Here is a 243,860-nt window from a genome sequence, read left to right as displayed (position 1 = left end):
TACAACCAGCAATAAAGAGAAGATATGAAAGCAGCCAGAGAAAAAACAAATATAAAAATGACAGCAATCTTCTTGTTCGGAGTTAATGTGATGCAGAAGATACTAAAGTAACATTTAAAAAGTACTAAAAGGGCTGGATGCGGTGGCTGACTCCTGTAATTCCAGGGCTTTGGGAGGCCAAGTCTGGTGGACCATTTGAGGTCAGAGTTCGAGACCAGCCTGGCCAACATGGTGAAACCCGTCTCTATTAAAAATACAAAAATTAGCTGGGCATGGTGGCACATGCCTGAAATCCCAGCTACTGGGGAGGCTGAGGCAAGAGAACTGCTTGAACCCGGGAGGCGGAGGTTGCAGTGAGCTGAGGTTGTACCACTGCACTCCAGCCTGGACCACAAAGCAAGACTGTCAAAAAAAAAAAAAAATTAAAGAAAATCAAAATAAATGAAAGCTATATCATATTCATGGATCAGAAGACTCAATATTGGTAAAATTTCAATTCTCCCCAAATTGATCTACAAAATCAACACAGTTCCAAACAACACCTTGGTAGGTTTTATTTGGTAGAATGAGCTGATTCTAAAATTTATTTAGAAATGCAAAGGAGCTAGAATAGCCAAAATAACTTAGAAGAAGAATAAGTTGGAGGACTTACTACTTGATTCAAGAATTCTTATAAAAGCTACAGTAATAAAAACAATGTATTATCGTTACAGGTAATACACGAATAGATCAGTGAAACAGAACAGGAAGTCAAGCAATAGACCTGCACATGTATGGTCAGTTGATTTTTATTTTTATTTTTATTTTTGGAGACAGAGTCTTACTCTGTCACCCAGGCTGGAGTGCAGTGGCGCAATCTCAGCTCACTGCAACTTCCACCTCCGGGGTTCAAGCGATTCTCCTGCCTCAGCCTCCCAAGTAGCTAGGATTACAGATGTCTGCCACCACACCCGGCTAATTTTTTGTATTTTTAGTAGAGATGGGTTTTCACCGTGTTAACCAGGATGGTCTCGATCTCCTGACCTCGTGATCTGTCCGCCTCAGCCTCCTACAATGCTGGGATGACAGGCGCGAGCCACTGTGCCTGGCCATGGTCATTTGATTTTCAACAAAGGTGCAAAGGCAATTCACTGGAGAAAGGATAGTTTTCAATTCTTTAAATAGGTAATTGGAACAGAATAGAGAGTCAATGTAGCAGTAAATTGTAGGCTGGGCGAGGTGAAATAGTCCTACGCATATATGATCAATTGATTTTCAACAAAGGTCCGAAGGCAATTCAGTGGAGAAAGAATGGTCTTTTTGGCTGGGCACGGTGGCTCACACCTGTAATCCTGGCACTTTGGGAGGCCGAGGTGGGCAGATCACGAGGTCAGGAGTTTGAGAACAGCGTGGCCAACGTGGTGAAACCCCGTCTCTACTAAAAATACAAAAAAATTAGCTGGGCATGGTGGCAGGCGCCTGTAGTCCCAGCTACTTGGGAGGCTGAGGCAGGAGAATAACTTGAACCCGGGAGGCGGAGGTTCCAGTGATCTGAGATTGTGCCACTGCACATTAGCTGGGGCAATAGTGTGACACTCTGTCTCAAAAAAAAAAAAAAAAAAGAAAGAATAGTCTTTTCAACAAATAATGTTGGAACCATAGTACATCCATAAGCAAGACACAAATAAAAAGAAACAAAAACCATAGAACCAAATGCTAAATGTAAAACTTAAAACTATAAAACTTCTAGAAGGAAACACAGGACAAAATCTTCATGACCTTAAGTTTGGCAAGGATTCCTTAGATAATATACCAAAAGCACTATTTATAAAGGAAAAAAAATCAATAAATTGAGCTTCATCAAAAGTAGAAACTTCTCTTCAAAAGACACTGTTAAGAGAATAAAAAGACAAGCCACAGACTGGGAGGTAACGTTGGCAAATCATATATCTGATAAGGATTTGGGTCCAGAATTTATAAAGGACTCTCAAAATGCAATGATAAGAAAAACAATCTATATAAAAATGAGGGCTGGGCGCGGTGGCTCACGCCTGTAATTCCAGCACTTCGGGAGGCCGAGGCGGGTGGATCACCTGAGATCATAAGTTTGAGACCAGCCTGGCCAACACGGTGAAACCCCATCTCTACTAAAAATACAAAAAATGAGCCAGGTGTGGTGGCGCACGTCTGTAATTCCTGCTACTCAGGAGGCTGAGGCAGGAGAATTGCTTGCGTTTGGGAGGCGGAGGTTGCAGTGAGTTGAGATCACACCACTGTACTCTAGCCTGAGTGACGAAGTGAAACTCAGTCTCAAAAAAAAAAAAAGAAAGAAAGAAAGAAGCAAGCAAGCAAGCAAGCAAGCACCAAAAGCTGCAAACTAAATCCACAGTGACAGAAAGCAGGTCAGTGGTTGTTGCAGGAGGTCGGGGGTGAGGGTCTGGGGGGAACTGGGAAGATGGGATTACAAACGCATAGGAGGAAAATTTTGCGGTGAAGGGTGTGTTCCTCACTGTGATTGTGGTGATGATTCTATGGGTATATACAGAGGTTAACACTTTATAAATTGTACATGTTAAATGTGTGCGGCTTATTTCATAACTCAATAAAGCTGTCAAAAAAAAAAAAAAGGTGAATCTGGGATTGGGATGAGTGAGTGTCAGTCAGAACATGGAGAACTCAGAAGCCAGATGGAGGGGTGTAGACGATCCCTGGTGATGGGCCAGCAGCACCCCAGCGTTTCAGACAGGAGTGGGCTGGGGGAAGCCAATACTGTCAGCAGGATCTGGAATGGATTGGAGGCCAAAGCAAGGAGTAGGGGCAGGAGCTCCTTGCAATGGACCTATTATAGTGGTGGGGGTGGATTCTAGAAATAAAAGAAGGGGCCGGGCGCGGTGGCTCAAGCCTGTAATCCCAGCACTTTGGGAGGCCGAGACGGGCGGATCACGAGGTCAGGAGATCGAGACCATCCTGACTAATACGGTGAAACCCCGTCTCTACTAAAAAAAAAATACAAAAAACTAGCCGGGCGAGGTGGCGGGCACCTGTAGTCCCAGCTACTCGGGAGGCTGAGACAGGAGAATGGCATAAACCCGGGAGGCGGAGCTTGCAGTGAGCTGAGATCCGGCCACTGCACTCCAGCCCGGGCGATAGAGCGAGACTCCGTCTCAAAAAAAAAAAAAAAAAAAAAAAAAGAAATAAAAGAAGGGGGTCATTGGAAATGAAGGCAAGGTTAGATATGGAAAAGGAGGGAGAAGCAACTGGATCCATGACAATTTAGGGCCCGTTCCCCAGCTCCCAAAGCAGTCACTTGATAAACCAAATCTAGAGCAGAGAAGGCTCTTGGAAGCTTGGAAAGAAATTCCTGCTATGTCTGCTTCTTTCCGGTGTCCCCCCTGTGTATGGGGTCCTGTGACCACAGCTCTTCCTGCTGACCGCAGCTGGGCGTTGCTGCCTATGGAAAAGAACCACCCAGTCAGCCCCGCTCACTCAGCAAAGGGGCCCGTGCTCCTGCTCCTGCACCCGACTGGCCTTCAGGACTGCAAGAGGCCCCAAGGGGCCAGCTCTTCCTGCTGCTCTCAGGGGCACCACCATTACCCTGCCCAAGCCAAGAACTGTTTTCTCTCTCAAGTCAAGTTCCTCCTTTGGTCTGCTTTCCATCTCTCTAGGTGTAATGTAAGCCATGAATTCTGCCAAAGAGCCTGGAGTCAGTGCCTCACTTTACTGCTCACTTCCTCTCTGCCTTGGTCCTACCTCAATTTACTCCCAAAATGCTCCACCTACCACTATGCCCTGATTAACAGATGACCCCATCAGGTGACAGGAATCTAAATATAACTGTGGCTGGGCGGCTGACTTCCTGTGTGTGCTCAAGGCAAGAGTCTAGGAATTGTGCCTTCACCAAGCCTGTAGATCCAGATCCTAGCTGCCTGAGACAGCCCTCAGGGTACAAGCTTGCAATCTGATGACAGAGAGAAGGGGAAGGGAGGAGAGGGGTGCGTGGTAGGAGACAGCTGGGTCCAAAGAAAGGTGGGTGCCAAACCCAAGGCCAGAGGCAAAGTTTAGAGCCTTGAAAAATGACTAACATCACTAAGTGATGGGTTCCTGTAAACTTTATCCTACCTAGTGAGGAATCTGCGAGCCTTTGATTGACGCTGTAATAGTAAACTGGTGCCTGAAGACCATACCCAAGCCAACTGTTTCATTCTTTCATCCATTTATTTATTCACCCAGCAAATATTCATTGAAACCCTGGTGGTTCCAGCCTGATCAACACGGTGAAACCCCGTCGCTATAAAAATACAAAAATTAGCCAGGCATGGTGGTGCACCCCTGTAATCCCACCTGCTCAGGAGGCTGAGGCAGGAGAATCGCTTGAACCCGGGAGGTGGAGGTTGCAGCGAGCCGACATTGTGCCACTGCACTCCAGCCTAGGCGACAGAGCCAGACTCCATCTCAAAAAAAAAAAAGAGACCGGGCGCGGTGGCTCAAGCCTGTAATCCCAGCACTTTGGGAGGCCGAGACGGGTGGATCGCGAGGTCAGGAGATCGAGACCAACCTAGCTAACACGGCGAAACCCCGTCTCTACTAAAAAATACAAAAAACTAGCCGGGCGCGTTGGCGGGCGCCTGTAGTCCCAGCTACTTGGGAGGCTGAGGCAGGAGAATGGCGTAAACCCTGGAGGCGGAGCTTGCAGTGAGCTGAGATCCGGCCACTGCACTCCAGCCTGGGCGACAGAGTGAGACTCCGTCTCAAAAAAAAAAAAAAAAAAAAAAAAAAAAAAAGAAAGAAAGAAACCCTGGTAGCAGACCTACACCCTGCCTTCAAGGAGTGGACACCAAAAAATAAAACTAATTACGAACAAGATGAAAAGGGCTCCAAAGGGGTCTTCAGCCCAGATCTGGGAGAGGTTGGGTCAGGGAAGGTTTGTTATAAGAGACTCCATTCAGACTCAAGTCCTAGAGGGTTAGTAGGAATGAGCTGAGAGAGGTGTGCCAGGGTCAGACAGATGGGCTGGAAAGATCTTGAAGGAGCACTAAGTAGTCTGGATATTGGGCACTTAGGCTGAAATGGCACTGGGGGCTGGGATGAGGTGAGGCAAGGCTGGGCATATTGGCAAGTTCCTGATCTTGAAGGCCTTCATTCACTCACTAACTCACCGAACAAATATTTATTTATTTATTTATTGAGATAAAGTCTAGCCTTGTTGCCCAGGCTGGAGTGCAATGGCACAATCTCGGCTCACTGCAACCTCCGCCTCCTGGGATCAAACGGTTCTCCTGCCTCAGCCTCCCAAGTAGCTGGGTTTACAGGAGCCCACCACCACGCCCAGCTAATTTTTGTATTTTTAGTAGAAATGGGATTTCACCATGTTGGCCAGGCTGGTCTCAAACTCCTGACCTCAGGTGATCCGCCCACCTCAGCCTCCCAAAGTGCTGGGATTACAGGCGTGAGCCACCGTGCCAGGCCTGAACAAATATTTATTAAAGACCTACTCTGGGTCAGACATTGTGTGAGGGGATCAAGAATAGTTTTGGCACTTTGGGAGGCTAAGGTGGGAGGATTGCTTGAGCCCAGGATTTTGAGACCTTGTCTCTATTTTTTTTTTTTTTAATTAACTGAGTGTGGTGGCAGGCACCTGTAGTCCCAGCTGCTCAGGAGGCTAAGTTGGGAGGATCACTTGAGCCCAGGAGTTGGAGGCTGCAGTAAACTATGATCAAGTTGCTACACTCCAGCCTGGGCAACAGAGTGAGATCCTATTTCAAAAAATTTTTAAAAATTTAAAAATAGTCCTGGATTCATTAAGAAATTTGCAGTCATTGGAATGATCTCCTGAGTCAGGTGAGTTTACCACTAACAACAAAACATTTTTGAGCCCACACTACCAACTACTCCAATTATTTGTTTATAATTATTCATACCATTATTATTATTTTTCTCAGGACAGACTATACACTGAAGGTGAAAGGCATTATTAGTGATAACAGATGTAAAAATGTATTTCAAACACTCTTTTTGATAATTTATCTCACTTCCTCTTGCTCATTTGCCAGATTTCTGGCAGATCTGATGAGATCATGTTTTTACCTACAAAGTGGCTGATGAAGGACTTCTGTTATGAAGAGAAGAAGCATCAGGTCTGCCATTTCCTTTTTTGTGGCTTGTGCTGGCTTTATTAGTTTATATTCAATCTGTCTGTCTTTGCAAGTCACATGTCCAGTTTTTGAGGGCTGGGTTAGTGATAATATAATATAATCAGAAAAGCTCAGCCAGGCACGGTGGCTCACGCCTGTAATCCCAGCACTTTGGGAGGCCGAGGCGGGTGGATCACAAGGTCAGGAGATCAAGACCATCCTGGCTAACACGGTGAAACCCCATCTCTACTAAAAATACAAAATATTAGCCGGGCATGGTGGTGGGCGCCCGTAGTCCCAACTACTCGGGAGGTTGAGGCAGGAGAATGGCGTGAACCCGGCAGGCGGAGGTTGCAGTGAGCCGAGATCGCACCACTGCACTCCAGCCTGGGTGACAGAGCGAGACTCTGTCTCAAAAAAAAAAAAAAAAAAAAAAGGCCGGTGCAGTGGCTCACACCTGTAATCTCAGCACTTTAGGAGGCCAAGGCGGGCAGATCACAAGGTCAGGAGATTGAGACCATCCCGACTAACACAGTGAAACCCCATCTCCACTAAAAATACAAAACATTAGCTGCGCATGGTGGCACGAGCCTGTAGTTCCAGCTACTTGGGAGGCTGAGGCAGGAGAATGGCCTGAACCCGGGAGGCGGAGCTTGAAGTGAGCCGAGATCGCACCACTGCACTCCAGCCTGGGTGACAGAGCGAGACTCCATCTAAAAAAAAAAAAAAGGCTGTTTAGCTGCATCCATTTAAGCTGCAGTGCTTCACAGTATGGTGAAGGCAATGACTCCACTTGCAGTTGTGTTCCCTATCTGCAGGCGAGCCTCCCCTCTTCCATCAGACACTGTGCACCTGGCCCTACCCGAGGTGATCTGAGCTACACACCAGGATGTCAGTGCCAATCTGCAAAATATTTATCAATCCTATTTGATGTATGTCAGTCTTGCTACATTTAATACAAAATTACATGCTAGTGGGTCATTTTGTGGATTTCTGGAAATAGAACCCAGGCCCATGGCAGCTGCTGTCTCTTATATCAGAGGTGGAGAAAGCTCTGATGTAGCCTATAACAGGTATTGAATATGAGATCCTTGATTTTCCTGCCTAATGGCCTCCAATGGCCTCTCATTGCAACAGAAAAAAAAATCCACATCCTGGACGGGCACCGTGGCTCATGCCTGTAATCCCAGCACTTTGGGAGACCAAGGCAGGAGGATCACCTGAGGTCAGGAGTCCGAGGTCAGCCTGTCCAACATGGTGAAACCCTGTCTCTACTAAAAATACAAAAATTAGCCAGGCTTGGTGGTGCATGCCTGTAATCCCAGCTACCCGGGAGGTTGAGGCAGGAGCATCGCTTGAACCCCGAGGCAGAGGTTGCAGTGAGCCAAGATAGTGCCTCTGCATTCCAGCCTAGGCAACAGAGTGAGACTTCATTAAAAAAAAAAAAAAAAAAAAAGCTTGTGGTTTTTTCAAAGCTCAATTAACAACTTTTTCTTAACTAATTTATTACTGAATTTAATTGAAGGTCTGTCCTCATTGGCTAAGTGATTTGCAATATGTAAACATGGAAAAATTTCATTACCGCCTTGTAGGAACTTAAATTAGAAGCAAAACCAAACTCACAGAATGCAGCGGCAGCAGCAGCAGCAGAATATTCTGAAAAAGGGTTGGGTTGGACTTGCTGCCACAAAATTCCGATTTTAGACTTGGCAGTCACTCATTCGCTGCGTCCAGCCTTCAGCTTTTGGAGGCTGCATTCTTCATTTGCAAAATGGAGACTACCAAAAAAAAAAAACCAAAACAAAGCAAACAAAAAAACCCCACTAATGATGAGGTCTGAAAAACAAAGATGGGATTGCTGAGAGTGAAGGGAAGAATAATGAGCCAAGGTAAATAAAATGAGAGGTTAGACTAATGTATACACTTGAGATTCCACCTGCTTTACTCTCTCCTGTAGACCACAACTATATGCTGGAGAATGGATTTACACTGGTCACTGAAGGAAAAGCCTAGTTGCATGACGGAAAGGAAAACCACAATAATCTTACCTCTACAATTCAATACTGATCTTAAGGTACTATCATACGCAATGAGACAAGAAAAACAAACAAGAGGTACGTTTGCTAGAAATGTAGACTCAAAATTATAAGACTCAAAACTTTAATCCAACCCTGGTTTAAAACAACAACAGCAACTATTGGTCACAAAAATATTTGATGAGAAGCCTAGAGAGGATACATATTTTTGCCAAAATTATTTGAGAATGCAAGTGTTGTTCTGGTTGTTATCATGTTGGCAAGAGAAGGAAGAAAAGGTTAGGTCAGGCACGGTGGCTCACGCCTATAATTTCAGCACTTCGGGAAGCTGAGATGGATGGATCACGTGAGTCCAGGAGTTCAAGAGCAGCCTGGGCAACGTGGTGAAATGCTGCCTCTACATAAAATGTAAAAATTAGCTGGACATGGTGGCATGCACCTGTTATTCAGTATGCTGAGGTGGAAGGATAGATTGAGCCCTGCAGGCTGCAGTGAGCCATAATTGTGCCACTGTACTCCAGCCTGAGCGACAGAACAAGACCCTGTCTCAAAAAAGAAAGCAAAAGAAAAGGTTAGCACTGTTGGAGATTAGCCAGGTATCACCAAAAATCTAATTTATATTTAAACTATACTTGCTTGCTTCTTTGTCACTGCGGCGACAGTTCCTCTCAGCGTGTTTATTGGTCTTCAGGGAGAAGGAAGTAAAGAGGCTCCAAGAGATATTAATCTGTTAGAGTACAAGAGGTTTTTTGTTTTTGTTTAATCTCACAGGAATGCAAGCTTTAGCCACAAGTTTGGGAATCATACAACTTGTAAAATATATTTATTATGGCAAATCGTATTTGCTCATTGAGGCCCCAAAATATGCTTGGAAAAAATTGAACTTGCCCGCTCAACTTGTAAATTAACTCAGTGGTTTTATGATAATTCATGTATCATTTTATAAGGAGGTATTTACATTGCATAGACATTGATGGGCTCAGTGAATTGCTGGGATAGCTGGACAACCAGATTTGGGATTATGTAGTAAAAACCATAACCAAAATTATGACGTAGAACTGGTCTGGTGAGGACATCTCTGCTGCATTCCAGAGGGGTAGGTGCTGGAATGATGCTGCTGATGGCACTGGGAACTGGAGGACACCACTGGCACTGTTGCCACTACTGCCACCATCTCTACCACTGCCAGTGGAGGCGTTCCACAGCTCCTGTTTATTCCTGAGCTCCAAATGCAAAATTTAAGATAGTGCATCTGATTACATACACCCAGGTCATATGCTCAGCCCTAGCTGCAAAGAAGGCTGGGAAAGTAGGTGTCTGGCAGTTTCAGCATTGATGTTGGGAAGACAGTTATGCCATTCACCAGTCCTGTAGGATGAGGAAAGGGGTTCCAATGGGCAGATCACAAGGTAAGGAGTTCGAGACCAGCCTGACCAACATGGTGAAACCCCGTCTCTACTAAAAATACAAAAATTAGCTGGGCATGGTGGTACGCACCTGTAATCCCAGCTACTCAGGAGGCTGAGGCAGGAGAATTGCTTGAACCCGGGAGATGGAGGTTGCAGGGAGCCGAGATCATGCCACTGCACTCCAGCCTGGGTGACAGAGTAAGACTCTGTCTAAAAAAAAAAGAAAAAGAAAAAGAAAAGAAAAAGAAAGGAGTTCTGAGTGTGAGCAGCCAGTAAGAATAATACAAGTCTAATATGTATGGTTAAGTCCAACTATCCTCTTACCCTGCACCTGTGCCCAAACGAGTGAATGTTGTAAGCAAAATCACTTCATCATGCAGATGAAATCATTTTTAATTTATGACCTCAAGTCTCAAATGAACCTGCAACACAGCCAGACGATTCTATTTCTATCTACTTTCTAATAAACTCATTTTTCTACTTTCTGAGACACTATTTCATATGACTCCCCCCACAAATCTCCAACATCTCCTCATTTCAATGGAGTCTTTGTTAGTGATCCCTAGAGAAAACAGATACAATCGGAGGAGGTCTATGGTCTATTGATCTTCTCTTTCTGCAAATGCAACCTTTCCACTAGTGCTCTGAATCCCATCCCCTCTCACCAACGCAGAGTCTGCTCCTGCAATCTTCCCTTTTTTTTTTTTTTTTTTTTTGAGACAGAGTCTTGCTCTGTCGCCCAGGCTAGAGTGCAGTGGCCGGATCTCGGCTCACTGCAAGCTCCGCCTCCTGGGTTCACGCCATTCTCCTGCCTCAGCCTCCCGAGTAGCTGGGACTATAGGCGCCCGCCACCTCGCCCGGCTAGTTTTTTGTATTTTTTAGTAGAGACGAGGTTTCACCGAGTTAGCCAGGATGGTCTCGATCTCCTGACCTCGTGATCCGCCCGTCTCGGCCTCCCAAAGTGCTGGGATTACAGGCTTGAGCCACCGCGCCCGGCCTGAGACAGAGTCTTACTCTGTCACCCAGGCTGGAGTGCAATGGCACAATCTCGGCTTATTGCAACCTCTGTCTCCTGGGTTCAAGCGATTCTTGTGCCTCAGCCTCCTGAGTCCCTGGGATTACAGGTGCGTGCCACCACACCCGGCTAATTTTTGTATTTTTACTAGATATGGGGTTTCGCTATGTTGGCCAGGCTGGTCTGGAACTCCTGACCTCATGATCTGCCCGCCTCGGCTTCCCAAAGTGCTGGGATTACAGGAGTGAGCCACTGCGTCTGGCCAATCTTTCCTCTTTCATACTCCAGTGGATCATTCCCATTGGCATAGAAACGTATCTTAGCTGTGTGCAGTAGTTCATGCCTATAATCTCAGTACTTTGAGAGGCCAAGTCAGGAGGATCACTTAAGCCCAGGAGTTCGAGACCAGCCTCACCAACATGGTGAAACCCTGTCTCTACAAAAACTACAAATATTAGTTGATGTGCTGGTGCGTGTCTGTAGTCCCAGCTACTTGGGAGGCTGAGGTGGGAGGATCATTTGAGTCCAGGAGTTCGAGGCTGCAGTGAGTCATGATCGTGCCACTGCATTGTGGGCAACAGAGTGAGATCCTGTCTCAAAAAAAACAAAAAACCAAACAACAAAAAGATGTTTTAATATCACTCATCTCCAAAGATGTAAACACAACAAAACAAAAACCTGCTTCAAGCCCATGTCCTCTTTCAACTCTTGACTCTGTTCTCTTTCCAAATCAACCTCATCATTACAGTGGTCTATTCTTGTGCTCATTCTTCCTCATCTGCAACTTTTTCTCAAACCACTTCAATTGGGCTCTTGTTCTCACTATTTAATCAAGGTCATTAATGACCTGTACATCTTGCCAAACCCAAAGTTTGCTTGTTTAATTTTTCTGTTGGCATCTTATTGAGCTTCTTAGCAGCATTCGAAGCAGTTGAAAACTTTGTCCTTCATGAAATACATTCTGTTTGAGCTTCCACGGTTTCAAACCTCCCTGGTTTTTCCCCTTGTCAATCTACTTGGCTTCCCAGGACTCTGTCCTTAGCAGCCTTCTCTCCTCTATCTACATTCACTCCTTAAGTGATTTCCAGCCCCTTTGCTTAATTTACTGTTTCCATGAATTTTATTATATTTCGCCTTTATCATATTTCTCTTATTTTGAAAAATCTCAAACTTACCAAAAGGTAGGAAGAATAATAACTACGAACACCCATATACTCTTCAATAAAATTCATAAATTGTTGATTTGCCAATATTTGTGCACATCCTCTCTTTCTTCCATTTTTCCTCACCTCTCCCCCTTGTCCCACAGAGTTTACTTTTTGCTGAAACATTTGAAATCAAGTTAGTTGTTTTTTTTTTTTTTGAGACAGAGTCTCGCCCACTTCAGTGTCCCAAAGTGCTGGGATTACAGGTGCGAGCCACCATGTCCTGCCTGAAGACACTTTTAGCTGTCACAGCTGGAAAGGTGTTACTGGCATCCAGTGGGCAGTAGCCAGGGATACTGCTAAACATCCTGCAAAGCACAGGACAGTCCCCAAAACAAAGAATGACTCAGCCCAAATATCAGTAGCGCTGAGGTTGAGAAACCCTAGTCCAGATTTATTTGATTGTTTGTTCATGATTAGGTTCAGGTTCAACATTTTTGGTTGAGAAAGCTACTCAAATGGTATTATGGCCTGTAATTCCAGCACTCTGAAAGGCCCAGGTAGGTGGATCACTTGAGGTCAGGAGTTTGAGACCAGCCTGGCCAACATGGTGAAACACTGTCTCTACTAAAAATACAAAAATTAGTCAGGCATAGTGGCACATGTATGTCATTCCAGTTACTCAGGAGGTTGAGGCACGAGAATCATTTGAACCCGGAAGGTGGAGGTTGCAGTGAGTAGAGATTGCGCCACTGCACTCCAGCCTGGGCGACAGAGAGAGAGATTCTGTCTTTAAAAAAAAAAAAAAAAGCAACAACCGAGGCCAGGCGCAGTGGCTCACACCTATAATCCCAGCACTTTGGGAGGCCTAAGCAGGTGGATCACCTGAGGTTGGGAGTTTGAGACCAGCCTGACTTACATGGAGAAACCCCATCTCTACTAAAAATACACAATTAGCTGGGCGTGGTGGTGGGCGCAGGTATGTAATCCCAGCTTCTTGGTAGGCTGAGGCAGGAGAATTGCTTCCAGCTACTCAGGAGGCTGAGGCAGGAGAATTGCTTCCAGCTACTCAGGAGGCTGAGGCAGGAGAATCGCTTCCAGCTACTCAGGAGGCTGAGGCAGGAGGTTACGGTAAGTTGAGATTGCGCCACTGCACTCCAGTCCGGGTGACAGAATGAGATTCCATCTCGTTGACAATGGAGCACCATTGCACTCCAGCCTGGGCAACAAGAGCAAAACTCTGTCTCAAAAAAAAAAAAAAAAAAAAGTCCCATCTACTCAGAAGACTGAGGCAGGAGAATCGCTTGAACCTGGGAGGCACCCATGTCAGTGAGCCGAGATCTCGTCACTGTATTCCAGCCTGGGGGACAGAGTGAGACTGCATCTCAAAAAAAAAAAGCAACAGCCTAGCAGCCACTGGAGGGAACAGTGAGAGGCGAGAGATTGGTGCCTTCTGGGATCTTCCCTGGACATGTGCACAGCCCTGCCCATGCATGTATCCTTCCAGAGTCCCAAGAATAAGTCAGAGATCATGAAACTCCTAATGCAGAGAATTGTCACTATTTGATCTATCTGGCAGCTCCCTGAAAATCTCTACTCCTAGGGCTTGTCTTTATTTGCGTAGACTCAGAGCTCACTCCATGCAAACAGCCCTATCCTATGGCATTTGTTGAAAAACAGACCAACAAAACAGCTGCCATTGCTCAACATTGCAGCTACTCCAGGTGATAATGCCAGCTGGGGCCAACAAGAAGATGATCAAAGAGTTTAAAAGGAAAAGCTGAGGCATGAGATGTCAGTAGAGGGCCTTGGTAATCTCTGACTTAGGACTCTAGAAGGACACATGTACATACAGGGCTGTGCATATGCCCAAGAAAGACCTGAGAAGGCCCCAAAATCTCACCTCTGGTTGACCTTGAGGCCATGCACAAACAGGAAGTGAGGGATAAGGGGGAGTTATAAACTGTCTCCTGGAAGCATTGCAGGTGTGATCCAACATACACACTGAGCCCCTTGGCAAAAGCTGTGAAGCTTATTGGTTCAAGGCAATTAAGAAAATCTGGCCAGGCACAGTGGCTCATGCCTGTAATTCCAGCACTTTGGGAGGCCGAGGCGGGCGGATCACACCTGAGGTCGGGAGTTCAAGACCAGCCTGACCAACATGGAGAAACCCTGTCTCTACTAAAAATACAAAATTAGCCGGACGTGGTGGCGGGTGCCTATAATCCCAGCTACTTGGAGGCTGAGGCAGGAGAATAGCTTGAACCTGGGAGGCAGAGGTTGCGGTGAGCCAAGATCTGCCACTGCATTCCAGCCTGGCGACAGAGTGAGACTTCATCTGAAAAAAAAAAAAAAAAAAAAAAATTCCATTGTATTTTCTAGCCTGGGCAGCATGGTGAAACCCATCTCTACAAAAAACACAAAAATTAGCCTGGTATGGTGGTGCGCACCTGTAGTCCCAGCTACTCAGGAGGCTGAGATAAGAGGGTTGCTTGAGACCAAGAGGTCAAGGCTGCAGTGAGCTGGGGTCACACTGCTGCACTCTAGCCTGGGCAAGAGGCTGGAAAAAATTTTAAAAAATTTTGTCTTTAAAAAATTTTGTTTTGGACGGGCCTCTGGTGGCTCACGCCTGTAATCCCAGCACTTTGGGAAGCCAAGACGGGTGGATCACAAGGTCAGGAGATGGAGACCATCCTGGCTAACACGGTGAAACCCCGTCTCTACTAAAAATACAAAAATTTAGCCGGGCGTGGTGGCGGCGCCTGTAGTCCCAGCTACTCGGAAGACTGAAGCAGGAGAATGGCGTGAACCCAGGAGGCGGAGCTTGCAGTGAGTGGAGATCGCACCACTGCACTTCAGCCTGGGCTACAGAGCAAGACTCCGTCTCAAAAAAAAAATTTTGTTTCTATACACTACCACTAAAAAATATAAAAATATAGGCTGGGCACGGTGGCTCACACCTGTAATCCCAGCACTTTGGGAGGCTGAGGTGGGCAGATCACGAGATCAGGAGATCAAGGCCATCCTGGCTAACACGGTGAAACCCCGTCTCTACTAAAAATACAAAAAAAAAAAAAAAAATTAGCCGAGCGTGGTGGTGTGGTGGTGGGTTCCTGTAGTCCCAGCTCCTCTGGAGGCTGAGGCAGGAGAATAGTGTGAACCCAGGAGGCGGAGCTTGCACTGAGCCAAGATCACGCCACTGCACTCCAGCCTAGGTGACAGAGCGAGACTCTGTCCCAAAAAAAAAAAAAAAAGTTGTGTCTATACACTACCACCAAAAAATCTAAAATATAATGCAGAAATCAATTTTATTTAAAAGAACTGAAAACAAGGAAATACTTAGGGATAAGTTTAACAAAAGAAGTACAAAATCTACACTCTAAAAACAATAAAATATTGACCATGCGTGGTGGCTCACACCTGTAATCCCAGCACTTTGGGAGGCCGAGGCAGGTGGATCACCTGAGGTCAGGAGTTCAAGACCAGCCTGGCTAACATGGTGAAATCCCATTTCTACTAAAAATACAAAAATTAGCTGGGTGTAGTGGTGGGCACCTGTAATCCCAGTTACTCAGGAGGCTGAGGCAGGAGAATTGCTTGAACTTGGGAGGCGGAGGTTGCAGTGAGCTGAGATGGCGCCATTGCACTCCAGCTTTGGCAACAAGAGTGAAACTCCGTCTCAAAAACAAAACAAAAAAACAAAAACAAAACAAACAAAAAAAACTGCCGGGCATGGTGGCTCATGCCTGTAATCCCAACACTTTGGGAGGCTGGGTGGGTGGATCACGAGGTCAGGAGATTAAGACCATCGTGGCCAACATGGCGAAACCCCATCTCTACTAAAAATACAAAAATTTGCTGGGTGTGGTGGTGTGAGCCTGTAATCCCAGCTACTCAGGAGGCTGACTCAGGAGAATCACTTGAACCTGGGAGGCAGAGGTTGTAGTGAGCCAAGATCATGCCACTGCACTCCAGCCTGGCGACAGAGTGAGTCTCCATCTCAAAACAAACAAAAAAACTATAAAATATTGTTGAAAGAAATTTAAGACAAAAATAAATGCAAAGACATGCCATATTCCTGGATTAGAAGACAATATTTTTTAATGAACAATACTCTTCAGAATGACAGATTCAACCCCAATGTTTTTCAAAGTCATAGCTGACTTCATTGACAAGTTGATCTTTTTTTAATATTATTTTTATTTTTGAGACAGAGATTCCTTCTTGTTGCCCAGGCTGGAGTGCAATGGCATGATCGCAGCTTGCGGCAACCTCCGCCTCCCGGGTTCAAGTGATTCTCCTGTCGCAGCCTCCTGAGTAGTTGGGATTACAGGCGTGCACCACCACTCCCAGCTAATTTTTGTATTTTCAGTAGAGATGGGGTTTCTCCATGTTGGTCAGGCTGGTTTCGAACTCCCAACCTCAGGTGATCCGCCCATCTCCGCCTCCCAAAGGCAGCCTGATGTTAAGATTCATATGTAAATTCAATGAACCCAGAAGAGCCAAAGCAACCCTTTTTTTTTTTTTTTTTTTAAGACTCCCTCTGTCACCCAGGCTGGAGGGCAGTGGCATGATCTCAGCTCACTGCAACCTCCTCCACCTCCGGGGTTCAAGTGATTCTCCTGCCTCACCCTCCCAAGTAGCTGAGATTACAGGTGCCACCACCAAGCCCAGCAAATTTTTGTATTTTTAGTAGAGACTGGGCTTCACCATGTTCTCCTGGATGATCTAGAACTCCTGACATCAAGTAATCTGTCTGCTTTGGCCTCCCAGAGTGTTAGGATTATAGGCATGAGCCACGGCACCCGGCCTCGGCCAACAATCTTAACAAAGAAGAATAAAGTTGAAGGATTCACACTTCTTGATTTTAAAATTTACTACAAGGCTACTGTTATCAAGACAGTGTGGTACTCACACAGGATAGACATAAAGATCAATGGAATAGAATTGAGGTCCAGAAATAAACCTATACATTATTGTGAATTGGTTTTTAACAAGGGTGTCAGTACAATTCATGGCGGGAAAGAACAGCCTCTTCCACAAATAGTGCTGGGCCAAATAGATATCTATATGCAAAGGAATGAAGTTGGAATCTTTCATGATAAAAGACAAAAATTAACTCAAAAGGAATCAAATGCCCAGATGTAAAAGCTAAGAGTGTTACACTCTTAGAAGAAAACATAGGCATGATCTTGGGTCAGGTGATGTTTTCTTAGATATGACATCAAAACTGTAAGCAATGAAGGGAAAATAGATACATTGGAATTTGTCAAAATCAAAAGCTTTGGCAGGGCACAGTGGCTCATACCTATAATCCCAGCACTTTAGGAGGCCGAGGTGGGCGGATCACCTGAGGTCAGGAGTTCGAGACCAGCCTGGCCAACATGGAGAAACCCCATCTCTACTAAAAATACCAAAAGTAGCTGGGAGTGGTGGTGGCGCATGCCTGTACTCCCAACTACTCAGGAGGCTGCGGCAGGAGAATCGCTGGAACCTGGGAGGCGAAGATTGCGGTGAGCCGAGATCACGCCATTGCACTCCAGTCTGGGTAACAGAGCGAGACTCTGTCTCAAAAAAAAAAAAAAAATTTAAAAGCTTTTGTTCTTCAAAGGACATCAAGATAGTGCAGTGACAACCTACAGAATGGCTGAAAATATCTACAAGTCATGTGTCTGATAAGGGACTTGAATCCGAAATACAAAAAGAACTCTTACAACTCAACAATAAAAAGAAAAACAACCCAATTTAAACATGGGCAAAGGATTTGAATAGACATTTCTCCAGAAAAGATATATATATATATAAACAATAAGCACATGAAAAGATATTCTACATCATTGGCCATCAGGCAAATGCAACTCAAAACCACAAGTTACCACTTGACATTCACTAGGATAGCTAAAATTAAAAATGTAGACAATAGGCCAGGTGCGGTGGCTCACGCCAGTCATCTCTGCACTTTGGAAGGCTGAGGCAGGTGGATCACCTGAGGTCAGGAGTTCGAGACCAGCCTGGCCAACATGGTGAAACCACGTCTCCTGCCGGGCGCGGTGGCTCAAGCCTGTAATCCCAGCACTTTGGGAGGCCGAGACGGGCGGATCACAAGGTCAGGAGATCGAGACCATCCTGGCTAACACAGTGAAACCCCGTCTCTACTAAAAAATACAAAAAACGGCCGGGCGCGGTGGCTCAAGCCTGTAATCCCAGCACTTTGGGAGGCCGAGACGGGTGGATTGCGAGGTCAGGAGATCGAGACCAACCTAGCTAACACGGCGAAACCCCGTCTCTACTAAAAAATACAAAAAACTAGCCGGGCGAGTTGGCGGGCGCCTGTAGTCCCAGCTACTTGGGAGGCTGAGGCAGGAGAATGGCGTAAACCCGGGAGGCAGAGCTTGCAGTGAGCTGAGATCCGGCCACTGCACTCCAGCCTGGGCTACAGAGCGAGACTCCGTCTCAAAAAAAAAAAAAAAAAAAAAAAAAAAAATACAAAAAACTAGCGGGTGAGGTGGTGGGCGCCTGTAGTCCCAGCTACTCGGGAGGCTGAGGCAGGAGAATGGCGTAAACCCAGGAGGTGGAGCTTGCAGTGAGCTGAGATCTGGCCACTGCACTCTAGCCTGGGCGACAGAGCGAGACTCCGTCTCAAAAAAAAAAAAAAAAAAAAAGAAACACGTCTCCACTAAAAATACAAAAATTAGCCAGGCATGATGTTGGGTGCCTGTAATTCCAGCTAATCAGCAGGCTGAGGCAGGAGAATTGCTTGAATTCGGGAGGCAGAAGTTGCAGTGGGCCAAGGTTGTGCCATTGTACTCCAGCCTGGGTGACAAGAGCGAAACTCCGTCTCAAAAAACAACAACAACAACAAAAAAGTAGAGAATAAATAAGTGTTGGCAAAGATGTAGAGAATTTGGAACCTTCAAACATTGCTGGTAGAATCATCAAATGGTGCAGTTACTTTGAAAAACAGTTTAGCAGTTCTCCCAAATGCTAAACATAGAGTCACCATATGACCCAGCAATTCTACTCTTGGTTATATAGCTGAGCAAAATGAAAACATATGTCCACATAAAAATTGCACACAACTGTTCACAGCAGTGTTATACGAAAATAACTCAAATGTTTCTCAACTGATGAATGAATAACCAAATGTGGGATAGCCACACAATAAAACATTATTTGGTCACAAAGGGAAACAAATTACTGATAGGTGCTATGAAACAATGAACCTTGAAAACATGCTTGGTGAAGAAGCCAGATGCAAAAGCCAGCATATTGTATGATTCCATTCATATAAAATGTCCAGAATAGGAAAATTCATCTACATGGAAAATAGATTAGTAGCTCGTTGCCAGTGTCTGTCATAAAAGGAGACTAGGCAGTGACTTTAATGGGTACAGGGTTTCTTTCATGGTGTTTAAACTGTTCTAAAATTGTGGTGATGATTGCATATGTTTGTGAATATACACTTAAGTGCGTGCTTTCAAGGGGTAGATTTTAAAATCTGAGTTATGTCTCAATAAAGCTATTATAAAAAAATTAGGAAATACAGAATATAAATACAGAATATATAGCCTTATTTTCCCCTTTTTTCCTCTCTCTTTTTTTTTTTTTTTTTTTGAGATGGAGTTTTTGCTCTTGTCGCACAGGCTGGAGTGCACAGGCATGACCTCAGCTCACCGCAACCTCCACCTCCCGAGTTCAAGCGATTCTCCTGCCTCAGCCTCCTGAGTAGCTGGGATTACAGGCACGCAGTACCACGCCTAGCTAATTTTTGTACTTTAACTAGAGATGGGGTTTCACCACGTTGGCTAGGCTGGTCTTAACTCGTGACCTCAGGTGATCCACCCACTTCAGCCTCCCAAAGTGTTGGGACTACAGGCATGAGCCACCGCGCCCGGCCTCTTCCATTATTCTTAACAAAATGTGTCATACTCTATATACATTTTTGGACTATGTTTTTTTTTCACTTAAAAATATATCATGATGGCTGGGTGTGTTGGCTCACGCCTATAATCCTAGCATTTTGAGTGCCTGTAGTCCCAGCTACTTAAGAAGTTAAGGAAGGAAGAATTTCTTGAACCTGCAAGGCGGAGGCTACAGTGAGCCGAGATTGTGCCACTGAACTCCAGCCTGAGCAACACAGCAAGACTCTGCCTCGGGAAAAAAAAAAAAAAAAAAGGGAGGCTGAGGCAGGAGAATCGCTTGAATTGGGAGGTGGAGGTTGCAGTGAGCCGAGATTATACTATTGTACTCCAGCCTGGGTGACAAGAGCAAAACTCCGTCTCAAAAAAAAAAAAATGTGTATCATGACATTCACTTCATAATAGTACATGGAACTTCTGTTCGTTCTCATTTATGCCACATAGTACTCTGTTGTGTAGCTCTACCACGTATAATTCAATGAGTTTCCTGTATATGTGGCATATGAGCTGTTCATAACATTTTGCTAAAATGTCACAATTAATAACTGTGTGCACTTGTGTTCTTTCATTTTTTGCAGATGTATCTTCTTTTTTTTTTTTTTTTTTTTTTTTTTGAGAGGCTGGAGTGCAGTGGCCGGATCTCAGCTCACTGCAAGCTCCGCCTCCCGGGTTCACGCCATTCTCCTGCCTCAGCCTCCCGAGTAGCTGGGACTACAGGCGCCCGCCACCTCGCCCAGCTAATTTTTTGTATTTTTAGTAGAGACGGGGTTTCACCGTGTTAGCCAGGATGGTCTCGATCTCCTGACCTCGTGATCCGCCCGTCTCGGCCTCCCAAAGTGCTGGGATTACAGGCTTGAGCCACCGCGCCCGGCCGCAGATGTATCTTCAAGGTAACTTCCTATAAAAGAGATTATTGTGTCAAAGGATAGATACATATGAATATATGATTGTTAAACATCGCCAAATTTTCTCTCTCTAGTATTCCAGTGTATACTTCCAACAGCAATGTAATAGAGTGCTTATTTTCCTTCCAGCTTCATTAATGTAGTAGGTTGCCACCTTTTGAATTTTTGTCAGTGAGTAAGAAACAGTATCTCAGGCTGGGCTCGGTGGCTCACGCCTGTAATCCCAGTACTTTGGGAGGCCGAGGCGGACAAATCAACTGAGGTTGGGAGTTTGAGACCAGCCTGACCAACATGGAGAAACCCCATCTGTACTAAAAATACAAAATTAGCCAGGCGTGGTGGCGCATGCCTGTAATCCCAGCTACTTAGGAGGCTGAGGCAGGAGAATCGCTTGAACCTGGGAGGCAGAGGTTGCGGTGAGCAGAGATCGCACCACTGCACTCCAGCCTGCTCAGTGAGAGCGAAACTCCATCTCAAAAAAAAAAAAAAAAAGAAAAAGAAAGAAAGAAAAAAAAAAGAAATAGTATCTCACTGGAGTTTCAGTTTGAATTCTCTTTTGAGTGAAGTTAAGCATCTTTTGACATGTTTAAAGAGCTTTTTTTTTTCTTTTTTTTTTTTGAGACGGAGTCTCGCTCTGTCACCCAGGCTGGAGTGCAGTGGTGCGATCTCGGCTCACTGCAAGCTCCGCCTCCCAGGTTCCCGACATTCTCCTGCCTCAGCCTCCTGAGTAGCTGAGACTACAGGTGCCCGCCACCATGCCTGGCTAATTTTTTTGTATTTTTAGTAGAGATGGGGTTTCACTGTGTTAGCCAGGATGGTCTCGATCTCCTGACCTCATGATCTGCCGGCCTTAGCCTCCCAAAGTGCTGGGATTACAGGAGTGAACCATCGCGCCCTGCCTGATAAAAAATCTTTAGCGAATAGTAGGTGCTCAGTAGGTGGTAGATATTACTAACAGTTAATATTATGGTCTGCAGGCTGGGCACAGTGGCTCATGCCTGTAATCCTAGGATTTTGGGGGGCCAAGGCGGTGGATCACTTGAGGTCAAGACCAGCCTGGTCAACATGGTGAAACCCTGTCTCTACTAAAAACACAAAAAAATTAGCCAGATGTGGTGGCGAGCTCCTGTAGTCCCAGCTACTTGGGAGGCTGAGGCATGAGAATTGCTTGAACCTGGAGGTGGAGGTTGCAGTGAGCTGAGATCGAGCCACTGCACTCCAGCCTGAGTGACGGAGCAAAACTCTGTCTCAAAAAAAAAAAAAAAAAAAAAAAAATTATCAGCTTTGCTGGGCATGGTGGCTCACACCTGCAATCCCAATACTTTGGGAGGCTGAGATGAGTGGATTGCCCGAGGTCAGGAGTTCAAGGCCAGTGTTGGCCAACATGGCAAAACCCCATCTCTACTAAAAATACAAAAATTAGCTGGGTGTGGTGGCGTGCACCTGTAATCTCAGCTACTTGGGAGGCCGAGGCAGGAGAACAGCTTGAATCTGGGAGTGGGAGTTTGCAGTGAGCCAAGATCATGCCACTGCACTCCAGCCTGGGCAACAGCAGGAAACTCCATCTCAAAAAAAAAAAAAAAAAAAGAAAAGAAAAGAAATAAACCACTCTGCCTCTATGAATAGGCAACAGGTTCCCTCAACCAATATCTCCATCATATTGTTCTTAACAGGAGTACATCAGTCAACACAAGGGTAAAAGCACTTAGCCCACTGCTTAGCACATGGTCTACACTAGTAAATATCAGCCAATTTTATTTCCAGGCAATTATACCACTGTGTGGTTGATGTTACAAAAGAGGAATTCTGTGAGAATGGGGCATCTACCAGCTCTGGAGAAACTATATCTAGCAAACTACATTTATCAAGTAATAATGGGCCAGGCGCGGTGGCTCACACCCGTAATCTCAGCACTTAGGGAGGCTAATGTGGACAAATCACTTGTGCAGGAGTTTGAGACCAGCCTGGCCAACATGGTGACACTCACTCTCTACCACAAAAAAAAAATTAGCCAGGCATGGGGGTGCACGTGTAGTTCCAGCTACTTTGGAGACTGAGGAAGGAGAATAACTTGAACCCAGGAGACAGAGGCTGCAGTGAGCTGAGATCGCACCTCTGCACTCCAGCCTGGTGACAGAGTTAGACTTCGTCTCAAAATACAAAACAAAACAAAAAGTAAAAATGGATCCCTCTTTGTATTATTCATCAACAATGAATTAATTCCAATTAAAAGTGGAATAAGAACAGGCCGGGCGTGTGCTCATGCCTGTAATCCTAGGATTTTGGGGGGCCAAGGCGGTGGATCACTTGAGGTCAAGACCAGCCTGGTCACATGGTGAAACCCTGTCTCTACTAAAAACACAAAAAAATTAGCCAGATGTGGTGGCGAGCTCCTGTAGTCCCAGCTACTTGGGAGGCTGAGGCATGAGAATTGCTTGAACCTGGAGGTGGAGGTTGCAGTGAGCTGAGATCGAGCCACTGCACTCCAGCCTGAGTGACGGAGCAAAACTCTGTCTCAAAAAAAAAAAAAAAAAAAAATTATCAGCTTTGCTGGGCATGGTGGCTCACACCTGCAATCCCAATACTTTGGGAGGCTGAGATGAGTGGATTGCCCGAGGTCAGGAGTTCAAGGCCAGTGTTGGCCAACATGGCAAAACCCCATCTCTACTAAAAATACAAAAATTAGCTGGGTGTGGTGGCGTGCACCTGTAATCTCAGCTACTTGGGAGGCCGAGGCAGGAGAACAGCTTGAATCTGGGAGTGGGAGTTTGCAGTGAGCCAAGATCATGCCACTGCACTCCAGCCTGGGCAACAGCAGGAAACTCCATCTCAAAAAAAAAAAAAAAAAAAGAAAAGAAAAGAAATAAACCACTCTGCCTCTATGAATAGGCAACAGGTTCCCTCAACCAATATCTCCATCATATTGTTCTTAACAGGAGTACATCAGTCAACACAAGGGTAAAAGCACTTAGCCCACTGCTTAGCACATGGTCTACACTAGTAAATATCAGCCAATTTTATTTCCAGGCAATTATACCACTGTGTGGTTGATGTTACAAAAGAGGAATTCTGTGAGAATGGGGCATCTACCAGCTCTGGAGAAACTATATCTAGCAAACTACATTTATCAAGTAATAATGGGCCAGGCGCGGTGGCTCACACCCGTAATCTCAGCACTTAGGGAGGCTAATGTGGACAAATCACTTGTGCAGGAGTTTGAGACCAGCCTGGCCAACATGGTGACACTCACTCTCTACCACAAAAAAAAAATTAGCCAGGCATGGGGGTGCACGTGTAGTTCCAGCTACTTTGGAGACTGAGGAAGGAGAATAACTTGAACCCAGGAGACAGAGGCTGCAGTGAGCTGAGATCGCACCTCTGCACTCCAGCCTGGTGACAGAGTTAGACTTCGTCTCAAAATACAAAACAAAACAAAAAGTAAAAATGGATCCCTCTTTGTATTATTCATCAACAATGAATTAATTCCAATTAAAAGTGGAATAAGAACAGGCCGGGCGTGTGGCTCATGCCTGTAATCCCAGCACTTTGGGAGGCCGAGGCAGGCAGATCACCTGAGGTCAGGAGTTTGAGACCAGCCTGGCCAACATGGTGAAACCCTGTCACTACAAAAATACAAAAATTAGCCAGGCATAATGGCGGGTGCCTGTAATCCCAGCTACTCAGGAGGTTGAGGCAGGAGAATCGCTTGAACCCAGGAGGCAGAGGTTGCAGTGAGCTGAGATCGCACCACTGCACTCCAGCCTGGGTAACAGAGACTCCGTCTCAAAAAAAAAAAAAAGAACTTTTAATCAGCATGTGATAAGCAATATGATATACTTTCTGTCCAAAGCAAAGAAACTTGACATTTTAGCCTTGCAAACTTATCTAGAATAAATGTGACGGTTCCGTTAGGCTTTTGCAAATATTGGTGATTTCTGCCCTGGATCCCTAGGGATACCTTCACAGACTGACTTCTTTTTTTTTTTTTTTTTTTTTTTTTTTTTGAGACGGAGTCTTGCTCTGTCACCCGGGCTGGAGTGCAGTGGCCGGATCTCAGCTCACTGCAAGCTCCGCCTCCCGGGCTTACGTCATTCTCCTGCCTCGGCCTCCCGAGAGCTGGGACTACAGGCGCCCGCCACCTTGCCCGGCTGGTTTTTTGTATTTTTTTTTAGTAGAGACGGGGTTTCACTGTGTTAGCCAGGATGGTCTCGATCTCCTGACCTCGTGATCCGCCCGTCTCGGCCTCCCAAAGTGCTGGGATTACAGGCTTGAGCCACCGCGCCCGGCCTTCACAGACTGACTTCTATGGTCCAGGATCCTTCTTCCCAGGATAGAAACTACCTATCCAGGAAAAAAGGACAGAAAGAATGAGACAAGTAGAGGGGCAAGCTGATATTTATAGACCAACTACCATGTGTTAGAGGTTAGGTATTTGATCTCTTTAGCCTCCTGATGTGCTGTAAAGCTGATTTATTATTTCTATTTTAGACATAAGGAACTTAGATAAACAAGAACTCAGAGAGGTTAAATAATGTGTTTTGGGTCAATAGGTAATTTATACTAGAATTTCTTTTCTTTTTTTTTGTTTTTGAGATGGAGTCTCACTCTGTCGCCCAGGCTGGGGTGCAATGGTGCGATCTCAGCTCACTGCAACCTCCTCCTCCCAGGTTCAAGCAATTCCCCTGCCTCAGCCTCCTAAGTAGCTGGGATTACAGGTATGTGCCACCACACTCGGCTAATTTTGTATTTTTTTTTTTTTTTTGCGACGGAGTCTTGCTCTATTGCCCAGGCTGGAGTGCAGCCACGCAATCTCAGCTCACTGCAAGCTCTGCCTCCCAGGTTCACGCCATTCTCCTGTCTCAGCCTCCCGAATAGCTGGGACTACAGGTGCCTGCCACCACACCCGGCTAATTTTGTTTTCTCATTTTTAGTAGAGACAGAGTTTCACGTGTTATCCAGGATGGTCTTGATCTCCTGACTTCGTGATCCGCCCGCCTCGGCCTCCCCATAGTGCTGGGATTACAGGAGTGAGTCACTGCACCCAGCTAATTTTGTATTTTTAGTAGAGACGGGGTTTCACCATGTTGGCCAGGCCGGTCTCGAACTCCTGAACTCAGGAGATCCACCCACCTAGGACCCCCAAAGTGCTGGGATCACAGGTGTGAGCCACCATGTACCAGAATTTCTAGGTCTTCTGATTCAAAGCCCGGAACTCTTCCCTAGATAACAATCTACATCTTGTGAGACTGTGATAGAGAAGTCAGCCTTAATTAGCCGGGCATGGTGGTGCATGCCTGTAGTCCTGGGTACTTGGGAGGCTAAAGCAAGGTAATCGCTTGAACCCAGGAGGCAGAGGTTGCAGTGAGCTGAGATCGCACCACTGCACTCCATCCTGGGCGACAGAGTGAGACCCTATCTCAAAAAAACAACAAAAACATAAAAACAAACAAACAAAAAACCCAAAAGAACTCAGCCTTATGTTTGCGGTACTCTCCCACATAGGCCTTACTTGGGAGAGGGGTGGAGGGGTGGAGCAAGGATGGTCTGGAGCAATGATCATGATTCTAGTTTTCCTTCTGTAGGTCCCAGGAGGGGAAAGTAGTTGCTCATGGCCAAATAGAGCTGGGGATACTTGGGAGAGTGAGAAATCAGGCTGGGGAATTACCCTGGCTAAAGACATCATGGGTGTCCGTACCTCGTAAGCTCTTCCTAGGAAGGTTTTTTTTTTTTTTTTTTTTTTTTTGAGACAGACTCTCGCTCTGTCGCCCAGGCTGGAGTGCAGTGGCGGGATCTCAGCTCACTGCAAGCTCTGCCTCCCGGGTTTAGGCCATTCTCCTGCCTCAGCCTCCCAAGCAGCTGGGACTACAGGCACCCGCCACTTCGCCCGGCTAGTTTTTTTTATTTTTTAGTAGAGACAGGGTTTCACCGTATTAGCCAGGATGGTCTCGATCTCCTGACCTCATGATCCGCCCATCTCGGCCTCCCAAAGTGCTGGGATTACAGGCTTGAGCCACCGCGCCCGGCCTCCTAGGAAGTTTTAGTGAGGAAGCCAGTACTCAGTTTGTGACTTTCCAAGGGTTTCCACTTGCCTGGAAGGTGACAAGTGTCTAGAAAGCAGAAGTCCCTGCTTCTAGTCGTTTCCCTACAACCTGCAGTGAACCTGTCCCTTATTGAAGGCCAGGGACGTATGGTGCCCTGGCCCTACTCACTGGTCCCTTCCTGCTTTTGAGAATCTGGGTCCCAGAGGGAGAGGAAAACCCACAGTAGCGAGTACTAGCAACAGTAGTGATTACTATCAGCAGTAGTGAGTACTATCAACAGTAGTGAGTACTATCAGCTGAACCCTGAATGGGTACACCTGGTCTGATAGCCATTTGTATTTACTGGAAACCACAGGACAGAATCCTTGAAACGGAATTCATTGAGGAAAATTTGATTGATCTACTCTGTGCCCTTTTTTAAAAAAAAAAAAATTTATTTTTTGACACGGAGTCTTGCTCTGTTGCCCAGGCTGGAGTATCATGGTGAGATGTTGGCTCACTGCAACCTCTATCTCCCAGGTTCAAGCAATTCTCCTGCCTCAACCTCCCGAGTAGCTGGGATTACAGGCACGTGCCACCACACCTGGCTAATTTTTGTATTTTTTAGTAGAGATGAGGTTTTGCCATGTTGGCCAGGGTGGTCTAGAACTCCTGATCTCAAGTGATCCGCATGCCTCAACCTCCCAAAGTGCTGGGATTAGAGGCGTGAGCCACCACACCTGGCCTACTCTGTGCCTATTGCCCACCTTTTGGGTTGTCAGTTAGGGGAAATAATATTTATGGGAAATGTAGTCAACGTTAAAATGCAGCAGTCTGTTCTCTAGCATGTCTGACCACTTGCTAGCCAGATCTGCTTGTACACTTGCAGTGTAAGCTCTCTGCCTGAAAGGCAGTTCCTTCTTTCTCTGATCAGCTCTGAGGGAGAGCAAGTTATTTAGTTGAAGAAATCTAGTTGAAGAGCTGAAGCCTGTTTTGCTGCAATCCCTGCCCATCTGTATGCACTGTACTCCAGGGATTTGAGGACAATCTTCATGGCCCAAGTCATCTGCCCTCTCACCCCTAGTGTAACTTTGATATTTTGGATGGATTCTTCATTCCTTGGGTCTCCATCCACCACAGCTGGTCAGTGTCCCTGCAAATAATGGTGCACAGAACAAATACAACCAACATTGCTGACGTGACCCAATCAAAGTAATGTGCAGGAGATGCATCTGTTCCTATAATCTACACTGTGTGACTCTATTAATGAAACACAGAGTGTAGTGAGTGCTTTCTATCAGTTCCATATAACTTGCTCTTTTTTTTTTTTTTTTTGAGATGGAGTCTTGCTCCGTTGCCCAGGCTGGAGTGCAGTGGTGCAATCTCTGCTCATTGCAAGCTCTGCCTCTCAGGTTCATGCCATTCTCCTGCTTCAGCCTCCCAAGTAGCTGGGACTACAGGCGCCCGCCACCACGCCCGGCTAATTTTCCGTATTTTTGGTAGAGACAGGGTTTCATCATGTTAACCAGGATGGTCTTGATCGCCTGACCTCGTGATCCGCCTGACTCAGCCTCCCAAAGTGCTGGGATTACAGGCATGAGCCACTGCGCCAGGCCAGAACTTGCTCATGTTAAGTTTGTAATGGGAAAATACACCCAAATCTTTTTTTCTTTTTCTTTCTTTTTTTTTTTTTTTTGAGATGGAGTTTTGCTCTTGTTGCCCAGGCTGCAGTGCAATGGTGCAATCTTGGCTCACTGCAACCTCTGCCTTCCAGGTTCAAGCGATTCTCTTGCCTTAGCCTCCCGAGTAGCTGGGATTACAGGTGCACGCCACCATGCCTGGCTAAGTTTGTATTTTTAGTAGAGACGAGGTTTCTCCATGTTGGTCAGGCTGGTCTTGAACTCCCGACCTCAGGTGATCCACCTGCCTGGGCCTCCCAAAGTGCCGGGATTACAGGCGTGAGCCACTGTGCCCAGCCACACCCAAATCTTTCTCAGCTAAACTACACCAAGTCTATGCTTCTCATAACTGTCCCTCCCCGTCCAGGAACTACTGTCATGATTTCTGCGATACTGGTTTTCTTCCCATCTTTACCGTTTACCAACTATGTACGCATAATGTTTAGTTTTGTCTGTTTCGGAACTTTATGCAAGTGGAATCAGGTTCTAAGTATTGTATAATTTTCTTATTTCTCTCAAAATTAGGTTTGTGAGATTCATCTACATTAAATATGTGGCTTTTTTTTTTTTTTTTTTTGAGACGGAGTCTCGCTCTGTCGCCCAGGCTGGAGTGCAGCGGCCGGATCTCAGCTCACTGCAAGCTCCGCCTCCCGGATTTACGCCATTCTCCTGCCTCAGCCTCCCGAGTAGCTGGGACTACAGGCGCCCGCCACGTCGCCCGGCTAGTTTTTGTATTTTTAGTAGAGACGGGGTTTCACCGTGTTAGCCAGGATGGTCTCGATCTCCTGACCTCGTGATCCGCCCGTCTCGGCCTCCCAAAGTGCTGGGATTACAGGCTTGAGCCACCGCGCCCGGCCCTGTTTTCTTAAAATATATTCCTAGGGGTGGAATTGCTGGGTTCTAGGGTTTACCTAAAAATATGAAAATGTTCAGCATTCTTGATGCTCCTATCTGATTTCAAAATGGCTTTTTCAACTACTTCCTTCACATGGAGAGCCCTAGGTGTCCAAATCAGATGCCTGATCATTTCTGAGGGACCTTGATCTTGAGGGCCTGGCTTCAAGCCTCATTATCAATGGCAATAAATTTGCCACTCTCTCACTGGAAGGAGCCCCTTCTATTTTATTTTTATTTATTTTCATTTTTTGAGAGGGAGTCTCACTCTGTTGCCCAGGCTGGAGTGCAGTGGCACAATCTTGGCTCACCGCAACCTCTGGACCTCCTGGGTTTAAGCGATTCTGCTTCAGCACCCCCCCGCCGCGCCCCCCGATTATAGGTGCCCAACACCATGCCTGGCTAATTTTTGTATTTTAGTAGAGACAAGGTTTCATCATGTTGGTCAGGCTGGTCTCGGATTCCTGATCTCAAATGATCTGCCTGCCTCGGCCCCCCATAGTGCTGGGATTACAGGCGTGAGTCACAGCACCTGGCCGCATCTGCTATCTTTATGGCTTATGCCTCGTGTTAGTCATCACAACAATACAGAGGATGCACTGGGCTGCCCTATCCTGGCCAAAGGTCTCCCTGGTAAGCATGGATTTGCTAATCCAGGAAAATCATGTATGGGGGGTTGGGCAGGGTGCTGGGGAGACCCTGCTTGCTCTCTCAAATGCACACCAGTCATTTGGGAGACATTCACTGCTGGAAAAACCCGAGTCTGTATATCAGCTCTCCCCTAATGTTGGCAGGACCTGGGGCAAAAGTACAAACAGATATCTTAATTACTTAAAATGACAAACCAGCTCGGACATGGTGGCTCGCACGTGTAATCCCAGCATTTTGGGAGGCCAAGGTGGGTAGATCATTTGAGGTCAGGAGTTCAAGACCAGCCTGACCAACATGGTGAAACCGTCTGTACTAAAATCACAAAAGTTAGCCGGGCGTGGTGACACACGCCTGTAATCCCAGCTACTCAGGAGACTGAGGCAGGAGAATCACTTGAATCCTGGAGGTGGAGGTTGCAATGAGCTGAGATGGTGCCACTGCCCTCCAGCCTGGGCAACAGAGTTAAGACTCCGTCTCCAAAAAATAAATAAATAATAAAATAAAATAAAATTACAAACTACTCCAATTAACCGCTAATCTTAATATAGTCTATTCTTCTACTTGGACAAATCTACATCTTTTAAGACCTGGAAGACCAGGTTTAAATTTAGAATTCCTGGACTCCTGGGAGTTAAGCACATGAATGAGGTGGTGAAGGCAGCACAGGACCTGGCCCAACTATTGTCTCTTGGCTCACTTCTTTTTTCACCTCTGTCCTGCACCATGAGGGATCTGTGGACACAGGAGCTTAAACACCCAAGTGTTGTGTCACCCCCTTAAAATAAAACACAGCTGCCCTTTAGCCCCCCCTTTTTTGATGATAATCATTTTAATAGAAGTCTATCTTATTTAAAACAAATGATTTAATTAAAGAAAGTAGAAACTGATTCTAATTAGTGGATTTTCTGATTATTATTATTTGAGACTAAGTCTGGATCTGTTGCCCACACTGGAGTTGCAGTGGCGTGATCTTGGCTCACTGCAACCTCCGCCTTCTGGGTTCCGGGTTCAAGCAATTCTCTGCTTCGGCCTCCCGAGGGAGCTGGGATTACAGGCACCTGCCACCACGCCCGGCTAATTTTTTGTATTTTTAGTAGAGACGGGGTTTCACCATGTTGGCCAGGCTGGTCTTGAACGCCTGGCCTCGTGATCCACCTGCCTCAGTCTCCCAAAGTGCTGGGATTACAGGTGTGAGCCACTGCGCCCGGCCGAATTATTATTATTTTTTTTATTATACTTTAAGTTCTTGGATACATGTGCAGAATGTGCAGGTTTGTTACATAGGTATACATGTGCCATGGTGGTTTGCTGCACCTATTAACCCGTCATCTAGGTTTTAAGCCCCGCATGCATTAGGTATTTGACCTAATGCTCTCCCTCCCCTTGCCCCCACCCCCAACAGACCCGGGTGCCTGATGTTCCCCTCCCTGTGTCCATGTGTTCTCATTGTTCAATTCCCACTTATGAGTGGAACATGCAGTGTTTGGTTTTCTGTTCTTGTGTTAGTTTGCTGAGAATGATGGTTTCCAGCTTCATCCATTCCCTGCAAAGTACATGAACTCATTCTTTTTTATGGCTTCACTTTAGATTCTTTTTTTGTTTTGTTTTGTTTTTGAGACGGAGTCTTGCTCAGTCGCCCAGGCTGGAGTGCAGTGGCGCGATCTTGGCTCACTGCAAGCTCCGCCTCCCGGGTTCACGCCATTCTCCTGCCTCAGCCTCCGGAGTAGCTGGGACTACAGGTGCCCGCCACCACGCCTGGCTAATTTTTTGTATTTTTTAGTAGAGACGAGGTTTCACCGTGTTAGCCAGGATGGTCTAGATCTCCTGACCTCGTGATCCACCCGCCTCAGCCTTCCAAAGTGCTGGGATTACACGCGTGAGCCATCGCACCCGGCCACTTTAGATTCTTTTAGGGATGCCTAGACTCTGCCCTAGAGAGAATGGATCTGGGAAAGAGGCCACAGCTTCAGCTATCTGGAAAGGGAATTATGGGGCCACAGGTATTCAGAACTTGGTCCTGAAGTGCCAAACCCTGTAGACTCCCTCACCCTAGGGTGGGATTGCTGGGCCTTAGGATTTCCTTAAAAATATGAAAATGTATGTAATTCCTGATGCTCCTCTTTGATTTCAAAATAGCTTTTTAGGCCGGGTGCGGTGGCTCACGCCTGTAATCCCAGCACTTTGGAAGGCTGAAGCAGGTGGATCACGAGGTCAGGAGTTCGAGACCAGCCTGACCAACAGCATACCCCATCTCTACTAAAAATACAAAAATTAGCCGGGTGTGGTGGAACGCACCTATAGTCCCAGCTACTCGGGAGGGTGAGGCAGGAGAATCGCTTGAACCCAGGAGGCGAGGTTGCAGTGAGCTGAGATCACACCATTGCACTCCAGTCTGGGTGTCAGAGTGAGACTCTACCTAAAAAAACCCAAAAAACAAAAAGCACTTTTTAAACTACCTCCTTGGCATGGGGCATGCTCCAGGTGTCGAATTCAGATGGGGAGTGGTGATTAGAGGGGGAGTTCCTGAAGTATGGGGCCGAGGGCAGGTTCTCTTGCCCAGGTATAAAGGGCCACACTTTCTGTATATGATTTCTCCTTTCCTGCCATGAGTGCAGGGTCTGTACCTGGCTGTATCTCCAGCATCTATCACCACTGAAAAGCCAAACGTATTTTCTTAACGGATAGTACACTGGCCTCTGCATCAGAGGACCTGGGGTCCAGGCCCAGTACTGTCGGAAACAGTTCTTCATACTTTATTACCTCGTTTAAACTTTTCTTAGCCATTATATTGATAAAATTTCCAAGAGGTGAAGTGACTCTCCCAAGATTGCACAGCTAGAAGAGGTAGAGGCTGGAACTGCACTCCGCCATCTGTCCTCCTTTCTTTTTTTTTTTTTTTTTGAGACGGAGTCTCGCTGTGTTGCCCAGGCTGGAGTGCAGTGGCCGGATCTCAGCTCACTGCAAGCTCCGCCTCCTGGGTTCACGCCATTCTCCTGCCTCAGCCTCCCGAGTAGCTGGGACTACAGGCTCCCGCCACCTCGCCCGGCTAGTTTTTTGTATTTTTAGTAGAGACGGGGTTTCACCGAGTTAGCCAGGATGGTCTCGATCTCCTGACCTCGTGATCCGCCCGTCTCGGCCTCCCAAAGTGCTGGGATTACAGGCTTGAGCCACCGCGCCCGGCCCTGTCCTCTCTTCTTATTCTTTTTCTTTTTTTTTCCACTGTGCTGTGGTGGGCAACCGGGACCCGCCCGTTCGAGAGGCCCGGTCTTTACTGCGGTCCCTCTTCTCCAGCTCCGCTCCGCCTTCGGCCTCCCTCTGGCGCTGGGGCGCCCAGCTCCGCCCGGACCCTCCCCTCCTGCCGCGCTCCCTCCGCGCTCCCGAGGCCCCGCCCCTCCCCTCGGGCCAACGTCACGTGCCGCCCCATCCCCCCGCGCCTGCGCACTGCTTATTTCCCGCTGTCAGGATGAGGAGGCGGAGGTCGGCGGTCGGGTCCGTCTCTGCCGGCGGCTGTGGCGGCGCCGGCGGCTCCAGCCTTAGCGGTTCCTCCCTGGGCGGCGGCGGCGGCGGCTCGGTCGACGCCTCCTCCGCCAGCTGAGCCCGCGGGAGCCTGGGACGCCGCTTCCCCGCCCATCCCCGCTTCCCGAGGCCGGCCGCCTGGTCATGGCGCAGCCGGGCCCGGCTTCCCAGCCTGACGGTGAGGCGCCCACCATGGCAGGCGCGGCGGGCGCGGCCTGCCCGGCGTCGGCTTCGCGGGAGGACTTTGGGGAGGGCAAGCGGCGGGAAGGGTGCGCGCAGGCCCCAGGGGTGACCCCGCCGGGCGGAGGCGGGGGCGCGCGAGGGCGCCGCGGGCGCTTCGGCGGCAGTCGCTGGGGAGGGGGCGGGAGGCGCCCGTGCAGCGTTTGCGGGAGGACAGAGGGAAGGGCGTGGGGAGGCTGCTGGGTAGCGTGGGGGAGTGTGGGGAGGGAGCGGTTCTGGGTAGCGGGGAATCGGCACGTGGGTTCTGCCCGTGGGGGAGGATGGAAATCGGGAACATGTGCTATATTCGTTAAAGAAAAAAAAATGTTAGGTAGCGTGCCCTCCCGGCGGCCCCAATCCTTGCTATAGAGCTCTTTGCACCCAGTTATGTGACCTGGAAGTAGTTGTGTACAGTAACTGGATTTAGTAGCAGTCCCTGAATGGCACTGTGGCTTAATGATAAGTGTTGGGGCCTGGGTGTCTAAAGGACCTGGATTGTTAACCAGCAAGCTCTGGGCTCATTTGTTAGCCTCGTTGAACCTGAGTATTCTCACACACGAATTAATCAAGAGGTTAATTCATGCCTTTATATTTTATCTATAAAAATAGCAACACGAACGTGTATATAAAATAATAGAATTGTTATGGAGATATTAGGAGTAATGAGAATAGTGTTTGAGAATGCTGAGGCCTACTCGCACTGCTTGAAGATACTTGCTTGTGGAACGAAAAAAAAAATGAAGTGGAAGAAATGTGTCATTTATGGCGTTTATATTCTTGGAAGGGAAAAAAGAGCCCCATCCTAAATAATGAAAGTTGATTGTCAGAGCCCTTCATGATCTTCTGGGAAACTGGACTGAGCTGTGCCTCACAGATTGACTACATGGTTCCAGGTTTTACCACCTAGAATTGATGTTTGGGAGTAGTGTACTTGGTCTTTTCCAAGATCCTACTGTATCTAGTTGTGAAAGTTCTTTCTGGTGTGTTTCTATAATCAACGTGTATGCTTAGCATCTTTAAGTGTGAGTAGAGTAGAATGTTGGGAAAAGGGACTTGGTACGGAGTAAGTACTTTAAAACTTGCCTTTGCTTGGGGTTGTCTCAAAATAACCTTTCTTGAAACCCTTACTCTTTATTCTTGCCTTTGGGGAACTGGAAACCATATCAGATATTAAGGTTCTGGCTGCTCTCTGGGAAATGTGCTCCAGAGCCTGTTAGCCTGTAGTTTTGGGTGGTGGTAGTTGCCTAAGGGGAGATGTCCAATGAGCACCTGGACTTTTACAAGAACCTGCTTGCTGGTTCTGTTCCAGTAAGGGAACGTAAGGGAAGGAAAGTATTTTTGGTGGGCTGTCAGAGAGAGGAAACTGGCATGTTTTCAGGCTGCATTTCAATGATCACCTTTTGCATTTGGTGTCAGGCAAGAAAACTTTGTTTTTCCACAATCCCGCTTTCTTACTGCGCAGAGAGGCAGGATACAGAGAGAGCTTGTGGTTCTGATCAGGAGTGATAGGTATGCGTAGCTGGCTGCTGCCTTCTCTTGAGTTGCATGGAAACAAACGTTTAGGGCAGCTCAGGTGACATGACAGTCTGGAATCAAAATTCCCTGCCTCTTTCAAGATATGAAATGGTCTTCCTTGTAAATAGGCAGAAGTGACTAAGCACTTGAAAGAGACTAGGGAAAATTAGCTTTAGGAAATCTTGTATTCTTGCTATTTTAGTTCAGATGTATTTCCTATTTTTCAAATCTTGTGACTCTAGGATGATTTTTATTTTAAATGTAGGTAGCCATGGCTACTTTTTACAGTAGGAGAGAGAGAATTTGGTACATTTGAGTGCCTTGTGTCAGTGTCTTAGAAGTTCATCTTGGGGATTTTATTTTATTTTATTTTTTGAGACAGTATCTCACTCGGTTAGCCAGGCTGGAGTGCAGTGGTGCCATCTTGGCTCACTGCAGCCTCTGCCTCCTGGGGTTAAAGCAATCCTGCCACCTCAGCCTCCCAAGTAGCTGTGACTACAGGTGCATGCCACCATGCCCAGCTAATTTTTGTATTTTTGTAGATACGGCGTTTTGCCACGTTGCCCAGGCTGGTCTCAAACCCTTGAAGTCAAGGGATCCACCTTTCTACGCCTCCCAAAGTGCTAGGATTATAGGTGTGAGTCCCTGAGTCTGGCTTTTGGGGATTTAATTTGTGTCTTTAGCTGAACTCATATAGACCACTTTAGCTTTAGGCACATTTGAATTTCCTAGTCCTGCTGATTAAAAAAAAAAAAATCGCCAGAATTCTTTTGTGTGAAACTGGTGGTGAAAGATAACTAACTGCTTAGTCTTTGACTGTATCTCGTTTTATCCCATTTCAGAAGCGATTGTCTTTGATGACTTTAAAAAAAAATCGATATTGTCTGATACTGTGTTTTTCATGGTAGATTAGGAAAATCGATTTGTGTGTAAATTGAAGGGATGAAATGTAATCATTTTATTCATTTAAATTATTTTGTAAATTAAAAAAGTTTTGGGTTTTTGATACTGCCTGTTAGTTTACTTATTTGGAATATAGGTAATTTTAATAGTTAAATTTCAGTTGATCTGTTTTCCCCTGAAAATTCAAAAATGTGAAACATTTCTAATTTTAATGTTTATTTTAATCTAAGTTCAACTATATCTTTGAAACATTTGCTCTGATTTTACTTCACTTTTTTCTTTTTCTTTTGTAGAGAGGGTCTCACTGTGTTGCCCACCCAGTCTGATCTTGAATCCCTGGGCTCAAGCGATTCTCCCATCTTGGTTTCTCAGTGTTGGGATTATAGGCATAAGCAACTGCACCCAACCCACTTCATTAGTTTTTATTCTTGCCGTGTTGACCAGGCTGGATTCCTGATTGTTTCCTGTTAGTTACACAGACATGCTACCTTTTACCCCTGAAGGACATGCTTTACATACATAAATCTGCAACTTCCCTATCTCACTTAATAAATGTTAGCTAGAATATACTCATACATGGTTATATGGCCATGTAATGTTCTGTAAACACTATAGGCATTATCTTAGGAAATCTTCGTAGCATTGAAGTGAGTACTATTGAAATATTACTGCTTCTATTTTCTTGATGAGGAAACTGAAGCATGGAGAAGGTAAAGAAATGTGCCTGGTGTTATACAGCTGCTGAGTGGGGGAGCAGGCTTCAAATCCATGCCATCTGGCTTATGTACTAGATCATGGACTGCTTTCCAGGTCAGTGTTGTAGGCCTTCCTCATTCTTGTTAAAGACTGTCTCATCATATGCATGTACCATGCGTGATTTATTGCCTGTTTCCCTATTGTGGGGCAAGTAGATTGTTTTCAATTTTTAATTATTTTATAAGCAGTGTTGTAATGGATATCCTTGTGCATATTTTTTAGGTTCTCTTGTACTTCTGTAAGACTAGTGAATTAAATAAAGGGCATGAGTTCTGAGTGGTTTAAATTTTATACCTGTAGCTAGCTTACTCTCAAAGGCATCGATTTACGTACTTGCCAACAATATATGGCAGGTGGATTTCCCCTGTAATCTTGCAAGCTCTAGATGATGTCATTTGTTTTAAATTTGTGTCTTTTGATTAAAAAAAGTGATGTTGTTCAGCTGGGTGCGGTGGCTCATGCCTGTCATCCCAGCACTTTGGGAGGCCGAGACGGATGGATCACAAGGTCAGGAGTTCAAGACCAACCTGGCCAATATAGTGAAACCCAGTCTCTACTAAAAACACAAAAGTTAGCTGCGTGTGGTGGTGTGCACCTGTAGTCCCAGCTACTCGGGAGGCTGAGGCAGAAGAATCGCTTGAACCCGGAAGTGGAGGTTGCGGTGAGCCGAGATCGTGCCACTGCACTCCAGCCTGGGGGACAGAGCGAGACTCTGTCTCAAAAAAAAAAAAAAAGAGTTGTATTGTTCAGTTAACAAGTATTTGTGTGTCTATTCTATGCCAAATCCTATGCTAGGATCTAGGAAATGCAATGATGAACAAAACCAGACCCAGTCCCTGTTCCTAGGTAGTGAATCATTCAGCCACTAATTAGATAATTCTATAGACATGTACAAAACTATTTATTCAACTAATATGAATGTATACTGTTTCTCAGTTACAATTCTAGGCATTTGGAATACATCAGTGGGCAATACAGATAATAAATAACCCTGCCCTAGTGTGGGAGAAACGGATATTAAACAACAAACGTAAAAAATGATATGGGTTGTTAGATGATAAGTGCAGTGGAAAAAAGAAAACAGCAGGATAAAGGGAAGGGGGTGGGGCTGGTTTTAAATAGGCTGGTCAGGCAGCTTGATTGAGAAGATGACATTTGTGCAAAGACTTGAAGTAGATAGAGGAGTTAGCCTTGAGGATATCTGGTGGAAGGGTGTTCTAGGCAGGGATCAGTTTTTGCATATGCCTTGAGGGTGGAAGCATGTCTGGCATGTTTGAGGAATGGCATGGAGGTCAGTGTGGCCGGAATGATGTTACAGGGCCTAGGAGAAGAGTGGAGTAGGATATGAGGTCAGAGAGGTCGTGAGGTGGGGGCAGATCTTGTTGGGCCCTGGAAGTATTGCAAGGATTGGTTTTCACTATGGGGAACCATTGAAAAGCTTTGAACAGAGGAATGATGTGATCTCACTTAGGTTTAAAAAAAATCGCACTGGGCCAAAGTGCTGGGATTACAAGTGTGGTGGCTTACGCCTGTAATCCCAGCACTTTGAGAGGCTGAGGCAGGTGGATCACCTGAGGTCAGGAGTTCCAGACCAGCCTGGCCAATATGGTGAAACCCAATCTCTATTAAAAATACAAAAGTTAGACATGGTGATCTCGGCTCACTGCAACCTCCACCTCCCAGGTTCAAGCGATTCTCCTGCCTCAGCCTCCCAAGTAGCTGGGATTACAGGCATGCACCACCGTGCTAGGCTAATTTTGTATTTTTTTTTTTTTTTTTTTTGAGACGGAGTCTCGCTCTGCTGCCCAGGCTGGAGTGCAGTGGCCGGATCTCAGCTCACTGCAAGCTCTGCCTCCCGGGTTTACGCCATTCTCCTGCCTCAGCCTCCCGAGTAGCTGGGACTACAGGTGCCCGCCACTTCGCCCGGCTAGTTTTTTTGTATTTTTTTTTTTAAGTAGAGACGGGGTTTCACTGTGTTAGCCATGATGGTCTCGATCTTCTGACCTCGTGATCCACCCGTCTCGGCCTCCCAAAGTGCTGGGATTACAGGCTTGAGCCACCGCGCCCGGCCGCTAATTTTGTATTTTTAGTAGAGATGAGGTTTTGCCATGTTGGTCAGGCTGGTCTCTAACTCCTGACCTCAGGTGATGCATCCACCTTGGCCTCCCAAAGTGCTGGGATTACAGGCGTGAGCCACTGCACCTGGCCTATTTTATTTCTTTTCTTTGTTTTTTTGAGACTGAGTCTTGCTCTATTGCCCAGGCTGGAGTGCAGTAGTGTGATCTCTGCTCATTCTAACCTCTGCCTCCCAGGTTCAGGCGATTCTCGTGCCTTAGCCCTTCAAGTAGTGGGGATTACAGGCGTGCAACACTACACCTAGCTCATTTTTTTGTATATTTAGTAGAGACAGGGTTTCACCCTGTTGGCCAGACTGGTGGTCTCTATCTCCTGTTCTCAATTTATCCACCTTCCTTGGCCTCCCAAAGTGCTGGGATTATAGGAGTGAGCAACTGTGCCTGGTTGAAGTGTGGCTTTTTAATTTGCACTTCTTGGATAGGAATTATATTAATTATGGCCTCTTTGTTTATTGGCTGGTTGGCTTGCTCCTTCCTTCCATTCATTTTTTTTCCTTCTTTCCTTTTTTTTCTTTTTTGTTTGCCTGCCCGTCCTTCCTTCCTCCCCCCGTTTCTTCTTCTTCTTCTCCTCCTTCTCCTTCTCCTCCTCCTCCTCCTTCCTCTTCCTCTTCTTCTCCTCTTCCTCTTCCTCTTCCTCTCTCTTCTTTCTTTTCTACTTTGAGTTGCTGTTTCACATCTATTTCTTTTGTGACTTGTCTGTTTATATCTGTTTCCCATTTTTCCATTGGGTTGTCCTTTTCTCAGTAATTTGGAGGAGCTCTTTGTAAATTATATTAGCCCTTTGGTATGTATTGGAAAGTTTGGTCTCACAGTTTGTCATTTATCTCATTAAAAAAATTTTTTTGTTATGCAGAAAGCTTTAATTTTTAGGTAGATCTGACCTCTTTTTTTAGATTTATGGTTTCTGGGTTTCTTATTTTGCTGAGGAAGACCCCCCCAACTCTCATGTTTAAAGAGAAAAAAACCTTATTTTCAACACTTGTAGTTGTCTTTTATGTTTTGTAGTCTAATCCATTTGGAATTTGTTTTTAAATTAGGGAAGTTTAATGTAAAGAATTATTAACTAAACTGGAGATCACCTGCTAAGACAAAAGAAGCCCTGAAGAATACAGGACTAGTAGACATAAGGAACAGTCGTAGCTTCCAGGGCTGAGGCAGAGCACCCTTTATTTTTTTCCTGAATAGATAACTAGTTTTCTTAATGTTTGTTCAATAATTCATGTTTTTGTTTGTAAATTATAACTTGGTAAATCTCCCAACCTTTGAACTAGCAGAGATACTTAATCTGAAAAACACAGGCCCTGCACATACCCACAGTCTTTGTCACTCTGATATCCCAACACACAGTAGCCTGGAATTGGGTTAATGGCCTTTAATTTTCATGTCTTACCTGGCTTTCTGGGGAGAGAATTGCTTTTGAATCTTAAGGGCTCTGATTTCTAAAATATCTCCGTGTATCATACGCTAGGTTTTTATCCACTGAAGTTTGATGTTCTCTTCTTGTATAGTCATTAATTTGAATATTGTCTTTATAGAAGTATTTAATAAATATTGTTTAATTTTGTGTGGTCCAGTTGTGCCAGGGAATGTGAGGGGGAGAAATACAGAAATGAGTAACATGTAGTTTCTTTAAGAGTTTTATGACCTAGTGGAGGAATGGGCCTTGGGAATGTAGACTTGAGGAGGTGCCCAGTTGGAAAGCAGGTACAGTGGTGCTGTTGGATTACAGAGGAAGCTGTTAGTAAAATTATAGAAAGTTTTCTTATCAGATAACTGAATCCATTCCAACTGATAGTCTGAGTTCTCTTCCTTCTGGGGAGAAGGAACTTACCATCTCCTAGTTTTGACTAGTTTTAATGTTTTATTTATGTCCTTCCTACATGTTTGTTTCTGTTATCACATGACTTGCATCTTCCTAACTTTCTTGAATTATTATTATCATTTTTGAGATGGAGTCTGTCTCTGTCGCCCAGGCTGGAGTGCAGTGGCATGATCTCGGCTCACTGCAGCCTCCGTCTCCTGGGCTCAAGTGATTCTCTTGCCTCAGCCTCCCAGGTAGCTGGGACTCCAGGCACACGTCACTATGCCCGGCTAATTTTTTTTGTATTTTTAATAGAGATGGGGTTTCACCATGCTGGTCAGGCTGGTCTCGAACTCCTGACCTTGTGATCTGCCTGCCTCGGCCTCCCCAAGTGCTGGGATTACAGGTGTAAGCCACTGTGCCCGGCCGAATTATCTTTAAAGTAGAGACAAGTTCTGTCTACACTGCCTAGGCTGGTCTTAAATGCCTGGGCCCATGTAATCCTCCTGCCTCAGCCTCCCAAAATGTTGGGATTATAGGCGTGAGCCACCACACCCAGCTTACTTAACATTCTTTTGATTATCTTTCAGATTCCAGTTGTTAATGACCTTCAGTGGTACCTGATGTTTTCTAGATGTATGTAACCTGTAGAAAGTAGATAAAAAGTCGGGCCGGGCGCGGTGGCTCAAGCCTGTAATCCCAGCACTTTGGGAGGCCGAGACGGGCGGATCACGAGGTCAGGAGATCGAGACCATCCTGGCTAACACGGTGAAACCCCATCTCTACTAAAAATACAAAAACTAGCCGGGCAAAGTGGCGGGCGCCTGTAGTCCCAGCTACTCGGGAGGCTGAGGCAGGAGAATGGCGTGAACCCGGGAGGCGGAGCTTGCAGTGAGCTGAGATCTGGCCACTGCACTCCAGTCCGGGCGACAGAGCGAGACTCCGCCTCAAAAAAAAAAAAAAAAAAAAAAAAAAAAAAAGAAAGTAGATAAAAAGTCATCTAACTGAAAGGAATCCTAGAGGAAGATAAAAAGTCATATACTGAAAGGAATCCCGGAGAGTAGTTATCTTCCCTCAGTTTGCAGATCAGGAAACTTAAGGACTGAAGAGGTAGAAGTCAATTGCACTGTAGCAGAGACAATACTAGAATGCAGGAGTAGAGTTGGGGCTGTTACCTCTCTTCTGGTAACTGCATTTTATGTAGAATGAGCTTTCTCTAGAAGCCTCATTATGATGTTGCCTGATAAGAATCATAGCATTGATGTAGCTTGATTATAGTCAGGATGAATAAGACTTCCTTGATAATCAGACCTTTTTCTTTAATATGTTAATTCTTTAAACAAGTATTTATTGCTTATGCCTATTGGTGATGGGCATTGTGTTAGGGTTATTGTAGCAAAGTAGAAATGTTCCTTTCTTATGTTCCAGAAAGAGATCTTGGCCAAAACAGCCCCAGAGACTATGATAGAGCCTGCGGCGTGGCAAAAAGAGAAATGTTCCTTTTCTTATGGATCTTAAAAGTCTCGTGGCAAATGCATATGCCATGAGGAGAGGGCAGTTTGTCTGACTGATAATGGTATCCTCAGGACAATACTTGTCATAGAATGAATATGGGTAATAGATATTGAAAGATGGGTAACAATATGCAGTTATAGTGTTATAGTTCGTACGATATTTTGATAACAGCAGAGACATCTTATTTAGAAAGTTAGTTAATGTAGGATTCTCCCTCCACTTCTCATCCACTGCACCTCTAGTTATATTGGAGAAAGTGGCATTTGGATAAAGTCCTGAGAGTTGTGTAGAAGTTTTGACGGATGGAAATGGCATCTTGGAGACAGCGGTTAGAGAAGGGGGGTAATCTTTGCAGGGTAGGGATGGAGAATGTGTAGTGTGAGGTGTGTGAATAACCTGGTGTCCTGGGAGTGTGAGGCTGTTTAGAGACAGCTTTGAAAAAGGAGAGCCTGAATGGTGGAAATCTTTGCTGCCAGCCAGTGGGTCTGGGTTTTTCTAGATGATGTGGATGGAACTGTGTTTTGATAGAGTGATATTGTAAACCATACTGTCGTGTAGGAAGCTTGCTCGGAAGATTATACAGAAGATAGATAGACTGTGAGGCAGATGATTGGTTAAGGAAATGGATTGGGCCATTGCTCTGATCTAAGAGGGAGATTATGGAGTTATAATGTAGGTCAATGGGAATGGAGAGAAGGAAATAATAGATGTGAGAAATACTGTGGTAAAATAGCAACTTGATGAACATTTGATTTGGAATTTGGGTAGTAGAGAAATTGAAGAGGATTCTGAGAATGTAGATGCTGTTTATCCATCTAGGCAACCAGTAGAAGGGCACATTTAGTAGTACAAAGTGACACATTTGCTTATAGATATGTTGATCTGGAATACTGGTGGGGCAGCCACGCAGAAATATCTAGTAGATAGCTGGAAATGTAGGCCTGGAGTCAGGAAAGACATCAGCGATGTAGACGTCAAATGCCTAGGAGTCATCAAGGATGAATACTGCTCAGGGAGAAAAGTATAGGCTATTTGGAAGGACACAGATAAAAATGGATTGGGAGAGGGAGGGGAAATCAGTGAACCTTATGAAAAAGGACAGCTAGGATGATTAGTGTTGAGAAGTCACTATTGGAGAAGGTTTGAAGAGGGGGATGGTCAACAGTACTAAGTGCTGCAGAAAAGTCAGATGAAGGCAGAAGTGCTCACTGAAATCAGCAGTGAAGTGGTCATCAGGACCTCGAAGAGAAGAGTTTCAATAAGGAAGATGTAAATACGGAGAGGTAGCATATATAGACTAAATTTGGAAAGTATGGTAATACACACATGAGTGGGGCAGTCACTTCAGGAAGTAGTAGGATTGTGGGAAGGGGTGTATGTGTTTTAAGAATAGAGATTTAAATAATTGTGTGATGAAGGACTGCCAGTGGAAAGGGAGAAACTGCCTAAAGATATAAGATCAAGGAGATAGTAGATGTGGCTGGGTCTGGGTCTCAGATGAAAGCAGATGAAATAGAACAGGAGTATCCGAGTGTCAAGAGGGGCCACAGGGACTTCATTCTCCAAAATGGAAGGGAAAAAGGAAAGGATGAAAGGAAAAGGTAGAGAAAACTCTGAGGTAGAGGAGAGAAACTAACTAAATATATGAGGCCTCCATTCTTTTATCCATTTATTCAGATATATATGATTTGAACATGTATGTACTATGAACAAGCCAGACAAGGTGCCTGTGTTCATGGAGGTTATAGTTTTAAGACCTTTATTTCAGTCAAGTAGATTATGTTGTTTATACCCTCCTGAGTTATCTTAACCAAAGAACACAGAAAGTAATTTGGCTTCTTTCTCAGTTGTCCCAAAGGTGACATAACACGTACCATTCTAGATGCAGAGGACAGTACTTTGGGAGGCCCAGGTGGGTGAATCACCTGAGGTCAGGAGTTCAAGACAAGCCTGGCCAACATGGTGAAACCCTGTCTCTACAAAAATACGATAATTAGTTGGGTGTGGTGGCGCATGACTATAATCCCAGCTACTTGGGAGGCTGAGGCAGGAGAATCACTTGAACCTGAGAGGCGGAGGTTGCTGGGAGCTGAGATTGCGCCACTGCACTCCAGCCTGGGTAACAGTGAGACTACGTCTAAAAAAAAAAAAACGCAGAGGAGAGAAGTTAGTACATTACATACATTGAATGCCTTGGGCGTTAGGGCTTCCTTAATTCTTTCATGGACCCTGAGTTGAGAAAGACTAGTAGACTAATAAGTACAGGATACGATTGGGTCCTTATTGTGGGAAATTTGATGGGTTGAGGGGAGCAAACCATGATGTGGGTTGTCATTCCTTTGTTAAGGCTATCAAAAATCGAGACAAAATTTTTTTTAACCATCAATCTCCAATTGATTCTACCTTCTCTAAACTCATGCTGTATTTATTGTCTAAATAAACTGCTGCCCCCATCTACATATGATCTCCCTACTGTTCTTACTCAAGAGCAGAACTTTTCCAGCTGGGCGTGGTGGTACACCCCTGTAGTCCCAGCTGCTTGAGAGGCCCCGATAGGAGGATTGCTTGAGCCCAGAATTTCAAGGCTGTAGTGTGCAGTCATGCCTGTGAATAGCCACTGCTCTCTAGCCTGAACAACATGGTGAGACCTCTGGTCTTAAGAAAAGCAGAATGTTTCTGAAAATAATCCTATCCTTCATTTTGTGAACCTAATAGGGCTCTGTAGAGAGTAATGGAAGGACATTAGCAATTTACTTCTGGCTCTGCAAAAAATTGTTCTGCATTTATTCTTTTTTTTTTTTTTTTTTGAGACGGAGTCTCGCTCTGCCGCCCAGGCTGGAGTGCAGTGGCCGGATCTCAGCTCACTGCAAGCTCCGCCTCCCAGGTTCACGCCATTCTCCTGCCTCAGCCTCCCGAGTAGCTGGGACTACAGGCGCCCGCCACGTCGCCCGGCTAGTTTTTTTTTTTTTTTGTATTTTTAGTAGAGACGGGGTTTCACCATGTTAGCCAGGATGGTCTCGATCTCCTGACCTCGTGATCCGCCCGTCTCGGCCTCCCAAAGTGCTGGGATTACAGGCTTGAGCCACCGCGCCCGGCCGCATTTATTCTTAACAGATGGAAATCTAGTGTCTTTAGAGCACTTCCACTTTTTGTAGTACCTATAAGTATTAGAAAGTTCTTAATTTGGGGGCCCCAAATTATTTCCCTTTTACGCTTTGGTTCCAGCCTCTTGAGTGAATCAGTATTAGGCTATTTTCTCTCGCATAGGAAAGGTCATCAGAGTTTTTTTTTTTTTCTTTTGGAGACAGAGTCTCACTTTTGTTGCCCAGGCTGGAGTGCAGTGGCGCCATCTCGGCTCGCTGCAACCTCTCCCTCCAGGGTTCAAGCGATTCTCCTTCCTCAGCCTCCCGAGTAGCTGGGATTGCAGGTGCCCACCACCATGCCCAGCTAATTTTTTTTGTATTTTTAGTGGAGACGGGGTTTTGCCATGTTGGCCAGGCTGGTCTTGAACTCCTGACCTAAGGTGATCCACTTGCCTCGGCCTCCCAAAGTGCTGGGATTACAGGCGTGAGCCACCTTACCCGGCCACATATTTAAGGGGCTTTCTTCCATGTTAGGAGTTCCTCATATGAGGGTCCTATGCCTTCATTATTTTTGTGTGGCCTCCTCTGCTAGGCTAGCCAAATGTTCTAATGCCAAGTAGTTTGATAATGCTCTTCTTAAAGTGGTGAACCTAAAATTGGTGAAAATATTTTAGACACAGCATCTATGTGACTTGTGGAAAGAACAGCAAAACGTTCTCTTTTGATCAGGACTCTTAATTCTCTTTAATACAGGCTAACATTCCCTCAATTTATGTTTTAATATTAGCAATTCCCTTCATATTCTTGCCATATGTATATCTTTGGTGAGGTGTCTGTTCAGGTCTTTTGCCCATTTTTTAATTGGGTTGCTCGTTTTCTTATTGTTAAGGTTTTTTGGTTGTTTTTAGGGGGATGGCTTAGTAAGCAAGCACTTGTTGAGTTTTAAGTGTTTTTTGTGTATTTTGGATAACAGTTCTTTATCAGATATTTTATTTGCAAATATTTTTTCCCAGTCTGTGGCTTATCTTACTCCCTTGACAGTGTCTTTTGCAGAGCAGAAGTTTTGATTTTTAGTGAAGTCTAACTTATCAATTATAGTTGACTCTTGAAAAACGTGGGTTTGAATGGTGGGTCTTTTTATATGCGGATTTAAAAAAATATATATTGGAAAATATTTTGGAAATTTGCAACAACTTGAAGAACCTGTAGATAGCATAACCTAGAAATACCAAAAAATTAAGAAAAAGGTATGTCATGAATGCATGAAACATATGTAGATACCAGTCTTTTATAATTTACTACCATAAAATGTGCACAAATCTATTATCAAAAGTTAAAATTTATCAGAATGTACACAAATAAACACTGTGCATGGTGCCATTTGCAGTGGAGAGAAATGTAAATAGAGATGCAATATTAAATCATAACTGCATAAAATTAGCTGTAGTGCACACTATAGCAGTGTAGTGATTTTGTGGCCACCTCCCGTTGCGGGGTCCTGGCGTGTTGCACGTGTCATCTGAAAATACCGATCAGCCAGGCAGGGTGGCTCGCCTCTAATTCTAGTGCTCTGGGAGGCTGAGGCAGTGGATCGCTTGTGCTCAGGAGTTCAAAACCAGCATGGGTAACATGTTGAAACCCATCTCTACAAAAAATACAAAAATTAGCCAGGCGTGATGGGGCACTCCTGTGGTCTCAGCTACTCAAGAGGCTGAGGCCAGAGGATCCCCTGAACCCAGGAGGTGGAGGTTGCAGTGAGCCGAGATTGTGCCACTGCACTCCAGCCTGGGTGGCAGAGCAAGACCTTGTCTCGGAAAGAAAAAAAAAAAGCTAATTATCTCTTAGCAGTTTGCCCATTCAGTAAATTGCGTATCACAGCAAAAAGTGATCTCTTGTGGTTCTCGCGTGTTTTTCATCATGTTGTACTATAAACCTTGAGACCCATACAGAGTGCCACTAGTGATACTGGAAGTGCTCCCAAGAAGCAGAGAAAAGTCATGGCATTACAAGAAAACGTTGAATTGCTTGATACGTACCATAGATTGAGGTCTGCAGCTGTGGTTTCCCACCATTTCAAGACAAATGAATCCAGCGTAAGGACCGTTGTTAAAAAAAAAAAAAAAAAAAAAAATTTGTGAAACTATTGCAGCTAAGCCAGCAGGTATGGAAACCTTGTGTTTTTTGTGAAATACCTTTTAATGTCATATTGAAAATGCAGCTTTTATGTTGGTGAAGGATTGCTATAAGATATACCTATAACTCTAGTAAGATTTGACGAAAAGTGAAGTCATTATATGACAACTTAAAGCAGAGGAAGGTGAAGGATCTAAAGCTGCAGAATTTAATGCCAGCAAAGGACAGTTTGGTAACTTTAGAAAGAGGTTTGGTGTAAAATACGTCAAGATAACATAAGAAGCAGCTTCTGCTGACCAAGAGGCAGCAGGCAAATTCCCAGATGCCATTAAGAAAATCAGAGGGCTGGGCACTGTGGCTCCCACCTATAATCCCAGCACTTTGGGAGGCTGACATAGGAGGCTTATTTGAGCCCAGGAGTTGGAGACTAGCTTGGGCAGCATAGGGAGACCCCATCTCTACAAAAAATTAGAAAAAACTGGCTGGTGTGATCGCATGTGCCTGTAGTACCAGCTGTTCCAGAGGCTGAGGTGGGAGGATTGCTTGAGCCTGGGAGGTTGAGGCTGCAGTGAGCCATGATCACACCATTGTATTCCAGCCTGGGTGATAGAATGAGACGCTGTCTCAAAACAACAACAGCAACAACAACAACAACAACAGAAATCATTGAGGAGAAAGTATTTGTGCCTAAACAGGTCTTTAATGCACACAAAAGTGCCCTATTCTGGGAGAAAAAAATGTCCCAAAGAACATTTATTAGTAAGGGAGTGAAGTGGGCACCAGGATTTAAGGTGAAGGCAGGCAAGGATAGGCTAACTGTACTGTTTTGAACAAATGCGGTGGGGTATATGATCAGGACTGCCATTATCTATAAAACTGCTAAACCCTTGAGCCTTGAAGGGAAAAGATAACGTCAGCTGCCAGTCTTTTCTTGGTTGTACAAGAAGGTCTGGTCAATGAGAACCTTTTTTCTGGATTGATTCCTTCAATGTTTTCGTCTGAAGTCAGCAAGTGCCTGGCCCAGTAAGGGACTGCCTTTTTTTTTTTTTTTGAGACAGAGTCTTGCTCTTGTCACCCAGGCTGGACTGCAGTGGCATGATCTCGGCTCACTGCAACCTCTGCCTCCTGGGCTCAAGCAATTCTTCTGCCTCAGCCTCCTGAGTAGCTGGGATTACAGGCGCGCACCACCATGCCTGGCTAATTTTTATATTTTTAGTAGAGATGGAGTTTCACCATGTTGGCCAGGCTGGTCTTGAACTCCTGACCTTGTGATTCACCCGCCTCGACCTCCCAAAGTGCTGGAATTACAGGGTGAGCCACTGCACCTGGCCTAAATTTCTTTTGATAATGGACACTGCCCTCCCTACTTAGAACACCAGGAGTTAAACACTGGAAAAGTTGTTGAAAGTTGTCTACTTGCCCCCGAAGGCATCGTTAATTCAACCTTTACATAAAGGGGTCCTGAGGCCATAAGGACCTTTAAGGTTAGTTACAGGTTATTGTCAACGTTGTGGAAATGTGTTGAAAGTAGGGAAGGATTACACCATTGAAAATACCATTAAAAAGCCATGAAAACCATGAAGCCTGAAACAATAAATACCTGCTGGAGAAGACTGTGTTGGATGTTGTGCATGATTTCACAGGATTTAGCACAGAGCCAACAAGGAAATCATGAAAGAGATGGTGGATATGGCAAAAAGGTTGGGGGTAAAGGATTTCAAGATATGGATCTCGGAGAAATTCAAGAGCCAATGGATATACACCAGAGGAATTCACTGAAGGTAACTTGCTGGAGATGTCTGTTTCCAAACCAGTGCCAGGCTATGAGTAAGAAGACCAAGGAACAGGGCCAGAAAACAAACTGACATTAGTCTGGCAGGAGGGCTCTGATTATTCAAGACTGCAAAGACTGTGTTTGACTTTTTTTTTTTTTTTTTTTTGAGACAGAGTCTCGCTCTGTCTCCCAGGCTGGAGTGCAGTGGCATGATCTCGGCTCACTGCAAGCTCCGCCTCCTGGTTTCACGCCATTCTTCTGCCTCAGCCGCCTGAGTAGCTGGGACTACAGGCGCCCGCCACCACGCCTGGCTAATTTTTTGTATTTTTAGTAGAGACAGGGTTTCACCGTGTTAGCTAGGATGGTCTCGATCTCCTGACCTCGTGATCCGCCTGTCTCGGCCTCCCAAAGTGCTGGGATTACAGGCGTGAGCCACTGTGCCCGGCCTGTGTTTGACTTCTTTATGACATGGACCACTTCTATGATACAGGCACTGAAACTAAAGCAAATGGTGAAAGGATCGGTACCATATAGAAACATTCTTAGAGAAGTAAAAATCCAGATTAACACATAGTTCCGTAGAGTTACACTGAGTGCGTCTGCCTCTCTTGCCTCCCCTTCCACCACCTCTGCTCCTGCCTCTGCAGTCCCTGAGACAGCAAGATCAACCCTTCGTCTTGCTCTTCTTCCTCAGCCTACTCAGCATGAAGACAAAGACAATGAAGAGCTTTGTGATGACGCACTTCCAGTTAATGAATAGTAAACATATTTTCTATTTCCATTATTTTAATATTGTATTTAGCCTGCTTTATTGTAAGAATACAGTATGTAATACATACAACATATAAAGTATGTATCAATTGTTTTATGTTATTGGTAAAATTACTGATCAGTAGTGGGCTTATTAGTGAAGTGTTCGGGGAGTCAAAAGTTATACATGAATTTTTGACTGTGGGAATCGGTGCCCCTAGTCTAGTCCCATGTTTTTCAAGGGTCAACTGTATTTTTTCATGACTTGTGCCTTTCGTATCGTATCTAAAAGTCATCTCCAAACCCAAGGATATCAATATTTTCTCTAGTGTTCTAGGAGAGTTAAAGCTCTGCGTCTTTTACCTTTACGTCTATAATCTATTTTGAATTTGTTTTTGTGAAGGATGTAAGGTCTTGCGGCTCAGTTCTTTTTTTTACATGTGGATATCCATTTGTCCAGCATCACTATTTATTCAAAAGTGTGCCCTTTCTTTTTTTTTTTTTTGAGGCGGAGTCTCGCTCTGTCGCCCGGGCTGGAGTGCAGTGGCCGGATCTCAGCTCACTGCAAGCTCCGCCTCCCGGGTTTACGCCATTCTCCTGCCTCAGCCTCACGAGTAGCTGGGACTACAGGCGCCCGCCACCTCCCCCGGCTAGTTTTTGTATTTTTAGTAGAGACGGGGTTTCACCGTGTTAGCCAGGATGGTCTCGATCTCCTGACCTCGTGATCTGCCCGTCTCGGCCTCCCAAAGTGCTGGGATTACAGGCTTGAGCCACCGCGCCCGGCCAAAAGTGTGTCCTTTCTCTGTTGTGTTGCCTTTTTGCTCCTTTGCCAAGGATCAGTTGACTGTGTTTGCACGGATCTGTTTCTGGACTCTATATTCTGTTCCATTGTTTTATTTTTTTCTTTCACGCTGCATGTTTTGAAATTTTATTTGCATTGAAAATAAATACTTGTGGCTGGGTGTTGTGGCTCACGCCTGTAATCCCAGCACTTTGGGAGGCTGAGGTGGGCAGATCACAACGTCAGGAGAATCACAAGGTCAGGAAATCGAGACCATCCTGGCTAGCACGGTGAAACCCCATCTCTACTAAAAATACAGAAAAGTTAGCCGGACGTGGTGGCGGGTGCCTGTAGTCCCAGCTACTGGGGCGGCTGAGGCAGGAGAATGGCGTGAACCCGGGAGGTGGAGCTTGCAGTGAGCCAAGATTGCACCACTGCACTCCAGCCTGGGCGACAGAGCGAGACTCCGTCTCAAAAAAAAAAAAAAGTGGTAAAACAATTTGTAAATGTATAATATAAAAGGAAAGTTGATATGAACTAATAAGATCATCCCTCAGAAATAGAAACACTGTTAATGTCCTGGTGAATATTTTTCCAGTGTCTAAAAAATGTGTTCTATGGTAATTTAAAAGCGGAATCATGGCTGTGCACAGTGGCCCATGCTTATAATCTTGCACTTTGGGAGGCTGAGGCAGGAGGATCACTTAAGACCAGAAGTTTGAGACCAGCCTGGGCAACAGCGAAATCCCTGTCCCTACAAAAAATAAAAAAAAATTACCCAGGTGTCATGGTTCACGTCTGTATTCCTAGCTTCTTGTGAGGTTGAGGAGATAGTTTGAGCCCAAGAGGTTTGAGGCTACAGTGAGCTATAATTGCATCACTGCATTTCCAGCCTGGGCCACAGAGCAAGACCTCATCTCTTAAAAAAAAAAAAAAGGCAGAATCATGCTACAAATGCTGTTCTCAAACTATATTATTCCTTTTGAAGTTAATTATTGTTTTCAAGGCTGCAAAATACAGATTCACTATAATTTTTAGATGTATTTCTCTCATTGATGAATATTCATGCCATTCCAATAACACTCAAGTGGATGTTTGCACATTCATGTGTTTTTATAGGATTAATTCCTTGAACTGGAATTACTGAGTCCAAAGAATGTGAATGTTTAAAAATTTAATTCTAAGTACCAAATTCTCTTTCAAAAAAGGTTTGGCAATTTATAGGCTCATCAAAGTATATAAGAGGGCTTCTGTGGCTGGGCTTGGTGGCTCACACATGTAATCCCAGCACTTTTGGAGGGCAAGGTGGGCGGATTTCTTGAGGCCAGAAGTTCAAGACCAGCCTGGCCAACATGGCAAAACTGCGCTCTCTACTAAAAATACAAAAATTAGCCAGACATGGCAGTGTGCACCTGTAGTCCCAGCTACTGGGGTGGCTGGGGCATGAGAATTGCTTGAGCCTGGGAAGCAGAGGTTACAGTGAGCCGCGATCAGCCATTGCACTCCAGCCTGGTTGACAGAGTGAGAATCTATCTTTAAAAAACAAAAAAGAGAAAAAGGCTCATGATCCCTTAATTTAACAAGTTCTTTGCATATAGGGAAGTTGACCTTTGTCAGGTGTGTATCAAGTGCAGCAAAAATTTTACCCAATTTGTTTTTAACTTTGAGAGCTTTTTGACTGAGAGTTGAGTTTTGGCATATGGAAGTATTTTAATTTTTCTGTTTTTCCTTTGTGATTTCTAGGTTTATGTTCTTCCTGTTTGTGTTATCTTCTTTTTTTTTTCTTGAGGCGCTATCTCAGCTCACTGCAACTTCCGCCTCCCACGTTCAAGCGAGTCTCCTGCCTCTGCCTCCCAAGTAGCTGGGGCTATCACCACACCCAGCTAATTTTTGTATTTTTAGTAGAGATGGGGTTTCACCATGTTGGCCAGGATGGTGTCCATCTCTTGACCTCGTAATCCGCCTGCTTCAGCCTTCCAAAGTGCTGAGATTACAGGTGTGAGCCACTGTACCCAGCCTAGTATTTACTTTTCTTTCTTTCTTTTTGAGACGAGTCTCGCTCTGTCACCCTGGCTGGAGTACTTTTAAATGATCAGTTTGCAGTTTATTTTGCCATCAGGAATGATATAAGAATCTGCTTTTTTTTTTTTTTTTGAGACGGAGTCTTGCTCTGTCACCCAAGCTGCAAGTGCAGTGGTGCGATCTTGGCTCACTGCGACCTCTGCCTCCTGGACTCAAGCAGTTCTCTTGCCTCAGCCGCTCGAGTAGTTGGGACTACAGGTGCGTGCCACCACCCCTGGCTAAATTTTGTATTTTTAATGGAGACGGGGTTTGCCGTGTTGACCAGGCTGGTCTTGAACTCCTGACCTCAGGTCATCTGACCACCTCAGCATCCCAAAGTGCTGGGACTACAGGCATGAGCCACTGCGCCTGGCCTTACTACTTACTTTCAAATGGTTCGCCAGTTGTTCTTGTACCATATGGTGACTAATTCATTTTTCTTCATTGATTTTGAAATACTACCATTTATCGTATGCTAAATTTGCAGGAATATTTGAGTTCATTTATAAACTGCATTTTGTTCAATTGATTTACCTATTCTGTTGTCATACTGCGTGGTTACAATTACTGTTCCCTTCTCCTCTTTAATGTTTTAATATTTAAAAGAGCCGGGCCGGGCATGATGGCTGACGCCTGTAATCCCAGCACTTTGCCAGCCCAAGGTGGGAAGATCACGTGAAGTCAGGAGTTGGAGACCAGCCTGGCCAACATGGTGAAACCCTGTCTCTACTAAAAATACGAAAATTAGCCAGGCGTGGTGGCACACCCTGGCTACTCGCAGCTACTTGAGAGGCTGAGGCAGGAGAGGTAGAGGTTGCAGTGATCTGAGATTGCACCATTGCACTTCAGCCTGGGCAGAAAAAAAACAAAAAAAGATCCAGGCATCCTTCATTATTCATTTACTAGAATTTCCTTGATTATTCTTAAGTATTTTTTCATTCAGATAAAATTTGGAATGAGTACATTAAGTCCACCCACTGTGCTTCTCTCTCGTTTAAAAAAAAGGACTTAAAAAATACCTGTTGTGTTTATAAGCTCAAGAGAGCATATATCATTAACAAACATCTTTACAATTAAGATAAATTAATGCATTAAGTGCATATTAATTTAAATAATATTTATGATTATTTTTTGAGATAGTCTTTCTCTGTTGCCCATGCTGAAGTGCAGTGGTGTGATCCTAGCTGACTGCAACCTCGGCCTCCTGGGTTCAAGTGATCCTTTCATTTCAGCCTTCAGAGTAGCTGGAATTACTCCGTGCTCATGATCCAGCCTGACTAATTTTTTTCTATTTTTAGTAGAGTGGGTTTTGACATGTTGCCCAGGCTAGTCTTGAACTCCTGGCCTCAAATGATCTGCCCACTTCAGTCTACAAAGTGCTGGGATTATAGGTGTGCGCCACCACACTTGGCTGCATTAATTATATTTTTTAATCCTTCTAATTATTTAAAGGTAATATTAACACTATTTCATAATCGAGGCTATACAAATTTAATAACTTGCCTAGAATCCAGATTGCCGTGACTATTTTCACTCTAGTTATCCTTCAGGTCAGTTTTGGCTTAGTAAACTTTGATCATTTTTAAAAAGGCAAAATTAAGTCTCCAATTTTCTTTTCTGATCATAAAATACAAAGAAAGTGTGAAAGAAAACTAGACTTGCTGAGTGTGGTGGCTCACGTCTGTAATCGTAGCACTTTGGGAGGCCGAGGTGGGCGGATCACACGGTCAGGAGTTCGAGACCAGCCTGGCCAGCAGAATGAAACCCCATCTCTACTAAAAATACAAAAAATTAACTGGGCATGGTGGTGGGCGCCTGTAATCCCAGTTACTTGGGAGGCTGAGGCAGGAGAATTACTTGAGCCTGGGAGGCTGAGAGGTTGTAGTGAGCCGAGATTGCGGTATAGCACTCCAGCCCGGGTAACAGTGCGAGACTGCATTTCAAAAAAAAGAAAACTAGATTTACACATAATTCTATCCTTTAGAGTCTTTTTTATTGTACATTTTTAATTTTTATATCTACAAATACAAATATTTTAAAGCAATTGATCATATTGCACATGTGGTTTTGCATTCTGCCGTTTTCATTTGGTTATGATGTGAACAGTCTCCCTGTGTTGTAAGTTTTTTTTTTTTTTTTTTAAATAGTGGTTTTGGCCAGTTGCAGTGGCTCATGCCTGTAATCTCAGCTCTTTGGGAGTCTGAGGCGGGTGGATCACTTGAGGTCAGGAGTTTGAGGCCAACCTGGCCAACATGGCAAAATTCCGTTTCTACTAAAAATACAAAAATTAGGCATGATGGTGTGCGCCTATAATCCCAGCTACTCCAGAGGCTGAGACAGGAGAGAATCACCTGAACCTGGGAGGTGAAGTTTGCAGTGAGCTGAGATTGAGCCACTGCACTCCTGCCTGGGGGAAAGAGCGATACTGTCTCAAAGGTGGTTAGAAGTCTAATTTATCATATAAATGTATCATTTTACTATTACTGCCATTTTGATCATTTATAAATTCTCACTATTAATAATTTCATAGGAAACAACATTCTTGTACATTAATCTTTGATCTCATCTTTATTTCCTAGACTGTTTTGGATCTGAAGTATGACATTTTGATATATACTGCCAAATTGCTTTCTAGAAAGCCAGTTCTAGTTTACATTTCTTCTTATTAGTGCTGATGATGTCTGTTAGTCTCACTTCATCCTTGTCAACACGAAGTATAGACTTAAGATGTTCTTGCCAGTAGGCAAGGCATAAAAATGATATCTGACTGATTTTAGTTGCAGTTTTAGTATGATTGGCTTTTGTTCATTTTTTTTCCTTTTTTTTGTTTTTGATTGTTTTTTAAAAATATATATTGGCCTTTTTTTTTTTCATTGCCTCATCATGTCTTTACCCCTTTCTTATTAAATTTTTAATTTATTTACTTTTTTTTTTCCTGAGATTGAGTTTCGCTTCGTCGCCAGGCTGTAGTGCAGTGGCGTGATCTTGGCTCACTGCAACCTCCACCTCCTGGATTCAAGCAGTTCTGCCTCAGCCTCCCGAGTAGCTGGGATTACAGGCGTGTGCCACCCTGCCTGGCTAATTTCGTATTTTTAGTAGAGACAGGGTTTCACCATGTTGATCAGGCTGGTTTCAAACTCCTGACCTCATGTGATCCACTCACCTTGGCCTCCCAAAGTTCTGGGATTACAGGTGTGAACCACTACACCTGGCCTTTGTTTATTTACTTTTGAAACAAGGTCTTGCTCTGTGGTCCAGGCTGGAGTTTGGTGGCGTGGTGCGATCTTGGCTGATTGCAATCTCTGCTTTCCAGGCTCAGGTGATCCTCTCACCTCAGACTCTGGAGTAGCTGAGACTACAGGCATGCACCACTATGCCTCTCTAGTTTTTGTATTTTTAGTAGAGATAAGGTTTTTACATGTTGCCCAGACTGGTCTTGAACTTCTGGGTTCAAGCCATCTGCCTGCCTTGGCATCTCAGAGTGTTGGCATTATAGGCATGAGCCGCTGTGCCTTGTCCATTTTCTTATTAAAATGGGGGATATATATATATAATATATATATATAATATAACATATATATATATATAAATATTTGCCGAGCGTGGTGGCTCACACTATAGTCCCAGCACTTCGGAAGACTGAGGCAGGTGGATCCCTTGAGGTCAGGAGTTTGAGACCAGCCTGACCAACATGGTGAAACTCTGTGTGTACTAAACAAACAAAAATTAGCCGGGTGCGGTGGTGCGCGCCTGTAATCCCAGCTACTTGGGAGGGTGAGGCACGAGAATTGCTTGAATCCGGGAGGTAGAGGTTGCGGTGAGCCGAGATTCCACCGTTGCACTGCAGCCTGGACAATAACAGAGAAAAACCCAACAAAAACTACCTATCTCTCTCTCTCTCTCTCTGTATATATGTGTCTTCATAGACATTGGCCTTTGTTTTTTATTTGTTACAGATATTTACAGATATTGTCCACGTTTGTCCTTTGTCTTATTTTGGCTTTTGGGGTAATTTTTTTTTTGAGACAGGGTCTCACTCTGTCATCCAGGCTGGAGTGCAGTGGTGTGATCACGGCTCACTGTAACCTTGACCTCACACCTCAGCCTCCTGTAGGCCCCTATAGGCACATGCCACCATGCCTTGGTAATTTTTGTATTTTTTGTAGAGACAGAATCTCTCTTTGTTACCCAGGCTGGTCTCAAACTCCTGGGCTCAAGGGATCTACCTGCCTCAGTTTCCCAAAGCTCTTGGATTACATGTGTGAGCCACTGCATCTGGCCATTGGGATAATTTTTGTTATAAAGAAATCTAACATTTCACTTGGACAAACTTATTGGTAATATTATGACATTTTCAAAGATGTTCTCTGTCTCAAAATCAATTAGATAGACGCTCATAACTTATGTTGTTATACGTTTAAATTTTTAAACAGTGGCCAATGTTTTTCTACATCATTTCAATTATTAAGTTGTTTCTGTGTGAGCTGTTTGTCAAGTTACATCTTCCACATCTTGCACTTCCCATTAATTTTCTTTCTATAATTATTTTATAATTACAGATAAAATTTATATTGCCCATTGCAGACAATTAAGAAAATGCGGCCGGGCGCGGTGGCTCAAGCCTGTAATCCCAGCACTTTGGGAGGCTGAGATGGGCGGATCATGAGGTCAGGAGATCGAGACCATCCTGGCTAACACGGTGAAACTCCGTCTCTACTAAAAATACAAAAACTAGCCGGGTGAGGTGGCGGGCGCCTGTAGTCCCAGCTACTCGGGAGGCTGAGGCAGGAGAATGGCGTAAACCCGGGAGGCGGAGCTTGCAGTGAGCTGAGATCCGGCCACTGCACTCCAGTCCGGGCGACAGAGCGAGACTCCGCCTCAAAAAAAAAAAAAAAAAAAAAAAAAAATGCAAAAAAGCGTAAAGTGATCAGCAAAGACTGTTTATTAACGCTTCGGTATACAGTTAGCCCTCAGTATCTGCGGGCTCCACATTCATGGATTCAACCATCTGGGGATGGAAAATGAAAAAACCCTTTGGGAGGCTGAGGCAGGGGATCACGAGGCCAGGAATTGGAGAGCAGCCTGACCAACCAACCCTGTCTCTACTAAAAATACAAAAATTAGCTGGACATGGTGGCACGCATCTGTAATCGCAGCTACTCAGGAGGCTGAGGCAGGAGAACTGTTTGAACCCGGGAGGCGGAGGTTGTATTGAGCCAAGATGGTGCCACTGCACTCTAGCCCGGATGACAGTGAGACTCCGTCTCAAGAAAATAAAAAACCAATGAAACAATAAAAATACAAATTAAAAAATGCAGGATAACAACTATTTATATAGTATTTACATTGTATTAGGTATAAGTTATTTTCATTGTATTAGGTATTATAAGTTATTTAGAGGCGATTTAAAGTACATGGCAGAATATGCATGTGTTATATGCAAATACTACACTGTTTTATATGTAATGGATTTGAGTATCATCAGATTTTGGTATCTGAGGGGTCCTGGAACCAATTTCCCTCATATACCGAGGGAAAATGGTATTGTCTTTTTAGAATTTCATATGTATAAAATATGTGAAAAAAGCTTAAAAATTTGATAGAAAATTACAATACCTTTATAGCATGTTTTTTCCCACTTAAATGAAGAGATGTTCATGATGTATTATTAAATAATGTTATTTTTAAGGCCGGGTGCGGTGGCTTACACCTGTAATCCCAGCACTTTGGGAGACCAAGGTGGGCAGATCACCTGAGGTCAGGAGTTCGAGACCAGCCTGGCCAACATGGTGAAACCCGTCTCTACTAAAAAAAAAAAAATAACAAAAATTAGCCGGATGTGGTGGCGCACACCTGTAATCCCAGCTATTTGGGAGGCTTAGGCAGGAGAATCGCTTGAGCCCAGGAGGTGGAGGTTGCAGTGAGCTGAGATCATGACACTGCACTCCAGCCTGGGCAACAGAAGACTCCATCTCAAAAAAAAAAAAAAAAAAGTTATTTTTAATGGTATGTAACAGTAGTATTTTAATGTATGGATTCCATAATATGTTTAATCCTCTATTAGTAAATATTGTTTTTATTTTTTTCTATTTCAAACGACACTGGCAAACATCCTGATACATTTGTCTCTAAATATTTAGTCAAATACTTCCCTCTGCTAAATCCCTGTTGTGTCAAAGTTTACATACATTTAAAATTTGATACTTTTGATACAATTAAGTTTTTATATGTTCTTTTGTATCAGGAATAACTCTGAGACCAACTAGAAAGCCAACCCCCTAGTTGCTGCAAAAGTGAAGGGTTCAGTTTTTCTGTGTGTTCCACGTTCACACGTAGAGTTCTAAATTTGGTTCAACTGCTCAAGGATGTCAAAGATCGGAGTTTCTTCTATTTTCTGCTTTCTTCCTCTGTGGGTCTGTTTGTCACATCATCATTATTTTTTTTTTTTTTTTGAGGCGGAGTCTCGCTCTGTCGCCCGGACTGGAGTGCAGTGGCCAGATCTCAGCTCACTGCAAACTCCGCCTCCCGGGTTTACGCCATTCTCCTGCCTCAGCCTCCCGAGTAGCTGGGACTACAGGCGCCCGCCACCTCGCCCGGCTAGTTTTTGTATTTTTAGTAGAGACGGGGTTTCACCGTGTTAGCCAGGATGGTCTCGATCTCCTGACCTCGTGATCCGCCCGTCTCGGCCTCCCAAAGTGCTGGGATTACAGGCTTGAGCCACCGCGCCCGGCCGACATCATTATTTTTTGTAGATTTAGTTCTGATTTCCTTTTGGGAATATTTATTCCTTTAAATCTTCTACTGTTTTCTTAGTTATATTTGTTGGGTTCTCTACTTCAGGCACATGGATCATCCTTATTTTGGATAGTCTATTTCTCATAGCTATTTCCTCTCTGATTGCTTTACTTTTCTTTAAAATTCACTGAGATTATCTCAGGTCTTTTTGATCTGTTAAACAAAACGGATTGCATTAATGGATTTCTGAATGTTAGTTTTTGCACACAGATAAATGCAACTTGGTTGTGATGGATTGTTATTCTCGTATGTAGCTAGATCTGATTTGCTAAGGTTTGAGAATTTTTGCAGTTATATTCATAAGTGAGATTGGCTTGTAGTTGTCCATTTTGGTACTGCATTGCGTTTTTTGTTTTTTTGTTTTTGTTTTTTTTTTTTTTTAGACAGTTTCATTCTTGTTGCCCAGGCTGGAGTGCAATGGTGCGATCTTGGCTCACGACAACCTCCGCCTCCAAGGTTCAAGTGATTCTCCTGCCTCAGCCTCTCAAGTAGCTGGGATTACAAGCATGTGCCACTACACCTGGCTAATTTTGTATTTTTAGTTGAGACTGGGTTTCTACATGTTGGTGAGGCCGGTCTCAAACTCCCAACCTCAGGTAATCTGCCCGCCTCGGCCTCCCAAAGTGCTGGGATTATAGGCATGAGCCACCATGCCCTGCCTGGTTTTGGTATCTTGATTATACTAACTTGGTAAAATGGGAGGCATTTCATTGTTTTGCTATGCTGAGGACAGTTTAAGTAGTATTGAAAATATTCTGTGAACATTTGATAGAATTTATGTTCCCTTTCAAGATTCATCTTAACTTGTATAGCTATTGCATACTTTATTTTGTCAATTTTATTTTCTTGTTTTTGGTGGAGTGGCGGGGGGTGGGGCAAGGTCTTACTCTGTAGCTCCAGCTGGAGTGTAGTAGTGCAGTCATGGCTCACAGTAGCCTTGACCCTCTGTGGTCAGTTGATCCTCAACCTTCCGAGTAGCTGGGACTACAGGTGTGCATCACCACATCTGGCTAATTTTTGCATTTCTTGGGTAGATGAGGTTTCACTGTGTTGCTCAGACTGGTCTTGAACTCTGGGCTCAAATGATTTGCCTGCCTCAGCTTCCAAGAGTGTTGGGATTACAGGCATGAGCCACTGTACCCAGCTTTTTGTTAGTTTTCTATTGTTAGATATTGACTTTTTTCGAATGTTTTGGAATTTTAACTGGTGCTGCAGTCAATATTCTTGCAATTACATCTTAACACATATCTATGATTATTTCCTTAGGATAAATTCCTGGTGGTGAAATTGTAGAATCACCTTTAGTTGAGAACCACTGGTTTATGACAAAATGCTTTAGGATACCCCATTTACCATTCTGATACAAAATTGTACACAAGACTTTTTTAAAAACCCCAAAACCTTAACAGCATAATGCCTTTATTGTAAAAGAAAATAATTTGTTATTAGTAATACAGATTGCTTACAGTTTTCAACATGTAAATGAACAGTGCGACTACATAAAAGAAGAACATCCCTAGGAGGTGGTATTACACCTGTTTACAACTTCTGCTTATGTGACTCCTCTGTTAAACACCTGTAATCATGGGGAAATCTAGCTAGGCCTTGGAATGAGGCAAGTCAGAGTTTGAATCCAGGTCTGCTACTTACTAGCTGTATATCAATAGATCGGCTTAATCTCAGAATGTTTCTTCATCTATAACTGGGGTGATAATGTCTCTTTTATGGTTTGGTTTGGAAATTTAATGAACCAGTGTATAGCCTGATACTCCATGAAGAGCTGTTTGTGAATTACTTAATCCTTAATACAATGCTAGAAGATAGTCTTGTTGTTAATCGCCATTTTTACAGATGGAGAGAAGGAACCAGCTTAGTGGGAGGGCTGGAATTCAAACCCTAGTTTATTTTCAGAGCCTGTGCTGTCAGCTGTTATGCGCTATAACTTCTCATATAATAGTTGATAAATAGGCCATTTCATTTTCTGTAGCTTTAATCAAGAGTTCCCTCCCAAGTATTAACATCAGCATTCTTTCCTTAAGACTTCCCTTTCCTCTTGGTTCTTGTGTTCCCTTCCTGAGACATAAAATTAATCTCCTTCACATGTAGGTAGATAGCTATTTATTAAAAATTCTGTTCTGTCTCTATGACCTTGATATTTCGGAAAAGCTCATAAATAATGCAGCCAACTTTCCTTGTAAATAAAATATAACCCTGTGTTTTTATTATTTATTTATGAAGAACTTTTCTTCTGATAAGTAACCCCTACTCTAGAGTTTATAGCTAGTGTGTAGCCTTTTTATAACCCAAGTGTAGGGAGATAAGGAATTACATCTACATTTAAAAGTTTTCTATGTTACAATCAAAGGAAGGGTGTATATAGGGAATTTGATTTGTTTTATGGTATAATTAATATGGTTCTAAGAGGTATCTTATGTTGTATTAGGCTTTTTTCTTGTAAATGATAGAAATCTTAAGAATATTCTAAACCAATTACTGTTTATATTAAAAGAACTGGTAATAACCAGAGATGATGATGTTCTTTATGAATAGTTCTCCACTGTGAATTGTGTATGTATGTGCATAATGCCTCATTATATCTTCATATGGAACTTCTTAAACATTTAAAAAGATGAATATGTAGAGTCACCACCTTGCATGTGTCATGATTCTTAATGTATGGCCAGTCTCACCTATAACCCCGACCTCCTCCAGGATTTTAAACTACGAATCTGTGATTTCATTTGGAAACATTTCAGGGTATGTGTAAACATACCACAATACTATTATAACACCTAAAACCAGTTAACAGTATCACCAAATACCCATTCCATGTTCTCATATTCCCTAGTTGTCGTGTGTACTTGTGTGTGTGTGGAGGGGGTGTGGGGGAGGAAGTTTCAGCCTACCACACTGATACCCAGACTGCCCCATTTTTGGGCAGTGTGTGGCCTCTTTACATTGACTCCTGAATCTTTTTATATAACCTTAACCGACAAGATGTTCCAGGCTTATCTTGTACACTTCCTGCCCTGGACCTGGAATCGGTCCTTTTTCCTAAGGATCCCTAGTTCCTTTTAGTGGGAAATGGCATTTAGAGAACACAGTCTGGGTACTGGGCGTGTAGCATGTATTTTTTTTTTTTTTTTAGCAGTTTTTCTTAAGTCACTATTATCACTATTATCCTTAAACAGAACACTGGGCATCACTTAATCCTTTATTGATGACTTAGTATTATGGAATTTAGTTTTGGTACTGAGCGGTAAGCTGATGAGTCCCTAGGGCCACTGAAGTTTGTTTTCAGTTTTGTTTGCCCTTATACTAAGTGGTTCTGAATTCCAGTTCATTTTTAGTCATGGTTTTATTTTTGCCTTGTGACCCAGTCCTCCCTGCTGTCACTCGGGTTTGTTTCTCATTTACGGGGCTATTCAACCTGCTGTCTGCACTCATTTCTTTCTCTTTTTCTTTCTTTTTTTTTTTTTGAGTCTTGCCCTGTCGCCAGGCTTCAGGTTGTAAGAGGAGCCTTGGTTTAATAGCAATTGAAGTGGAAAGGGTTTAAGGACAGTATTGGATTTACATTAATCTTGTGGGATAACAATAACAATGTGGGGTTGTGGCAAAAAAAGCTAGAGTAGATTTACCGTACATTGTTAAGGGTATAGTCCCTGAAGAAAGGAGTAGTGTAAACTTTAAGGAATACTGGTAAACTTTAAGGAATACTCAAAAGCTGCTCTAGAACTGACCTTAACGGAAACTTGCCTCTGGTGCTGCTGGCCTATAGAAAAGAAATTGATTTAATGCCATTGTCACTACTGCTTGGACTGATACCATTTCTGATTCAGGAGCTAGACCTATACCACTGGGACGCGACTAAAAGTCTTACAGCAGTGAGAATGGAACCTCGTTTCTTGACACGGCTCTATTCTGAACTGAAGTTGCGTTTGGGTGTGTTTGTTTGGAGGAGCCTAGGTCACATGCCTGCATTCTTGTTTTAAGGGAGATTGGGGATTTGTATTTGACTTCTATTTTGGGAAGCTGAAACTCATAAAATGGAAATTTCTTTAAATGTAAGAAGACTATTGGAAAGATGATAGACAGCCATGGATATGGCGGTTGTCAACTACAGCAGTACTACTGAAAGTAACCTGTCCACAAACTGTTTTTAATGTCTTCGAGGACACAAGGAACCTGAACCAGAATATCAGTCCATGTACTGCTTTCTTCATAGAAAAATGTCAGTAGAACTAAGCAGTGTGCTTAGTGTGTTAGTTTATTTTACATTGTGGCACAAACTCCTTATCTCATTCTTAGACCAGTAACAAACAGTCTGCATACCAAACTTAGAGTAATAAATCAATATCAGCCTCCACCAACATTTCAGGTGATGTACCAAGGGTCTCTTAGTCCTAACCTATAATTTTGTTTAAAAAAAAAAAAAATCAACCACCTGTGCCGTGGTTAAAACTGCAGTAGCTTCAGGTTGTAAGAGGAGCCTTTAATAGCAATTGAAGTGGAAAGGGTTTAAGGACAGTATTGGATTTACATTAATCTTGTGGGATAACAATAACAATGTGGGGTTGTGGCAAAAAAAGCTAGAGTAGATTTACCGTACATTGTTAAGGGTATAGTCCCTGAAGAAAGGAGGTATTTCTGTTAGACTCTATGCTGGTATTGTGTTTAGATCAGACTGTCATATTTTATGTGGAACTTTGACTTAGTTTGAAGGGTGAGCAACTTGGATAATGAAGCATTTAGAAATCATGATTAGGAGAAATCTGGAGAAGAAAATAGGGTAGGTGTGAAATGTCAGATACTAGAAAATCTCTTTAATTCTGGAGAGCATAACTAAAATCTTGGAGCAGATTGAGGGGAATGTTACTAAAAAAAGATTTTTTTTTTTTTTTTTTTTGAGACAGAGTCTCACTCTGTTGCCAGGCTGGAGTGCAGTTGTGCAATCTCAGCTCACTGCAGCCGCCTCCTCCCCAGTTCAAGCGATTCTCAAGCCTCAGCCTCCCGAGTAGCTGGGACTACAGGTGCCTGCCACCATGGCCAACTAATTTTTTTTTTTTTTTGGTAGAGATGGGGTTTTGCCATATTAGCCAGGCTGGTCTCGAATTCCTGACCTCAGGCGATCCGTCCCCGTCGGCCTCCCAAAGTGCTGGGATTACAGTCGTGAGCCACCGTGCCTGGCCAGTTTACCTTAGTTTATAAAGTTACTTTATAAGCTTTTTAATGTTTTAGATTTTTTTTTGGAGTGCAGTGTTGCCATCTTGGCTCACTGCAAACTCAACCTCCCAGGCGCAAGCGACAGACACACACAACCATGCCTGGCTAATTTTTGTATTTTTAGTAGAGATGAGGTCTCACTCTGTTGCCAGGCTGGTCTCAAACTCCTGGCCTCAAGCAGTCCTCCCACCTTGGCTCCCAAAGTGATGGGATTATAGATGTGAACCACTGGGCCCGGCTAGAAAACTCTTAAAATCTTAAGTGCAGTGCAAAAAATGATTATTTTGTAGACGGTGAGTTTCTTTTTCTTTCTTTTTTTTGAGACAGAGTCTTGCTGTGTCGCCCAGGCTGGAGTGCAGTGGTGCGATCTCGGCTTACTGCAAGCTCTGCCTCCTGGGTTCACGCCATTCTCCTGCCTCAGCCTCCCCAGCAGCTGAGACTCCAGGCACCTGCCACCACTCCTGGCTAATTTTTTTTGTATTTTTAGTAAAGATGGGGTTTCACCGTGTTAGCCAGCATGGTGTCAATCTCCTGACCTCATGATCTGCCCGCCTTGGCCTCCCAAAGTGCTGGGATTGCAGGCGTGAGTCACCACGTCCGGCTGACTGTGAGTTTCTTTTTTTTTTTTTGAGACGGAGTCTCGCTCTGTCATCCAGGCTGGAGTGCAGTGGCTCGATCTCTGCTCACTGCAAGCTCCAACTCCCAGGTTCATGCCATTCTCCTGCCTCAGCCTCCTGAGTAGCTGGGACTACAGGTGCCCACCACCACGCCTGGCTAATTTTTTGTATTTTTAGTAGTGATGGGATTTTGCCATATTAGCCAGGATGGTCTCAATCTCCTGACCTTGTGATCCACCCACCTCGGCCTCCCAAAGTGCTGGGATTATAGGTGTGAGCCACTGCGCCTGGCCAACTGTGAGTTTCTTAAGAGCAAAATTTAAAAAATGATTTTTTTGTGTTAAAATATTCTGACACCATTTTGTATATGTATACTTTTGTTTTTTTTGTTTTTTATATGTATACTTTTTTATGAGCAAATAGATTGAGGTAGAGCAATAAAATAGCATAATTATTAAAATAAGAAAGATGAAGCATCTCATTGCCTTGATTTAAATCTCATCAGCATAATTCTTTTACTACTCTGAATGCCATTTGGGATATTCATTACAGTCTTTTTCTATATAATTTTTGCATAGCTCATACTGTGCTATATAGAACATTGTGTTTATTTATATAACTTTTTCTGGCTTGGTATTACTTCACTGAATGAATATGTAAGATGGGTAGGATATACCTACCATACTTAATAGTTTTATTTTATTTATTTATTTATTTTGAGACAGGATCTCATTCTGTCGCCCAGGCTGGAATGCAGTGGTACGATCTTGGCTCACTGCAACCTCTGCCTCCGAGGTTCAAGCAATTCTTGTACCTCAGTCTTCCAAGTAGCTGAGATTACAGGCACGCACTACCATGTCTGGCTAATTTTTGTATTTTTAGTAGAGATGAGGTCTCACTCTGTTGCCAGGCTGGTCTCAAACTCCTGGCCTCAAGCAGTCCTCCCACCTTGGCTCCCAAAGTGATGGGATTATAGATGTGAACCACTGGGCCCGGCTAGAAAACTCTTAAAATCTTAAGTGCAGTGCAAAAAATGATTATTTTGTAGACGGTGAGTTTCTTTTTCTTTCTTTTTTTTGAGACAGAGTCTTGCTGTGTCGCCCAGGCTGGAGTGCAGTGGTGCGATCTCGGCTTACTGCAAGCTCTGCCTCCTGGGTTCACGCCATTCTCCTGCCTCAGCCTCCCCAGCAGCTGAGACTCCAGGCACCTGCCACCACTCCTGGCTAATTTTTTTTGTATTTTTAGTAAAGATGGGGTTTCACCGTGTTAGCCAGCATGGTGTCAATCTCCTGACCTCATGATCTGCCCGCCTTGGCCTCCCAAAGTGCTGGGATTGCAGGCGTGAGTCACCACGTCCGGCTGACTGTGAGTTTCTTTTTTTTTTTTTTGAGACGGAGTCTCGCTCTGTCATCCAGGCTGGAGTGCAGTGGCTCGATCTCTGCTCACTGCAAGCTCCAACTCCCAGGTTCATGCCATTCTCCTCCCTCAGCCTCCTGAGTAGCTGGGACTACAGGTGCCCACCACCACGCCTGGCTAATTTTTTGTATTTTTAGTAGTGATGGGATTTTGCCATATTAGCCAGGATGGTCTCAATCTCCTGACCTTGTGATCCACCCACCTCGGCCTCCCAAAGTGCTGGGATTATAGGTGTGAGCCACTGCGCCTGGCCAACTGTGAGTTTCTTAAGAGCAAAATTTAAAAAATGATTTTTTTGTGTTAAAATATTCTGACACCATTTTGTATATGTATACTTTTGTTTTTTTTGTTTTTTATATGTATACTTTTTTATGAGCAAATAGATTGAGGTAGAGCAATAAAATAGCATAATTATTAAAATAAGAAAGATGAAGCATCTCATTGCCTTGATTTAAATCTCATCAGCATAATTCTTTTACTACTCTGAATGCCATTTGGGATATTCATTACAGTCTTTTTCTATATAATTTTTGCATAGCTCATACTGTGCTATATAGAACATTGTGTTTATTTTATATAACTTTTTCTGGCTTGGTATTACTTCACTGAATGAATATGTAAGATGGGTAGGATATACCTACCATACTTAATAGTTTTATTTTATTTTATTTATTTATTTTGAGACAGGATCTCATTCTGTCGCCCAGGCTGGAATGCAGTGGTACGATCTTGGCTCACTGCAACCTCTGCCTCCGAGGTTCAAGCAATTCTTGTACCTCAGTCTTCCAAGTAGCTGAGATTACAGGCACGCACTACCATGTCTGGCTAATTTTTGTATTTTTGGTAGAGACAGGATTTCACCACATTGACCAGGTTAGTCTCGAACTCCTGTCCTCAAGAGATCCACTTGCCTTGGCCACCCAAAGTGCTAGGATTACAGGCATGAGCAACTGTGCCCAGCCAATAGTTTTACTTTAAAATCCAGTGACACACAAGATAAGACATTTGAGTTTTAGGAACTATTCAGCTTCTTTGAGCCCACTGGAGTTATTTTTTGTTGTAAATTGGTTGAAATAGGTATTTTCTTGGAGTTCGAAAATCTTTAAACAAAAAGGTTTTGGTCGTAGTACATTTCATGTTGCTTATATCTTTATCAGATTTAGTGTAAAGATGCCAGGTGTGGTGGCTCACGCCTGTAATCCCAGCACTTTGGGAGGCCAAGGTGGGTGGATCACTTGAGGTCAGGAGTTTGAGACCAGACTGGCCAACATGGTGAAACCCCATCTCTCCTAAAAGTACAAAATTAGCTGTGAGTGGTGGTAGGCACCTGTAATCTCAGCTACTCGGGAGGCTGAGGCAGGAGAATCACTTGAACCCTGGGAGGCGGAGGTTGCTGTGAGTTCAGATCACACCATTGCACTCTAGCTTGGGCGACAAGAGCGAAATTCCGTCTCAAAAAAAAAATAATAATAAATTATTATAAGTTTTACTTGTAAAAGGAACGTAGTAGTAGGACACAGCTTGAGTCTTAGAAATATTTTAAGTTATTACGTGTTCTCTTGTTTATATCAAAATTACTAGGTCTTTACTCCATTTATTTATTGTATTCTTTTTTCTTTTTGTATTGCTGTTGTTAATTCAGACATTCTGAATTGAGTGACATAGTCATTTTTCCCTTTGGATGTCAAGCATTATAAGTAGCCATTGCATAGCTGAACGGGGTGGCTCACACCAGTAATCCTAGCACTTTGGGAGGCGGAGGCAGGTGGATCACCTGAGGTCAAGAGTTCCAGACTAACGTGGCTAACATGATGAAACCCTGTCTCTACTAAAAATACAAAAAAATTAGCCTTGTATGGTGGCAGGCTCCTTTAATCCTAGCTACTTGGGAGGCTGAGGCAGGAGAATAGGTTGAACCCAGGAGATGGAGGTTGCAGTGAGCCAAGATTGTGCCACTACACTCCAGCCTGGGCAACAGAGCAACAACTCCGTCTCAAGGAAAGAAAAGAAAAAAAGGAAGAAAGAAAGTAGGCAATGCATTAGATAATGTCTCCCTTTTTCTTATTGCTCAAATGAAGGCAACAAATACGGGATATATGAAACTGTTGACAAAGACTGGCATACTGATATTCTCAGCCTTCTAAATTTCAGGTTTAATGTTGTTGAAGGTTGGCAATACAGTAATGACTTTGTTCGTGATGCTATAAAGATACATGGTAATAGGGAAGGGTATGAGCTGGAAGTCTCAGCATGGAACTGAGTCAGAATCATGAGGTTGGAAGTGACTTCTGGTCTTTTCTGGCTACATACATCATTTGATCACTACTTTTTTTCTTTATTCATGAAATAAATACTACCAATTTAATAATGACAGCTAACATTTATCAACTTTATTCTATATACCACACTAAGTACTTTTTACTTGAACTGTTAGTTAATGATTGTGACCTATTAGCTGCCATGTTATAAAAAATAATGTAGCATTTTGTGTCATGAGAGCTGGTTTCTCCTTGATTTGTGGTTGGTTGCTAATGCATTAGGATACGCTTATTTGTAAACTTTCTCATATTTAGGGTGAATTTATTTTTCTAGATGTTGTAGTAAAGGCATTCTTGTAAAAAGCCATTTTCTTGTCTTTCTATATTGTAGAATTGCAGTATGTTAGAAGTACTTGAGGTGGATGATCACTTCTTAAAAAAAAAAAAAGAGACAATTACTCGATATACTCTCAAAGGGATCATGATTTCTAGAACTGAACACTGTCCTGAAGCCTGGAGAGAGCCAGGCTTTGTGGGTATAGAGTGGGTCTAAACTGTGGGCCAGAGCCATGAAGGGGTTGGGAGTAATGGAAACCTACTTAATCTTGGCTGCATCTTTAACGGCTGCATTTTTGTTTCATTGATTCATTTGTCTCAGTTCCTAATTATAAACACATTAATGTTGAGAGGTATGGATGTTTTGGTTATGTGTGCATTTTGGTAGAAGGTAGGGATAGGAGGGGATACATCTTCTTAGAGAAAAATAAGAACAGACAGATTTTGGTTTTTCTCTTTCCTTGATTCCCCAGAGCCCTTTGTTACCTCTGTACTAAAGTGTTACGTGGAAAAGTTGTTTAACTTATTAAACAGTGTGGATTTAACAATAAAAATACCAGTAAAATTAGCACAGAGAACAGATTTCTTTCATAATTTCAAATGGTAATATGAAATAATTGCACATTTTTTCCTTCCAGTGGATTTCTCATCCCTCTTTTTCTCAAAGTTTTATCAAACCTTCTGTTGATCAGAAGTTGTTGCTTTGACTTAGAGACCCTACGTGTTTGTTCCTCAAAATAATTACCATTAATGACATGGAACTCAAACCAGCAGTCATCGTGTTTCTGCAATGATTGCGCTTATACTATTAAATCTATAGTGAGGCTAGTTTCAAGATCTCATGGGAATGAACACATAGAGATACTTCTCGACTTAACCATGGAGCTATACGCATTATAAATTGGAAATATCACTAAATGCATTTAATACACTTAACTTATGGAACATCATAGCTTAGCCTAGCTACCTTAAATGTGCCCAGAACACTTATATTAGCCTACAGCTGAGCAAAATCTTCTAACAGAAAACCTGTTGTTGACAAAGGCTGGCATACTTATATTCTCAGCCTTTTAAATTTCAGAAGGTTTAATATTGTTGAAGGCTGGCATTACAGTAATTAGTTTGTTCTTGATGCTATAAAGATACATGGTAGGCTGGGCCTGGTGGCTGAGGTGGGCAGATCACTTGAGGTCAGGAGTTCAAGACCAGCCTGGGCAACATGGTGAAACCCCGTCTCTACTAAAAATACAAATATTGGCTGGGCACAGTGGCGTGTGCCTGTAATCCCAGCTACTCGAGAGTCTGAGGCAGGAGAATCGCTTGATCGCTTGAGCCTGGGAGGCGGAGGTTGTGGTGAGCCAAGATTGCGCCACTGCACTCCAGCCTGGGTGACAGAGTGAGACTCCGTCTCAAGAAAAACCCAAAAAAGATATATTGTAATAGGGAAAGGTATAAGCTGGGAGTCTAAGCATGGAACTGAGTCAGAATCATGAGGTTGGAAGTGACTTCTGGTCTTTTCTGGCTACATACAAGGTCATTTGATTACTCTTTTTTTTTGTTATTCATTAAATAAATACCACCAATTTAATAATGACAGCTGACATTTATCAAGTTATAATAAAGTGCTGTATATATCATGTAATTTATTGAATCCTGTAGTGAAAGTTGAAAGTGAAAAAGAATGGTTATATGAGTACCATAATAAAGTGGAAAAATTGTAAGTGAAACCATCAGTTTGAACCATCTGTATTGGTTTTAGTTCATTGTCAAAGAAATACATATCTCATAGAAGAGAACTTTGAGAAGCATATGGAAGGCCGGGCGCGGTGGCTCATGCCTGTAATCCCAGCACTTTGGGAGGCCGAGGTGGGTGGATCATTTGAGGTCAGGAGTTCAAGACCAGCCTGACCAACATGTCTCTACTAAAAATACAGAAATTAGCTAGACATGGTGGTGCATGCATGTAGTCCCAGCTACTTGGGAGACTGAGGCGGAAGAATCACTTGAATATGGGAGGCAGAATTTGCAGTGAGCTGAGATCGCACCACTGCACTGTAGCCTGGGCAACAGAGCGACACTCTGTCTCAAAAATAAAAAAGCATATGGAAGAAATTAATGGGCCATAATTCTGTTACTCATACATAAATCATTGGTACATTTTTTCCAGTCTTTTTTTCTATACATTTTAAAAATCAGCTCTCAATTAAATTGAGTGAGTGATTGGGAGAGGGGATAGCCTTTGAAGATAATCTCAGGTCTTGATTAAAATTGTAGGCAAATCATCGTTATCTGGAGTGACTTGTAGCAGGAAACTTGGACCTCTGCTGGCCTAAGTAGTTAGTGGTTGATTAGTACTAACTGATATCCCCTAAAGGGATTATGGTCATAGCTTTAAGGCTGGGATGCTGTTGGGGCAAAAGAGGAGATCAGGGGTTTGGACAGCTGGACCTCCTATCTTATGCTTCAATCAAAAGAACCCTTGCGTTTGGTCAGGGAAGGCAGTCATTTAACCAGCTGAGTCCAAATTATAGTGTCCATAAAGTAAAAAAAAGTCTGCTAATCCCCACACACCATGATCAATGTTGAAAACATGGAAGAAAACCAGATTATCTCTCAGTAATTGAGAGTTCATATAGAATGTACAGTTCTGTATCCTCTCTCTATGAATGGGTTTTTGATTATGATCTCAGTGTAATGGTAATGGATCATTTTGAAGTTGGAAGAATAGTTCAGTCTGGTATGGCTACACTAATTAGGGAACCCATTAGATTCTGCTTGTGACATTTGAAAGAAATGGGAAATAGCAAGATTGGCAGTGGGTTCATGTGTGGGATAATTAGCTCAAATAATCCAGTATTTAACAGTTGTAAAATTGAATTGCTATTCAGTTGCACAAAGGCACTTTAGAAGCTCTTTTTTTGTGGGGAAGTTGGTCTTATGTGATTCTCTGTATATTTGTGGTTTCACTTTACATGACTCATTTACAGTTGTGTATTAAGTCTAATAGAAGGGTCTTACTTTTTTTTTTTTTTTTTGAGACAGAGTCTCACTCTGTCACCCAGGCTGGAGTGCAGTGGCGTGATCTCGGCTCACTGCAACCTCCGCCTCCTGGGTTTCAAGCAATTCTCCCACCCCAGCCTCCTGAGTAGCTGGGATTACAGGTGCCTGTCACCATACCTGGCTAATTTTTGTATTTTTAGTAGAGATGGGATTTCTCCATGTCGGCTGGGCTGGTCTCGAACTCCTGACCTCAGGTGATCCACCTGCATTGGCCTCCCAAAGTGCTGGGATTACATGCGTGAGCCACTATGCCTGGCCTGTCTTACTTTTTTTAACATTAGAATATCCTAGCATATGGTAGATTTTTGGAAGAGACTTGACTACTTGTTTCATGTATAGCAGTGTGCAGCTGGAATACTAATTTATTGTTTTATAAATTTATTTATAAATAAAAGTTATTACTTGTTAACTAGTATTTTTTTCCCCCAGTTTCTCTTCAGCAACGGGTAGCAGAATTGGAAAAAATTAATGCAGAATTTTTACGTGCACAACAGCAGCTTGAACAAGAATTTAATCAAAAGAGAGCAAAATTTAAGGAGTTATATTTGGCTAAAGAGGGTAAGTTTATAAGTCTCCCACCCCCTTCAATGCGAAAATGGCCTCAAAGTGTTGAGTTTCTTGGTAGTAGTGTTAATTTTATCATTGAATAAACCTTGATTTTATTTGTACTTGCATAATAAAAGAATACTGTTTAAAGGCTAGATTAAGAATGAGATTGAAAAAACAAGTTGAAAAATGCCTTCTTCAGATTTTGCCTTGTTTTTTGATCTTACTGTTGGTACTTAGGTTGCATAACCTTGAGATGAGAGACAGTCATTGCTCTTACACTTGAGATCCAGTTGTGAGCAAACTACGATTGTTGGCATTCTAATAACATCTTTAGCTATGTTATCTTTAATTCCATGAAACATCAGTTTTACCCAACAAATATTCAGTTATTTATCAATAAATGTTTATTTAATATCTACTATGAGGCAGACATTATACTTACATATTGGGTATACAGAAGGAGCAAAATTCATGTGGTTCTTTAACTTGGTTGAACTCAATGAGCCAAACAGATGTTAAGTAATTGTGTGATGAGTTGTTAAAAAGGAAATTGCAGGCCGGGCGCGGTGGCTCATGCCTATAATCCCAGCACTTTGGGAGGCCGAGGCGAGCGGATCACCTGAGGTCGGGAGTTCGAGACTAGCCTGACCAACATGGAGAAACCCCGTCTCTACTAAAAATACAAAATTAGCCGGGCGTGGTGGTGTGTGCCTGTAATCCCAGCTACTCGGGAGGCTGAGGCAGAAGAATCACTTGAACCCAGAAGGCAGAAGCTGAGGTGAGCCGAGATTGCGCCGTTGCACTCCAGTGTGGGCAACAAGAGTGAAACTCCATCTCAAAAAAAAAAAAGAAAAAGGGAAACTGTATAAGGAAAATACATGAGAGAACATGGTGGGGGACCTAATTTGAAGGATCAGGGAAGGGGCCCATTTTGAGTACTGACCTAGAATAATGTGGATATGGCTTCCACAGCTCTCTAGACCAGTGGTTCTCAAAGTGTGATTGTGGAACAGCATCATTATCATTATCATCACCTGGGAAAGTTGTTAGAAATGCAGATGTTTGGGTCCCATCCAGATTTACTGAGTGAGAAACTGTGGAATTTGGGTCCAGATGCACACTAAATTTTGAAAACTGCTCTAGTCTATAATAGAATAGTGGCTCTCAAATTCTAACGTGGATAAAAATCACCCGGAGTGCTTGTTAAACCACAGTATGTTTGGGTGGAGCCCAGAAATTTGCATTTCTTTTTTTTTTTTTTTGAGACGGAGTCTCGCTCTGTTGCCCAGGCTGGAGTGCAGTGGCCGGATCTCGGCTCACTGCAACCTCCGCCTCCCGGGTTTACACCATTCTCCTGCCTCAGCCTCCCGAGTAGCTGGGACTACAGGTGCCCATCACCTTGCCCGGCTAGTTTTTTTTTGTATTTTTTTAGTACAAAAAATACAAAAAATAGATGGGGTTTCACCGTGTTAGCCAGGATGGTCTCGATCTCCTGACCTCGTGATCTGCCCATCTTGGCCTCCCAAAGTGCTGGGATTACAGGCTTGAGCCACCGTGCCCGGCCGAAATTTGCATTTCTAATAAGCTCATAGATGATTCCAGTTACTGCTAGTTCAAGTACTACAGTTTGAGAAATCCTGTTCTAGACTAGTGATCATGCAGCTTTTTAAACTTGTGAACTCTGTAAAGTATATACTTACCTACAACCTTTATACATTTTAAAGTTGATTAAAATTTTTTGCTTGAAAAGATGTGAAGGATATAAGTTTTATATTGTTGATGTTTATAATTTAAATGAAAACTTCATGCTTTTTTTTTTTTTTGAGATGGAGTCTTGCCCTGTCGCCCAGGCTGGAGTGCAGTGGCGTGATCTCAACTCACTGCAACCTCCGCCTCCCAGATACAAACGATTTTCCTGCCCCAGCCTCCCGAGTAGCTGGGATTATAGGCATGCACCACCATGCCCAGCTAATTTTTGTATTTTTAGTAGAGACAGGGTTTCACCATGTTGGTCATGCTGGTCTCGAACTCCTGACCTTGTGATCTGCTCTCCTCGACCTCCCAAAGTGCTGGGATTACAGGCATGGGCCAGCGCCTGGCCAACTTCGTGCTTTTAGACATATCCAGTGGAATGAAAATATCAGTGATTTAATGTCCATTGTCATCTGTTTAACAAAAAAACACATGAATAGCTTTTTAGCAGAAATTTTACCGTGGTTTTCCTCCTTGAGTTTTCTTCTTTACATCTCCGTTAGAATTTTGTTCTTAAAAATGGTTTTGGAATTTGATTGTGCATTTGTTTCTTTTTCTTTCTTTTTTTTTTTTTGAGACCAAGTCTCACTCTGTTGCCCAGGCTGACGTGCAGTGGTGTGATCTTGGCTCACTGCAACCTCCGCCTCCCGGATTCAAGTGACTCTCGTGCCTCAGCCTCCCTAGTAGCTGGGATTACAGGCCCATGCTTCAGTGTGCTATCTCAAAAGAAATAAGTTCTGTCTGGTTATTCAGTATCTTTTTATGAATTTATCCTCTCCCTTTTAAAATTTGTTTGTGCTTTTGAATTAATCAAGTGCCACTGTCCTTCTGCAATGGTATATTCTCATCAAGATGACCTGTAAAACATTTGATGTATATATAAAAGGTTGTGGTAGTATTTTCTCTGATGATCAGTTGAAACCCAGCAGTATGATGCTGGCTAATGATACCCGTTTTCTCCTTTACCTCTTATACCAAAACCTCTGTAGCTTGTTCATCCTGTCTACAGCTAATTGAAGTCAATCTTGTCTAAACCTTGTTTTGCTTTCTTTTTCTGTGTCCCCAGTAAAGCTGTTAGGGTTCCTTCGTTTTCTTATTTTTTTTGAAATTATAAAATTGAATTTTCCCAAAAATTCTGAAGAAATGAAAATGACCAAGAACCTCCCATTTCTGAAATGCATTATCAACTGCAGTTTTAGATCTGTGAATTAAAGAGCTTGTAACATGGGTTGGTTCAAAAAGCATGCTTGGTTTGTTAAAATTTCACTGATGACATCTAAAGCCAGTAAATAGTCTTTTTGTGTACTGTTGTTTCTGTACTGTCCAAAATGCTCGATAAACGTAGCTAGCCATAGCAAACAGTTGGGGTAGCTTTTTACAAAATTTCAAAAAAATACTGTGATCCTTTTTGAGAGGCATTCCTAAAGCAAATGCATAGTATATAAAAGGTCATATGCTGATTACTTAGTTTTTATCTTGGCTGTTAGCCTATATCATAATAAAAATCAAATGTGAAGATTTCCCCTGAGACAGCAGCTTTTATTGTATCTATTGTGAAGTCTAAATCTAGTCTTGAATGATTGCCACAGGTGTTTACAGTATAAACCAGGATTTTGATGTGGACAGCAGTCTTTGTTTTATCTTTCAGGAAAACCAGGTCAAGGTAACTCTGAAAGTCCAAACTGGTTTTTTCCCAATAGGTCCAGCTTTTGCTTTAGTGTTGTAATAGCTGTGTTTGCACTTGTTTGGAGAATAGCTGAAATATAAGTGCAGACGGTAATGAAAAATGCACCTTTTTACTTCTCTTACTGTCTGTTCTTAGTACCTATTCTTTTTTTCTTTATGAGATGGAGTCTTGCTCTGTCGCCCAGCCTGGAAGCCTGGAGTGCAGTGGCACGATCTCGGCTCACTGCAGCCTCCACCTCCCTGGTTCAAGTGATTCTCCTGCCTTAGCCTCCAGAGTAGCTGGGACTACAGGCACGTGCCACCACACCCGGCTAATTTTTGTATTTTTTAGTAGAGATGGGGTTTCACCATGTTTCCCAGGCTGGTCTTAGTACCCATTCTTTTCCAAGCCAACTTCAGCTGGGTATGTTATAAATATTTCTGAAAGTTTTATTGCTTTTCTGTTGAAGTATCTTCTGATTCAGCTTTTCTTTAACTACAGAGCTTGGCACTACAGCAGTGTTTGTTTTGTGCTCTGGAAATCTGTAGTGTTGCCAGTGAGTAAGAGACAGTTACATGAAACACAGAACAAAAGGCCATATAGTTCTCAATCTGACAAAAAATAGTAGGAATAGAGCTTATAGCTAATCATCAGAAGACACTGAAGTTTTCTACTGGTGTTCAGAAAGTCTTTATACACGGTTGTAATTTATACATAAAGCTGTTATGCTAACTAATCAGAATTTCAGTAGTGAAAAGCTAGATTTAGGAATCTATTTGTGGTTCCAGTGACATAAACTTGCACTTAGATACGGAAATGAAAACAGTGTATAAAATTAACAATTAAAACCCATTAGTATTACTGTAAACAAATGATTAGAAATTAAAATAGTGTTTGCTAATAGATTTAACCAGTAGAGACGATACAGAGATTTTAGTAAATTAGAAAGCAGTACTAGACCTACTCCTGAGGTCAGGAGTTTGAGACCAGCTTGGCCATCTTGGTGAAACCCCATCTAATAAAATGCAAAAATTAGCTGGATGTGGTGGCAGGCACCTGTAATCCCAGCTACTCAGGAGGCTGACATAGGAGAATTGCCTGAATCCAAGAGACAGGTTGCAGTGAGCTGAGATCGCGCCACTGCACTCCAGCCTCGGTGACAGAGCAAGACTCTGTCTCAAAGAAAAAATAAAAAAAGAAACAGTGTAAGAAACAATACAAAATACAGAAATTGATAAAAAAATATATTTTTAAATTTTTATCTTTTGAGATGGAGTCTTGCTCTGTCGCCCAGGCTGGAGTGCTATGGTGCTGTGTTGGCTGACTGCAACCTCTGCTTCCCCGGTTTAGTTGATTCTCCTGCCCTAACTTTCTGAGTAGCTGGAATTATGGGCACCTGCCACCATGCCTGGCTAATTTTTGGAGGAAACATCCCCACTTATTCTTTGAGGCTAGTGTTATCTTGACCTCAAAACCAAGGAAGACATCACAAGAAACTTAGCCCAGTATTCCGTGGGAATATAGAGACACAAATTCTCACAAAAGAACCAGCAAATCAAATTAAGCTACAGGTAAAAAGAATCACACAGCATGAAAAGTGGGATTCATCCCAGGAATTCAAGGTTGGTGCAACACCTGAAAATCAGTAGGATAAAAAACAAAGACACATGATCATCTTACTAGACAGAAAACGTATTTGACAAAACCCAACACTGTTTCGTGATAAAAACACTAAAACAGGAATAGAAGGGAACTTTGTCATCCTGAAAACGGACTTCTACAAAAACCTTACAGCTAACATCACACTTAATGTTTTTTTTTTTTTTTTTTTTTTTTGAGGCGGAGTCTCGCTCTGTCGCCCGGGCTGGAGTGCAGTGGCCAGATCTCAGCTCACTGCAAGCTCCGCCTCCCGGATTTACGCCATTCTCCTGCCTCAGCCTCCCGAGTAGCTGGGACTACAGGCGCCCGCCACCTCGCCCGGCTAGTTTTTGTATTTTTTTAGTAGAGACGAGGTTTCACCGTGTCAGCCAGGATGGTCTCGATCTCCTGACCTCGTGATCCGCCCGTCTCGGCCTCCCAAAGTACTGGGATTACAGGCTTGAGCCACCGCGCCCGGCCATCACACTTAATGTTTAAAGACCAAATGTTTTTCCCCTAAAGCCAGAAACAGGACAATTATGTACACTCTGACCACTTCTGTTCAACATTGGAAGTGAGGATCTATCTAGGGCACTTACCCAAAGAAAGAAAAAGGAAGGGAATCCACATTGAAAAGGAAGAAATAAAACTACTATTCTCTGATGGCATCCTCTTTCATATACAGACTCCAAGGGAATCTACTACAAACTATTTAAAACTAATAAGTGAGTTCAGCAAGATTCAGGATATAAGAGCACCATACAAAAATCAGCTATATGTATGAAATGGCATTAAAGAAACAGTTCCATTTACAATAGCATCAAAATGAATAATGTATTTAGGAATACATTTAACAAAATAAACTCAAAACTTGTACTCTGAAAACTTCACTATTAAAAGAAATTAAAGGAGATCTGGGCTGGGTGCAGTGGCTCACGGCTATAATCTCAGCACTTTGGGAGGCTGAGGCGGGCGGATCACCTGAGGCTAGGAGTTCAAGAACAACCTGGCCAACATGGTGAAACCCTGTCTCTACTAAAAATGCAGAAATTAGCCAGGTGTGGTGGTGCATGCCTGTACTCCCAGTTACTTGGGAGGTTGAGGCGGGAGAATTACTTGAACCCGGGAGGTGGAGGTTGCAGTGAGCTGAGATCACACCACTGCACTTCAGCCTGGGAGACAGAGTGAGACCCTGTCTCACACACACAGAAAGGAGATTTAAATAAATAGACATCTCATGTCCATGGATTAGAAGTCTTAATATTGTTATGGTGGCACCACTCCTCAGATTGATGTACAGATTAAATGCAGTGCCTTTTAATATCCCAGTTGGCCTCCTTGTAGGAATTGACAACTGATCCTAAAATTTATATGGAAATTCTAGGAATCTAGAATTGTCACAACAACCTTCAAAAAGAAAAAAGTTTGAAGACACACATCTTGATTCCAAAACTTACTGCGAGGCAACAGTAATCCAGACAAGGTGGTACTATCCTAAGGACAGACATAGATCAATGGAATAGAATTACATTCTCAGTTGCTTTTCCACAAGGTGCCAAAACCGTTCACTGGGGGAAAGAAAAATCTCTTCAACAAATTGTGCTGAGACATTTGGATATCTACATGCGAAAGAATGAAGTTGGACCCCCTACCATCTGCCAGAGTTAACTCAAAATGTATAAGGACCTAGATGTAAAAGGTAAACTATAACTCTTAGAGGTAAACATAGGGTTAAGCTTTTGTGACCTTGGATTAGGCAGTGTTTTCTTAGATATGACACTAAAAGTGGAAGCAACCAAAGAAAAGTGAGATAAATTGAACTTCATCAAAATTAAAATTACTCGTGTTTTCAAGGATACCATAAAGTAAAAAGAAAACCCACCGAATGGGGCAGAATCTTGAAATTATTATATTGGATAAGGGTCTAGATTACATAAAGACAGTACAACTCAATAGCAAAAAGACAGTCCAACTAAAAATGGACAGTGAATCTGAATAGGTATCTCCAGAGGAGAAACACAAATGGCCAATAAGTATGTCGTAAGGTGATCAATGACATTAGCCATCAGGAAAACACAAAATTATAAGATGCCGCTTAGTACCCACTAGGATGGCTATAATTAATATGTCTGACATTAACAAATGTTGGCAAGGATGGAGTTACCACATCCAGTTAAACATAGAGTTACCATTTGACTCAACAGTTCCACTTCTAGGTATATACATGCCAAAAATGAAAACATTTCCATACATAAACTTGTACATGGATTTTTGTAGCAGCATTATTCATAATAGTGAAAAAGGAATATCCTAAATGTCCATCAACTGATGAATACATAAACAAAATGTGTTTTTCTTATCCATAAAAAGGAATGAAGTACCAGTTCTACAACATGAGTGAACCTTGAAAAAACATTATGCCACGTAAACAAAGCCAGTCAGAAAACATCACATATTGTATGATTCTGTTTATATGAAATGTCTAGATTGGCAGTCTATAGAGATAGAAAGTAGAATATTTGTTGTCTAGGGTTGGTGGGGTAAGGAGTTGGAGATGAAAGAGCACAAGGTTTTTTCTGGAGTGATGAAAAAGTTCTAAAATTGATAGTGGTGATGGTTGCACAAGTCTGATTGAATATACTAAAAAGTCATTGAATTATATACTTTAAATGAATTGTTTTATATGTGTGATACTGTAAAATATATATTTGGGGCGTGTGTGGTGGCTCACGCCTGTTATCCTAGCACTTTGGGAGGCTGAGGTGGGCGGATCACCTGAGGTCAGGAGTTTGAGACCAGCCTGACCAACATGGAGAAACCTGTCTCTACTAAAAATACAAAATTAGCCGGGCGTGGTGGTACATTCCTGTAATTCCAGCTATTTGGGAGGCTGAGGCAGGAGAATTGCTTGAACCAGGAAGCGGAGGTTATGGTGAGCCGAGATCATGCCATTGCACTCCAGCCTGGGCAATAAGAGTGAAACTCCATTACAAAAAAAAAAAAAAATACATATATATATATGTGTGTGTGTGTGTATGTACATAAATATATATTATATATATAATATATATATCAAATATATAAATATATAAAGTGATAAGTGTCTTTGTTAATGAGCTGACTGATGGCTGGCAGCCCCTAGGTAATTTCAGGATAGGGGATGGTCACCAGAAAGACTAACACAGGATTAGAGGTTGGAACTTCCAACCCTACCTCCCAACCTCCAGGTAGAGGAGCTAAAGGTTAAGTTGATCATTAGTGGCCATTTAATCATGTCCATGTAATAAAGCCTCTGTAATAACTGAAAAGAATAGGGTTTGGAGAGCTTCCAGGTAACTGAAGATGTGAAGGTTCCTGGAGGGATGGTGCCCCAGAGAGGGCACAGAAGCTCCATGCCCCTTCCCACATGCCTTGTCCTATACACCTTTTTCTCTGTACCCTTTGTAACAAAATAGTCTTACAATAATCTGGTAAATGCAAATAAATGTTTCCCTGAGTTCTGTGGGCCCAGTGACAAATTAATCAAACCTAAGGAGATGGTTGTAGGAACCTCAATTTATAGCTGGTCAGTCAGAAACACAGGTAAAATAATTTTAAAGCTTACAATTGATATCAGAAGTGGGCTTCAGTCTTGTTAGACTGAATTTTCAGCTTGTGTGATCTGATACTATTTCCAGGTAAATAGTGTCAGAATTAAGTTGGAGGATACCCAATGGGAGTATGCTACCAAAATTACTGATTGGTTACTGGTAGGCGAAAAGTAATATGTGAATTATATCTGTATGAAGTTGTTACAAAAAAGTACAGTAAGCCAATCTAAGTAAAAAAAGATTACTAACACAAGAGAAATTACTAATATCAGAAATGAAAGAGGAGACTGCACTCTATATCCCATATATAGTAAAAGGATAATATGAGAAAATTATGGAACAACTTGATGATTAATAACCTTTCAAAAAAGAAAGCACTATGCCCAGTTGTGTTCACTGGTGAGTTCTATCTGCCATTTAAGGAAGACACTATACCATGAGTTACACCAATCTCTCTGAATCTCTATTCTCTATAATCTTTCAGAAGATAGAAACAGAGCGAATACTTCCTAACTCGTTCTGTGAGGTCTGCATAATCCTAGTCTCAAAACCATACAAAGACATTTAAAGAAAACTACAGACTTAACATCTGTCATGCACATATATGCAAGATTCCTTGACAGTATCTTAGCAAATCTAATCCAACAATGTATAAAAGTTACAGACGGCAGCCAAGTGGCATTTGTGTAGGTACTCAAGACTGGTTCAACATTCAAAAATCAATGTGTAACTTACCATATTTGAGGTGATGGATATGCTAATTGCACTGATTTGATCATTTCACAATGTATAGATGTATCGGAATACCACTTTGTACCCAATACATATGTACAATTATTATTTTTCAATTAAAAAGTTTAGGCTGGGAGTGGTGGCTCATGCCTGTAATCCCAGCACTTTGGGAGGCCGAGGTGGGTGGATCACGAGGTCAGAAGATCCAGACCATCCTGGCCAACATGGTGAAACCCTGTTGCTACTGAAATACAAAAAATTAGCCAGGCGTGGTGTGCACCTGTAATTCCAGCTACTAGGGAGGCTGAAAGGCAGGGGAATCGCTCAAACCCAGAGGCGGAGATTGCAGTGAGCTGAGATTTTGCCACGGCACTCCAGCCTGGTGACAGAACGAGACTCTGTCTCAAAAAAAAAAAAAATTGTCACATATGTATTTTTTTCCTTTTTGAGACGGAGTTTCACTTCATCACTCAGGCTGGAGTGCAGTGGTACAATCTCGGCTCACTGCAACCTCTGCCTCCCGGGTTCAAGCGATTTTCCTGCCTCAGTCTCCCAAGTAGCTGCAATTACAGGCGCCCACCACCACACCTGGCTGATTTTTGTATTTTTAGTAGAGGTGGGGTTTCACCATGTTGGCCCGGCTGGTCTTGAACTTCTGACCTCAAGCTGCCTGCCTTGGCCTCCCAAAGTGTTGGGATTACAGGTGTGAGCCACCAAGCCCAGCCTACCAGAGAAATTTAACAGGGATATTGAAATAATTAAACAAGTCTCAGAACTGATAAATATATTTTCTCAACTGGAAAATTCATTAGAGGCTTTCAGTAGCAAAATGGATCAAGCAGAGGAAAGAAGCAGTGACCTTGAAGACAGGCTGTTTGAAAAAACAAAGAGGAGAAAAAAGAATGAAAGCAATGAAGATGACCTACAGGATGTAGGAAAGTATTTCAAAAGACCAAAGCTAAGAATTGTTGGTCTTCAAGAGGGAGTTGAGCAAGAGCAAAGGTAGAAAGCTTATTCAAAGAAATAGCAGAAAACTCTCCAAAACTTGGGAAGGGTATAAATATCCACATGCAGGAAGGCCAGAGGACACTGTCCAAAGGAATTTGACCCAAGTAAAACTACCCCAAGGCATATAATAACCAACTGTCAATGGTCAAGGACAAAGAGAGGATCCTAAAAGCAGCAAGAGAAAAGTAGCGAATAACCCTAATGGAGCTTCAGTTAGTCTGTCAACAGACTTCTCAGTACAAACCATAAAGGTAAGGAAGGATTGGAATGACATCTTCAGTGTGCTGAAAGAAAAAAAAAATTGAACATCTAAGAATCATATATCCAACAAAGTTATCCTTCAGATAAGAAGGAGAGATATATTCTTTCCCAGACAAAAGTTGAGAGAATTGACCACTACTAGACCCATCCCACAAAAAGTGCTAAAGGGAGTTCTTCCATTTGAAATTTTAAAAATGCTAAGACATCAAAAAAAAAAAAGTATAAAACACACTGGTAAAATTAAGTACATGGACAGACTCAGACATGGACAGAGTTAGACTCTTAATACTACAATTGATAACTCTAGTATAAAGCCCAAAAGACAAATCTACCAAGAACAATAATAGCTATGGCAGCCTATTCAGAGATAGGTAATGTAGATATGTGTAAGTTGAGACTAGTAAAATTCAGAATGTGGGGAAAGTGGAGCTAAGTTGTAGAGGTTTTTTTCCCCACTTTTTTCTTTGTTTCTATTTTTTAAGATGTCTTCTCTTTAACTTATTATCTACAAGATGTTTTTTGTAAGCCTTGTGATAAAGACAAAACAAAAACCTATAATAGATTCACTAAAAATCAAAAGCAGTGAATTAAGACATACTACCAGAAAAAATCGTTTAGCCCCAAAGACAGGAAGAGAGGAGTTACAAAACAACCAGAAAACAAGCAATACAATGGCAGTAGTTTAAGTCCTTTCTTACAGATAACACTGAATGTATATGGATTCAGTTATCCAATTTAAAGCCTGAGTGGCTGAATGGTTAAAGAAGCCACAACTATATGCTGCCTACAAGAAACCCACTTTGGCTGGGTGCAGTGGCTCATGCCTGTAATCCCAATATTTTGGGAGGTTGAGGTGGGAGGATCACTTGAGACCAGGAGTTTGAGACCAGCCTGGGCAGCAAAGTGAGACCCTCTACAAAAAATAAAACTGGCCGAGTGCAGTGGCTCACACCTGTAATCCCAGCACTTTGGGAGGCCAAGGTGGAAGGATTGCTTGAGCCCAGGAGATCGAGACCAGCCCGGGCAACATAGTGAGACCCCATCTCTCCTAAAAGTACAAGATGTGGTGGCATGTGCCTGTGGTCCCAGCTACTTGGGAGCCAGTCAGCATGGCACTGGCATAAAAACTGACACATAGACTAATGGAACAGAATAGAGTACCCAGAAACAAATCCATGCATTTGCAGTCAACTCATCTGCAACAAAGTCACTAAGAACATTCAGTGAGAAAAGGAGAGTCTCTTTAATAAATGGTGGTAGGATGACTGGATAACCATTTGTGGAAGAATGAAATTAGGCCCCATCTCTCTCCATATACACAACAGTCAAAATAGATTAAAGATTTAAATCTAAGACCTGAAACTATGAAACCACTAGAGGAAAACATTGGGGAAATAGACATTGGTCTGAGCAGAGATTTGTGTGTAAGACCTCAAAAGCATAGGCAAAAATAGACAAATGGGATTACATCAGGCTAAGAAGCCTCTGCCAATAAAGGAAACAAAGTGAAGAGACAAGCCACAGAATGGGAGAAAATATTTGCAAACTACCCATTTCATAAGGGATTAATAACTACAATATATAAAGAAGTCAGTAACCAAAAAGCAAATCTTATTTAAACACAAGCAAAATATTTGAACAGGCATTTTTCAAAAGACATAAATGGCCAAGAGGTATGTGAAAAGATGCTCAACATCACTAATCATTAGAGCAATGCAAAGCAAAACTACAATGGGATATCCTCTCACCGCAGTCAAAATGGCTTTTATCAAAAAGGCATTCATCCACTGATGGTGGGAATGTAAATTAGTACAGCCACTGTGGAGAATAGTATGGAGGATCCTCAAAAGACTAAAGAGTTGCTGTATGATCCAGCAATTCCACTATTGGGTATATATCTAAAAGAAATGAAATCGTTGGGTGTGGTGGCTCATGCCTGTAATCCTAGCACTTTGGGAGGCCGAGGCAGGTGGATTGCCTGAGCTCAGGAGTTCAAGACCAGCCTGGGCAACATGGTGAAAACCCTATCTCTACTGAAAAAGCAAAAACAACCCCCCTCCCCCAAAATTAGGCGTAGTGGTGCGTGCCTGTAATCCCAGCTGCTTGGGAAACTGAGGCAGGAGAATCGCTTGAACCTGGGAGGTGGAGGTTGCAGTGAGCCAAGATCACACCATTGCACTCCAGCCTGGGCAACAAGAGCAAAACTCCGTCTAAAAAAAAACAACGCATGAAATCCTGTAATTTGCAGCAACATGGATGGAACTGGAAGTCATGATGTCAAATAAAAGAAGCCAAGCGCCAAAAGACAAGTGTCACACGGTCTCACTTGTGGGCGCTCGTGAGAAGACAGACTAGACTGGTGGTATGAAGGTCAGGGAAAGCTGGGCTCGGGGGAGATGAAGAGAAGTTGCTTAATGGATATGAATATATGGTTTGATAGAAGAAATAAGACCTAGTGTTAAACAGATCAATAGGGTGACTCTTGTTTACAGTAATCTATTCTAGATTTCAAAATAGCTAGAAGAATTCGAATGGTTCTAGTGTAAAGAAAAGACAACCCCTGGTGCCATGGGGATGAAAAAAAACGACAAATATTTAGGGTGATAGATACCCCAACTACACCCAGTTTGATTTTTACAAGTTACATTAATGTATTATCACATGTACTTTGAACTATGTACCTCTATTATGCATCAATAAAAATAAAATACAATGGTAACAAAATGAACAGCCCCATTACCAAATGGGCAAAAGACCCAAACACCTCACTAAAGAATATATACAGATGTCAAGTGAGTAGATGAAAAGATTATTAGACTATGAGAATGGCCTAAATCCAGAATACTGCCAATACCGAAAAATGCTGGTGAGGATGTGGAGCAACAACAACATTCATTGCTGGTGGGAATGCAAAATGACGTAGCCGCTTTGGGATATAGTTTAGTGGTTTCTTACAAAACTAGGCATACTCTTGCCTTTTGATTCAGCAGTCATGCTCCTTGGTATGTAATTAAATGACTTGAGAAGCTTTGTCCCCAAAACTTGCACAAATATATTTATAACAGCTTTATTCATAATTGTCACAACTTGGAAGCATGGAAGATGTCCTTCAGTAGGTTAACAGATGAATAAACTGGTATATTGAGACAGTGGATTATTATTCCATGCTCAAAAGAAATGAGCTATGAAGTCATGAACAGACATGGAGAAAAGTTAATGCATACTACTAAGTGAAAGAAGGCAATTTGAAAAGGCCATATACTGTATGATTCCAAGCATATGACATTCTGGAAGAGACAAAACTATGGAAACAAAACAGAAAAAGATCAGTGGTTGCCAGGGGTAGGAGGAAGAGGGGGTGAATACGTAGAGTACAGAGAATTTTTAGAGCAGTGAAACTATTTTATGTGATACTATGGTGGTGGGAACATGTCGTTATACATTTGTTAAAACCCATAGAATGTACCACAGTAAGAGTGAACCCTAGTGTAAACTAAGTGGGTGATGATAATGTACCAGTGTAGGTTCATCAGTTGTATCAAATGTGCCACTGTGGTACAGGGTGCCTATAGTAGAGGAGTGTGGATGTACAGGGCTGTGAGGCATATGGGAAACCTCTATTTTCTGCTCAGTTTTGCTGAGAACCTGAAACTGCTAAAAAGTTTATTGAAAAAAAATAAGAAAATACAGTCATGTATTGCTTAGTGATGGCGATACATTCTCAGAAATGCATCGTTTGGTGATTTTGTCCTTGTGCAAACCTGATGGAGTGTACTGACAAACACCTAGATGGTACAGCCTACTACACATGTAGGCTACATGGTATAGCCTATTGCTACTAAACTGAAAAGCTGTACAGCACATTACTGAATACTGTAGGCAGTTATAACAGTGATATTTTTGTATTAAACATAGCTAAACAGGCTGAGCATGGTGGCTTATGCCTGTAATCCCCGTACTTTGGGAGGCCGAGGTGGGTGGATCACCTGAGCTCAGGAGTTCAAGACCAGCCTGGCCAACATGGCGACACTCCATCTTTACCAAAAATATAAAAATTAGCCGGGTGTGGTGGCACATGCCTGTAATCCCAGCTACTCGGGAGACTGAGAAAGCAGAATCGCTTGAACTTGGGAGTCGGAGGTTGCAGTGAGCTGAGATCATGCACTGCAGTCTAGCCTGGGCGACAGAGTGAGATTCTGTCTCAAAAAAAAAAAAACCCAAAAAACAAACCCAAAAAGCAACATAGCTAAACATAAACAAGATGTGTGACACTATGATGTTGCCATGGCTAGATGTCACTAGGCAATAAGAATTTTTCAGCCCCTATAATCCATGTAACCACTGTCATGTATGTTTTTTGTTGTTGACTAAAACGTGATTATTTTGCATATGACTGTATGTCTGAGATTTGTCTCATAATATATACGGAGTGCATATGGATGGATTGGGGGTGATTTGCCATGAGTGTATGGTTACTAGAGCTGGCTGGCGCATACATGAAGTTTATAATAATTTTTGATATCTGGTAGGGTAAGTTTTCCCACTTATTCAAAATGATGATGGCCTTTTTGTTAAACTTTTTCTTATATAAACATTTAAAAATAGACAAAAGTAGACAAAACAGTATAAAGCTATGTTAATTTAGACAGTATATAAAGTATTGGCATGAAAATAGACAACTTTTATAGAACAGAGTTCCCCAGATCAAACCCTCACAAATGTGGAAATTTGAAATATGACAAAGATGGCATTGTCAGGATGGGAAGACTGGGACAATGGGCGTAGGACAATGAGAACATCTGTCAGATAAGGCAGGTTTCAGTTTCACACCTGAATACCTGTCAACATAGTATATGATATATTGAGACTGTGGTATTCTAATTAATGAATGAAGTAGTTATCAACAATCAACGATGTTGAGGGCTAAGAAGTAACTGCAAAAGAACATTAAGGTTTTAAAACCTGCAGCATAAGTAAAGGTGTAACATACATGCACTGTAATGATAAATCCAAATTCCCGACGGTTGTTACTTCAGAGGAAGGTTGGGTCTTTGTGATGTTCTGTTTCCTGAAGTTAAAAAGAAATGGAAGGAGATGTAGCAAAATATTAAAAATGATAGGTCTAGGTGATAGGTAATAGGTGTCCATTATAGAACTTTTTGTATTGTTTCTGTGCTTGAAGTAGTTTGTAATGCTTTATAGCATTACTATAGGCCAGGCCTAGTGACTCATGCCTGTAAGGGCACATCACTTGAGCCTAGGAGTTGGAGACTAGCCTGGGCAGCATGACAAAACCCCCTCTCTACAAAAAATACAAAGGTGTCAGCAGGGTGTATTGGCACATGCCTATAGTCCCAGCTACGTGGGAAGCTGAGGTGAGAGGATCACTTCAGCCTGGAAGGCAGAGACTGCAGTGGGCCGAGGTTGCATCACTGCACTCCAGCCTGGGCGATAGAGCGAGACGCTATCTTAAAAAAAAAAAAAAAAAAAAATGGCCGGGCGCAGTGACGCACGCCTGTAATCCCAGCACTTTGGAATCCGAGGCAGGTGGAACCACGAGGTCAGGAGTTCAAGACCAGCCTGGCCAAGATGGTGAAACCCTGTCTCTACTAAAACTACAAAAATTAGCCAGGTGTGGTGGCAGGCACCTGTAATCCCAGCTACTCGGGAGGCTGAGGCAGGAGAACCGCTTGAACCCGGGTGACAGAGGTTGTGCCACTGCACTCCAGCCTGGGCAACAGAGTGAGACTTTGTCTCAAAAAAAAAAAGCACATTAGTATAACCAAAGGAAGTACTTGAATCTTGTTTTGATCTTAAACAAAATATTCAGAAAGACTTTCTTTTTTTTTTTTTTTTTGTTAAATTGGAGAAGTTTTACCAGAGATTTGGTATTAGTTATCAGGCAGTCATTAATTTTGTTTTGTGTGACAGTGGCACTTTGTTTATATAAGAAACTCTCCATATTTTTAGAGATGCGTCTGTACAGTACATTAAATAATGTAATATTTCTGGGGCTTTAAAATACTACGGGAAAGAAAAAGGATAGTTTAAATAAGCATGGCAGGTTGGGTGTGGTGGCTCACACCTGTAATCCTAGCACTTTGGGAAGCTGAGGCGGGTGGATCACCTGAGGTCAGGAGTTCAAGACCAGCCTGGCCAGCAAGGCAAAACCCCGTCTCTACTAAAAATACAAAAATTAGCCGGGTGTGGTGGCACGTGCCTGTAATCCCAGCTACTCGGGAGGTTGAAGCAGGAGAATCTGTTGAACCCAGAAGGCAGAGGTTGCAGTGAACCAAGATCGTGCCACTGCACTCTAGCTTGGGCAACAAGAGCGAGACTCTGTCTCAAAAAATAAATAAGCATGGCAAATCTTGATTCCTGTTGAGTCTTGGTGAAAGTTGTATGAAGGATTGTTGTAATATACCCTCAACTTCTGAATATGCTTGAAAATTTTTATAATTACATATACAACAGTAAAAGCAATAAACGAATGTTGGAACTCCTACTATTGACAAACATGTTTGAAATGCTTTACTACAAAAAATTAAGATTTTCTAACTTCTGTTTGTCTCCTGTTTTTTTGTATTATATATATCAATATAACATTCGCATATAATATATATTCATATATAATAACTAAAGTTAGTGTTCACCAAGTCTTCCTCCAGACTCTCTATTTCACTTTTAAGTGCCAAAAATGGATATTTAGATTTGGTATTTGTTTACAGTTTTTCTTTTCATAATGACAGCATGGTACTGAATACCTCTGGGCAATCTCCAACAAATCAAAAGTACCAGAGGTAATTAGCACGAGGACCTGTTAAGTATATAAACTTGAGCCTTGAAAAAATTGTAGTACCCAAAAATGAATCAAGTATCCCAGAAATAATGCTTTTTCTTTTTTTCACTTTTTATGAAATAGTTTGAGACTCAGAATATAGAGTTGACACACATAAACTTTTCCTTTGTGGTTTCACGTGTTTATAACTTTCTGGGTTAGTCCTGGTTGCATGCCTACCACGACTTCCTAGGTGTCCGTCTTTAAGCGACTTTACACAATTCCTTTTTGTAATTAATGTTCTTTTTTTTTTTTTTTTTTTTTTTTTTGAGACGGAGTCTGCTCTGTCGCCCGGGCTGGAGTGCAGTGGCCGGATCTCAGCTCACTGCAAGCTCCGCCTCCGGGTTCACGCCATTCTCCTGCCTCAGCCTCCGGAGTAGCTGGGACTACAGGCGCCCGCCACCTCGCCCGGCTAGTTTTTTGTATTTTTAGTAGAGACGGGGTTTCACCGTGTTAGCCAGGATGGTCTCGATCTCCTGACCTCGTGATCCACCCGTCTCGGCCTCCCAAAGTGCTGGGATTACAGGCTTGAGCCACCGCGCCCGGCCGTAATTAATGTTCTTAAAACTGTCTTTGGCTAGAGATTCAGAGTATTTTAAGAGCGATGGAAACTGATGTTGAGAGAGTAAAGATTTCAAAACAACTTAGCATGACTAGGTATTTCCCTCTGTAACTTGGACTACCAAATCATTAACTCCTGTGATTGTTTGATAACAATGTTTCACAACATTTAAAAGTTCTTTTATTTTACTGTTGGATTTTTATAAGTAGTTAGAAATTTATGCAAGAAAGTATTGCCACTGTCTTCATGAGGAAACCGAGGCTTGGGAGTCTTGTGATTTCCTTAAAGTCATACAGCTGGTTAGTGGTAGAGTTAGATCTTAAATCAGTTTATTTTCTTGGTCAGTTTGGCTTACTTATTGTGCTTTGGAGAGGAAATTGATAATTTTACAAAGATGAACAATTTTTTTTTCATAAATACCTTACAACTTGAGATGCTAAAAGACATAAGTTAAGGCCAGGCACAGTGGCTCACACCTATAATCCCAGTGCTTTGGGAGGCTGAGGCAGGAGGATCATTTCAGCCCAGGAGGCCAAGACCAGCCTGGGCAGCATAGGGAAACTTTGCCTGTACAAGAAATTTCAAAAATTAGCTGGGCATGATGGTGCATGCCTGCAGTCCTAGCTACTCAGGAGGCTGAGGTGGGAGGATCGCTTGAGCCCAGGAATTTGAGGTTATAGTGGTCTGTGATTGTGTCACTGCACTCCAGCCTGGGCGACAATTGAGACCCTATCTCTTAATTTTTTTTTTTTTTTTAAAGAAACACAGCAGCTGACTGGGAAAAGTTTTGTAAGAGAAGACAGATTTAATATCCAGAATATATAAAATGCTCTTACAGATCAGAAGGAAAATCATTCATTAGAAGCAAATGTAAAGAATATCACCAAACAGGAAATGAGTCAATAGTAAATATATGAAAAGATGCTCAAACTCCTTATTAACAGGGGAAATGTAGATTAAAATGACCATTTGCTACCCATGATATTTACAAGAAGTTTTAAAAGACGGAAAATAGTGACTGTTGTTAAGGGTATGGGAAAACTATCACACATCCCCATATACTGTTAATAAGTTCATCTTTTTTTTTTTTTTTTTTTTTTTTTGAGATGGAGTCTCGCTCTGTCGCCCAGGCTGGAGTGCAGTGGCCGGATCTCAGCTCACTGCAAGCTCCGCCTCCCGGGTTTACGCCATTCTCTCGCCTCAGCCTCCCGAGTAGCTGGGACTACAGGCGCCCGCCATCTCGCCCAGCTAATTTTTTTTTTTTGTATATTTTAGTAGAGACGGGGTTTCACCGTGTTAGCCAGGATGGTCTCGATCTCCTGACCTCGTGATCCGCCCGTCTCGGCCTCCCAAAGTGCTGGGATTACAGGCTTGAGCCACCGCGCCCGGCCAGTTCATCTTTTTTTTGAAGTCAGTTTGGCCAAACATATGTTCTGCCTGGGCTTAAACCATGTAGGAGGCACATTACATCAACTTAGTATTTAAAAGATGGTAAGAGGGAACTGAGAAATTAATGCTAACTTTAAACAACATAGGTGTAGTCACTGTGTGCTCTGGCTTTCTTTTCTCTTTTATTAAACATTTTTTGAATGTTTGTAGAAGGTACTGTACTAATTAGCATTTCCAATAAATTATCATTACAACAACCTTGTGAGGTGGCTATTTTTAACTTCCATTTTGCAGATGTGGAAACCTAGACCAGAGAGATTAAATAACATGACCAAGTTCATTTAGTCAGCAGATGGGAATGTGTCAATTGAGCTTTATTTTTTTTTTTTTTTTTTTTGAGACGGAGTCTCGCTCTGTCGCCCAGGCTGGAGTGCAGTGGCCGGATCTCAGCTCACTGCAAGCTCCGCCTCCCGGGTTACGCCATTCTCTCGCCTCAGCCTCCCGAGTAGCTGGGACTACAGGCGCCCGCCATCTCGCCCGGCTAATTTTTTGTATTTTTTTAGTAGAGACGGGGTTTCACCGTGTTAGCCAGGATGGTCTCGATCTCCTGACCTCGTGATCCGCCCGTCTCGGCCTCCCAAAGTGCTGGGATTACAGGCTTGAGCCACCGCGCCCGGCCTCAATTGAGCTTTAAAACCATGACCGTAACCACTGGATCATTAGATAGATAGTAGCAATTGGTTTGTGATACCCAGCATACCTTAAGTCTCATCTCTAGTAAAAGGGTGTCATTTTGTATGTTTATATTTTTAAATTTAATACCTTATTTCTTTATCGGAATGCCAGTCTGATGAAAGTGAACATTCATGGACTGTCTTTTACTTTTCTCTCCAGAGGATCTGAAGAGGCAAAATGCAGTATTACAAGCTGCACAAGATGATTTGGGACACCTTCGAACCCAGCTGTGGGAAGCTCAAGCAGAGATGGAAAATATTAAGGCGATTGCCACAGTCTCTGAGAACACCAAGCAAGAAGCTATAGATGAAGTGAAAAGACAGTGGAGAGAAGAAGTTGCTTCACTTCAGGCTGTTATGAAAGGTAAAGACAAACAGATCAATTTTTTGATTTTCTAAGATATCCGATTCTGATGATTGAGAATATTTTCAGAGAATCTTAAAATATATCCAGAGTTTCATTTGTGGTTTTATGTACTGTCATCATCAAGATATACTTTCAGATAAAAGAGAAGTCACTGATAACATAAATGGGTATTTCAATGGTATCTAACTTAATAATGGAGAGTTATAATAGGAGTGTTATAGAGATAATGCATTAAATGAGGACTGTACTTTGTAAGGCTTAAAAGTCGATGTCTTCTAAGATGGCAGGCTAGTAATGTCAAATAATAAAGCTGTATGGGCACAGGGAATGTGCTGGAGTAGAGAGAGCTGCCATGCAAAGGGTAAAGTAACTGTTTACACTGATGAGCTTCAGCTAATTATCGCCCTTCCAGTGTAGTTTGGCCATATGGTTTAGAATTTTTTTTTTTTTTTTTTTTTGAGATGGAATTTCGTTCTGTTGCCTAGCCTGGGGTGCAGTGGTGCAGTCTCAGCTCACTCTACTCACTGCAACCTCCGCCTTCCGGGCTCAAGCGATTCTCCTGCCTCAGCCTCCCAAGTAGCTGGGATTACAGGCATGTGCCACCACGCCTGGCTAATTTTGTATTTTTAGTAGAGACGGGGTTTCACCGTGTTAGCCAGGATGGTCTCGATCTCCTGACCTCGTGATCCGCCCGTCTCGGCCTCCCAAAGTGCTGGGATTACAGGCTTGAGCCACCGCGCCCGGCCAGTTCATCTTTTTTTTGAAGTCAGTTTGGCCAAACATATGTTCTGCCTGGGCTTAAACCATGTAGGAGGCACATTACATCAACTTAGTATTAAAAGATGGTAAGAGGGAACTGAGAAATTAATGCTAACTTTAAACAACATAGGTGTAGTCACTGTGTGCTCTGGCTTTCTTTTCTCTTTTATTAAACATTTTTTGAATGTTTGTAGAAGGTACTGTACTAATTAGCATTTCCAATAAATTATCATTACAACAACCTTGTGAGGTGGCTATTTTTAACTTCCATTTTGCAGATGTGGAAACCTAGACCAGAGAGATTAAATAACATGACCAAGTTCATTTAGTCAGCAGATGGGAATGTGTCAATTGAGCTTTATTTTTTTTTTTTTTTTTTGAGACGGAGTCTCGCTCTGTCGCCCAGGCTGGAGTGCAGTGGCCGGATCTCAGCTCACTGCAAGCTCCGCCTCCCGGGTTTACGCCATTCTCTCGCCTCAGCCTCCCGAGTAGCTGGGACTACAGGCGCCCGCCATCTCGCCCGGCTAATTTTTTGTATTTTTTTAGTAGAGACGGGGTTTCACCGTGTTAGCCAGGATGGTCTCGATCTCCTGACCTCGTGATCCGCCCGTCTCGGCCTCCCAAGTGCTGGGATTACAGGCTTGAGCCACCGCGCCCGGCCTCAATTGAGCTTTAAAACCATGACCGTAACCACTGGATCATTAGATAGATAGTAGCAATTGGTTTGTGATACCCAGCATACCTTAAGTCTCATCTCTAGTAAAAGGGTGTCATTTTGTATGTTTATATTTTTAAATTTAATACCTTATTTCTTTATCGGAATGCCAGTCTGATGAAAGTGAACATTCATGGACTGTCTTTTACTTTTCTCTCCAGAGGATCTGAAGAGGCAAAATGCAGTATTACAAGCTGCACAAGATGATTTGGGACACCTTCGAACCCAGCTGTGGGAAGCTCAAGCAGAGATGGAAAATATTAAGGCGATTGCCACAGTCTCTGAGAACACCAAGCAAGAAGCTATAGATGAAGTGAAAAGACAGTGGAGAGAAGAAGTTGCTTCACTTCAGGCTGTTATGAAAGGTAAAGACAAACAGATCAATTTTTTGATTTTCTAAGATATCCGATTCTGATGATTGAGAATATTTTCAGAGAATCTTAAAATATATCCAGAGTTTCATTTGTGGTTTTATGTACTGTCATCATCAAGATATACTTTCAGATAAAAGAGAAGTCACTGATAACATAAATGGGTATTTCAATGGTATCTAACTTAATAATGGAGAGTTATAATAGGAGTGTTATAGAGATAATGCATTAAATGAGGACTGTACTTTGTAAGGCTTAAAAGTCGATGTCTTCTAAGATGGCAGGCTAGTAATGTCAAATAATAAAGCTGTATGGGCACAGGGAATGTGCTGGAGTAGAGAGAGCTGCCATGCAAAGGGTAAAGTAACTGTTTACACTGATGAGCTTCAGCTAATTATCGCCCTTCCAGTGTAGTTTGGCCATATGGTTTAGAATTTTTTTTTTTTTTTTTTTTTGAGATGGAATTTCGTTCTGTTGCCTAGCCTGGGGTGCAGTGGTGCAGTCTCAGCTCACTCTACTCACTGCAACCTCCGCCTTCCGGGCTCAAGCGATTCTCCTGCCTCAGCCTCCCAAGTAGCTGAGATTACAAGCATGTGCCACCACGCCTGGCTAATTTTGTATTTTTAGTAGAGACGGGGTTTCTCCGTGTTGGTCCGGCTGGTCTTGAACTCCTGACCTCAGGTGATCCACCTGCCTTGGCCTCCCAAAGTCCTGGGATTACAGGTGTGAGCCACCGCACCCGGCCTGGCTTAGATTTTTTAAGAAATTTTGTATATGAAATCTTCACTGCACTGTGTTGGGTAGAATGGCCTATGGGCTAGGGTAGGCTTCATGGGCTGCCACCTTTCATCTAAAAGAAGAGACATAGTTTAGTCTCAGACTCCTTTTGGCACTAGTGCTTAATTACTTCCCAAATTTCTGAGATGATGATGATGAAACAAAGTAAGTTGTCACTGAATCTTTGGGTTCCTGGAATTAGTTAATATTCTGTTTTATTTTTTATTTTTTGAGACAGAGTCTCACTCTGTCGCCCAGTCTGGAGTGCAGTGGCACGATCTCGGCTCACTGCAACCTCTGCCTTCCTGGTTCAAGCAATTCTCCGGCCTCAGTCTCCCAAGTAACTGGGACTACAGGCACATGCCACCACGCCCAGCTAATTTTTTGTATTTTTAGTAGAGACGGGGTTTCACTGTGTTAGCCAGGATGGTCTCGATCTCCTGACCTCGTGATCTGCCTGCCTTGGCCTCCCAAAGTGCTGGGATTACAGGTGTGAGCCACCGTGCCCGGCCTGGACTAGTTAATATTCTAAATGTGAAATAGTGATGACTTTTTCCACTGTGTTTGCAATTGTGTGTTACTTTTTGCCTTAGTGCTCTTTATAAAAAGGCAGGTGAAGCTAGCCCTGTTTCTGAGTATGTAGCTATGACCTAGAGATTACTCTAGGCTTCATGTAACAAACCTGACTGCAGTGATTTACCAAAATAGGAGTTCGTTTTTCTCCCAGAACACGAAATCCAAAGGTAGATACCCTAGGCCTGGTTGCGTTGGTTCCATGATGTCAACAATGCCTCAAACTCCTTCAGCCCTTCTGTTCTTTCATCCTTAGCATATGGTTTTCAACTTAATCTTTGCCTCAGCTGAAAAATAGCTGCTTCTCCTTCAGTCTGCATCAGAAAAGCAAAAGTTTTCTAGAACTACCCAGCATATCCCCCTCACTTTGTTGACCAAGTGTGTGGTCACTCATAACTACAAGGGAAACTGGACAATGTAGTTTTAAAATTGCGCACACTGACTTCCTAAAGAAAATTGGAGTCTTACCAGTAAGGACAAAGGAGTGGAAATTAATGGGCAATCAACAGGGTTTGTCACATAATTTTTTTTTTTTTTTTTTTTTTTTTTGACATACTTAGGCTTGAGTGCAGTGGCGCGATCTCGGCTCACTGCAACCTCCGCCTCCTGGGTTCAGGCAGTTGTCGTGCCTCTGCCTCCCAAGTAGCTGGGACCACAGACATGTGCCATCACACCCAGATAATCTTTTCTTTTCCCTTTCCCTTCCCATCTCTTTTTTTGAGACAGAATCTCACTCTGTCACCCAGGCTGGAGTGTAGTAGCACGATCTAGGCTCACTGCAACCTCCACCTCCCAGGTTCAAGTGATCCTCCTGCCTCAGCCTCCCCAGTAGCTGGGATTACAGGTGCCCACCACCACGCCTGGCTAATTTTTGTAATTTTAGTAGAGACGGGGTTTCACCTCGTTGGCCAAAATGATCTCAAACTCCTGACCTCAAGTGATCCTCCTGCTTCTGCCTCCCAAAGTGCTGGGATTAATTTTTCTTTTTTCTTTCTTCTTTTGTTTTTTTTTGAGAGAGAGCTTTGCTCTGTTGCCCAGGCTGGAGTGCAGTGGTGCGATCTCGGCTCACTGCAACTTCTGCCTCCTGCGTTCAAGTGATTCTCCTGCCTCAACTCTCCTGCCTCAGGGATTACAGGTGCCTGCTGCCACGCCCAGCTAATTTTTGTATTTTTAGTAGAGACGGGGTTTCACCTTGTTGGTCAGGCTGGTCTCGAACTCCTCACCTCAGGTGATCCACCTGCTTTGGCCTCCCAAAGTGCTGGGATTACAGGCGTGAGCCACCGCACCTGGCAATTTTTCTCTCTTTGGTAGAGATGGGGTTTTGCCATGTCAGCCAGACTGGTTTCGAAATCCTGGCTTTAAGTGATCCTCCTGTCTGCCTCCCACAGTGCTAGGATTACAGGTGTGTGTGAGCCACTCAGCCCGGCCATGTTTTAGGGTTGTATCAAAGAGAAAGCCATTTTTTAAAGAGCTTATAGAGTTTGCCTCAAGTTACAGTCTTGGGTTTTAGTAAACTGTTCCAGAAATATATCCCTTTTCTCACACTTTCAGGTAGTGGGATTGGGGCGACATATTATATTTGCCTTGGGAACCATAGTATATGTCTAAGAACATAGATTTTGGAGTTGGCCTTAAGTTTGAATTCTAGCTTTGTTTCATTCTGGGTGTGAAACATTGGCCAGACCAGTTAAGCTTTCCTAAGATTCTCTCATTCGTAAAACAATACATGACACAGGTTTATTGTGAAGATTAGAAGTGATGATTTAAAGCCCTTATTTCTGTATATCATAAGAACTACAACTAGTTTGTTTTGTTTTTTAGTGAATTAAACATTTTCCAGAAATTAGACGTAAGCTTTTTATATAACTTTAAAAATTTTCGTGTGCCGGGTTATTTTTTTTTCATAATACTTAGATGTGCAATATGTGGTGATGTTTTGTAGAAACAGTTCGTGACTATGAGCACCAGTTCCACCTTAGGCTGGAGCAGGAGCGAGCACAGTGGGCACAGTATAGAGAATCCGCAGAGAGGGAAATAGCTGACTTAAGAAGAAGGCTGTCTGAAGGTCAAGAGGAGGAAAATTTAGAAAATGAAATGAAAAAGGTATGAAGGAATGTGTTCATCTCTAGAAATATTTGAATTCAAATGCAAAGTGCTCTAATATTGTTGTGTAATAGAAAGTAATAGAAGTACTTTGATATTTCCTGTGAGAGGAATTATTTGGACACAGACCTAAACATAGTACGAAATAATGTTGTATCTGTGGCTAACTCTGTCATCTTCTTCAAAGTTTTGATCAAATGTCACTACTTCATGGGGTTTATCCTGACCACCTGCCATTTAACATCACCACCTGCCAACTTCCCTCTGCCGCCTGTCACTACTCTGGTCTCCCTTATCCTTCTCTAGTTTTTCTCTTTCCATAGCACATATTTCCTTATACTATACAGAGTTCACCTATTGTGTTTATTGTTTACTGTCTTTCTTTCCTTGCTAAAATATAAGCTCTATGAAGGCAAGAGTTTCTCTTTCTCTCTTTTTTTTTTTTTAAATAGATTTGGGGGAACATGTGCTTGCTTTTTATTTGTATATCCTAAATGCTTAGCATAGTGTCTAGGAGATAGGTGCTTGAATTCCTAAGTATCAGTTGAGTGGGTGTTGTTGCTTGATGACTGTGTCTAAAGCGAAGTTCTAGAATAGATGTTAGTTTTCCTTCTTTCTCAGTGTCCTTTGGTTTCTGTGTACCACACATTATGTACCACATATGCTTGAACGTAATACCATATAATACTTGAACGTAAGGCAACTAAATGTAAAGTGAGACATTTTATCATTGAGAAAATATTAAAAGCTTTTGAGCCAGTTTAATTAAATGAACTTTTACATTATTTTATATGCATATACATATTTAAAATCACATTATATAAAATAATTAGTAATTGATTTTTCTTTTCAATTGAATTTATCATGCCTTTTTGGTTCTTAATTCTTAGTTCATTCTTCAAATGTATGTGTATTCATGATTTCCACAATCTTTTATTTTTTTAGAACTGTTTTTGATTATCTGAAAAATTGGGAAGATAGTTCCTATATACTCCATGCCTAGTTTCCCCTGTTGTTAATATTTTACATTAGCATGGTACATTTGTCACAGCTAATAAGCCCGTATCAATTTATTCTTATTACCTAAGTCCATTTTTGTATTCAGATTGCATTAGTTTTTACCTAATGTCCTTTTTTTTTCTGTTCTAGGATCCCATCCAGGATACCACATTGCATTTAGTCATGTCTCCTTAGGTTCCTCTTGGCTGTGACAGTTTCTCAGATTTTCCTTGTTTTTAATGACCTTTCTGTCATTTTTAAAAGTGCTCTTTAAAGGTTTTGTTTATGATGACATTCAGCACTTGGAATTGTGAAGTCATATTTATATTAATAAATAACTTGATTTGTGATCAATTCTTTGCTTCCTCCCTCCTTCTTTTTCCCTGTTGTTTTTTATCAGATGACCTTTATCAGCATCCTAAACTAGCCTTGGCTGAGATATTTTAACTTGTCTTTTCCAAGTAGTATTTAATTCAAAATAAAATAAATGATGACTTTGTAAGGACCTGAAAACAAAGTGAATCTGAACCCCTGTTTTTTGAGGGATATGTGTTTTGGGGAAAATCCACCTCACGTTTGGGCATTTATGATATTTTTCCCTATTGTGCACAACTTAGGATAAGTTTGCACTCATTTAAATTCAGTGAATTAGGTTTTCAGTTTCTCTAGAAGGAAAAAAGCCAACTTTTTGAGCCTGCCTTTGTTTCTCTGCGTGTAAGTGTATGTATATATAAGAAATGAAAATTCGTTTTCTCACCAGTTTACTAGTTTATGTAAGTTGGTTCCTTTTAATCCATGTTTTTGAGAATGGACTTTGGAAAACAATGATAGTTTTAAGGGTCATTCTTTGGGTTTGTTTCATTTAGATGGTAAAAGTAAAATAATATTTAAAGTACTCTGTTTAATTGGATGGAGGCCTTTTTATAGCAACATAATTTTCTAACATTTTGGAAAACACATCATTCTATTTTGGGTGTTTAAAATATAATCAGCCCTTTCATTATTCATAAGAAATTATTGTCTCATGAACTTAGTAACCCAGGAATTTAAAAAATCATTATGGGCTGGGCGCGGTAGCTCACGCCTGTAATCCCAGCACTTTGGGAGGCCGAGGCGGGCGGATCATGAGGTCAGGAGATCGAGACCATCCTGGCTAACACTGAAACCCTGTCTCTACTAAAAATAAAAATAAAAAAAATTAGCCGGGTGTGGTGGCGGGTGCCTATAGTCCCAGGTACTCGGGAGGCTGAGGTAGGAGAATAGCGTGAACCTGGGAGGCGGAGCTTGCATGAGCTGAGATCGCGCCACTGCACTCCAGCCTGGGTGACAGAGCAAGACTCCGTCTCAAAAAAAAAAAAAAAAATTTATTATGTGTATTTCCTTTTATATATTGGATATTTTCTTAATTGATGAAGAAGTCAAATTTGTTTTAGTCAAATCAGTTTTCCCATTCCCAAATTCTAAATGGAATATTTGGGAAAATTTCAATTATACCTTGACATTCAAAGTAATGCACTATTTGAAAGTTAGACATTAATTCAGTTTTGTGAATGTTAATATAGTGCCTGGTCGAGTTACTTGTTATACTAAGTTTTAGCAAATGGAAGGTTTAGAGTTTCTTAGGAAAGCAGTAAATGAATAAGTCGTGGCATTTAATTCTTTTTAACCATAGGCCCAAGAAGATGCTGAGAAACTTCGGTCTGTTGTGATGCCAATGGAAAAGGAAATTGCAGCTTTGAAGGATAAACTGACAGAGGCTGAAGACAAAATTAAAGAGCTGGAGGCCTCAAAGGTTATGAAACATTGTAATCCATTTGCTTGAAACCCAAGATTCTGCCCCAGTACCGTGAACAAAATTAGAATCAGTAATAGGGAAAAAAACCCTGTAATTTAGACTATGCATCTAAGAATCTTTATTTACAATGCAAAAAACTGCCATGCATGGTGACTCACGCCTGTAATCCCAGCACTTTGGGAGGCTGAGGCGGACGGATCACCTGAGGTTGGGAGTTTGAGACCAGTCTGACCAACATGGAGAAACCCCATCTCTACTAAAAATACAAATTAGCCAGGCATGGTGGCCCATGATTGTAGTCCCGGCTACTCCCAGCCTCAGGAGACTCAGGCAAGAGAATCACTTGAACCCGGGTGGCGGAGGTTGCAGTGAGCCGAGATTGTGCCATTGTGCTCCAGCCTGGGCAACAGGAGCGAAATTCCATCTCAAAAAAGAAATAGTAATAAATAAATTTAAATCAAAAAACTGCTTTGAGATAGTTTTGCTCTTATGGACATTTAAAATAATCACAATAATGGTGTTTTATCACAAATGGCCGGGCCGGGCGCGGTGGCTCAAGCTTGTAATCCCAGCACTTTGGGAGGCCGAGACGGGCGGATCACGAGGTCCGAAGATCGAGACCATCCTGGCTAATATGGTGAAACCCCGTCTCTACTAAAAAATACAAAAAAACTAGCCGGGTGAGGTGGCGGGCGCCTGTAGTCCCAGCTACTCGGGAGGCTGAGGCAGGAGAATGGCGTAAACCCGGGAGGTGGAGCTTGTAGTGAGCTGAGATCTGGCCACTGCACTCCAGCCTGGGCGGCAGAGCCAGACTCCATCTCAAAAAAAAAAAAAAAAAAAAAACAAAAAAACAAATGGCTGCTTTGTCACAAAGTTAGTGTTCATTTTCTTAAGAAAATGAGACCCCGTCTCATTCATTTTCCTATTAAGGAAAATGAACTGTTCAAAGTTGACCTTGTTTTCTGATGGCAGCTCCAGCATTGATGTTTTAGAGATAATGTAGCTATGGTATTGCTGAATTTGTTGGCCAGAAAGACACAGCTAAAGAATTAAAGTAGGAACAGGCCAGGTGTTGTGGCTCATGCCTGTAATCCCAATACTTCAGGAAGCCAAGGCAGGAGAATTGCTTGCACTCAGGAATTTAAGACCAGGCTGGGCAACATAGTGAGACTCACGTCTCTACAAAAAATTTTCAGAAAATTAGCCAGACGTGATGGTGCATGCCTGTTGTCCCACCTACTTGAAGACTGAGATGGGAGGATTACTTGAGCCCAGGAGTTTGAGACTACAGTGAACTGGCACTCCAGACTGGGTGACAGAGTGAGACCCTGTTCCCCACACCCAAAAAAAAGGAAGAAAGTAGGAACAAAAGAAGCAATGAGAGAATAAGCAAAAACAATATAAAAATGGAATTTATCAGTAGTCTTGGTAAATGTAAACTGATACCTATGTTTAAAAGAGATTATCACATTGGATTGTAAAAATCTAACTATATTACTTGTAAGAGCTATGCCTAAAGTCAAACCACAAGGTAAGATTGAAAATATTAGCCAGGCATAGTGGTGTGAACCTGTGGTCCCATCTACTTGAGAGGCTGAGATAGGAGAATTACTTCAACGCAAAAGGTTGAGGTTGCAGTGAGCCATGATCATGCTGCTACACTCCAGCCTAGGTGATAGAGTGCGACTCTGTCTTAAAAGAAGGCCGGGCGCGGTGGCTCATGCCTGTAATCCCAGCACTGTGGGAGGCCGAGGTGGGTGGATCACCGGAGGTCAGGAGTTCGAGACCAGCCTGGCCAACATGGCGAAACCCTGTCTCTACGAAAAATACAAAAATTAGCCAGGCATGGTGGCACACGCCTGTAGTCCCTTCTATTTGGGAGGCTGAGGCAGGAGAATTTCTTGAACCCGGGAGGTGGAGGTGGTTACAGTGAGCTGAGACCGCACCACTGCACTCCAGCGTGGGCGACAGATGAGACTCCATCTCAAAAAAAGAAAAGAAAAAAGATGGAAAATAAAGGGATAAAAGTATACCATGTAAATTCGAACCAAAAGAAAGCTGCTCTAGCAAGTGTAGTATCACAAAGATAGGATAAGGGGGAAAAGCCACTAATAGAGATAAAGAAGGATCCTATCTAAAAAACAGTTCATGAGTAAGATGTAATAGTTATGAACTTGAATGCACCTTACATAGTCATGAAATGCATGAACTAATAATGACAATTACAAGGAGAAACTGACATTCACAAATATAGTAGCAGATTAAAATTGACCTTTAGAGAATACAATCAGAAAAAGTTACTAGTAGAGCTATAGACATTTTGAACTATCAGGTTAATAATTTAGTTGTAGTTGACACACACAACTTGGTATCCAAGAACAAGATGGTATCACATACAGTACTAGAACGTAATAGTTAAAAGCTCAGCATTTGGTAGCCTGGGTTACCTTGGGTAAATTACTTAATCATACTGTGCTTTGATTTTCTCAACTGTGAAATGCGATAGTAAGCCCACCTTAATAGTCACCATCTGGCTATTATGAGGAATATATAAATTAATTCCTATAATAGCCACCATATGGCTATTATGAGAAACATGTAAATTAATACCTGTAAACATTTAGGATAGTATCTGGGACAAGGTATAGTTATTTTTAGATACATTATCTTAGAATTGAGGTTACACAGACCCAATTCTGTAACTATGGGTTATTCAGTTATTTACATTAAAATGATAGTTAAAATGCCTGGACATGAAAAAAATACTCATGGAAAAAGTAATTACAAAATATTTAGAATGATGTGAATAATGCCAGATCTTAAAAAAAAAAAAAAAAAAAGTACAAATTGAGCCGGGCACAGTGGCTCATGCCTGTAATCCCAGCACTTTGGGAGGCTTAGGTGGGTGGATCGCCTGAGGTCAGGAGACTTCGGGACCAGCCTGGCCAACATAGTGAAACCCCATCTCTGCTAAAAATGCAAAAAATTAGCTGGGCATGGTGGCGGGCGCTTATAATCCCAGCTACTGGGGAGGCTGAGGCAGGAGAATTGCTTGAACCCGGGAGGCGGAGGTTGCAGTGAGCTGAGATATTGCCATTGCACTCCAACCTGGGCGACGAGCAAAACTCCGTCTCAAAAAAAAAAAAAAAAAAAAAACTGAAAATAAATGGAAATGAATAATAAAAATAATATAAATTTGTGAAATAGAAAAGCAAAAGAACAATAGAGGCTATCAGTATAATGAAGAAATGGAAAACCTATACACAAATCTCTAGTAAGACTGATCAGAAAAAATGAAAACAACAACAAAAGAGAAATCAGAAGTGAGGCTAAGTGGGGAGGCTCATGCCTGTAATCCTAGCACTTTGTGAGGCTGAGGCAGAAGGATCACTTGAGCTCAAGGAGTTGAGGCTGTGGTGAGCCATGATGGCGGCACTGCACGCCAGCCTGGGCAAGGGAGCCTGTCTTAAAAACAAACAAAAAAAACAGAGGATATAACTACAAATCAGTAGAAATTTAAAAATAAGTACTATAAACAATGTCACACAAATAAATTTGAAAACAGATGAAATGAAAAAAAATTTCTAATTAAAGATAATTAGCCAAAATTGTTCCAAAACAGGAAAGCTAAGGTAGTCAGTAATTATTAAAGAAAGTGGATCTAGAGTAAAAAATCTTATTGTCTGTTGTCTCCTCTCACCAAAAGACATTAAACTGTTGGTTTTACAGGTAAGTTTTTCCAGACTTTCTGGAATACAAAAAGAGAGAAAGCTCTCCAAATCATTTTATGAGACTAGTAGATCTTCACTACAAGTGAACAAACACATAGAAAGGTAGTATGAGAAAAAATTACCGATCTGTCTCAGGAATACAGAAGCTAAAAATTTTCAACATTGTAGCTAAAATAAACAGGGAGAAATACAGGGAATGTACAACAGATAGTTAGACCTAATAAGAGTTCAACAATTTGAAAGTTGTTCCAACAAAATCAACATACAAAAATAATTGTTTTTGAATTTCAGAATTCAACAGGGTTTACTAAGGAGCTTGATTAATTCAGTTCTAGAAGTAGACTTCATATAGAGAAATAAAGGAACAGAAATATACTTAGCAAAATTTTGAAGACAAGATGAGGAGACTTGGCCTACCTATCAGATAGTAGGACCTCAGTAAAGCTACTATAATTAAGATAGTTTGTTACTGGTTTAGGGATAAACAGATGGATCAATAAAACAGCCCAGAAATAGACCTATATATATGTGTAAATTTGATATATGACAGGTGGCATTACAAATCAGTGGGGGAGGAATGGATTGTTAAAAAATACCCTTTTTGACTGGGTGCGGTCTCACGCCTGCCATGCCAGCACTTTGGGAGGCCAAGGCAGGTGGATCACCTGAGGTCAGGAATTCGGGACCAGCCTGGCCAACGTGGTGAAACCCTGCCTGTACTTGGCTGGGCACGGTGGCTAACGCCTGTAATCCCAGCACTTTGGGAGGCCAAGGTGGGTGGATCATGAGGTCAGGAGATCGAGACCATCCTGGCTAACACGGTGAAACCCAGTCTCTACTAAAAGTACAAAAATTAGCTGGGCGTGGTGGCGGGCGCCTGTAGTCCCAGCTCTTGGGAGGCTGAGGCAGGAGAATGGGATGAACTCATGAGGCAGAGCTTGCAGTGAGCCAAAATTCTGCCACTGCACTCCAGCCTGGGTGACAGAGCGAGACTCTGTCTCAAAAAAAAAAAACCCTGCGTCTACTAAAAATACAAAAATTAGCCGGGCATCCACCTGTAATTCCAACTACTTGGGAGGCTGAGGCAGGAGAACCACTTGAACCTGGGAGGTGGAGGTTGCAGGGAGCCAAGATCACACCATTGCACTCCAGCCTGGGCAACAAGTGAAACTCTGTCTCAAAAATAATAATAATAATACATAAGTTATTATCTGGCCATGTGCAGTGGCTCATGCCTGTAATTCCAGCACTTTGGGAGGCTGAGGTGGGCGGATTGCTTGAGCTTAGGAGTTCAAGACCAGGCAGCACAACATAGTGAAACTCTTTCTTTACAAAAACTACAAAAATTAGCCAGATATGGTGGTGCTTGCCTGGAGTCCCAGCTACTTGGGACTGAGGCACCAGAATCACTTGAACCCAGGAGGTGGAAGTTGTAGTGAGCCGAGTTTGCGCCACTGCACCAAACCCGTAACAAACTATCTTAATTATAGTAGCTTTACTGCAAGTCGTACTATCTGATAGGTAGGCCCAGTCTCTCCACTTTGTCTTCAAAAAGATTTCTTTTCTTTTCTTTTTTTTTTTTGAGTCAATCTTGCTGTGTTGCCTAGGCTGAAGTGCGGTGGCACAATCTTGGCTCACTGCAACCTCCGCCTCCCAGTTTCAAGCAATTCTCCTGCCTCAGCCTCTCGAGTAGCTGGGATTACAGGCCTAGGCCACTGCACCTGGCTAATTTTTGTATTTTTAGTGGAAACGGGGTTTTGTCATGTTGTTGGCCAGGCTGATCTCGAACCTCCGACCTCATGTGATCCACTAACCTTGGCCTCCAAAAGTGCTGGGATTACAGGCTTGAGCCACCGCGCCCGGCCCCAAGGTTTCTTAAGACAAAAATATTGACTGTGAAAGGAAAACTGGCAAGTTTAGCTACATTATAAAGTTCTTTGTTAAAAGGTACTATTAATACAAAAAGTTGAAAAGAGAAGCTACAGACTATAAGAAGATATCAGTACCTCTTAACTGACAAAATATTAATATCCAAAATAATAAAAAAAATTGCTAAGTTGGCTGGATGCGCTGGCTTACACCTGTAATCCCAGTACTTAGATTGCTTGAGACCAGGAGTTTGAGACCAGCCTGGGCAACATGGAGAAACCCTGTCTCTGCTAAAAATACAAAAAATTAGCCAGGCGTGGTGGTGGGTGCCTGTAGTCCCAGCTACTTGGGAGGCTGAGGCACGAGAATTGCTTGAACCCGGGAGATGGAGGCTGCAGTGAGCCTAGGTTGCGCCACTGCACTCCAGCCAGAGCAACAGAGCGAGACACTCTCGAAATTGCCAAGTCCACAAGTGACAAATAATTCTGAAGAAAAACAGGTAAAGTGGCCAAGTGCGGTGGCTCGCGCCTGTAATCCCAGCGCTTTGGGAGGCCGAGGCGGGCAGATCACTTGAAGTTGGGAGTTTGAGGCCGGGTGCGGTGGCTCAAGCCTGTAATCCCAGCACTTTGGGAGGCCGAGACGGGCGGATCACGACGTCGGGAGATCGAGACCATCCTGGCTAACACGGTGAAACCCCGTCTCTACTAAAAAATACAAAATACTAGCCGGGCGAGGTGGCGGGCACCTGTAGTCCCAGCTACTCGGGAGGCTGAGGCAGGAGAATGGCGTAAACCCGGGAGGCGGAGCTTGCAGTGAGCTGAGATTGTGCCACTGCTCTCCAGCCTGGGCGACGGAGCGAGACTCCATCTCAAAAAGAAAAAAGAAAAACAGGTAAAGTATAGCCAGGTGGCACACACCTGTAATCCCAGCTACTTGGGAGACCGAGGCATGAGAATTGCTTGAACCCAGGAGCTGGAGGTTGAGGTTGCAGTGAGCTGAGATCGCGGCACCGCCCTCCAGCCTGGACGACAAATCGAGACTCGGTCTCTGTAAAAAAAAAAAAAAAAAAAGAAAAGAAAAGAAAAAAGAAACAAACAGGTAAAGTGTATGCGCAATCATTGAACAAAAGAGGAAACCAGAATAGTCAAGGCATGTGAAAAGATATTCAACATTCAACCACACTAGAAATTGGGGAAATGTAAATCAAAGTGGGACACCATTTTACCCTAACCGGGTCGTTAAGTGCTGCAGAGAAATTTGTCGCATTCACCGACGACTGGTGTATGTGAAACTCTTCCGTTCAAGGCACTGTTGTCAAATTGTACTCCCAGGTGCCTGTTTCTGGTTTCTTACGGCCCTTGTTGCTTCTCTGTACTTTCTCCTGCATAGATCCTAATACCACGTACATTTTTCCAAATAGGTAACTTTCAGTGGTTGGTGTGCACTCTCTCCTTGTCACCTGGCTTCTTGTAGATGTCCATTTGTTTTTGTTTTTGGTCATTACAGGGTATGGAACTCAAAGTAATTCAAAGTTACTCAGAGTCCTGCTCAGTAGTTTTCAAATATTAGAAATTCATTATTAATTAAACCAAATGTTTATCCCCCAAAATAATAACTGGTAGAATTAGTGGGTTATATACCACCATTTTAAATCTGCCATATGGACTCTTACCATCAGCTGAATTACCCCCGTCTTCAGGTGTCAGAGAAAGCATTTCACGATAGTTGCGACTTTACCATTCTTTGTTCTTATCATGTGCTGGACTGTCAGCCTTCAGTGAAGCATTAAATGATTGCTTAAATAGTCATTTAAATCTTTGACTATTATTGCATGATGGCCTAGGAGTAAAGATAACTGAAAACAGAGAAACCATTTTAAGTTTGAAGAAATGGGAAGATAAAGGGCATGCAAAGGACTTTGTGATATTAGATATAACCATTCGAAAAAGTTGAAAGTTAACTGAAAGGTTAGAATTTAGAACGGGCAGTTTATGTGACAGCTTAAAGTGACATAATCCTTGATTTTCTGGGGAAGAATTAAATTTTTTTTTGGTTATAACTTTCCTATATTAGACTATATTGTTATTAGACTATATTGTTACTATTTTGAGTATTACACTTAATTGATCAACAGAAATAAAGCATTTTTTTTTAAAAGGTGTGGTTTTATTATTATTTTTTGGAAACAGGGTTTCTCCATGTTTCCCAGGCTGGTCTCAAACTCCTAAACTCAAGCATTCTGCCCACCTTTGCCTCCCAAAGTGCTAGGATTACAGGCATGAGCCAACATGCCTGGGCAAGATGTGATTTTAAAAAGTATTCTGCATTTGCCTTTAAGTCATTACAATGTGAGACTAGTTATTTGTTCCATCATAATTTCTTCTTTTTCACTTCCATAAGTATATGTATCTGTGAAAATGTCTTTATACATTAAATGTATAAATTTACATTTGGAATTCCCGCACCAGAAATAAAAGGAAAGCAAACTTAAAAGTGTATGGTATCATTTTTGTCCTTAGAAATTACCGATTTTAAAAAGCAAAACATACCTGGTGTTACTGTTATGGCTAAAACAGACACATGCATATGTTGCTGTGGGAGTACAAATTGGAACTACCTTTTTGCAAAGCAAGGGACAAAACTGTTATGTGAAATCTCAATTGTATATTTTATTCTGGTGGTATGATTATGGATGACATCTATTAATTATGTTACTTTCCCAGTTTTCTATATTATTTTATAATTAAAAATTATAAATGGTAATTTATGTAGATGTAAAATGTAGATGTAAAAGTGTCAATTTTTTTAAGGCATAGCCAGAACTTACCATCATTTTGTATCTAAGATAGAAACTGTTGTAAATTTCAGTTCAATGGAATGGCATCTTCTTTCAGGTTAAAGAACTGAATCATTATCTGGAAGCTGAGAAATCTTGTAGGACTGATCTAGAGATGTATGTAGCTGTTTTGAATACTCAGAAATCTGTTCTACAGGAAGATGCTGAGAAACTGCGGAAAGAATTGCATGAAGGTAAATAAATATTCTGTATATTTTTATCTTTGTCTCTAAGAACCATATAAGTTAAATTGATGTTGACTAATAACAATGACAAATCTGGCCGGGCGCGGTGGCTCAAACCTGTAATCCCAGCACTTTGGGAGGCTGAGACGGGCGGATCACGAGGTCAGGAGGTGGAGACCATCCTGGCTAACACGGTGAAACCCCGTCTCTACTAAAAAAATACAAAAAACTAGCCGGGCGACGTGGCGGGCGCCTGTAGTCCCAGCTACTCGGGAGGCTGAGGCAGGAGAATGGCGTAAACCCCGGAGGTGGAGCTTGCAGTGAGCTGAGATCCGGCCACTGCACTCCAGCCTGGGCGACAGAGCGAGACTCCGTCTCAAAAAAAAAAAAAAAAAAATGACAAATCTTAAAATAATAACGCAACATGTTAGTGATTCAATTTAAGCCTTGTAGTTGGTTTAAATGTACCCATGCAAACCTGAAATTATGGGTTTTCCTTCATGACCTCAGTAATAACTTTACAAGGCAGCCAGATGCAGTGGCTCACTCCTATAATTCCAGCATTTTGGGAGGCCAAGGCGGGCAGATCACTTGAGGTCAGGAGTTCGAGACCAGCCTGGCCAACATGGCGAAAACCTGTCTCTACTGAGAAAACAAAAATTAACCAGGTGTGGTGATGCGCACCTATTATCCCAGCTACTCAGGAGGTTGAGGCATGAGAATCACTTGAACACAAGAGGCAGAGGTTGCAGTGAGCCGAGCTCACACCACTGCACTCTGGCTTGGGTGACAGGGTGAGACTTCATCTCAAAAAAAAAAAAAAAAAAAGCCAACAAAAAACACAACTTCACCAGGCATGAGCTTTGGGCAGAAAGATAATAAAGCTGGGAATTTCTACTTAAACTACTTTCCCCCCCACACTCATTTTGATGGAGGTGTATTAGCAAAAGTGAAAATTGGGAAGGGCAGAGAGTGTATTCTGGAGGCCCCAAGTACTGTCCTGTTTTTAAGGGACAGTTTTGATTTCACTAGTCTGGTAGCAGAGTGATACAGAAATTGACTCTGTTTTCCAGGGGCACATTCTTTCCCCACTAAAATATTATGAAAATAACCCAAACTTTTGGTTAAGTTTTGGCCTTCAGGAAACAGTTTCCAAGTGTGCTGTTGCAATAAAAAGACACTCATATTCTTAAAGGTGTCCAAAATAACTAGTTCAGTTTAAACTATGTCCCTCTAACACTGCCAGAAATAATGTAAATTATTGAGACTACCAAACCTTCCTAATAACCCTTGAAAAGTACCTGAGAAGGTTGGCCGGGCGCGGTGGTTCAAGCCTGTAATCTCAGCACTTTGGGAGGCCGAGATGGGCGGATCACGAGGTCAGGAGATTGAGACCATCTGGCTAACACGGTGAAACCCCGTCTCTGCTAAAAAAGACAAAAAACTAGCTGGGTGAGGTGGCGGGCGCCTGTAGTCCCAGCTACTTGGGAGACTGAGGCAGGAGAATGGCGTGAACCTGGGAGGCGGAGCTTGCAGTGAGCTGAGATCCCGCCACTGCACTCCAGCCTGGGTGACAGAGCGAGACTCCGTCTCAAAAAAAAAAAAGTAAAGTACCTGACCTGAGAAGGTTAATTAAAATGAGGAAGGACATGGATTAATTTCCATATTGAAACACTCACAACAAAAAATAGAGTCTTTTTTTTGAGATGGAGGTTCGTTCTTATCGCCCAGGCTGGAGTGCAGTGGTGCGACCTCAGCTCACCGCAACCTCCACCTCCTGGGTTCAAGTGATTCTCCTGCTTCACCCTCCCGAGTAGCTGGGATTACAGGATGTGCCACCACACCTGGCTAATTTTGTATTTTTAGTAGAGATGGGGTGTTTCTCCATGTTGGTCAGGCTGGTCTCGAACTCCTGACCTCAGGTGATCCACCTGCCTCGGCCTCCCAAAGTGCTGGGATGACAGGTGTGAGCCACCACGCCCGGCCCAGATAGGATTCTTAAAAGAAGTTGTCCTTAAGTGGAGTTTTGGAAGGTGGGTAGGTGCTTGTCTGGTAGTCAGAGAGAAGCATGGCATTCAAGGTCATTTGCATGTGATGCAGTTAGGTAAGGAAGTCTAAGCAAAGCAGTTCAGCACAATTAGAATACAAGAGGCAATGGGCAAAATGTGAGATTGGAGCATTAGAAACAGACCAGTACATAGAGGTTTTATGCTAAGAATATTGGACTTGATCATCTGGGCAGTTCGGAGCCTCTGAAGGTTTTTTTATTTTCTCTGGTTTTTTTTTTTTTTTTGAGATGGCGTCTTGCCCTTGTCACCCAGGCTGGAGTGCAGTGGCACGATCTCGGCTCACTGCAAGCCCTGCCTCCTGGGTTCATGCCATTCTCTTGCCTCAGCCTCCCAAGTAGCTGGAACTACAGGCGCCCGCCACCACGCCCGGCTAATTTTTTTGTATTTTTAGTAGAGATGAGGTTTCACTGTGTTAGCCAGGATGGTCTTGATCTCCTGACCTCATGATCCGCCCACCTTGGCCTCCCAAAGTGGTGGGATTACAGGCATGAGCCACTGCGCCCGGCCTATTTTCTCTGAAATAATAGTTTTATTAAGATAAAATTTGCATGCCATAAAGTTCACTCGTTAAAGTATACAATTCAGTAGTTTTTAATATATTCACAAAATTGTGCCCCATCACCACTGTCTACTTCCAAAACATTTTCATTACCTTAAAAAGAAATCCTGTACCCATTTACCGTCACTTCCTATGTCTTACCCCCAGCCCTTGGCAACCACTAATCTCCTTTCTATCTCTGTGGACTTGCCTGTTCTGGACTTTGATGTGAATGGGATTTTATAATATGTGCCTTTTTGTGTCTGGGTTCAATGAAGGGTTTTTGACTGGAGAGTGGTAATCCTCGTTTTGCATTTTAGAAAGTTCAGTCTAACAGCACTGTAGTAAATAGAATAGGGAGGGCAAGACTGAGGGCAGAAGAATAAAAAAGGGGCCTCTGTTGTAGTTGTTTAAGTCATAAGCGCTGATCTAAGGCAGAAGCCAGAAGATAGATGTATCATATTGCAGAGGAGGCCGAATTAGCAGGTCTCTGTCATAGCTGAATATGTTGGGGTGAGGAAAAGTCAGAAGTATGAGCTGTCTCGGGTTTCTGACGTGGTAGATGGGTGGATAGATCATGCTACCTCCTCTCTTTTCAGTAGAAGATGGCTGAGCTGATGAATATCAACAACACATACATTTTACAAAGATTCCTTGACCTGTCATAAGAAGTGTATATTAACCGGACCCAATGAGGATTTCTGGATAACAGATTTATCAGAATGTATTAAACACAATTAGGAGTGTTTAGTCCACCTTTGGCCTTTGGAGCAATGTTTCCCAAAGTATATTCCCTAGAATACTTATTATTTGAGTTGTACTGTGAAAAGTTTTTTTTTTTTTCCTTTTGTCAAATAGATTTGGGAAAGGCTATATTATATATCACCTTCCAAGAAAACATAGACGTAATTAGGACCCCGAGTTCAAAGTCCTGCAGTAAAGAAATCTTTAAAAATGTGTTTAATTATGGAGGAGCCTTTGCAAAATAATAATAATAATAAATTTCTCCCTTTAACCTGAAGTTTCTAAGACTTTACTAAGCACCGAAATCTTTCTTTGCTGTGTTCCTAGGAGTCCACTTTGGGAGACTCTGCTTTAAAGAGATGGTGTGGGGATAGGTTGCCCCTTGGTCCAGCTAAGAATAGAATCCTAGAGATGTGGACCATTGGTCAGACCTGGGCTAGCAGCCCTGTGCTAAAGAAATTGCCTACATTAAAATTCAGTGTTTTTGATTTGTGGTGGGGGGTTCCTAAACAGTTTGCCATCTCTTGGAGCAAGAGCGACAGCAACACAACCAGTTAAAGCATACGTGGCAGAAGGCCAATGACCAGTTTCTGGAATCTCAGCGTTTACTGATGAGAGACATGCAGCGAATGGAGATTGTGCTAACTTCAGAACAGCTCCGACAAGTTGAAGAACTGAAGAAGAAAGATCAGGTGAATAGAAGTTTTGAGGACTGATGTGCCTTGTCAGTAGTGTCCCCCACCACACGGGATTGCATTACCTTATGTGTATTAGAGACTGACTTAAGCTGCAACAAGGTGATCTATGCCACTTTTAACAACAGAACAGCTACATTTGAGGGGCTTTGTTTTTCATCTTTAGAAATGGCCTCCTCTAGGGGGTGGGGAAACTGATTTAGAAATGATCTTCAGTGACTGCAGGATGCGGCAGTGCATACTTCAGAGAAAATCTTTCTCTCCCCTGCTGACCAGTTCTCCCAGTGCTCCTGGGTTTTAGCAGCCCAGGCCAAGTCTTGGGCGACATTGCTGTAAAACAAGCTTGTCCAACCTGCAGCCCTTGGCTTTGAATGCAACCCAACAGAAACTTGTAAACTTTCTTAAAACATTATGAGATTTCTTTTACAATCTTTTTTTGTTTGTTTGTTTGTTTTAGCTCATCAGCTGTCGTTAGTGTTAGTGTATTTTGTGTGTAGCCAAAACAGTTCTTCTTCAGTGTGGCCCAGGGAAGCCAAAAGATTGGACACCCTGCTCTAAAAGCTCTAGTAGGTGACATGATATGAATGGAGAGGCCGAGTAATAGGAGGTGGCAGGTGTTCAGAGCGCTGCATATTTAGGTTCCTGTTTTCTCCTTATCTTTTAGTTATTTAAATTGCATGAATTATATATATATATATATTTACACATTATCATAATTTTTTTTGTTTTAAATACAGCGAAAAAATAAATATGAAGTGATCAAGTGAAAAATCTTAACATCTCCCACACCTCCCCTTGTCAGAAGATTGTTGTACCATTTGGTAGAGAGTCTTCTAAACCAGTTCTGTGTGTTCATGATACACATTTAGGGTATAGTTTTCCTCTTATACAACTATGGTTATACTATAAGTATTTATTCTGGGCAGGACATGGTGGTTCACGTCTGTAATCCCAACACTTTGGGAGGCTGAGGCGGGAGGATCGCTTGAGCCCAAGAGGTCAAGACCAGCCTGGGCCATATAGTGAGACTGTTTCTACAAAAAATAAAAAAATAAAAAAAATAGCTGGGCATGGTGGCATGTGCCTGTAGTTCCAGCTACTTGGGAGGCTGAGGTGGGAGGATCACTTGATCCTGGCGGCAGAGGCTGCAGTGAGCTATGATCACACCACTGCACTTCAGCTGTGGGTTACAAAGCAAGATCTTGTCTCAAAAAAAAAAGTGTATTTCCCATACGCATTATCCTGGATATTTTTTCATATCAACGTTGTATTTTGTTCTTGACTGTAGCATGGATGCACCATATTGATTTACCCTTTCTCCTTGTAGTGGGCATCTAGGTGGTCCCCTTTTCTTGTCATCTCAAATAATGTTGCAGTGAAATCCTTGACCATATTGTGTATGTGTGCAGATATTTCCCTAGGATAGCTGTGCAAAATTGTTCCCTGCCTTTCTAAGTATCTTGTCAAACATTTCAAATTGCTTTATGTGACTTACGTTAGATTTTGTTTTGCAAAGTTTCTTCTTTTTTAAATTTCCTTTTTGTGTCTTAATTTGGACTCATTCGTCTTGCATGTAGTCAAAGCCAACGTAAGGATTTTTTTTTTTTTTTGAGACAGGGTTTCACTCCAGTCACCCAGGCTGGAGTGCAGTGGCACAATCTTGGCTCACTGCAACCTCCGCCTCCTGGGCTCAAGCGATTCTTCTGTCTCAGCTGCCCAAGTAGCTGGGACTACAGGTGTGCGCCACCATGCCTGGCTAATTTTTGTATTTTTAGTAGAGACAGTGTTTCACCATGTTGCCCAGGCTGGTCTCAAACTCCTGACCTCAAGTGATCTGCCCGTCTCGGCCTCCCAAAGTACTGGGATTACAGGCGTGAGCCACCATGACCCCCTGACATAAGGATTTAGATTCTAAAGTACAGATCTTATCCTGCCTCCCCTGCTGCCCTTTAAAAGAGTCTAAATGTGACCGGGTGCGGTGGCTCACATCTGTAATCCTAGCACTTTGGGAGTCCAAGGCGGGTGGATCACCTCAGGTAAGGAGTTTGAGACCAGCCTGGTCAATGTGGCAAAACCCTGTCTCTACTAAAAATAAAAAATTAGCCGGGTGTGGTGGCGCATGCCTGTAATCCCAGCTACTTGGGAAGCTGAGGCAGGAGAATCACTTAAACCTGGGAGGTGGAGATTGCAGTGAGCTGAGATCGCATCCTGCCCTCCAGCATGGGTGACAGAGTGAGACTCTGTCTCAAAAAAAACAAAAAGAGTCTAAACTTTACTAAGATGATCATTTAAAACTTTTGAACATTTATTGAGCTCTCACTATGTGCTAGCATTGTGCTAAGGCTTTATGTATAAATGTTTATCTCAAGTGCTTATAAAAAAAAAAAAAAAAACGCTCCGTAAGTGGTAGGGACTACAGTTATACAGTTCCTGTGTTCTGGAATAGTAAACAGGCTGAGAGGTTATGTATGACCCATCTGAGGCTTGAACAGTCTCTGATTCCAGAGTCTTAAGTGCTTACTCACCACCTCTGTCTCCGTGTCTTTTACTTCTCCTGTGCCTGCCCATTTTTCATCCATATAAAATTACACAGAATTCCCCCACAGGCCTGCTTTTCCACGTTTCTGTCTTTTGTATGTGCTTCCTTTCTCCCTGGAACCCTTAATTGTCTCTTCTCATGCAACTGGCAAACTTACCTTACTGATCTTTCAAGGTTCAGCTGAAGTGTTACCTCCTTTGGGCCCCCTTTGCTGGTTCCTTCAGATGAAATCAGTCATTGTTTTTCCTCCTTCTTTATAACCTTGTACATACTTGTAAGTGTTTGTCTCTCCTCACTAGGCTGTTTTAGGGTACACTGAAGGTATAAGGTATCTCACTCATCTTTGTTGAGTGAATTATTCTTTCAACTTTAATCATTCCTTTTGTATTCATATACATTTGTTAATGTTTCTCATGGATGTGTAACATTATAAAAACTTTTTTGGGAGGGCTGTGGTGTCTCATGCCTGTATTCCCAACGCTTTGAGAGGCCAAGGTGGGAGGATCGCTTGAGCCTGGGAGTTTGAGACCAGCCAGGACAACAGCGTGAGACCCCATCTATACAAAAAAACAAAAAAATTAGCCAGGCATGGTGGTGCATGCCTGTGATCCTGGCTACACGAGAGGCTGAGGCAGGAGGATTGCTTGAGTCCAGGAGTTCAAGACTAGCCTTGGCAACAAAGTGAAACCCTGTCTCTACAAAAAATAAAAAAATTAGGCAGTTGTGATGGCACATGCCTATGATCCCAGCTATACAAGAGGATGAGGTGGGAGAATTGCTTGAGCCCAGGAGATTGAGGCTGCAGTGAACCATGTTTGCACCACTGCATTCCAGCCTGAGTGTCAGAGCAAGACCTTGTCTCAAAAACAGACTTTTTCGTATTTATTTTCTACAGTAATCACAAGGAATGTTCTGTGTAAAAAAAATTTTTTTGTGTGGATCATTTGAAGAGTCGGTTTTGCTTTCTTTTGTTTTGGCTTACTTTATGCATTATACTTTTCTTGGAAGCTGCTTCCTGATTTCTTCTTTATACCAGGGTTCTTAGTTTGTGCTTATAGTATTAAAATATTTTGTCATTTCCAGAGGCCCTTATATGGGATTACAAACAAAGAAGCGTAAGTGTCCAGTTTTCTTGTATCATAATGCTCTGTTCTTTCTTATTTGTTTTGAATGGTTAAGGAACTATGTCACTTATTAAGTAGGTTACTTGGGTCATATATATGTTTTTCTCTTCCTAACTTTTAGGAGGATGATGAACAACAGAGACTCAATAAGAGAAAGGATCACAAAAAAACAGATGCTGAGGAAGAAATAAAAATACCAGTAGTGTGTGCTTTAACTCAAGAAGAATCTTCAGCCCAGTTATCAAATGAAGAGGTATAGTGCTATAATTAAAGTCATTATATACACAATGTCAACAATTTTAGCTTACTCATACATCAGTTAATTACATTGTCCATATGAGAAGTGAGAAGTTCATTTTGTCTAACTAAGTGAAAGATAAAAATGACAGTACTTATTTTCAGTTGTTTTATGGCATTACAGGTAGCACTGTTTGAAACATGTTGTAGCTTCATTCACTGTCTGAAATAATTAGATGTTCTTTTTCCCAGTATTTCCCAAATTCAATGCATTAAAATAAACCTTTAAATAATGTCTGCAAAATCTTTTTTGATGTGAATAGTACATATTGCTAATACTTGTCTTTTTTGTTTAAAAGAGATTTATCTAAAGTGCTGAAATGCTTAACTCCCTGTAGCATATATATGAGTATTAACCACTATTAGGTTTTCATCCCTGATGGCAGTGGGTGAGGTGTGGCAGATTGCAACACCACAGGGTAAAACGTTTCAGGTACTAGGAATGGGTAGAGTAGAGGGACCTGGAAGTGTGAGGTGTTCTGTGGCCTTGGCACCTCTCACCCACAGTGTGGCAAGGGCCTTCTCATTGGGTTTCCTGTCTCAACCTGTCCCATTCCATCGCACCCTCAGCATTACTGTCAAATTCATTTTCTTAAGTGCAGCTGCAGTCAGGCCACTCCCCTACTCAATAACTACCATTGACTCCCGTTACCTGTATAATTAAGTACACATTCTTCACTCGGACAGGTAAGGCCCTTCATCATCTGGATTACATTTTAGCCATGTTGGTTGTCATCTTGGGCTGTATTCCCCCCTGGTCTGTTGCTGCCTTCATTTTGAGTACTTTCCTCCCATTGCCTTTCTGAGTATTGAAATCCTTCTGCTCATCTTTCAAAGCTGGTGCTGGTTATCTTGTTATCAGTGAAAGAAATGCTTCTCTTATTGCCTTGAGGATGAAAACGAAAATCCCCCAAGATCCCTAGCGTGACATACAAGGGCGTTCACAGTTAAATGGCCCTTCCGGCCTCATTCACTGCTCTCCACTTCTCTGTAGCCAGACCTGTGCACTGACTGTTCACGCTCACTGCCCTGTCCCTGCGGCTTAGAATCACACTCACTCCCTGCCGCACCTCCTTTCCTGGCCTGGTGAATGAATTGCAGTTAAGTTGGATACGGATCTTGTCTTTACTTTCAGGGGTATCCTGCTTCTGTGTACTCTGCAGATTTACTTTGAGCCATACGTAATCTCCCTCCTGGTGGTTTATATGCCCATGCTTATGGATTGTTTGAGGTTTAAGAAAAACTTAAAAAAAATTTTCGTAGACACTGAAAAGTGCTGTAGATTGTAGTTGTTTTGTTCATTCTTTGTTCTGGGACGTAGACTGGGAACCACTTGGTCTAATTCTACTGTGCATTTAAAAAATATTTAGACTCCCAGGAGAATGTCTCAAGTTTTGGGTACAGCCAACGATTACGTAGTGTTTTCATCATGCAGTAATCTATCCAGGAATGTCTGAAAAGCGGGGAAACGGGAAACAAGGGACATTTGTTGTGATTTACAGAGAAGTATTTTTATTTTTGATTCTCTCTTAATGATCTGTAGACTTTCAGAGCTGGTGTTTTGCAATTTGAATGTTGAATATAATTGTTTTTTATTGAGAATAATGACACAGCTCTTGGTTTAGAGTTAATCTGAAGCTGGCTAACATGGTGAAACCCTATCTCTACTAAAAATACACAGATTAGCTGGGTGAGGTTGTGTATGTCTGTAATCCCAGCTACTCAGGTGACTGAGGCATGAGAATCGTTTGAACCCAGGAGGTGGAGCTTGCAGTGAGCTGAGATTTCGCCACTGCACTCCAGCATGGATGACAGTGAGACCCTGTCTCACACAAAAATGTTAATCTCAGATGCTTTAGAGAGTTAGATTTATGGCTAAAGATATTTGAAATTTGTAGACCTCACATTTTCTTTAACCTGATGCTTATAATGTGCTTTTCTCTACACAAAATGTTCATTATGGAAAATTTGGGAAGTATCGGAAACGCCATACAAAATAAAAATAACTGGTAGATCATCCTACCCAGAGGTCACAACTAATATTTTGGTACATATCTCTTTCTTGCTTTTCTTATTTTCTTTTCCAGAGATAATATATATGTTAACATATGTGTTTCTTTCTTTTTTTTTTTTTTTTAAATTTGAGAAAGGGTCTCACTCTCACCCTGGCTGGAGTGCAGTGGCGCAATCTCAGCTCACTGCAGCCTTGACCTCCTGGGCTCAAGCAATCCTCCTGCCTTATCCTCCTGAGTAGCTGGGACTACAGGCGTCCGCCATCCTGCCCAGCTAATTTTTTGTAGAGACGGTGTTTCAACATGTTGCCCAGGCTGGAACATATGTGTTTCTATTTGTACTTTTTTCAAAAATTTGAGACAGGGTCTCACTCTCACCCAGGCTGGAGTGTAGTGGCATGATCTGAGCTCACTACAACCTCTGCCTCCTGGGTTCAAGCAATTCTCCTGCCTCAGCCTCCTGAGTAGCTGGGATTACAGGCGTGCACCACCACGCCAGGCTGATTTTTGTATTTTTAGTAGAGACGGGGTTTCACCATGTTGACCAGGCTGGTCTCGAACTTCTGGCCTCAAGTGATTTGCCCACCTTGGCCTCCCAAAGTGCTGGGATTACAGGTGTGAGCCACGGTGTCCAGTTTGTACCTGGTTTTTAATTCATAATGGTGAGTGAGTGATGACATAGGGAGGTCAATGCCACTGAAAGAAGTTTTGTGTTACTTACAGTTCTCCTAGAAGCAGAGGCCCAGCACACCATGCATGGCCACAGCAGGGAAGTACCAGAGCTGGTCAGGAGGCAGGAGCAGGAGCGAGAGAAAAGCATGGGCCATAGCTATTATTGTGGTTTTCTGGGAAAAGCAAAGTGGAGCAGAGCAGAAAGTTTAGGACTGGCTAGTAATTAATTCCGGCAGCCTTTGGGGTATAGGGTGTGTTCTTAGCTGTTTGGAACTGGCCCTGGGTTGATTTCGGGCAGGGGAAATACTGGCTTGGTGTGTGATTTAGGTAAGGGAGGTGGTTGGGGATATGGATTTGGGATTGAATGGTTTGTGTATGAAAGGTGTGTTTACAGTCAGATGAGTTGTTTATTATCTCTAGAAATTAGCTAGTCCTGGGAAGCAGTTTCTTCATGCCAGCAAGGCCTCCAGTAAATCAAGACATCATGAAATATAGAAAATGAAAAGTGTGATTAACACACTGATAGTCAAGTTGGTTCCACTTTTTACTACCATCCAATTTTTCATTATTATAAGTAATGTCATAATGTTATATATAATTTTTCCTTGTACAAAAATCGTGGATGCATCTGATTTTATTTTATTTTATTTCATTTTATTTTTAGTATAAGTTCTTAGGAAAAGAACTGCCTGGCCGGGCACAGTGGCTCACAAGTGTAATTGCAGTACTTTTTGGAGGCTGAGGCAGGCGGATCACTTGAGGCCAGGAGTTTGAGCCCAGCCCGGCCAACATGATGAAACCCGTCTCTACTAAAAATACAGAAATTAGCCGTGTGCGGTGTTTGGCGCCTGTAGTCCTAGCTACTCACTGTGGCTGAGGCATGAGAATCCCTTGAGCCCAGGAGGTGGAGGCTGCAATGGGCCGAGATTGCGCCATTGCATTCCAGCCTGGGTGAGAGAGCGAGACTCTGCCTCCAGGAAAAAAGAAAACAAAAACAAAACAAAACAAAACAAAAACCAAAAAAAAAAAAAAATGCTGAATTCAAGAATGTAAACATTTTTAAGATATTATTGCCAATGTCGTAGTCTGATGTGGCGCTTTTTGTTTTGTGTTTTTTGAGACAGGGTCTCATTCTTGCCACCCAGGCTGGCTAGAGTATAGTGGCACCATCACAGCTCACTACAGCCTCGATCTCCTAGGCTCAAGCAATCCTCCTGCCTCAGCCTCCTGAGCAGCTGAGACTACAGGCATGTGCTACCATGCCTGGCTAATTTCTAAATTTTTTTGTAGAAAGGAGGTCCCCCTATGTTGCCCAGGCTGGTCTTTTACTCCTGGGCTCAACCTATCCTCCCACCTCAGCCTCCCAAAGTGCTGGATTTACCGGCGCGAGCTGCTGCACCAGGCCTGTAGTCTGATGTTTTTCAAATGGTCCTCACAGCTGTTCTGTCCCTAGCCCCTTCCCTCTTCAGTATCACAGCCGCACTGTATGTCATACATAGCAGTGCGTGTTAGGTTTATTTGTAAACTAACAGAATGGCGTATCCCAGTTTTTATTAGGATACTTACTTGGGATCTTTGCCATAGTAAGCTTAATATATACCAGATTTGTGTTCTTAGCCATTGCAGTTTCAGATGAGTAAAAATTTTTTTTTTTTTTTGAGACGGTGTCTCGCTCTGTCACCCAGGCTAGAGTGCAGTGGCGCGATCTCGGCTCACTGCAAGCTCCACCTCCCGGGTTCACGCCATTCTCCTGCCTCAGTCTCCCGAGTAGCTGGGACTACAGGCGCCGCCATCACGCCCGGCAAATTTTTTGTATTTTTAGTAGAGACGGGGTTTCACTGTGTTAGCCAGGATGGTCTCCATCTCCTGACCTCATGATCTGCCCACCTCGGCCTCCCAAAGGGCAGGGATTACAGGCATGCGCCACTGTGCCCGGCCCTCAGATGAGTAAAAGTTTTTGTTTTTTTTTTTTTTTGAGACGGAGTCTCGCTCTGTCGCCCGGGCTGGAGTGCAGTGGCCGGATCTCAGCTCACTGCAAGCTCCGCCTCCTGAGTTTACGCCATTCTCCTGCCTCAGCCTCCTGAGTAGCTGGGACTACAGGCGCCCGCCACCGCGCCCGGCTAGTTTTTTTTGTATTTTTTAGTAGAGACGGGGTTTCACCGTGTAGGCCAGGATGGTCTCGATCTCCTGACCTCGTGATCTGCCCGTCTCGGCCTCCCAAAGTGCTGGGATTACAGGCTTGAGCCACCGCGCCCGGCCGTAAAAGTCTTTAAAAGGAAAGAAATGGAGGCATTAATTCAAAATTTGTCACCTTTTTATTACACCAAGAATATTTTTAAAACATTTAAAAAAATTGATCACATGCACTTGCCAGTAACAACAACTGTATTCCACAGTCTCCTCTGGTTCATTTAAAAAAGGGCATTTAACAACAAAACGTAGAAAGGATATTATCTTACAATATTGTCATTTAAATGGAATAAATTCAGTTGGAAAGAAAACTTGTTACATTTTTCTTTAAATAATTTGTCTTATTTCCCCGCTAACTGTGCAGCTGCTTCATGTAACGGCACTGATTTGCTTTGCCTTCGGAAATGTGCTGTTTAAAAATTGAGATGAAATTCATATAACATAAAATTTAAAGTGTATAGTTCAGTGATATTGCATATATACACAAATGTTTTTAGTTTGAAAACATTTTTATCACTCCCAAAGGAGACCTCATACCCATTAGAGTCACTCCCCATTTTCCCTTCCCCCCCTAGCCTCTAGCAACCACTAATCTGCTTTATGTCTCTATGGATTTACTTGTTCTGGACATTTTCAATAGACGGACTTACATAATATGTGACGTTTTGCATCTTCTTTCGCATAGTATACAACATTGAACATGTGGATTACACCTTGCTTGCAAATAACACATTATTGGGCCGGGCGCGGTGGCTCACGCCTGTAATCCTGGCACTTTGGGAGGCCAAGGCAGGCAGATCACAAGGTCAGGAGATCGAGACCATCCTGGCCAACATGGTGAAACCCCGTCTCTACTAAAAAGACAAAAAATTAGCCAGGCGAGGTGGCGGGCGCCTGTAGTCTCAGCTACTCGGGAGGCTGAGGCAGGAGAATGGTGTGAACCCGGGAGGCGGAGCTTGCAGTGAGCTGAGATCTCGCCACTGAACTCCAGCCTGGGCAACAAAGCGAGATTCCGTCTCAAAAAAAAAAAAAAGAAAGAAAGAAAGAAAATACCACATTCTCGTCATTTCCTTCCTACTACTCTGTCCTCTCCTTTGCTCATCCCCAAAATGTTAGTCTTTCTCAGGGTTCTGCCCTTGGCCCTCTTTTCCTACACACTCATCCTAGGTGTTCTGGTTTGCTGCTGTGACTTTAATTATCATTATACGATAGTTGCTCCCAAGTCTCTGTTGAAAGACTTCTGTGTCCCTCTATTAAGGGGACATCTCTGCTTGGATATACGGTAGGCACCTCACGCTTGACATACGCAACACTGGGGAAGCAGGTGACCTTCCCCAGCTCTTTGTATTTGGGAGCTCCCCAGAGCATTCAGCACACAGCTCTAGCCCATCCTTTTATCACAGTAGTGTAACAGTCTGCTTACTTACCTTGTGTTTTTGAAGCTGTGTGTATCTCTAGGTCAGGGATTACGTCTTGCTCACAGTTGTATCCTGAGGGCCTGGTTTCATGTCTGGCATGTAGAAATGACACTTAGTAAATCTTTGTTCAATGAGTCTATGAAGGTAGCACATTAATGATTATGTGTAACGAGTGGCAGAATACATTTATTTTTTTTTTGTATTTAAAAATGCAGAGAATTGTCTAACTTGGCAATATATATTTTCACATTTCAGGAGCATTTAGATAGCACCCATGGTTCAGTCCATTCCTTAGATGCAGACTTATTGTTGCCAGCTGGAGATCCTTTCAGTAAATCGGACAATGACATGTTTAAAGATGGACTCAGGAGAGCACAGTCTACAGACAGTTTGGGAACTTCGGGCTCATTGCAATCCAAAGCTTTAGGCTATAACTACAAAGCAAAATCTGCTGGAAACCTGGACGAGTCAGATTTTGGACCACTGGTAGGAGCAGATTCAGTGTCTGAGAACTTTGATACTGCATCCCTTGGGTCGCTCCAGATGCCAAGTGGGTTTATGTTAACCAAAGATCAGGAGAGAGCAATCAAGGCGATGACACCAGAACAAGAAGAGACGGCGTCCCTCCTCTCCAGCGTTACCCAGGGCATGGAGAGTGCGTACGTGTCCCCCAGTGGTTATCGTTTAGTTAGTGAGACAGAATGGAATCTCTTGCAGAAAGAGGTGAGTTACCTTTCTCACGTTTTTCCTCTTGCTCACACTGAGGCACACTGGGAAGCTCTGGGATTTATCGTTCATTCAGCAGATGGTTCCTGGAGTCAGTGCAGGCACATGTTGCCAGCAAGTGGATGTTAACCTGTGTCACCTGACCCTTGTCATGGTCCGCTTCGGCTATTCCAGGTAATTGTGACAGAGAAAGCAGCTAGCTAGCTAATCGCAGTGAATGTGAACTTCCTCACCTGAACTCACAACTCTCAGGTTGGAGCGATCTGCCTGACTAGCATTGCTGAATTTAAGTTAGAGCAACCTGAATTTGGTTTGCTTTGCAGTTTTCTATAATCTCAGTGTATTCCAGGATTCAGGCTTTCATCTTTCCTTTAGATAGAAAGTGCAATTGCCTGTCTGCTGTTGATGCTGAGAGCGGGTTTAAGGAGGGGTTGGGAATATGGGAGAGAAAAGAAGCCAATCTTTAATGAAGTTGATTTTCCTTCTTAGAGAATTTGTAAATTTACAGGTAAGATTAGGAGATAAACCCTTAGATAGTTGCCTAATGCTTTATGGATTACAAAGGCCTTTCACACACCTGATCTCTTTAAGCTTTATGATTATAATGAGGCAAGTGGGGCGTGGTTATCCCCAATTTACAGGTGAGAAAACTGGCTGGAAAAGATAAAGCGAGTTGCTCAAGTGTTCCCTTCGACTTAGTTGCAAAACCTGACTCCTGGGGCTTTCCTTGACTGAGGGCTGCTTCCCTTTAAGGAAGCCATGTGTCAGTAAGTGGAACAGCTTACTGAGTCCTGAAAGAAGCTGTTCTCGTTGGTCTTACGTAAAACATATGTGCGAAGGTGCTATTTACTAGTTTCATACCTATTTTATACTTGGAGCTGGTGAAACGGTGACTTGGCACTGTTTTTGTTTTTCCTTCCCATTGGTGGATTAGTATTAAACTGTGAGTACTACGGTATAGTACCTTTTACTTGCTTTGTGTTGTCCTGAGATGTGAGGTTTTGTGCCTAATGGCAATAAATTGTGTCCCATGTGTCCTGTCATACCTGTACTGGAGAGTTTGACGTTTTAGAATCTGACCCTATATTGTAACTTTTTGCCATAAGGCCCTGAAGAAAGTGTTAACTTCATGTTCTCCTGAGCACCATTGGTAAGACTATGCACGTGTACCTCAAGCGTGTGATGTAGATTTATTTTGTTTTGCCTGATAAGAGGTAATTTTGGTGCCCTTTAGGTGCATAATGCTGGAAATAAACTTGGTAGACGTTGTGATATGTGTTCCAATTACGAAAAACAGTTACAAGGAATTCAGACTCAGGAGGCTGAAACAAGAGACCAGGTGAGTTTCTTCTGGATGTGCCAAACTGGGTATCGATTGTAGTTTTCATTGGAGGTGCAGAATTAATTGCCTCCCCTCCGCCCCCAGCCCCATTTACATTATGAAGCGTATCCATCTTGTTAAGTTATGACATAACCTGGTACATGCAATGGCAGCTACTTTTCCAGTGGGAGCTCACTAGGACTCAGCTTTTGTGTATCTGCACAGGCCAGCCCAGCTCTTAAAGGGACACTGCCTCATCTCTTCTACCCCTGCCCCTTCCGTCTAAGGCCTAAAAGTGATTTTTTATGTACATGGAAAGTACTTTATGATGTGGAGATCTCAGGGAGATAAAAGGTTGATTGTTGCCTCTAATAGAATAAAGGCTTAACTGAATGTTAATCAGAATGTGTGTCCTTCATTGCTTATTGCTTACTTCTTGTCATAAATTTGTTGAATTAAGGTTAATAAGTTCCCAGAAATTAAGCTTTGGTAGATTTGGTATGCTGAGATTGATAAATCTTCAGTACCTTTTCAAACACAATGTTTAATAATGGGTACCTTGATAGCATTTAGGAAATAATGTAGAAATTCATGAGAGTAGGCTTGTAAAAGTATATGTAAGAAAGATACTTTTTCCTTGTATTTCCACATTGTTCTTTGGTTGTTATGAAGATTATTCCTAGTCTTCAAAATAACTTTAAGCAGGTTAGAATGATGGTTTAATATTTTCAAATGTCATTGCTGTGGAGTTCCTTCATATACTGTGTGCTTTATATAGTTGGCCCCTGATAGCGTGGTGTAGGAATGGTTTTCACAGACATTTCAGTAGACTGTTTTAAGGCCTGGCTAAAAATTAGTCAGAAAAAGAAGTGGGAAAAGGGTGTTCATGGAGAGAAAAGATGTACAAAGAACAGAGTTAGGAAAGAAAATGATGTATTCTAGGAAGTATGAGTAGTTATGTGGCTGGGCACAGGGGGTGATTGTTACAAAATAATGGGAGAGTAAACTACAAAGACTGTGATGGGAGCGGTGATGACTGAAGAGATTTAAATTTTACCCTGAAGCTGGGTGCGGTGGCTCACGCCTGTAATCCCAGCACTTTCAGAGACCAAGGTGGGCGGATCACCTGAGGTTGGGAGTTCAAGACCAGCCTGGCCAACATGGAGAAACCCCATCTCTACTAAAAATGCAAAATTAGCCGGGTGTGGTGGTGCGTGCCTGTAATCCCAGCTACTCGGGAGGCTGAGGCAGGAGAATCCCTTGAATCCAGGAGGTGGAGGTTGCAGTGAGCTGAGACTGCAGAGCGAGAGACTGTCTCAAAAAAAAAAAAAAAAAAAAAAAAAAATTACCCTGAAGACTTTGAGAGGCATTTAGAGTTTTAAGTAAGGAAATTATATTATTTCACTTTTTTCACAATTTCTGGTGTTAGTGTGGATTGTAGCCCGGAGACAGAGGATACACTTTAGTTAGGGGGAACAGTGTCATGGCCTGGAGGGTCTAGGGGAGAAGCAGATGTTTTCAGATGAGACGTGTGAAAGATGATTTGACTGTAAAGCACGGTACAGTTGTCTCTTGAGGTCATTTATCTAATTTCTGTCTGAATTAAAAAAATCTATGGTGTTTCCCAGAAAAAGACATATATATATTTTTTAAATTCTGCAGTTAGATTTTTTTTGAAAAATTTATAAAAGGATTCTGGTTTTTCTTTCTGATTGACTTTTAAAATGATATAGGTGAAAAAACTGCAGCTGATGCTGAGGCAAGCTAATGACCAGTTAGAGAAGACAATGAAAGATAAGCAGGAGCTGGAAGACTTCATCAAGCAAAGTAGCGAAGATTCGAGTCACCAGGTAAGGGAGGGTTTTTAGAGTGTGGCCCATGAGGGATGACTGGGTTATTTAAATGAAAGATTCAAAAAATATAGTCATGTTTCTTTTGCCTTGAAGATTTGGCTGTTTTATTTTCCCTCAGGTAAAACGATTTCTTACTGATCATTCTGTGATATCTGTTCTACAGATTTTTAAAGAATAACTTTTGAAATAATTGGTCAGTAAACACCAGGAGGCTCTGATTCTCCTTTCCTTTTTAGTTTGTATTAGTTAGGTTTTCCTGCTGCACTGGACACTTGCTGACCAAGATACTAATTATTTTCTTTTAAACTTTGTAAAAGTATAGCAACATGAAAAAAAAAATAGCACGTACAGATACACCAAACATACCAGAACCAACATCTGCGTAACCACCATTGAGATCAAGCAATAGAATATTAGCCAGTCCCCAGAAGCCCTCACTTTCCCCGCACTTACAGCTCCCTCCCGACAGGCAGCCGCTGTCCTAGCTTGTAACACCATCAGATTAACCTGTGCTTCAACTTTAGAAAATGAAGCCATACAGTCTGTGTTATTCTGCATCTGTCTTCCACCGTTCAACAGTGTATTATTCCTACTCATGATGCATGGAGTAAGTTTGTTTATTTTCATTGTTGAATAGTCATACCATTATACGGATATAGCACAATTTATCCAGACTAATGTTGATGGATATTTCAGTTGTTTCCAGTTCTGGGATACTATGAATAATGTTCCTTTGAAATTTTTGTATAGGGCGTGGTGGACATGTTTCTGCAGGATATGTAACTAGGGGCGGAATGCTTGGGTACAAATGTTCAAAATGCCAAATAGTTTTCCAGAGTGGTTACACCAGTTTAACCTCCACCAGCAATGTATGAGCATTCCTGTGGTTCCAAGGTCTTGAAAAAATGTCATTTTGTTATTTTAATTACAGCCATTTCGGTGGGTGTGTAATGGTATTTCATTGTGGCTTAGTTTGCATTTCTCTAATGACCATTGAAGTTATTTAGCATTTTTCATGTTTCTTGGCCATTGGGATATTGTGTGTGAGAGAGATTCCTGCTTGAGTCTTATCCTCATCTTTCGATTGTGTTGTCTGTTTATTTTACTTTTTTTTGGTCTTTAAAAACTGATTTGTTAGGTGTCCTTTATATAATCTTGTTAGAATCTTTTGCTGATAAGTATTGCAGATGTCTTTTACTCAGTAGCTTGTATTTGCTGTTTTTGTTTTGTTTTTGAGATGGAATCTCTGTCGCCCAGGCTGGAGTACAGTGGCGCAACCTCGGCTCACTGCAACCTCTGTCTCCTGGGTTCAAGCAGTTTTCCTGCCTCAGCCTCCTGAGTAGCTGGGATTACAGGCACTCACCACCACATCTGGCTAATTATTGCATTTTTAGTAGGTTTCACATTGTTGACCAGGCTGGTCTTTAACTCCTGACCTCAAGTGATCCACTCGCTTTGGCCTCCCAAAGTGGTAGGATTAAAGGCGTGAGCCATGAACCTGGCCCATCAGTAGCTTATGTCTTCGTTAATGGTGTCTTTTCATGAACAGAAGTCCTTAATAATGTCAAATTTGGGTGGGCACAGTGGCTCACGCCTGTAATCCTAGCACTTTGGGAGACCGAGGTGGGCAAATCACCTGAGGTCGGGAGTTCAAGACCAGCCTGACCAACATGGAGAAACCCTGTCTCTACTAAAAATACAAAATTAGCCGAGTGTGTTGGTGCGTGCCTGTAATTCCAGCCATTCAGGAGGCTGAGGCAGGAGAATCACTTGAACCCAGGAGGCGGAGGTTGCCGTGAGCCAAGATCGCTCCAGCCTGGGCAACAAGAATGAAACTCCGTCTCAAAGAAAAAAAAAAAATCAAGTTTGTTAATCATTTCTTTATGGTTTGTGATTTTCCTCCCCTTTTTTTTTTTTTGAGACGGAGTCTTGCTCTGTCACCCAGGCTGGAGTGCAGTGGCCGGATCTCAGCTCACTGCAAGCTCCGCCTCCTGGGTTTATGCCATTCTCCTGCCTCAGCCTCTGGAGTAGCTGGGACTATAGGCACCTGCCACCTCGCCCGGCTAGTTTTTTGTATTTCTAGTAGAGACGGGGTTTCACCATGTTAGCCAGGATGGTCTCGATCTCCTTACCTCGTGATCCGCCCGTCTCGGCCTCCCAAAGTGCTGGGATTACAGGCTTGAGCCACCGTGCCTGGCGATTTTCCTCCTTTTTAAAAAGGAATCTTTTCCTATGGAGTTATGAAGATATCCTGTATTATAGAGGCTTTATTCACATTTATATCTAAAATTCCTTTAGGACTTACACACACACACACACACACACACACACACACACACACACAGTGTAGATAAGGGTAAAACTTTTTTTTTTTTAAGTATGGATAGCCAATTTCTGTATGACTTGGTGAAAAGATCCACCTTTCCCCCATTGCTCTGTGTGGATTAGTTTCAGAACTATGTTCTGTTCAGTTTGTCTGTTTGTCTATTTTTTGTGCCAAATTCTACACTGATTTATGTGAAATAAAATTTTCTTTTTTTTTTTTTGAAACCCAAGACAGAGTTTTGCACTTGTCGCCCAGGCTGGAGTGTAAGGGCACATTCTGGGTTCACTGTAACCTCTGCCTTCCAGGTTCAAGCAATTCTCCTGCCTCAGCCTCCCGAGTAGCTGGGAAAACAGGCGCCCGCCACCACACCCAGCTAATTTTTTAAATTTTTAGTAGAGATGGGGTTTTACCATGCAGGCCAGGCTGGCCTGGAACTCCTGACCTCAGGTGATCTGCCCGCCTCAGCCTCCCAAAGTGCTGGGATTACAGGTGTAAGTCACTGCACCCAGCCTGATTTTTTTTTTTTAAAACATCTTTAAACATAGCTCCAACTAGGTCACATGAGTTAATATCTGCCTAGACACCCATAGAATGCTCCCTGTTACTGTGTGGCTGCATGTGACTCGGGCTTTGGCACTGCCTCGTGTTATCTAAGGCCAAGGCTTTGCACACAGCAGATGTGCACGTAGCTGTTGGATGATGGTGAGTGGTTACCATGAACTAATAAAATGTCAATTCCAGACACTAAATACTTAGAAGATGGAAGAGTTAGCTTCAGAATAACCAATTTCCTAACTATATTTCTATGCATGTGTTTTTTTAAAGATCTCTGCACTTGTCCTAAGAGCCCAAGCATCCGAGATCTTACTTGAAGAGTTACAACAGGGATTTTCCCAGGCAAAGAGGGATGTTCAGGAACAGATGGTAAGTTTACTTTTAAGTAAATGATAACTATGTTACATATATTCCTTTTTTGTTCTATCTTGACATCATCTTTGATAGGAATTTATCATCCTGTCCAAATTAGTTACTGTTGTCTTCTCCTGGGACTGTAAAACATTAATAATGGACAAAATATTGTAAAGACATTATTCCTTTTTTAAACCTACTTTCTGCCCAAACAAAAATTTTTCTCATCGTTTAACTTATTTTTCTGTTTGGGAAACCTAAACAGAATAAACTATGGACCTACATTTAATTTTTAATTCCAACTCCTGACCTAGCTAAAATTCCAACTCCTGACCAAGCTAAAAATTGAATGTCTGAGAGCCCTAGCCGGTACAGCTTTTGACCAGTCATTTTGTGATTTTCCTGGATGGCTAATTTATTTAGAATAACCTTATTAGGGCTGGGCACAGTGGCTCACGCCTGTAATCCCAGCACATTGGGAGGCCGAGGCGGGTGGATCACAAGGTCAGGAGATCGAGACCATCCTGTCTAACCCGGTGGAGAAACCCCATCTCTACTAAAAGTACAAAAAATTAGCCAGGCGTGGTGGTGGGTGCCTGTAGTTCCAGCTACTCGGGAGGCTGAGGCAGAAGTGCTTGAACCTGGGAGGCTGAAGTTGCAGTGAGCCGAGATCGCACCATTGCACTCCAGCTTGGGTGACACAGCAAGACTGTGTCTCAGAAAAAACAAAAACAAAACAAAACAAAAAAACCTTATTCGTTTCACAGGGGTTATGAAAAAAACCTGTAACTGCTGTGGTGCTGGGGAACTTCCAGAAGGCCATCTGTTCTGAGAGGGATGGGAGCAAAGTGTTAGGAGCAAGGGCTGGCTGGAGCCTTTGCGGATAGTTCCCCAGGCTTGGCCTCCCTCCTTAGCAGTCTGGCTACATTTGCTTTGTTTTTCCTTTTCTCAAAGTTGGAGCCTACATCTCATGCCTCCAACTAAATTAGAGATGGCCCTGCTGGGGTGATTCTCCAAAGCTGATGCTTACCCGGGGATGACAGTTTTTTTAAAAACAAGCCTTGGGTGGAATGGTCATTGAATGTTTTTAATTGGCATTAGGTCAGTATCTGAATGGCCTATGAACTGATGCCTAAATCTTAAACCTGGTCTGTAGGGAAGCATCTCATCCTAATCATTGACCCATAGTTTCATATGTTTTCTCTAATTAGACGATACAAAATAGTAACACTGGCGTAAAAATCATTGTTAAATACTGACGGTTTCATAGTGGTGAGCCTCCTACACTCCTTTGTCCCCTTGCATCTTTTTCCTTCTTGTCTGTTTTTTTATTTGAGATAGAGTTTTGCTCTTGTTGCCTAGGCTAGAGTGCAATGGCCTGATCTCCTTCTCCCGGGTTCAAGCGATTCTCCTGCCTCAGCCTCCCGAGTAGCTGGGATTACAGGCACGCAACACCATGCCCGGCTAATTTTGTATTTTTAGTAGAGACGGGGTTTCTCCATGTTGGTCGGGCTGGTCTCGAACTCCTGACCTCAGGTGATCCACCCGCATTGGCCTCCCAAAGTGCTGGGATTACAGGCATGAGCCACTGCGCCCGGCCTCCTTCTTGTCTTTTAAAACCCATCAGCCTTTGCAGACACTTTTCTTTTTTTTTTTTTTTTTGAGACGGAGTCTCGCTCTATCGCCCAGGCTGGAATGCAGTGGCCGGATCTCAGCTCACTGCAAGCTCCGCCTCCCGGGTTTACGCCATTCTCCTGCCTCAGCCTCCTGAGTAGCTGGGACTACAGGCGCCCGCCACCTCGCCCGGCTAGTTTTTTGTATTTTTTAGTAGAGATGGGGTTTCACCGTGTTAGCCAGGATGGTCTCCATCTCCTGACCTCGTGATCCGCCCGTCTCGGCCTCCCAAAGTGCTGGGATTACAGGCTTGAGCCACCGCGCCCGGCCTTGCAGACACTTTTCAAGCTGGTTTCACTTAAAACGAATGTGTGTGAGTGACACTGGAGAATTGTTGAAATTAAGGTTGAGGTCCTATGAACTCTAATACATGACCATTTTGTTGAAATTACCATGAGTAAGAGACACTCACCACCTTAGTGCATGCTTGCCCTTGTTCTTAGTCTTTCTGTGTATGTTTGTAGGTATATGATGTGTATGTATGTATGTATGTCTTGGTTTGTGTTTTTTGCTGGACTATTTGGAGTTATTGTAGATATGACAGTCATAAGTATTTTAGTATGTATTTCCTAAAACAAAGAGTTGTTCTGCATCGCTACAGTACTATTATTACATCCTTAAAATTTAACCAGTTGTCCCAATAAGTCCTTGATTATTTTTTAGTGGTGGTTTCCTTTTTATATTTTCTATATTTTGATCCAGGAACCAATCAATGATCACATAATTTCATCTTGTTGTCATGTCGCCTTAGTCACTTTTCATCTAGAACAGGCTCCCACTCTTTTTTTATTTTTAAGAATCCAGGCTGATTGCTTTTAGTCCAGCTGTCTTGTAGAATTCATTTGTCTGATTATCTCCTTGTGATTTGATTCAGGTTAGACATCTTGGCACGAATACTGCATAGATGAAATGGTTCAATGGGAGGTTCCTAACATCATGAGGCATGTTAATGATGGGTGCTTCCGTTACTGGGGATGTTAAATTTGATCACTTGCTTAAGGTGGGGACAAAATAGTTCCAGAATCAATATTGTTACCAACAGCAAATCTACTAAGGAAAGGTCAACATTTCTTTGTAGTTCTTTCTGCCCGTAGACTGTATCTCAGATAAGGGTTTACAGTTTAAGTACTGTGTTCAAATGTTAGTTGTTCTCTCTGTGGTTGTATTAGGAATTTGACATATAGTTAGCTCCATTTGTTTCTCTTTATATTACATTTTCATATTTGATTTTTATTTTTTGATTTATATTTTGAATATGCAATATGGTTCATAATCAAAAGTATAAAAATAAATACTCCATTTCCATTCCCTATCCTTTTTACCCCATTTCCACCCACTCTTGTATGTAATCATTTTAATTTATTTTTGGCTTATCTTTCTGTTTTTCTCTTTACAAAAACAAGCAAATATATACATATTCTTTTTTCCCTTCTTTCCTATCCACAAGGTGGTGGGATGTTGATACTTTGTTGTAAATGGGTTGAAAGTGATCATAAAGCACAGTGGATTCTAGTCTGAAGACAGTAACAGCGAGTGGGATTTAGCCAGAGCATATGCATGGCCTGGACTGCCTGTCTGTGGCCTGTTTGTCCTTCAGGATGCAGCTCAGTCATCCCTTCCTCTGGGAAGTGTTCTTTAACTCGCTCCCCAGTTTCCTGCCCCAAATTAGGTACCCCTTTGGCCTTTTATCACTGCAATACCCAGTCTCTGTCATAGCAGTTTATGGTATTATAGTTTTTGGTTTACTTGTCTTTCTCCTCTGTTGGACCATGAGCTTCTCCAGGGCAAAGTCTTTGTCTATCTCTGTATTTCCTGTGGGCAGCAAAGAGTAGTAGCTGCAAAATAAATATTGTATGAGAGCATAATCTACATGTATGTGTGCCCTTAAGGTCAGTGACCTGGCATTACAGAGTAGCAGGAGCCACCTGCTTTCCGAGAGCTTTGTCTTATACTCGGATTTGCTGGAATAACTTTTATATTGATGCAAACAATATGAAATACCTAAAATTGTTTTCTACATCAACAAGCAGAAGTGGGAGTGTGTCCGATTTTAAGAATAAGCTTCTCTGGCCAGGTGTGGTGGCTCACGCCTGTAATCCCAGCCCTTTGGGAGGCCGAGGTGGGCAGATCACGAGGTCAGGAGTTCAAGACCAGCCTGGACAACATGGTTAAACCCCATCTCTACTAAAAATACAAAAAATTTAGCTGGGCGTGGTGTTGCGTGCCTCTAATTCCAGCTACTCGGGAGGCTGAGGCAGGAGAATTGCTTGAACCAGGACTTGGGAGGTGGAGGTTGCAGTGAGCTGAGATCACACCACTGCATTCCAGCCTGGGCTACAGAGTGAGACTGTTTCAAAAAAAAAAAAAAGAATACGCTTCTCGAGTGCTCTGTGATTCCCAAGCTTAGATCCTCTTGATGACTTCCAGTATCTGGGCCTGCTGGGCCATTCACAGTGATCCTGAGCCTGAACAGATGTATACATGACGGGAAATGAAGACACTGCTTTTGGTTTCTCCCTCCTTTCTGTTGAATGCATGCCACGAGAAAATAGGAGTTGTCTTAGAGCACATGCTCTGTCTGATACAGGTCTTGATGGTGTCAGCCACTTCCATTGAACTAGAGATCCTGGTCCTTCTGTAGTACAGGGATATGGAGGGAAAATATTACTATTAATTAATTAATTTTTTTTTTGAGATGGAGTCTCGCTTTGTCGCCCAGGTTGGAGTGCAGTGGCGCAATCTCGGCTCACTGCACCCTCTGCCTCCTGGGTTCAAGCAATTCTCCTGCCTCAGCCAATCCCTAGTTGCTGGGATTACAGGCATACGCCACTATGCCCAGCTAACTTTTTGTATTTTAGTAGAGACGGAGTTTCACTGTTTTGCCCAGGCTGGTCTCAAACTTGTGATCTCAGGCAGTCCACCCACCTCAGCCTCCCAAAGTGCTGGGATTGCAGGTGTGAGCCACCGCGCCCAACCAGAAGAGAGTATTTTTAAGCGGTTTGTAGGAACGATGGAAAATGAGCCTCAGATGCTTGCTTCTTTGCCTGTCTTCTTGTGGAATATGTGCTGTAAATCAGAAAATTTCTGCACTGCTTTTTCTAAGTCTAGCAGAACTTCACCATATCCCGTCCATCCTCAGCACTCCTTTAGTTTGGTCTTGTTTTTCTCTGGTGTAGCTATTACCAGACCGGATCTACCTTTCTGACTGTGATTAGTGTCTCCTTCTATTTTAGGCAGTGCTGATGCAGTCACGGGAACAGGTTTCAGAAGAGCTGGTGAGGTTACAGAAAGATAATGACAGTCTCCAGGGAAAGCACAGCTTGCATGTGTCACTACAGCAAGCCGAAGACTTCATCCTCCCAGACACTACAGAGGTAACTTACTTTCCACATGATCCAAAATGTCAACAAGTACATTTTCGGAATTGGCTGTATGTTCTTTATGTGAACAGCTTTATTCAGATATAATTCACATGGCCATCCAGCCGTTGGGTGTACCATTCAGTGGTTTTTGCTGTACTCACAGATGTGTGCAACCATCATCACAATCAACTGTAGAACATGTTCATCACCTCGGAAAGTAACTCCTTGTGACCCGAGTGCACCAGCTAAAAACACACACAAACACACAGACACACACAAAAGAAAAAGTAACACTTCACCCTTTAGCTTCCATCCTTATTCCTCCTCCTCCCCTAACCTTAAGCAACTGCTCATCTACTTTCTGCCCCTATAGATTTCCCTGTTCTGGACTTTCCTATGAATAGAATCATATAATATGTGGTCTTGTGTACATCTTCTTTCATGTAGCCTAATGTTTTCAAGATCTGTACGTTATTTTTGTGGGACCATATTGAGAGTCCCACAAAAATTAAACGTTTGAAGAGGTCACCATGCTGGCTGCTTATGATGTTTGTTTTTGTGTCTGATACTTGAAAGGTTATACCACACTCACCGTCATTCTGTCCATAAAGATGACACTTTTGTTTCTTTTTGAGACAGATACTATCTGTCGCCCAGGCTGGAGTGCAATGGCATGATCTCTGCTCACTGCAACCTCTGCCTCACGGGTTTAAACGATTCTCCTGCCTCAGCCTCCCCAGTAGCTGGGATAACAAGCGCCCACCACCACGCCTGGCTAATTTTTTGCATTTATAGTATAGATGGGGTTTCACCATGTTTGCCAGCCTGGTCTTGAGCTCCTGACCTCAAGTGAGCCACCATGCCTGGCCAAAGATGACACTTTTGGTCACTTACATTCTTCTGTGGTTGGGTAAACCTCGGCTACAAAACCGATTTCCCAGAGACATTCATAATTGTCTCCTTAACTTTATCCAAGCTTTATTTTTAATTTTTTGAGACACAGTTTCATTCTGTCGACCAGGCTGAAGTGCAGTGGCACAATCTTGGCTCACTGAAACCTCTGCCGCCTGGGTTCAAGTGATTCTCCTGCCTCAGCCTCCCGAGTAGCTGGGATTACAGGCACGCTGGGCTAATTTGTTTTTGTATTTTTATTTTTTATTTTTATTTTTTGAGAGGGAGTCTCACTCTGTCATCCAGGCTGGAGTGCAGTGGAACAACCTAGGCTCACTGCAACCTCCGCCTCCCGGGTTCAAGCGATTCTCCTGCCTCAGCCTCCCAAGTACTGGCACAACAGGTGCGTGCCACTGTGCCCAGCTAATTTTTAAAAATATTTTTTAGTAGAGATGGGGTTTCACCATATTGGCTAGGCTGGTCTTGAACTCCTGACCTCGTGGTCTGCCCGTCTTGGCCTCCCAATGTGCTGGGATTACAGGGCATGAGCCACCGTGCCTGGCCTTTTTTTGTATTTTTAGTAGAGATGGAGTTTTGTCATGTTGGCCAGGCTGGTCTTGAACTCCTGATCTCAAGTGATCCGCCTGCCTGGGCCTCTCAAAGTGCTGGGATTGCAGGTGTGAGCCACTGCCTGCTAGTCTAGATTTAAAAATGTTCCAAGAATCCAGGCCGGGCACAGTGATACTTGCCTGTAATCCCAGCACATTGGGAGGTTGAAGTGGGAGTTTTGCTTGAGCCCAGGAGTTTTGAGACCAACCTGGGCAGTATAGTGAGACTGTGTCTCTACAAAAAATAAGAAAATTAGCTGGGCATAGTGGCATGCATGTGCCTATAATCCTAGCTACTTGGGAGGCTGAGGCAGGAGGATGGCTTGAGTCCAGGAGTTTGAGTCTGTGGTGAGATAGGATTATGCTATTGCACTCCATACTCCAGTCTGGGTGACAGAGCTTAAGATCCTGTCTCCAGAAAAAAACAGTTCCAAGAATCTTTGAAGAATGTCGTCAGTGTGTAAGCCTTGATTCTTGGACCTGCCTCAGTAATAAATCTTACGAAATTTTTAAAACTGTTGTTTTATATATATTGTTATATGAATATCCCGTTTTTACTTTAGAGTTGCTTTAGGTTATAACTGAAAGGCTTTCTAAAAGAAGACAGAACTAAAATTTAGGAAGAAAAACAAAACAAATTATGTACTGAATTTATTACAGAAAAACAGCTTACCACCTTAGAAAGCCATCTTTGCCATTATTTACCTCTGGCCTAAGGTAGTACTTTGCCTGTGGTAGATGTTCAGTAAATGTCTGAATGAATGAATAAGTAAGTAAGTAAACCTTATCCTCTTGGTTCACACTTGCTACTGAGTAGGAACTTAGACTGAGTTTTGTCTTCATTTCCTAATGCCTCACAAATTTCTGCAAGTAATAGTAGAGGATTCTAAGGTATTGAATGGCATATTGTAAGTCACTTAACCTTTTTATTTTTCTGCTTATGAAACAGTTTTGAGGGAAGAGTATGTGGCTCAGAAGATACAACGTGGCCAGAAATGTCTTTTCTATAACATAATGAATGTTAACCTGACATGGCACCTGTCCTGAAGCTCTAAGTGGCTTAATGGTCAAAGTCTTAATTTTTGAACCATTAAAACAACATCTGAGATTCTGGTTATAGAAAACCTTTAGCTTCTTTATTTCTTTTCACTCTCACAAACCCAATAATCATTTGTTTCCTGAATCCAGGCACTGCGGGAATTGGTATTAAAATACCGCGAGGACATCATTAATGTGCGGACAGCAGCAGACCACGTAGAAGAAAAGTTGAAGGCTGAGATACTTTTCCTAAAGGAGCAGATCCAAGCAGAACAGTGTTTAAAAGAAAATCTTGAAGAAACTCTGCAGCTAGAAATAGAAAACTGCAAGGAGGAAATAGGTGAAGATAAAAGTGATGTAGTTTAGAGTCACTAAATAAAACTTTATTTTTTTTTGAGACAGAGTCTCGCTCTGTCGCCCGGGCTGGAGTGCAGTGGCCGGATCTCAGCTCACTGCAAGCTCCGCCTCCCGGGTTCACGCCATTCTCCTGCCTCAGCCTCCTGAGTAGCTGGGACTACAGGCGCCCGCCACCTCGCCCGGCTAGTTTTTTGTATTTTTTTAGTAGAGACGGGGTTTCACTGTGTTCGCCAGGATGGTCTCGATCTCCTGACCTCATGATCCACCCGTCTCGGCCTCCCAAAGTGCTGGGATTACAGGCTTGAACCACCGTGCCCGGCCATAAAACTTTAATAAAGAAGTAATATGTGGCCGTGGAGTCTGGAACACAGAAAAGCATAGGAAAAAATTTAGTCCAGACTCAGTCCATTTTTTATACATATTCTGCTATATTCAGATATATTCAAATAATCAGAAATTCTGGTTATTTTAAAAACTTTTTTTTTTTTTTGAGATGGAGTTTTGCTCTTGTTGCCCAGCCTGGAGTGCAGTGGCGAGATCTTGGCTCACTGCAACCTCTGCCTCCCAGGTTCAAGCAGTTCTGCATTCTGCTGCCTCAGCATCCTGAGTAGCTGGGATTACAGTCGTGCAGCACCACACCCAGCTCGTTTTGTATTTTTAGTAGAGACGGGTTTCTGCATGTTGGTCAAGCTGGTCTCAAACTCCCGATCTCAGGTGATCCGCCTGCCTCGGCCTTGCAAAGTGCTGGGATTACAGTTGTGAGCCCCTGCGCCTGGCCGAAAACTCATCTTTTTAGGAGTTCTGTGGCCTCTTTGGCAATTATTCATGGATAGGATTCTCAGTACTTGAACCCAGACCCAGGGGAATGTGATTTGATGGGTGGCATTTCCCTGCAGACGTGATACATGATCTAGAAGTCGTTTATGACACCGTGTCCGTTTGCGTGGATCCTACTTTTCCCTGCGCTGAATATGCTGATTGCTTGGTGATAATTTTGAGACAGCCCCCCAGAACCCATGGTCAGCATATATTTGAATCCTTTGGGGGTGTTCTAAAATTTTAAAGAAAAAAATTTTCATGCAAAATAATAGATGAATGCTAATACGTCTCATTTTTTTTCCCTCTAGCTTCCATTTCTAGCCTAAAAGCTGAATTAGAAAGAATAAAAGTAGAAAAAGGACAGGTAAGTCGTGAGTTTCAAATTAATTCTATCAGCAACCGGTGGTTATTTATTGACTCCTACTATGGTAGACCCAACGAATAAAAAATAGTTAAGGCATGGGCCCTGCCTTAAGGAACGTCTGTCTTGTGGGAAGAAAACCATGGGGGTAAGGGTGTGATGGTGACTTACTGAGAGTGCCCTGTGTCAGGCTATGTTAAACCGGAGGAGGTAAGGCTAAGCTGTGACTGTGGCTTGGAGTTTCCAGTGTAGGGAGAAGATAGGCAAGGCATGGTCATAATGTGTTATATGCTTAGAGGTACAGTAGAAATATGTATAAAAATGTTACAAACAAGAGATGATGTTTTCTAGCTGGCTTAGTCCTCTTAGACATCATCAGTACCTTTCATAGTAACCCCATTCAACTTCCTGACCTCACTGTTCCTTGATTTAGAGATTTTCACCTCCACCATGCTCTCCCTTCCCACACACTGGGCTGCACTTTGCCCAACTGTGACATCTCACTGCAGCCTTAAGTTCCTTGACCACTATCTGCCATCCTTCCAGCTCTTCATCCTGCAGGCCTATCCATCGGAGTACCTCATTCAGACCTCCACTTCCCTCAACTTCCCCTTTTATCCTGGTTTTAGCAGCTTCATGGCTTGCTTGCTTTCCCCTAGGTCGCATCTTATTGGCCTGCCTCTTCCCCTCATCTCCCACCACACCTGCCCCTACGGTCTTTCACTCCTTGTCCTGCTGCTGCCCTCACCTGACCACTGCCCAACCCTGGGCTAGTCCTGCTGTCCCTAGCTGCTGATGCCACCAGACTTGGTGACACTGCCTGCTCGTGCTGCCAGATGGGCCTCCAGTGCTCCTCATGCAGCCTTTCATGTGTTCTAAGTTGCGTCTCCTCCATTCCTCACAGTGGCAGTTTCAGAGGCATCTCACCTCAGCCTCCTCACTCTCAGCAGATGCTGGCCTCACTCCTCAGGCATCAGGCAGGGCCACCTTCAGCTCCTGGGCTTCTCAATTACAGGTTCTCCTTTTATTCCCAGCCTTCTCTTTTTCTTCAGAGAAAATGATGGCCTGCTTCTGAGCACAGTGTGTCACTGCATAGGTGCTTTGACTGAGTGTCTCTGGACTTCTCCAGATGTCCCCACACCGTGCTGGGCCTTGAACTTCTGCCTCTTGACTGGTCTTTTCCATTATGCATGAACAGGCTCAGGTGTCTCCCATTCAGAAGGAACGAGTCTGTCTTTGGATTGCACTCCTCTCTCAAGCTACCAGTCTTTCTTGTTGCCTCTTTGCCACAGTCTTGATCATGTCCACTGCCTGACTTCCCAGCCACCCCTCCACCTGCTGCAGTCTGTCTCCTGCCTCCACTTTGCTTCTGAGGTTGCACGAGCAGAAAGTACCAGTGCTTGAAATACATCTCATACTTTCCATTCCAGCTGCCACTCTCTGAGTTCAGACTTCACTCTCACCTGGCTTATTGTAACAGCCTAACTTACTTCCCTGCCTCCAAAATTGGTCCCTAATTCATCTCCATATTGAAATCAAGGTTATATTTAAACATTATACTTGTTCGCATCTCAGTCTAGTGGAGAGCCCTCCAGTGGTTTCCTTTATTTACAGGATCAAGTCCGTATCCTTAGCCCAGCCAGAGCTCTCCTGCCTCACACTGCCTCTCCGCCTCAGTGCCTGTGGCTCCCAGTGTGCCGTGCTACAGGCCAGCCGAACATGCCACCGTTCCTGCATGTGTTTTTAATGCGTGTCGTCCATTCCCTCTTACTGGAGTATCTCTCTCCATCTTCTCCCCTTGTCACCCCCGTCTTTGCCTTGTAAAAATGTAGGAGTCAAATATCATCTCCCCTAGGAAGTCCTTTGTAACTTGTCTGGCAGAATTAAATGCTGCTTCCTTCATGCTTCACACGTCTGTTTCCCCTGGTTTCTCCATTTTGAGGCCTTAGAATATATAGTAGGTGCCTAATAATGGTTAATGAAAGAATCGTTCAGGAAGAACACAGAGGGGATCCACAGAGCTGAAAGGGTGAGAGTATTCCCAGTGTAGCCTGAGTGTCCTGGTGTAATTCTCCGGGCTCTAGGCTCTTTTAGGCAGTGCCCTGGGGCCCTGAGGGAGTTTGTGTCTCAGCCTTTTCTGTTTTCACAGTTGGAGTCCACATTAAGAGAGAAGTCTCAACAGCTTGAGAGTCTTCAGGAAATACAGATCAGTTTGGAAGAGCAGCTAAAAAAAGAGACTGCTGCTAAGGTAGTATTTTCATTGGTCATTTAATTTTAAAAAGTAGGGCTAAGAAGGTAGGATCACATCTTGCATGTTAAGAAAAAATATTGGTGAAGTGTCACCTTTTAAAAAGTTGGCAAGACTGACAGCTTGTGAAAAGAAAAAAATTAAACGAGTTGATCTGTTCCAGCTGGGTTAAATCTTTTCTGCCAGGTCTGGAGGCCTGTGTCATGGGCTAGCTTCAGATAGTAGGTGGGCAATCAGGGCCATTGACCAAGGCTGGGCGCTGCCCGGTTAGAAGCAGCTTTGAAAATGTCATTCCATCTGACTGATGTATCAAATCCTAAGAGAGACGGCATCAAACCGGGTTTGCCGCCTACATTTTGATTAGTTCCGTTAGAATAAACGTGCATGTTGTGGGGGTAGTGAGCTGAGGAGTCAGACCTTAAAGCACAGACAGTGTTGTTGAACTGCTTGCTTTTAGAAAGGCTCCCACACATCCTGCTGAAGTTTTCCATAAGAGAGATTGGGGATAGCTGGGGCTGCCTGGGACGTAGTCACTAAGTTTCCTGGTGGATGCTTGACTGTAGAGGTTGTCAGAGGAAATCCTGTATGCATCCCTGTCGCTGTGACAGATTCTCATCTCAGCAACTGTTTTGATGGTTATTGTCACTGTCACCAGCTGCTGGGGGTGGGGGAGGGCAGCACTTTAATCCATTTCTTCCTCTGGCTTTTCATACCCAGTTCATCTTAGGACCTAGAGCAAGCAGTCCAGATGCCTTGCACACTTGCCCTATAGATAGAGATTAGTCGTGTATAGGAGTATGATGGATATCCCCCCACCTTTCTGCCCTAGTAGTTGGTAACTACAAGTTACTAGATTTCCTAACTAATTTGGCCCTTTGGCATTAATCTTCATTCAAAACTTGTATTTTTTAGGCTACTGTTGAACAACTAATGTTTGAAGAGAAGAACAAAGCTCAGAGATTACAGACAGAATTAGATGTCAGTGAGCAAGTCCAGAGAGATTTTGTAAAGCTTTCACAGACCCTTCAGGTGAGGCATTTGGGGAACCACATACAGAGCACGAAGGAAGTTTTGGGGGACAGAACCTTGCCAATCCCTGACTTGACCACTGGCAGTAGCTAGAGGTTTAGAGACTGGCTGCTCCTACCTCCACCCCAAATGTCTGCCTTATCATTCAGGCCAGAAACCTGGTGTGTTCTTCACACTTGGCCCATTTTTCTTTTTCTCTATACCTTGCCAATTTTGCCTCCTTATGAGTAAAGTATCAACTCCTTAGCATACCATGTAAGACTCTTCCCAACCAGGCCTACCCCTGCATTTTGCTCATCTCTCTGCCTTGTTTTACATTCTCATATTTAACTGCTTGTGGTTCCTCGCCCACAGTGTGCTCTTCCGTCTGGTAAGCATCCTCCTCTCATCCCCTCCTGACTCCTTTCTTTCAAGGCTCAGCGTAGGTTTGTCCATTCCATGGAGCCCTTCTAGGTCCCTGAGCTGGGCTAAAGCGCCCCCTCCCTCTGCCATGCTCCCTTGGGCAGTCCATGAATGCCTGTAATGACATAATGACATTTAGAATATTGCGCTAAAACTAAGTTTTTTTTTCCCAATGGAACTTCAGATGCTTTTTTTTTTTTTTTTTTTTTGAGAGGAGTCTTGCTCTGTCACCCAGGCTGAAGTGCAGTGGTGTGATCTCGGCTCACTGCAGCCTCTGCCTCTCTGGTTCCAGTGATTCTCCTGCCTCAGCCTCCTGGGTAGCTGGGATTACAGGCACACGCTACCACACCCAGCTAGTTTTTGTATTTTTAGTAGAGACGGGGTTTTACCATGTTGGTCAGGCTGGTCTCAAACTCCTGACCTCAGGTGATCCACCCACCTCAGCCTCCCAAAGTGCTGGGATCACAGGCGTGAGCTGCCGCACCCAGCCTGGAACTGTGGATTCTTCAGGGTCACAGGAGTCAGGTCTCATTTGTCTCCATAATCCCAGCACATTAGACTTTAAAATCCTAGTCTGGGCCAGGCACGGTGGCTCACGCCTGTAATCCCAGCACTTTGGGAGGCTGAGGTGGGTGGATCACCTGAGGTCAGGAGTTCGTGATCAGACTGACCAATATGGTGAAACCCTGTTTCTACCAAAAATACAAAAATTAGCCGGGCATGGTGGTGGGTGCCTGTAATCCCAGCTACTGGGGAGGCTGAGACAGGAGAATTGCTTGAACTCGGGAGGTGGAGGTTGCAGTGAGCCGAGATGGCACCACTGCAGTCCAGCCCGGGTGACAGATCAACTCTGTCTGGAGGAAAAGAAAAAAAAAAAAAGGCCGAGTGTGGTGGCAGGTGCCTGTAATCTCAGTTACTTGGGAGGATGAGACACGAGAATCACTTGAACCTAGGAGGTGGAGGTTGCAGTGAGCCGAGATCACACCATTGCACTCTGGCCTGGGTGACGGGCGAAACTGCCTCAAAAAAAAAAAAAAAAAAAAAAAAAATCCCAGTCTGTTATGCAATAGCTTTGGGGAATTATTTTAAAATTTTTAATTGTTCTTCTTGTCTCCCTTTGAAGTGACTGCTACTCTGGTGAGTTAATCTGCTGCATCTCAGCTAAACCAGTCACAGTTCAGAAAATCTAGGCAGGAGCCACCTGTACTTACCTCACCATTATTTCTCCAGGTGCAGTTAGAGCGGATCCGGCAAGCGGACTCCTTGGAGAGAATCCGGGCAATTCTGAATGATACTAAACTGACAGACATTAACCAGCTTCCTGAGACATGACACCCTGATGGCAGGATTCTAGCCTGCACTTTGGGTTTTTAACTCATCTTTAGAGCAACATTAATTATTATTTAACTCTTAACTGAAGAAAGAGAAGTCACAACAAAAGGAAGACTGGAGCAATGCTTACTTCTAGAGGGAGAAGACTGTGCGGCACAGGAAACAGCAAACGGGGTGATCTGCAGCCCAGAGACCTTCAAATGCGAACACTGGTAACTCCAGGCTTGATTCCAACAGGCGTGGGATCAGATTCGGTGATGGAAAAAGTGCTGTTTCCTTGCCTGCTTTCTCCAACAGAGATTTTTGGAACACATTTCCCTACCCTAAAGCAACATCCCAGTAGTGTTTGGAATTTTCTGTTCATAGATATTGGAAGAGAGAATTTGCTTTATCTGTTGTCTAGAGCTCATCAGTAACAGTATTCAGTTAGCAGACAGAAGTGTAGTATGCTGTATGAATATTTTATATTAAAATATGAAGGTTTGGAGCAGGCCATTGGCTACTGACTGTATTTCCCTCACTCAGTACATTTTTGTTTCCCTTTTACCATTTTATCTTGCTTTGGAGGACCTAAAATGCTACTGAAACTTACCTGAGAACCATAGGACTGTGGCAAACAAAACCAATTCAGGAAGTGAATTGATGAGGATCTGAAAACTTGGCTGGGGCTATATATACTGGAAGCTGAAGGTTAAAGGAAAAGCACAAGAAACTTGGGAAGCACTTTTTCTGCATACTTAGATGACCTTCATGGGCCCACAGGTGCCAGGATAAAGCCAGACGGGTACCATCTACTCCTCTGAAGTGTTTTAGTCTAGTTATTGGATCAGTGAAAACATTAATAAAACAAGCTTTGTCTGAGAACCTCTAGTATACATTTATAAATCTGCTTATTTTTCAACTTGGATCATTAGGCTTAAGTACTACTTGTTTCAAATGTGTCAAATACAAAAATGGTAACTAGGTTGACAGATACTTTGTATTTTTAAGTCCAGACCTGGAATGTAAGTGACAATGCTTACGGAAAGCCAGTTAGAATACTGATCAGTCTGGAAATCTGCCTTGCCATTTTACAAGCATTCGATTCCTTTCCTGTGTGAAGAAAGCCTCCATGAAACAGGTCTTTGCCGTAACTTTATGAAGTGCTACAGAAAGCACAAAGGATTGATTCATGTTCACCAATACTTGCTGAGAGTACTCTCCCAGGAAGATCCACTGGATGGATCATCATCCAGGAGGTTCAAAAGTAAAATGGTTTTCAAATCATTTTTGAGATTGGTTGCATAACAGTAAGGTACCTGAAAGAGCCTTCCGGGAGTTAGTGAACTAGGTAGATTGTTTTGTACACATGAAGCCACTGTCAACTTAAAGTGAATTGTCTTTGTTATAAATGAGGTCACTATGGACTTGCCCTAAAGATCTTTACTTCTGTACGTCTGTCTTCCATAGGACAAATGATAAGTACTACATACCTCATCTCTTGGGTTATTATTGTAGTCTGCATTCATTATTATGAATTTAAAAATAAATACTAATTATGGAAATAGTACTAAAGGCTTGCCGCGCATGAAACATTATTTAAATTGGTTTGAAGTCCCTTTATAAAGAGTGCTACATGGTTTAGATAAAGGAAACATATAACTATTGAGTTACAGGGGATTTTATTAATTATAAAATGCAATCAACTTAAATTACGTAGGTTTAAGACTAGTCCCTTGGATAAGCCCCAAGCGAATTTGTCTTCAGATTATTAAAATTAGTGCTGCAAATCAGGGTGGGCAGTTCACAGCCTTTCTGAACTGACTGAACTAAAGCTTGTAGTGAAGTGTTCTGCTGAGACTGAGCACCTTACAGATAATTTTTCTCCAGAAGACAGTACTGGGTAATAAAATCATCACAATTAGGGAATGGTTAGTGGTCTCTACTGTGACAAATGCAAACTGCTGGAATTCACTTTATTGAGAAAAATACGGTAGAAAAACCCAAACTGAGACTCTTAAGTTTTGTTTAACAATGTGCTTCTGGTATGCAACAAACTACTGTGTCACTGTCCAGGTAGGAAACAATTCTTTCCACTGGGTTTTCAGCGTAAATGGGAACTGATTTAGAAGGCAAAAGAAAAGGTCAGTTGGGTTTCTTGAGTGTTCCTGTGCTTATATTCAGTCTGTGCATACATGTTCTCATGCATGTCTAACCTGATTTACCTCTTACCTGTAACCTACCTTATCATGTGGCTTTTAATTGGCAGTCACTCAGCCATTTCTAAGCAGGTCTAGTACTACCTTTCAGAACTCACATTGCAAGTATAAAAAGATGACTTAAGGCGAAGTGAGGACAAAATCACATTCTGCGTACTAACCTATTTCTTTTTTTCTCCCTTTAAGGTGCTAAACCTGCACCTCATGTCCACTCAGTAACAAGTGTTGGGACGTAGAGCACAGCCTCACTCAGCTCTGAAAGGTAATACAGCCTGTGAGGAAGTGAGCCAGCAGTGGCCTTTGCAGTTGTGGATCTTGAGCTCTGCTCTCGGCAGATTTCAGGTGTAACCATTTGTTAACTGTACTGAAGGTGTGTCCTTAAGAAGAAAGTGTTCACATTAAAAAAGCTGCTGCCGAGTACACTGTGTGGCCTTTTCCTTGGAATCCTAGGTTCTATCCCTTTCAGAGCCATGTTTCTGGTGCTGCTCCTTTAAAACACAGCTCACAAGAAGACCTTGCTCAGATGCGGAGAACACTCCACAGGGTTCAGGGAGGTTCTGGCAGTGTGCAGTGGGAAATAATCCTGACTCCTTGCTGAACACAACTGTAGGCTTGCGTCATAAAGCACAATCCAAATTTTAAATAAAAACATTTATTCTATAATTATAAAACAAAATATTTAAAAAGATGAACAACCACACCAAAGGTCATCCAAAATGCCTTTTTATAAATTAGATAATGCTACCTGTTTTACAATATGGGTTTAAGCCTTCAGTGGTGTTCACTTCAGGTGTGAGTCAGCTCCTGGTGGTGTCAGAAGTTTACATGATTGCGGATATCATTGATTTGCTTCACCATTTCCCTTATGTGTTCACCCCTGTAAAATTGTAAAGTCACTCACTTTTGGAAATATAATAAACCATTTATATGGATTCTTAAGAATTCAAACTGGTAATGCTGAAATAGCTAAGAACCGCTTTGCTAAAATTAACAGCTGAAGGTTTCAGATGGATAGCAATAGTGTTCACTGTTCATTTAAGGTGACAAATGGTGCAAGTACTGGAAATATTTTTGAACATAATTACTGTAAAATACCTTTGGCCACACAACAAAATCATGTTACTAGAAGGTCATCACTTTCAATCCTCCCACCATAGTCATTTCTTAAGCCCCTACGTATCATGTGGCTCTCGGCCCAGTCATTACTTGACATGCAAATACCAAGATCCAGGTTTCTATGAAGACAGGCTGACTGTGGCATACTGTAAAGGAAAAACTCTCTCAGAGTAATAGCTGACTGGAAGTATTTACTTACTCCTCCTTCAGGATGGACTGAATGCACTTCCGCTGGTAGGCACTGAGAGTAATGGTGGGTTTTTGAAGACTCAGCACCTTCTCCATCTTTCGCTGTTGATAGTCCTTTTTCATAGTAACCTTAAGTATCAAAATAGGTATTTTGGCAGTGGTTTGCCACACATTTTATCTATCTGAATCTGTTCTTTTTACATGTTTGTAAAATTTTCTGTAGAATAAGTGCTTTAAGAAAAATCACCAAATTTAGCTAGTTTGGATCTATTCCTACCTGTTTGATGGCATTGCCCAAATGTCGAAGTTGATCAGGTATCAGCTGTAATTCTTTCTTCATGTCTCGCTCACTGTCAGAGAGAACTGGGAGCTCAGAGTGAAAACTGTGAAGTACTTTTTTCATCCTTTAGAAAAGGCAAGCAAACATCTCAAGTTAAGGTCTCTGCTAATTAGGAGAAACATAATCACAAGCTCACAATTCATGGATCTGGTGTCTCTGAAGTAGGCCCCATAAGAAGGGTTAGGGGAGAGCCTCATGTTTTCCCCAACATATTCTTCAGAGGAGAGGTAGGGGGATCAGTTCAACTGTGTAGGTATGTAAGCACCTGCCAATGCCCATTTTCTTAAATATCACTGTTAGTACCTGAGTAGGTAACTAAATGTTATACAGCCCACTGACCTGTTCATGATATCCTCTTGTTTTTCTTTAGCTTCCTCGTATTTGTCAGCTAAACGCTCAGCCATTTCCCGCAGACTTTTCCTAATGATATAAGAAACAAGAGACTCTTGGGGTCCACACCTTGATGTTGAAACCAACTAATGTGGCTCAGCATCTTAGGGTAAGAATATGGTTCCAGCCCTACTGACCTATTATTTTCTTCTTCTTTTTGACACTTACCTCTCCTCTCGACAATAATTGAGATCTTCTAGTTGTTTCTTTTTTTGGTCACATAATAATTTGACCCTTCAAGAACAAAAAGGAATAGAGTGTACTCAGAAGCCAGGTCTAGGCTACGACACAGCATCAGCTACCAGCCAGGGATCGATGGTTTGTGAGCACAGGACATCATACCTCCGCTGAATCTCCTCCTTGGCCAAGTCCTGTTTGAGAATGTACTGCTCTCTGAACACCTGGGTGGCTCTGCTGAGGAGCTGAAGGCATTCTTCAGGAGGAGGGGCTAGGTCCTTTTCAGAAGCTCTTAAAAACAAAGTTTCTACCTTTATTTTCCTTAGCTGAGTAAAACAACTGAAAATAGACTCAAGTCACAGGTGCTTTGTAAACTTTTTATATTTTTAATTTATTTTTCTGAGATGGAGTCTCACTCTGTCACCCAGGCTGGAGTGCAGTGGTGCTATCTCGGCTCACTGCAACCTCTGCCTCCTAGGTTCAAGCGATTCTCCTGCCTCAGCCTCCCGAATAGCTGGGATTACAGGTGCCCACCACCCTGCCTGGCTAATTACTGCATTTTTAGTAGAGTTGGGGTTTCACTGTGTTGGCCAGGCTGGTCTTCAACTCCTGACCTCAGGTGATCTGCCTGCCTCGGCCTGCCAAAGTGCTGGGATTATAGCTGTGTGAACCACCGTGCCCGGCCTAACTTCTTCTGAGACAAAGTCTTGCTCTGTCGCCCAGGCTGGAGTGCAGTGGTGTGATCTCGGCTCACTGCAACCTCTGCCTCCCAGGTTCAAGTTATTCTCCTGCCTCAGCCTCCCAAGTAGCTGGGACTACAGGCGCCCGCCACCACATCCAGCTAATTTTTTTTTGTATTTTTAGAAGAGACGGGGTTTTGCTGTGTTAGCCAGGATGGTCTCGATCTCCTAACCTCGTGATCCTCCTGTCTTGGCCTCCCAAAGTGCCGGGATTACAGGCGTGAACCACCGTGCCTGGCCCAGCCTAACTTCTTTTTAAACACTTCCTGTTTATCATTCTCAGGTGCCACTTCCCCCTGTTCCCCATTCACTAGCTGATTAAATATACCCAGTTTCTTCCAAATCCATCACAGTAAAAAGTATATGAAACAGATGAGGACAGAAAGGATGCACAGTAATTATGAAGACAGAAGAGAACCCATTCATAAAACCACTATGCCCAAGATTGCATACTTCAAAAATGCTGGATTGGCAACACTACGTTGCAAAATGCTTCTAATATGCTTTTCAAAGGAATCTGGGGTTTCAGCCAGAACACGGAGGGGAGACTCTGCCACTTCAACATCTTCTCGAGTACAAAGCAGGGGAGGAGACGCTGGATGGACTGTACTTCTGCAAAATAGGTAAGTAAATTGAATTCTACCATGGAGTGATTTACTATATTACAGGAAAGCAGAAACCACATTAATCCAGAATTTTCAGAATACAAAATAAGGTGTTACTTTTGTAAAAGTGCAAGAATGCATGTTTGCCAACTTGAAAAGGTCACTTTGGGAAGCTACACCCTTATTCTTCCAATGCCCCTAATTTGTCAAAGCATTTCTGACTGCCATTTCTGGTTCTTTTCTAAAAGATTAAGGCAGCACAAACACCTAGCATGCATTCTTGGCAAAGGACTTGAGAGCCAGTTTATAAGCCAGAGCCACTAACATAAATTACTAATTTGTTAGGTTTAGAGTTGATCGAAACCAGTATTAAGCCAGAAAACTGCTGTATATACCATATTGGTTCTATATAATTTGATTTCTAAAAACGATTCACTCAAGTGCAAATACTCAAAGTTCAGAAAGAGCTTAAAAGATCTCACAAACTTTAGCAGCATGGCAAGTGACTTACTCTGAAGGCAACAATTCTAATGTGAATGTTTGGTTGGACATGGTGGCTCATGCCTGTAATCCCAGCATTTTGGGAGCTGAGGCAGGTGGACCACTTGAGGTCAGGCATTCGAGACCAGCCTGGCCAACGTGGTAAAACCCTGTCTCTACTAAAAATATAAAAATTAGCTGGACGTGGAGGCACACATCTGTAATCTCAGCTACTTAGGTGGCTGAAGCATGAGAATTGCTTGAACCCAGGAGGCGGAGGTTGCAGTGCGCTGAGAACACATCACTGTACTCTAGCCTGGGCAACAGGGTGAGACACTATCTCAAAAAAAAAGAAAAAGAAAAAGTGAAAGTTCCTCAAATAGCATTACTTTATAGACAACTTGTATTTCAGGGAGCTAGCAGAAATATGATCTGAAAGTATCCAGATAATTGGCTGGGCACAGTGGCTCACACCTGTAATTCCAGCACTTCGGGAGGCCGAGGTGGGTGGATCACCCGAGGTCAAGAGTTCAAGACCAGCCTGGCCAACACGGCGAACCCTCATCTCCACTAAAAATATAAAAATTAGCTGGGCGTGGTGTGCTCCTGTAATCCCAGCTACTAGGGAGGCTGAGGCAGGAGAATTGCTTGAACCTCGGAGGCACAGGTTGCAGAGAGCTGAGATCATGCCACTGTACTCCAGCTTGGGCAACAGAGCAAGACTCCATCTCAAAAAAAAAAAAAAGTATCCAGACAATTAATGTTTATTTTTCCTCTTTGGGATTTATATTTATTCTGAAGTAAGCCAGTGTGACTAGGTTTTATTTTACTAAATGTACTGTGGGTATTTAGGGGTGGGGGTGGTGTCTAGTGTTTGAAGCCCCAGTGACTTTTGTTTTGGTACTCATGCTCCTGCATTTATATAACTCAGAATGATCTTCCAAGGCTGTTGGAAAAGGAAGACAGTGATTATAGCTTAATTGTCTGACTTCCTTAAAGGAGAAGGACTAAGAGTTCAACCTTTTTTTTTTTTTTTTTTTTTAAAGACAGAGGGTCTTGCTCTCACCCAGGCTGCAGTGCAGTGGCATGATCATGGTTCACTGCAGCCTAAAACTCCTGGGCTTAAGCAGTCCTCTCACTTGAGTAGCTAGGACTACAGGTGTGCACCACCATGCCTGGCTAACTTTTTTGTTTTTTGTAGAGATGGGGGTCTCACTATTTTGCCCAGGTTGGTCTCGAACTCAGGGCCTCCCAAAGCATTGGGATTACAGGTGTGAACCACAAATGCACCCAGCCTGAGTTCAGCTTTATTCCAGTTTACATATTCTACAATGTCCCTCAGGCTGGCAGAGACGGAGAAATTAAAGAGTATGAGTATGGACTTCAGAGTCAATGAGATCTGCATCTGTATCCCAGCTCTATTTTGTTACCTGTGATTTCAGCATTTACTAACCTCTTGATCCCTGTTTCCACTCTTATAAAATGGAAATGCCAGTACTGTCCTTACAGGGCTGCCCTGATGATTCCAGGAGGCAGTACAGGCACATGGCTTACTTCTGAGCTTGGCACATGGTCATAGCTTGAGAATTATTACTCATATTGATAATGGAATTTGGTATTCAATTTTAGTATTTTTTCCCCACACTCTGAAGAAAAGCTCCTGACTCTCAGCTAGGTGCAGGGGATGCCAGAAACCATGCCTAAAATGAAACCTTACAGAGATGGCAGGAACAGAAATATCCATCCTTCCAGCCCTCAAGTCAGAAGCCAAAGCATAAACCACACTTTTGTATAGCTTCAAGTTGGTTACTGAGTGCATTTTCCCAACTGCAGAATTAGAGCTGTGCGGAGAATAGAAAATGGACGTACAGTAAAGGCCTGACGAGGCATTCATAGGTACTGGTGACGCAGAGCATCGTGGGGCCCAGAATGTCAGGGACAATCCAAAATCCTCGAATTGGAGCCGGATGCCTGGAAAAACACAGTCATAGTTAAATTACAAAGCAGCAAATGCAATGGAACCAAGAGCAAAGACATGACAGGTCATGGCCTTCTCAGGCCTGGGCTGACCGTTGCCTGGGACATCCTGTCAGTACCATAACCTCAAAAGTGGTGGCCTGGAAACCTTTCATACAGCCCTACACTAAAGTCTAGAGCCCATGTCACTAAGTCACTCAGGAATCTCTAACTGTAGAGTGGTGCTGACTGTAATCTCAAAAGTTACACGTTACACTGAAGATCTGTGTGTCTCTCCAACTTGCACATAAGCCCCAGCTATCTAGCCCACTTCTAACAAATTAAGTGCTTAGAAACGGTTGAATGAATAGAGCTGCTGAGTCTGTCTCAATGAGGCCCAACGTCAATGTCACAGGAAATCATTTAGCATGCACAGCCTGCATGTCGCTCTCAATCTTCCTTCCCACTTCAGTGAAGACACTGGAAACTGAGACCTCAGATGGGAACTGTCAATCTGCCAACATGCTCTCCTAGCGGCTCCCACGCCCATCCCACCTGCACGCCTACAACACGCAACTGCCCCTGAATGCGGATGCCGCCTCCTCTCACACCTTCTGAAAATTGTACCATTAACTGTGTCGTTTCAGAATCTCCCTATTATCTACCTCCCCTCAGCTTGCACTCATGTCTCTTCCATTTCAAATACTCCCATTTCAATATAATGTCCAGTTCCCCTTATTCTTTCTCTCCATCCCTTTAGAACCAGCAGTCGACACACTAGTTCCCCTTCCACAGCTCCCATTTACTTTTTTGGTATCTAGAAGGTTGTAAACTTTTACTTTTTATTATCAGTGTGAAATCTACACATTACTGGGCTATATACTATGTAACCAGTATCCAGGTCAAGAATCAGGACACTGCAGGGGGCTTCAGGGTTCCCATGCGACCTTCCCTGGTCATAGCCTTTCACTCCCCAGAGAAGTAGCTACTACTCTTGACATTCATAATACCGTGTCTTTGCTTTGCTTCACAGTTTTCCTATGTATTCATTCCTAGGCAGGACTGTTAATTTTACCTGTTTCTGAAATTGATATAAATGGGATTTTGGGGTTTTTTGGAGACAGGGTCTCACTCTGTTGCCCAGGCTGGAGTGCAGTGGTGCGATCACAACTCACTGCAGCCTTGACCTCATGGGCTCAAACAATCCTTCCACCTCAGCCTCCTGAGTAGCTGGGACTACAGGTACATGCTACCACACTGGCTAATTTTTGTTTGTTTGTTTGAGATGTAGTCTCACTCTGTTGCCCAGGTTGGAGTGCAGTGGTGCGATCTTGGCTCACTGCAACCTCCACCTCCCAGGTTCAAGTGTTTCTCCTGCCTCAGCCTCCTGAGTAGCTGGGATTACAGATGCCCGTCACTACACCTAGCTAATTTGTTTTGTTTGTATTTTTAGTAGAGACGGGGTTTCAACATGTTGGCCAGGCTGGTCTCGAACTCCTGACCTAGTGATTTGCCTGCCTCAGCCTCCCAAAGTGCTGGGATTACAGGCTTGAGCCACCAGGCCTGGCCTCACCTGGTTTTTTTTTTTTTTTTTGAGGCGGAGTCTCGCTCTGTCGCCCAGACTGGAGTGCAGTGGCGCAATCTCGGCTCACTGCAAGCTCCGCCTCCCGGGTTCACGCCATTCTCCTGCCTCAGCCTCCCGAGTAGCTGGGACTACAGGCACCCGCCAAGTTTTTTGTATTTTTAGTAGAGACGGGGTTTCACTATGTTAGCCAGGATGGTCTTGATCTCCTGACCTCGTGATCCGCCCGTCTCAGCCTCCCAAAGTGCTGGGATTACAGGCTTGAGCCACCGCGCCCGGCCTCACCTGGCTAATTTAAAAATGTTTTCATAAAGAAAGGGTCTCGCTATGTTGCCCAGGCTGGTCTCAAACTCCTGGCCTCAAGTGATCCTCCTGTCTCACCCCACCAAAGTGCTGGCATTATAGGTGTAAGCTACCATGCCCAGCCTACATGGGATTTTATTATTTTCCCTGTTCACTTTTTTTTTTTGAGATGGAGTCTCACTCTGTCACCCAGACTGGAATGCAGTGGTGTGATCTCGGCTCACTGCAACCTCTGCTGCCCGAGTTCAAGCAGTTCTCCTGCCTCAGCCTCCAGAGTAGCTGGGATTGCAGGCACTTGCCACCGTGCCCAGCTAATGTGTGTAGTTTTTAGTAGAGACGGGGTTTCACCATCTTGGCCAGGCTGGTCTTGAACTCCTGACCTTGTGATCCACCTGCTTCGGCCTCCCAAAGTGCTGGGATTATAGGCATAAGCCACCGTACCCGGCCTCACTGTTCACTTTTCAAGCTGGTACAGTTTGCTATCCTTCTCGTGCCCCACCAAGCGTTTTCCCTGTGGTCCTCTGTATTGCCAAACCTAGACTATGTCTATTTCTTAGTAGATGCTATTTGTCTCATGGTTGTGTATACTCGATGTCTGAATGCTTAGGAGACATCCAGTAACTGATGAACAGAATAAAGGGAGGTATCTAGAATACCTTCCAGGTTTCTACTGGGGATAACTGGGCTGATATGGCACCCTTCAGAAAAATGGGACGTAGGAGAGAGACTTTTGGGAAGACAGAAGATGAGTTAAGGGGACATCTGGAGTTTTATGTTCCTATAGGATATCTGAGTGGAGGAGCCCAGCAGGCAGCTGGATATGTGAATCTGGAGTTCAGAGTGGTCTGGGCTGGGGTGACATGGATGTGGAAACTGTCAGCACGGAAGCTATGATTATGGCAAAAGTTACTCAGGAAAGGACCTAGAAAGAATAGAGAAGACCCAAGGAGAGAGTTGTGAGCATCACGTGTAAGCAGTAAGTAGAGGCAGAGGAAGCAGCCTAAGAAGGGAACTTGAGAAAAGGGCTGCTGGAGGGACTGAAGGAGAACCTGGAGGGACATGCGCCAAGGGTGCCAAGAAGAGTGTGTTTCAAGAGGAGACACAGGCAACCACATCCAATAAGCACAGCCCTGCAGGGAAGGGCAGACAGTCTCTGCTCTCATGAAACATATACGTTCCAGGAGTGGTGACAGGCATTAAAAAAAAAAGGCAAATATAAATAGTATAATATGTGCTACAAGGGATAAGAGAATAGGAGAGCCCTAAGTTAGACTGGGCAGTCAAGGGTGTTCTCTTTGAAGAAGTGACATTAAGATGAGAAAGAAGGTTAAGAGCCCAGACAAGACGGCAAGCTGGGGCTGGGGCTGGGGCTGGGGCTGGGGCGGGGGCTGGGGAAGGACCTTCCAGTCAGGAAATAGTATGTGGAGTGGCCCTGGGGCAGGAGAAAGCTTCTGATGAGCAGGACACTCTTAGGGGAGAAGTATCATGTCTGCAACTTTCAAATGATTCAGCAGTGAATACTGCGGACGTGAGTGTAATGGATACGCACATATCTGAACTGCTGAAATGAACAATTATTTTCTGATATACAAGGAAGGGAGAGTCCTTACCTGCAGGGCAATGGCTTCGTACAAAGGATGTGTTCAACAAAGCATTTCTGTTCTGTAGAGAGTTCCTGTAAACTATCCTTATCTTCTTCATCTACCACAGAAGACATTATATAGATGAAATGATGCTTAGACAAGTCTCAAATTAAAACGCTCATGATATTGGGTTAAATGCAATTAAGTTCTTGTCTGGAAACATTGCTTCTCAAATACTATGCTTTTCTGACACAGGCATGTGCTTTCCCAGGGGGTCTAGATTTCCGCCCCAAGAAGCAAAGTAGGATTTTCCTTGGTAATGTCTCTAAATGCAAAAATGTTTCACTAAGAAGAGTGAGATCATTCTCTTCCAGGCTGTTCCTTACCCACACTGATTTTATTTCCATACAGGTTGTGTACCCTTTATCCAAAATGCTTGGGATCAGAAGTGTTTCAGATCTTGTATTTTTTTTTAAATTTTGGAATATGTGCATTATACTTAGTAGTTGAACATCTCTTATCTAAAAATCTAAAATCCTAAATGCTCCAGTGAGCATTTCTGTTGAGTGTCATGACAGCATTCAAAAACTTTTGTAGCTCACTCAGGTTCAAGGATGGAAAAAAGAAGAGTTTTGGATTTCAAATTTTCAGAGTAGGGTTACTCAATCTGTAACAGGTTTTTTTTTTTTTTCCTTTTTTTTAATGGAATCTCCCTCTGTTGCCTAGGCTGGAGTGCAGTGGCCCAATCTCTGCTCAATGCAACCTCTGCCTTCTGGGTTCAAGTGATTCTCCTGCCTCAGCCTCCTGAGTAGCCGGGACTACAGGTGGATGCCACCACGCCCGGGTTTAAGTAGTAGACAGGGTTTCACTATGTTGGCCAGACTGGTCTCGAACTCTTGAACTCAGATGATCTACCTGCCTCAGCCTCCCAAAGTGCTGGGATTACAGGTGTGAGCCACCACGGCTGTTCTGTAACACTTTTTGAAATGTAATTCACAGTACCATACAAGTCATCCATTTAAAGTATACCCATTAAAGTATACAATTCAGTAAGTTTCTACTGTAAGAACTGTATGCCGGCCGGGCGCGGTGGCTCAAGCCTGTAATCCCAGCACTTTGGGAGGCCGAGACGGGCGGATCACGAGGTCAGGAGATCGAGACCATCCTGGCCAACACTGTGAAACCCTGTCTCTACTAAAAAATACAAAAAACTAGCCGGGCGAGGTGGCAGGCGCCTGTAGTCCCAGCTACTCAGGAGGCTGAGGCAGGAGAATGGCGTAAACCCGGGAGGCGGAGCTTGCAGTGAGCTGAGATCCAGCCACTGCACTCCAGCCCGGGTGACAGACCGAGACTCCGCCTCAAAAAAAAAAAAAAAAAAAGAACTGTATGCCTGGCTGGGTGCAGTGGCTCACGCCTGTAATCCCAGCACTCTGAGAGGCCGAGGTGGGTGGATCACCTGAGGTCAGGAGTTTAAGACCAGCCTGGCCAACATGGCGAGACACTGTCTCTACCAAAAACACAAAAAATTAGCTGGACGTGGTGGCAGGCACCTGTAGTCCCTGCCACTCAGGAGGCTGAGGCAGGAAAATCGCTTGAACCCAGGAAGTGGAGGATACGGTGAGCCGAGATCACGCTCTTGCACCACACCCTGGGCAAAAAGAGTGAAACTCCTTCTCAAAAGAAAAAACAAACAAAAAAATTGTATGCCTATCATAACAATTTAGAATATTTTCATTTTCCCAAAAGAAATCCACATAACCATTAGCAATCACTCCTCAGTTTCTACCAAACTTTCCAGACCCAGGCAACTAATCTACTTTCTGTCTCTGTAGATTTGTCTGTTCTGGACATCTTATATAAACAGCCATACAGTTGTTTGTGACTGGCTTCTTTCACTTAGCATCTGTTCACAGTTCATCCATATTGTAGCATGTATCAGTACTTCATTCCTTTATATTGTTGAATAATATTCTGTTGTATAGACATACCACATTTTATCTATCCATTCATCAGCTTATGGCCACTTGGGTATGTGGCTTTTGGGCTATGATGAATAATGCTGCTATGAACACTCATGTACCAGTATTTGTGTGGATACAGGTCTTCATTTCTCTTGGAAATATACTCAGGACTGGAACTATCAGGTATGTGGTAAATCAGTAATCATTTGAGGAACTGCCAGATTGTTATCCAAAGTGACCGTACCATTTTACATTTCTATAAGCACTGTATAAAGGTCCCCATTTTTTCCTACATTCTCAACACGTGTTAATGTCCATCTTTTTCATTTTAGCTATACTAGTGGGTATGACATGATACCACATTGTGGTTTTGTGGTATCTTATTTCCGTAATGACTAATGATGTTGTATATCTTTTTATAGATATGCTATTTGCCCAACTGTATTCAATGCTAAGGGTTCTTTATATTGTTCTCCATACGAGTTTCATTATCACACAAATATTTTCTCCCATTTTGTGGGCTGTTTTCCCTTTTGTAATAGTATCCTTGAAGGAAAAAAAAGTTTTAAATTTTGATGGCCGGGTGCGGTGGATCACACCTGTAACCCTAGCACTTTGGGAGGCTGAGGCAGGTGGATCATTTGAGCTCATGAGTTTGAGACCAGCCTGGGCAACACAGTGAAACCCCATCTCTACAAAAGACACAAAAATTAGCCAGGCATGGTGGCTTACTCTTGTAGTCCCAGATACTTTGGGGGCTGAGGCAGGAGCACTGCTTGAGCCCAGGAGTTCGAGACTGCAGCAACCTATGACTGCACCACTGCACTCCCACCTAGACACCATGTTAGTCAGGATGGTCTCGATCTCCTGACCTCGTGATCCGCCCACCTTGGCCTCCCAAAGTGCTGGGATTACAGGCGTGAGCCACTGCATCCAGTCTTGTTTTCTTTTTAAAGCAAATTCTTCCAGACCTTGATTGAGTCAGTTTTGGTATTTTTTTCTTGAAATTTGTCCATTCCATCTAGATTATGTAATGGCATACATTTTGTTCATAATATTCCCTTATTATCTTTTATTTCTGTAAGGTCAATAGTAATACCCCTGCTTTTATTCCTGATTATAGTTAGTCTAGCTTAAGGCTTGTCAAATGTCGTTGATCTTTTCAAAGAACCTTTCGGTTTCACTGATTTTCTCTACCATTTTTCTATTCCAAACTACTTTTCTGAAATCTATTAAATCTATTTTTCCTCTGAAATCTATTAAAAGTGCAGAGAGTTAGTAAACTCACCTGATCCAAGAAATTTGTGAAGTTTATGAATCCATGTTAGCCCAACACTATGTACACCAGCTTCATGAGTACAGTGATATCTTGAAGGACACTTGGGATCTGCAAATGGAATGATTAATGATACAAAAGTAGCCATTGGATAACTAAAAAAATTTACCTCAAATTTGTTGGCTACCCCACAGTAGCCTACAAACACATTTGTTGATGGAAGGTTTTATAAAAGGCTTTCCTATTGTTAGGGGTTTTGAAATTTTAAAATTTGAATTCAAATTTTGAATATATTTGAGAACAGATATACCTCAGAGATACTGTGGGTTTGGTTCCAGACCATTGCAATAAAGTGAATATAGAAATAAAGTGAGTCACACAAATCATTTGGTCTCCCAGTATGTATGAAAGTTGTGTTTACACTATGCAGAAAGTTATGTTTATACTAGTAGGTACGCAACAGCGTTACATCCAAAAATATGTACACACCTTAACCATTTTTTATTGCTAAAAAATGCTGACGCAGAGACAAAATGAGCATATGCTATGTGAAAATGGTGCTGATAGCCTTGCTTGATGCAGGGCTGCTGCAGCTTTCATTTGTTTAAAAAAAAAAAAAAAAAGAAGTACTATCTGTGAACCACAATAAAATGAGGAGGTATGCCTGTATTCTGAAAAGTATAAAAAATGGCTGGGCGGCCGGGCGCAATGGCTCAAGCCTGTAATCCCAGCACTTTGGGAGGCCGAGACGGGCGGATCACAAGGTCAGGAGATCGAGACCATCCTGGCGAACACAGTGAAACCCCGTCTCTACTAAAAATACAAAAAACTAGCCGGTCGAGGTGGCGGGCGCCTGCAGTCCCAGCTACTCGGGAGGCTGAGGCAGGAGAATGGCAGGAACCCGGGAGGCGGAGCTTGCAGTGAGCTGAGATCCGGCCACTGCACTCCAGCCTGGGCGACAGAGCAAGACTCCACTTCAAAAAAAAAAAAAAAAAAATTGGCTGGGCATAGTGGCTCACGTCTGTAATCCCAGCACTTTGGGAGGCTGAGGTGGGTGGATCACGAAGTCAGGAGTTCGAGACCAGCCTGACCAACATGGTGAAAACTCGTCTCTACTAAAAATACAAAAATTAGCCGGGTGTGGTGGCAGCCGCCTATAATTCCAGTTACTTGGGAGGCTGAGGCAGGAGAATTGCTTGAACCCAGGAGGCGGAAGTTGCAGTGAGTGAACCGAGATTGCACCACTGCAATCCAGCCTGGGCGACAGAGTAAAACTCTGTCTCAAAAAAAAGATAAAAAAACTTAATCTGAATGTTATTTTCTAAATATGAACACAAGAGGTTCACCAAAACATAAATACTTGCTGTTAAGTAACTTGTTTGTGCTTTTCTCTGTGCATTTATTTAGTTCTTCAAAAGAATGGTGGTTAAAATGGCAGCTCTGTAGAAAACCTATGCTTGCATACATCGACTTAAATAAAATTGTTGAAGCAAATGCACTCCTATAGCATAGATATCACAAACGACTTTAACACAACGGCTCAGGGAACAGTTCTATCAGTGTAGTAAGGTGTGAAATGAGAAGTGAAGTTTAGTATGTCTTCATAATGTTGACTGACAGATAGTTTTAAAGGTTATTTTCAGTTTGGGATGCTCTTTTTGTTTGACAATCATTTATAACTAAGAAGTATGAGTAGTTGTTATACAATTTTAATTAACTGGTTTTGAAACAAAAATTTCTGTACCTCCTTTGAGCCCCAGTATCAGTAAGACAATCTTGAGACTAAAAGATAAGCTATTGAATACTTATTATTATGTATATTTATCTCTGTAACTCAAGTTTTTTTATTAATATTAATAATAATGTTACTGGCCGGGTGTGGTGGCTCACGCCTGTAATCCCAGCCCTTTGGGAGGCTGAGGTGGGCGGATCGCCTAAGGTCAGGAGTTCAAGACCAGCCTGACCAACATGGAGAAAGCCCGTCTCTACTAAAAATACAAAATTAGCCAGGTGTGGTGGCTCACACCTGCAATCCCAGCTACTTGGGAGGCTGAGGCAGGAGAATTGCTCGAACCTGGGAGGTGGAGGTTGCAGTGAGCTGAGATTGCACCACTGCACTGCAGCCTGGGCAACAAGAGCGAAACTCTGTCTCAAACAAGCAAGCAAAATAATAATGTTATTAAAGTAAAAACAAAATACAGAGATAAGGTATATATTAAAGCTGATTAAATGGCACAATAATCCATAAAACCCCTACATTAAATTTTCCTTTAACAGTGTCACTTTATGATTAGTGACTTTATCCTATATTAATGTTCTAAAGCTGACATATTATTTTTCTGTCTTATACATTGAGGTTCCATAAAACATCTTAGAAAACAGCATTCTACTATAAAAAGTTTAAAAAACCTTTGTCTATGGGAATCATCGATCTGTTTGAATAATTAAAGTATTGAAAATTTTCTTTTCATTTGCCCATATTTTAAGACTTAAGGCTCAAATCATCTCATCAAATCTAACATTGTTAAAATGACTTTTCAAAACCTGTAGTGCTAACATCAACAGAAAAATCTTAGTACTGGGGTGTAAAACAAATTGATTACTAAAAAGAGCCAACATTTAGTTAACAGGAAATCTGTGAGACACCACCCTATGTTATACTGTAGCCATTTCACTTTGTTACTAAGAAATCTGGTGTGCCTCAGTGATTATAATATGCCTTGTTCAGCACAATTATGAACAAGTAAAAAATTTCTTATTTTCACGTATGAAAATGTTACTCTCATTAGAAGAACCAAGAAAAGGCTGGGCATGGTGGCTTATGCCTAAAATCCTAGCATCGTGGGAGGCCAAGGTGGACAGATAAGGAGTTCGAGACCAGCCTGACCACGATGGTGAAACCCCATCTGTACTAAAAATACAAAAATTAGCCAGGCGTGGTGGCGCATTCCTGTAATCCCAGCTACTTGGGAGGCTGAGGCAGGAGAATCGCTTGAACCTGGAGGGCGGAGGTTGAAGTGAGCCGAGATCGTGCCATTGCACTCCAGCTTGGGCAACAGGAGCAAAACTCCATCTTGAAAACAAACAAACAAAAACAAAAACAAAAACCCAAGAACAAAATGTCTACATCTACACTTAAGATTTCCCAAAGGTATATGTATCTATATGAGGAAACCAATTAGTTTCTGTCACTTTACTTCATTTGGTCTGTTTCCTCATCTATAAAATTCTTAGACAACATAAATCTCAAAATACCTTAATTAGACAAACTCAATGTACGCTCTTTGCTGGTTTGTTATGTAAGGAATTCTGCCCTCTTAAATGTTTTGGCTATACTTGAGTATAGAGTTGAGGCCATTATTACCAAAACTAGGCAAACTGGCTAACAAGAACTGTAAGGAGAGTAGGTCAAATGGCTACAAGATTGAAATCCTCCTGTGTTGCAGTGAATGACACGATTCCATCCTTTTTTAAAGCCAAATAGGGCTAGGCATGGTGGTTCACACCTGTGGACCAGCACTTTGAGAGGCCAAGGTGGGAGGATCACTTGAGCTCAGGAGTTTGAGCTTGGATGACATGGCAAAATCCCATATCTACCAAAAATACAAAAATCAGGCGTGTAGTCCCAGCTACTCCCAGCCTCCAGAGGCTGAGGTGGGAGGATTGTTCGAGCCTGGGGGGGCGAAGGTTGCAGTGAGCCAAGATCACACCACTGTACTCCAGCCTAGGTGACACAGTGAGATCATTATCATACACACACACACACACAAAAGCCAAATGGTATTCCACCGTGTATATACACCACATTTTAAAAATCCATTTGGGGCCAGGCGCGTGGTGGCTCACATCTGTTATCCCAGCACTTTTGGAAGGCTGAGGCAGGTGGACTGCTTGAGGTCAGGAGTTTGACCAGCCTGGCCAACACGGTGAAACCCCACCTCTACTAAAAATACAAAAATTGTCAGGCGTGGTGGCTCACGCCTGGAATCCCAGCACTTTGGGAGGTCGAGGTGGGTGGATCACGAGGTCACCAGCCTGGCCAATATGATGAGACCCTGTCTCTACTAAAAATACAAAAATTAGCAGGGTGTGATGGCACATGCCTGTAATCCCAGCTACTAGGGAGGCTGAGGCAGAAGAATTGCTTGAACCCAGGAGGCAGAGGTTCCAGTGAGCCGAGATCGCACTATTGCACTTCAGCCTGGGCAACAGAGCGAGACTCTGTCTCAAAATAAATGAATAAATAAAATAAAAATAAAAATACAAAAATTAGCCAGGCATGGTTGTGGATACCTGTAATCCAGCTACTTGGGAGGCTGAGGCAAAAGCTTGAACCTGGGGGGGGAGGTTACAGTGAGTCGAGATTGCGCCACTAAACTCCAGCCTGGCTGATAGAGCCAGACACCGTCTCAACAACAACAAAAATCCATTTGGTCTGTTGATGGACACAGGTTGATTCAGCATCTTAGCTATTGTGAGTAACACTGCAGTGGGAGTGCAGGTATCTCTTCAAGCTATTATTTCCTTCCCTTTTGACACACCCAGTAGTGGAACTACTGAATAACATGGTAGTTCTACTTTTGATAGGACCAGGAAAAATTCACTATTAGGAATCCGGGTGATCTGGACCAAAGACCACTATTTTAAAACTTGGAAATCGCCGGGCGCAGTGGCTCAAGCCTGTAATCCCAGCACTTTGGGAGGCCGAGACGGGCGGATCACGAGGTCAGGAGATCGAGACCATCCTGGCTAACACGGTGAAACCCCGTCTCTACTAAAAAATACAAAAAACTAGCCGGGCGAGGTGGCGGGCGCCTGTAGTCCCAGCTACTCGGGAGGCTGAGGCAGGAGAATGGCGTAAACCCGGGAGGCGGAGCTTGCAGTGAGCTGAGATCCGGCCACTGCACTCCAGTGCGGGCGACAGAGTGAGACTCCGCCTCAAAAAAAAAAAAAAAAAAAAAACTTGGAAATCTGCTCAGTCTGCCTTAGACAAAAAGTGTACTAAACTGACTAAAAGGCTAAAAAAAACCCAGTCAACTTTTTAAAGGCTGGAACCACAGAACAAATACATGACATAGGAACAGTCTATGATAGTCTTAGTATAAAAATCATGGGAAAAAAGCACTACATTTATTGAAGAGCTTACCTCTATGAAGTTTGATTGGACAAGAAAAGTCAGAATCAAAAGGGTCATCCTCTCCAGATGCCAGTTTCAAAGCAAGCTCCAACTCAACACATTCAAACACATACAGAGAAGGAATGAGGTCAATCCTGGAATCCCAGGACTTTTCTGACTGTAAAAAAAAAGTGTTGTAATTTTGATCTTGCATGTTAATTTGAAAATGAACACAATTAAAAACAGGCAAAAAGCTGGGTCAGGGCCGGGCGCGATTGTTAATGCCTGTAATCCCAGTACTTTGGGAGGCCGAGGTGGGTGGATCATCTGAGGTCAGGAGTTCAAGATCAGCCTGGCCAATATAGTGAAACCCTGTCTCTGCTAAAAATAAAAAAAAATTAGCCGGGCATGGCGGTGGGTGCCTGTAATCTCAGCTACTCGGGAGGCTGAGGCAAGAGAATCGCTTGAACCCGGGAAGCAGAGGTAGTAGTGAGCTGAGATCATGCCACTGCACTCCAGCCTGGGCACCAAGAGCGAAACTCCATCTCAGAAAAAAAAAAAGAAGCTGGGTCAAACAGTGCTTTCAAATTCTTAATTTCACCTCTATCCTAACAGTGCACTGCACTGTTATTCTGAAGAGAAAACATCCCTCTTCCTTTAAGAAGATGTTTGTGAAAAAAGCTGATTCAGTGATTCCAAGTCTCTTTGTATCTGTCCCTGAAGATTGCAATATAGAGATCAGAAAGTAACACGCAGACTGGTGGACCAAGTTAAGTTGGGCAACCTTCTAACTTCTTTCCACTTAGATTGCTAAGAGTGCCTCAGCTACTTTTTTAACTGTTTAATTTCCAAAATATCAGAAGTTCCATAAATAAGTTAAAATTCCTTCTCATATATTAAGCATCCATATTGGGTCAGGAAGTGTGCCAGGTGTTGAAGACACAAACACCCACAGCAGCCTGCACTTACTGCTTGGTCATCTTCTTCTTCCCCTTCTAGCACAACACAGTGATACAGCATTCCTGATTCAGTGGCGATCACTAAGATATTGGGGACACAGGGTAAGCAGAGGATAGCACAAGCATCATAACCATAGTTATCTTCAGCCGCAGGATGCATGGGCAACGGACCCAACAGCTTTCCAATATTTCCAGGGCTAAAGGAGGAGGAAAAACATGTTTGGGAAGTGTTGACAATAAGCATGCTCACCCCATGAAGCCATTCTTTGACTTTGTTTCCCTCCAGCTATCGTACTCATTATAAACGTAGGGTATTCCCAGTACTCCACCTTCTCGCTTTCCCACTCCGATTCTACTGGCAATGTCTGAAGACATTTTGGCTTGTCACAACTGGTTGTCACAACGTGCGGGGAGGTACTGGCATCTAGTGGTTAGAGGCTAGAGGCTGCGAAACACTCCCCTACAGCACAGCACCTCTAGAACAGTAATTCAGACCAAAATGTCAATAGCACAGAGGCTGGAAACCCTTGCCCTAAATTTGCTATGGTTTATGCTTTCACCACTCACCACTCCACTGAAGCTACTGTGGCAAAGGTCACCTGTCAGATTGGCTAAATCCAAAAGGCACTTAACCTTCTGCTGCATTTATCATTGGTTAACAATTACTGCTACTCAATATCCTTAACAGCTATAACAATTCTTTCTTGTAGTTCTCTCTTCCTACCTCTTTAAAGACCATTTTCTAATGTCCTTTTCTAATTTCTTTCTCTTAAATATTGTTCTCCAGGATTCTGTTGTATGCTTTGACTTTTTTCAAAATACACACTTAAATGAGAGCTTACTAAACTATGCCTCGTTTTAACTACCATCTATATTCCAAGACTACCAAATCCTTTCTTCTGAAATGTAGCTTCTCTTCAAGGCTTTGGATCCCTATACTAAATCTGATTTGACAAATACTTACTATTGAGTGCTAGATGAATCTCCCAGTGAATGACTGTTTAGCTGATGAGGCAGACATTTAACCAGAATTCATATACCATGTGATAAGTGCAACAACAGAAGGATTTATGGTGTGCAAAGGAATGACAAAAAGATACAAAGATAATGAAGAAAGCTATCAAAAATAAATAAGAAAAATGGAGAAAGAATGATTTCTAGGAAGGGGGTTGTTGAGCAGCTTATGCAAAGTCCTGGAAGCATGAAAGACAAGGAACTAAGAAGAAGAAAACTTATTTAGTGTGATAGGAGGCAAAGTACAAGGTCTAAGGCAATGGCAAAACAGCTAGACAGACATCCAGGACTGGCTTATAAAGTACATCAGCTTGGATGCCATGTTAAACTATTCAGTCTGCTGGGTAACAGTATATCACTAGAGGTTTAAATCAAGTAATGGAGCTTCACTTTACAAATCAATCTGGTATTAGGGAGGAAGACATGGAAGGGTCCAAAATGGGATCTGGGGAAACTAAGAAAACAGGGCTGGGCGCGGTGGCTCAAGCCTGTAATCCCAGCACTTTGGGAGGCCGAGACGGGCGGATCACGAGGTCAGGAGATTGAGACCATCCTGGCTAACACGGTGAAACCCCGTCTCTACTAAAAAAATACAAAAAACTAGCCGGGCGAGGTGGCGGGCGCCTGTAGTCCCAGCTCTCGGGAGGCTGAGGCAGGAGAATGGCGTGAACCCGGGAGGCGGAGCTTGCAGTGAGCTGAGATCCGGCCACTGCACTCCAGCCCGGGCGACAGAGCGAGACTCCGTCTCAAAAAAAAAAAAAAAAAGAAAGAAAAAGAAAAAACCTAGGCAGATGATGAAGTTCTGAAGCAGGGACAAAGGAATGGAGAGAAGGGTGTATAACCAGGGGCACCCAATCTTTTGGCTTCCCTGGGTCACACTGGAAATTGTTTTGGGCCACACAGAAAATACACTAACAACAGGTGATGAGCTTTTTAAAAAAAAAAAAAAAGAAAGAAAAGAAAATCGCAAACAAATCTCATAATGTTCTAAGAAAGTTTACGAAGTGTTGGGCTGCATTCAAGGCTGTCCTGGGCTGTGCACAGTCCGTGGGTTGGACAAGCTTGGTGTATACTTCCAAAAAATTTTAATCACAAAATCCACAGAAATTTGGGACTGATCAAATATAAGGATGAAGATAACTTTTGGGTTTTGGGCTAAGGTTACTAGGCAGATCATGGTTTGGACAAATAAGGGCTCAGCAGTAAGAGGAGAAGGGGTAAGGGAAAGTACTAATGTTACCACAAAATCCTCCTGAGCTCATGTGTGAAAGGCAGAGAACATTTCTGCAAGGCGAATGCACTCAATAGTGAATCCTCACCATTCTGTAACCTGTCAAGCTCTTTCATCTTTCTTATCTTTATGGTTTTGGATACTCTCTTCTGTACCCACTTCCGACTCTGTCTAGTGAATCCTTCAAATCCAAGCTTTTGTAACAGCATTTCCTCCAAGTCTTCCAACATCAGCAGGCCTACTCATTTACTCCATCACACTCCTGAAGAACCCGGTGATGCCCTGAGCACATGACACTGTACTATAGTACTGGTTTAGTGGTATGTCCTTCTGAGAGATAAGGAACCACATGGTAGGAATGTTGCCTTCAATCTTGTATTTCCATCTTCTGCCGCACAGTGGGCCCTGAATAAGTATGTTAAGTCGATTTATAAGCGAATAAACTCTAATGCTCAGTCCTTAGCCTTACTCCTCTGCAGTTTTCCCTCAAATTCTTATCCTGTATGGACTCTCTCACCATGACAGATGATTCTCATACCTCTATTTTAATTCTTCTTGTCTCTCATCATCCTGTATTTCCAACTGTCCATGGAATATTTCCATTTTATTGGTCCAATACTATCTTACACTGATTTATTTAAAAATAAAGCTTCTCCCCCAATTAGCTGCCTTTACTGACCTGTTTCTGTTCATGGTATACTCCCTTATCCAAACAGTAACTAAGTCTTATTTATCCTTCCTTTGTTGCTATCTACTGTGTTTCATTTTTCTCTCTGTTCTACTACCACCCAAGTTCAAACTCTCATAAATTATAAGCTCAATTTTGCAAAAGCTTCTTTAAAAGTCTCTGTCCCAGTCCCTTTCCTAACCAATTGTTTTGTCCTTCTGCTCAGAAACCATCACTGGCTTCCTACTACCCTATTCCTACAGAAAAAAAAAATCCACACTCACGCTTTAACGAGGTATTTTTAATGCCAGCAAATTTTCTCGGGACAGATACTTCTAGCTTTATCACTTAATGCTCCCTACATGAATCCTCAGCTCTAGCCCAGAATGTCTAATAAATGAAGCTTGAATGACACTTGCACTTGCTTATTTCCAGACTCTGCTTTATGCTGCCCTTGACAGAAACGGTCTCACCCTTCCTTGATACCTCATTTAACCCTGAATGAGCCCTTGAAGTCACACGCGACATCGCTCCTTCTCTACGAAAATTTCCCCAACCTCGCAGTCAGAATGCTCTCCTTCCTCTGGTTCTGACTGTCTGTGTACCAATACTGTGGTATAGATAGTATTTTTTCATGTGTATGTATCTTTCTCCCCACAACTGCGACATAAGATACCAGATTACCACGTCTACGTGGTGTCTTGTTCATATACGATAAACCATAAGCACTTGTTCAGATAACCAGAATTTGTGAACACAAATCCAGGCCCATCATTAAGTGATTATCCAAGAATTCTATAGAACTTACCCAAATAACATGAAGAAATGAGAGGTCAAATGACCTGTACTAACTCTTTCTCAAAAATATGCAAGCCAAGCATCGGAAGGCTGCAATATTTCCACAGACTCAAAAACATGAATCCCAAGTCCAGCCTCAACGATCTCTACTGGAGCCCAAGCTGAGTTTTCATTTCAGGTGGGTGACCACCTCAACTCACCTGTGTAACAGACTGATATATGTCAGGAAAGTCTCTCCATTCTCATATAAGATGTACAGTGGGTAAGCCACTACTTCATCTTTGCCTTTTTGTCCAAATAGAGTCTTTGGGACTGCTGCCAATGGCCCAAAGTCAAATGCCACTGCTGTCTCTCCTAGAGATGCGGTATATGCCCTTCTGGAAAGAGATGTAAAAACCAACTCGTTAAAAACAAAAACAACAAAAAATAAAAAGAAAAAAAAACAAAACAAAAACACAATAATAGGAGGTAGGTATGTATAGCATTTGTAGGCAATGGATTGAAGACAAAAAATGATTATGAAGAAGGTTAACATTTAAACATTCTCAGCTGGGTGCTGTGGCTCATGGCTGTAATCCCAGCAATTTGGGAGGCTGAGGCGGGCGGATCACCTGAGGTCAGGAGTTCGAGACCAGCCTGGCCAACATGGTGAAACCCTGTCTCTACTAAAAATATAAAAATTAGCTGGGGGTGGTGGTGGGCGCCTGTAATCCCAGCTACTTGGGAGGCCGAGGCAGAATCACTTGAACCTGGGAGGCGAAGGTTGCAGTGAGCCGAGATCATGCCACTGCACTCCAGCCTGAGTGACAGAATGAGACTCCATCTCAAATGAAAAAAAAAAAAAAATCTCATGAAATTAAGTGAAAAAAGCTGGCCATAAAATTATTCGGTTCTACTCTCATCTTAAATAGTTTAAATACACAGATATACAAATAGCAAAAATATATACATACACACAAATGCAAAAAGGAAACAGGAAAACACATGAAAACATCAACAGTTGTCTCAGAGCAGCAGGATCCGTAAGTTCTATAAGTAATTTCAAAGCACTTACTCTGTGCCAGGTCTTTTCTAGGGTCTGGGAATATGTCAGTGAATTAAACAAATGCCCTGCCCTCTAGAGAGAGACATACCACAAAAAGAAATAAAGATGGAACATAAACTCAGAAAATATCATGAAAATCAAGCAGGGTAAGAGGGTACTGATGGAGGTGCTACTTTACACTAGTTGGTATGGGAAAGACTCTGATAAGACATATGAGCGAAGATCTGAAAGAAGTAAGAAAGCAAGTCTGTGGTTAACTAGGGAAGGAGCAGTCAAGGTGGAGAGCAAACGCTCTAAGGTCGAAGTGCTTAATGTCTGTGGAATGGCAAGGAGGCCAAGGTACCTGGAGCCCAGAGCCAGGGCACAGAGGGAGGAATGAAGCTGGAAAGGCAATCAGGTGGCATACCTGTGGAACCTTTATAGGAAAGATTCTGGGAAATCAATGGGGTGTGGAGAGCAGGGAAGTAGAATGATCTGATTAAACTGATCTGATTGTAGATTAAAGTAGAATGATCTGATTAAACTGATCTGATTAAACTGTAGATTAAAGTAGAATGATCTGATTAAACTTTGGCTGCTGTATTGAAACAGGCTATAGCTATAGGAGATTACAAAAGATTTTCAATTTCTTCTTAATACTTTGATCTATTTTTCTCAATTTTCTACAGCAAATATACATTATATCAAGAAGACTAATCATAAAACCATGCTGTTTTAACATTTAAAATTTAGTGTAGTTATTCAGGAAGATTCTAGTTCAATACAAGGTTAATAAATACGGTTAAAATGAAATCACAATTTCATATAGTTGAGAGAGATATTATCTTAGTTTCTTTATCACATAGAAAGGTGATACAGAAATGAATGGTGGCTCAGGCCTGTAATTCCAGCACTTTGGGAGGCTGAGACAAGCAGGATCACTTGAGCCCAGGAGTTCCAGACCAGCCTGGCCAACACGATGAAACCCTGTTTCTACTAAAAATACACTTACTTCTCATATTACCAAAAGCATGCTAGTCACCTCTGAAAAACCTGGCAATCCGTTAAAATTGCATTTATAATCCCAATAAGCTAATTTAAAAAACAATTTTATGACTCAAATAAAAACTTACCCTTTATTGAGTACTAGGCTTTCCTCTTCGGCTTCTGAAAGTATAATCACCTTAGTGGGTGTCTGGGGCTCACGTAGCGAGTAAATTCTAGCAACCAAAAGAGAAGAAAACCAGCACTTAAAATTCTCTTTTCGTTTCCCAAAACTGCACTTTCTTCTCCATCTAGTCAGTTCTTGAGAACTTTCCTACCACTTATCACAACTATTTCTTTGCAAAAATCTTGCTGTTGCAAAGTAGTCTACTTCATTTATTCTTTAACTACATGAGGGAGGTTTCACTGGGACCTGAAGAAATGTTCTCTATCCTTACCAATGTTCTTTAACAGCCTATTCCACACCATTGCACCTCTGTCACTTCCGTCCTGAGCCCTTAGCCGTACTCGCCCTGTCATCTCACTATTGCCCCTAAGCTTGCCAGTTTTCCTTCAACTGCACACCTCTATCTCTGCCTATTAGACACCAAATCCCACCAGAGAAAGAACCGTATCTTATTCTTTATATGCCAACTGGCCGACAGAGTGAGTGACATTTAGCCTGCAAATCTATTATGTGTTTTTTTTTTTTTTTTTTTTTTGAGGCGGAGTCTGGCTCTGTCTCCCGGGCTGGAGTGCAGTGGCCGGATCTCGGCTCACTGCAAGCTCCGCCTCCCGGGTTCACGCCATTCTCCTGCCTCAGCCTCCCGAGTAGCTGGGACGACAGGCGCCCGCCACCTCGCCCGGCTAGTTTTTGTATTTTTAGTAGAGACGGGGTTTCACTGTGTTCGCCAGGATGGTCTCGATCTCCTGACCTCGTGATCTGCCCGTCTCGGCCTCCCAAAGTGCTGGGATGACAGGCTTGAGCCACCGCGCCCGGCTGTGTTTGTTTTATAAAAACCCAGTATCGGCCGGGCACAGTGGCTCACACCTATAATCCTAGCACTTTGGCAGGCTGAGGCGGGCGGATCACTTGAGGTCAGGAGTTTGTGATCAGTCTGGCCAACATGGTGAAACCCTGTCTCTACTAAAAATACAAAAAATATTTGGGCGTGGTGACACGCACCTGTAATCCCAGCTGCTCGGGAGGCTGAGGCAGGAGAATCGCTTGAATCTGGGAGGTGGAGGTTGCAGAGAGCTGGAGGCTGGAGTGAGCCAAGATCATGCCACTACACTCCAGCTTGGGTGACAGAGTGAGACTCCATTTCAAAAAAAAAAAGAACCAAACAAACAAACCCAATATCATATCATCTCTATTTTCTCAAGGGAAAGTATGATACTGAATTTTTTTACCCAAAATTATTGTAATGTAAAGTAACCTATATTTCACAGCATATAAGGCTACCGTGAAAATGGGAAAGAATTTGCAAAAGGCCAGTAGTGTCATTTTAGAAATCCAATGTCCCTTATTTTGTCTGACTCCACTAAGAATTTTTAAACTTGGTTTCTTCCAATATCAATAAAATGCCACATTAAGTAGTTCATACATGTTTTTAATGATAATTTGATCCATTTGAATACACATTTATTACAGTCTTCCTAGGTTCCTACAAGCGTTACTAACTTGAAAATACACACAAATACTAGACAATAATGTTGAATTGGGGAACAGTTAAACAAAAAGAAAGTGCAACAGGGCATTCGGTGAAAATTTCCTTTTGCTCTGAAATTGCCCAAAATCTCCAAAGCTTAGGAAAACAGAAGTGTTAAGTACCACATATTTTAAAAAAGAACCTTCAATATTTGGGGCCAGATACTTCCTTTGGGGCTTAAGAATTGTACTTACGCTATCTTCCCACCATCTCCTTTTCCATCATAGGATATAAAAGGAAGACTAAGAAGAGAGGATGTCAAAGAGTCCTTCGGAGTACAGTATAATGTTTGTGATGGGAAGATTTTCTCTACCCTCTTTCTCTGCCCTGAACTCCAAAGCCAAACGGGTGGGCAGGAAAGGCTCTAGGAAAGCGCCAGATGTGGAGGTACCTGTAACAAGGGAGACTGGTGCATCTCCTAGCTGAATGCCCCTTAGTCACTTAGTAGCTGTCTCAGTTATTAGATCGAAAAAACATAGCAGTACACACATATTACGTTCAGTACCATCTACAGTTTCAGGCATTCACTGGGGGGTCTTGGAACATACACCCTGCAGATAAGGTATACTGTACCCCATCTTGAGAGAGGATTCAGGGCATAGAGAACTGACAGGAGCCAATGGGAGCCAGAGCTCCTCAGTGATCGGGAGAGCTGGAAGTTCAACACTGCCCTCCACACACACACACACACACACACACACACACACACACACGCACACAAACATACCGTCTATGCAGAGACTACCACATCAACAGAGTTCACTGGTGACAGATGGAATGAGATTAAAACAAGATCAGGCATACTTCCCCATCACTCACAGGCCACCAGTTTGGTAAGGTCTCTACCTCACCTATCCCACTCCCCTACCCCACACTGAAGGAGTTAGATCTGGAAGAAGGAGGAGGCAGCCCATTCCTTACACTTCACCCTATGCTCCAAAGTGCTGGCATAAGAGGAAGCGTGAAAGAGCAGACCACACACACTCCAATCGCTTCTGATCCCACAAAACACAGGTCTGACCTACAAAAGGGCCAGGACATAGTTGTGAAATAGATTTGAGATCAAATAGCTTTTGAAATTTTTATTTTCTTTAGACAGGGTTTCACTCTGTTACCCAGTGGTATGATCATGGCTCACTGCAGCCTCAAACTCCTGGGCTCAAGCAATCTTCCTACCTCAGTCTCCTGAGTAGCTAGGACTACCGGCACATGCCATTATGCCCGGCTAATTTTTCTGCAGAGACAGGATCTGTGTTGCCCACATTGGTCTCAAACTCACGGGCTCAAGTGATCCTCCCATCTCAACCTCCCAAAATGCTGGGATTACAGGTGTGAGCCACTACAACTGGCCAAGATCAGAGTTTTAAACTGGACACACTGTTTTCATAACTAGAAGTAACAAGAAAGCTATGGGGATCTGTATAAGACACCATTAAGGGGTGAGCCGTTCAGCACTGAAGGAAGATTTAGTAGAGCACAGTTAAAAGCAGTGATTAAGAAAAATAAAACTGAAGGTATCTGTACTTCTGCTGAGTCCTCCCAATTAACGATTTAGAAAGTTAACTGATAATATAGTAGAAATCTACACAGCATTAGGGCATTTAATCATAGAGTGCAAAGCTTGGAAGAGGCTTTAGAAACTATTGAATCAAACCTGCTCAACTTAAAAGATTGGAAACTGAGCCACCCCCATCCCTAAAAAGAAGCTCAAGATCTCAAAGATAACAGAAGAGGAGGTGGGACAAGAATTCAAATCTCTCAATTTATACTTATATTCTCTTTCTTTTATGCTACATTATCACCAAAAGGGTGACATGATGAAAGTTTTGGAAAGATTATTCTAATGTGTCAGATTAGGAAAGGAGATACTTGGAGGCAGGAAGACTAGTTGAGAAGGAACAGTGGTAAGTAAGGCATGTAAGTTAGGTCAGTTAGGTAATTCTTACGATTGAGAATGGGTTACAACAGCCATCAAATAAAAGCAGACTCATTCAATGACTCACTTTGTTCTATGTTGAGCTGTTAATTGGCAAACAGAAACAGAGCTTTCCCACTGGCAAGGCTTCAGGAGAGAGAAAAATAAAATTTACCTTATTACATTGTCTGATGTTAACAGCACTATGTGGGGATCCAGTATTTCACTTGGATACCATGCAGCATGCTTTAGAGTCAGAGAGGTAGAACTGGTGAAAAATCTCTCAGCAACTGGAGTGGTACTAAAATAAAGATAATAATTTTCCAAAACATTTTATACAACTTTGATGAAAAATCTTCTAAAGGAACTTTTTTTTTTTTGAGATGGAGTTTCTCTCTTGTTGTCCAGGCTAGAGTGTAATGGCACAACCTTGGCTCACTGCAACCTCCGTCTACTGGGTTCAAGCGATTCTCCTGCCTCCACCTCCCGAATAGCTGGGATTACAGGCACCTGCCATCACGCCCGGCTAACTTTGTGTTTTTAGTAGAGAGAGGGTTTCTCCACATTGGTCAGGCTGGTCTCAAACTACCGACCTCAGGTGATCTGCCCGCCTCGGCCTCCCAAAGTGCTGGGATTACAGGTGTGAGCCACCGTGCCAGGCCCTAGAGGAATTTCTATTTTAACATTCTTTGCTTCTCTTTCCTTCAAATGTATTTTCCTGACATCATGCTGAGAGGGCATTCAAGGCATCTATTCAAACAATATCAAAGAATTGAAATAAAAATATCTTCTAAATTATAGCACATTGGCTGGGCGCAATGGCTCACGCCTATCTTAAGCACTTTGGGAGGCCAAGACGGGTGGATCACCTGAGGTCAGGAGTTTGAGACCAGCCTGGCCAACATAGTGAAACCTCGTCTCCACTAAAAATACAAGAATTAGGCAAGTGTGGTGGCGCGTGCCTGTATTCCCAGTTACCCATGAAGCTGAGGCAGGAGAATCACTGGAACCCAGGAGGCGGAGGCCACAGTGAGCTGAGCTCGCACCACTGCACTCCAGCCTGGGCTGAGGTGGTTGCGGTGAGCTGAGGTCACGCCACTGCACTCCAGCTTGGACTACAGAGTGAGACTCTGTCTCAAAATAAATAAATAATTTATTTTAATAATTTAAATTTTATTTATTTATTTGAGATGAAATCTCACTCTGTGGCTCAAGCTGGGGTGCAGTGGTGCAATCTTGGTTCACTGCAACCTCTGCCTTCCAGGATTAAGCAGTACTTGTGCCTTATCTTCTTGAGTAGCTGGGACTACAGGCGTGTGCCACCACACCCAGCTTATTTTTTGTATTTTAGTAGAGATGAGGTTTTACCATGTTGCCCAGAGATGAGGTTTTACCATGTTGCTCCTGAGCTCAGGCAATCCACCCACCTGGGCCTCCCAAAGTGGTGGGATTACAGGCGTGAGCCACCGTGCCCGGCCCCAAATTATATCATATTTCATACATATATATACATATTAGGATGGTTTGACTTAGGATTGATACACATTTTACACAGTACAAGTGTTTTCAGATATAGTATCTCATTTGATGCTTTTACTAACCCTGTTAGGAAATTACAAGGGCAGATATTATCAATCCTGTTTTTAAAACGAGGTAACAGAGACTTAGAAAATAAACAGTTTAAGGGGACTCAACTTTTAAGTTGTGGAGCTAAAAGTAGTTTCTACCTTATACAGATGATCCCCAACTTTACAATGGGTTTACCAGTACATAATCCATCATAAATCGAGGAGCTCCTTATGACTTATGATGGGTTCATAATGTTGAAAAATCCTATGCTGAACCATCCTAAATCAGGGATCATCTGCTGTGCTGTCAGCAATAAATGCATTTTCAACTTACACTGGGTTTATCGGGACATAACCCAATCGTAAGTTGACAAGCATCTGTACTCTTTTGAGTAGATCTTTCAGATTCACTTTTCTGGATTTGTTGAAAAAGAAATTATATAAAAATAGGCCAGGTGCAGTGGCTCACACCTATAACCTCAGCACTTTGGGAGACTGAGGTAGGTGGATCACTTGAGGTCAGGAGTTCAAGACCAGCTTGGCCAACATGGTGAAACCCCATCTCTACTAAAAATACAAAAATTAGCTGGGCGTGGTAGCGCTTGCTTGTAATCCCAGTTACTCGGGAGGCTGATGCACGAGAATTACTTGAATCCAGGAGGCGGAGGTTGCAGTGAGCAGAGATTGTGCCACTGCACTTCAGCCTGGGCGACAGAGCAAGACTCCATCTCAAAAAAAAAATACATATATATATATACACACACACACATATATATACACGCACATATATATATATATAAAATACTTAAGATAAACATCTGGCAAACTTCTGGCTGACAGATAATAACTAGTTTTACAAAATGTTACTTCTACCTAATTGCAAGAATGGCCTAGCCTCCAATGAGAGAGCAATGTGGCACTTCAGGCAGAATAAAAGTACAATCAATCACACATATACTATAAACACTGATAACACAGAAGCCAGTCTGCAGACACGAGGAGTGCTCTAATGTTTCAAGAGTAGTACACTAAACATGCTTAAGAACCACTGGTCTTGAACAATTTTCTGTATATATAATAAATGATACAGATACATACTATACAACTTACCTACAATTCACTGCTGATTTTCCACCTTCAAATTCAGAATTCTTCCCCCATCTCTTAGGTAATTCTAATACCATAAGTCCTTTTATTCCTATAAGTGCTACATGATGTTGTGTTGGACTTAACAAGACTTGATAGATTTCAAACAGGGGTGGATTTATGCAAAGCAATCTCTGAAAATTAAAGCAAACCAGTCAACATAGTTAATTTTAATATAAATATAGATGGCAGTTACTTGAAATCACAGTAATAGTTTAGTTTACAACAATTATAGCATAATAAAACCCTGGGTAAGTGCTCACACTTGTACCATTAACTCACGATTTCTTTTTTTTTTTTTTGAGACGGAGTCTGGCTCTGTCGCCCAGGCTGGAGTGCGGTGGCCGGATCTCAGCTCACTGCAAGCTCCGCCTCCCGGGTTTACGCCATTCTCCTGCCTCCGCCTCCCAAGTAGCTGGGACTACAGGCACCCGGCTCATCGCCCAGCTAGTTTTTTGTATTCTTTAGTAGAGACGGGGTTTCACCGTATTAGCCAGGATGGTCTCGATCTCCTGACCTTGTGATCCGCCCGTCTCGGCCTCCCAAAGTGCTGGGATTACAGGCTTGAGCCACCGCGCCCGGCCACGATTTCTTTTTTTTGAGATGGAGACTTGCTCTGTCACCAGGCTGGACTGCAGTGGTCCACTATTGGCTCACTGCAACCTCCGCCTCCCAGGTTCAAGCGATTCTCCTGCCTCAGCCTCCTGAGTAGCTGGGACTATAGGCGCCCGCCACCACGCCCAGCGAATTTTTGTATTTTTAGTACAGACGGGGGTTTCACCATGTTGGCCAGGATGGTCTCGATCTCTTGACCTCGTGATCACCTGCCTTGGCCTCCCAAAGTGCTGGGATTACAGGCGTGAGCCACCGCCCCCGGCCATGAAATTTTTAAAATCATCTAGATTGGAATGTTCCATAAAATGCATCAGATTTCCTTACCTTGATAGAGACTACTACACATAATGTTCCTTCTTATAATCAAGCTCCACCCTACTACTCCAGGTCTCAACTCTCCACCACTCTTCTGCTTGTACTTCACATGCCAAACAGATTAATTGGTATTTCTGTATTTCTGGGAAATCATCATGCTTTGCCATGCCTTTGTGTCTTTGTACAATTGTTTCTCTTCTTGCAATGCTTTTGTTTTTCTTTTTTAGCTAACAAGAGTTACACATTCTTGGGAGATTCAGCTTCTATGCACTTTCTTCCCAAGAAAACATCTCCGATCTTCTGGCCAGGAATAAGTGCATATTTTCTGCTTTTTTTTTTTTTTTCCTGAGACAGAGTCACGCTCTGTCGCCCAGGCTGAAGTGCAGTGGTACGATTTCGACTTACTGTTACCTCCACCTCCTGATTTTTAGTAGAGGTGGACCTCCTGGCCTCAACTGATCTGCCCACCTCGGTCTCCCAAAGCGCTGGGATTACAGGTGTGAACCACCGTGCCTGGCCATCTTTTCTGTACATCAATGATATGCTCTGGATAATTCTATTATACTTATTATCACCCTACATTCTAATTGTCCCTTTTACTTGCTCATCCCTCACAACTACGAATTACCTGAGATCTATATCTTTCCTCTCTGTATTCTTAGCATTCTGCCATACTGCTATCAACAGATGCTTAGTAAATAGACATAAACTCAGAATTAATAAGCAATGATAATTATTATATAATAGTAAAGAATGGCTTGAAGGCCAAGTACAGTGTCTCACACCTGTAATCCAAGTACTTTGGGAGGCTGAGGAAAGTTCGAGACCAGCCTGGGCAATACAGTGAGACCTCATTTCTACAAAAACTGGGGGGAAAAATGGGTGGCTTTAAGAGTTTCTGTAGCAAGCAGAATGCTGCTTTACCCATGAAGGCTTAATAACAGTGATCTTTTCATGAGATTCTGGTATGTTGTGTCAGCATCACATGTCCTCAAAATTCTCTTCTTCTCTTGGTTCTATTTGTTTCCCATGACCATGTTTCTTTTCTTTCTACTTTCAGGAATATGTTATGAGACCGCCAAGGTATTGTTTATCTTTATGTATGAAGAATCACCCTAAGCCAAAATGCTTTTAGAACAGACACGACTGTTCTAAATACAATATTTCAAATTGCTGATGTCTGTAATCCTGGTTTTGTTTTAGTTTTTCTAGTTGCCCTTTGCTGATTCTAATCAAATTGTTTCTCCTCATCTTTCCTTCTTTTCCCTATACTCAACCCCCATCTTCTTTCCGCTTGATTTCTCTAGTCAAACTCAAACCAAACAAAGGCCACCTTTCTTGTTACATATACAATTCAATCACTTTAGTTCATTCACGATAATCACAGTATTTCGGTTGCTGTTGTTGTTTTTAAAGTTACTACTCATGCTTTTTTTTTTTTTTTTTTTTTTGAGATGGAGTCTTGCTCTGTCACCCAGGCTGGAGTGCAGTGGCAGCCCCCTGCAGCCTTTACTGTAGGGGCTTAAGTGTCCTTCCCACCTCAGCTTCCAGAGGAGCTGGGACTACAGGTGTGCACCACCACGCCCAGCTAATTAAAAAGGTTTTTTTTTGTAGAGATGGGGGTTTCCTCCTGTTGCCCAGGCCGGTCTTGAACACCTGTTCCTGTGCTCACAAGATCCACCTGCCTCCACTTTGGCCTCCTAATGTGCTGATTCTAGGCTAGAGCCACTACACCCAGCTTACTCATGATTTCTTTTAACATCCAAAGTTACAACTCATGATAAGCTGCTTTCTTCCCCATCTCTAAGGTTTTGAGATTCTGGAGGAGTGAAGGTTATTGAGAGTCACCAATATTTACTGAGAGCACTCCAGCATTTCTGTATGCTGGACAACAATTTTGTAGCCTGAGCAACAGAGAAAGATCCCATCTCAAAAATAAAAAATAAAACAAATTTTTTAAAAATGAGAAAGGCAGACCCTGCCCCTGCCTTGGAGCTTACAGTCTAGAAAAGAAGACAGAGGCAGAGAGCCATGGCTTATGGCTGAAATGCCAGCACTTTGGGAGGCCATGGCGGGTGGATCACCTGAGGCCAGGAGTTCCAGATCAGCCTGGTCAACATGATGAAACCCCGTCTCTACTAAAAATACAAAAAGCAGCCAGGTATGGTGGTGTGGGCCTGTAAACCCAACTACTCAAGAGGCTGAGGCAGGAGAATCGCTTGAATCCAGGAGGTGGAGGCTGCAGTTAGCTGAGATTGCACCACTGCACTCCAGCCTGGGCAACAGAGCGAGATCCTGTCTCAAAAAGAAAAAAAAAAAAAAAGGGCCGGCGCAGTGGCTGACTGCCTGCAATCCCAACACTTTGGGAGGCCGAAGCAAGTGGATCACGAGGTCAGGGGTTCGAGACCAGCCTGGCCAACATGGTGAAACCCCCGCCTCTACTAAAAATACGAAAATTAGTCGGGCTTGGTGGCGGATGCCTGTAATCCCAGCTACTCCAGAAGCTGAGGCAGGAGAATCGCTTGAAACCGGAAGGCAGAGGTTGCGGTGAGCCAAGATGGCGTCATTGCACTCCAGCCTGGGAAACTAGAGAGAACTCCGTCTCAAAAAAAAAATAAATAAATAAAAAAACCCACAAAGTAATTATAATTAAATTATAATTGTGTCAAATGCTATACAGTAGTATAAGATGTTATCAAAATACTGTGTGCTGAACATTTCGTAATTATTATTATTTTTTGAGACACAGTCTTGCTCTGTTGCCCAGGCTGGAGTGCAGTGGCTAGATCTCAGCTCGCTGCAGCCTCCGCCTCCCAGGTTCAAGAGATTCTCCTGCCTCAGGCACCCGAGTAGATGGATTACAGGTGCGCACCACCACGCCTGGCTAATTTTTGTATTTTTAGAAGAGACGAGGTTTCACCATGTTGGCCAGGCTGGTCTCGACTTCCTGACTTCAGGTGATCCATCCGCCCAGGCCTCCCAAAGTGTTGGGATGACCGTCGTGAGCTACCGCGGCCGGCCTTGATCATTTTTAACTGAAACTGTATAAGTAAGCAGACTGTAGACTCTTGCCCTATTTTCAAAATTGCAGAAGCATTGCTAGCGTCTTATTAAAACTAAATCACTTCTCGGTAACAAGAGTTGGACCAGGCCCACAACAGATGTCATACCTTAGAATGAGTACCAAGCGCTTTACTTTTTAATCTTTAAGAGAATCTGTGTATTACAAACAAACATTTCCATAAACCAATATTTGATCGCAGCAAGTGTGTAATACTTTCTGGATCACGCCCATTTTCACATGCTGTTGGCTAATCAAAAACAAAAATCCCAATTTGGGGTATGGCTTTATTTTCTAAAGCGGGCGTTGGGGGTGGGGGAGAGAATTAACAGACTTTCTCCTCCATGTCAAGCATGAAACGTGGTGCTTTGAAACCTGCTACCTGACGCGCTGTGCACAACACAAGAGAAACTTAACGATCTACGCCTATTAGAAGCGTCACGTCAGGAAATAGGTTTCTCCCGACCAAACTAAAAATAGCAACTCCGCCCACTCGTTCTCAACCCCTTTAGCCCGCTTTGTTTTTCTCCAGAGCACTCATCCATCACTAGTATTTTTATTGATTATTCCATGGTCCTTTCCTTCCTTCCAGACCTCCAGGCCGTAAGCATGGAGAGAGCCTGAGTCCCCGCGACCGCGTAGGGCAGTGTCGGAGTCAATCCGCGGGAACGCCTGTCACAAGATGAAAACACAGCCAAGAGAGGAAAGGAACAAAAAACTAGTTCAGATCCCCGTGAGGGTCACTTCCAGATCGGCCTGGCAGTACCTGGTACCGGGACAGGGCGGGCTCTTCATCGCCGCCGCCGGGGCCCCGAAGGCGAACGACTAAGAAGGAGCAGTCTTCTGCGTCCCACAGGAAGAGCTCTCCGCCGAGGCCAAAGACCACGTTCCTCGTCAGCAACTGCGGCGGCGGCGACGAAGGCAACGACGAAGAAGCTGGTTTCTCAGCTTCGGCTGGACTCTGGTTTTTCAGTCCCTCCCGGAGCCGCAAGAACACGACGTGGTTAGGAAGCCAGGTCTGCCACACTTCGCCGTCGCCCACAGGCCCTTCAGCGGCCGCCATCTTGGCCCAACTGCTCTTCTCACTCCAGTTGCTCAGCCCGCCGCTGAGCGCAGCCAATCCGCGGCCGTCCACTCACTGCTTCGGCCAATCACCAAGCAGGTGGCCCGGAAGCTCGAGAGGCTCGTGCCAGGGGAGGGGCGAGGGCGAGGCCAGCCCACCGGGCAGGGGCGTCGCCAAGGAACACCCAATCACCATTATTTCTGAAGCCCAAGGGGGCGGGACGAGAAGTCAGCAGCATGGTGATGCTACTGGAAGTCTAGCACCTGGGGAGAGACAGACTTGTGTATCTAATTGCCTATTGGACACCTCCATCTGGGTAAACTCAGGCATCCAGAACTTTCCCTCAAGATTTACCTCCCTCAGTGCAGGTTGGGCTGGCCTCACACATTTCGCTTGGATGCCTAAATCTATTTCCACATGGGGCCGGCCGGTAATACAACACTTCCCAGAATACCCTGCGATCCAAGAGCGGTCTGCACGCGGAAACTACAACTCCCAGGGGTCTGTGCGCGACGTCAGGGGGCGGGGCTTGCGGCCTTGTCTCCCGCGGAGAGGAGATGGCGGAGTCATTGAGGTCCCCCCGCCGCTCCTTGTACAAATTGGTGGGCTCGCCGCCTTGGAAAGAGACTTTCCGGCAGGTGGGTGTGGGGTTTGCCCCGTGGTCACTATCTCAGTCCGTCCCGGCGACCGCCGTCTTCCCTGCCTTCGCCTTAGCCCTGCTGGGTGGAGCAGGTTCCAGTGCGTGCCTGGTCTGTGGAAGCGGACCTCAAACCCAGGCCTCCTGACTGTAGAGTGTGGGATTAGCCCGGGTCGGCCCAGTCCTAGAAAGCCTTGTTTTTGGATTCGGTTTTGTTTTGATTTAAAGTGTGGTCATGACATCACCCTTTGCACCTCTGCAGTAACACTATCTACTGTTGCTGCGGAGGTGGCCGCCGAGAGAGACACTTTGCCTACGTTCGTCTTGTGAGATAGAGATGATTTCTATTCTAGAGAGTAGTAAACCGAGGCTTAGAAGAGCGCTCCACCTCAGTTCTGGCCTCTTCTGGACACAGTGTGGTTGCTAGTAAGTAATGTCCAAGAAAGTAACCCGACGCAAGAAAGATAGCAGATATAGCAGTTTCTCAGGCTTGACAATGGACATTTTGAGGGAGATATTTACATGTTGTGGAGGGCTGTTTAAGCCACATCTCGGGCCTCTACCCACTAGATGCTAATAGTCCTATAACTAGAATTATGACAACCAAAAATGTCTCCAAGCATTGCCAAATGTTCCTTGGCGGACAGAACCTCCCTGAGTTCAGAAACGTTGCTGTGCAGGAAGGCTGTTACCCAGCCATATCTAGAGTAGCAAGAATTTGGAAGGAATATAAATGTTCTGTAATAGGACATTGGATGCTGAGAGATTATGCACACAACCATTAAGGAAACTGGCAAGCTAGAATAAAAAATATGGTTATATGTAAAGACATGTACAAAGCATTGTAGTTTTACGTATCTCTACAGAGGAATATGCAAAAGTAACACTAGTTAGTATTATTGAAATTTTGTGTCTATAAACTTCCTTTAATGTTTTCCCAACTACTGTAAGAGTGTTTTTTAAAAGTAGAAATGCTTTTTTTTTTTTCCTCCCCATGTTGCTCTTTTTTCCCAGAGATGCCTGGAGAGAATGAGAAACAGCCGGGACAGGCTCCTAAACAGGTACCGCCAGGCTGGAAGCAGTGGGCCAGGGAATGCTCAGAACACCTTTCTAGTGCAAGAGGTGATGGAAGAAGAGTGGAATGCTTTGCAGTCAATGGAGAATTGTCCAGAAGACTTGGCTCAGGTCAGGCTGGGCTGTGTGTTTTCAGGAGGACTCCACCCAGAACGGCTACTGTCCTCTTTTACTTGTTTACTCGAGTCCCCTAAACCCACCATTCCCCTACCCCCATTTAGAATTCAACAGCTTTTTTTTTTTTTTCGTGAGACGGAGTCTTGCTCTGGCGCCCAGGCTGGAGTGCAATGGCGCCATCTCGGCACACTGCAAGCTCCGCCTCCCGGGTTCACACCGTTCTCCTGCCTCAGCCTCCCGAGTAGCTGGGACTACAGGCGCCCGCCACCATGCACGGCTAGTTTTTTGTATTTTCAGCAGACACGGAGTTTCACCGTGTTAGCCAGGATGGTCTCGATCTCCTGACCTCATGATCCACCTGCCTCCGCCTCCAAAAGTGCTGGGATTACAGGCGTGAGCCACTGCACCCGGCCTAGAATTCAACAGCCTTAACCCAGGCTTTTCTACCCTTAATGTTAGACTTGTCTAGATGAATTGTTCTGAAATACCAGACCGTAGATCTGCTCATCATTGCAACATCATAATTTATGAAACTAGAAATAAATTTCATTTCTTGCCTCCACCCTTGGAAATTATGATTTAGTAGGCATAGGCTAGGAATCTCTTTCTTTCTCTCTCTCTCTCTCTTTTTTTTTGTCTTGCTCTGTCGCCCAGGCTGGAGTGCAGTGGCAAGATCTCGGCTCACTGCAGCCTCCACCTCCTGGGTTCAAACGATTCTCCTGCCTCAGCCTCCCAAGTAGCTGGGATTACAGATGTGTGCCACCATGCCCGGCTATTTTTTTTTTCTGTTTTTAGCAGGGATGGGGTTTCACCATGTTGGCCAGGCTGGTCTTGAACACCTGACCTCAAGTGATCTGCCCACCTCAGGAATCTCTTTCTAAAACGTTCTCCAGAAACTTTCAGATTCTAATCTCAGCCAGCGTTGGGAGCCATGTGTGGAAAGGATACCATTTATAGTGTATCAGGAAAAGCACTGGATTCGAAGTCAGGAGTTCCAGAATTTGAATCCTGGTTTGGCTATTGACTCTTCAGTCTGCCTCTTTGAGGTTTAGTTTTCACATTTATAAAATGAGAAGCTCATGTTTTCAGCATTGTAAGGATTATGTAAGAAAATGCAGGCAACTGTTTGAAACCATCAACACACTGTGTAATAATGATGCATTATTCAGTGGCTTCTATGTGTCCTACAATACACCAATGTTTGCCATATATTACCACAATTAGTACTCACAGTAACCCTCTTAGATAGATTTTATTTCCACTTTACAGAGGCCAAAACTGAGATTTGCAGAGACTAGGAACTTTTCCTGTGATTACATAGCCTTAGAAGACAATGTACCTAACTCCTACCCCATATCGTCTCTTCAAAAGTGGGTACATTATTTTGTCACTGGGTAGTTGGGTCATTTGTTGATGACGTGTCAGCATGACAGCCTTACCCCACTGTCAGCATATTGTGCAGGAGGACTGGACTGATTCTGTCCGGCAAATCTGGGTTCTTCAAGCCAGCCTCCAAGAATGAATCATCGTGGGGCTTGGTTGGTGATTAAGACTTCAAACTTCTGATGCCTCCCCTTTCTCTTCCAGTTGGAGGAGCTGATAGACATGGTTGTGCTGGAGGAAATTCAACAGGAGCTGATTGACCAAGGTAACCCCTAGGAGTAGTCCTTCCTTACCTGTATTTAGCTTCTCAAATGCTGTGACCTTTCCTCCAATCAGAATTAGTTCATAAGTCCCCTTTGTCTACCTCTATCGATCAAGTGTCCAAAAGGCTCCTTTTGCACTCTGACATCTTGGCTGTCTAGCTTCCCAATAATAAGGGTCTCCAGGGTGCTAGGCTTTGTGCTAAGAACTCATTTAATGATGCTGTTTTCTCCACGTGACTGCCCTGTAAGATAGTAGTATTAGAACAGAAGGTGGTGTTCTCATGCAGGTCATACAGCTAGTAAGTGGAGGAGATGGGAAGCAAAATCAGTTGTGTGAATCCAGTTCTCATGTTTCTTCTACCATCCTGCCTCTCTATTAATGGGTTAATAGTTCACTGAGGGTGGTGGCTTATGCCTGTAATCCCAGCACTTTGAGAGGCTTAGGCAGGATTATTGCTTGAGGCCAGTTGAAGACCGTCATGGGCAACATAACAAGACCCTGTCTCTACAAAAGTAAAAAATAAAAAAGTTAGCTGAGTGTGGTAGCACATACTTGTAGCCTCCCTCATCCAGAAGGCTTAGGCAGGAGGATCACTTGAACCCAAGAGTTTAAGGTTACAGTGAGCTATAATTGTACCACCTCACTCCAGCCTGGCCGACACAGTGAGATCCTGTCTCTTAAAAAAATAAATAAATAAAAAGTAAACCTGCCACTTTACAGGATACAGTGACAGTGCGTGGTCTGATCCCTTGCCCTATTCATTTCAAGTGCCACATTTTCTCTTAACTCCCCAGGGCCTGTGAGCATCCACTGCTTGAGGGAGGTGTCCATAGCACTGTGTAGAGAGCATAATTTTGTACTTTATATAGTTAAGTCATTTTTTCCATGTAGCCCTGATTTGATTAGGCCTTGTGTTTTTTTCTTTTCTTTTTCTTTTTTTTTGTTTTTTGAGACATGGTCGCTGCCCGAGCTAGAATGCAGTGGTGTGATCACAGCCCACTGCAGCCTTGACCTCCTGGGCTCAAGCGATCTTCCCACCTCAGCCTTCTGAGTAGCTGGGATCATAGACGTGTGCTACCACGCCTGGCTAATTTTTTTTATTAACTTTTTGTTTTTTTTTTAGCTAAAGATGATTAAAACAAGACAAAAAATTATTTATGTATTTATTTTTTTGAGACACGTTCTTGCTGTGTTGCCCAGACTGGAGTGCAGCGGTGTGATCATGGCTCACTGTGGCTTCATCTTCCTAAGCTCAACCGATCCTCCCATCTCAGCCTCCCGAGTAGCTGGGACCACAGGTGTGCACCACCATGCCCAGCTAATTTTTTTTATTTTTTGTAGAGACAAGGTCTCACTATGTTGCCCAGGCTGGTCTTGAACTCCTCCCTGGTCTCATGTGATCCCCCCACCTCAGCCTGCCAGTGTTTTGAGATTACAGGCGTGAGCCAACATGCCTATCCTAATTTTTTTTTATTTTTTGTAGAGACAGGGTCTCACTGTGTTGCCTAGGCTGGTCTCAAACACCTGGACTCAAACCATCTTCTTACTTTAGCCTCCCAAAGTGTTGGGATTATAGACATGAGGCATGGCCCCCAGCCTTAGGCTTCATTTTTATGACCTGTAAAATGGAGATAATACCTTATACATTTGTTGTAAGGCTTAAATAACATGTGTAGAAGACTTAGTGCATTGCCTGGCATATAGAGAGCTTTCAGTAATCTACAGCTATTGTTATGATGAGGCAAGAGCGCAAACCCTTGAGTCATACCTCTAAGATTCACTTGGCTTTACCACTTTAATTTGTGTGGCACCGACCAAAGCACTTAATTTCCCTGTGCCTCAGTTTCTTCACCTTAGAAATAAGGATAATAGCGAAGAAGTTAATATATGTAAGGGACTTAAAATAGCATTTGACACATAAGTGCCATGCAAGTGTTAGTTGTTAATGATTGTTGCTGTTGACTCCAGTTAGACTGTAAATTCCTTATCATCTTTTTTTATTGATTTTCCCTTCCCCCCACCTACAAAACCTATCTTAGTGGTGAAACATAAGCCTCACCAAATGTTTATTTTGGGGCACATTTAATAAATCTGAAGTGACAAAGATTTACTGTGTTGTGCTGTACTCAGCCATAGGAACATTCTGAAGCAGAAGTTGGCAGACTTTTTGTGAAGAACCAGATAGCAAATACTTTAGACTTTACAGACCACGTGGTCTTTGGCATAACTCCTCAACTCCGCGGTTCTAGTGGAAAAGCAGTTATAGACATCACATAAACAAATAAGCATGACTGTAGTGTTCTGACTCCTTCCCTAATGTCTAGACTGTGAGCTCAATAAGGGCAGGACAGTCTTTTTCATCTTTGTGCCCCTGTGACTAGCACATACTAGGTACTGTTGTATGTTTGCTGAATGAATGAGCACATACTAGGTACTGTTGTATGTTTGCTGAATGAATGAGCACACAGATTCTGAACAACACAGATTCCAAGTATGTGGACATACTTGGAAAGCAGATCTCTTTTGACTCAGCAGGGTCATCCTGGCGTCAGAAATCAGTTCTCTCTCTCTTTTTTTTTGACACAGAGTCTCGCTCTGTCGCTCAGGCTGGAGTGCAGTGGCACAATCTCAGCTCACTGCAACCTCCGCCTCCCGGATTCAAGTGATTCTCCTGCCTCAGCCTCCTGAGTAGCTGGGATTACAGGCGCGCACCACATGCTGGGCGAATTTTTTGTATTTTTTTAGTAGAGCTGGGGTTTCACCATGTTGGCCAGGCTGGTTTCGAACTCCTGACCTCAAGCCTGCCTCAGCCTCCCAAAGCGCTGGGATTACAGGCGTGAGCCACCTCGTCTGGCCAGCAATCAGTTCTCTTGGTCAGCTTTCCTTAGTTGCCTGTGGGACCCTGTCATTCCCTGTCTGTGCTCGTATGGCCTCTGGAGATGTGTGTGAAAATTGTCTCTTTGGCCCTTAGCCTACTTTACCTCTTGTGCTCACAAAAGGGGGACAGAGAGGAGGGAGAGGGATCCAGCAAGATGAAGCCAGCCTGAGAGAGCAGTAAAAGCCAGTGATGGCTGTTGTGGTTTTGCCCAAATCTTTCCCTTGTGTGAAGGAAGCGTTTGGCAGTGAAGCTTAGAATTAAATAGAGGACAAGCTGAAGCACGGTGAAGCACTCCAACTGCCTTTGCCTTGCAGAGCAGTCCATCATCCGCGAGTATGAGAAGAGCTTGCAGTTTGATGAAAAGTGTCTCAGCATCATGCTGGCTGAGTGGGAGGCAAACCCACTCGTCTGTCCTGTATGTACAAAGTAAGAGTTTTGAAAACCTTTTCAGCATTATTCGTTCCCATTCCCCACTCCAAGGTGAGTGGAATCTCCCCTGAGATTTGTTGCCTGAAAAGGTTTGGAGGTCCAGTTCTGGTGGCCATGATGCTCTGGGATCCTAATTCTGCTTCTAGGTACAACCTGAGAATCACAAGCGGTGTGGTGGTGTGTCAGTGCGGCCTGTCCATCCCATCTCACGTGAGTGTTCCACACAAGATTTCATGATACTTTTTCCCACACAGGATCTACTTTCTTGAAGATCCTCAAGCACTGGCTCGGAGCCCACTGTGCATATTTCTTCCCAGTTTTATGTTCAGTGGTGTCACATTGGTAGCTTCAAATCAGCCATGGTGAGAGTATCTATGGCATGAAAATTGGCAAACAGTACACATCAGGGTCTTTAGGGCCCTGGAGAGCTACCACTGCTTAAGGTTTTTATGGAGACCTCAGCTTGGGATTGGAAACGCCTATATCTGACGTTTCATAAAAATTTTCTATAAATGAAGACATACCTAATTCAGAATGTAAGCTTTAGTAATCTTTTTTTTTTTTTTTTTTGAGACAGTCTTACTCTGTCACCCGTGCTGGAGTACAGTGGCATGATTTTGGCTCACTGCAACCTCCGCCTTGTGGATTCAAGTCATTCTCCTGCCTCAGCCTCTCAAGTAGCTGGGATTACAGGTGCCTGCCACCACGCCTGGCTAATTTTTTTTTTTTTAATTTTTAGTAGAGATGGGGTTTCACCATCTTGGCCAGGCTGGTCTCGAACTCCTGACCTTGTGATCCACCTGTCTCAGCCTCCCAAAGTGCTGGGATTACAGGCATCAGTCACTGCGCCCGGCCTTCAGTAATCTTAAAATACAGAAGGAGCTCTTTTATCTGGCATGATGGGGACTGCAAGTTTGCCCGTTAATTGAGCAATTGGTTAAAGAGGCCAATTATAAAAATAAAATGTTTTATGTATAAGTTTCAAAAACATAAATTTATTTGCCAGCCTTTAAGTGGGGCCCTGCTGATTGGAGAGCTGAGTCACCTGTTTTATTTTTTATTTTATTTGAGACAGAGTCTCACTCTGTCACCCAGGCTGGAGTGCAGTGGTGAGATCTCTGCTCACTGCCACCTCCGCCTCCCGAGTTCAAGCGAATCTCTTGTCTCAGCCTCCTGAGTAGCTGGGATTACAGGCACGCACCACGACGCCTGGCTGATTTTTGTATTTTTAGTAGAGACGGGGTTTCACCATGTTGGTCACGCTGGTCTCGAACTCCTGACCTCAGGTGATCCGCCCGCCTCGGCCTCCCGAAGTGTTGAGATTACAGACATGAGCCACTGTGCCTGGCCAAGTCACCTTTTTTACATAAACAACTCTTATAATACATAGTCCAGAGGTTACGATTTTAATTTTGTAAAGTGGATCAAGAAGCTGAGTATGCAACTTTGGAATTTTTCTCCCCCATCTTTTACCTAATTCTATAGCTCTTTTTCTTTCTTTCTTATTTTTATTTTTTTTAAACAGCTCATCTTTTTGTTTCCTAAACTTTCCACTTATTATAAAAATAAAACTTCATGGTTATTCCCTCGTATTATTGCTTTACATAATAAGTAATTAGCGTTACTGAGTTACAATAGCAAGTTCAAGTAACTCAAGCAGACCTGGGAGCATATACTGCTAGTTGTTGGTAAGGATGCACTCAGCTGGTGGGGGCAGAGGCAGAGGGAGGCTGGAAAGCAGCCTACAACCTCTTAGTGTTCTTTCTGCTGTGAGTGGCCATCAGTGTGTTTTACAGCAGGAGTAGAGGGCATTGGTTAAACTGGAGAGGCAGTTAAATGGAGATTGGTTAAGAGATCTTGGTACAGTCGGCCGGGCGCAGTGGCTCAAGCCTGTAATCCCAGCACTTTGGGAGGCCGAGATGGGCGGATTATGAGGTCAGGAGATCGAGACCATCCTGGCTAACACGGTGAAACACCGTCTCTACTAAAAAAATACAAAAAACTAGCCGGGTGTGGTGGTGGGCGCCTGTAGTCCCAGCTACTCGGGAGGCTGAGGCAGGAGAATGACGTAACCCGGGAGGCGGAGCTTGCAGTGAACCGAGATCCGGCCACTGCACTCCAGCCTGGGCGACAGAGCGAGACTCCGTCTCAAAAAAAAAAAAAAAAAAAAGAGATCTTGGTACAGTCATGGGCCCAAGAGTGTCCTTAAGGCTCCAAGGAATCAAGCCGTCACAGTGAGCCACAGTTATATTGGTTGGCATGAGGAATGAGGATTTTCCATCTGTTGGCTATCAAGTCACTGAGAGGAGGTTCAACTTTTTTATTTTTTAGTCTTCTGAGTTGACAGAGCAGAAGTTTCGTGCCTGTTTAGAGGGTAGTATAAATGAGCACAGTGCACATTGTCCCCACACACCTGAATTTTCAGTCACTGGAGGAACAGAAGAAAAGTCCAGTCTTCTCATGAGCTGTCTGGTAAGCCTCTCCTGGGACCCAGTCTGTGGTAAGAGGGGCCTGTGCTTGGTTTTATTCCTACCTCAATAGAAATAATGACCGAGAAACAGGTAAATGTTTAATGCAGTGTATTATCTGAGGAATTTACTCCATAGAAAAGTGAAGGTTAACAAGTCATGTCGACTCAAAGGCCAGTCAGAAAGGAAGAGGCAGCATACGATCATGGCAAGAGGATTGGTCTGGAAGTTAGGACGTGTGGCTCCATACCTTCTCCTGATAGATCAGCACGGTGGTTTTGGATTCAGCTGGTTATTTCATCATCATAAGACCCAAATAGGCCATGCTGGCATCACTTTTGCAGAAGGAAACAGGGCAGAAAGCATAGCAGGGCAGCCTTAAGTTTGTCTGTCAGTGGAATTTTCACAGAGGTCCAAGGGCTAGTCGCTAGCCTGAGTGACAACTGAGGTGTGAGGGCTGGGAACACAAGTGGGTATGGGAACCACCTGTCTTAGAAGCGTGCTATAGGAACCAGTATCTCTCATAATCCATGTAAACTATCTATGTATATATATGTGTACATGTGTATATATATATATATATCATACAAACACACATAAAACCAATATGATATATATTATTATTGCTTTTAGATCCCAGGCAGGGGGAGCCTTGGGATTAGGAGCACACTGTACTTCAGGAAGTTCATAGCCATGGCCTTCTGCTGGGTGTTTAGAGTTCCTTCATGGCCCTCTCATTGCAAATGCAAGTAACCTACAGGGGTCATTTTTATTATAAGCAACATTGCCTACTAACAGCCATTTCACCTTTATCAAGTTTCTTCCATAGGTATTTAATTCTACTCATTCATTAAAAAAACAATGAATTGAGGACTCATTAAAATTAAGAAATACACATCTCTCACGGAGCTCAAGCCTTGGGTTGATAATAAGAGAACAGAATAAACAGGCAGTACCCTGGAGAGCTGTAGCGGGAGGGCTTATGGGAGTTCAGAGGAGGGTGATCTCCTTTATGGTGACACACCTTCCTGGAGGAGGCATTTAACTTGGCCTTGAAGCGTGGAACCGATCTGGACAGACATGGAGATCTGGCGAGTTGTGGGGGCAGAGCTTAAGTGGGAGATCCCCACATAGAGGAACAAGGCAGAGAAGCAGAAAACTGGAGTGTATACAAAGAGCATCTTGTTCTACTTCGCTGGAGCATTAGGTTCATGAGGGAGAGAGGATAGTTCCTGTTAGGAATAGGAAACAGATTCAGAGAAGTGATGTCATCTGGCCAAAATTTTACTACTAATAAGCGATAGAGCTGGTGTTAGACCCCAGGTCTTTGTGCTTCCAGTGCCCCTGCTGTTTCCTGCTCCAGGCTCCGGCCTTGGTGGAAGGAAGCCATTTTCCATCAGCTTGTATGGAAAGAGATACAGCAGGTGAAAGTTTAAATTGAACACCTCACTACTTCCTGTTGACTACAGGCATATGTTCCCTTCTGTTCCAGCTCTCCAGCACTGGTTGCAGATGCTCAAATATGCAGTGCTTTCAGGCCTCTGTGCTGTTGTTCATGCTGTTCTGTCTGAATGCCTTTGACTCCTCCCACTACATTTAAGCATCATTTGCACAGATATTTATTGAGCACTACAATATGCCACATACTTCATTCACCTGATTCCTCACAAGGAATTGGCCAGTCTCAGCCAGGCACAGTGGCTCATGCCTGTAATCCCAGCACTTTGGGAGGCTGAGGTGGGCAGATCACCTGAGGTCAGGAGTTCAAGACCAGCCTGGCCAACATGGTGAAGCCCCATCTGTACTAAAAATACAAAACTTAGCTGGGCATGGCGGTGGGTGCCTGTAATCCTAGCTACTCGGGAGGCTGGGGCAGGAGAATTGCTTGAATCCAGGATGCGGAGGTTGCAGTGAGCTGAGATTGCGCCATACTCCAGCTTGGGACACGGAGTGAGACTCTGTGTCAAAAACAGAATTGGTGGCCGAGTACGGTGACTCACGCCTGTAATCCCCACACTTTGGGAGGCTGAGGCAGGCAGACCATCTGAGGTCAGGAGTTCAAGACCAGCCCGGCCAATATGATGAAACCCTGTCTCTACTAAAAATACAAAAAAATTAGGTGTGGTGGCGCACGCCTGTAATCCCAGCTACTCGGGAGGCTGAGGCAGGAGAATCGCCTGAACCCGGGAAGCAGAGGTTGCAGTGAGCGGAGATTATGCCACTGCTCTCCAGCCTGGGCAACAAGAGCGAAACTCCATCTCAAAAAATAAAAACCAAACAAAAAAAGAATTGGCCAGCCTGAGAAATCTGTTCCTTTGGAGTCTGTGTTACCATTTTCAACAAACCTAATGAGGGCTGGCAGAGGGGAATTGGCCAGTCTCTCCTTGGGCTTCCACCATACCTCATGCCGAGTCATCTGTAACAGTGTTGCAGTTACCTGCTTATGTCTGTCCTTGAGGGCATGGCCCATATTTATTTTTGCTCCCAGCGCTTGGCATATAGTAATAAATACATGCTTAATATGTTTGTACAGATGAGTTAAGGTGGAGGGAGGAGAGTTGAAGAGGGCACAGGTCAGCTGGCTTTGGCTTCTGTCTTAGTAAGGTGAACATTGAGTCATCTACACAGATTATAATGGTAGCAGAGCTGGAGTCTACAGCTCCTCGAGTAGGAAAGTCCCCTTAAGTGTGAAAGACCAAGTGCTGGCGGGTGGACGAGAAGGGCAATTAAAGGGTAAGCGGAAGATTGCCTAACTGCCAAGTGTACAGCTTCAGCTCAGCATATAATTATGGACCCCAGTTAACCACTCACCTAACCGTCAGTGTCCTGTGGCTCAGAGCAGCAGTGAAGCTCAGTGGGAGGTGAGGTTTGGAAGGTGAGTGCTGTGTAGCAGTCTTGGAGATCATAGTTGTCAGTGCTGCCTCTGGGGCGGGCAGGGAGACCACTGTTGGGTAAGTGAAGGGTGAGGGGAGGCGGGGTTCACAGCAAATACGAGAAACACAGCCAGGCGCTGCGGTTCACACCTGTAATCCCAGCCCTTAGGAAGGCTGAGGTGGGTAGATCACTTGAGGGCAGGAATTCAAGACCAGCCTGGACAACATGGTGAAACCTGGTCTCTACTAAAAATACAAAAATTAGCTGGGCCTGGTGGCTTGCACCTGTACTCCCAGCTACTCGGGAGGCTGAAGTGGGAGGATGGCTTGAGCTCAGGAGGCAGAGGTTGCAGTGAGCTGAGATGGCGCCATTGCACTCCAGCCTGGGTGACAGCGAGATTGAGCCTCAAAAAAACAAACAAAAAACAAGAAACAGGAGGGGGAAAGACAAAATTGTATTCTGTAGGTTCCGAGTTCAACATTTGGAAAGGTAGACATTTGGAATGCTCTAGTTCCACTAGACCTTTGGTTTTCATTTAAGGGGGACTCAAGGACCACTGTGTTAGAATCCAGTGAAGTCAGGATGTAGGGAAGCTCAGCACAGATGGCTGGGGATGTGTTGGAAAATAGGGATGGGTTACAGAAGATGGCACTATATTACAAGACTTAGGAGTATTTTGGATGTGACGGTGCTCAGGTGGTGGTCATGGGATAGAATATGCTAAACCACCTATTAGCAGGGTTACAGTGTCTTTTAGAGAAAGCCAAATATATTACCTGTGAAAGCGGTAAGAAACAAGGGTAACCTATTTATGCCTACTGTTTTGTTATTGGAACGCTAAGCCTGGGGGCGTTATTGATCCCCTGCTGCTCAAGGTCATCGCCAAGGTCTGATTTTTCACACAAAAAAATTTGCAACCTCCGGCATAAATTGGTTAAGGACAGATGATTCCTTAGCATAGTGGAGGGGCTGAGCCACCAAGGAGTCGGGAGCCCGTTTTACACTCAGGTGCTTACTGATCATATTACAGATCAACGGGAAGACGTTTTCTGCCCGTACTGATCACGCATGGTTGGTACCTCACCTGTGATACGTACCTGCTTCAATCTTGTGTAGACTTGGAGTCTCATCTTCCTGCTGGGCTCTAAAAGCTCCAAGCTACCAAGAGTTTGAATACAATCTTTGTGGTCAGTAGTTTCCTGAGGGTGAGGATGTTTGATTAGTTCATCTACAGGATTTGATCTTAGCTTGAAGACTGTTGATGCTGACGGTTTCCAGGACAGTTGTTTGAAGGCTGCAGGACAGAGGTCCAGCAAAGCCAAAGAGGGGCGGTCATCGGTGGCCTTCATGACAAATTACACAACTGAACTAATTCAAACTGGACTCAGGAGACCTCATCTAATGTGTAGAATTCTCATTGATTACAACTTTTAACTATGTATCAGATGTCTTTCATGACTAGAATACAATTTAAGCTAATTCTTCTCCTGTTTAAACCTAGGCCTGTGATACTTGGGCTGTGATCCTCTAGAGCCAGCGTGGACTCACATCATTCTGCGGGTTGAAGACAACTCACTCCCCGAGGAGCCTTGTACATATAAGCCTTTTATTTATAACTTATTTTGTATTGAAACTTTTAACCGATACTGAAGGAAAAAACACTTTCCCGACATCTCCGTTCTTGGTCTTTTGTGACGCAGGCTGAAGCGGGAGGAACAGAATAGATACACTGCTTTGGAGGAGATAAACCAATTTTATGTCTATCATGTTATACAAAAATCTAGAAATAATAGATTTGTACAGGAAAAATGATAATAAATGAGCGCGCAAAACATATAATTTAAATTTGGTGTTTTTCCCCATGATATTAGGATGATAATCATTTCAAAGCACATGTCTAGCTTCAGAGTAGGACTTGTTCACTGGCCAGAGCCTGCCATGAAACTACGGCTTTCAGCGTCTGTCTGCTCTACTGCCTCCTGACAAAACTCTTGAGGTCTTCAAGAAAACTAATGTACTCCTGGTGCTCCAGCGCTGTGCTGAGCTCCACCAACTCATCTGCAAAAGTGTTGTCCACCCCTCGGTCCGCAAGGAAATCCATTAGGTGGTCATATAAGGCCTGCAAAGAACAACATTTACTAGTTAAAAAATAAAAAAAATCTGTAATGAACATTAAAATGTTTCTTTCTCCCCTTGAACTAGGACCCTTCCTTCCAAGGCCCAAAAGGTTCCCCCATCTTATCAAGCACTCACCCAGTCCAAGGAATCTGTGTTGAGTGTATAATTATTATCCTTCCATTCAGACTCGCCACTGGACTGAAAGCTAACTTCCCTGATAGAGAAGATGTCACTCTCAGCCTCGTCTTCTTGTCCAACCTGAGAAGAAACAATATTTGGGGAAACTGAAGGGTTCTCCAGGATAAGCCAGACTCAGCGAAGAAAGGGGGCCACTGACAGCATGAAACTGATCAGGTTTTATAACCCTCTTCCCTCACTCCCCTCCTCTCCCCCCTTGCTGGGCTGGTCTAAACTAGAAAGTCTTTAAATTTATGCTAAAAGGGACAGGAAGTTCCCAAGGGACACACTGTGATCCCCAGGGGCGCCAAGGGGTTAGCACTCCATCCTGCATACCTCATCCTCTGGATAATGACAGTCCAACACAAGGGCCTTCTTGCCATCATTCTTTATAACTTCAACCACGAAATTGGGAGTTGATGTCAGTTCAGGCTGGGGAAACAAGAAGTCAGTACATGCCACTGCTGGAAGGAGATGAAAGCCTGGATCAAGGATCTCTGTTCGGAGTCTCTGATAGCCACTATTAGGATGTTACGTAGCCATTTTAATAGTCTTATGCCATACTATTCCCAAATGAAGAGCTTGATCTCACTTCTGTTGGCACCCTGCTTGTTTAAGTAACACACTGGGTTTTCAATTAAGGAATCTGGATACCAGCCTCCTCAGCTATGTGCCAATTAACTGAGTTTGTGTCAGTTCCTTAACATTCCAAGCCTTTTCCTCCACCCATACACTGCAAAGCTTTCCTAAAGTTTCAAGATTCCAGCTTGACTGTTCCAGGAGTCTTCATAAGGGACCAGGGTCAAAGGCTGGGGAACCTGGCCATCCTTATGGCTGAATAACAGCAGCAGCTTTTCCTCTGATATGAAGCTCTGGGAGCAGACTGGGTCCAATGTCAGGGAGATGCTAGTTGGGGTGGCTGGGAAAGAAGCACACCAGAGAGCTGTGCCATCCATACCAGGTCATGACTCAACACTGTACTGTTGGCTTTTGGGCAGAAGGTTTAGGGACTCTGTGGCCCTCATACTGGCTGGTTACCAGGCTGGGCACAGCACTTCCTAAAATGTCTGAAGAGTAGCCATGATCCAGTTAAAGTCTCTTATGCCCCTGGCATTCTTTTTTTTTTTTGAAACAGAGTGTTGCTCTGTTGCCAGGCTGGAGTGCAGTGGTGTGATCTCGGCTCATTGCAACCTCCGCCTCCTGGGTTCAAGCAATTCTCCTGCTTCAGCCTCCTGAGTAGCTGGGACTACAGGTGCCTGCCACCACGCCCAACTAAGTTTTGTATTTTTAGTAGAGATGGGGTTTCACCATGTTGGCCAGGATGGTCTCGATCTTGTGACCTTGTGATCTGCCCGTCTCGGACTCCCAAAGTGCTGGGATTACAGGCATGAACCACCACATCTAGCCTGCCCCTGGCATTCTTATCTTGGTTAAATGGCTGTTGTGTATTACCAGCTTGTGACTGATACGTTAGGAACATTCCTCACATGCAAACACACCAAATGATAACCTCCAATATAAAAAAATCTCCCCATAGGCTGGGCGCGGTGGCTCACGCCTGTAATCCTGGCACTTTGGGAGGCCAAGGTGGCTGGATCACTTGAGGTCAGGAGTTTGAGGCCAGCCTGGCAACCACGGTGAAACCCTGTCTCTACTAAAAATACAAAAATTAACCAGGTGTGGTGGCACACATCTGTAATCCCAGCTACTCAGGAGGCTGAGGTAGGAGAATCGCTTGAACATGGGAGGTGGAAGCTGCAGTGGGCAGAGATCGCGCCACTGCACTCCAGCCTGGGCAATGGAGCAAGACCTCTCAAAAACAACAACAAAACTCCCTATCATGGGAGAGGTTGAGAACATTTCATTTCCTTTCTTAATTTAAGAGAACATTGCCAAACTACTAAGCCTGAGCTGACAGACAGCAACGTATTTTGCCCCTGGGAAAAGGAAGAGGGCCACAGTCCTGTTAAAGCTGGCCAGAAACCACTGATTCCTCCTGCCTCAGCCTCCTGCATAGCTGGAACCACAGTCGTGCCATCATGCCCAGCTAATTTTTTTTTTTTTAAAACTTTCGTAGAGGCAGGGTCTTGCCGTGTTACTCAGGCTGGTCCTCCTGGCCTCAAGGGATCTTTCTACCTTGCCCTCCCAAAGTGCTGGGATTTAGGCGTGAGCCATGCGCCTGGCCTTACAGGAAAAAAAAAAAATTTTTTTTTTTGAACGAGCAAAGAAAAACGCTCCTTCTCTAAGTCCCAGGGACAGCCTGTCAGAACTGAGGTAAAAGCTGATCATAGTGTTAAGCTTACCTCCTGTTCAACCTTCTGCCCTTGCGAGGGTTCCTCCTCACCATCAAATGTTGGTGGGATGCTGTTGTTAATGTTGAAAGTGACAGTGATTCTAGAAGGGCAAGAGAAAATAGACAAGGCATCATTTTAACTGAGTAGGTGAACACACAAACACGGAGGTCTGCTACAGTTACAAAGGTGTATTGAAACAATGTCTTTATCCTAGCTGGCTGAATTACAGGCAGAACTTCAAACAAGGCTACGCGCCTACATCCAGTCCTGAGTGATTCAGCAGGTCTGACATGTGCCTACCATGTACCAGCTGCTGGAAGCCACAGCTGGCCTCAGTTTCTCTCAGCCAAACAAGTCATGCATGGTTACTCCCAACAGGGCCAGTACCCCAGGGCTCACTGCCATGTGTTGACTGGGCATCTCATGGCCACAAGCAGCTGACACTGCCCACCCCGGTCTTTCCAGAGAATCCTTGGTAAAAGTAAGGACCTGAGAGGCTAGTGAGATGGAACAGAAGCCCCTTTAAGAGCCCTTCCCCATAAGAAAATTTGCCCTGCAAGGAAAGGAAGAAGGAGCAATGGAGGGTTGCATCTGTTAAACACCGAGAGCAGCGCTGGCCCCGGGAAGGGGACGCCTCACAAAGAAAAAAAGGCTGTAGTAGAGAGTCATCCTTCAGAGTACTTGTGGGAAGTTTTATCATCACAAAGCAGGCCAGAGACACCAACTAGCGACCATTTTAAGGTGCAAGAATCCACACCTGACAAATCATGTTCCAAAGTTTGAGTCAAAATCCCTGGGAGATAAAGTTTAGAACCAGAACTGCTGGACTACGCAACTCTGGCAGGCACCGTTCCATACAAGAGTACATGAAGTGCCGCCCCCTCAACTTGTGCTAACTAGCTGCTTTGCCAGGAAGTCACCTTTCCATAGCAACAGAAGCAGTCTGAGGTTGACACAATCGGTCTAATTCCAACTGTGCTGACCAAGCTGAGCTCCTGGGCACAGAAATGGAATGATGTTCGTCAGAGCATTATTTTTAATGGCCCCCAAATAGCTATGAAAACCTTGTGCAAATGGTTTTTAGGTGAGATTACAGAAGACACAACTGACCTGTGTAGGGAAAAACCACAGTACACAATAGCCAAGAGAATTGAGACCCTACTTCACATCATACTCAAAATGAATCACAGACCTCAACTAAGAGCTAAAACTAGAAAACTCTGAAAAAATTAAGGCATAAATCTTTACAACCTTGGGCAAGGCAGTGGTTTCTTAGATGTGACACTAAAAAAGCACAAGTTGTACTTGGTGAATTAGAAGCAAAGTAAAAAATAAATTAAAAAAGCACAAGCAACCAAAAAAATAGGTAAACTGAACTTCCTCAAAATCAAAAACTTTTGTGTCAGAGGACATTACAAAGAAAGTGAAAAGAAAACCCACAAGATGGGGAACAATACTTGCAAATCATTAATTTGGTAAGCTCATGTAGAAAAACTAAATAATTCTTTTTTTTTTTTTTGAGACAGAGTCTTGCTCTGTCGCCCAGGCTGGAGTGCAGTGACGTGATCTTGGTTCACTGCAACCTCTGCCTCTGGGCTTCACACCATTCTCCTGCCTCAGCCTCCCGAGTAGCTGGGACTACAGGCGCCCGCCACTACACCTGGCTGATTTTTTGTATTTTTAGTAGAGATGGGGTTTCACTGCATTACCCAGGATGGTTCTCATCTCCTGACCTCGTGATCTGCCTGCCTCAGCCTCCCAAAGTGCTGGGATTACAGGTGTGAGCCACCATGCCCTGTCAAAACTAAAGAACTCTTACAACCCAACAATTAAAAATGTAAACAGGCTGGGCAGGGTGGCTCACACCTATAATCACAGCACTCTGGGAGACCGAGGAGGGTGGATCACGAGCTCAGGAGTTTGAGACCAGCCTGGCCAACATGGCGAAACCCTGTCTCTACTAAAAATACAAAAATTAACTGGACGCGTGCCTGTAATCTCAGCTACTCAGGAGGCTGAGGCAGGAGAATTGTCCGAATCTGGGAGGCAGAGGCTGCAGTGAGCCAAGATCATGCCACTGCACTCCATCCTGGGTGATAGCAAGACTCCGTGGGTTGGGGAGAAAGCTACAAATTGTATGACTCCATTTATATGAAATGTCCAAAAGAGGCAATCCATAAAGTAGCTCAGTGATTACCTGGGGTGGCTAGAGGGAGGAATAATGAGTGACTGCTAATAGGTATGGTTTGGGGATTGACAACAATGTTCTAGAATTAGGTAGTGGTAACCGATGCATAATTCTGTGAGGACTAAGAATCACTTAATTTAATAAACTTCAATAAATGGGTAAATTTTATGCCATATAAATTAAATCACATTAAAGCTGTGATTTTAAAAAAGAATTATATATACATCGTAAGGTCAATTATAAAGAAAATTCAATTTATTTATTTATTTATTTATTATTTTTTTGAGATGGAGTCTTGCTCTGTCCCTCAGGCTGGAGTACAGTGGCGCCATCTCGGCTCACTGCAACCCGGGGGTTCAAGTGATTCTCCTGCCTCAGCCTCCTGAGTAGCTGGGACTACAGGCGCTTGCCACCACACCCTGTTAAAATTTTTAGTAGAGACAGGGTTTCAGTGTTAGCCGGGATGTTCTCGATCTCCTCACCTCATGATCTGGCCTCTCTGCCTCCCAAAGTGTTGGGATTATGGGCGTGAGCCACCGCGCCCAGCCTCAATTTAAAAATCTGGAAGATGCCAAATGTTTATCTGTGTAATGAGATTATGGATGACTATAATGCAGAAAAGTGTAAACACTTTAACAGTTTAGGAGCAGGTAGGGCAGCTGACTTAGGTCACAAACTCCCCACCTCTGACGGCAGCCCTTACTACAGTGGAACCCCATCCTGTTACATATAAGTTACACACCTTGCATTTTCACCCATGCTAAACATTAGAGAGCGGGGTGCTACTGTATCAGGGCTGTAAATCAGAGATCAAACTGATTCTGTCAGTACTTTTTTGCGCTACATTTTTGTCTCCTTAGTAACCAGCCCACAGCAAATTTGTGTTCAGTGAATGGACTGCCTGGACCTTATGAAGCTGTCCAAATGAGTCCTTCACTCTCTTGAAAACCATTTATCCACACCTGAACTCAAGGCTCTTCTAGGGATGACCCAGGACGGGTCTTGCAAGATTAAGGGAGTGGGTGCCCTGGGATCCCCAGACCAGTACTTACTTTTCCCCGGCAACTTTCCGCACTAATTTCGCTTCTGTCCCATTCAGTTCCAGCTCCCAACCTCCAGACATCTTAGGGAGGGTTTTATGCTTCTGGATTTTTCTTTCCTCCTTAATTTCATCACTCAGGAAATCAACAAAAGCTTTGTCTCCTAGAAAAGAAATCCATATACATAAAAAGGAAAGCCAGTTAGTCTAAAACATAAAACTATTACCCTGGTTATCGCAGCCTGGACTCTCTCTGCTATTACGGTTACTCTAGAAGCCTCAGTTTCCTTATCTGTAAAAATACCATAATATTAGTGGGAAGCTGAGCCTGATTCTGGAAAAGTGATTTCCAACAATGAACGCATTACCACTTTCCGCTATAAAGCAGAAAAATTTCCAATCATCCTCTTCCACTTGCCAAACGATAGTTATATCGTATGCTACTTTCAAACACGACCTTGGGCTTTCCGAAAGGTCCACTTTCGAGAGAGTAAGACTAAGGATAAAGGTACCCTCTAGTATTTAATTTTATTCACCCCCTACCAACAGAAAATGAAACTGGTGGATAGGGGAGGTGGGGGGAATATGATCACACGTGGGTTTAACCCGCTGGTTGCCAATCAATGGAAAAATGTCCCAGACCTCGGAGATCGGTTGCAGGACCCACTCCTGGTCTTTTTCCCTCCGTGGGTCGCAAACCACACCCCTGGCCCGCGTGCGCGAACCTCACCTTCAGTGTGCAGCAAGCCGCAGCCACAGCCACAGGCGCAGGGTCCTCGAGGCCGAAGGAGGCCCGGCCGCCGCTCGGAACCTGCGCGCACGCTGAGTAGCCCGAAGGGCCGGGCGCACAGCCGGGGCGCCGGCTGCAGGAGCTGCCGGAAAGGCGAGGCGGGCGCAGCAGCGCGGAGGCTGGGGACGGCGGAGCCCAGCACACGGGGCAAGCAGCGCAGCAGAGGTAGCATCGCGGAAACCACTGTGAACACGTGCAGATGCGAAGGACAACCCAGGCCCAAGTGCCCCGAGACCTAGCGCGCTGCCGGAAGCCCCGCCCTTGCCCGGAAGCGCTTCCCGCGCCGGCGCTCTGAGTACCTAAGGCCAGCAGGCGGAATCGCGCCCTCTGCTGGAGACCTCTGGTGCAGCCCGGGAAGCCTCGAATCCGGTTTCCGGAGCCTTCTTGCTGCGCTGGCCTGAGTCCGCTGTGCGAAGCTGTTTAATTCTTTCTAGTGGCTGCTTCCACCTACTGTTCTCAAAGCACGCCAGGCTTTTGGGCTGCGTGGAATGCATTCTTGTCTTTCCCCAGCTCTCACCAGCCCCTTACACGGTCACTTTCCTCTAGGAGGCTGTGGTGTTATATTATGTATTTATTGGCTTTCATCCCCAGTTCCTGGGTCTAACTCCCATAGCCCTTGTTACAGTGTTCTGTGATAATGCTGGGTGTGTTAGGCCTCAGGAAACAGACTCTCTCCCCTTCTGCCCTCCTTTCACCTGCCCCAATGCAGGACTCTAATCTCCCACATTTCTGATTATGGGTCTTAAGTCCCTTCCCAGAGAAGGTCCCACCCTATACCCTGGGGGAAGGGATGCTGATGTCCAGAAGCTTCCATAAAAACCCATGAGGACAGGGTTTGCAGAGCCTCTGATAGCTGAATACGTGGAGGTTCCTGGAGGGTGGTGGCCCAGGGACAGCAAGAAAGCTTCGAGCTTCTTCCCCATTGCCCACCCTGCTCATCTCCTCATTGTGGGGAAAAGAGAGATCTTGTCTATATAGAAGGAAGTAGACATAAGAGACTCCATTTGGTTCTGTATTTGAGATGCTGTTAATCTGTGACCCTACCCCCAACCTTGTCCTTGCAAGAGACACGTGCTGTGGCGACTTAAGGCTTAATGGATTTTGGGCTGTGCAGGATGTGCTTTGTTAAACAAGTGCCTAAAGGCTGCTTGCCGGTTAAAGGTCATCACCATTCTCTTAATCTCAAGTAAGAGAAAAGCATTTGTCTCTGCCCGTCCCGAGGCAATAGAACATCTAGGTGTAAAACCCAATTGTGTGGTTTACTGAGCAAGGAGAAAACCGCCCTTAGGGATAAGGTGGGACCTGCTGGAGCAATGCTGCTAAAAGGTTTATGGAGATGTTTGCATATGCATCTCAAGGCACAGCATTTTCCTTTAAACTTATTCATGTCACAGGGATTTTTGTTCATGTCTTATTGCTGATCTTCTACCTACAATGATCCTATTATCCTGCCACTTCCTTTTCTTTAAGATGGTAAAGATAATTATCAATAAATACTAAGGGAACTCAGAGGCCGGTGCCGGTGTGGGTCTTCTGTAAGCTGAGCGCCGGTCCCCTGGGCCCCGCTTTTTCTTTCTCTATACTTTGTCTCTGTGTCTTATTTCTTTTCTCAAGTCTCTCTTTCCACCTAACGAGAAACACCCATAGGTGTGGAGGGGCAGGCCACCCCTTCACCTCATCTGTATCCTTGGTCATATCCTTTATATGAAACCGGTAAAAGTGTTTCCCTGAATTCTGTGAGCTGCTCCAGTGAGTTAATACAACCCAAAGAGGGGGGTCGTGGGAACCCCAACTTGAAGCGGGTTGGTCGGAAGTTTCAGAGGCCCAGGCTCGCCATTGCTGTCTGAAGGTGGGGACGGTCTTGGGGACTGAGCCCTCAACCTATGGGATCGGACACTATCTCCAGGTAGACAATGTTGGGATGGAATTGGAGGACACCCAGCTGGCATTTGCTGCTTAGTGTGGAGGGAAAAAACCCAAACCTTTGGTCACAGAACTCTTCTGTGCTGATTGTTGTAAGAGCAAAGGGAAAAGTCCGAGGGTTTTCTTGAAAGAGGCCTTCCTAGAGCCTCCTTTTTCCCGTCGGCTCGGCGCTCATGCTTGTGCGCCCCCAACCCCTGTGCTTCGTTCTCTTCAACAGGAACCTCCTGGCATTGCTGGTTTCACCAGGTGAAACCCAACCAGACTGTGACCCTTGAAGGGCAGGATCCATGAGTAATTTCTGTGACCTTCCCTCTCTGCACCTCCAACCCTGCATCCAAGTTCTAATGGAACATCATTTGTCTGGGGACAAGAAGCCGGCTTGTATCAGTTAGATATGTCCAGAAGCTTCCATAAAAACCCAAGGACAGGGTTTGGAGAGCCTCTGCTAGCTGAATACATGGAGGTTCCTGGAGAGGGGTGGCCCAGGGAGGGCATGGAAGCTCGGAGCTTCTTCCCCATTCCCCACCCTGCTCATCTCCATCTGTACCCTTGGTCATATCTGTGGGGAAAAGAAAGAGAGATCAGCCTGTTACTGTGTCTATATAGAAGGAAGGAGGCATAAGAGACTCCATTTAGTTCTGTATTTGAGATGCTGTTAATCTGTGACCCTACCCCCAACCTTGTCCTTGCTAGAGACATGTGCTGTGGTAACTTAAGGTTAAAAGGATTTTGGGCAGTGCAGGATGTGCTTTGTTAAACAAGTGCCTAAAGGCTGCTTGTGGTTAAAAGTCATCACCATTCTCTTAAATCTCAAGAAAGAGAAAAACATTTGTCTCCTGCCCCTCCCTGGGCAATGGAACATCTCCGGGTAATACCCATTGTGCCTTGTTTACTGAGTGAGGAGAAACCCGCCTTTAGGAATAAGGTGGGGCTTGCTGGAGCCATACTGCTAAAAGGTTTATGGAGATGTCGCATATGCATCTCAAGGCACAGCATCTTCCTTTAAACTCATTCATATTACAAGGATTTTTTCATATGTCTTACTGCCGATTTCCTCCGTACAATAATCCTATTGTCCAGCCACTCCCTTATCTTTCTGATGGTAAAGATAATTATCAATAAATACTAAGGGAACTCAGAGGCCGGTGCGGTGCCGGCGTGGGTCCTCTGTAAGCTGAGCGCCGGTCCCCTGGGCCCCGCTTTTCTGTCTCTACACTTTGTCTCTGTGTCTTATTCCTTTTCTCAAGTCTTTCGTTTCCACCTAATGAGCAACACCCACAAGTGTGGAGGGGCAGGCCACCCCTTCAATATCTTTTATATGAAACTGGTAAAAGTGTTTCCCTGAGTTCTGTGAGCTGCTCCACTAAATTCACATAACCCAAAGATGGGGTTCAGATTTAGATTAAGAACCAACAAGCCTACCTTCCCAGGATATACAGGACGTACAAGCTACTAAGAAGGTATGTCTTACTAACTCTTGATAAGACTAACACTTAATATTTTCTAAATAATTTTCTATGAATAATGGAAAAGAGACCCAAGAAACAAGCCATACACATCATATACAAGATTCATTTTTAATGGATTTGATCGTCGAGTGCAAATTTGAGCATTATTTACAGGAGCTTTCTGTAGAGTTATTTCTATTCAAATAAAACCAGATTCTCAAAATACAACATAGCCTGAACCTACTTGATGTTTTTTTTCCTCCCTCTAGTTACCAAGGAATATCGTATCTCAGATGCATGGCCTGCTATCACACTGGTCTTTAAAGAAAAAAAAAAAATGCATGGCCATAGTTCCAGGCAGTTCCCAGTAGCTGGATTTAGTGGATTTATATATGACAGTATAGTACTTCATCAGTTTTACCCACAGGGCAAAACTTACCTCCATTCAGGCATCTCTTTACAACTGGCAGCAATGCAGCATTAAGGGTTTGTAGCAGGACCTGCTGTTTGCAGTCCTGCCCCTTGTCGTGTTACTCTGGGTGTTGCATACTCCATGATTACTAGAAGACAAACACCTGAGGCATGCAATCTGCTTGGAGTGTATCTATTTACAAGAAGCTGCTCACGGGAGCTGGTGATTCTTCCAGATACGGGTTTCGCAGGCTGCCAAAGAGGTATCATACCATCAGATTTTACCAATTGAAGAAGAGTAGCTGAAGTATATATTGCAATGTTATTGTGAAACATTTAACTTTCTTAAGCGTAAAGTGTACTACCCCTTGCAGCTCAATATAAACAACGATGTATCTTTGTAGTAACAGGTGGAGTCAAAATGGGTTTTCCAATCTGATTTAATCCCTGAGCAGCTATGTTAAAAGTTAACTTTTTTAAAAAGCCCAATAAAAAACTAAATACTGTATTAAAACTCTACCACAATGTTACAGTGATAAACATTATTTCTGTACAGAAACATTAAAGCTACTTAGAAGCTGTTTACATCCTTTGCCTCTCAGAAAAAAAATATACATTTCTGGAAACTGTTCAGGTACTTAAGCTGGACATAAGTTACCCCAAGTTTTTTCTTTTTTTTCTGAGACAGTCTCGCACTGTCGGCCAGGCTGGAATGCAGTGGCACAATCTTGGCTCACTGCAATCTCTGCCTCCCAAGTTCAAGCAATTCTTGTGCCTCAGCCTCCTGGGTAGCTGGGATTACAGGCGTGTGTCACCACACCCAGCTAAGTTTTGTATTTTTCGTAGAGACGGGGTTTTGCCATGTTGGCCAGGCTGGTCTTGAACTTCTCAAGCGATCCACCCACCTTGGCCTCCCATCCCAATGCTGGGATTACAGGCATGAGGTGATCTGCCTACCTCGGCCTCCCAAAGTGCTGGGATTACAGGTGTGAGCCACAGCGCCCAGCCACCCCACAATTTTTTTTTTTTTTTTACCAGCACTATGAATGATTTACTAAAAATACAATACTTTTTCTTTTTCTTTTTTTTTTTTTTTTGAGGCGGAGTCTCGCTCTGTTGCCCGGACTGGAGTGCAGTGGCCGGATCTCAGCTCACTGCAAGCTCCGCCTCCCGGGTTTACGCCCTTCTCCTGCCTCAGCCTCCCGAGTAGCTGGGACTACAGGCGCCCGCCATCTCGCCCGGCTAGTTTTTGTATTTTTAGTAGAGACGGGGTTTCACCGTGTTAGCCAGGATGGTCTCGATCTCCTGACCTCGTGATCCGCCCGTCTCGGCCTCCCAAAGTGCTGGGATTACAGGCTTGAGCCACCGCGCCCGGCCTAAAAATACAATGCTTTTTCTTACCAAGTAGGACGAAACATCCTAATCCCCTACTGCAAAAAAAAAACAAAAAAACAAAAAAAGAAAACAAAACAAAACTGTGGGAAACTTCAGAAAGTCAGCCATGGTAACAAGTCAGTAAGTGGAAGAACTGGTTCAAAGTTTAAGAATTCAGTAAGATAAGGTATATAGGAGCTGTGACATCTTATGTCACCCACATATAACCATTTCTGACAGAGCCCTAAACACTAGCTGAGAGCTTGACGGCGCAGGACCGTGGCTAGCACTGGAAATAAAGACTCAGCGGGACTTGACACACCCAGCTCCGGACAGAGGGGACCCTGGGATGGGGCTGTTCCGTCAGGCCACAGCTTCCAGAAAGAGACCGTCCATGATCTCTGAAGAGCCTCTTGGGCAGTTTGGCCCCTGGTTCTAACTATGATTCATTCAGTAAGAAATGACAAAACACCCACAGATGCATTTGGACCAAGTAAGCACAATAGAAGAGTCAAAGCTCGATGGCTTCTAGGACAGAACACTATCTGGGGAAAGATTACTTGCTTCTGATAATTAAATAGCTAAGAGGAACAGTGAGTGCCCTTTCTCTGCTCGGAATGTCAGATCAGGAAGAGACTGTGGAGATCTCCAATTCCCTCTGACAATGAGGGTTAGAGGGAGGTGCCTAGCAGTTAGAAAGCAGCAAAGCCAGATTGTCCCCAAGTCCCTACGAAGAAGGAAAAAATTTCATAGAACATTAATAAGATGCAAGAGTAAGTGTTACAGCTCTAGCTCTTTTCGAGTTTGTCCAGCAGGCCTTCCAGTCTTCACTGAACCGCCCCCTGCCCACACACCAAGAAAGATACAAGAATGCAAGCCCAGATGTGGCGTGGTCTCTGGCATAAGCCAATGTTCTCTGGGTTCTATGTACCCCTCTCCCCTCCCCCACCCCCATCACCTGTGACCAGGGGCTCTGCCCAAAAAGAAACAGCTGAAATGGTACAGAGTCACTCCTTATGCCCACATGTTTGCTGGTGCCCAGTTAGAGAGAAAAATGGCAACTGTGTATGTGGGAGTCACTTACACATACAAAACACTGAAAGGCCAGTTTCCCATGTCTACGTGTGACAGGATTCAGAAAGTGTAAATCATCCTTCACCCAGGAAGCTTACATGTCTCCTGAAAGCACTGACAGGGTCATGCACCAACAGGGTCACGTACCGAGGACCAGGAGGCTCCTTTACTGGTCTCTGCTTGGAGACAGACACAGAGCGGTCCACCCCTAGACGTAAGTGTTCAGTAGGGATCGCCATCCCAGGAGGTATGAGGTAACAGCACCCCCCTCTGGAAACTTCTACAGAAGTCAGTTGTGTTTTCTATTTTAAAACTGCATACAGATAGACGTTAAACAAGAACCAAGGGCAACATCCAAGCTCCGCAACCTCCTGTGGCCCTTCCAGAAAATCGCCCTTAGTCACAAGAACTTGGGATGTTGCTGTACCTAATTCACGTCACGTGGAAAGCACTAACATTCAGCCTAATGGCTCCCAACGCACTGTATGTGTGGCGTGCTCCAGGCATAGTTCTGGGTACTTTCCCTTCATTTTCTCTAAACTTTATGAACCCAATTTTATAAGGATTATTATTATTGCTCCCATTTGGCAGATGAGAACACTGAGGCTCAGGTGTTAATTAAGTCAAAGTCACCCAGTAAGAACCAAAAGCATCATTTTGAAGTTTCCAGGTACAAATGATATGTCCATGTCTACATGGTTCAGTCCTAGGAGTTGAAGCAAAGATGCTTTCAAGCTCCTGGAAGTCAGGCACGCTCAGCTGACTCCAAGGCTTCTCTAAGTGCCAACCTGGAAGGCTGCTGTGAGGACGACTGAAGTCCAAGCTCCCAGGGACCAGCGATTCTGGTGGCATCCTGGGGCGGCTCAGTTTCTGGCGGTTCTCAGCTTCCTCCTAAAGTATTCAGGGGCAGCCTCGTACAGCCACTCTGCATCCACGACGCAGAGGTCCCGCATGTAGCACTTGTTGGTGTAGAGCAGCTCGGTGTACACGACGCAGGCCGGCTTGCAGTGGAAGAGGACAGATGATGGGTGGATGGCCACCGGCTGGTGGGTGTCCGTGGTGGCATAGGTACCGTCTGGCTGAAGCTCGGCGGTGCTCATGAAGAGGCTGTGAGCCAGGCAGCGGCGGACACTCTCCATGTCTCCTCGGGATGACATGATTGGCATTGACATCTGTTTCGGGAGAAAGCAAGGAATGGAGCCGACCTCAAACACTGGTCAGCACTACACAGTGTGTTGGGGAAACTGGACCTACCAGGGTAAATGCAGCCCGCACTGTGAGCCTAACAAAGTGGATTCTGACATTCAGAGGTGGTCACCAAGCATCAGCAAGGTCAGGGGAAGAAGGCCCAGCCGGACGAGGGCAGACCGGAAACAGGGAAACTACCGCCTGTGAAGGCAGGGCTGGGAGGGAGGCGCTCACGTTAGCCACCAGACCACAGGCAGGCTGGGTGACCCACCCCTCACCTAAATTCCATCAGGGCACCCAGAAAGGAAAGGCCCTTCCCCCTCGCTTTGACCATCTCACCATCTCCTCACGCCGATTCGCCTTACATGCTGCTGCCAGCCTCATCTACCTAAAGCACGGTCCAAACCACTCTCCATCCACTCAGACACCTTCAACACTGTCTCTATCGCTCCTTGCAAAACAATGCAAAGTTCCCGTGGTGGAGCCACGAAGGAGCCACCCTGAGCCGCTCCCTCATCTTTCCTCTCACTGCGCTTTTTCTTTCTTTTATTTTTCTGAGGCTGAGTCTCGCTCTATCGCCCGGGCTGCAATGCAGTGGTGTGATCTCAGCTCACTGCAACCTCCACCTCCCAGGTTCAAGCGATTCTCCTGCCTTACTTAGCCTCCCAAGTAGCTGGGATTACAGGCGCCCGACACCGCGCCTGGCTAATTTTTGTATTTTTAGTAGAGACGGGGTTTCACCATGTTGGTCAGGCTGGTCTCGAACTCCTGACCTCAAGTGATCTGCCCGCCTCGGCCTCCCGAAGTGCTGGGATTCCAGGCGTGAGCCACCGCGCCCGGCCTCACCACTCTTCTTTAAACACTCCACGGTTCCCCATAGTTGGCTGCCTTCTCTTTCCTCGCCCCGTTTCATGATTCCTATCTCTCAGCCTTCACATTTGCTGCTCTTAGTAGAAATGCTGCCCTTGTCTCATCAGAGGAAATGTCAGTCACCAGTCAATGTCCTTGTTCTACTGCTCTTGATGAGTGGGTCATGTAACCTACGCCCCTGGGCACAGATGAACAAACCAGTGGTACACACTCGCTGGACCTACGCTGGCCAGCTTCTCTCTTGCAGGCATCTTTTAGGTTTGAAACTGGAAAACTTGTCCATCTCTGCTGGGCTCTTGAGAAGGGGGGCCATGCAGAGCAATCACTTCCATGCGGAGGTAAAGGGGAGAAGAGGGAAGGAGGCACACAGAGGGTACTCGAAGCAAGGGAAGCAGCAGGTCCAGAGAAAGCAGCGGCCCTGGCTCCTGCAGGCTTTTTCTAGTTCCTGTGACTCTATTTCCTGCCTATAGGTTCTCAGAAATACCTTTCGATCCTTGGAAAGATCTTTCTTTTGTCTTTTATGATGGCTCAAGGGTTTCTGTTGTTGTTGATAATCAGCCGATCTATGCCTGAAGCAGATACTTTTTTTTGAAGAGACAGGGTCTCGCTCTGTTGCCCAGGCTGGAGTGCAGTGGCGCAATCCCGGCTCGCTGCAACCTCTGCCTCCTGGGTTCAAGCAATTCCTGTGCCTCAGCCTCCTGAGGAGCTGGGATTACAGGCATGCGCCACCACGCTCGGCTTATTTTTGTATTTTTAGCAGAGATGGGGTTTCGCCATGTTGGTCAGACTGATTTCGAACTCCTGGCCTCAAGCAATCCACCTGCCTGGGCCTCCCAAAGTGCTGGGACTAGAGGCATAAGCCAGCCACCACACCTGGCCTGGAAGATACTCTTTTATTTCCTTATCTGTCAAGATCTAGCTCAGTTGTCGCCACCTCCAGGAAGCCCCAGAGGCTAAGTGGTGTCTCTCCTTCCAGACTATCAGCTTTACCACTCACTGGCTGAGTGATTTTGGGCAAATTATTTAACCTGATTAGGCTTAGTTTCATCCTTTGTAAAATGGGAATAACAACAGAATCAGTCTTATAGGTTGAAAAGAGGATTTTATCCTTTGGGTTAAGGTCTGAGTTAAAAAAGAAAAAAAAAAAAAAGAAATGAGGAGTTTAAATAAGGCAATCACATAAAAAGTATTCAGAACAGTGCTGAACAAACGCCTCATAAATGATAGTGGTTACTTTAATCTGATGGCCTCCTGGCGTGAGTGTATGTACGTCAGGTCATCGTCTAGATGATTACTTAGTTATTGAACAGGCATGTCTGTAAAGTCTCAGGACCTTGACCAGTGCCTGGCATATAATGAGAGGTATCCCTGGCCACTACAGAGTCCTAAATTCAGAACTAATAGAGAAGCACCATTTCTACTGTCAATTATAAACTGAGAAAACTTACGAAGTCAAGAGACAGACTGGCAGGAAACTGTTCAAATACAAGAGCAGTCTGAAAAAATGTGTGAAAGACAGAATACAATAGGCTACTAAGAGAAGAAACAGCTCTAGTGCTAACTATAGGCCGCTGGCATCAGACACAGGCCTGGGTACGGGCTGTGACTGTCTCCCAGGAGTGTCCGCACTGAGGGGGCACAAGGCATTCACCACAGAGTGCCTATGACGACAGCAAAAACATGGACACTGTCTCAGTGATCAACAGCAAAAGAACACTCATGCAACCCTCTACCTCTGACATAAAATGTGGAGTGTCATGTGAGCATTAAATATACCATGACAGGCCTTTCAAACACCATGTACTCTAAGAGGGAATAAAAAGCTAATATAAAACTTTGTGGGTCGGGCACGGTGGCTCACGCCTGGAATCCCAGCAATTTGGGAGGCTGAGGCGGGTGGATCGCCTGAGGTCAGGAGCTCAAGCCCGGCCTGGCCAACACAGTGAAACCTTAACTCCACTAAAAATACAAAAAATTGGCCGGGCGTGGTGGCTCACGCCTATAATCCCAGCACTTTACCTCGTCTCTACTAAAAATGCAAAATATTAGCTGGGCGTGGTGGGTCACACCTGTAGTCCCAGCTCCTTGGGAGGCTGAGGCAGGAGAATTGCTTGAACCCAGGAGGCGGAGGTTGTGGTGAGCCAAGATCGTGCCACTGCACTCCAGCCTGGGCAACAAGAACGAAATTCCGTCTCAAAAAAAAAAAAAAGAAAAGAAAAGAAAAAACACTTTGTGGTGGACACTTTGGCAATATCTAACAAAATCCAAATTCCCCATCTAGAAATTCATTCTGTGCACACCACAGCCCATATGCAGGAGGCAGAACCTAAATGACCGTTAGTAGAGGCTTAAATAAACTGCAGTGAATACAATGAAATGCTATGAAATCACTGAAATGAATGAGCTAGACACATGCAGCACCAAAAGCCCAGAAGGAGTCAAGAAATACACATGTGAGGCCAGGCGCGGTGGCTCACACCTGGAATCCCAGCACTTCGGAAGGTCGAGACGAGCGGATCACCTGAGGTCAGGAGTTCGAGACCAGCCTGGCCAACATGGTGAAACCCCGTCTCTATTAAAAATACAAAAATTAGCCTGGCGTGGTAGTGGAAGCCTGTAATCCCAGCTACTCGGGAGGCTGAGGCAGGAGAATCGCTTGAACTCGGGAGGCAGAGGTTCTGGTGAACGGAGGTTGCGGTGAGCCGAGATGGCACCGCTGCACTCCAGCCTGGGTGACAGAGCAAGACTCTGTCTCAAATAGTGGGAAGGGAAGTGGAAGTGGAAGTGGAAGGGGAAGTGGAAGGGGAAGGGGAAGGGGAAAGGGAGGCCATGTGGAAGAAGGCAAGTTGTGGAACAGTACCTCATATACACGTATCCGTGTATGTGTGTGCTCGTACACAGGCACACAGACATGCACAAAAACATACATACACAGAAACAAATTCTAGAAGGATCTACCCCAAACTGTTCACAGTAGTTATCTCTGGAGGGGCAGGATTATAAGAGACTTTTTAAACTGTCTACATTATAAATCACTATTTTCTGCATTGTGTAAATATTTAACAACTATACACGACTTTGGTAATCGAAAAGAAAATCATGGAGATATTCCCACTTAAAATCTTATGAAGAATGCTAACACTGGAAGATGCTTATAAAGATTATAAAACCAAATATAAATTATACATAGAATTTACTATGTGAAAAAATACGATAAAAAATAGGCTGTTAGGAAATAGGCTAAAACTACTGAGATGTGGAATTGTGGGTAACTTTCTTTTTTCTTATTTGTGAAATTTTCTACAATGGGAAATCCTTTTATAATCACTAGCAATAAGCAATTTCAAAATGTCTACCTTGAACGAAGTAAAAGCTTTGTCACCCAAAGAACACTAGGACCGGGACAATACCTTCAAGCAGATGTCCCTCAGCTGTGCTCTGACTTCGGCGACCAGCATCATATTCTTGCTGTTGACAAAATTCTCTTTGCACCAGTCCTGAATAGGAGACAGAATGATATCACAATCCACTCATTCACTATTTATTTATTTATTTTTGAGACAGAGTCTCGCTCTGCCGCCCAGGCTGGAGTGCAGTGGCCGGATCTCAGCTCACTGCAAGCTCCGCCTCCCGGGTTCCCGCCATTCTCCTGTCTCAGCCTCCCGAGTAGCTGGGACTACAGGCGCACGCCTCGTCGCCCGGCTAGTTTTTTGTATTTTCTATTAGAGACAGGGTTTCACCATATTTAGCCAGGATGGTCTCGATCTCCTGACCTCGTGATCCGCCCGTCTCAGCCTCCCAAAGTGCTGGGATTACAGGCTTCAGCCACCGCGCCCGGCCTCATTCACTATTTATTTGTTCATAGAGACGGAGTCTTGCTCTGTTCCCTGGGCTGGAGTGCACCACAAACCAATCCTCCCACCTCGGCCTCCCAAATAGCTTCAACTACCTGCTCGTGCCACCATGCACAGCTAACAAGTCTCTCATTTCTACAGAAAAAATATAACAACATTTTTAGAACACAGTTGAATTCAGAGGAAAAACTTCAGGTGCCAAAAAGGAACGTAGGAAAATATCTTTATATCAAAAAACATGAACTATGAGGAAAACTATTAGTAATTCCAACTAAAGAAAAACTTAAAGTTTCCCAGCTTGGGATAGTCGTCTCATCATACCCAGTATAATATCAGAATCTCCAGAATAGATTTTAAAAGTTCTACAAGTCATTAAGAAACAGACCAACGACCCAGTAGAAAAATGGACAAAGGATATGAACAGACACAGAAAACAAAACAGAAATGCCCAATTTATGTAAGGCTTCTTCTTTCTTTTTTCTCTTGTTGGAGATAAGAGTCTCGCTCTGTCATCTAGGCTGGAGTGCAGTGGCACGATCTCGGCTCACCACAACCTCTGCCTCCCACGTTCAAATGATTCTCCTGCCTCAACCTCCCGAGTAGCTGGGATTACAGGTGTGTACAACCACGCCCAGCTCATTCTTGTATTTTTAGTAGAGATGGGCTTTTGCCATGTCGGCCAGGCTGCTCTGGAAGTCCTGGGCTCAAGTGACCCACCTGCCCCGGCCTCCCAAAGTGCTGGCATTACAAGCTGGAGACACTGTGCCTGGCTCTGGGCAAGTTTTTCAACTGCACGAAGCTTCATTTCCATGACTATGTTTCATGAATATAAAAGATAATAGTAACAGTGCTCATTTCTTATAAGTACTGTACTGAATGAGATCATACATTAAAAAGTGCTTAGCATGGGGCTTGGCACGGAGTAAGTACTCATTAATTGGTATGCGCTATCATTAGACATATTACTTTATTAAGTTCCAACTACGTTTTGATAGGTTGGGAGTCACTTAAGTCTTGCCGAGTTAAACACCTTCAGAACAGAGACCGAAGCGACATTTCTTTGGTAACCTCCCAGTACTGAGGCATTTCCACAATGATGTCCGGCTTTCTTTTTGTGATTCTTTAGATCATTCAGCCACAAAGGGAAAATGTACTTTTTGTACGGCTTCAGCAGAAAAAGGGAAGCACGCAGCAGAGACAAGCGGCTATCTCTGGAGAACAGGAGCAAGACAAGGCTCACCTTATTTCCACCCAGGTTTTTGAAGGTCCGATAGATATTGAGCAGGGTCACGTGATCTCCCTCGCTGGATATGAACTTCTTGCGGACCCCTTGCACTTCCTCTCGCCGGGAAGGAGGGTTGTGGAGGACGCTGTCCACAGACAGCAGGGAGACAATGGTCAGGATCTCCTCTGTACAGTGGAATTTGGGGGACATGAGGATGGTCTGCAAACCGAAATTTAAAATTGTGTAAACCCAGCCTTCTCCTAGCTTTAGAATGCACTATTTCTGTACATTGCTTTTGCAGCTGCTTTTCTAAGGAGTTAAAGGACAGGGATTTCTAAAACCGTGGCTATGTACATTAGTGTTATTTCACTCTTTAATATTAAATAAAACAGGTGACTGCCTTCCCTACAGAGTTCTGAATTTCTTGTGGGTAGGGCTCTTGACTTCATATCTTTGAATCCCACACTGAACATCAACCAGGGCTATTTAAAAACTAGGGGTTGGTAATTATTTAACAGAAAAAGTGAGATTAATCGAGAAGCACTGGGTTAATGGTTCTACTTTGGGATGGCTAACTGTAACGCACAGAAAGGGGACTGAGGAGAGGGTATCATTTACTTTGGCAAATTTGGGTTCTAAAGGAAATGCCGCCATCTTTCTTCCAATTGGAGTCAGGGAAAGCTGGTCATCTTTATGTTCAAGAGCACCTAACAGGTCCAGCTGGGCAATGGCCGCCTGAATGTGATCTAAAGAAACGGAGACATAAAAAGCCAAAAGTCCAATAAGAATGAAGTTGCAGCCAGTTCAGTATTTCTGGGAGCTTTTGATAACTCTACATCAAACAACAGCAAAACATCATAACCACCACTGCCCCCTTGACACACCTGTCAAAGAATGACATCACTGTCTTCAGTCCAATTCCCTTTTTTTTGTTGAGACGGAGTCTCGCTCTGTCACCCAGGCTGGAGGGCAGTGGTGCAATCTTGGCTCACTGCAAGCTCCGCCTCCCGGGTTCACACCTTTCTCCTGCCTCAGCCTCCCAAGTAGCTGGGACTACAGGTGACCGCCACCATGTCTGGCTAATTTTTTGTATTTTTAGTAGAGATGGGGTTTCACCATGTTAGCCAGGATGGTCTTGATCTCCTGACCTTGTGATCCACCCACCTCAGCCTCCCAAAGTGCTGGGATTACAGGTGTGAGCCACTGTGCCTGGCCTCCCTTTTCTTTTTTGAGACAGAGTCTTGCTCTGTCACCCACGCTGAAGTGCAAATGTGTGATCTCAGCTCATTGCAGCCTCCACCTCCTGGGTCCCAGTGAGTCTCCTGCCTCAGCCTCCTCTGTAGCTGGGACCACAGGCACATGCCACCACGCCTGGCTAATTTTTGTATTTTTAGTAGAGACGGGGTTTCACCATGTTGGCCAGGCTGGTCTCAAACTCTTGACCTCAGGTGATCCGCCTGCCTTGGCCTCCCAAAGTGCTAGGATTGTAAGTGTGAGCCACTGCGCCTGGCCTCGATTCCCTTTTTAAATGACCCATAATTTAGCAATATGTGTGTAGATTTTGAATACACACATCAAAAGTGTAACCTTTGACCCAGCAATGCTACACTTACGAATTACACCTGCAGATATACATCGCACAGAGACCATATCGCCAGAAGCAAACACATAACAGTGGAAATAGCAGTTGTCTCAGGGGCCAGCTGGGGAGGCTGGGAGACAAGGAGGGGTGAGAAGGACATTATCACTATTTACTATTTTATATTTTTTAAACTTTGAACCATGTAAATACATTACCTATTAAAGAATAAAAAAGCGTTTCTAAGGATGCAGTAAATATATACATCCCAATAAGGAGTGATCTGTAAAATACATTCAATGAAAGAAAGCAGTGTGTTTCTCATTGCTTTTTTTTTTTTTTTTTTTTTGAGGTGGAGTCTCGCTCTGTCACCCACGCTGGAGTGCAGTGGCGCGATCTCTGCTCACTGCAAGCTCTGCCTCCCAGGTTCACACCATTCTCCTGCCTCAGCCTCCCGAGTAGCTGGGACTACAGGCGCCCACCACCACACCCGGCTAATTTTGTGTATTTTTAGTAGAGATGGGGTTTCACTGTGTTAGCCAGGATGGTCTCGATCTCCTGACCTTGTGATCTGCCCGTCTCGGCCTCCCAAAGTGCTGGGATTACAGGCATGAGCCACCACGCCCGGCCTTCTCATTGCTTTTTTTAAAGCAGTATTTACCAATTGAAGGATGGATAAATGCATTTTGGTTTATTCACAGAATAGAATAGCATTTAATGTGAAAAAGCATCAACACAAATAAACTATACAGAACAAGCTGAATGAAAACAGCTTACTCAAGAATAACATAAACTTATAAACAAACAACAAACAGGTGGTTTAGGGATACAGACGCATATAGTAAAACAATAAAGAAAAGCAAGGCAATTACAAACAAAATGTGGGAGTGGTTACCCCAAAGGAGTGGAAGGAGGCAAGGGCAAGGGGGTGGCGGGGGTGCCCTGGGGGCTTCAACTGGGTACACAGGTGTTGGATTTTAATCATTCCTTATACCTTATGTATCTTCATTTGTTTGTAAGGATTTAGCAATGAAGGAAAAAAATCAAGCACAGAACAATGCTCAATGTTTGTTGCTGTTTACGGTTTAAAACATACTACGGGCTGGGCGCAGTAGCTCACGCCTATAATCCCAGCACTTTGGGAGACTGAGGCGGGTGGATCACAAGGTCGGGAGTTCGAGACCAGCCCGGCCAACATAGTGAAACTCCATCTATACTAAAAAATACAAAAGTTGCCGGGTGTGGTGGTGCACACCTGTAGTCCCAGGTACTTGGGAGGCTGAGGTAGGAGAATCACTTGAACCTGGCAGGCAAAGGTTGCAGTGAGCTGGATCGCACCACTGCACTCCAGCCTGGGCAACAGAGTGAGATCCTGTCTCAAAACAAAAACAAAAACATACTACAGCGGGGGGCTTGGTGGCTTAACACCTGTACTCCCAGCTACGCGGGAAGCTGATGTGGGAGAATCACCTGAGCCTGGGAGGTTGAGGCTGCAGTGAGCTGAGAATGTGCTGCTGCACTCCATCCTGGACAACCTGAGCAAGACCCTGTCTCAAAAATAACTAACTAACTAACTAAATAAATACATACATACATACATAAAATTAAACACACTACATATACTCATATATGCATACATTTGCTCTAGAAGTCTACTAGAAAATACTTCCAGTAGTGGTTCTAGGGGAAGAAAACGATGAACCTGAGGATTAGGGCAGGACCTTGTACACCCATCAATTGCTGATTTTGTGTTTTCTTTCTTTCTTTTTTAAACCAATTGCATTACTTAAGAAAAGGGATGGGGGGAAGAAAAGGAAAATGGTGCATTGATGAGAGGCCAGGTGCCAAAGCTACTATCATAAAGATTTCCAATTATGTTCTTCCACTGTAGAGAAATTACCAATGAACAGGAGACTGATCAAATTCCAGTTAAAGGCACAGAAATGTGATCTCTGCAGTCCCTGTGCTCAAAAAAGCACGATTTCATTACAGTTCTGTAGTATCCCAAGGACTCACATGATGACCTTCACTGGTTCCAGAGGTCAAGGAACCTTATTGACCATATGGTGCTGACAGTACAGAATCTTTCATTTCATAGCTAGGAGCACTGGCACATGCCTGTGGTCCCAGCTACTTGGAAGGCTGAGGTGGGAGGATCACTGGAGCCCAGGAGTTGGAGGCTGTGATGGAGCCTGTGGGTAACCACTGCCCTTCCACCTGGGCCACACAGTGAGACCCTGTCTCTTTAAAAGTCAATCAATTTATCTATCATTTCATGATTTTGAGATGCTTCTCTAATAACTCATATTGTTATCCACAAAATTAAATACAGGAGATGACCAAAATACTTTATTTTTTTGGAAGTGTCCATTTGTTGTTGTTTGTCTCCTCACCCACCTTCTGCAAAACTGTGGATTTCACTTACCTGGAGATGGCTTGGACATGAAGTCAAAGGTGAGCACATTTGGGACTTTCATTGCCAGAAGCTGAAGCATCACACTGGCCAGGTTGCACCTGCGAAGAGCGTGAGACCAGGGTCATGACCTGATCCCTCTGCCGGTGAGTCAGAACCACTCACGGAGGAGTGTGAGTCAAAACTGCAGCTCTGGGCAAGCAGGAGAGATGTGGGGACAAATGGCAGCAGTGCAGGTGCCCACCTCTGGATCTCTGGCACGGTCATCTTATCAAACTTCTCAAACTCCTCCTCTGTGTAGAGCCGGTAACAGATGCCACTGTCCTCTCTGCCAGCCCTCCCTGTGCGCTGCCAAGCCTGTGTCTTCGATACTCGCTGCACTGCTAACACCTCAAGACCACTGTCTGGACGGAGAGTGAGCCCCATTAGTGCTCCATCACATGAACAAACTCTTTCTACAGTGTTGATAAAAAGAAGCACACCAGTGGTTCTTTCAGCAACACAGGGGTCCAGAAAACCTCAAGGCTAGCACAATGGACAGCGCAAAACCAGGATGCTCCGCAATGGTTTGGCCCTAGTGAAACAAGGCTTTGCAATAAGCCCAGTGTGAAATCTGTCACGAAAACGTCAGAAAAAACTCACGCATGCAGCAAGGGGCCGGAAGAGTTTCCGAGGTCTTGCCCTAGATGGTAGGATGGCCAACCCCTCCCGTTTGCTTGGGACAGAGGGTTTCCTGGGATGGGGGATTTGGGGTGCTAAAACTGGGACAGTTTCAGCAAACGAAGATGGTGGTCACACTATCAATCAATGACTCCGAAATTCAATGCCTCAAATCACCTGAGTGCTTTATCCTCCCTCCCAGTTCTGCTGTAAGACAGAAATAATGTGATGTCTGTTTTCTAGCAGTACATGAGGTTCATTTTCTTCATAAAGGTGTATTCTTAGCCAGGCACTGGAGACCCAAGTTCTTTCTTTCACCTACATCATCTCAAAAAGAGACACCTGTGGAAGTCAGGACCCTCAAATGTTTGCTAGAGCATTTCAGCTCAATAATTGGGAGCAATCATTTCAGTGGCCTCCAGTCCTCTGTGGAATAAAATGAAGTATCAAACATGAGTCAAGATGACCTTAAGTTAGCTTCCCACTGCACCTTCTTCTTTTTTTTTTTCTTTTTTTGAGATGGAGTCTTGCTCTGTCGCCCAGGCTGGAGTGCAGTGGCCGGATCTCAGCTCACTGCAAGCTCCGCCTCCCGGGTTTATGCCATTCTCCTGCCTCAGCCTCTCGAGTAGCTGGGACTACAGGCGCCCGCCACCTCGCCCGGCTAGTTTTTTGTATTTTTAGTAGAGACGGGGTTTCACCGTGTTAGCCAGGATGGTCTCGATCTCCTGACCTTGTGATCCGCCCGTCTCGGCCTCCCAAAGTGCTGGGATGACAGGCTTGAGCCACCGCGCCCGGCCCCCACTGCACCTTCTTAGGAGAAGCCAGTGCTCCTTCCATGCCTCAGCCCAGCCAGGGGATCTGGTTCCTTCCTAGGAAACCTGGGAGCTCAAACCAGCCATATATATATAGTTTCTGATGACAGCCTGATTGACACCCAGCTGTTCCTGGCCTTACAGCCGACTTCTGATGGGGTACTAGACCCTCTGCTCAGGTCCCAGACCCTGTGTGCCCAAGTTTGCTCAACCTGGGCTCTTCTTGCCTGCCTCTACTTCCTGTCTCACATAACCCGCCTCAGGACTCCTTTGTGGATCTGGAGTGTAGATATCTCACTCATGGCGCCTGCCACCCGAATTTGTTAGTTACAAACATGAAACACTCAGGGGAAAACTGCGGGACTACAGTTTAAGTGGCTGCTCACTAGACACAGGAGAGACATTCATGAACTACAAATTCTCACCAGGGTTATACTTCTTTGCTTTAACCATGCCCGTGTCAACTACATATTTTATTCCTGTAATGGTTATGGAGGTTTCAGCGATGTTGGTTGAAATGATCACTTTGCGATAGCCCTAAAAGGAGGAAGAAAACCAAAAAGCCGCATTGACACACGGATGATTCAGAAGTCTTCAAACATATTCTCACCATTGATTTCCACAAGTCACTCAGGACCACGAAAAGATGACTCCATTATTAACGGCAGTCATTAGTATGAATGGTTGGTCATTCAGCTCGGTGGGGGAAGGGACGCTGCCGTCTTAAAGGTCAATTTGAGGCAATGAGATGTAGCGGAACAAGCACCGGAATCAGAAGCAAGTAGGTGTGGGTTGGAATCGTGGCCCCGCCAGTGACTTACTATGCGCTCCTTGAGCAAGTGTGACTTCCCCTCTCGGGGCCTCGCCATCCCCATGGGATCATCACCGGCCTTGCCGGTTCCCATGAGGATGAGAAACAGTGGACATCAATGCTAGCACAGTGCCTGGCACGGCAAAGGCACACAATAAATGCCACTATGGACAAATGCAATTCATGAGGGTCCTCATTCACCTTGCAGCTTTGGTTTATACTCTCCCTCATCCCAACAACTGTCTCCCTGCTCCTATCACAGGAGCGCCGTATGTGTCACCGTGCATTGTACTCCTGCGCCTCCTCAATGCGCTCATCTGGTACCTGGGTAGCCCATCCCATACACCTGACCTGGAGCCTGGTAATAGGTACACAGACCTCACTGGTGGATCCGTCTGGGTGCCCAGAATAGGGCTGGAGAGAAGAGGTGGTGCACTCACCTTTGGGGCCCCTTGGAAGACTCGCAGCTGCTGCGCATAGGGCAGGGAGGCGTACAGCGGAAGGACCAGCATTGCAGGGCAGCCGTCTGGGAGGTGCTTTGCAATGTCTCGGCAGGTCTTGCTCATGGCTTCGATCTCCTCCTGCCCAGTGAGGAACACCAGGATGTCCTGTGAAGGAGGGGCTTCCTGTAAAAAACATAGAGTGGGTTTACTAGGCATTGATAGAATTGCAGCTTGCACAGAAAAAGACAATGGTGATTGATGATGTTTCCCAGAGTTATTTTTCTTAACTATGGAAATGTAAACAAGCCTAAAAGTTGATGTCTAGCTTGGAGAGAACCCTGACCAGCAGTGCATAAAATGATAACAGGCTGGGTGTGATGGCTCACGCCTGTAAACCTAGCACTTTGGGAGGCCGAGGCGGGAGGACTGTTTGCGGCCAGGAGTTTGTGACCAGCCTGGGCAACACAGCAAGATCCCATCTCTACAAAACATTTGTTTTTAATTGGTCAGGGGTGGTGGCACATGCCTATAGCTCCAGCTGCTTGCCACTGCACTCCAGCCTGGGCGACAGAATGAGACCCTGACTCAAAAACATAAAAAACAAAACTAATATATAGGAGTTAGCCAGCTATGTTTATAGGCCAAGTGATGCAATTCTGAAGGAAAATCATCAGATTGTTTTTTCTAACAAGAACAATACCATGAAAAGCATAATCAGGCAAGCAAATAAAATCTGCATGAGGCTTCCTTCCTTTTGTAAGCATCTTGAAAGATGAGGCTGACAAAACAGAAGGCAACTTGGGGAAATCCTAATCCATGGAAATGAACAGATGCAGCCACGCTGGAAAAGGAGCCTTTAATAAATGGTGCCGTCGAAAGCGCTTTCACACGCCCCAAAACATACACTATATACTTGCACAACTGCTTGAGCTGTTGAGGTTAATGGGGTTCCTCACTTTCAAAGGGAACAACACCCAAGTGCAAATGACATACCTAATGCCCTGATTTTTCTTCGATTTCTGATCAGATATATTAATTTGTTTGATGTAAAGTGCTTGACACTGTGGGAGGACAAGGCGGGCAGATCACCTGAAGTCAGGAGTTCGAGACCAGCTTGACCAACATGGTGAAACCCTGTCTCTACTAAAAATACAAAAATTAGCTGGGGGTGGTAGTGGGTGCCTGTAATCCCAGCTCCTCAGGAGGCTGAGGCAAGAGAATTGCCCGAACCTGGGAGGTGGAGGTTGCAGTGAGCCCAGATTGCGCCACTGCACTCCAGCTTGGCCAACAGAACGAGACTTTCTCTCAAAATAAAATAAATAAAATAAAAAAAAATTAAATTAAATTAAATAGGGCCCGGTGCAGTGGCTCACGCCTGTAATCCCAGCACTTTAGGAGGTCGAGGCAGGTGGATTACAAGGTCAGGAGATCAAGACCATGCTGGCTAACACAGTGAAACCCGTCTCTACTAAAAATACAAAAAATTAGGCAGGCGTGGTGGCACACGCCTGTAATCCCAGCTACTCGGGAGGCTGAGGCAGGAGAATCGCTTGAACGTGGGAGGTGGAGGTTGCAGTGAGCCGAGATCACGCCATTGCACTCCAGCCTGGGTGACACAGCGAGACTCCATCTCAAAAAAAAATAAAATAAAATAAAGCGCTTGATGGGCTGGGCGTGGTGGCTCATGCTTGTAATCTCAGCATTTTGGGAGGCTGAGGCGGGCGAACGGGTTGAGGTCAACAGTTTGAGACCAGCCTGTCCAACACAGTGAAATCCCACCTCTACTAAAAATACAAAAGTTAGCCGGGCGTGATTCCAGATACTCGGGAGACTGAGGCACAAGAATGGCTTCAACCTGGGAGGCAGAGGTTGCAGTGAACCGAGCTCATGTCACTGCACTCCAGCCTGAGCGACACAGTGAGGCTCCATCTCAAAAAAAAAAAAAAAAAAAAGTGCCTAATGGCAAAATAAGTAGAAAAAAATGTTAATAATTATATGTATGTTTAGGTATATATGTAAAAACACATATTTTTAAATATGTGTATCTTTTTTTCAGCCCAGTATGAAGAGAACAATTGTTCAGAGGTGTACACAGACAGGATAAAATCTCAATCAGTCACAACCTCATCAGTGGGCGATTTCATCAAAGCCAGCGGTAACCTAATGCACCAGCAGCTGCCATTTATGAAAAATTCTCATCTCGTTTGCTTTCCGCAGTTAAACAAGGCAGACTTCTTCCCCAAATACTATGAAAATGACAGTAAAGGCCACTGTCTCAGAAAGAAAAGACAATGAGAGATGAGGAGGCTCCAATCACTTTGGAAGAGAGAGGGGAAAGGGGCTGGATGACTTGGCTGGAGGGAGGGAACTACAAATTGTGTTGTGGGAGAGTGAAAACCCAGGGATTGGCTCAAAGTCTGAGTATAGCGTGGTTAAACCCTCCAGTTCCCTCTCCTACCCAGCACGGCCAGGAGACTGGGAAGCCCTGGGCTTCACCACGGGAAAATGGTGACAAAGAGAAGAGTCATGATGACAACTGCACAAAGGCCCAGGACAGCCACCTGCCCTAACTGGAACAGCAGCATAAGGGACTCTGAAAAGACAGACTGTGCTTGAACATAGAACCATTCATGATTGGCATATGAGAGATGTTGGAACATTTGGAAAAAAATGAGCCAGAGCTACCTACAAAGCTTATACAACTGTGTTGTTCAAGAAACGAGGTATAGGGATGACGGTGTGCTACTAGCAATGTGTGGTCATAATATTGTTAGTATTGATACTGAACTCAGAAAACATCGTAATAGGCCAGACACAGGGGTGCAAGCATGTAGTCCTAGTTACTCCCCAATGCTGAGGCAGGAGGATTGCCTGAGCCCGGGAGTTCACGACTAGCCTGGGCAACACAGCAAGATCCTGCCTCAAAAACAAAAACCTCAACAAAAACATCATGATAGAACTGTCAAGAGGTTGGAGATAAAGGGGGCTGGGGAGGGGCAATTCTAAACTCTTATCACCATGGTAAGAAATTAGCATACGATGCCTGATACCCGTAACTCAAGAAACAGTGGCAAAAGCAAGGTAGTTTAGAAATATGAAAGCAATATGTAGAGACTGAGAGGAGGTGCCCTAAACAGCAGAAATCTGGGATGCTGAAGTAAAAACAACTGTTATTCTTTGATGATGAGCCTTTTACTATAGACTCCTTGACTTTTTAAAACTTTAAACCCCATATCCATCACTTCTTTTAAAATAAAAATGGACTGGGCACGGTTTCTCACATCTGCAATCCCAGTGCTTTGGGAGGCTGAGTCGGGAAAATCACTTGAGGCCAGGAGTTTGAGACCAGCCTGGGAAACATAGCAAGACCCTGTGTCTACAAAACATAAAACAAATTAGCCAGGTGTAGTGGTGTGTGCCTATAGTTCCCGTTACTCAGGAGGTAAAGGCAGGAGGATTGCTTGAGCCCAGGAGATCGAGGCTGCAGTGAGCGATGGTTATGCCACTGTTCTCCAGCCTGGGTGACCCTGTCTCTCAATAAGTAAACTAAATAAAAATTAATTTTAAAAGTTTGCCTCTGGGTTTTCTCAGAAAGCTAAAAGGAAGGTAAAAATATTAAATTTTATACAAATTAAACAAAAGTGATTTAATGATTCAAATTTTGAAGTAAATGTTTAATAAAATGAGAAAATATTTTTTAATCTTCTCCTAACATAGTTAAAAAAAAAAAAAAACAAAACTCTAAGTTGCAACCCATTATTGGGCCAATGTCAATTTTTTCTTTTTTTGAGATAGGATCTTGCTCTGTCTCCCAGGCTGGAGTGCAGTGATCATAGTTCACTGCAGCCTTAATCTTCCAGGCTTAAGTGATCCTCCTACCTCAGCATCCCAAGTAGCTGGGACTATAGGCGTGCACCCCCACACCTGGCTGATTTTTTTATTTTTAGTAGAGATGAGGTCTTGCTATGTTGCCCAGGCTGGTCTCAAACTCCTGAGCTCAAGCAATCCTACCCACCTCTGCTTCCCAAAGTGCTAGGATTCCAGGTGTGAGCCACTGTGCCCAGCCAACTTTTTCTTTAAATGAGGTACAAAGTATCAGAGTATCCTACATGTAGTAAAAGACGTAGTTTCTTTTTTAAAAAACAATTTTTATAATTTTTTATAGAGACAGGGTTTTGCTATGTTGTCAGACTGGTCTTGAATTCCTGGACTCAAGTGATCCTCTTGCCTTGGCGTCCCAAAGCGTTGGGATTACAGGTGTGAGTCACCATGCCTGGCCAGAAGCTGTGTTTCATAGACTTATTTCAGTTATATGTATAGCGTACTGGGTTGCAAAATAAAAAGTACTTCTTTTGTTTTTTTTTTGGTGGAGTCTCGCTCTGTCGCCCAGGCTGGAGTGCAGTGGCTGGATCTCGGCTCACTGCAAGCTCCGCCTCCCGGGTTCACGCCATTCTCCTGCCTCAGCCTCCCGAGTAGCTGGGACTAAAGGCGTATGCCACCACACTCGGCTAATTTTTTGTATTTTTAGTAGAGACAGGGTTTCACCGTGTTAGCCAGGATGGTCTCGATCTCCTGACCTCGTGATCCACCCACCTCAGCCTCCCAAAGTGCTGGGATTACAGGTGTGAGCCACCGTGCCCGGCCAAAAGTACTTCTTGATAGGGGTTATAATCAAGACAAGTTGGTAAGCTACTGCTCTAACATGGAAATTTTCTGGCTCAGTGTAAGAAAGCTGCTGGTCAGAGTTATTTTTCTTTTCAGAGAAAAGGAGAGATACCATAAATAAAGGATAAAAATCCAGACACAGCAAATCAGCTCCTTATTCTTTTTTTTTTTTTTTTTCCCAGACAGAGTCTCCCTCTGTCACCCAGGCTGGAGTGCAGTGGCGTGATCTCGGCTCACTGCAACCTCCGCCTCCTGGGTTCAGGCGATTCTCCTGCCTCAGCCTCCCAAGTAGCTGAGACTACAGGTGCCCGCTATCATGCCTGGATAATTTCTGTATTTTTGTAGAGATGGGGTTTCACCATGTTGGCCAAGCTGGTCTTGAACTCCTGACCTCAGGTGACCTGCCCGCCTTGGCCTCCCAAAGTGCTGGGATTACAGGCGTGAGCCACCGTGCCTGGCCTCCTTATTCATGTTGATGACACAACTCACAAAGTTGTTTTGTTATTGAGTAGCTTTGCTTTTTAAGGCTCAATGTTCTCACTACCAACTGCAAGATAAAACAGAACTTTTTGGGAATTTGCCCCCCACACCATACCTGGTGGATCTGGAAGACTGAGACAAGCGCGGCGTGCAGGTAATCATTCTGAGGCTGTTTGGTGTAAAACACTTGGATCGGATGCTGCCGACCCTCTAGGTAGAGGACAGGGGCGCCATTGAAATACTGAGAGAACAGGTCCACATCCATCGTAGCTGACATCACAATCACCTGCATGAGAGAACGAAGACGACCAGACACAAACATTGGGACAGCCTTTCCATGTCCCTCTCAAGCCCCAAAAGCAGATGATTGAGGCCTGTGCCACCTCCATTATAGCTAACTTTCGTCCAAGGCTCTGAGCAGAACAGGCAGAGGAAAACACCCTGCTAAAGCACACAGGCCAGTTTCCTTTCCTTTTTTTTGTTTTTTTTTTTTTTGTTTTTTTTTGAGATGGAGTTTCACCAGGCACGGTGGCTTACGCCTGTAATCCCAGCACTTTGGGAGGCTGAGCCAGGCGGATCACAAGGTCAGGAGATCGAGACCATCCTGGCTAACATGGTGAAACCCTGTCTCTACTAAAAATACAAAAAATTAGCTGGGCACGGTGGCAGGCGCCTGTAGTCTCAGCTACTCGGGAGGCTGAGGCAGGAGAATGGCGTGAACCCGGGAGGCGGAGCTTGCAGTGAGCAGAGATCGTGCCACTGCACTCCAGCCTTGGCGACAAAGTGAGACTCCGTCTCAAAAAAAAAAAAAATCGAGAGTTTCACTCTTGTTGCTCAGGCTGGAGTGCAGTGGCGCGATCTCGGCTCACAGCAACTTCCGCCTCCCAGGTTCAAGTGACTCCTGCCTCAGCCTCCCAAGTAGCTGGAACTACAGGCACACGCCACCACGCCCGGCTCATTTTTTGTATTTTTAGTAGAGATGGGGTTTCACCATGTTGGCCCAGGCTGGTCTCGAACTCCTGACCTCAGGTGATCCACCCGCCTCGGCCTTCCAAAGTGCTGGGATTACAGGAGTGAGCCCCTACGCCCGTCCAGGCCTGTTTCCTTCCCCGTGTTATGCATACTTTCAGAGGAAGTTTCCCTAGTTCCTTTCTCCTCTTCTGTGCGGTTTTCACCACTCCAAAGAGCACATCTGTGTGGATAGTCCGTTCGTGAGCTTCATCCAAAATGACACAGCTGTACTTCCGAAGCAAAGAGTCTGAAATTGCTTCGCGCAGAAGCATGCCGTCTGTCAGAAACTTGATCCTGGTGTCTTCTGAGGTGACGTCATCAAAGCGCACTGTATAGCCGACCTGTGCAGAGAAACAACTTACTCGGTCATCAAACATTTCTTGAGCGCCTGCTGCGTCCAGCACTAAGTTGGGCGCTTGCACCACCACAGTGAACAAGACCAACACCAACCCTTCCTACTCCCTTGGGAGGCATGCAGTCTAGCTGGGAGAGACCATGGTCAAGTTTACTTCAACTGCAATTAATGTAACTATTACAAGGAATATTTAAAATTAACCTTCTAGCTCAAGCTATTTAAAAATTTCATGTGGGCCAGGCGCTGTGGCTCACACCTGTAATCCCAGCACTTTGGGAGGCTGAGGCAAGTGGATCATGAGGTCAAGAGTTTGAGACCAGCCTGACCAACATGGTGAAACCCCGTCTCTACTAAAAAATACAAAAATTAGGCCGGGCGCGGTGGCTCAAGCCTGTAATCCCAGCACTTTGGGAGGCCGAGACGGGCGGATCATGAGGTCAGGAGATCGAGACCACCCTGGCTAACACGGTGAAACCCCGTCTCTACTAAAAAATACAGAAAACTAGCCGGGCGAGGTGGCGGGCGCCTGTAGTCCCAGCTATTCGGGAGGCTGAGGCAGAAGAATGGCGTAAACCCGGGAGGCGGAGCTTGCAGTGAGCTGAGATCCGGCCACTGCACTCCAGCCTGGGCGACAGAGCGAAACTCCGTCTCAACAAAAAAAAAAAAAAAAAAAAAAAATTAGCCGGGCGTGGTGGCGGGCGCCTGTAAACCCAGCTACTCAGGAGGCTGAGGCAAGAGAATCGCTTGAACCCAGGAGGCGGAGGTTGCAGTGAGCCGCGATTGTGCCACTGTACTCCAGTCTGGGTGACAGCGCAAGACGGTGTCAAAAAAAAAAAAAAAAAGTTTCATGTGAAGTTATGTACAGATATGAAAAGATGTCTAAAATATTTTTAAGTGAAGTGAGTACACACACACAAATCTGTCTTATATACAGTTCTGAGACTCATTCTCAATACTCACATATACAATGGCATAATGCTTACAATTTTTCTAGAAAGACATATAGATAAGAGAGTTAACAGAGGTTACTGAAGGCTTAAGATATTCAAAGAAAACAACTAATTTATCCAACTTGACAACAGATTTTGAAAGCAAAGCACATGGGACCAATAGAGCCCCTGATGTCTCAGGAGCTTGTAAAGAACTCTTGGAAGAATAGGCAAGAAAGCAGCTCATTATGTTATGTAAAAGGAGTCTTGTTTAGAAAAATAAAAGGCAGCGGGCATGGTGGGAGAGCTGTTTAGTCAAGAAGTATTAAGAGTAAAGAAGGTACCAGCTTCCCAAGTTCAGTTCTCTTCTCATCTGAGACTCTAGTAGCAAGAGAGATGGCAGCTACTCGACGAGGCTGGGTCACAGCAATGATGCCCTGGCGGCTGATCCCTCCTTCATACAGGTACTGAGGGATCTGAGTTGTCTTCCCAGAGCCAGTTTCCCCTAGGAGAGAGGGAAAAAAAAAAAAAAGCTCATTGAAATGCAAATTAGGGCTGGGCACCAGGGGTGGCACCTATAATCTCAGCACTTTGGGAGGCCGAGGTAGGAGGCTCTCTTGAGCCCGGGAGTTCAAGATCAGCCTGGGCAACAGAGCAAGACCCTGTCTCAACAACAACAATTAGCCAGGTGTGGTTGCATGTGCCTGTAGTCCCAGCAACTAGGGAGGCTGAGACAGAAGGATCATGAGGCCCAGGAGTTCAAGGTTACAGTAAGCCATGATTGTGCCACTGCATGCCAGCCTGGGAGACAGTGTGAGATAATGTCTGGAAAAAAAAAAAAAAAAGAAAAAGAAATGCGAATTGGCTGGGCACAGTGGCTCATTCCTGTAATCCTAGCACGTTGGGAGGCCAAGGGAGGAGGATCACTTGAGCCCAGGAGTTGTCTCTACAAAAAATACAAAATTAGTTGGACGTGGTGGTGCACGCCTGTGGTCTCAGGTACTGTGAAGGCTGAGGTGGGCGTATTGCATGAGCCAGGGAGGTCGAGGCTGCAGTGGGTCATGATCACACCACTACACTCCAGCATGGGCAACAGAATGAGACCCTGTCTTAGAAAAACAACAACAACGGCCGGGTGCGGTGGCTCAAGCCTGTAATCCCAGCACTTTGGGAGGCCGAGACGGGCGGATCACGAGGTCAGGAGATCGAGACCATCCTGGCTAACACGGTGAAACCCCGTCTCTACTAAAAAATACAAAAAACTAGCCGGGTGTGGTGGCGGGCGCCTGTAGTCCCAGCTACCCGGGAGGCTGAGGCAGGAGAATGGCGTGAACCCGGGAGGCGGAGCTTGCAGTGAGCTGAGATCTGGCCACAGCACTCCAGCCTGGGTGACAGAGCGAGACTCCGTCTCAAAAAACAAAAAAAGAAAAGAAAAACAACAACAACAAAAAGCAAATTGACATAAATTTCACCAAACAAGCACCTCAAAGTCAGAAGTAAAAGATAAAATACTCTGAGTTGGTAAAGCCTCAGGAGAATGGGCATTCAGGTACGTATACTGCTGGCGAAGTTAGTTGGTTAATTGGTATTATTTCTCAGGAGGCCAAATTATGTTTTTTAAGTCTTTAAAATGTTTATATCCTTTGACCCACAATTCTACTTGCAGAAATTGATTCTAAGAAAATAAGTAAACTTGTGTATAAAGATACAGCTTCGAAGAGATTTTATTCAATGTTGCTCCTGACAGAAAAAAATTGGAAACAATATAAATGTTCAAAAGGTAATTTACATAGTTAAAATATAAAATAAAATAATTTACATAGTTAAAAATAAAATAAAATACAACTGTTACATAGATTTCTGCATACTGATGGACATGAAGAGACATCCATTCATGTACTGCTGCCTTCAACTCCCAGCCACTCCCCAGCCTGCTGCTTCCCTTCAACCCCTCTGCCTCTGCCCGCACTATGGGCAGAACACCTGCCCTCAGACTGCCTGCCTGGCAAACTCTAAGACGATTCAGCCCTCAAACACGCTCTCCTGGCTGCACAGGTGGCCCTCCTCTGGGCTCCATAGAGCCTTGTTCATCTCTCTGTCAGCACTGACCATCCTGCATTGTACAAAAGCGTTTAAATGTGTCCATCCTCCTACAACACCAGAAGCTCCCGGAGAGCAGTGCTCTGAAAGTCCCTCGCAAGTACTTGAGTATTTTGCAAACAATAAGCATGCAGTAAATGTTATTTCCTGCCCTGTATGAGTTCCTTTAACAGAGCCTGATTAGAGCAAAGAACTCAGCAAATCTGCGCATCCTTCCCCCCCTCCAGCTACCACCAGGACTCTCTGACCTCACAGAGTCCTCCAGTCCCATTATTTGTGGGGTTTTTTTTCCTGTCAGTCTGTCAGCCCCCTCTGACTGCTCATCCTTCCTGACCCAGACAAGAATCAGACTAAGAATTTGATTATTCTGCAATCTTCTGGCTGAATCCACTAGGCAAAACCCCAAACTTGAATTAATGTCTCTGTCCATCTTTCCTGCTCCTGTACCAGGGCAACTGAGTGTTGCTAAAGTAAAATACAAAATGCTTGCCACCAGAAGTGTTGTGAACTTTGGATTCTTTCAAGTTTTGTAATATTTGCATTGTACTTACTGGCTGAGCATTTTAAATGTGAAAATCTGAAGTCCTAAATGCTCCCAAATCCAAAACTTTTTTTTTTTTTTTTTGAGACGGAGTCTCGCTCTGTCGCCCGGGCTGGAGTGCAGTAGCCGGATCTCAGCTCACTGCAAGCTCCGCCTCCCGGGTTCACGCCATTCTCCTGCCTCAGCCTCCCCAGTAGCTGGGACTACAGGTGCCCACCACCTCGCCTGGCTAATTTTTTTTTATTTTTTAGTAGAGACAGGGTTTCACCATGTTAGCCAGGATGGTCTCGATCTCCTGACCTCGTGATCCGCCCGTCTCGGCCTCCCAAAGTGCTGGGATTACAGGCTTGAGCCACCGCGCCCGGCCATCCAAAACTTTTTGAGCACCCGACATGATGCTCAAAGGAAATGCTCCTTGGAGCCCCCTCTGGATTTCAGATTTTCAGATTTGGGATGTTCAACCTATAATTTGGTTGTGCAGAAGCAAACCTGAGTTTATAGTGTAGCCGAAATGCACGTAGGCACCAGTACTACCATGGATCTGTTTTCTTGTTTCTGCAGTCTGTCTTGTCTCCATCCCCGCCAAGGGCCCACTTGAAGCCCAGTGACTCCCATTCTGAGCAGGGCTCCTGAACCTGTCTCACAGAAGTGGGGTTTGAAAATGTGATATCTCCCTACCTGCCCCATAAGCCTTTCTGCAGCGCACCCTCCTTACACCCATTCTCTAGCCCTGCAGCCTCTTAGCGTTCCTCCTCTTCCAGACCAGCCCTGCATCTAGCCCTTGTGGCCAAGCTCCCCCCTTCCCCACACCTCCTGATCTTTGCTCCGTTAGCTCGATTCTGTCTTCAGCCTCCCTCCCTATTGAATTCTTCCCCTCAACCTCTGAATACAGATAGTCCCTGCCTTAGAACTGCTCGACTTCAGGATGGAGCAAAAGTCAAAACTGTACAGTAGCAACTGTTCTTTTGAGTACCCACACAACTGTTTGTCACTTTCAGTATGGTATTCAATAAATTACATGAAATATTCAAGACTATTATAAAATAGGCTTCGTGTTAGATGATATCACCAACCCATAGGCTAATGTACATGTTCCGAGCACACTGAAGGCAGGCTGTGCATATTCAATGCATTTCCAACTTAGGATATTTTCAACTTATGAGGATGGGTGGGTTCATCCACACATAACCCCGTCCTAAATCGAGCAGCATCTGTAAAGTTCGTCTCCGCTTCCCTCCTTTTTCTCAAAACAGAAGCCTGCTCCCCCTGCTTTCAGCCCTCAGCTCAATGACAAATCAGCTGTTACCCACAGAGCTTTGTTGAAATAGCTCTCCACAGGATCCACAATCAATAGTGTCAGAGACTGTCTGTGAAAGTAGTGAAAAATTTTGTAAAAGGAAATTTATGCAAGAAATGTTTCACAATTTAAAAGTGATTAGGCCTCCTGAATGCTTTATCAAATGTCACTACAACTCTTAGCTGTACAACTTGCCTGCTTTGCAGCTAGGTTAAAACCTAGGACGCAAGGAGCTAAATGCTGAAATAAGCCAGCACTTCTTTTTTTTTTGTTTTTTGAGACAAAGAGTCTCGCTCTGTCGCCCGGGCTGGAGTGCAGTGGCCGGATCTCAGCTCACTGCAAGCTCCGCCTCCCGGGTTTACGCCATTCTCCTGCCTCAGCCTCCCGAGTAGCTGGGACTACAGGCGCCCGCTACCTCGCCCGGCTAGTTTTTTGTATTTTTTTTTAGTAGAGACGGGGTTTCACCGTGTTAGCCAGGATGGTCTCGATCTCCTGACCTCGTGATCCGCCCGTCTTGGCCTCCCAAAGTGCTGGGATTACAGGTGTGAGCCATCGCGCCCGGCCTAAGCCAGCACTTCTTATCTGCACTTCTGTCTAAGTCCTAGGCTGTATACCTAGTGCATAATTAAAATCCCAAACTTACCAAGGTTTTCAACAAAGGTAAAGGTTGCTGAAAGTTAACAATGCAACATGCATTTAAAACTGTTGAAGAGGCAGTTTATGTGCAAGGTGTGTAAGGAAAGTAAAATACACTTTTGGCAAAAAGATTATAAGGAGGGATAAGAATGTACATTTTTGCCTATGTTAAAAGGTTAAAGAATTGTTTTGAGGGGGCCGGGCGCGGTGGCTCACGCCTGTTTCTATATCAACCAATCGGGCCTAGTAAAAAGCGCTGCTAAAAAAACTTAAAGAAAAGGCTAAAAAGCTAAGGGAGTACCAAAACAACCAAATGGACTCTTGGTTTGAAAACAAAATCATAGCATGCGTCATCCCATTCCTGGGCTCTCTCCTAATACTATGCCTGGGTAATGTTCTTTTTTGTTTGTTTGTTTGAGATGGAGTCTGGCTCTGTCGCCCAGGCTGGAGTGCGGTGGCACCATCTCGGCTCACTTCAAGCTCTGCCTCCCGGGTTCAAGCCATTCTCCTGCCTCAGCCTCCCGAGTAGCTGGGACTACAGGCGCCCGCCACCTCACCCGGCTAGTTTTTTGTATTTTTAGTAGAGACGGGGTTTCATGGTGTTAGCCAGGATGGTCTCGATCTCCTGACCTCGTGATCCACCCGTCTTGGCCTCCCAAAGTGCTGGGATTACAGGCGTGAGCCACCACGCCTGGCCAAGGGACTAATGTTCTTACCCTGCCTAATTAACCTTTTTCAAAGATTTTTAACTGAAAGGATCATGGCCATTTCACAAACAAACTCCCCAAAAACATCTACAGACGGCATTGCTCCTACAGTCAACCTGAGGCCAGGAAACTCTCCGTCCCCTCGTTAACAGGAAGTAGCCAGAAAGAACATGCCGTTCCTCCTCCTTTTTATAACTAAAGGGTCTGGATTGACACAGCAGGAGCATCACCATCTTGGACAAGCTCCTCATTCAAAAGTTCACCTTAAAAAACCGCCTACATCCAAAGGGCATCAGTCTAATGGCTAAGGTCTGCACGACCATAGACCACAAATAACATCTCCAATCAGAAACATTCCAAACTCATCCCCGACCAGACACATGTCAACCCCAAGATAACCCGGCTCTGGCCGGGAAGATGCTAGCCCGGAGTAACCCCCCTCCGGGCCGGAAAGATGTCTGCTCCAAGACAACCTCCTCTCCTCCCAAAGACAGTCCAACCCCGCCAAAGACTTCTCCACACCTATAAACATTCCAAGCTTGTGATAAGGGCCCTCACCCTAAAACCAATATATACTCTTTTTTTTTTTTTTTTTTTTTTTTTGAGGCGGAGTCTCGCTCTGTCGCCCAGGCTGGAGTGCGGTGGCACCATCTCGGCTCACTTCAAGCTCTGCCTCCCGGGTTCAAGCCATTCTCCTGCCTCAGCCTCCCGAGTAGCTGGGACTACAGGCGCCCGCCACCTCGCCCGGCTAGTTTTTTGTATTTTTAGTAGAGACGGGGTTTCACAGTGTTCGCCAGGATGGTCTCGATCTCCTGACCTCGTGATCCGCCCGTCTCGGCCTCCCAAAGTGCTGGGATTACAGGCTTGAGCCACCGCGCCCGGCCCCAATATATACTCTTAAGTCTGTAAGACAAAGGGCTCCTGACCGAACTCGGCCAGGAGCGCCTCTCAGGTTTTAACTAAAGAAAACCCGTCTTTAACTGCCAGCCGCGTTTCGTGTTTCTTTCCTTTTTCTTTAACTCTTACAAATAGCTCACATCCAAATCCAGTGGGCATCACATCCAAGTCCAGTGAAACTGGACTGGACTGCTGCATCTGCTCACTCTCTATTCCTTTGACTAGCTGCACTCATGGGTCTCCTTCTCCTTTTTGGCTGCTCATCCTTTCCGTCCTTCAGTATCTCTTCTAACACGTTGGGGATGAAAGCCCCTTGAAGTCAGTTCCTGCCCAACAACTCTGCCTGTTTTCATGCACCAGAAACTACATCTTCCCTTTCGACCGGAATGTGTTCAGGTTCCCATCTCTCAAACAGACTTTCCCTCCTGCCTAGAACGCCCTCCCTCCCACACGACCTCCCCAGCCACCTCCTCACAAACTGGGTCAGATCCACTCTCCTAAGCTCCGCAAGCCCCCGGTACGTGTCTCTATCCTTTTACACGGAAGGTGAGTCTTTGCCTACACACGTCGGTCACTCTCACCGGGCTGTCCAGCGCCTCCAGGGCAGGGCTGCCGGACCCTTCTTCGAGGCCCCTCTCCAGGTCTGGCACAGAAAAGGTATTCAGCTTTGTTGAAGCCAAGAACGAACGGGATTGAGAGGCATGTAAGAAAAACTGCTCTAGCTAAGCCACGGACGAAGTGCAAGGAAGAGCCCGCCGGCGCGGCCACTCACCGATGAGGACCGCGTTGTCCAGGTTTCGGAGCTGGGCCAACAGTTGTCCCCGCGCCTGGAAGATGGGCAGACTCCGGCGCTGCAGCTCCACAGCTTCAGGGTAGGGACTGGCCGAGGGCTGGGCCAGGGGCGGCTGCTGCCTCCGGCCTCCTCCTCCACCTCTGCCGCCGCTGCCCGCAGTCAGCAGCATCACCACTTGCCTCCCGGGAGGGAAGGACCCAGAGCGGCTCCGAGGCCCAGAGCCCGGCCGGAATCTCTTGGCCGGCGGGAAGCCCGCCTCCTCCGGCATGTCGGGAGGGCACGGCAGCAGGAAGCGCAAGCGCCGGCAGCTCCTGCCACCTCTCAGGTGCAGACAGCAGGCGCGCACCGCCCCTTCCTCGCCACGTGCTGGCGGCTCCCGGCGACCACCGATGACCTCACGGCAGCCCCAGCCTTTCGAAAAGGGACTGCAACTCCCAGCATGCATTGGGGACTTGGGAAGGCTTTCACTTCCTGGGGGTGGGAAAAGTAGGGCCTGATGTACAACCAAGAAAAGGCCCGGAGCTACAACCGCGAAACACAGGGTGTACGGTTCCGTGGGACTGTAGTCTTGGTTAACGAGGTTTTTCTCGTTGTTTTTAGTAGCATTACTTCTTTTCAGTAAACACGCGTTTTCTCCTTCTCTGTCCAAATCACAGTCACTTTTCAAGGAAAGTACTTAATTCTGTAAAATCAATGAGAAGCACAAACGTGCATTGTCTAATCCTCTAAACAACTTGTAAGTTTGGTGGTAGATACTGGTTATTAGATTATCTCTAATTTACAGATAAAGAAATTGAGTCATCTGAGATTAGCCATTCAGATGTCCCCAAGTCATAGATTTGTGATCATCTTGTGTTACAGAAAGGAAAACCGATTCTATGATATACATGAATTTAACTCAGAAAATGACTATTCCAGAGGATGTGATCGCCTCCAGTAATATAAGCAGAGGACGGAGGGAGTTCAATGGAACTAAAATTGTCTTTTATCTTTCCTTTCCCCCAACCATTCCAGCCAGACTCTCACGTTCTCTACATGGCTGTGCAACCCCATCATAGACACTTCAATGAAGATTTAGAACTGCAGCAAAAAAAGTACGATTATAACTAGTTCTTCCTTCCCTCCTAAAAGTTCTTAGACAATTTGCTTATTTACCAGGAGAATGCCAAGTAGCTGTTTGCTCTTACAGGAAGTGTGATTTCCAGAGTACACCGTAGGCTTCAGCTCATGTGAAGGGCATCTCCTGAAGCTCGTTTTCATGAAACTCGCCCTGTATGTGAACCTGTTAAAAAATCTCCTTTCCCATGATTCGTGAGAGAGCTAGTTTAAAAACAAAAAACTTCCCCTTTCCTCCAGGTCGAAGATAATTTTCTAGTTGCTGACAGTTTGGTGACCAGGCATTACTGAAAATGTGCACGTTGAACGAGCAGCAGATTTGTGTTTAAGAATAAACTGATAAATTTTCACTTCCTACCCTGAAATATTTAGAAAGGCAAGCCAAAACTACAAGGGATAATAAATGTTCTCTCTCAAATTATGGACCCTGAGTAAGTAAAGACATCCCAGTCCTTTTTCCCAGTGTGCTTTCCAGAGTAACTTAATGTAGGACTCCAATGCTCCTAATGATGACAATAATTTAGGTAATATAAATGGGTGGACTTATTTCTTGATGAAGCACATGCCACCTCTAGATGCAGCCACTAATCATTTCTAGGCAATGGCTGTCATGTAGACCTATTATTGCCAGATCTTCCAGTTTTCTCAAGAAAAGCCGAAAGTGAAGATTTTTATCTGTCAATGTTGTTAAATACAGGCTTAAACTAAAAAAAAAAAAGGAAAAAAGTACTGTCAAAACAAAGCACATAGGTAGGTAACCAATCTGCAGGTAACTCATCCATAATCTCTGGCCTAATGATCCAGCTATTTTGTAGCCTCAAAGCTAAGAGGACCAAAGAGTTGAAAAATTAAGTCCTATATATGCATCAAGCCATGCTGCCCACATTTCTCCCATTGGTAGACTGAAATCTGCTATTTCTCCTGAAGAAGTCTCTTGGAGGGAGACTTCTTTCGTCTCTTGGGGTTTAGCAGCTTTCATATGTAGCTACTGACAATCTAATAACTATTCAAAGAATATCCTGGTTCTTCCTCCAAAAGATGAAGTGTCAGACACATTTCATTTTTAACTTGTCTGGGATGGTCTGTGGACTTAGCTGGTCTGATCACGTCCATACCAGCTGGTGGTCACCTTTGCTTTTCTGACCACCAAATCACTGCCCTTGATCATGTTCAGTTTCCCTCTATCCCACTTTCAGAGACAACCACAAGCTTTAGCAACTAGGCTGAAGCTTGCATGCATACACTTTCATCCCTCTGTAATTAAAAATACCAGATAATACTTTGCTGATCAATAAACAAAGGTATTTATTCAGCACCCATGTGCCAAGCACTGTGCTAGGCACTGTGGTGGATACAAAAATTAAGACATGGTTCCTGCCCTTAAGGAGCTTACATTCTCATGAGGGAGACAAGACTAATATACATGTACCAGCTAGGAACAGTACAAGACAATATATAATTTGGCGTAAGAATGTCATACAGACTTGAAGCTTTATAGGGATTCAGAGACAGACAATAAAATAGGCCTTAGAGTCAAGATTTTTTGAGGAATCAGGAACAAGGCCAGGCCTGGAAGAACTGAAGAGACTTAAGTTGAGGTCCCTGTTAGGTAGAAGTGGAAGTCAAGTTAAGAAAAAAACAAGTATGCATAGAATATAGGGGTTTACTAAGAAGTCACTGTGGATTTCTGAGCAGAGGAGTGACTTGATCATACAAGATTCAACAATTTTATTGCAAACTCATAAAATATGTTGAAGTAGCCTGGAGACATCCTACAGAACACAGAAAACAACGGCAGGATCATGACTAACGACATAGCTGGAACTCACCTGTCAAAGAAAAACCGCTGCAACATAAAACCCTGGCAGGATAGATGACAATAGCTCTAGGAAGCCCATTACTCAACATGGCAATAGCTCCAATGCTTCCTTATTTTCAGAGGCCCCGGACACAGAGGGCTTCATTATCCAGACCCAGGACTTGCGTGTTCTGCTTCTAGAGAGTACACAAGAGGTATGAAAGATATGAGGACATACAAGAGTGACACAGAAAAAACAAATGGAAGAGAGAAATCCATACTGGAAAAAACGCACCGCAATGTATATAAAATGTATCTCCTAAGGAGATGAAATGTGTATGTCCATTTATTTTTAAATGAACGGATACCGTATTTCCATAACAAACAAAAAACACTATGCTTTAGTCAAGTGTGCTTTTCAGTATTACTGGAAGAATCCAGGAACCCCTCAAATGATGTGTAAGGTTAGTTGGTCACATCACAAAAGTCCATGTAGCAAATCTCACTTTTAGTTTATTTGCATTGGGAAAGGGAAGTGTGTTCTGGAAGAACTAAGATTGAGAGGTAAACTGGGGGGAAAGGAAGGACTTTTCCTTATGTCCATTCCAGCACAGGTCTGCTGTCAAGCAACACATGGCTAGGCATGGTGGTTGTAGGGCTGGTCAAACTGATGAGAGGTGACTGACATGACCACTGCTCAGGACACAGTGTAGTCGCACAGCAAGGCATCCTGCCACTGGGAACTTGCACCCTATAAAATCAGAGAAACCAAAAAACCCTGTAACTGCCTGCCTTTAGGCTGGACATTCAAAACGTATTTCCTGTTCTACCCAGTCATTAATGTATACAGATATTCCCTAGTTAAATGAACAGTGAGTGAATAGATTTTAGGATTAGCATTTTACCACAAAAATGCCATTCACTGCATAACTCCAACTCAGGGAGAACACATAAAACTAGAGAAACTCATTTCTAGCTCAAAAACGATTTAAAAAAACAAAAAACAAAAGTAACAAACGTCACTGATAAAGCGTTCTTGAGCAAAAACAAGAGGATAAAACTTAAGAATCCCGTAAGGATTATACATGCTAAGATTGGCTTTTAAACTTTAAAAACCGTTTTTAAACTGCTTAAAGAAAAAGCAGTCCCATAGACCCAGCTTCCATAACATTGCAACAATCATATTCAAAGTTACTAGCAACATGTAAAATACTTAAATTCCATTAGTTATGCAATTCCATTTAAAGACATTAAAACACTTTTCACTTCAAAAACAATCTGAAAATTCCTATTTAGGATGTCCATTATGTGTAAGCCTATGTCTGTCTTTCTGAGGACAATCTCACATTCTGGAAAGCTACCCCTTAACAAAGGTTGAACTACTACTAACGTCCACTTTTGGGAAAGGGACCGGTGCCTACACACTGTTAATGAAAGCTGTTTGGAATCATCTCTTTCCTAGGGGTGCTCTTCCAGGTTCTGTGAGTTACTTAAGCAGTGTGAATGCAAACCTGCTGGGACTCAGGGAAGACTTAATATTAATTTATTTATTGAACCACAGCATTCAGTGTCTACTTCTGTGGACCCTAAGTTCTACCTGATTGGGAAGGTAATCTAGGTACTTGGTTCTGAAAAGGTTCTTGAATTGTCATGAAGCAAATGACTAACGTTAACTAGCCAAAGACCCTGGAAAAACATGTGCCTGGTTAACTGGTATCAGTTCATCTGGCTCCAAAGTCAACATTCTAACTTGTTTTCTAAATCGAATGAAAATCTGAGACCTTGTCTCTATTTTTTTTTAACTTAAAAAAAAAAAAATGGCTGGGTGGCTCATGCCTGTAATCCTAGCACTT

At 43.9% G+C, this 243,860-nt stretch overlaps 5 protein-coding genes and 1 non-coding gene across 17 annotated transcripts; 3 read left to right on the top strand and 3 right to left on the bottom strand.

Moving 5' to 3' along the window:
* Window positions 1–33,219: 33,219 nt before the first annotated feature.
* On the top strand, window positions 33,220–148,401 carry RABEP1 (rabaptin, RAB GTPase binding effector protein 1). Of its 5 annotated transcripts, none has more exons than XM_033184912.1 (18): window positions 33,220–33,477; window positions 72,860–72,988; window positions 93,310–93,513; window positions 98,654–98,814; window positions 101,486–101,605; window positions 110,103–110,238; window positions 114,094–114,272; window positions 118,060–118,191; window positions 124,783–125,250; window positions 126,488–126,592; window positions 128,308–128,424; window positions 131,579–131,677; window positions 136,570–136,710; window positions 139,386–139,575; window positions 140,720–140,775; window positions 142,922–143,020; window positions 143,933–144,049; window positions 145,682–148,401. In XM_033184912.1, exons 1-18 carry the CDS (start codon window positions 33,444–33,446, stop codon window positions 145,781–145,783), a joined length of 2,589 nt encoding a protein of 862 aa, XP_033040803.1. In that variant the 5' UTR covers window positions 33,220–33,443; the 3' UTR covers window positions 145,784–148,401. The 5 variants fall into 5 exon arrangements, with proteins under 5 accessions (XP_033040803.1, XP_033040807.1, XP_033040804.1 ...); XM_033184915.1 differs by lacking the exon at window positions 33,220–33,477 and adding an exon at window positions 79,588–79,734 and having other exon boundaries at window positions 72,859–72,988; XM_033184913.1 differs by lacking the exon at window positions 72,860–72,988 and having other exon boundaries at window positions 33,231–33,477.
* Window positions 148,402–148,617: 216 nt separating this feature from the next.
* On the bottom strand, window positions 148,618–183,956 carry NUP88 (nucleoporin 88). Its single transcript, XM_033184917.1, has 17 exons — window positions 183,571–183,956; window positions 178,778–178,947; window positions 176,275–176,400; window positions 172,622–172,708; window positions 170,665–170,841; window positions 166,765–166,951; window positions 165,826–165,973; window positions 160,692–160,790; window positions 157,470–157,560; window positions 153,888–153,989; window positions 151,387–151,545; window positions 150,359–150,484; window positions 150,185–150,250; window positions 149,966–150,046; window positions 149,564–149,690; window positions 149,297–149,415; window positions 148,618–148,858 (listed from the first exon to the last, which is right to left on the bottom strand). Exons 1-17 carry the CDS (start codon window positions 183,865–183,867, stop codon window positions 148,795–148,797), a joined length of 2,226 nt encoding a protein of 741 aa, XP_033040808.1. The 5' UTR covers window positions 183,868–183,956; the 3' UTR covers window positions 148,618–148,794.
* RPAIN (RPA interacting protein) lies at window positions 183,858–197,827 on the top strand. Of its 6 annotated transcripts, XM_033184919.1 has the most exons (7): window positions 183,858–184,505; window positions 185,519–185,689; window positions 187,283–187,343; window positions 190,535–190,646; window positions 190,796–190,859; window positions 192,981–193,121; window positions 197,493–197,827. In XM_033184919.1, the coding sequence occupies exons 1-7, from the start codon at window positions 184,425–184,427 to the stop codon at window positions 197,520–197,522; spliced, it is 660 nt and encodes a 219-aa protein (XP_033040810.1). In that variant the 5' UTR covers window positions 183,858–184,424; the 3' UTR covers window positions 197,523–197,827. The 6 variants fall into 6 exon arrangements, 3 of the variants coding, with proteins under 3 accessions (XP_033040810.1, XP_033040811.1, XP_033040813.1); XR_004430865.1 differs by lacking the exon at window positions 190,535–190,646; XM_033184920.1 differs by lacking the exon at window positions 192,981–193,121.
* C1QBP (complement C1q binding protein) lies at window positions 197,579–204,872 on the bottom strand. Its single transcript, XM_033184918.1, has 6 exons — window positions 204,538–204,872; window positions 203,821–203,971; window positions 200,590–200,680; window positions 198,623–198,718; window positions 198,245–198,367; window positions 197,579–198,110 (listed from the first exon to the last, which is right to left on the bottom strand). The coding sequence occupies exons 1-6, from the start codon at window positions 204,767–204,769 to the stop codon at window positions 197,961–197,963; spliced, it is 843 nt and encodes a 280-aa protein (XP_033040809.1). The 5' UTR covers window positions 204,770–204,872; the 3' UTR covers window positions 197,579–197,960.
* A 4,856-nt stretch (window positions 204,873–209,728) lies between these two features.
* DHX33 (DEAH-box helicase 33) lies at window positions 209,729–239,706 on the bottom strand. 3 transcript variants are annotated; one of them, XM_033184908.1, is made up of 12 exons: window positions 239,073–239,553; window positions 232,467–232,627; window positions 230,952–231,179; window positions 229,943–230,113; window positions 224,680–224,865; window positions 223,854–223,965; window positions 222,201–222,360; window positions 221,969–222,057; window positions 218,583–218,710; window positions 217,980–218,183; window positions 216,296–216,382; window positions 210,979–211,999 (listed from the first exon to the last, which is right to left on the bottom strand). In XM_033184908.1, the coding sequence occupies exons 1-12, from the start codon at window positions 239,536–239,538 to the stop codon at window positions 211,691–211,693; spliced, it is 2,301 nt and encodes a 766-aa protein (XP_033040799.1). In that variant the 5' UTR covers window positions 239,539–239,553; the 3' UTR covers window positions 210,979–211,690. The 3 variants fall into 3 exon arrangements, with proteins under 3 accessions (XP_033040801.1, XP_033040799.1, XP_033040802.1); XM_033184911.1 differs by having other exon boundaries at window positions 211,910–211,999; window positions 216,242–216,382; window positions 239,073–239,706; XM_033184910.1 differs by lacking the exon at window positions 218,583–218,710 and having other exon boundaries at window positions 209,729–211,999; window positions 217,980–218,149; window positions 239,073–239,704.
* Window positions 210,535–210,596, top strand: LOC117068075. Its single transcript, XR_004430943.1, has one exon. It is a non-coding gene; the product is annotated as a U7 small nuclear RNA (small nuclear RNA).
* Window positions 239,707–243,860: the final 4,154 nt, after the last annotated feature.

Source organism: Trachypithecus francoisi, unplaced genomic scaffold (genome assembly GCF_009764315.1).
Source record: "Trachypithecus francoisi isolate TF-2019V2 unplaced genomic scaffold, Tfra_2.0 Lachesis_group20, whole genome shotgun sequence".
In the NCBI taxonomy this organism is placed as follows: Eukaryota; Metazoa; Chordata; class Mammalia; order Primates; family Cercopithecidae; genus Trachypithecus; species Trachypithecus francoisi.
The sequence above is the reverse complement of the archived record's forward strand: the minus strand, read 5'-3'. Positions and strand labels throughout refer to the sequence as shown.

Coding starts and splice junctions, on each gene's coding strand:
- RABEP1 (XM_033184912.1), top strand. CDS start 33,444: ATGGCGCAGCCGGGCCCGGCTTCCCAGCCTGACG. Junction 93,514..98,653: donor ACTTCAGGCTGTTATGAAAG/GTAAAGACAAAC, acceptor GATGTTTTGTAG/AAACAGTTCGTGACTATGAG. Junction 128,425..131,578: donor GCGAAGATTCGAGTCACCAG/GTAAGGGAGGGT, acceptor GTTTTTTTAAAG/ATCTCTGCACTTGTCCTAAG.
- NUP88 (XM_033184917.1), bottom strand. CDS start 183,867: ATGGCGGCCGCTGAAGGGCCTGTGGGCGACGGCGAAGTGTGGCAGACC. Junction 150,485..151,386: donor GCCAATCCAGCATTTTTGAA/GTATGCAATCTT, acceptor TTTGTTTTTAAG/AGCTTCTGAAAAGGACCTAG. Junction 150,251..150,358: donor AAGGAGGAGATTCAGCGGAG/GTATGATGTCCT, acceptor TTGTTCTTGAAG/GGTCAAATTATTATGTGACC.
- C1QBP (XM_033184918.1), bottom strand. CDS start 204,769: ATGCTACCTCTGCTGCGCTGCTTGCCCCGTGTGCTGGGCTCCGCCGTC. Junction 203,972..204,537: donor CGGCTTGCTGCACACTGAAG/GTGAGGTTCGCG, acceptor TTTCTTTTCTAG/GAGACAAAGCTTTTGTTGAT. Junction 198,111..198,244: donor ACACAGATTCCTTGGACTGG/GTGAGTGCTTGA, acceptor TGTTCTTTGCAG/GCCTTATATGACCACCTAAT.
- RPAIN (XM_033184919.1), top strand. CDS start 184,425: ATGGCGGAGTCATTGAGGTCCCCCCGCCGCTCCTTGTACAAATTGGTG. Junction 190,860..192,980: donor GCCTGTCCATCCCATCTCAC/GTGAGTGTTCCA, acceptor TTTATTTTTTAG/TCTTCTGAGTTGACAGAGCA. Junction 193,122..197,492: donor GTCTTCTCATGAGCTGTCTG/GTAAGCCTCTCC, acceptor GTTTAAACCTAG/GCCTGTGATACTTGGGCTGT.
- DHX33 (XM_033184908.1), bottom strand. CDS start 239,538: ATGCATGCTGGGAGTTGCAGTCCCTTTTCGAAAGGCTGGGGCTGCCGT. Junction 223,966..224,679: donor TCTTCCAAGGGGCCCCAAAG/GTGAGTGCACCA, acceptor TCCTCCTTTTAG/GGCTATCGCAAAGTGATCAT. Junction 218,184..218,582: donor TAGAACCCAAATTTGCCAAA/GTAAATGATACC, acceptor TTCGGTTTGCAG/ACCATCCTCATGTCCCCCAA.